Genomic DNA, 276,952 nt, shown 5'->3' with positions numbered 1-276,952 from the left:
GATCTATATTGTGCCTTTATGGCGCATGCCTCCTCGTTGGCGTACAAACGTTGTGCCAAACGGCGGAGCTTATGACACTCCTTCCGTAGGTCGGCAATTTCCGCCGTCCACCAGTACATAGAAGGCTTGTCGCGCCTGGGGCCTCTCCGGGGCATGGAAGCCTCACACGCCGTCGTTATCAGATTCATCACTGAATTTACGACGGTGTCAGTCCCCAGCCCCATTGCAGAGTAGACTACGTACGTCCACATGGATGTGCAAAGGCCGGTTTACTACTGTTCTGAAAGGATATGTTTGCGTCTTTATATGCATGGTAACCAAGTTTGTGCATTTGGAACTAGTAAGCGACTTGACTACCGAAGCTTTTCATTCAAGAGATTCCCTGCAAGAAGAGGTCTTTACTCCGGGATATATAGTGATCATGGTACCAACTTCGTGGGAGCAAGCAATCAATTAGACAAGGAGATCATCATCATCAACGGCGCAACAACCGGTATCTGGTCTAGGCCTGTCTTAATAAGGAACTCCAGACATCCCGGTTTTGCGCCGAGGTCCACCAATTCGATATCCTAAAAAGCTGTCTGGCCTCCTGACCTACGCCATCGCTCCATCTTAGGCAGCGTCTTCCTCGTCTTCTTTTTCTACCATAGATATTGCCTTTATAGACTTTCCGGGTGGGATCATCCCATCCTCATCCATACAGATTAAGTGACCCGCCCACCGTAACCTATTGAGCCGGATTTTATCCACAACCGGACAGTCATGGTATCGCTCATAGATTTCGTCATTGTGTAGGCTACGGAATCGTCCATCCTCATGTAGGGGGCCAAAAATTCTTCGGAGGATTCTTCTCTCGAACGCGGCCAAGAGTTCGCAAATTTTCTTGCTAAGAACCCAAGTTTTCGAGGAATACATGAGGACTGGCAAGATCATTGTCCTGTACAGTAAGAGCTTTGACCCTACGTGTTTCAAGTGGAACAGTTTTTGTAAGCTGAAATAGGTTCTGTTGGCTGACAACAACCGTGCGCGGATTTCATCATCGTAGCTGTTATCGGTTGTGATTTTCGACCCTAGATAGGACAAATTGTCAACGGTCTCAAAGTTGTATTCTCCTATCCTTATTCTTCTTCGTGTTTGACCAGTGCGGTTTGATGTTGTTGGTTGATTCGTCTTCGGTTCTGACGTAGCCATCATATATTTTTTGTTGCCTTCATTGATGTGCAGCCCAAGATCTCGCGCCCATCATGGCCTGCTCGATCGGGATGAAGGCAGTTTGTACGTCTCGGGTGGTTCTTCCCATGATGTCGATATCGTCAACATAGGCCGGTAGTTGGGTGAACTTGAAGAGGATCGTACCTCTTGCATTTACCTCAGCATCACGGATCACTTTCTCGAGGGCCAGGTTAAAGAGGACGCATGATAGGGCATCCCCTTGTCGTAGACCGTTGTTGATGTCGAATGGTCTTGAGAGTGATCCTGCTGCTTTTATCTGGCCTCGCACATTGGTCAGGGTCAGCCTAGTCAGTCTTATTAACTTCGTCGGGATACCGAATTCTCTCATGGCCGTGTATAGTTTTACCCTGGCTATGCTATCATAGGCGGCTTTAAAGTCGATGAACAGATGGTGCAACTGTTGTCCATATTCCAACAGTTTTTCCATCGCTTGCCGCAGAGAGAAAATCTGATCTGTTGCTGATTTTCCTGGAGTGAAGCCTCTTTGGTACGGGCCAATGATGTTCTGGGCGTATGGGGCTATCCGGCCTAGCAAGATAGTGGAGAATATCTTATAGATGGTACTCAGCAACGTGATACCTCTATAATTGCTGCACTGTGTGATATCTCCCTTTTTATGTATGAGACAGATAATGCGTCGTTGCTAATCGTCAGGCATTGATTCGCTGTCCCATACCTTGAGTACAAGTTGATGAACCACTTGGTGTAACTGGTCGCCTCACTATTTAACCAATTCGGCTGTAATTCCATCGGTTCCTGGCGACTTATGATTTTTTAGCCGATGAATTGCACGGACTGTTTCCCCTAAACTTGGTGGTGGCAGTATTTGTCCGTCGTCTTCAGTTGGCAGGACCTCCAACTCGCCGATGTTCTGGTTGTTCAGTAGCTCATCAAAGTACTCGACCCATCGCTCCAATATGCCCGTTCTGTCGGAAATCAGATTTCCCTCTTTGTCTCGGCAGGATGAGCATCGAGGTGTATAAGGCTTCATCCTGCTGACTCGTTGGTAAAACTTGCGCGCCTGGTGCGGTTGGTTCCTGTACTTTTCTAGTTCACAGACTTGTTGGTTCTCCCAGGCTTCCTTTTTCCGTCTGTGAAGTCGCTTCTCCGCTCGACGGAGTTCGTGATAGGTCTCTGCGCGTGCCCGCGTTCTTTGAGAATGCTACATTACTCGGTATGCAGCATTCTTCCGTTCCGTTGCTAGCTTACATTCATCGTCAAACCAGCCGTTCCGACTCCTTTCGCGGGTGGGGCCAAGTATGCTTGTGGCCGTATCCATGATAACGTTCTTCAAGTGATTGTGAAGATCATTTGTTGATACTTCATCTCCAGGTCCTCTGTTGACTGCGGTTATTGCGGCATCCATTTCCCTGTTATAGGTGTCGCAGAGGGCTGTGTTGTGTATGGCTTCAGTGTTAGCTCGCACCTGATTGTCAGAGAGGATTCTGGGTGATGTTGTTATTCGAGCTCGGAGCACCATGCCAACGAGATAGTGATCCGAGTCTATATTGGCCCCCCTATATGTTTTGACATTTATTAAGGCTGAGAGGTGGCGGCGTTCGATCAACACGTGGTCAATTTGGCTGAAAGTGGCCCCATCTGGAGAGGCCCACGCATGTTTGTGGACCGCTTTCCGTGCAAACCAGGTACTTCCAACAACCATTTCGTGTGGCCCTGCTAATTGAATAATCCGCAGTCCGTTATCATTTGTTTGTTCGTGTAAGCTGTGGGAGCCAACGTATCCCCTTAATACGGGCTCCTTCCCTACTTGGCTGTGGAAATCCCCAAGTATGATTTTGATATCATATCTGGGACAGACTTCGAGGGTTCGTTCTACTGCCTCGTAGAAGGTATCCTTCTCCGACTCTGCAGTCTCCTCTGTAGGGGCGTGAACGTTTATGAGGCTTATATTTCTAAACTTGCCTCGTAAGCGCAGAGTGCATAGCCGTTCGCTTATGTTTTCAAAGCCGATAACAGCAGGTTTCATTTTTTGGCTGACTAAGAAACCTACTCCGAGCACATGGTTTACTGGATGACCGCTATAATATATGGTGTAGTGGCTCTTCTCCAGGAAACCGGTCCTTGTCCATCGTATCTCTTGTAACGCTGTTATATCAGCCCTATATTGGGACAGGGTATCGACTAGCTGGTCATCAGCTTCATCTCTGTACAGGGAGCGCACGTTCCATGAGCAAATGGAGGACTAGTTGGTACAATTTTTCCCGTTTTTATGCCTACTTCTAAAACATTGTCTTGTTTTTACTTCACAAATGTAACAATTTTTTCCTTTTTCCTGGCGATGTCTGATTTTCCATTATCTTTACAACCATGAAATTTGGAGTGAAGTTTTTTGGTCCGTGGATAGGGTTCACACACAGAGGAACACCTAGAACCAATCTGCAACCATTTGATACACTACTTTGGACTAGCTCTCCCACTCTCCCGGCTTGAAGAGCCTTTAAGTCGAGGAATTCTTTTCACCAACGGTAATCGAGAGGAAGGGGAGTGTTGTTAGTTGGAGGAACCTTTTGTCATCCAGTCCCTCTACCGGTTGAGTTCAATCTTCTTCGCAACAAGAAAGCATCTGTCTGACAGCATTGTCTGGAAAGAGCTCCCCAGCTGTATGAAATTGCTTACGAATCCCATTCCACTTCCTACAAGAGAAAAGGGTGTGATCGGCGTTGTCCACTACTCCATTGCAGATAACACAGCCATGGGATCGTGCCTTAGTAATCTTGTGCACGTAAGACTGTCAATTCAGTTGAGTAGGGAAATAATCAATCTCACCATGCTTGCAATTCAACCACGGATCTAAATTGCTGATGAGCGACGCGGTTCATCTGTCTCTTGACGCTTTTCGCCCAGAGATTTGCCACTCAGTTTGTGTACGTTGCCGTTCTCCATGAGCAACCACCTCTATTGAGTCTCCTTCCTGACGCCTGTAGATGGCTTTACGTTCCTTAGCAGGGAGGGCAACGTGGACCACTTCCGCGATCACCATCAGTTCTGAGACAGCGCGGTAGGCAGACGTCACCCGATAACCTGCCCGTCTCTACACTTGCGAAAGATAAATATAAGGCTTCTTGCATTCGACATTAAGACTGAGACTCCAGCTGCAGCATTGTCCGCTGCTGCTTGAATTTACTCAAAAAGCTCTTTTTTGAGTCAGGCGTTAACCTAAGGTACTTAGCTCTTGGTTTCGACCCTATAATCAAATCGCGTCTCCCATACAGAGTGCCAGGATTCTCTTCCTGATCAAGATGACTACTTCCCTTTTTCCAGCATAACATCCACCGTGGATCTCCTTCTTCTAAAGCCGAGCTGCCTTGGGAAAAACTTCCCAGAGAGACGTATCGCTTCAGTGGTCGGTAGGCAGACGGAATGTCAGAGTCTCCTTTAGCTTTGTTGATCATCACGAGCCTCGCCGGCCTCTAGCGGGAAGGAAAAATGTCGAAGTCAATTGCCGTCCCGAATCCAGATAGCAAGGGTACCCAAAAAGCCGAGATCCTATGAAACTATGTCCATGCTCCACTCCATACTGCGTTAGCAACTCGTGAGCGGTTGGACTCCGGTGAATATTAATTTGTAGAATGCGGGTCATATTAGCCATGTCCTAGCCCTTTTTAGGCCCGTCCTGAAGACTGGACACCGCCCGAGCCCATACTGTGTGCAACGCTCTCATCAGACGTGCCACGATCGTTGCAAGTCTTCGCTTTATAACCTACCTGGCCGAACCTAAAGAACGCTGCTCTCCTGTCGGGTCCCTGGCAAGTTATACACGTGTGCCCATAATCTAAATACCTGTAAGATGATGGAGGAACTAACCGCATTAATACTCTAAATACTATCCATCTGTCCCATCCGCCACCCTTCGTTTTCCATAAGGAAGTCACTTCTGCTCCACTATCTTTGGGCTTGACCTCATACCGGATCTCGCTGAAAACATCCGTTAATGTCTCACCTTTCATTGGTTTAATGAGCAGAGACGACGGTATAGTCCTTCGTTCCAGTGGGCTCTATGAGATCCGTTCCTCCTTCTTCCTTACCATTTCTTCAATTTTATTACTTTTGCACTCCATGCAAAGGAGTGGGTCGCAATAGTCGGAGACAAAATTCTACTCCAGTTCCCTGAAACCTGACCTACTTTCAAATGATCAAAGAATTACGGATGGATCAGTGCTCGTTCGGGGCGACGCAGTCGACTAATACCAGTTCGATTCACACTAACCGACCATGAACCTGCAAGTGCTGGCTCCTGATACACGTCACAACTACCACCTTAGCAGTTAGGCTCATATCATCCCACCGACGTCAGCAGAGGACTGTTGATGACTCCGAGGGCTCCCACTATGTCCCGACATGTACCAGTCATTCGGGGTTCGCTCTTCAGCGAGAGGCGTTCTAAAGACTATAAGCTACGACGATTTACTCGGGCACCTCGAGGACATCAATCCCCGTATTTTAGGCGACACGCTAAAGATCACAGACGACCCTGAAGCACCAGAGGAATGGAGCTTTACGATGGACTATCGTGCTCAATTATGTGGAAAATATAAAAAACAGGAGGCCGGGATGGAAGGCATATTTGAAAATGTAGCTTAGAGGAAACTAAGGGTCGATCCTCTATCACAACTTCTGAAACAGGTGGACAAAGACGTCAATGAATGTTAGTTCTTCGAAAAACTTTCTGTCTAACTGGGAGTGATGGTTTGACCGTGTCTATTTTGACCGGCTGAAGGGGTCGATCTTAGCGATAGTAAATGATTGTGGAAAAGAGCCTCTATCGTGATTGCTCTGCCAGTCGACAGACTGTATTTCTTTTGTAAATGCCTTCACAATTCTCCTAGATTTTAAAACTGTCCCGTGAATCCTTGTGAAAGAACCTGAAGTCCCTTAAGAAGTGGGACATGACATCCCTAGTAGGACTTACAACGGGACACTGCTCTCTAAACTTCCATATGGAAAAGATTGATGTGGTGGTTTTGGCTATGTGCAGCCAATGTCAGGAGGAGAAAGAGACGATCCTGCATTTAATATATGCAGCTGCCCCGGCCTCCTCAAATCTCAGACGAAAATACCTTGGTCAGGTTTTCTTCAATGAAGAATCTGCGCACTCTCTGCCTCTGGAGAATTTTCTCAAATTCACTAAAGCCTGCGAATGCCATAGACGGGAAGCGATTGAATAGGCGATTTACGGGGATAGTACAATGGGCCTAACAATGTTGAATCTGATTATTCTATGATCAGACATAGCGAGCTCATCCGATACCCTCCAATTCCCGACCAACCCGTTCATTGGAGTATTTCCAAAAGTTATGTCTAGTACCTCTTGTCTAGCTCTGATCACGAATATTCGAGTGTTCCCAATGTTGGTTCTGGTATCGCTGCTTCCCCAGACTTCGTCGTGGCCGTTGGCATCGTATCCGGGGAGAAGTTGTAACGCCCTCCTCTCACAATTCTTCACAAGTTTAACGACTAGCTCCGGTGGGACCCGGCTGCCCCTTGAGCACTCACCCTGGCTTCCAGTGAGACTTGGATAGCCACGAAGTCCCCGATCAGAAACTCTGAAAGACATGTGTATCTTAAATTACGCTTAAGAATGATGCAAGCTCTTGATTTTCGCAAGAAGAATCGCAAATTATCTGTATGCTTCCTCCTTGCAGACCGCGAGTCTGCCCCAGTACATCCAGCCAGCACTACTCCAATGCTCTCCTTGAAAGTTACTCTTACAATTACCATGCATTCAGCTTTCGCATAGTGGAGGTTTATGTGGGTTATCTTAGTGCTGGCCATTGGCTCCGTTATTGTTAGGAGCTCTTCTCCTCTGTCGGAGTATCACCCTCCTCCTCCGACATGACGCTTTCCCGCACCTCGCTGTCAACAGTAAGCTCTAGAAAGTCTAGGTGTAGGTCGTCCAGCTTCTGATTTTCACTTGGCAACAGGCCTACTTCCCTGACTGAGCCAGTCCTTTCCGCCTCTATGGCCTCCGAGATTCCTTCGGGGACTTCGGTAAATTTTCCACCCGTCCAGTGAGTATTTGCTCGGGAAACGTTTTTGACAGTATGGCTTGTCGAATGTCCTTGGCCGCACTAGCATAGGTAATGGCGAGCTTCCTGATTCCTGCCTTCACCCCCGGCCTACCCGAGTTTTCTCCCCTCTTGGGTTCAAGTTTCGGCTTGTTGGGAACATTCCCCTCGTGCGGGCTAATCTCCGTTGCTTCTCGCTTTCTTATAATAATCGTTGGCGCAACAATCCATATTGCATCAGGGCCTTGAAGTGGGTTAGAGCACTTCATTCAAGATCTTAACGGTACACTGTAGCAGGAAATGTGGTCAGCATTGCGCTCGCCCGAGATTATTACCCTGATTTGACTCAGGTACTCATTCACAGCTAAGTCGATTGGTATCCGACATCCAGGCACGATAACAAATCCCTCTGCAGTGAGATTAGAACCGCGACCTTCCGTTACGACAGCCCAGCACTTTAACCACTTGAGCCATCCGGACACGCTTTCTTGGCTCCGATAAAGGTGGCTTAGGTCTGTCCTGAGCCTTCTTAAGGTCCTCTTCTGGTTTCAGATCCTTCCTTCAGATAACGCAGGTACCATTTGGCACCTACGCCACTGAGACCTGTTTCCTTCCTGACGTCTAATATATTGATATCTGCCGTACTTTTGCTAGTCCCCGGGTCTCCCGGGTCAATAACATATCCTAAAATTCAGCCAACGTAACACTTCGGAGAGCATCTATTTTCGCCCATACGAATCCACTTGTGGGCTGCCTCATACATTCTTGTATAGCTGGGTCCTCGCATGCCCACAAACGCTCACCACCTGTAGATAGGCTTCCTATACATTGTTATCACGTTTCGATTATTATAGTCATTTCCACCTTCGATTCGTAGGTGGTCTGCCAGAGCAGGTCTTGAGCGACCACACAGTGATTGATGGTAATTTGAATCAACTCCATTTTCTCACCGTACTAAGTGCCATTTTGAACTCATGGCACTTGGTGCTTTCGGCAATATGCTGGCAGTGCAGGCCCTCCTTTTCATCATATAACATGCATTTGGGATCCTTGTTACACTCCTCTTTGTTACAATGTGACCCTTTTCCCCTTATCCTTTGCATCGGTTCAACTAATCAAATGCCCTCGCCAGAAGTCCACACAAGAGACACTTGAAGTATGTCCTCAAAGAGGTTTGCTTTCTAATGCGACAAATTGTCTATTCAATACGAACCTTCCCGACATCCAGCAGCTTATGCATTACCTCTGCTGTTAGCCGGATGGTCGCCATCTGTGTGGCCCCATATGCCTTTCCGAGATTTACAATGAATGCCTCCCGCAGGTTGTGCAGCTTGAACTGCTCTGATAAGGCAGTGTACATTTCTGCCTTGGAAATGACCTCGTCTAAGTCTTTGAACTGTGTAGCGCTCTCATACTTTTGAGCACAGTAGCAATTTCCCCAAGCAAACGTTTGGCTTAGCCACGAGAGTGGAAGGCTTTGCCCTCTTTGGACTTTTTCAGCTCCAGCATGAGATCCTCCTTTTGATTAATCTAGATCCTGTTTACATTTTTCCAAAGTCCTTGAGATCAGGGTCAGCTTCAACCCTTCTTAGTATGTCTTCGTAGGACATACTACTCGTACTTCAGATGATGATCGTCTCGGGAAGGATCTTCATTCTCTTCTTCTTCTTTTTAAGCCTTTTTGGCTCCACCTCAGGCCAGTTCTTCTTTTTGATTAGACATTGGCTCCCTTGGCGTCAGTTCTCTTTGCGGAATTTTTGTTTTTCGGGAACCTACTGGTTTCCTGGGTGTTCATCTTCCTTTTCCCAAATCTTCTCTTTTCTCCGCCTATCCAAGAGTATACGGTTGGGTGTCACCTGCTTTGACTGCCTTATCGTCGAGGAGGGAAAATTAGGACTCTATTTCAATTTTCGGATCTTCTCGCGACTTGTTGCGTAGAATCTTTTTCCCCCTGGCTTCCACTGTATGCTTGATTGCTTGGTGCACGTTGTGTTTGCCTTTGATAAATTCCGACAGTTCAGTCTTTTTCTCCATAGTCGCCTCTATTTTTGTTGTTGAAAATTTCGGGACGTTTACGGAGTTCTTCTGGCCTAGGTCTTTCACCGCGTAGAATCCGACCGAATTCGGCTTTGAATCCTAAGGAGCCTCCTTTGACCCCTTATGCTCCGATGCGATTGGTGTCACTATGACTCTTGACAACTACCGCTCTCGCTGGGTGCATCTTCCAGCCCTTTTGCTATGGGTGTCCTAGAAAGAATTCGGTATCCCGGCGAAATTGATAAGACTGAATAGGCTGGCCCTGACCAATTTGCGAGACCAGATAAAAGCAGCAGGATCACTCTCGAGACGATTCGACATCAACAACGCTCAAAGACAATGGGATACCCTATCATGGGTCCTCTTTAACCTGGCCCTGGAAAAGTGATCCGTAATGCTGAGGTAAATGCGAGAGACACAAAACACAACATTAAACCATACTGGTCAAACGGGAAGAATAAAGATAGGAGGCTACAAATTTGAGACCGTTGATAATTTCTCCTACCTAGGATCGAAAATTACAACCGATAACAGCTGTGACGGTGGAATCCGCGCACAGTTGTTGGCAGCCAAAAGAGCCTATTTCAGCTTACAAAAACTGTTCCGCTCGAAACGTCCCACCATAGGGTCAAAGCTCTTACTGTACAAGACAATGATTTGCCAGTCCTCATGTATTCCTCTGAGAACTGGGCACTTAGCAAGAAAAATTGCGAACTTTTGGCCGCGTTTGAGAGAAGAATCCTCCGAAGGATTTTTGGCCCCCTACATGAGGATGGACGATTCCGTAGTCTACATAACGACGAAATCTATAAGCGATACCATGACCGTCAAGTTGTGGATAAAATCCGGTTCAATAGGTTACGGTGGGCGGGTCACCTAATCCGTATGGATGAGGATGATCCAGCCCGGAAAATCTATAAGGGCAGTATCTATGGTAGAAAAATAGATGGAGCGATGGCGTAGGTCAGGACGCCAGACAGCTTTTAGGGATATCGAATTGGTGGACCTCGGCGCAAAACCGGGATGTCTGGAGTTCCTTATTAAGGCAGGCTTAGACCGGGTACCGGTTGTTGCGCCGTTGATGATGATGATGTAAGTTCGAAGTGTGGAGGGTGTATCAAATCCTCTCTGTTCTTTGTTGTCATGGACACTATCACACGGGGCATTCAACGTCCAGCCTATACACTGTGTAATGCAAATGATGTTTTCCTAAAGTCTCATAGTAAAGCTGATCTCGAAGACGATGGGAAATTATCAAAAGGAACGGTGAAACAAGGATGGTTTGATGCGCTGGATGGTGATTTGAAAGCCCCGCGAGTGCAACCAGATCAGGCCTTTGATAGAGCAAAATAGCCCAACCGATTCAGACGAGCCAACCCCGCTTCTGAGCGTGCTGAGAAAGACGAAGGAGAAATGTTGGTCCAATAAATGGAATCTAGAGCTACCAAGGAAATTCTAAACCCGAGAGGAATCACCTGCTTCCCCTCTCGAAACGAGGAGACGGTCATATTCAATATTTGTACTTTTATGTTTTTATCTGTTTAGAGCGCTCATACCCTCTTCCGTTTATATCCATGAATATGGAAGGTGCAGACCTGTGGATTGTTGTAGAAACAACGTTGAATACTTCTCGAACACACATCCTTCCTTTAGCGCGTGTTTTGGTAACATGCAATGGCATAATTGTAATGCATTTAATATCACGGGAGCTACCTATGTATCTCACAGCTGCATATTTTCTGTCGTATTTTTGTACCCGTTGAGGAGTGCCGCCCCCACGTACTCGAGGAGGGTGATCAGACCCGAGTCTGCAAGGGACTCATTTGAAGTGGCTCTGCCACGAAGCCTCACCGTCTGGTATCTGGTACCATGGGAACCGGGACCGCCCTCTGAGAGCATATGCTCCGGGAGAACTCTTAGAGGATGTGTTTTCGGCCTGGTTATTTGCGGTTGGCCCCCTTGTGGGAGTTTCATGGTGGTTGTGCCTACATCGCGGGCAGAGCTCCTCGGGGCTCAAACGTGGAGTTGCGCTGTACAACTTGAATGCCGTACCCCTTAGTTGCGTCAGAGGTGTTAGATAAGCCTCGCATCCACTGGTATGAATGCTGAGCCTGCACTCAGTGTAAACCAGTACCGCTCTGCCAGTCATGGCGGGGCTCTGATTGTGGCCCCAAAATCAATCCGAAGAGGGCCGTGGGGTTATGCCTACGTGGCAGGTACTCACGTTAAACTCTCAGGACTTTCATGTCATATTTTTGTATCGTATCGACTATCGTTACCTGGGGCGTCTCGTCATACCAATTTCATCACGAATTAAACTAATCGAATTAATCGAGGACCTGGAAACTTCGAATATCTCCTGCAAAGACGAACACCATTAAAGTCCTTCAGCATATTTAAAGCTGAAAATAAATGATAGTGAAAGTCCTTTTAATATCAAAAGCAAATGCAAGGAATATTTAGTCTCTCTCAGTAATTTATGGAGATCTATGCAGAAGTCTGGAAGGTGAGGGTTTTTAAAACGAAAAATGATGGAGAACTTACCGCAATTGTCCCATGAATTCTAGGCAGAACAAAATGCTAAAACATATTCCAAGAGTCCAACTCAATATTTCAGCCAAGAAACTGTTGACGAAAAGATACAATTGAAGAAAAAACACCGGGGACAGCAACATTTAGAAACAAAAGGTATGAAACTACCGAGCTCTGGTCGAATATCAATATCAGGTGTATGTATATTTGTGTACATATGCACATACCTTACCTGAATCGGTGCGGTATAGTAGTTATTCATAATAGCTCTCGAAACCAACTCTTAAACGACTACCAGGGCACTCACATCTTAAGATTGTCGTTGCGTATCGGGTTTCGGATACTCGCACCATCATCTGCCTCATCATCATCTTTAAAGTAGCCATTCATATGTATGTAGTCAACCGATGAAAAAGTATTGAAAGAATTGAGGAGAAGGCAAAACATATCGTCAAATATATCTATAGAATTTATTGTTTTAGATACTCGATTGCAAGATGAGTCCTAAGGACTTGAAAAATTAGAAACAAACTGAGGAGATTATTATGTTTTTAGGCTACATATCATGCCGCGATCACCCAAGAATTCAAACCTAATTCAGGCTTTCAAAGATTGCTTACATTCCTATTAAACAGTGACCAAAAAACAGTTAAGTTTATTGAATATTTTCGAAAAAGATGCATTCTCATATAAGCGAACGCGTGGTATTTTTTCAATGTCTGTTCATAAGACCTCATTTACCTAAATATAACCAATGTTGCATGGAAGTAGCATAAAAAGTAACTCTAAGGCAATGAAACAAATAAATCATTAAAGAAAAAAAGATTGCAGAAAACCGAAGATCTTTTGACAGCCATTTATCTGGCGATAAAATTAAAACTTTTTTCTTCATTGTGTGTGCAAAACTGGTTTCATGATTTCGATTTTACCTGAATACTGACCTCGAATGTACGACGACAATGCGAAATGCAGGTTCCAGGTTGCCGCATTATCCAATTCCCAACCATCGTCTTTCCATGTGCTCATATGTGTAGTGTGTGCAATGCAAATATGCTGCAGCTCATGGTTGTGATGCATCCACTATCATTTGCTGGTGCGAAAAGTTCCATCATCCAGTAAAGCTGAAATCAATATGAATTCGAAAAGGTGAAGTTAATAATCAATTGTACAGATACATAGATGCAAATGAATCTTAAATTACAATCTATTTTATCCCTGGCATTCGCAGATTGTTCATTGACGATTTGCTTCAGAATTTAGTAAATTTATCGGAACTTTCTATTCTAGAAAAGGCATTTTACCTACCATTAGATCGGGCATTCTTGCAGCTCTTTCAGTTTAATTTTTAATTAAGTGATTAATGTCCCGTGTTTACTAACTCAGCAGCTCTCACTGATGTTATTATCATTCTGTTAAGGGGAAGTCGACGGCGTCCGTAAAGAACTATTGTACCCCTTTTGCTGGTTGTAGTGTACCTATTAATAGTAGTATCTCAAGCAAGCCTATAACCGTCAGGAACTTTAGTATGTTCCCTACTTCCAAACCTTTCAACTTTGCATCTGGTATTAAGTGTTCTCCCAGATGCGTCGCCCTACTTTGCCCAAGTGCCGGACACTGTCCCAGAACGTGTATAAAGGTTTCGTCACACTCCGTACACAACCTGCAGGCTTCTCTAGGTGATAGTTTAGCCGACAGTGACCAGTGAGAATGATTCGGAGGTTCTTTTTAGTGAGGTTTAAACAATCCTTTTTGCGCTTGGGTTCGTACCTCCCAATAAGGTCCCTGGACAGCTCGATTCCTGTTAGACCCGCCTAGTATAGTTTCCTCAATCGTTCCTCTCCATTTTAATGGCATAGCCATGAATCCGTTTCCGATTCCAAAGAAGGGTTCTGGCCCGTGTAAAGACGTCCCTGCTCTCTTTTGGCTAGTTTCTCCGCTGCCTCATTGCCTTCCAGCCTAATATGGCCTGGAACCCAGAGTGTCCAGACCTTGTTGGACGAGCCTATGCTAATGTGCTCCAGGTACATTTTCCTTGGACCAATGATCCCGTCACCCGCTCCCTCTGCTGTGAGGGATCCGTCAGTGTAACAAGTAATCAGTTGCTGGTTTAAGCCGTATGTTTCAAACTTTTTATCGTGGTGAAACCTCATTGTCTTGTTTTCCCTTGGTATCAATAATTCGGGGTACCGCCTAGAAAGTATATCAACCTTACTTCAATGTAGGCAGCTCCCCGCCTCACTGACACTTCCAGCCATCCTGAAGATTGCCCTCCTTACCTGCATATGTATGTGCAGATGGAGAGGCCTTAATTCCAGAAGGACCTCCAAGGATGCCGTTGGGCATGTCCTCCCTTGGCTTGTGTGCTGAGTTCAGTTCTTTCTGCTCAGATTACCGCCTCATAGGCAATCATTGCAGTGCAGTGTATATCCAAAGTAACATCCTCGGGCTGCATTTTTTTTCCTGCTATGGACCTACAAGTCATCAGAGCCCTTGTAGCTTTCCTACAAATGTTTCCGACATGCGTCTTCCAGATTATTTTTTTTCTTTTCTTTTCTTTCTTGCCAATATAGATTAAAACAATGTCATCCGCGCAACCCTGGACCTGTATTCCAGTATTTGTTAGCACGTCCAGAAATTCGTCCACTACCAGACCCCCGAAAAGCGACGATAGTACCCCGCCCTGTGGACAACCTTGAGAAGTATTCATGACAATAGAATTTGTACCTGTCGGTACTTCTATTTGCCTGCTTTCTAGCATTTTGCCCATCCAGAAAGCCAAGGTGTTTCCCACTCCCTTGCGGCTCAGGGCATCTTGTATCTCTGTGTGCGATGTGTTGTCGAATGCTCCTTCGATATCCAAAAACGCAAACAGTACTATTTCTATTGTTTCTTTGGCGTCCCGTAATACATTCGTCAGCTGATACGGAGCAGTTCAGAGCAGGGATTACAGATTAGAAAGTTAGTTTTAATATAGTTGTCTATGACCTTTTCCACTGTTTTGAGTACGAACGATGTTAAGCAAATTGGTCTGAAAAATTTAGAGTGAAAAGGATTCTTTTTACCTGCTTTCCGAATAAAGATACTTTTGTCCGCCTCCATGCCCTTTGTATATATCCCAGGGCTATGCTGGAACTTACCACCCTTAGACCACCACTCCCAGACTCTATGATGATTTCTAGACCTTTCTGGATTAGTGCTGGGAAGATGCTGTCTACTCCAGGTGATTGCAGTGGTTTAGAAGTTTCCACAGCCCACTTTACCCTAGCTTCCGAGCATACCTCTAGTACTAGTTTCCAGTTCTCCTTCTTCCCCTTTTACTTGTTGTTGGGGTGTCAGGCAGAATGTTATCGCCTGTCGCTACTACCGCCAATAGGACCCGGAGAAATGAATTCTAAGAAGTAGGCACACTCTGTCCTCCTTCGATGGTAAACAACCAAAGGGCGTCCGAAACAACGGTGGCTTAATACGCTGGATCATCATCATCAACGGCGCAACAACCGGTATCCGGTCTAGGTCTGCCTTAATAAGGAACTCCAGACATCCCGATTTTGCGCCAAGGTCCACCAATTCGATATCCCTAAAAGCTGTCTGGCGTCCTGGCCCACACCATCGCTCCATCTTAGGCAGGGTCTGCCTCGTCTTCTTTTTCCACCATAGATATTGCCCTTATAGACTTTCCGGGTGGGATCATCCTTATCCATACGGATTAAGTGACCCGCCCACCGTAACCTATTGAGCCGGATTTTATCCACAACCGGACAGTCATGGTATCGCTCATAGATTTCGTCATTGTGTAGGCTACGGAATCGTCCATCCTCATGTAGGGGGCCAAAAATTCTTCGGAGGATTCTTCTCTCGAACGCGGCCAAGAGTTCGCAATTTTTCTTGCTAAGAACCCAAGTTTCCGAGGAATACATGAGGACTGGCAAGATCATAGTCTTGTACAGTAAGAGCTTTGACCCTATGGTGAGACGTTTCGAGCGGAACAGTCTTTGTAAGCTGAAATAGGCTCTGTTGGTTGACAACAACCGTGCGCGGATTTCATCATCGTAGTTGTTATCGGTTGTGATTTTCGACCCTAGATAGGAGAAATTGTCAACGGTCTCAAAGTTGTATTCTCCTATCCTTATTCTTCTTCGTGTTTGTGTTTGACCAGTGCGGTTTGATGTTGTTGGTTGATTCGTCTTCGGTGCTGACCTTGCCACCATATATTTTGTCTTGCCTTCATTGATGTGCAGCCCAAGATCTCGCGCCAATCAACGCCTGCTCGATCTGGATGAAGGCAGTTTGTACGTCTCGGGTGGTTCTTCCCATGATGTCGATATCGTCAGCATAGGCCAGTAGTTGGGTGGACTTGAAGAGGATCGTACCTCTTGCATTCACCTCAGCATCACGGATCACTTTCTCGAGGGCCAGGTTAAAGAGGACGCATGATAGGGCATCCCCTTGTCGTAGACCGTTGTTGATGTCGAATGGTCTTGAGAGTGATCCTGCTGCTTTTATCTGGCCTCGCACATTGGTCAGGGTCAGCCTAGTCAGTCTTATTAATTTCGTCGGGATACCAAATTCTCTCATGGCCGTGTACAGTTTTACCCTGGCTATGCTATCATAGGCGGCTTTAAAGTCGATGAACAGATGGTGCAACTGTTGTCCATATTCCAACAGTTTTTCCATCGCCTGCCGCAGAGAGAAAATCTGATCTGTCGCTGATTTGCCTGGAGTGAAGCCTCTTTGGTATGGGCCAATGATGTTCTGGGCGTATGGGGCTATCCGGCCTAGCAAGATAGTGGAGAATATCTTATAGATGGTACTCAGCAACGTGATACCTCTATAATTGCTGCACTGTGTGATATCTCCCTTTTAATGTATGAGACAGATAAGGCCTCGTTGCCAATCGTCAGGCATTGATTCGCTGTCCCTTACCTTGAGCACAAGTTGATGAACCACTTGGTGTAACTGGTCGCCTCCATATTTAACCAATTCGGCTGTAATTCCATCGGCTCCTGGCGACTTATGATTTTTTAGCCGATGAATTGCACGGACTGTTTCTCCTAAACTTGGTGGTGGCAGTATTTGTCCGTTGTCTTCAGTTGGCGGGACCTCCAACTCGCCGATGTTTCTCCCTAGAAGAGAGACAGCTGACTCTCAAAGAGGAGATATATTTCACATCAGTCTATCCTACAGTGGACTGCTTGATCCCCTCACTTATGTTACACTTTAGAGATTATTACAATATCTTACGTGCAGTGGCTTCCAGTTTGTACCTGACCATCCTTGGTTTCAAAAGTGGGGCTTTAGGAGCGTGAATAAAGACGATTAAATTGAAGCTCCTTCTAATTTAATCATGCATAGTAAGCAAATACATCTAATAAGTTTGTCTAGTGAGGTCAGCAGCTTATAAGGTCATCGTACATCTGTAGTCCTGAGAACGACATCATTGTAGAATTCAGTCAATGCCGTGGTGATCTTTTTCGAAGCCGATATTAGGGCGTTCGCCTTCGCTTCACTATGGTTTGCTGGCCATGATGTCGGTCAGTTCAGTTATAGCAGCTTTGCCCCTTAGTAGGAGTTTCATGGTGGTTGTGGTAAACGTGGTGTTTCATTTCGGTCGAGATTTAGGTAGGTCTTGCACCCACCAGTATGAGTAAACTGAGCTATTCACTCAGTATAGACTGGTAATGTTGTTCTTGTCTCATCGAAGCTCTGATTGTGATCACAAAATCAATTGATGTCTTCAGAAGACGGTGGGTTAAGTCAACATGACAAGTACTCACATTAAACCATCAGGTATACAATTGTGATGCTAATTAACCTGGACTGGAATCTTAAGCCCGCCATACACGTTCAGTTCGGCCTGTACGTTACGCCGGATTAGCCCGCAATGCACCTGGAAGCCAGATGACCTAAAAGCACCAACCACGTACCGGCAAGCCGCAACGTCATTATTTCAAGTCTGAATGTGGAAGACCTTGAAACATTCCTTATCATACCTAAATTCCATTCAAGACCTCGGAGTCACTTTCGACAATAAGCTCTGCTTCGACACCTATTGCCTCCAAGTCACCAATTGGGCTTCGCTGCTCTTCTGATTTTGACTCCATCCAACCTTCCTTAGCTTTCTTTAATTCCCTCGTGAGGAATACCCTCGAGTACTATTCCGTGATCTGGTCACCTTCCCGTAATTGTGATGGTGTTGCCCTTAGAAATGTGCAACGTAAATTCACCCGTTCCCTCTTCTTTAAAGAAAACTTCCCTCGTGTTGACTACCTCTCCGGCGTCCGCTTTTTGAACCTTCCCTTGCACATTTTCGAAACTTTCCTCGGGTCTGATGAACTGTTCCGCCTCCCGTTTTGCTTCTTATAATACACGTAACGTAGACATTTTCAACGTGCCCTTCGCAGGGCTCGAAATTTACTTCTATTCCTTGATTCCTAGACTTTGCCGAAGCTGCAACGCACAATAGCTTGGTCCTTTAAACTTCTCTTCTTTAAGTAGTTTTAAGCATAGGTTAAGATTATAACTTTTAGCATTTCCCTTTTATCTGGGTTACATAATTGATAAGGCAATGGCTACTATCCACTTGAACATGTCGGATATTTCTTTACTTATGAAAACGTTGCATTAATGACTGCACTGCGTCCACAAAACATTTTGATTCCTGAATCTCCCTTTGTCCTTTCCTCCTAACGCTGTGCATGGTGGTGTCCTAAGCTAGTAATAAAGGCTTATTTTCCCGTAATATGCATTCTTCTCTGAAGTGAAAAATGCTCACTTAACGTCAAGGACGAGTTCAATATCCGTATTTTCCTCCACTTATAAATAAGGCACATAGGTACATGTGTGATAGCGTGTTTAAGCAATTTTCAATTGTTCTGTATCGGTTAATTCCGTCATTGCTTCCTTTCAACAATTATTTAAATATTAACGAAACTTTGAAAAACAGGATAATATTGCCTGTCCTCCATTTCCATAATTCAGAAAGCCCTATATTCCCCCTAGATGTCTTGCAGCCAAAAATCAATACAGGTCGAACGGAATTTCTTTTTCTTTTGCTGTCCCTTTTCTCTTTTAGAGTAATTTCGTCCTTGCTGGCTACAATAATCGCTCAAACAACCCGAACGAACCGACCGATTCGTTGCCATCCTCTTCATTTTCGTTTGGGATCATTCTTCCTGACGAAATGGAATCGTCGAAATCGTAAAAGCTTCATTCTAGTTCCTTCTGTTTCCCGATGTGACGGTTAGTCCTCCTCGTCATAGGAATTTCGCTCTTCAACAACGAGTTGTCTTACCTTCACATTGTACATCAAGTCATAGGATAAGAAGGATACACAATGTCATGCCGAGGGGGTCGATTATACACTTGTAGTCGTAGAACGCTTATCATTCGTGTCCCCATTCGAAAATGTCGGACGACAGTTTCCAAGTTATCAGTGCGTGGATTTTACAATACATTGAGGACTATTATAAAACCCACCTGGCGTACGGAACTCGATAAAAACATCCTATCAATCGATGCTCATTTTTTGGCAACTTCGAGAGAACCATTTAAGGTTGGCGAGCATTTCCCTGTAAGGAAGTCATTTGAAGGCGGTCAGTTTCCTTGAATTTTCAAAATATTTGGGAAACTTTACGGCGGTATTTTGGATATGGTCTTTAGATGTGTAAATATTTAAGAAAATATTTGATGGCATTCATGACAAAAGTCCTTTGCAAGGATTTTTACGAAATAGCCTTGGAAATAAATAATTTACTCAGTCAAAAAATAAATTTTTAAAAATGCAGTCTTTGTATCTTTTTAATGTAATGATAAGAGTGGTTATAGGAGATCAGGTCGATCATCCAGAGTGACCGATAACGACCTAGAGGGCAGAGCTATCCCAAAAATCTAAACAAATTGGCTAAATTGACCGTGAAGGTCCGCCCACAAAGATTGAAGCTCCGAATCCGCTCCCAAAGATCAATGTCCGGCAAACGATCTCGGAATTGATCTCAGAGAGCGTCCCGCAGATCCGTCCATTGAGCGTCAGGGTTGCCTTGCCGATACTCCCAGCACCAGTCTGCCGCTTCTCCAAAGAACAAAGTGTAGGCACTCCAAGAGAATAGAAAAGTTCCCCTGCAGAGTCGAATGAGTCAAAGATTCGACTCTGAAAAGGAACTTCTCTATTGGCAGCGATCCCTCGGAGCCGTCATATTTTAAGCCCCAAGAATTCACAATGTGAGTTATTTTGTCCGGGGACATCACGCTGCGTAGCCGTCCCGATGAATTGGATGGGAGAGTTAACGGAGGTAATGGCGATGAAAGAGAAACAGGTGCCGGGGGGCGATCCACTCTCGGAGGATTTTTAAGCGTGGAAGAACGCTGTTCCTCGTCCAACACCTCCTTTACAAACATACTTAACCGCGACATTAGTCGGGCTTCTAGATATGACATCGACGGCGATTCCGGTGTCACATCATATGGTCCTCTAGCTTGAGTCGCCGTGCTAGAAGTTCCCAGTTGGGTGTTGTCTGTCGCTGGATAAGCGGAGTCTTCGCAGGTTGCCGAAATCCAACGCTGCTTTGTTCGTGCCCCTCGATTATGGGTCAACGCCCAGGCCCCTGCCTCTCGTTCATCTCCATTCGGCATTGGGTCACCTTCGTTCTCGGACATTTTGAAAAAAAAAAGAAAGAAAAATAATAACAAAAAAAACCAAATAAATCCCAGCAAAAATAAGGAAAATACTAAGAAAAAGAAAAGAAAAAAAATAATAGCCAAGCAAAACCAAAAAATGCAGCAAAACCAAAAGTGCAGTAAAAATGTACCCTGAGGACTCCCCCCCCTCTAAATGTTCAACTCCTGTTCAATTCCCGCAGAACTTTCGGATGACCAAAAAGCCATCCCAACCTTATGAAGAGACAACAATCGAGTTGCTCCCCGTCGCAGAATATTAAATAAAAAGAACAAGCAAAAAAGGATCGCGAGAATTCAATCTTCCTCGTCTGGAGTCAGAGAACAAGTTGAAGATGAATCATTGAGGACGGAACGGCACAGTATATAGCCGACTACGTCCGTATTCCCGTCACTCATCCCTACGAAGAAGAAAGAATATTTAATTTTCTTCAAATTCTGGAACGAAGAGATAGCCGTTTCACATAAAGGTAGGGAAGGACACTCCTCAGAAGCTCGGACGGCAATACCTTTCAGCTTATAGCCGTAAAGGCCCATAGATCCAGAGGCTTCTGCAAGACAATCACCTACGAGACGTTAAATCTCAAGACAAACACAACAAACAACTAGCTCTTATGGTATACTACCAAGGATAGGACAGGAAACTCTACGTTACAAGGTGGGAAAGGAAATTGAGGCTTAGGAACACTTGCTTCCAGGGAAAAAGGCGTGAAACCTAAAAATAGAAATCTGAAGGCAATTGTACGTGGAGCCTAGCCAGGAACAATGTTGAGAATCTATTGATTCTCTATCCGACACCACCAAACGAAGTTGTGAGCCGGAATAGGCTATCTTCCACTTGATTCAGGAAACCTGCAAATAAGAAATTAGGCCTGAATCCAGGAAATGTTGGGCCCCACGTTGGGCGCCATTTGTAATGATAGGAGTGGAAATAGGAGATCAGGTCGATCATCCTGAGTGGCCGACAACGACCTAGAGGGCAGAGCTATCCCAGAAATCTAAAAAAATTGGCTAAGTTGACCGTGAAGGTCCGCCCGCAAAGATTGAAGCTCCATCAAAGTGCTCGGTCGACACGTTCTTGCACGCTTCTGTGCTAGCCAGGCTCGGGAATGTGGGGGGGGGGGTCCTTTGAGCGCTTTGATCCCTCACGCTTCACTACTACAAAACAACGTGTCTATTCCGATGCGTGAGGGATCAAAGCGCTCAAAGGACCCCCCCCCCCACATTCCCGAGCCTGGCTAGCACAGAAGCGTGCAAGAACGTGTCGACCGAGCACTTTGATATACATAATAGGTCCCTCATGGACCCCATAACTTCCATGATAACCTAATCATCCGGAAAAATCTCATCCTGCTCACCGAGGACTCTTTTCATCGCTTTTGAAGACGTGGCCAACGCACGAATTCGCGCACTTTTTCAAAAACACCACAACATCACTACCGATCGTAGTCTCTCTGAGCCTCCCCGATTTTTCCTAAGGTGTGTCCATTGCCACAGCAAAAGCTCGCAGTTGCGCGGACAGAGTTCGAAGAATTTCTTAGGCAGGATATTTGCAGACCTTCAGACAGTTGTTGGTCTTTGCACCTCACATGATCCCTAAATCCAATGTGTGCTGGGGATGATATACCAGGAGCCCACATGGTGACAGTTTTTCTGCCAAAGGCCGTGGCAATAGAAACGGAAGACCTTATGAGACTCCTAATTGCTCAGAATGAAGATCTCCATACTCGACTATGGAGAGTCTTCAGAAGCAAGGTGGAGGGCAAGAGTAAACTCTTCACGATCGGGGTAGATGACCGAGCCCTGGAGGCAATTAAACGTCGGAGTTGTCATATCAACTACCGATTTGGCAACATACCCGTGCATGCGCACAGGGAAAAGCCGAGGAAAGAGACCTCGGAGGAGGCATCGGGCGGAAAACTTACCGAGGTCCCTGAAGAAGTCTCGGAAGCCATAGAAACGGAAAAGACTGGATCAACCAGGGAAATAGACCTGATGCCCAGTGTAGAGCAGAAGCTGGACGACCTAGACCTAGGACTCCTAGGGCTCAAGGTGGACAGCGACGCGCAGGAAAGTGCCATGTCGGAGGAGGAGTATGACACTCCGACAGTGGAGAAGAGCTCCAAACAATTACGAAGCCAATGGCCAGCACTAAGATAGCCCAGATAAACCTCCACCATGCGAGAGCTGCATCTGCAGTGATTGCAAGGGCAAATTCCAAGGAGAATATTGGAATAGTGCTGGCTCAGGAGCCCTGGGTGTACCGGGGGCAGATTCGCGGTCTGCAAGGAGGAAGCATGCAGGTAATTTGGGACTCCTCTTGTGAAAAACCAAGAGCTTGCATAATTCTCAAACGTAATTTAAAATACATATGTCTTTCAGAGTTCTTAACCAGGGACCTTGTGGCTATCCAAGTCTCATTGGAAGCCGGGAGGAGCACTCGAGAGGTAGTTTTAGCATCGGGATACTCCCCAGGAGACGAGAGCCGGGCTCCACCGGAACAAGTCGCAAAGCTGACGAAGTATTACGAGAAGAGGGCGTTACCACTTCTTCTCGGCTGCGATGCCAACGCCCACCACGAAGTTTGGGGAAACAGCGACACCAATCGTAGAGATGAGTACCTTCTCGAATTTATTCTTAGCAATAAGTTAGAAATATACAACGTAGGGAACACTCCAACATTTGTGACCAGCACCAGACAGGACGTACTAGATATAACTCTAGGAAATATCCTAATGAACGGAATGGTCAGGAATTGGAGGGTGTCGGATGAACCCTCAATGTCTGATCACAGGATAATCAGATTCGACATTGAGGGTAACTCCGAAATAAAAAGAATAATAAGGAATCCCAAGAGAACGGATTGGGAATCCTACACAGCGCACTTGAGCAACAACATTGCTCACCTTCAAGGGGGCGGTGGCATCAGGAGCGAACTGGAATTAGAAACGGTGGTGGAAAACCTCAACACAATCGTCATTGACGCATATGAAGCCAGCTGTCCGGTCAAGACAGTCAAGTCATCAAGGGATGTACCATGGTAGAACAAGAACTTAGTCAGAATGAGAACAGAGGCACGAAAACTCTTTAACCGGGCAAAACAAACCGGGGACTGGCGGAGGTATAAAAATGCACTAACTGCGTATAGCAACGCGATCAGGGAAGCGAAACGAAACAGCTTTAGGGAATTCTGTGAAGGGATTGAACAGATCACAGAAGCAACCAGGCTGTACAAGGCTGTAGCCAAAGACGGGGGAATATCCTCTGTCTGCTTGAAAAAGGAAGATGGGACATTTACCGAGAATGAGGAGGACAGGGTACACCTGCTTCTCAGAACTCATTTCCCGGGGTCCTACCCCTCGGTGGCAGGTGACAACAATCTGCCTGACACCGCAACAACGAATAAAAGGGGAAGAAAGGAGAGCTGGAAACTAGCAAAAGAGGTATGCTAAGGCTAAGATGGGCAGTGGGAACTTTTAAACCACTGAAATTTCCCGGAGTAGATGGCATTTTCCCAGCACATATCCAGAGAGGCCTAGGAATTATCGTAGAGTCTCTTCTGAGGATGGTAAGGGGGAGCATAGCACTGGGTTACATACCAAGGGCATGGAGACGGGCAAAAGCGGGTAAAAAGGATCCTTTTCACCCTAAATCTTTCAGACCAATCTGCCTAACATCGTTCGTACTCGAAACGGTGGAGAAGGTCATAGACAACTATATTAGAACTAACGTTCTAAAGCGTAATCCCCTACATCACTGTCAACACGCTTACCGGGCAGGAAGGTCAACTGAAACTGCTCTGTATCAGCTGACAGAGGTCTACGGGACGCCATAGAAACAAAAGAAATTGCACTGTGCGCGTTTTTGGATATCGACGGAGCATTCGACAACACATCGCACACAGAGATACAGGATGTCCTGAACCGCAAAGGAGTGGGAAACACCCTGGCACTCTGGATGGGCAAAATGCTAGAAAGCAGACAAATAGAGGTACAAACAGGTACGAATTCTATTATTATGGCCAATGATTACCTATGGAGTGGTTATCTGGGCAGAGAGAACCGAACTCAGCACACAAGCCAGGGAATTACGTAAGCTCCAAAGGCTGGCTTGCGTGTGTATCAGTGGGGCAATGAGGACATGCCCAACGGCATCCTTGGAGGTCCTTCTGGGATTAACCCCTCTCCATCTGCACATACAGATGCAGGCAAGGAGATCAATATTCAGGATGGCCGGTAGTATGAGTGAGGCAGGGAGCTGCCTAAATCGAAGGAAGATTGATATTCTTTCTAGGCGATATCCCGAATTACTGATACCAAGGGATAACATGACAACGAGGTTTCACTTCGACAAGAAGTTTGAAACACGTTGGAGTAACAAGGCAAACTGGGAGAGCGTGGCTGCGACATACGGCTTAAACCAGCAACTGATTACTTGGTACACTGGCGGATCCCTCACAGCAGAGGGAGCGAGTGCCGGTGTCATTGGTCCAAGGAAAATGTACTTTGAGCCAATGGGCAGATACACTAGCATATTCCAGGCGGAAATATACTCCATAGACGAATGTGCCTTCTTTAATCTGCAAAGGAACTATAGGGGGCAGAACATAGGTATTCTCACCGATAGCCAAGCAGCGATCAAGGCACTTAGGTCCAACCAGGTGAACTCTAAACTGGTATGGGAATGCCTTGAGAGACTGAATACACTCGGCTCGTCCAACAAGGTCTGGATACTTTGGGTTCCAGGCCATGCTGGGTTGGAAGGCAACGAGGCAGCGGACGAACTAGCCAAGATGGGAGCAGGGACGCCTTTACATGGGCCAGAACCCTTCTGTAGAATCGGAAACGGTTTCATGGCTATGAATCTAAGAATTGAAGAGAAACGGTTGAGGGAACTATATTGGGCGGGCCTACGAGGGATGGAGCAGTCCAGGGTACTTATTGGGGGATACGAACCCATGCGTACAAAGAATTGTTTAAACCTCACTAAAAAGAACCTCCGAATCATAGTGGGAATTCTCACTGGTCATTGTCGGCTGAACTATCGCCTAGGGAAGCTAGGGATATCTATGGACACTGCCTGCAGGTTTTGTGAGGAGGAGGACGAAACCTCTATACACGTCCTGGGATAGTGTCCAGCACTTGTGTAAAGTAGGTCGAGACATTTGGGAGAACACTTAATACCAGATACAAAGCTGAAACATCTGGAAGTGGGGAACATACTAAAGTTCCTAATGGTTACAGGCCTGCTTGAGATACTATGATCAATAGGTACACTATAACCAGTAAAAGGGGCACAATAGTTCTTCAAGGCGGAGGTAAGAGCTCGGAAACAGGAGATAGTGGTTGAATGCAAGGACCTGGATGAAGTCACCTCACGGGAGGACATCTGTGCTGCGCTAAAGCAGTAGTTCAACCTTGGCGATATAGACCAGAGTGCCATAAAAAGGATGAAGAAGGCATATGGTGGCACGCAGACCGCTATTATTAGTTTGCCGGCGGAATCAGCTATTAAGTTAATTACCGCGGGCAAGGTAAGAGTAGGTTGGGTCGTGTGCAGGCTCAGGGAGCAAATATCTCTAAAGAGATGCTTCAGATGCCTCGATTTCGGTCATTTTGCGGCGGCATGCACTAACCAGCATGATAGGTCGAGGAGTTGCAGGAAGTGTGGGGAAGAAGACCACCTCATCAAAGATTGCACCGGAGATCCACGACGTATGTTATGTAGTGGGAAAGAGGGCGTGGCCGGCCGGCATATTGCGGGAGGCAGCAGATGTCCGGTATATAGGAGGGAGCTGAACCGCACAGGCAAATGAGATTGATACAAATCAATCTCAATCACTGTGAGGCAGCTCAGGACCTGCTACTACGGCGGTGCGACTTGGGCGGTGGATACGTCTGGCAACGCCGCAATCTGGGCGTGCGGAAGACAGGCCATTCAGGAAGTCATGCCCCCCCGGCAGCCGGTTTTATAAGGACGAAGATCAACGATGTCCATATTTACAGCTGCTACGCTCCTCGTAGTGCAAGCTTAGCACAATATGAGGAGATGTTAGACAGTCTGGTGTTGGACGCTAGAGACCGCAGCTCTAAAATCATTGCGGGCGATTTCAACGCGTAGGCCCTGGAGTGGGGAAGCCGATCGACGGGCACCAGAGGTCAAATTCTGTTGGAGTCATTTGTGGAGCTGGACATCGTGCTGGCCAACGTTGGATGCGTGCCCACCTTTCGAGGAAGAGGGTCGGGTTCGATCGTTGACCTGACATTTGTTACCACTTCACTGGTGAGAGAGATGGCTTGGCAAGTGAGTGAGCACTACACCCACAGTGACCACCAGGCCATCTTCCTCCGCATTGGGAACCGGGGAAGCAGTCAACGACGCTCTGGAGGTGGAAAGGCTAAGGCGGTTGGCTGGTCTATCGGAGCTTTCGACGAGGAGACATTCCTGGAAGCATTGGAGGAAGCCCATGATCCGGATGGAACAGCGGTGGAAAGGGTCACATAGCTATCTCAGCGTGTAACCGAAGCATGCGACGCTACGATGCCACGACGACGTTTGCACCACGGCAAGAGGCCAAACTACTGGTGGAACACGGAGATCGCTGCCTTGAGATCCTCTTGTCTCCGAGCGAGGAGACTTTCCCACAGGACAAGGGGAAGGCTAGAGCACCAGGAGCGTGAAGAGGAATACAGGGATCTGCGAAGCAACCTTAAGAAGGCCATTCGGAGAAGCAAGCGGGAATGTTACCAGAAACTTTGCATGGAGACTAATACGAATCCGTGGGGTACAGCCTACCAAGTTGTAATGAAGAAAATCCGCGGGCGAAAATCACCTCAGGTGACATGCCCACGGCTCTTGTTGCAAATAATTACAACTCTTTTCCCGCAGCAGGAGCAGGACGAAAGAGAACCCCAACTGGCAGCTCAGCAGGATGCCTTCTCGATCCCTGATGTTACCGAAGAGGAACTTTGGGAAATCTGCAGACGTATTGGGGACAGCAAGGCTCCGGGATTGGACGGACTTCCGAACAGGGCTCTGAAGGTGGCGGTCAAGGCCAGACCAAGGTGGTTCGCAAGCACATTCGAATCGTGCATGGCGGAAGGAGTGTTTCCCGCCCAGTGGAAGAGGAAGAAGCTGGTCTTGCTACCGAAGCCCCGAAAACCACCCGGCGAGCCCTCTTCATATCTCCCTATTTGTCTCTTAGACACCATGGGGAAGATGTTGGAGAGGGTGATATACAACAGGCTGCTCCCGTTCATCGAGCTTGCGGGTGATCTTTCAGAGCGGCAATATGGGTTTCGGCGAGCCAGTTCTACGGTCGATGCAGTAGCAAAGGTCGTGGAATTGGCTCGAAATGCAATGGCCATGGGCAAATGCTGTTCTCTGGTGACGCTGGACGTCAAAAATGCTTTCAACTCAGCCAACTGGGGCTGGATTAAGGGCGCTTTGGCCATACTGGGTGTTCCTAGCTACTTGGCTCGGCTCATCGAGAGTTACTTTTCGGAAAAACTTCTCTGGTACGAGACGGACGACGGGCCGAAGGAGCACATTGTGACAGCAGGTGTGCCTCAAGGTTCTGTATTAGGACCGCTGCTGTGGAACATAATGTACGACGGAGTGCTTGGCCTTCGCGTGCCGGAGGAGACAACGCTGATTGGTTTTGCGGACGACTTGGCGGTAGTTGCAATTGCAAAGCATCCCGAGGACGTGGAGCTTTATGCAAATGAAGCCATTCATACCATCAAGTCATGGTTATGAATGGCCAAGCTGGACCTGGCGGACGAAAAGACGGAGGCGGTCCTCATTACTAACCGTAGGAAGAACAACACGGTTACCATCCAGGTTGGTAATCGTGAGGTCGTCTCAAAGTCGGTTGTCAAATACCTGGGGTGACGATCGATGCCAAGCTGAGTTTCAAGTGACACTTGGATTATGCGCGAGAGAAGGCAGCAAATGCCAGCTCATCCCTTGCAAGGATGATGCCTAACGTGGGAGGGCCGAAGTATAGTCGCAGGCTACTCATCGCGGAAGTTGATCCTGCTATACGCGGCCCCTGACTGGGCGGGAGCGTTGAACCACGCTGTCAACCGGAGGAAGATATGTTCGGCATACCGGCCAATTGCGCTAAGAGTGTGCAGCGCATTTAGGACGGCGTCGACGGAGGCAGTGTGTGTTATCGCAGGAATGATCCCTATAGATCTTCTAGCGAGCGAGGCACACTGGCTCTACGAGAAACGGAAGGCAAATCCAGCCGAGGTGAATGCGGATTTCCGTGTATCGAGAAATGGGTCAACCGAAAGCACGGAGAATTGAATTACCACCTGACACAGTTCCTTACGGGACACGGTGGCTATAGGAAGTACTTGCATCGCTTCGAGTTGGACGAGTCTCCCAACTGTCCTGAATGCGGTGCTACACTCGAGGATCCGGAGCACCTTATGTTCCATTGTCCCAGATTTCTGCAGCAGAAAAAGAGGTTGAACAGCATCTTAGAGGCGGACATCGAGCCCTCCAACCTGGTGGAAGAGATGTTGAAGTCGGAGGAAAACTGGATGGCGGTAAATGAGGCAGTAGCCATGGTGCAGACAAAACTCCAGGAGTTGGATCGAGCTCGGAAGGCGGCGCGACGGAGACGTGACATGGACGAGCTGGTATAGCGAACCAGAGCCTCCCCCGCGAAGTAATACTTCACGGTGGTCCCGCGGGGAGGGGCGGAAGAGTGGGGGTGGTTTTAGTGGGTGTGAATCGCACACACTGCTGCAACCTGGCGCAGCAGCGTCTTTCTAAGATTTTCACCTCCATCCATAAAAAAAAAAAATAGTTCTTCATGGATGTGGTGCGACTTTCCCTTAACAGAATAATAATAATAATAAATCCAATGGCAAATGGGGACCTTGTGGCGACTACAGACGTCTTAATGCGCAGACGATTCCAGGCCGATACCCCATCCCACTCATTCACGATTTAGCGCACTTTATTGCAAACTGCCATATTTTATCCACCTTGGATTTAGTCGAGGCATACCATCAGATTCGAAAACGGCAATATGCATACTTTATGGACTCTTCGAGTTCATTAGGATGACTTTTGGACTGTGTAACGCGGTCGAAACCTTTCAGAAATTCATCCACTCTGTGCTGCGAAACCTCCACTTTTGTTTCGTATATTTGGATGATGTTCTGGTCGCGTCTTCCTCAGGGTCCGAGCATTTAGAACACCTTGAGTGCATTTTTCAACGTCTCCTTAAGGCCGGTCAAGTACTTAACGTTGAAAAGTGCAAATTTCTACAATCGCAGGTGAGACCCAGTCAAGGTGCAAGCGATTTCGAGCTTCCCGCTTCCAAAAACTGTTAAGGATCTGAGAAGGTCCTTGGGCATGTCAAACTTCTGTCGTCGTTTCTTGCCCAAGGCTACCCACCATCAATCGATCTTTAACGCCTTCTTGTCTGGGCCGAAAACCAAACCAGGACAATGAGACAATTTGAGTGGATTTGGTCAGACTTTTATATCTTGTCGTTTGCTGTTTTTACCTTTTTCCTTGATTTCCACCGGAAAACGCTAAGCATGAATGGATGTAATCAGAATATTTGATGACGTACCTCTAAAAATGGCACTATTATGTCTAGTTGGGACTGTGAATTGCTAAAGAAGTAAAATTGAATTAATTCGCAATTAGAAAGTCATGCGGTGATCTGGACGATAAGACTGATTTTTCCTCTTCGCGGTCACCATGCTTTTCCAGAAAAAACTGATTTCCTCGATGATTCACTATGTATGCCACCAGCGGCATTTTTCGTGGCATTTTCTCGACTCTGGATGGGTATCGAATATAACAAAAGCTTGCGCATATGTGAACTACGGGAAACTTGAGGAAAGGTATCACAAGTTCCATTGCTCAATAGCGAGATGAGTCCATGCCACCACATCTCGGGAACTTTAAGATACAAATGGAAAATTGGAGATACATTATAAAAAGAGAATGAATGGAACTAACACTGAGACTGGTTAGGCTGCGCTGAATCGAGACCGAAGTAAAGCAAGTTGGGGCTGGAGACCTGGGGTCGAGTGAGCATGGGGCAAATATTGCGCGACTTACAAGATTCTTTCTGGATTTATTATTCTTCGGTTGATTCTTTTCCGTCCATTTGCAAACGGAGGAGTGAATAGCAATGGAGCGCGCTGTCGTTTAGATTCGATGTTGAATTTCGTTTTGCTCTCACTAATGGATTTCATGTACAGCAGTATCGCGAGCGTACGTGTAACGAGCACATCAGCTACATGCTTCCACCAAGCATAAAAGATGTTGTTCAGGGCGAGTTTATTGAACCTAGAAACTATGGCTCGAGATGCATAACTGGAAGAGAATTAAATCAGCCAACTCGCTTTGGGCTAATTAGCCGAGTCCCAATAGTTCGGTGGACAGTTGGAGGTATGCTTTCGGATTTATTGCCAACCGACGCAAATAGTGCGTTGCTGGCTATTGGAATTTATTCAATTTGTGAGCGTTGGGGACGTGTATCTAGAGGGAGCATGTGGAGACTGAAAACACATATGTATGATGGCGGGAGTTGCAAATCAGGGCTTGTAATTTTACTTCCATTGTTCCACTGGAATAAGGCGCAATGGAGCATTTCTTTCGACTTTTTTATTTCATTATAGACTAAGGAGGTATATGGACTAACAACATCTGAAATCACAAATCAATCTTCATTCAATATTTTGCCTAAACGCCTGTGGTCTTCCGGGAACACTTTATACTAAATCTTGTCCAGTCTTATATGATGGCCGTGTGTAATGACTCAGAATGGTGAGGATGCTCAACGCACTTCCAGTTGACTAATTTCAACCACGAGGGTAGAACTATCAAACAAGCTTCAGGTCAGCCAGCTCCACCGGAACACTCACAGCCAGCCACGTACTTGCTTCCCTCTAAATTAGCCAGTTTGGGAAGGTAGACCAGTTGGGCTGCAAAAACTAATCTATCTTATATCCTCGATACGTCCTATCTAAGGTGGAATAGTTTTTGCATCCATAAGAAATAATAATAATCGTTGGCGCAACAATCCAATTTATTCACGGCGAAGTGACTGCAAAGCTGACACATTTTTCAAGCGGATGTGGAACTTATCGCCTGCATGTGGATATGGAAGTTATCGCGTAGACTTAATGGAACATATTGCATTCTATTACCTGAGGTTTGAAATACATCGGTGAAGACGCTGCTATAGAAAAACGTTTACCATCAGAAAATATTCTGGAATTGAAATTTGGAAGTTTTTTGTTAACCAGTGGATGAATAAAAAGACAAATTCCAAAAAAAAAATCGCCGGAGACAAAGGAGGGTTAAAACGAAGTCTAATAGATAACAAATGGCCAAATTATTCCCAAAAAGCTAAGTCAGGAAAACTTCAGAAGAAAATAAGAAAGGGAGAGAATCAAATTAGGTAAGTAAGATTGGCACGACAGACCAACTGGAGTCAAACGTCGGGACTCTGGAAAAGGCATTCGAAACAGCCTCAGGAATCTAACCAGGGAGATCTTCAGCATCTGACAAACACAAATATTGGCAGCCATATAATGACTACCTGAAGAAGTACAAGTCTCTCATCAAGACTGTCAAAGCGGCGGTCCTGGCTGCGTTATTGTCAGAATATTGAAAACACCAGCAAATCTGCGAGGCTCAGTAAAATTCTGTACAAGAAATAGATGAGCTCATCCTTTCTTAAAAAGTCGGAAGGCTCCTGAACAGAATCTTCGGGTGAAATCCTGGAGCTGCTGATTCAGACACACATCTCCGCCAGCGAGGAGGACTATGAGTCAGAACTTTGCTTGGGGGATATGCAGTCCTAGGCGTGCGAGACTATAAAATCGATAATTACCGAGGATAAAGTCAATTGGGCTAGAGCAAGAAGGGGTTGTCCCGTGGCTTGTTGAGATTTACCAATTAATACGTATATCCATCTTAGAAACGCGCGTACGTGATTTCTATACTGAAAGCGGGCACGCGCGACCATGAGTCCGCAAAGGAATTCGGTCCAATTACCTCTTTCGTCGTGAAGACCCTATAGCCCGTCCTGGAAATCCACTTAAGGACGATTACGCCTTTCTCTAAATCCCAGCACACTGACCTCAACGACAGATCCACAGAAACCACTTTCCATGACGTAATTGGCACGCTTAAGCGATCACTGCAGTACTAGCGGTATACTCTAGCTACCCTCCCGGATATAGAGGGAGCATTGAACAACGTTAGTGTCAACGTCATCAAGGAAGCCTTGACCAGTATTGGATTCGAGAGGTATCTTACGCATTGAATAATATCCACGCTAGGAACCAGTCTAATCTGGGAGATAGCCACTTAACCAGAGCTGTGAGGAGAGGCACGTCCCAGGGTGGAACTATTTCTCTGATTGATAGTGATCGACGAAATTTTTCAAATATTGGACACGAGCGGGGTGAAAGTGGTGGTGTATGACGATGACTTTACCATTATCAGTGACATCATGGAAGGAGCGCGGGGGGGGATGTGTCTGTAGGCCGCAAGATGCAAACTCGATATACACCCAAGCAGAACAGAACTGATGCTCTTCACCACCAAGACAAAGGTATACGAATTCCACCTCCCGCAGCTAAATAAATAAAGACTGGTTTTTCGGCCACTGTAAAGCATCTGAGTGTACTGAGTGTAATCCTAGATCCTTAGTTAAATTGAAGATTGAACGTGGAACCTATACTGGTAAAAAACTGTATGTCATGAAGACGATATCAACTCAAAAAAAAAAAAATTTTGTGAAAAATTCATAAATGGCGTCGAAACGAAGTGCTGTCAAGCTACGACCATAATAACATCCTAGATGCGGTATATCGGGAACCCAGGGCATCTCTATGTACTACTAGGTCAAGAACTCTGAAAGAATATATATTTTAAATTAGGTTTAAAGATGATGCAACCAATTGGTTTTTCGACAGAGGTATCCAAAATTACCTGCGTGCTTCCTCCTTGCAGACCCTAGAGGTCCTGAGCAGAACTATTTAATGTTAACTTTGGAACTTGAACTACGGATGTAGTTTTCGCATGGTGGAGGTTTGCTGGGGCTATTTTAATGGTGGCCATTGGCTTCGCTAGTGTATGGAGCTCTTTTTCACTGTCGGAGTATCAACCTCCTCCTCCAACACGGCGCTTTCCTGCAAGTCGCTGTCCTCCCTAAACCCCAGAAGATCCAAATCTAGCTCGTCCCTCTCTTCCTTTGCTGGGCAGCAGGTCTACTTAACTGCTTGATCCAATCCTTTCAGTCACTATGGATTCCGAGATTCCATTGGGAACCTCGGTAGGTTTTCCAGTAGATGTCCCCTCTGAAGTGTTTTTCCTCGGGTTTTCCCTGGGCACGTGCACTGATAGTGTTACCAAATCTATAGTTGATATGGAAATTTTGACGTTTGATTGCCTCCTGAGATCGGTCATCCACCTTTGTCCTCCACCTTGCTTCTGAATACTCCCCATAATCACGTATGGAGATCATCATTCTGAGCAATAAGCACACAGAAGTACCGAGGGAGGCGACAAATAGTCGGAGAAATATGCAATATATTTGCAAAAATAAATTTTCTAGTAAAGTTAACGGAAACGGTTTTGGATTTTTTATTTATACTGTCGGCATGTGTACCCCTGGTATATCATCCCCAGCACATGTTGAGAGCTCTGCTCCCTCCACGCCAGACGATTTGAATGAACACAAGCTTCGTACCCCATCCATTGCACATCTGCCCGTCTTCGAAAGTTTCCTGCTCCTCATGAGTGAGTATTTGCTCGGGAAATGTTATTAGCAATATGGCCAATCGAATGCGCTTGACCACATTAGCATAGCTATGGCGGGCTTCTTAGCTTTTGTTTTAATCCCTGACCTATCAAGGATTTCCCCCCATGTGGACTGATATCTGCTACTCGGCGCCTTTTTCGCCCCGATAATGATTGTTTAGGTCCATCCTGAACCCTCTTAAAGTCCTCTTCTGGTTTCAGGCCTTCCTTCAGATAACACAAATACCTACTCCACTGAGGCCGGCCTCCTTCCTGGCATTTGATATACTGATCTCAGACGTGCGTTTTAAGCAGTGTTGTTTGTTGGTTGTAGTCCTCGCAGTACGCCAACATTGACCCTGGCTCCATTGCTTGACGTTCCAACTTTTCACTTTTTGCGTGTAATCATCTGGCTCTTAGTGTTTCGGAGATGTGCCTCCGCCTGTTTGGCCAGTTTCTGTGCAGTACGGAGCTCCGATTGTTCGTTTTTAGTTCCTTTTTATTTAATTTTATTTTATTATTAAAATCGGTCTACTGTCTGTCCGTCTGTCTGTATGTCTTTTTTTTTTTGAGGAGGTGGAAATCTTCAAAACACACTACACCCCCCCCCCCCCCCCGACTCCCTCCGTGCCCCGCGAAACCACCATAAGGTATTGAATCACGGGGCGGAGTCAGCTAATTCTAGCTTAATCCCGTTTCTTCTATACGCGGCGTACGTGACCGAGCTTTCTCCTCTCCTCTGCCTTTCGGAATTTATCTTGAATAGATGCGATCAAGCAGTTGGCCGCATCCCAATTCTCTTGTTTTGCTAGCATTTTCAGCACCAGATTTTCTGGTACCAGCACCTCTCCTAGAGTCTCCTCTAGATTCCTCCTTTCTTCCACAAATCTCGGACAGTGAAAGAATATATGCTCTGGGTCCTCTGGGACTCCATCGCAATTTGGACAATCCAGTGAGGTCTCCAATTTAAACTCGTGCAGGTATTGGCGATATCCTCCATGCCCGTGAGAAACTGGGTGAGATTATAATTAATCTCGCCGTGCCGTCTCTCCAATCACTCCTTGATGGCAGGAATGAGCCTGTGAGTCCACCGACACTTTCCTAAGCGTTTCCAACGCTCTTGCCATCTATTTATGGATCTCTCCCTCTCAGCGTTCTTCGTTTGCAATAAGGGAGAGATTGAGAGAGAGAACCGAAAAATCTGAAAAAAATCAGGAGGCTGCCAATATATGGTGCCTGGGCCTTCCATACCGATATCTGTTCAAATAAAGTAAATAATAGTATATTACTTGACGTCGGATACCAGTCGACTCAGCTGTAAATGAGTACCTGAGTCAAATCAGGGTAATAATCTCTGGCGAGCGCAATGCTCACCACATTGTCTCCTACAGTTCACTGTAGTGTACCGTGAAGGTCTTGAATGAAGTGCTCTAACACACTTCAAGGCCCTGATCCAATATGGATTGTTGCGCCAACGATTATTATTATTATTAATAGTATATTACTACAATTTTTTGTAATTGATTGGAAACCCCCCTTAGGCTATAATGTAGAGCATGATCTTACCAAGTTTCGTGGAAATCGCACTATTACTAACGAAGTTATAATACATCAAAATTATTGCTTCTTTGAAAATTGAAGACTATGAATGTCAGTATCACCCGAAAGTGGATACTCTCACATAATATCATATATGGATATATTACGTACTATGTACTAAGAAATACATAAAACCTTTTGTACCTGAAGCGTCCAGCTTCCGGTCACCCGACTTGTTTATGTACCTTAGTGTATTCATTTAGTTCCCACGAGGATTAGAAGGTCCGCGATGCCATAGCCCCCCGTAACACGTCAAGATCAAACTTTCTCAATGAGGCGACCAGGTATCAGTGGGGCTCCGTTCGAATACAGTCAGTTACTCCCGACTGCAAACTATCCAATGAGCACGGTTCACATGACAAGTGGGAGAGGGTTTTTGTCGGCTCCAAAGTCTAGATCCGTAGCATTTTGTTAATAGTTGGGTCACCTCGAACAGAGTTTGGCTATCACCTCACACCAACGGTATTGGCAGACGAGACGCTTGGCTCTTGGAAAGTCACATATCACCCTGGAAGGCAGGTGTATCACCCTTAGAGAGAGACTGATTAGCTTCCAAGGAGCTAGCGCCACTTTATCCTGCAGTCCATTGCTTGTTCCCTCTGTGCTGCCCGGCTGTTGATTGGTTTTTTTTTCCGCTGTCGACGATCGTAATTACTACACAGAACACTGGTTTTAACAATATTCAGGAGGTAATTGTGCTTGAAAATTGGAATCATTCTCTTTTCCAATGTACATCCAATATTAGAATAAATTCCTGTACACATTAGACAAGCTCGTGAATATTTGATTATCTTTATTTCTACTCATCACAAGAAATGCGTCATATATGTACATGTGGGCACGAAGTGGAGCAGCAACAACGCGAATAGCCAACAACTCATTGACAAAATCGTCTCGCCATTCGCAATGGGTCGAATTCGCTGCTCCGGCTAAAATCCGGATTTAATGAGCACAACACGCGTCTAATTGTTGGAACATGGAATAAATAAGTGAACGTAAATATTTAATTCTCCTTGCTGGCGCTATGATGAGGTCCAAATTATATTCTTGCTTAACAGGTGAAAAATTCTTTATTGAGACAGACAACTCGCCCACTTAGTGTGGCATTCAACTCTCCAGCCTTGATCAACTAACCTTACTGATTGATTTTCAATTTTGAGTTGTGATATCAATACCGACCAGTAGATTGCGGTGTAATCAATTGGAGAGAGGTCTATTAAGTTTATCCGTCAAATAGTTGTCAAGCGCACGTGTCAAATTTGTTGACGGCTGGTTGTCATTTCTGGCTCTAGTTATTCTCGCGGCAGTTCTCCCGGTTCGTTGTTTGTAGGCCGGATGAGGATTATTGTAAGCAAAATACAATAAAATGGACTCTGACAGTGATAGCAGTTCTTCGGATTATGTTGTCGACTACTTTGTACGCCCCGATAAGGTGCGAGCATCGGTCAACGACGAGTCTGCAGATATCTTGGGCAATTTCGATGATTCAAAAAGGACAGAAGAATGGAATACCAACATAACCGAGAATGGCCACGTTCAAATGCCATCACACAACACAGTAGAAGCAGCAATGGGCGATCCATCCGATGATGAGAATAACGAAAGTGATGACAGTGACGACACCGAGCCTTCCACCGCAAATGGATCCAAGAAACAGCTCTCAGAGGACCAAGTTGCAAACCTCCTCCGTGGGGCCAAATCGAATCGTCACGTCTTATATGTAACGAATTTGAATTTCGAAACTACCAAGGACGACCTACAGCTGTATTTCTCACAAGTAGGCGAAGTGAAAGGGATTCGGATACCACCGAAACGCCGGGGCGGTTTCGCCTTCGTCGAGATGCAAACAATCGAGGGACTCAGGCGAGCCTTAGCTCTACACAACACCGAGCTACAAGGACGTAACATTAAGGTACAAATTTCCGAGGGAGGAAAGAAGAAATCAGCAAATAAGAAGAACATTTTGAAGCAGAAGAATAGGAAACTAGCAGAGATGCGGAATGAAAGCAAATGCTTTACGAAAAGCGGGAAATATTACGATAAGACTCTTAAAAAGGAGAAAATGAAGGAAGCAATATTGAGGAAACGCTGGCGTAAACCGAAGAAGCTATCATAATAAATATTTTAAAAATCTAGTTTGAGTTTTTTGCTTAGAACTTCTCCGTTGGTGTAAGGTATTTCGAAATGATTCATTGGCACAGTTTGGCTGCGGCGCGAGGATAAAAATCATGTGATTTTGTTGCTCGAGAGAATTCACGTAAGAGGCTCCCTAACGTGCTCCGTGAACCATTTCTTTGTTTTGGTGTCTGGGCTGTATCACATTGGCTTGCCGGCCGTGATGCAGTAGGCGAATGCTCCAAGGCCTAGCAAGGACGATCAGACCCGAGTCCGCACGGGGACTCATTTGAAGTGGCTTCGGTCACGAAACCTCACCAGGGGTATACTGGTACCATGGGAACCGAGGTAGCCCCTGGACTCTTATACTTCAGGAGAATTCCTGTCGTATCTGAGTACAGGTCGGTTGGTTGGGGTTGGCCCCCCTAGTGGGAGTTTCATGGTGGTTGTGGTTATGATCAAGCGAGAATAGACCTTCGGGCCTCGACGTGGTGTTGCGTATCAACACGGGTGCCGTACTCCATAGTTCGGTAGAGATTTAAGTGATGCTCGCATCCACCAGTATGAATGCCAAGCCATGCACTTGACATAGACTGGTACCTTTCTACTTGTCTAACGGGGCTCTGATTGTGGTCACAAAATCAATCCGTGCCTGAAGAGGGCCGTAGGATTAAGTCTCAAGAGAGGTTAAACACCGAGGACTTCACTGTCGCAACAGGAGAACATCGACACCAAAGATCTGATGTCTGATGCGCCCATATGTGGGGCATTCACATAGGAAATGCTCCGTGTATTCCGCTTCCTCATTACAGGAGGGATACGTATCATCTTGAATAATTCCTATTCTGAATATATAGCCAGCCAGAATGCCCACGATACTCCTGCAAGTCCTTCTGCTTTTCGACAGGATAAACTTTACGGTACGCATGTTCGGTTCTGGAGGGAAAATTTGGTGTGTTGAGCAGCATGCCACCTGCCATTGTGGGAAGCTTGTCCCCAGTTTTTGAAGACAGCTCCAGCCAATGCTATTGGTACTCCAATTACTGGTTCCGGTCCCGGCATGGGGGAGATTGACCACTTTTTCGCTAAAGTATCCGAGATTTCATTTCCCTCTATGCCACAGTGACCAGGTAGCCAGAGTAGTTCCGCCGTTTTGAATCTAGACACAGAGTTCAAACGGTTTCTGCATTCCTGGGCGATTTTCGAAGTAATCAAAGGACTACTCAACGCCCTCAATGCAGCCTGGCTATCGCTGCAGATTGCGATGGGGGTAGCTTCATACCTTCTACCAAACAGATGTATGGGGACACGAGAATCGGAAGGCATTGTAAGAACTGGATTCAGCCTCCCAGTAACACTTGCAATGCTCTATATCCCCTACATCCGTTGTTTCTCCATAGATGTAATCGAATTAGACTATGAGTTGCTCTCATTGCAGTGCTTTAAATAAATAGGGGCTGCAAATTAAGTAATACATTTCAGAACTGCGTCAGATGTGGTGCTCATGGCACCGGTGATACCCAGACACACAGTTCTTTGCACTGTGGCTAGTTTACAGCGAAAATTCTTTTCTTTCACCTTAAACCACCATACTACGGATGCATAAGCGAACGTCAGCCTACTGATAGCAACATATGTCCATATTACTATCTGAGTTCTAAGCCCTCATACCGAGGCAAAGGTCCGCCTATACAGCCCATAATCTGTGATAGCTCGTTGCATCTTTACCTCTACATGTTTGTTCCAAAGAAACTTTTTATCTAGACTCCCGACTCCCAGATATTCCACTTTTTTGGAGAGTTTAAGGCCCATGCCCCTCATTTTTTGAAGGCAAATACCATTCAGTTTCCTCCTTTTTGTAAACAATATCATTGTGATTTTATTTGAATTTACTGAAAGTCCATGTCTGAGGCACCAACTGTCAATGAAATCAACGACGTGTCGTGCATTTCTACACACCGTTTCGAGATCTCGATCAACAGCTAGCGCAGCCACGTCATCCGCATAAGCTTGCGCGTGTATTGGGAAATTTTGCAGTTCGCATAAGTGATGGCAGCCTTTCATCGCTTCCGTTGTTAGGTAGCGATCAACGTATCTCATCACACAACAACCTCACCAACTTCCTTTTCTTCTGTTTTTCCTTGTAGAGGCGGAGGAGAAGGTACTGACAGGCAAACTTATAGTCCCTTCTCCTTTACGGCTTGAGTTTCCTTCTGCCAAGCTTTCTTCTCTCGTTCTTTTGGAAGAGTTAAGAAACAGTGTCATCGGCAGACTAACCATAGGCAGTTTTCCAGTTCCTCTCGTTAAGGGAGTTGCTGCACTATCCTTTCTAGCTTACTGGGCCGTAGACACCGGTTGTAGGTTTTCCACTGAAGTGGAGAGCTCCACAGACTTTTCCGTGGGGGAACATGAATCTAGTTACGCCTCAAAAATCCATGCCTCGGCTACGACCTGATTTCTCAAAGCTGCGGGTGGATTCGAAGTCTGTGACGTCCAACCACTCGGAGAGTTACAATCCTTTGTTTCCATCTTCATGTGTTTGTTTCCCTTAGTGTAGTAGTACACAAAGGCGGCACTCTACACAAGCAAAGGTGGATATAAACACTTTTCCCATTAATATCAGATCAGTATCAGATGACTGACCACTTTATTCAGGTTGCGCTGCTGCGAGAAGCAATTTAATAATGCACCAGGAAAATATCATCTGCATAACGCTGTGTTTGGGATGCTAGACTTTAGAGGTCCCGTGTGACAGTGTCCATAACAAGAGCAAAGAGGAGTAGCGGAAAGGCACTTCCTTGATAAAAACCGTCGCTCGCCATCACTCGCAGCGGTCAATAGCGCCTGCAATCTCTTCTCTTTCATCGATCCGCTTCCATGATCCTGCAGTCAACTAAATTTTGTGAAGCCCCTTTGGGGGGTGGCTGACGATCTGAATAGCACCCGAGAAAAGGGTCAGTTGAAACCCAACGGGAACAAGATAAACTCGCAAATTACGAGATGTTGGAAGTTACAGAAATCTACAAACCTCTCACCATCATCGTTACAATCACCAATGTCACATATTCAAACAAAGTGTTGTCAGAGCCTAGATTGTGTCCAATTTCTCATGAAAAGCCTCATCCTCTGCGTTAGAAGTCTCCGTTGGTGCATAAGATCGTATTATTGAAATGTTCCTCATTCTGAACACATTCTGTTGTGGTCAAAATCATGTCCAATCCAGGGCTCCAAGTAATGAGGGTTCGCTTTGCAGTATATTAATAATGAATACCCCATCTACTCCCTGAAATGCCTCCTTCCCTCCATGCCTCCATGGAATAGACTAGTTTCGTGCAGACGTTGAGGAGAGCTTTTCTTAAGAATAGGGACCACTTTTAATTTCGAATATTTCTCATGTAGCCAAATGTTGTTTAGGAGTTTTAATAAGAGTGGGGTATTCTAGTAGTGGTTTTTAGGATATTTATGTAGGCAATGCTAGTTGGAGGTACCGATTTTAACTAATTTATTTTTCTATATTAAGATGGAAAGATGGCAGCTGTTAGAAATATCTTCCTATATTTCCAATTGAGGAGATCGAAGTTGGAAAGAGACATTCCGGTATGGTATAAGAAGCATTATTATCTGCGACACTGTCATAGGGGATATCCAACGTCCAGGACCTGCCTACATTGCAGAGGACAGGGGGGATCTATGGGAGAGAAGTAAAACTTCATCAGGTGTAATATGCTTGTAAATTTTAGTGCTGCCTTCACCTGTGCTCTATGAGTTGGGGCTTAAGAATACACTCAAAGCCTAACCTGCTTATCCTAAGAGGCAAATAAAATGGACAGAAATTTGTGGGATAACAACCTGCAAATTTGAAAATTTACTGTTACCGAAACGTGAAGAAACGTATAGGGATTGACCTCATGCCGAAAACCTTTGGCCATCGAAAGCAAACTATGACTGGTTTCTGGAATGTGCACGCGCTTCTTGACAACGGAAGTGAGGGTTCTCCAAATACTCACTTTCTCCAACTCGAGCCAAAATTCCAACGATATATACTGGAAGTAGATGGTGGGATTCTGGAGAGTACTTCTCTCTCCCTTGCGGCAATATACTTTTGTACTCTGGAAAGCCACTGCCGCAAGTCGCGTTTTCTTGATCTGGGAGCCGATTTCTAATAGCCATCTGACTGCAAGATTCAGGTCTAGATTAAGGAGTATCATAATTGCGCAGTGTCCGGATAGCTGAGTGGTTAGAGCACAAGGCTATCGTACGGAAGGTCGCGGTTCAAATCTCACTGCTGCAGTTGAATTTGTATCGTGATTTGACGTCGGATACCAGTCAACTCAGCTGTGAATGAGTACCTGAGTCAAATCAGGGTAATAATCTCGGTCAAGCGCAATGCTGACCACATTGCCTCCTACAGGCTATTCTGTAGTGTACCGCTACGGTTTTGAATGAAGTGCTCTAACACATTTCAAGACCCTGATCCAATATGGATTGTTGCGCCAACGATTATTATTATTATTATAATTGCACAGTGCTATGCGTCAACGGATACTTCCGATATAGTGGAGCAGGATGCTCTTTACGAGCAATCATATACAGTTCAGGAGAGACTTCCTAAAGGCGACATTGTGATCGTGATGGTGATCTTAATGCCAAAGTGGGCTGCAACAACGTCTTTCTCGGATATATAATGGAGAAGCATCGTCTCGGTGATCGTAGCGATAACGGTAGAAGGTTTCTGCAGCTTCCACGACCTCATCATTGGTGGCAAATTGTTCAAGCACTAACCAACACCGTAGGAGCTATCAGACTGCCCAATTTGCGATCAGCAGTAGATTTAAGATTTGTCTCCTAGATGAGCGTGGAGAGGCGCAGACATCGGCCTCGAAAGGAATCAAGATCTGATAGGCGCTTATGTATTGCGTCCGCCACTTCTAGCAGAGCTGGAGAGCTGTGCTGGACGGTCTCCCCACAGAGTGATTTATCGCTGCACCTGCAATTACTGCAGATCTACTAATTCCTCTCGTACGGAAATCTTGCAAATCTGAGATCTTTCCCAGAGAGTGGAAGACGGGGATGATCATTAAGATTCTAAAGAAAAGTATGCATTTTGAGTGTCACGATATTTACGTGTTTTCTGCCGTTGCAAAGATAATAGCTAAAATAATACTGTAACGCATCAAGAAAGCTTGATCGACGGAAAGCGAGTTGGTTTCCGCTCTAAATCTTCCTACATTGACCAAATCAACACCCTATGGATTATATGGATCATTTTGGAACAGTGTACTGGATCTAAGTGAAATTATGCGGTGTTTCCAACGATTAATTAATTAAAATAATAAAACTTGTTGTTTCTTTTTCGTTGGTGTGGATATTTATTCTTGCAAATATCGATATTTCGGGAACCACTTGTTCCCTTCATCAGTGCTAACAAGTTTCCCTGATTTTTTGATTTTTGCTTCATCGATTCTTCATCGATTTCGAGGCCAAATGGCTTTGGATTTGAAAAACAAAACAAGTAGAGTTGGACTGAAAATAAACACCAACAAAACCAAGGTTCTCAATCTGACGGGTCATCGAGCACTCTCTAGCTACGATAATGCGCAGAGCATTGAAGACGTCGATCAATTTATACAATATATCTAGGAAGCGTGGTTTCTGCTAATGGTACACCAAACTCCGTGTCGCCTTCGTCAACACCTGTCTACGTCGTACCATCGGAGTACACTCAAATGAACAACTTGGTCCGCGCACAGGCCTGACGCTCGTACGTTCTGTGATCGGAAGGCGGAAGTGACAGCGGATAGGTCACATATTAAGGAGGAACTACAAATGCATTGCGGGCTACGGCATGCGCTAGAATTCACGCTCCCAAGACGACCGACAAATTGTGATTCTGGCCACATGTTAGTAAGTAAAAGCAGTCCTGTGCGACAAAAACTTAACAAGGCCCCGGGATTCGATGGTATTTCAGCTAAACTATTACAGAGGGAAAGAAATTGCCTGGATAATCTCCTCCATAAACTTATTTTAAAAATTTGGACAAATGAAAAATTACCTGACGACCGGCGCAAAAGCCCAATTTGTCCTATATAAAAAAAAAATACAAACAGACATTTACAGAGGTATTTCATTGTTCTGCACGTTCTACAAGATCCTGACGAAGCTAGGTTAGAGCCACAAACATACAACTTAATTGGTGAATAGCAATGTGGCTTTCCAAAAAGACGACCCACGATAGATAAAATCTTTACGGTCGATGTGCATCAGCTTTTCGTCGACTTCCTTCAAGCGTATGATAGCATCAAACGGGAAGTACTATATCGTATCATGAGCAGGTTCCGTCCCCCAGAAAAACTGGTACGATTAACCGAATTGACGATGGCTAAGACTGAATCTCATGTAAAGGTGCCTGGCGGAACTGCAGATTAAAGCAAGGAGATGGATTCCCCCTCATGTTTTAAACCAAGGGGACCATGCTCTACAAATCTTTGCAAATAGTGGGATTCGTTGACGACATAAACATTCAATTTCACGTTCAATTTCAGACGCCAAGGAAGTATTCCTAAAACTAAATGAAGCAGCGCAAAAAGTCGGCCTAAGAGTTAATGAAAACAAAACAAAATCCATACCCCAATCAAGAAGACGACCTACGACAAAACCTGACAATGGGCGACTATAATTGTGAAAACGTGGATAACTTTGTTATTGAAAAGGGGGGGGGGGAGCTCAAGAGCATTTCAGGTAACCACGAATGGTGGCGCGTAGGTGTGGTTGATGCGGTAAAACCCACCAAAGGGTAATTGGCAATTATATACATCACAACAAATTAACTCGACCAGAAGTGGATCGATCGTCTCATACAGCACGATCTTCGACTGAATCGTGAGAAAACAGAGTTTTTGACGACCGAACTCAATGAAACAGGCACAGGTCAGTGATAGCGACTTATCTAGAAATGAATGATTTAAGTAGAGAGAGTGAATGAAGAGGCGCTCCACAATTGGCATCTTCTACGACCGATACATTAACAAACGTTTCAAACACTAAATCCACCGCAGTTTCGTTCACCCTATTGGCATTTATGGTGCTCAGTGCTGCCCGACTAACAAATACAATGAATGCCTAGAGTTAGTGGTGACGAAGGAATTGCGTTGGATAAGTGAATTGAGAGGAAATCAATCAATATCTCTTGAATAAAAGCACGAATTCCATGTAATTCATTATTCATTTTGTTTATTTCATTAATAATACATCAATATTGAAGAAAAATATATATCTTTTGGCTATATATATATGTAATTCACAAATCGTAATTATTTTAATCCGCGGTTACGGACGTTTGCATACTTGCCTACTACCAACAATTATTTGTTCAACTACCAACTTCCACATTCACAAAAAAAAGGTGTGTCGTGAAATTTGCCTACATACATATTCATTTCTGTTACAATTTGTAAATAATTAATACATAATGTCCCAGGTGTTAACATCAATGTTTAGTGAAACATAAGTACTAGTACTTCCGGCCGTTATTACGTTACGTTATCTGTAATGTGATGGTTACTGAATGCGTACAAACTAAGTGACTCCTCGTATGAACGTTAAATCTGTTTTGATTCATCGGACCTAGTGCGTCCAGTGGAAAAATAATTTGTTGTCTGTATACGTTACTCACAAATGGTTGTAATTAGGCAAAAATTCATACCAAAAGCTTATGTACATTTTCAAAAATTGGCTTTCTACTATCACGTGGCAACTGTAACTTGAATTCTAATAATTACATACTATGAACCGTTTCACAATGAAAGGGTGAACACTAGTCAATTAAAATTGCAATCAACTTCTAGGGAAATGTGTTTCGATTTGCATTGTTAATGGGAATTACTGCTCATTCTATCGTAATCAAATTAAAATGAAAAATTAAAGGGAAAAGTACGGAAATTGGAGCGTGCTTTGCAGTATTATTTAAATAAATTTTGAATTGCACAGAGTACTCAGGAAGTATCCCTTTGGTGAATTTACTGTGATTATTGCCTGAGAATTTGAGAAATATTAATAAAATCCAAATAGAAAAAATTGATTAATTGAATTAAAGATCATATCCCAGGTTGAAATTCCGTTTTACTCCAGTTGTCCTGTGTGACAAAATCATTAGTGGGTTATTTCAATAAAGTTGCTGTTACATTCTCCCCCCAAAAATTTCAATACCAGCGGACTCATCCCCGGTCTCAGGAGAGAGGTGATTTCATCAGACACTGCCCCGTGCCTTTGCCCTGCAGCACCGTCCTTTAAAGTGGCTACATTCTGGGCAATACAACGAAGGAGTGAGATGCTCCTCAAATTAGTGCGGTTCGCCGCTAAGTAGATGATGCTCAGAACCACTTTATCCCCAAAAAAAGGTGTAGCTATATTTTGACACATGAAATAGCTGTTACTCAAAACTAATAGAATTGCCTTATTGTTTTGATTTCAGCTGAATGTTTTTTTTTAATAAAAAATACCCATGTTGGGAGTTTTGAAAGTAAGTTGCCCCTTTATGCCTAATTTACGATGCGCATAATGAAGTACCACTTACTTAACGTAAGACGTTGTCACATAATATTTTATGTACAGTCAACCAATTAAAAAGTTGGACAGTTACTGTAATACACTTTGAAGTCAAATATCTCGGAAGTGACCACCCTTCTCCACACCAATTTCAAGCCACCGGAGCCGAAAATGTTCAGCCTTTCAACACATTAATCGTGCAACGAATTAATCGTTGTCGTATATGTCAGGGGGCCCAAAAGTTCTAAATACAAGAAGAAACATAACGGTATCTCCTTTTGAGTAGCAATCACATTACGTGTTGCGATATAAAATGATAACTTTACATATCCAAGTTTTTTTTTATTGGCTGTGATAAATGGTCACTTTTCTGTTTTTCTGTAATATTTATGTATAGAATGAATAAAATGATAATAACGGTCGACCCGGTAGTTGTAGGACAAGCAACTAGAGGCCAAAGAAACCTCTTCAGTTGCTATATCGATTATGCCAAGGCTTCGACAGCGTTCCGCATACCTGGCTAATCGATATCCTACATCTGTATCGCATTGATCCGAAACTAATAAAGTTTTTGGCGACAGTCATGGAAGGGTGGCATACCACCTTATCGGTGCGTACATCTGAGGGTGTTAATACTTCAGAGCCCATCCGTACACGGAGGGGCATTTTCCAGGGGGATTCGTTGAGTCCCCTTTGGTTTTGTATGGCACTGAACCCTCTTTCATGGCTACTGAATGATGCTAGAGGGCATGATTTTGCAATAAAGTATGGCCTACGTGCTAAGTGCGAACTGACACACTTGATGTACTTAGATGACATCAAGCTGTATGCTGGTACTGACAACCATCTTAGAAGTCTGTTGCGAATAATAGATATGTTCAGCCGTGATATTCGGATGGAGTTTGGATTAGACAAGTGTCGAATCCAAGCCATCCGTAAAGGTCATCACGAGCCGCATGCCGGACATAGCATTGGTGACCTCCACATCGAAGCTATGACCGAAACAGACTTCTACAAGTACCTAGGAATTCTGCAAGGAACCCATGCTCGAGTTGGTCATCTGAAGGAAGCTCTGCTGTCCGAATTCCTGCGACGTGTGAAGCTGGTGCTGAAATCGCATCTCTCGGGGAAGAATAAAATGAGCGCGTTGAATGTATTCGCTATCCCTTCACTGGCTTATGCATTCGGAATATTGCCGTGGACGAAGACCGATCTGGAAAACGTCCAGCGGCGGATACGGATAACTATGTCCAAATTCCGAATGCATCACCCAAAGTCTGCCGTGGAGCGGATGAACCTGCCTCGTGACATCGGAGGTAGGGGCATGGTTGACGTGGCGGCACAACATCATCGCCAAGTCGACTCGCTGCGCACTTATTTTTACAGCAAAGAGCAGGCGAGCCCCTTGCACGCGGCTGTCTGTAAGGCAGACTGTGGACTGACTCCACTTAACTTGAAGGATCGATCATTCAATCCTCTGAGTGGGGTGAAGTCGGACCAGGAGCGGATCGATGAATGGAAGTCGAAGGCAATGCACGGTAAAAACGTGAATTGTCTTTGGCAGCCATTTGTCGATTTGCATCTGTCGAACAGATGGCTGTGTGCTGGGGAGCTCTTTGCTGAGACAGAGGGGTTCATGTGTGCCATTCAGGATGGCGTGGTCGCCACCCGAGCTTACAAAAAGCTCATCATGAAAGAACGGGTGGAGAACGACCAGTGCAGAATCGGTGGTTCGGCGTTAGAGACGTTGGACCATCTCATTTCTGGCTGTACTGTTATGGCACCGGTGCAATACATCACCAGGCATAATGCTGTATGTAAGGTTATCCATCAAAACCTAGCATATAAGCATGGGCTGATCACGGGAACATGTCCGGTTTACCGATATGAGCCGCAAGCAGTACTTGATAGTTGTATTGGGACCGGCAAGTTCTGACTGATCGCCATACCGCACACAACAAGCCTGACGTACTGTTAGTTGACAAGACGGGTCGCTCCGCGTATATTATTGATGTTGCTATCCCCCATAATAGCAACATTGAACGGAAATACGTGGAGAAGAAGGTGAACTATGAGCCATTGGCTCGGGAAATCAAAGAAATTTGGCGTCTCGAGCGGGTGGTTGTAGTTCCCATAATATTGTCAGCTACAGGTATTGTACCTAAATCCCTCACGGCTTCCCTTAATGTCCTGGGACTTTCGCACAGTCTGGTTCAAACCATGCAGAAGTACACCATTCTGCATACGTGCTCGATGTTGCGGGGAGTACTCGACGGATTCTCCCACTGACCTACCACCGGCCACCACCGCCAATGCCCCTTTAGTTTTTAAGTAGGTAGGATCGTGCGAGCCTAAATGCTTGGCACTTAGTGCTAGTATTAGGTAAAATCCGGCATCTGCCGAGATTGTGATAACACGGTAGAAAACAACTATAAAAGGTTATTGTCTCCTCTTTTTTCTGGCTGCATACTTTAAGCGGGCGTGCCAAAAGGAAATGATGATTTAATACGGTAGTAGAGATACTCCGTTTGAAAAGTCATTTAAGGAGAGCTCAGTGAGTAAATGAAATCGCCTTAGGTATTTTATCTACCTGATGGAGAGTTTTCTGTAGTCTTTTTGCGGTGACCGTAAAATGTCAGCAGGAGAAATTCGATGTCCAAAGCGTAGTCCACCTGGGTTGCATTTTATCACCGGACGACGTGGAGGAGTCCAGTGGACCATGACATCTTTACACAAAAACCTCAAATACGATATCTGTTTGCTCTGTCACCGGGCTCTGGATTCGGCAAGGCAGGTAAAATTGGGTAAACACCAACAAAACCAAGGGTCACAGTCTGACGAGCCATTGCACTCTCCCTATCTACATTAATGTGCAGAGCATCGAAGGCGCTGATCGATTTATATATCTAGGACGGTAGTTGGATGTTGCCTAACGTATTAATAACGTTAGATCCACTTTCGCCGCCTTGCCTAAAATCTGCGTCGTACCATCGGAGCACGCTGGTCTGAAAATATTTAAAATGGAGGACTTAGTCGGCGCACAGGCGATGTGATTGGAATAGGTTGCACATTAAGGAGGGACGACAATTTCATTGTTAAGTATGCCATGCAGTGGAACCCACCCTCCCAAGATGGTCGGCGACTGGTCTCAAGAGCAATCGGCGCAGAACAGTATAGGAGGAATGCGGGCCTCTCGGACAGTCCTGGGGAGAGGTGAAGCCTGTGTGTGTGTGGGAGTGATTGACGCGCTATTCCAAGGGGTAAATGACAACCATAGGAACATAAATACTGTTACAGAATCGATCCTGATTCCAATAAAAGAATTGAACATGCCCCGTTATTATCATGTGACTTATGAAATATACCTTATAGAGTAAGTCCGTCCCAGGAATTCTAAAATGTTTTAGTTTTCGCCATGGAGTGGCCAGTTAGCTAGAATCGTATCGCTGTTATAACTTAATTTAAAAAAAAAGTGATTTTTCAAAACGCTTCTCCCGCTCAGGATTAACCGCATGTTTGTCTATCGATACATAAAACTTTTTGAGAAGACTGGAGATGCTAAGGACCGCCACCAGTCTGGTCGTCCTAGCACAGTTTGAACTAGGCGAGTCATCGAAGCTGACAGCTTCGATGATCAATAATGTTGTGAGATCCGCTTCGAAAGCAAAAAATCATGGGTTAATGTCCCGCGAAAATCACTGTATTATTCGATATTTAAAAAACTTGAGCCTTGGAGGTTTCGAACACAATACTGGACATTTATTGGCTTGATTTTTTAATAAAGAAATAGGATCATAAAATATAAACATCTTTTGGAGAAGCAAGCTAATAACTTACACGGAAAACTTTTGTTTACCAATGAAAAATTGTTTACCGGGCAAGAAAAAATTAACAAGTAAAAATGATAGGGTATAGTATGGTCATCTAAGGAAGCATCTGAACTGATTCCACGGATTAGAAAGGATCATCATTAAACTTTACTCATGGTTTGGGGGGTGTTTCTTACGATGGGGTCACTGACTTGCATTTCCGCGAAAAAAGGGTGAAAACATCATCTAAAGTTTACCAAGAAACCATTTCAGACGCTACTATGAGCAGTGACCTGCCCAGAACTGAGCGATTTAAATACCTCGGGTCAATGCTATCAGCCAAGGAGAACTGCTTATTGAAATTGCTTCGCGCATTAACGCAACCTGGATGAAGTGGCATTCCACAACTGGTGTTCTTTGCGATAGACGTATTAAATTTACCGGAATGTCCTCCGTCCTATCGCTCTCTATGGTTCTGAGTGTGACTATGAAAGACAATGAACGGCGTCTTGCGGTAATCGAGACGAAGATGTTGCGTTGGACTAGTGGCGTGACACGTTTTGATCATATCCTAAATGAGGATATCCGCGATCGATATGAGGTTGCACCGATCGTGCAAAAACTGCGTGAGTGAGTTTATTTGAGCAGATATCGAAATGGGGCATATTTTGAGGCCTAGATTTCATCTAAGCGCATCTTCCTGATTTTTTTCGGATTTTTGGGTTGGCTAGTTTCCGAAAATGAGTCCTGTCTCACTTTAAGTGTGTACATTTTGACTTCTTACTCGCGCACTTTGCAATTCACGCCAAAACTAATATCAGATTCAGTACTAATTGAGACCTTCCATTTGATGCCCCACATGATTATATTCGATGAAAAATTTTACATCCCCCCTTTACATATATAGGGAGTCTCCTTTAAACTCCACCTAAATTTATGTCGCTCATTGCATGCGTGGGATTTCAAAGTTCCCATCTGTCCACCAAATTACGTTCAGATCGATTTAGCCATTTTGAAGAAAAGTGCGTGTGACAGAAAGATACCAAAGCTTAAAAAAATGACTAAAGGTCTCGGAAGCCGGAGCAAAATCACTGGAAAACTTATTGGCGAACTTACAATTTTTTATGGGCTTGGTATTCGAAGAAATACTGGGTCTGTCGAAAAAATGCGGAATGATATCTGAGCGACTTTATATCATGAAATATTTCTTATGAAATACCGCAACATGGAAAATATCCAACTGGTATCGACTCTTGGTGCTCTTGCCAGCGCCACAAAGGTTTAGGTTTGCTCTCAAGTCTTACGCATAAACGACTAATGCATGAAGACGTTTTTAAAGCGATGTGGCCGATTTACGAAGATCTTAGCTCGGACGATCTTCTTTCACGTTCAGTGTATACACACAAAGTACCAACGAATCGTACGACCGAGGTGCGTCACACCGAAGACTGAGTCAAGCGGGAGAACTGTACTCGATATTGCGACTGATGTCGCCTTTATCACTTTTAATAATGGCTTATTACTTGGATTAACGCTTGGACAAAACTTTTACGATTTTTTTTTTGCAATCAGACGAAAACCGCATCCAAGCCGCCGACCGCTCACTTTCCAATATCCAGACTAGACGCAGCACTACATTGGCCAGAAAAGAGCAGGAGGATCAAGATACGACCGTGGAAGGCCAATTGTATGGTGCTGGGATAGCAGAGTGGAGGTAAAAAAAATTTCTTTGGACTATATTATTATCATTGGGAAAAGTCACAGCGTTTTCAAACTTCAAACGCATTTTTCTCGAAACCATGTTGTCCAAATCGGTGAGCAGTAGAACTCGAAGAGTTTTCATCCGCTCGACTTGAAAATTTTGCTGTAACTTCTTCAATTAATTATCTAGTGAAGTACACACAATTTTAACAATTTAAGAAAAGGGTTTTTTTAAATAAAAAAATTCAGTCAAATTTGGTCGTCAAAAATTGGAATTTATTTTCCGGTGATCCAGGGGATTTGTGCTGCTCGCCGCCTTCGAAAAATCTTGTATTGTTTTTCTGATTCTACAGCCGCCATTTTGTAAAAAACTTGCCAATAATAAAATTTCGCGTTACTTCTGAAGAGTTGCTTCATCGACTAGTATATTGGTTGTGGACCACAATTTAAAAATGTACTCACAAAGAAATCTTGAAAGAAAAACCTTTTTTTTGGGTTCCAAACATATATAACCCCTTAATCGTCAACCCCGTAATCTACTGATTGGGCACCTTGTGACCTCTACACCTTGGGACATTTGGACACATTTGGCATCGACAGAAAAGCACTATGCCGACATTGAGACTATACATATACAAAAGGCTTCGACCGCGGCAGACCTTGTTTGACGAACCAGAAGCCGTTATCCATATTAAGATTCGAAAGCTCCACTGGGCAAGCCATATAGAGCATATGGACGACCGAATAATTTCCAGGCACCAGAAAGAAGGAAGGGAAATGACCATCAGGAAAATACCCAAGCGGATGAGAGGATTCAGTGGACAACGCTAGGTACACACAGGCCGATTTGCGAAATTCGAGGACCCCTTCACTGAATCAGATTGAATGGCTATAGAAGAGGAATTCCCTTGATGCGAAAAATTGGTAGACAAACAAAGCTGACGAAAATCACTTGGAAAGGTTCTTCACGATTTAACCGACGACCTTAATGATCATGTGGGTGAAAAGGCAAACGGTAACAGGTGCCATGCGAAACGGGGTTTGGAACGCGCAATGAGGATGGCGAGCGTATAATCGATTTTGCGGACACCCATGACTTTGTACTTATGAATACATGGTTCATCAAACGATTGTCTCATCTTCCTACATTTTACAATGGGAACAGTAAAACGCAAATCCACTATATTCTCATAAGACGCCAACATTTTACCACTGTCACTGATTGCACTGAGACATCGCACCTCAATATCGGCCGTTGATTGCCGACCTGCGAAGTAAACCACCGATAAAATATCGTGAGGAACGCACTGGCCCGCCGCGCATCTAAAGATGGCAACTTCGTGTGAAGAAAGAAGAAATGATCTCACTTACGCGATTACCAACCATTACGAACGTGGAAGAATCGTGGAACCAAATGAAAGACACGATCCACAAAGCAGGCTCTGCAACCCTCGGAATCACTAAGCCGAGTAAGCGGTACATCAACCGAGATATTTGGCTTTGGAATGACGATGTGAAATGGTGAAAAGGTCCGTGAAAAAAAACGCCTCTACCATTTCCCAACGCCATTACTATTTCTCGACGATCAAAACTGACCAGTTGGTAAATTTATAAGAATCCCAACCGGGAAGCAAAAAAAAAGAAGTCGCTGTCACCCGAGCAGACTTAGGAGAATCAGACCCGAGTCTGCACGGGGACTCATCTAAGTGGCAATAGTCACGAAACCTTACCAGGGGTATACTAGTGCCATGGCAACCGGGATAGCCCCTGAATGTTGTATGTGCGTTCCGCTCGGTTGTTTGCGGTTGGTCCCCTAGTGGGAGCTTCATGGGGGTTGTGGTTACGTTCAAGCGAACAGAGACCTTCGGGTCTCAGCGTGGTGTTGTGTTTCAACACGGGTGCCGTACTCCTCAGTTCGGTAGAGATTTAGGCAGGTCTTGCATTCACCAGTATGAATGCTCAGCCAAGCACTCGGTATAGACTGGTACCGTCGTAGCTTGCTGCATCAATCTTCACTTCTCTTTGTTTTGCCACACGGGACATCCAACGTCCAATCCCTTTACACTGCTGTGCTTAAATTTGGGCACCTTGAGCGGTGGCAGTATGTTGCATCGGTTAATATAGAAACCAACTTCCAGGGCGGATGGTGAGCATCAGCAATGATTTGGGAGGCAGAACAAGAATTCATGAACGCGTTAAGAGCTGAGTACGAAGGGATTAAACTATTAAGGTAGAAGGAAAGACTGCGGGAATCTGGCCATTCAATGGCAGGAAAATTGAAGTCCCCGCACATGATGAACAGTAAACCAGGATATTTGACTAAGAGAATATCCGAAAGTACATCTAGAATATCACCGATATGATAGGCTGGACACGAACAAGGGGCACTTGTTGGAGAAGAAATTAAGGATATAATGAGAATAATAAAAGGATGTATAAAGCAGCCCCCCCCCCTCCAAAAAAAAATTTACCAGACCCTTGCAGATCACGATTGCAAAGAAGGACACAGTAATCATCGAGGAGCTCTCCATTGTGTACACTAGAATTGAGGCAAGTTTCAGATATACAGATGACGTCGCGTATTGCGGATAATCTAAGCCAGGCAGCTTGGTTCTGAAACCCTTCACATTTTGGCAGTGTAAAGAAAACAGCTTCAAGTGCGACGCTGATTGTGGCGATGCTTCCGGAAATTTATAGGATGAGTTTGTCGCTGAAAATCCTTGCAGATGATGTTTTTCTAGCGTTCAATAGCAAAAATGATCTCGTGCAACTTGTCCAAAAATGAAATGATCGCCTCATGCAACTCGGTCTCAGATTGAATTTGAATAAAACTGAATTTTTGACGCAACCTGGATAAAGTGGCGTTCCACAACTGGTGTTCTTTGTGATAAACGTATCAGCGAACGTCTCATATCTAAAATTTACCGCAATATCGTCTGTCCTGTTGCCCTCTGTGGTTCTGAGTGTTGGCCGACTATGAAAGACAATGAACGGCGTCTTGCGATAATGGAGGCGAAGATGTTGCGTTGGACTAGTGGCGCGATACGTTTTGATCACATCCAAAATGAGGATATCCGCGATCGCTATGGTGTTACACTGATCGTGGAAAAATTGCGAGAGAGGCGTGTTCGATGGTACGGTCACGTAATTCGCGCTAACAAGAATTCACTTGCCAAGATTGGTCTGACCATCGAAGTAGATGGTAAGCGACCAAAAGACCGGTGGCTTGATACGCTGGATGGGGATTTAAAACTCTCGAGATTGCACCCAGATCAGGCAATCGATAGAGCCAAATGGCGAAACCGATCACAACGAGCCGACCCCGTTTGTGTCCCGTTCACAAGCGGGACTGAAGAAAAAGAAGAAGTTTACGCATCATCGTCGCTGTTTTCCGGCAAAGTGATTCGGCTCCCCAAACTCTCACAAATTTATTTATTTATTTATTTAATGAGGAGAATACACAGAAAGCCAATTTCTTATTACATATTGTTCTCAGAGGGAGGAGCAAGTAAATGGCATATTTTGCGCTTAAAGCTAGAGAGGGACATAGAGTCAAAGGAACCAAGCTGTAGGGCATTGTAGGACCGGCAAAACCTCAGGATCGAAGAGTGAAAGTAAATCTCGAGCTCGGCGAAGGGTACATCAAAAATGTCCGCATTACGTGTGTTATGAGACGAGGCGATACGGAGAGTAATATCCGAGTTGGCGGAGCAATCCATCAGACCATTGCAGAGTTTGAAAAGAGTACACATATCAAGGAAGATACGGCGTTGCTGTAGGGAGGGGAGATTGAGGGTGCGGAGTCGTGACGGATAATCAACCCGTGGAAAGTTCTTTTTGTAAAAGAGGGTCCGGGTGAATTTGCGTTGTACAGCTTCAAGAGCGCGGCCGTCACGGATGCGGTAGGGGGACCAGACTACACAGCAATATTCAAGGATGTTTTTGACAAGGGAATTGAAGAGTGTTAAGGAGGGCTGGATTGAGGTAAAGTCGGACGAGGAACGTAGGATAAAACCAGATATTTTGGAAGCTCTATTGATGATGTCAACGAAGTGGGAATTGAAACGAAGTTTATCGTCGAATATTACACCCAGGTCTTTGAAGGAGGTCAGTAGTGAAAGGGGTTGACCACTGAGAAGAATAGGAAAAGGATGATGGGGAGGGTTTCAGGGAATAGCGCATCCAGTTACATTTGTTGACATTCAGTGTTAGCTTGTTGACCGAACACCAACGGGCTAAATTATCAAGGTTGGATTGTAAGAGAGCACGGAGAGGAAACAGAGGCAAACAATTTAAGGTCGTCTGCGTAAAGCAAATACGGACAGGTGAGGATGGAGGCGAGGTCATTGATAAAAAACAGGAAGAGTAGGGGGCCAAGTGTAGAGCCTTGGGGAACACCAGAGGAAGGAGAGAAGGAACGAGATGAGTGACCATGAAAAGAAACTTTGCAGGAACGGTATGAGAGATAAGAGGAAAGCCAGAAGATGACTGAGGGAGGGAAGTCTAGCGAAGAAAGTTTAGAGAGGAGAATGTTATAGTCAACGGTGTCAAAGGCTTTGGAGAAATCAGCATAAACAGCATGTACCTCCTGTCATGAATTCAAGCGTTTAGCAACAAAGTTGGTAAAGACCAGAAGATTTGAAGCCGTTGATCTATGTTTCACGAAACCATGCTGCTCTTTGACAATGAGGTGACCGAAGTGCGCGGTCAACCAGTCGTTGACGTATCTTTCTAGGATTTTGGAGCAAGAGGAGAGAAGGGAAATGGGGCGGTAGTTCACAGCAAGGGCCTTCCCTTGCTGTGAACTACCGCCCCATTTCCACTCCACTCTTGAGGATAGGAATGATAAGGGCTTCTTTCCAGAGACGGGGAAAGTAGCATTCGTCTAGACTTTTGTTGTAGATTATACACAGGGGGAGGGAAATGTGTTTTCTACAGTTAAGGAGGAAGAGATTAGGAAGCCCATCGGGGCCAGGTCCGACATTGGGGGGTTACCAATGAGGAACTCAACCAAGGAAGGCGGAGAGGAATGGCTAGTGATTCGGAGGAGTCTGTGGTTATGGAAGGTGTAGAGGGTGAAGGGCTCGAGGGAGAAAACACTGAAGAGAAGGTCGCAGGATTGTTGTGGGGAGTTGGCAGTGGAGTGGAGTTTACTATGAGCCTCCATGCATAGAAAGAATTCGGAACGACTTTATTGGCTGAGTCGATTTTTACCAAGAATGTATATTTGATACTATCTAATGCAATTTCAGGTCCTTGAAGACTCGCAATTAGTATTTTTAATCTAAAGAACATCCAAAGAATAAATGAGATTTTCACAGAAACAAAATCTATGGCGATTGACAGCTAATGAATGAAAATTGTAATTAAAAATCTTACATTCCTTGCACATTGTTGTTTTCAATTTCTACTTAAACCGAATATAATGTAATAAAAAAAAAAGAAAACAATAAGATGATCATTGATTAAAAAGATATTTCCGAAACTTAACTGAAATCATGAAGGCAATTAAATTTTTCGATATTTTCAATATATTTTTTAATAACCTTTTTAATGAAATATATTTTATTCTAAAATGACAACAAAGAAGACACAAAAAATGTGAGAAAAACAATTATTAATATTAATAGAAGTGTATATAATGATTGTAATATGTTTCTTTTTGTTTTTTGTTTTTTTCTTCTTTCTCTTAAAAAAATATATTTTTGTATACGGCACTACCATTGTTTAAATCGGCGCAAAATCAAGTTAATTTATCAATTTCGATATTTCGAAAAATTGTTATGGGTTTTTGGAGACAAGAAATCAAGATATCCATCTTGTAAAAAAAACTACTGCACTCATACTTTACGGTTTTGGATGTTATCCGCGTTGAGTTCGACAAAATACCAAAAGAAAACTTCTTCACACAGTATCTTAGTATTTTGATACGTTTCGTATTATATTATTGTATGAAATTAAAACTCGAATATTCAGCACCGAAATAAAACAAAAAGCTTCAATTCATTCGGAATATTATTCGTTTGAAATTGTCGTTCATCTTCATACTTAACGCGCTCGTAGTGTTTATTCCACTGACGGGCTTAGGTATGAAGGTTTCTCTTTACACAAGGATTTAGTGCTAGTTTTGTGCTGAAATGAATAGCCAACATTTCAAAACAAATTTCCAAATTAATCTCGTGTGTATCTTCTGTTTCGTTTGATTTGAATTTTCTTTAAATTTCATATGTGGAAATTATCAAATAGGTTGTCATCTCCTCAATACTGATGATATTTGTTTGTACTTATTTCCTAATCCGTCTAACTTACACAAGACGGAGAGTGAGAAATGTAAGCCATGTGTTACACTAAATTAAACATAAACTGATATGGGTGAGTAGTTACCCTTTTAACTCAGTATCGATTTGTAATTCGTCCTTATCGGAAACGTCAAATGTCCAAAAAACAGATAATATATTATATATGGCTCTTATTTTTAAAGCCCGCATCTCAGTAACATCCATTCGCGTCTAATTCTATGCTTTAAGGCTACTATTCTTAGAAATTTTTCCATACACTCTCATTTGCCATTTCATCCAGTAGTTGCGAGTCCATCATAAATGGGATTCTACCTTGAGGATTTAAATACACTTTATATTCACTTGTAGTCGATGTATAGTCTGTTACATAAGAGCATGGTCAGTGTTACACGTAGATAAAAAATCAGAGCGTCCTGTTTCTTTTTTCTATGACATAGAGGGCACCTCAGTCCTTCATGCTTTTTGTAAAAAGTCAGCTCTCTGTCAAATTTAGTCTTCAATTGAGTGGTTTTTTGAAATGAATGCTGTTTACGCCTCTCGCTTTGAGGTAATTTTTCTATGTTTGCATGAAAAAGGATCCAAATTAACGCAAACTGCTGCTGCAAAATATATGGGAAAGTCGAAGCAGTTCGTTAGCAAGTGGATAAATCGCTATAAAAAGGCCGGTAACGTTGATGATTTTCCTGATGGCGGAAGTGCAAGCAAAGTCTCAAAAAAAAGATGAAAAAAAGATTCTCGCATTGTTCTCGAAAGATCCAACTTTGACTTTACGTGGAGCTGCTGTGAAATTGAAAGCAAAAGGTGTTGACATATCTTACGGAACGATTCGCAGGCACTTGCTTGCCAATAAACTGAAATATCGCGGTACTTTGGAAAAACCAATGTTGAGTGCAAAACACGTTGAAAAACGAGTGGAATGGGCGAAGGAAAACTTGGACCGCGATTGGAGCAACGTAATTTTTTCTGATGAATTCTCCTTCTGGGCATTTCCGAGCATCAAACACGCCTGGACAACCTCCACCAGTAGAATGTTTCAACGGACTGTTAAACACCCCGTCAAGGTCCATGTTTGGAGGTGCTTCTCAAACAAAGGTTTCGGTACTTTGTTCTTATTTACCGAGAATTTATTAGGCCTACAAATAAGTTCTGTCGGTTTTCACAACAGATGGCGTAGCTTGTTTTTTATTCAATTGATCCACATTTCCAAACATTCATCGGAAAGCTACTGTCAATAAGCACAAACGTCAGTATAAATTATTTAATTGAAGTGTAAGCAACAATACTTTTTTCATCAACGAAAATGGCCAATTTTGTACCAAATAATGTGTTTTTGCGGGGAGTTCTACTTCATTATTTCAATATGAAGAAAAAAGCAACCGAAAGTCATCGCATTTTGGTGGAACTTTATGGTGACCATGCTCTATCTGAGCGAACGTGTCAGATGCGGTTTGGACGGTTTAAAAGTGGCAATGTTGACTTGGAAGACGAAGAGCACGCCGGACGGCCAACAATTTTTAAAGATGAAGAATTAGAGGCATTGCTCGACCAAGATCCATCGCAAACGCAAGAAGAACTTGGGAAAACACTTGGAGTCACTCAGCAAGCCATTTCCCACCGTTTAAAAGCAATGGGAATGATCGGAAAGGTCAGAAATTGGGTTCCGTATGAACTGAAGCCAAGAGACGTCGAACGCCGTTTTTTCACGTGCGAACAACTGCTCCAACGACAAGAAAGGAAGGGTTTTCTGCATCGAATAGTTACTGGCGATGAAAAGTGGATCCATTACGATAATCCCAAGCGTCGGGCAACGTGGGGATACCCCGGCCATGCCTCATCATCGACGGCCAAAGCGAATATTCATGGAGAGAAGATCATGCTGTGTATATGGTGGGACCAGCTGGGTGTGGTATACTATGAGCTGCTAAAACCGAACGAAACGATCACGGGCAAACTCTACCAACGTCAAATGATGCGTTTGAGAAGTGAACTCAAGAAAAAACGGCCGCAATACCAGCAAAGGCATGATAAAGTTATTTTACAACATGACAATGCTCGCCCAAATGTTGCACAGCCCGTTAAAACCTATCTAGAAACGTTGAAATGGGAACTCCTACCCCACCCGCCGTACTCTCCCGACATTGCTCCTTCTGATTACTATTTGTTCCGGTCGATGCAGCATGGCCTGGCTGACTAGCACTTCTCCAATTACGACGAACTCAAAAAATGGCTCAATGAGTGGATAGCGGCCAAGCCGGCCAATTTTTGGCGCGATGGTATCTATGAATTGCCTGAAAGATGGAAGAAAGTTGTGGCTAGCGATGGGCAATACTTTGAACAATGAATGTATAACCAATTTTTCACAATAAAGCTTCAAATTTAAACAAAAAACCGACAGAACTTATTTGTAGGCCCTATAAATGCCGAAAAAATGAATAAAATATATCAAAAGGCTTTGTTACCATCTGCTAAGCAATGGTATATCAAGAAAAATGAAAGCTGGATCCTTCAAGAGGACAACGATTCGAAACATCGGAGTCGAGCGTGTAGCGAGTGGAAGGCGCAAAACGGAGTTGTCACTTTAGATTGGCCATCTCAGTCACCGGATGAAAATCCCATGGAAAATGTATGGGTCCTGATGAAAATGCAGCTTCGCAGACGCAAGCCATGTAATTTAGATCAACTTTCTCGACAAATTCGGAAAATTTGGAGGTCTTTTCCGGTAGTGGATTAGTGGATGGATTAGATGGAAATTAGTGGAAAGTATGCCCCGACGGTGCCAGACCATAATTGACAATGCAGGAGATTGGACTTGCTACTGAGGTATTTGCATTGAGTATTGACGACCAAATTATCAACAAATTAGCGAATTTTCGAAAAATCAATTGTTATTATTTAACAGTGACCACGCTCTTATGTAACAGACTGTAAGACTCTTGCACGACTCCTTTACATACCGACCATTCACACTCAGATTTTCTATTCAGTATTCAGAATATCCGAAGAGTAGGATATTATCAGAACAATTGATGATTCTGTTTAAACTCCGTTGATTCTGTTGTCAAACCAATCAACTCTCACACGACGCACGCGCAGCTCTTAAGACGTTGTAAATAAATTGTTGTTCAGAAACTTTACTACAAAAGGCATGACTTATCTAATAATAGTTTCGAAACCACATATTAACACATATATTTTTGAATCAGATATTTTGATAAAAAGAAAGAAAAATATTCAAATATCATCAGCATTTTGGCGTGAATGGAATAAAACAAATATTTCTTAGCGTCAACCGAGTCACCCCAGTTACCACACAATGAAAATCATACAGAAGATACAAAATCACAAAAAAAAAAATAATTTTACATTGCAACAAGCAGTAACTCGATTATGGCGATACCATTAAAATCTTAACCAAAAAGAAAACAGGACATTCCAAGAAATAAGAACTTCTGGAAATCGATATTTTACGTTGTTTGTTGTTTTTCTTTTTTTTATAAATTTCGCATGAATAAAAAATCACATGAGCACTCATATCGTATCACAGAAACGCTTCAACATCTTTTATATCAATTTTGAAAAAAATTATCCAATGTTTTACAAAGCATGTACCAAATTTAATTTTCAGTTTGAAAAGTTGTTAATGCGTCAACGTCATATTGCCAATGAAAAATTGACGCTTTTCCTCCGCAAATTTGCACTATTCTCTCGTCCCATCAAAACAGTTATGAAAACAATAGAAAAGATAAAACACAATTCATAAAGTTTTGATAACTTATTAGATCGATATGAGTGCCGTCTGCTGTATTAAATGAGCGGGGAAGACCAAAGGAAAAAGGATATTTTCGGTCTTCTTTTCATATATATGTATATATTTTTTTTTTTATAATTTTCTTTTTCCAATTTGTTTCATCAACTTTAAAAAATAAAAGTTATTGTACTTTGCTTAGTAAAATATAAACTTTCTGTCTCACTTTCACGTTCCCAAAGACTATTCTCATCAAATATACTCCATCACTTCTTCGCCTACTCGCTTACAGTCCATTGTTAGCTACTCCATGTCTGAATTCCCCATTATCTCACGATTCTGCAAAGATTCCCTGTCAATGAATTTATAAGCGCAGAATCATTTGCAGAACGTTTGAAGTACACCAAAATCGTGTACTCGTCACTGATTATAAGCGAGCGAATGGAGACACCATTTTCCCCCAACATTTAACATCCCCTGTCTAAGGATGGGATTAATTTTCAAACTAGAATATGATTGCTGTAGGTCTGTACATTGTCTGTGGATTTTGTCTAGTCTCTTCCAAATATACGTGCACATGTCGGTAGCTATTAATGTCCCTAAACTATCGCCACACTTCCTTCTTCTTTCTGTTTTCTGCCTTGTGGGCTCATGAACATCTCATTAAATCGCATTCTTAAATTGTTATAAATAAATAATAAATAACTATGCGATCGCGACTTAATGCTAGCTAGTAACTACTAAATTTTGTTCGGATTTTCCTGACGGGCACTGTATTTCGGGTTCTCGGGCTTGATTGTTACAATTCGTAGTTCGTTCGGGGACTCCAGGGCACCTTTGGCATGCGCAGCAGCTGTATCACAATCAGTGCGACGTGAGATCAATAGACGTATATCGGTATGTAGAGCAAGGCGACCGGATCGTGTTGTTTGGAATCTAGATCAAAGGAGAAAATTGAAATATTTATTATCATCATTTAATGGATAACTTTTATTAATAATAATAACACCTAACTCCGCCGAAGCCGGTCCCAAGCCCGGTTGTGAAAGGAGGAGGGATGGATAGCTTCAGTCTGAATGGCTGTACGCCACCGCAGCGTCTCAGGGGGTAGGTGAGGAAAGTACAGGAACTTTGCAGTCTTGCAGATTACTCACTAAGGAAGCTATCTCAACACCTGGCAGCTAGGGATAAAATGCACCACCAAAAATGAGAAGAAGGAGAAATTTGAGGTCCGGTACGGATAACCGGCGGGAGTCGTCTGACTTGGTGACTGGGTCGGCCTCTCGTAATGGACAGCACGGCGTCAAAACCGCTAGTCGTGGGGCGGTTCGACATCTAGGCGCCACGACGACCAGGAGCACAGCTCCGCCTGCTGCAGCTGTTTCGCCACAATCTGTGGCGACCACTTCAGCAGGTTCGCGTAGGAAGCGGATGAAATGGACTGAAGAAATGAACCTCTTCATCATCCGCTCTTACTACGAAATAACGGCGGGGACGGATACAACATCTTACCGCCCCTTGTTGCACCAGAGATTCGTCGAGCGTTTCCCGCAATTCGCGCACGTGACTGTGCAGCGAGTCGCAGACCAGTACCGCTTTATTACTCGCAGCGACACAATCCCGGCCACCATCAGGGAACGTGTTCGACTTAAGATCATCGGGGAAACTGGTGACCGAGAGTCGATGGGGGCAGAGGTGGCGGCATCAACAACATCACGCCGCACTGCCGGCAACAGGTTCAGTACTCGCCGAAGCACTCTTCTCCACCGTCCAGCTGAGGTTCGGGACGAATTCCAAAGAGCGTGTATAGAATTCTCGGATATGGATCCTTTGCATAGACCAGGTATTCCCAGGCTCTATGCATCTCCAGCAACTCCGGGAATTCTATATCAAATCAATGATGAGATTGAATCTCGACTGTGTGCTGATATGTCGCTGCTGCAACTACAATCACTTGTGTATCAGATTGCACGGTCAGAAGATTCGCTTTCGCGTTATTGGTTTGAGTGACAAAAGAGATCCACCATGGAAAATTCGTCTGGAACGTCGGCGGGACTCACTAAGGCAGGACATTGCTAGACTGATTCAGATCAGCACTGGCAGTGCCAGCCGACGGGTGAGAAATAAAGTGCAGAGGGTTTACCGGAACTATGCCATCCTCTGTGAGATTCCCGTTGTTGAAATTCTGGACACACTAAAACAGAAACTTTCTATCATATGCAGTCGGCTACGACGGTATGGCGAAAGTTATTCCAGACGTGTCCAGAATGCAACATACGCGAGGAACCAGCGGAGCTTTTTCAGATCTCTCAACGAATCCCAACAGACCGCCCAGACAATACAGTTCTCGGTGACGGAAGCGAAAGAGTATTGGGGTGGACTTTGGAGATTATCTGCCCAGCATGCTGAGTGGATCACCGCCGAAGGCACCCGCCATGTCAATACACCTGGCATGAATTTTGCGGATGTTACCGAAGAGGAAGTTCGACGAACCATAAACAGTTCGAATAACTGGAGGGGCCCAGGTCTGGATCGGGTGCAGAATTTCTGGTATAAGAAATTTACCAGCGTACACAGTCGGTTGGCACGCAGTATAAATGAGGTCATGAGTCGGCCGGAGGAATTTCCACCTTTCCTCACTGCGAGGATTACCTACCTTATCCCTAAGAAGGACACGGTGCAGGACCCCGCAGACACAAGACCGATCACTTGCTTACCAACCCTCTACAAATTCATCACGTCCATTATTAGTGGAAGGATCAATGCGCACCTCGAGACCAACAACATTCTGTCCGAGGAGCAGAAGGGCTGCCGAGTTGGGTTAAGGGGTTGCAAAGAGCAACTCATTATTGACTCGGTAGTTGTAGGACAAGCAACTAGAGGCCAAAAAAACCTCTTCAGTTGCTATATCGATTATGCCAAGGCTTTCGACAGCGTTCCGCATACCTAGCTAATCGATATCCTACATCTGTATCGCATTGATCCGAAACTAATAAAGTTTTTGGCGACAGTCATGGAAGGGTGGCATACCACCTTATCAGTCCGTACATCTGAGGGTGCTAATACCTCAGAGCCCATCCGTATACGGAGGGGCATCTTCCAGGGGGATTCATTGAGTCCCCTTTGGTTTTGTATGACACTGAACCCGCTTTCATGGCTACTGAATGATGCTAGAGGGCATGGTTTTGCAATAAAGTATGACCTACGTGCTAAGTGCGAACTGACACACTTGATGTACTTAGATGACATCAAGCTGTATGCTGGTACTGACAACCATCTTAGAAGTCTGTTGCGAATAATAGCCATGTTCAGCCGTGATATTCGGATGGAGTTTGGATTAGACAAGTGTCGAATCCAAGCCATCCGCAAAGGTCATCACGAGCCGCATGCCGAACATAGCATTGGTGACCTCCACATCGAAGCTATGACCGAGACAGACTTCTACAAGTACCTAGGAATTCTGCAAGGAACCCATGCTCGAGTTGGTGATCTGAAGGATGCTCTGCTGTCCGAATTCCTGCGACGTGTAAAGCTGGTGCTGAAATCGCATCTCTCGGGGAAAAATAAAATAAGCGCGTTGAATGTATTCGCTATCCCTTCACTGGATTATGCATTCGCAATATTGTCGTGGACGAAAACCGACCTGGAAAACATCCAGCGGCGGATACGGACAACTATGTCCAAATTCCGAATGCATCACCCAAAGTCTGCCGTGGAGCGGATGAACCTGCCTCGTGACATCGGAGATAGGGGCGTGGTTGACGTGGCGGCACAACATCATCGCCAAGTCGACTTGTTGCGCGCTTATTTTTACAGCAAAGAGCAGGCGAGTCCCTTGCATGCGGCTGTCTGTAAAGCACACTGTGGACCGACTCCACTTAACTTGAAGGATCGATCATTCAATCCTCTGAGTGGGATGAAGTCGGACCAGGAGCGGATCGATGAATGGAAGTCGAAGGCAATGCACGGTAAACACGTGAATTGTCTTTGGCAGCCATTTGTCGATTTGCATCTGTCGAGCAGATGGATGTGTGCTGGGGAGCTCTTTGATGTCCTGGGACTTTCGCGCAGTCTGGTTCAAACCATGCAGAAGTACACCATTCTGCATACGTCCTCGATGTTGCGGGGAATACTCGACGGATTCTCCCACTGACCTACCACCGGCCACCACCACCAGTGCCCCTTTAGTATTTAAGTAGGTAGGATCGTCCGAGCCTAAATGCTTGGCACTTAGTGCTAGTATTAGGTAAAGTTCGGCATCTGCCGAGATTGTGATAACTCGGAAATAATAATCGTTGGCGCAACAATCGATGTTGGATTAGGGCCTTGAAGTGTGTTAGAGCACTTCATTCAAGACCGTAACGGTACACTAGGAGGCAATGTGGTCAGCATTTAGGTAGAGAAACTAAATATTTTCGATGAGTGAAATCCACTTTCCCAAGTGAGTCGCCCCAAGAGAAGAACTGCAGGCGTCTCGGGAAGTCGTAGAGGAGCTGAAGCACATTTCAGGTAACCACAAGAACGAAGATGATACCATCGCAACGATGCGAGAAAACGGAGTAGGGCCGAAATTAGTGAACCCTTGGTGCCTAGCAAGCGACCAAAAAGAAAAAGGCCTCTTCGCCGAAGAAAGCTGAGCCACCGAAAATTGTGAGGAAAGCTGGTAGTTCCTCGATTACAGCCTGAACATTGATAAAAGAGGAAGAATCGGCAGTTCATAAACTCTAGCAATTAACAAAGGTGGACACGCCAAGAAACAGAAAACAGGATTCGTTCGAAAATATTCACTATTTCCAAGAATATCTTTTGGAAAATCGAAGCAGATTCGGGATTGACAGATTTGGGCAAAAGTGTAAGACGTACCAGGCGAACGCAGAAAGGGGATCTGATATTGAAGTTAAAAAAAATCCAGCAAGAAGTCAACGGATAGTTTTCGCGCAGATGGAAATGTTGCTAGGTGAACAAAGCAGAAGTTAGAGCTTGAAAGCAAGAGATAGGACCTAGATGGTGTCTGGCATTTAGGAGGCAGCTGAATCGTAGGACTAAATGAGGTTGATACAAATCAACCTCAACCGTTGCGAGGCAGCTCCATTCGAAAATCGAATGTGGACATGACGGTAATCTGCGAAGAATATCGAATTTACGATAGTGGTACGTGGATCAAAGACTCATCTGGAAACGCAGCCATATAAGATACAATGGCATTCCCGGGAGCGGGCTTTGTAAGATCATCCATATATAGCGCTGTTACGCCCTTCCTAGTGCAATATTAGCACTTGAATAATTCCTTTTCTGAACATATGTCCAGCTAGTGAATAATGGCCTGTCACAATGCCCACAATACTCCTGCAAGTTCTCCTGCTTTTCGACAGAATAAACTTTGTGGTACGCATGTTGGGTTCTGGCAGGAAAAGTTTAGTGTGTCTAAAAGCATTTAGGCTCTGCCACCTGTTTTTTTTTTGGAAGCTTGTTTCCAGTTTTTGAAGACAGCCCTAGCCAATGCTACTGGTACTCCAATTGATGCCAAATGATGCCAAATATTGGAGCGCTGAAATATAGTCACCGGCTACTTATCACAGGGGCGATGAAATCCATCCTGCTATGCGTGGCTGCTGTCTGAGCGGGATCACTGGCCAACACGATGAAACGGAGAAGGGAGAGTTTGACATAACGAAATATGTTAGTATAGGATTGGACAGCGTGTGTCATATCGCGGGAATGATTCGCTTGGAACTTGTAGCGAATGAGACCCACTGTCTGTACCGCATCCGCCCGAAGTCCATTAAAGCTACCAGGACTTTAGTAAGGTGCTAAGGAGGGCAGAGAATCAACTGGGAAACTTGAAGGAATCAATGTGAATTACCAAGAAATACCTGCTGAAATAGAAACTCCACTGGGTTCAACATTTTAACATACTCTTTATCTACCTTAAAAGGCGACGAAAACTTGAATTATATTTATCTATTTGACACGGAATGTAGTGGCAAGTTTCTAGTGTTTTATATGCTAAGACGCCAATATATGCTCCTCATATGTAGAATATTTTTCATTTTTGCCGGATGTCTGGTCCATCTGGTCTCCTGTGACAAGAACATTTTCATCTTTCCGATAAGATTAACTTCTTCGGATAGAACCTTTTCCTTCAATATGTACGCAATAAAAAAACTTGCGTATTGAGTCTTAAAAACAGTTTTCAAGTAAACCTGAGGTAGCCAAAGCGCCATTTTGACGGTCTTTCAAGAAATGGAACGTCAAGATCCCAATAAGGTTACCTGGAAAATATCGAAGTGATGGGTTCGCCTGTTTGTAGACAAAGGGGAGAAAAAAAAGAGACATAGTTCTACATTTCATATACAATTTTCCGTTTCCTCACTTCTTAGATGAAGATTGCTTCGTAATGTTCTCTTCAATGAAAAATCTGCATGCTATTTGCTGTTAAAGGATGTCTGTGTTATAAACAACCACGAGGGCAGAGCCTTTCCAAAAACCGAAAGCGAAAGTAGTGAAAATTGATTGTATGCGTTCGCCAATACGCTAATCAGGCTCGGGAATGTTGAGCAGTCCTCTTGAGCACTCAAGTTCCGTAACGGGCATCTACAAATTTCGTGTTCTTTATCTGATACATTGGAGTCATCTGCAAAGCTAAATTATAAATGGAGAAAGAAAAAGGCAAAATATTTCAAAACGGGTCAATGCTAAACTAGAAATAATGCATCAATTAAGACTTGCCCGCGTGGATCTGGGAAACTTGTGGATCCGGAGCCGCGCTCTACGGAGGGAAATCCATAATAGATTGAATCCTCGATGTCATCCTTCTTCAAGCCTCAGCTATTATTAAGGCTGTATTGATGGGGCTCCCTCCCACCCTTGACATCTCTTGGTTGCTTTTGATTTTGGGCAACTTACTGTAACATCAACAGGATTATGTGTCCTGCAACCCATGTCGGTTTTTTCCGCTTCGGAGTTTGACTCTCTGGTGCACCAATAGTCTTTCGAACTAATCGAATGATTTGTTGGAATAGCCAACAAATTAGACATTAACACCAAGATTGTTGAGCCTAGCTCCAGACACTAGGGGGCAAGGATAATCCTTTTCTTAAACCATGCTTAATCACGGCTACTATTACTTTCCAATTAACATGTGTCCTTAAGTTTACACTCACTCATTTAAGTCAAGTCAGAATACCCACTGGCAATAGTAAATAAATAGTGGATGGTTGGCGGTATAATCGATACCTGTTGAGTGCAGTGATGCAGCGCAAGAAGTTGACCTTGAAATAATCGATAATGGGAAGGAGAGTTGTTGTACAAAAAAAAGAACACAAAAGATTCACCTGAAAGGAATTATCACAAAAGAGATAGTGCTACGATTCTTCGAAAGGCAAGACTGGAATCCGGGAATGAAGTACTTGAGCGGTAATGCCAGACGAAGACAGGGTATGTGATGGTGGAATTGGAATCAACAACAATTGAATCCAAAGACCTGAATAAAGTTGTTTGGCGGGTATTTATTTGTACTAAATTTTATGTTAATGGCATAGAATAGGGAGCCATAGAAAAATAAAAGTAGGTTGATTATATGTAGGCTCAGGAAGCAGTTGTCTCTACCTCTGTATAAAAGTATGCTTCAGATACCTTGATTGCGGCCGGCCTTACAGAAGCATGAAGCAGTCAACGCGATAGGTCGAGAAGCTGTAGGAAATAGTGAGACGAGAGCAAATATTAAAGACTGCACGTTCTTGTGCCACGAGAAAAAATGTTTGGACCACCGGCACGTTGCGAGTCATGACAAATAGCCGACATATTGATAGAAGGTGAACCGCATAGATAAATGAGGTTGATATAAATCAATCTCAACCATTCCGCGGCATGAGGAAAACAACATACACATAGCATCCGCGGGAATCGGTTTTGTAAGACCAAAAGCCATATTTGGGTATATCTACCCCTACTATGCCATAAAAATAGCACAATACGAGGAGGTCTTAGGCGGTTTGTTATTAGACACAAGAGACTAGGACCGTAAAATAATTGCTATTTAAACACGCGGATATTAAGTAACGAACACTTGGAATCAAACCCTACTCGAAGCATTTGTGGAGGTAGCCCTTCTACGAACCAACAGTTTAAGGCGTACCTACTTCCCAAAGTAGAGGGACGTGACATATTTCAACACCTTCATTGTCGAGAGAAATGGTCTGGCGGATGAATAAACACTACGCCCACAGTGACCACCATCATTTTTCTCGATATTGGAAACGCAGAAAACAATAAACGAAAGCAAACAATTAGGATTATTTGCTGGTCCACCGAGGCTTTTGAAGAGAAAATATTTCAACAGGAATGGCCTAGTACCCCCCTCATTAAAAATAATTACAAATCGTTAAGTGAAAGATATTTTCCTTTTTATTGACCAAAAGTATTTGGTAATGTATACAAATACGTTTTATTTCGGGGACCAACTGTCCCCTTCTTCAGTGTCGTTCAGTTTTCGGCTAACTACCTCCTTATTCAAACCATATAAATCTTTTTCCGGGGGGATTATTGAGAAGAAACTTCCGTAGAAAACAAGGCTCTAGAATTGAAAATTGTGGCGCACTGGATCGTTTGAAACAAAAAATATCAATGGAGTTAATTAAATAACAATAAAAACTAGTGTTTGATCGAAGGATTTAAAAAAATCAAACAGAAAAATCGATTTTTTTTCAAAGTTACAAGTGGAGTTGACCCCTTAAGGGGAATGATAAAACCAGTATCGAATTATTCATGAGTACATTTGAATCGTGCATATTTGGGGGAATATCTTTCATCCAGTGATAGAACCAGGAGTTGACCTTGCTATCAAAGCCTCAGAGACCGCACGACGTCACTTCTTCATGCTGCCCTATCGATTTTAGTCTCTATGAAAATGATTTTGGATACGGTAGTAGGTGTGTTCGTCTTTTTTACGAGTCCGTTTTAAGATCGATAGATCAAACAATGGATCTAGTTTGAAGTAGGATTAGATGACCTCTTCGTTGACTGGCTAGAGTACATAATGATCTATTGTCCGAAGTTCAAGATGAAGAAAATTAAGGAGATGATAAACAGAGAATTATTATTTAAACGCCAATATGACACCTCATAAACCACTGTCTAATGAGAACAGTAAAGATAGGAGACTACAAATTTGATCTTGGATCTAAAATCACAAAGGTCGTCAAAGGGTAGTATAGGTCCCGGGGCGAAACGTGGATTGGTACCCACAATGGAGCATAAAACCTGGGAAATGCCTGCTGAACCAACACCAACAGCTCTACTACCAAACCTTATCTCCACCTCCACGTGGTGACCGCTGGGAGCTCTTTCTTAACGAAAAGCTGCAAACGGAGAACGATGAAGGCGAGTCTCCCGCGCCTAAAAACGGGACAAATTGTACCAACTGGTCCTCCAGGTTGGGGGTTGGGTAGGGCTGACAACCCTACACGGAAAACAACTCGTTACGAAGCCACAACAGGAGCCTCGGACAGGACGGATTTTAAAACGACGGACCCAGCAACGACAAAGGAACAACGATTTGCGCATTTTCTCATGGAACGTGCGCTCCCTGTACAGAGATGAAGCTCATGAGCAGCTAGCCGATACCCTGTCCCAATATAGGGCTGATATAACAGCGTTGCAAGAGATGCGATGGACAGGGACCGGTTTCCTGGAGAAGAGCCACTACACCATATATTATAGCGGTCATCCAGTAAACCATGTGCTCGGAGTAGGTTTCTTAGTCAGCCAAAAAATGAAACCTGCTGTTATCGGCTTTGAAAACATAAGCGAACGGCTATGCACTCTGCGCTTGCGAGGCAAGTTTAGAAATATAAGCCTCATAAACGTTCACGCCCCTACAGAGGAGACTGCAGAGTCGGAGAAGGATACCTTCTACGAGGCAGTAGAACGAACCCTCGAAGCCTGTCCCAGATATGATATCAAAATCATTTTTGGGGATTTTAACAGCCAAGTAGGGAAGGAGCCCGTATTCAGGCGATACGTTGGCTCCCATAGCTTACACGAAAAAACAAATGATAACGGACTGCGGACTATTCAATTAGCAGGGTCACACGAAATGGTTGTTGGAAGTACCTGGTTTGCGCGGAAAGCGGTCCACAAACATACGTGGGCCTCTCCAGACGGGACCACTTTCAACCAAATTGACCACGTGTTGATTGAACGCCGCCACCTCTCAGCCTTGATGAATGTCAGAACATATAGGGGGGCCAATATAGACTCGGACCACTTTCTCGTTGGCATGGTGCTCCGAGCTCGAATAACAATACCACCTAGAATCCCCTCTGACAATCGGGTGAGAGTGAACACTGAAGCCATCCACAACACAACCCTCCGCGACACCTATAAGAGGGAAATGGATGTCGCAATAACCGCAGTCAACAGAGGACCTGGAGATGAAGCATCAACAAATGATCTTCACAACCACCTGAAGAACGTTATCATGGATACGGCCACAAATATACTTGGCCCCAGCCGTAAAAGGAGTCGGAACGGCTGGTTTGACGATGAATGTAAGCTAGCAACGGAACGGAAGAATGCCGTATACCGAGTAATGTTGCATTCTCAAAGAACGCGGGCACGCGCAGAGACTTATCACGAACTCCGTCGAGCGGAGAAGCGACTTCACAGACGGAAAAAGGAAGCCTGGGAGAACCAACAAGTCTGTGAACTAGAAAAGTACAGGGAGCAACCGTACCAGGCGCGGAAGTTTTACCAACAAGTCAGCAGGATGAAGCCTTATACACCTCGATGCTCATCCTGCCGAGACAAAGAGGGAAATCTGATTTCCGACAGAATGGGCATATTAGAGCGATGGGTTGAGTACTTTGATGAGCTACTGAACAACCAGAACATCGGCGAGTTGGAGGTGCCGCCAACTGAAGACGACGGACAAATGCTGCCACCACCAAGTTTAGGAGAAACAGTCCGTGTAATTCATCGGCTAAAAAATCATAAGTCGCCAGGAGCTGATGAAATTACAGTCGAATTGGTTAAATATGGAGGCGACCAGTTACACCAAGTGGTTCATCAACTTGTGCTCAAGGTATGGGACAGCGAATCAATGCCTGATGATTGGCAACGAGGTATTATCTGTCTCATACATAAGAAGGGAGATATCACACAGTGCAGCAATTATAGAGGTATCACGTTACTGAGTACGATCTATAAGATATTCTCCACTATCTTGTTAGGCCGGATAGCCCCATACGCCCATACCAAAGAGGCTTCACTCCAGGCAAATCAGCAACAGATCAGATTTTCTCTCTGCGGCAAGCGATGGAAAAACTGTTGGAATATGGACAACAGTTGCACCATCTGTTCATCGACTTTAAAGCCGCCTATGATAGCATAGCCAGGGTAAAACTGCACATGGCCATGAGAGAATTCGGTATCCCGACGAAATTAATAAGACTGACTAGGCTAACCCTGACCAATGTGCGAGGCCAGATAAAAACAGCAGGATCACTCTCAAGACCATTCGACATCAACAACGGTCTACGACAAGGGGATGCCCTATCATGCGTCCTCTTTAACCTGGCCCTCGAGAAAGTGATCCGTGATGCTGAGGTAAATGCAAAAGGTACGATCCTCTTCAAGTCCACCCAACTACTGGCCTATGCTGACGATATCGACATCATGGGAAGAACCACCCGAGACGTACAAACTGCCTTCATCCAGATCGAGCAGGCGGCTATTGGCGCGAGATCTTGGGCTGCACATCAATGAAGGCAAGACAAAATATATGGTGGCAACGTCAGCACCGAAGACAAATCAACCAACAACATCAAACCGCACTGGTCAAACACGAAGAAGAATAAGTATAGGAGAATATAACTTTGAGACCGTTGACAATTTCTCCTATCTAGGGTCGAAAGTCACAACCGACAACAGCTACGATGATGAAATCCGCGCACGGTTGTTGCCAGCCAACAGAGCCTATTTCAGTTTACAAAGACTGTTCCGCTCGAAACGTCTCACCATAGGGTCAAAGCTCTTGCTGTACAAGATTATGATCTTACCAGTCCTCATATATTCCTCGGAAACTTGGGTTCTTAGCAAGAAAAATTGCGAACTCTTGGCCGCGTTCGAGAGAAGAATCCTCCGAAGAATTTTTGGCCCCCTATATGAGGATGGACGATTCCATGAGCGTCCGGTTGTGGATAAAATCCGGCTCAATAGGTTACGGTGGGCGGGTCACTTAATCCGTATGGATGAGGATGATCCCACCCGGAAAGTCTATAAGGGCAATATCTATGGTAGAAAAAGAAGACGAGGCAGACCCTGCCTAAGATGGAGCGATGGCGTGGGCCAGGACGCCAGACAGCTTTTAGGGATATCGAATTGGTGGACCTCCTCGCAAAACCGGGATGTCTGGAGTTCCTTATTAAGGCAGGCCTAGACGGGATACCGGTTGTTGTGCCATTGATGATGATGATGATGATGAAAATCACAACCGCTAAAATCTACCACCATGAAATCCGCATACAATTGTTGGGCGCCAACAGAGCCTATTTTACCTTACAAAAACGAAGAATTTTTGAACAACTACATAAGAATGGACGGTTCCGAAAACTCTATAACGATGAAATTTATGAGAGATACCACAATCGCCTGCTTGTGGATAAAATCCGGATCAACAGGTTGCGGGTTACTTAACCCGTATGGGTAAAGATGGTCCAGCCCGGTAAGTCTATAAGGCCAATATCTGTGGTAGAAAAAGAAGACGTGGCCTTAGTGATGGCGTCGGCCAGGACGTTTGACAGCTTTTAGGGATATGGAATTGGTGGACCTCGGCGCAAACCGGAATGTCTGGGGTCCTTTACTAAGGCAGGCTTATACCGGATACTGGTCGTTGCGCCGTTCATGACGATGATAAGACCTCACAATCTCTCGTGTTGAGATAAGACACAAATTGGGAGTCGAACAAAAGCCACAATTGTGAAACCATAATCTAAAATGTAATTTCCTTAGATGTAAAATATGTCACTGAACCTTTTTTTTAACAATTACACTAACCTAAATTGCGTATAAAAGATAGACTTACCTCAAATGTATTGCATATCTTAACGTGCGCATTTGTTCGCCATGTGATACGTTTTTGTGATCAAGGCCACTCAAGTTTCCAGATGGTACAACTGCTGGCGATGTCGAGCCAGGTGAGGATTCTATGCTTTCTGATGTAACACTGCTAGCATCTACTGCTAAGATTCGCTGTCGTATAAATGTTTGACTCATTGCAGGCATATCACGAAAATCATACGGGACGACAAACATGCGAACGACCGTTCCCAAAGGATTGAGAAGGGTTGCTTGTATAGTTCCAACGCGCGGTACGGTGTAGCCTTTTCGAGATAAACGTATTTCGCACTGAAATTAGAAATTTCACTTTGAAGATCATTTTTCGAACTATACTTGCAATGTTTCAAAAGATATGTGTGGTTTGATTGGTTAATCAGGTCCTGCAATGCCGTAAGCTAAAAAACTGTTCGAATATGTAGTGACTCTGTCGGCTCTGAATGGACGTGGTCAAACGACCAGTACTTTTGATACTCAACTAGAGTAGACAACAAAACATATGGTGCGAAACCAAAAAAGGTTCTAACTGTACTCATATCAACTTCAACACAGCGAAAACCTATCAAATCAACGTTGCGTTATGTTTTTTTTTTATTTTATTATGAAATGAGTCTTCTACTGCGGATTTAGGAGTAAGTCCTCAGTTTGGATCATACTAAAGCATAGATGTTTTGATTCTAAATATAGTTTTATGCACCCCTTTGCCTCCAAAGAATCTACTATTAGTGGGGAAGCTATGCTGAACAAAAAATGCTATAATGCTATCTCCTAAAGTTCAAATATGCTTTAAATGATCCTACATGCAAGTAGATTGCACAAAGGACCATTCTACGGCTATTTGAGTTTTTAAAAAGTGGTCCTGTCCCAGATTCACTAAAATAGAAGTAACAAGAAATGAAAACACAAATATCTTGAGCAGGACATACAAACTATTTAGGCCTCTGCACTTTACAAGTCAACTTAGGCAGCTGACCTAATATTTATTTCGCACCTACTCACACATATTCATTTGAAACGAAATTCCTCTTAGAGAAACTAAAAACTAACCACATAAGGTGTGCTCAACGTCGATGCGTTCGGTAGCTCGTAAAAACTAGCAATGGCCGGTATCGTTAATTGTGTGGGACAAAATCCACCAGATGCTCCAAGCAACACTTTATATCCAGCTGCTTGACTTTTTGGTACAAAACGTTTCTGAAATAGAGACTCCTCGAAACTGCCCAGAATCGGACGTCGTCCAAACCCGCTTGATTTCAGGAACAATCGAGTTTTCACAGGTGACGATGTAGGACTATATAAGCTTTCTAAGTCTTCATCAGAGAATTGCTCATCCGATCCAATTGAAGATCTTTCGGAAGAACGATCAGATAAATGACGAGAGCGTCTTTTATATATTGCTGCCTGTTTTAGAAAGCGTGGCGATAGTGACGGTGAATTTGGAAGTGTCGGAGCCGAGCTAGATTTCTGGACTGGTATATCAGGACTATTGTTGATATTGTCGAAACTGAAGGCAGCGCTGATTCCATCCACGTCCGATGATAGAATAGGAATGGGTGCTGATGCGCATGAGGTTGACGGTGAATCACTGAAAATGTTAGTCAAATTGATTTTAGGTATTGACTTGTATGGCGGTAGCTTTCCAGAGCAGTTAATGAAAAGCGGTGTAGGCTTGTGATGGTTTTTGGGACTGCTTTGATTTGAAACAATTGGAGCTGTCTTCGGAGTTTTGAACTGAGCGTCGATATTTTCGCAAAGTTTCAATTCTGCTGAATTGGCGTTGGTACGGCTTAACAGTTTGTCTGGCGAAGGATGCGGATCCAGTGTATTCGACTTTATGCAGCAATTTTCAGCGTACTCATCCAAACAGGCACAATCTGCTGACATATGTCGATCCACTGATTCGTTTGCATCGCTAGCGGCTGCAAAATACGACTTGGCGAATTTGTAACCATTCTGTTCATTGGCACAAGGCATAGACATATTATTCTCAGCCTGCGGTGAATTTCTATAAATGTGTTGTGTTTTCTGCCGCTTACATAGCTGGCAATCATTTGTTTTCGTCTGAGGTGGATTTTTTAAATTAGAAGTCAAAACATTGTTGTTATTGTTACGTGTATCTGAGTAGAATCTATGGCGGGGAGTACGAACAATGGCTTGGAGAAGTAAGTCACCTTTTCCTAATTTTGGTGGTTCTGGTGGTGATGATGAACCATTTGCTGAACTGAAAGTTCCATCCATTTCATCCTGGCAGCTATCATTTACTATTGCTTCTGTATGCTTTTCCGTATTGTTAACACAGTGTAGACAAGTGAATTCCATTTTGTGGCCACAATTTTCGCAAGACGGAAAGAAGAATGGAAAATTAGGCGTTTGCGTTCCAATTGACACCATTTCGACGGAATTGGTTTGCACTCCCTCTGCCACCGTTGTTTCCTGAGTGCAATATAATGGTGGCCGATAGGAGTTTATTGAACCGAATTCAGGGATGGATGGTTGATGATGATGTAACGGTTGATAATTTGTTGATTTTAAGTGATTTTCACCGTTACATCCTTGCTTAATATGTTCTGGTTGTATATGTTGTTGTTGGAATTGTTCCGGCTTCGGCGGACTGTTTGTGGATAAAGATGTTATGGCAGTTTCATTACAGACCTTCCCACTGCTTCCTGAAGCCATTTTTGTTTTCTTGTCACGCTTCATCATACGTTTTCTGTATTTCAGCAATTGTTTTTCACGATGGGATCGTTCAGCGCTTACCATTTCCTCAACAAGAGCATCCGAATTGCCATATTCCTCGTCAAAAGCACATCGATGCTTGCCTTTCTCTTGGCACGGAAAATTCAAACGATCATCTAGAACCATAGACTCGTCAACCGAAGAATTTGATTGATCCGTACTGCTATCGCTAGCAACGCTACTACTACTCGCTACCGCTGAAGCCGGGCAGGTATTATGACTACAATTACTATTATTATTGTTATTACTACTATTACAGCTAGTATTATTTGGGTTGTTTGTATTCTCGTTTTCGACGAAATTGATTCTCGGTATTCCGTTTTGAATACGTGGAAGACTTTTTAGGCATACCGAAATGGAACAATTTTCCGATATCACAACATTAGGGAAATCATGAACATTTGGTTTCGAATTAAAACAGGCAGTCGCATCGTAAGCCCGAATACGATAGAAGATGTCTAGACGTGGTGTTCTTATGGTAGCGCCATTTTCCACTTTCTCCACCAACTTAATACGACCGTGCTCGATGATATCACGATCATTTGGCTTGGCATTTTTTATTAGGTCCGTCCAAGCAGTTATTTGCGAAAAATACAATTGACTACGTATTGCGTTCAAAAGTGATTGTAATGTCATTGTTGGTGTAGTCGATCTGTGGAAACAAACAAACATCGGAAATTCCATTAGCTTAATGACCAAAACTTGCATTTCTTACTTCATGAAAGTCTACTTACTTTTCTTTTTGTTGGATGATCCACTGTTCCAAAAGAATCTCGTGATTCTCTGGTCCCAAATAGACTTCTATGCATATCGGATCCATAGTGGACATGATAAAATCAATTTGACGGCAGTGCAATTGCCAAAGAAAGCACTGTAAACACAAATAAAGTGAACAATATTACTCACATAAATGACTTCAACAAAATACATACAATTTCGTGTAAATTTGCCATATCACAGATATGTTCCTCGACATCAGCTAATGGGTCAGCTTTGATCAGACCCACTTTTCGGAGGAACTGATCACAGTGTGGTCCCTGTTTAGGAGCATTCATTCTATCGCTGCTCCTAGTTGGTGGTGTTTTTATTGTTTTCGGGATAAAATTTTCAGATCCATAACCACTTGTCGAGGCTTTAACCCCGCCGTAACTGCTACCAGCACTACCACCCAACCGTGTGCTATTAAAGAACTGTTCGCCGGGTTCCATTAGCCCCTTACTAGATCGTGGTGCAGCTGTTCGAAGACAAGTAGTTGCTAACGATTGAAGAGTAACCGTAATAGGATTCACGAATTTATTGATAGGTTGCTTCCGCTGAAGATATTTCACCAATTCATTATCTCCATCATCGACTTCTTCCGGAGATGTTAAGCTGTTGTTGCATCTATTGTTCAAACCTATTGCGATAGCTTGTTCGGCGCTCAATTGTTCGCCACGACTTGTACTTGGTGAAGATTGCCTAAGTTGTCCGAGTTTCTGTCGCAGACGTTGCATGTGTTGTAGAGTTGGATCAGATGTACTTGCTTCGCCTGAATTCGATGAATACACATAGTTAAAATCGAATGTTGTATTGTGGAGATTAGATGGTCGAGATGTTAAGTAAGCGGGTAGCTTTCGTTCGTCAGTTACTCGCCGACTTTGGTATTCTAAACGTGCCGGGTTAGTTGCAGTTATCATCACATAGTCATCGTCAGAAAGAGCTCTTCCCTCCAAAATCAATGAAGCTATCCCGGTAGTCGCCGTTGTTGCCGTTTGGGCACTACCCGGTCCATTCACTGAAGTAGGAATCATGGTTGCTTCGGTTGCCTGCAATTAAAAAAAACATGTGAATAAATAAAATGAAGTTTCATCTTCCATTTTGGTCCTATGATTATTTTATTTTATTTTACAGACAATGCACAGAAAGTAAAGAAAGGCTGGAGCGCCACAGATAGTGGGGGCATTCCTCTTGTAGCGGATATGGATGGTGGGGACTGGTATCATTCGGCAGAGGTGGGTGGGAAGTTTGTTGTGACCTCACTCAGTTGCCAACATGGAGTAGTCAGCGCAACATAGCACGCTTAAACTAAGAAAAGAGACAGAATCAAAGGCCCCAAGTTGAACCGCGTTATAGGACCGGTAAAGTCTCGGGGGCGGGGAGTGGAAGTACAGGGTGGAGGGCCACAAACAGTGGGGGCATTCCTCGTATAGCAGATGTGGGTGGTGGGGAGTGGTATCATTCGACAGAGGAAGATAAGAGGGATCCCACTCAGTTGCCAACATGGTGAAATCAGTGCAACGGGCACGTTTTGTGTGAAAAACTTTTTGGAAAACGCGCATGCAATTATTCACGTCCAGGGTACGGTGGGGGTTCAATTTTGTCGTCTGCGCCAAAATCGAATTGTTTCGCGAGTAAATACATTCGATACTACTGGAAAAATGTCATCAATCAGAAGGGTACATTAAAAAATCGTCACTACCCTAGAAAACATTGAACCTCCTCGGCGTTCAATACGGAGACAAGTCAAACAATCTTGGGATTTCGAAGCTTTTCATTCAACGAATAGTTAAAGAACATCTTCCGTTCTTACAAAATGGTAGTCGTCCATGAATTGCTGCCAAGTGATTATGAAACCAAACAACTTGCTTCCACGGTACGCCGTCATTTTTTTTGGGACCAGGCACATTTCCACTTCGGTGGATGTGTCAATAAACAAAACATGCACTATTGGAACATAACAAATCCCACGAAGCTTCACCAGAGACCTCTGTATTCCAGCGGGGTTACAGTGTGATGTGACCTCTCCAGAAATGTGGTCATTCACTCTTATTTTTGTGAAGAAGACAACCAAACCGTCCCGGTCAATTTCAGCTCGTTATATGATCATGATCGAATTGGATGATTTTGAACTGGAAAACATCTGGTTTCAGCAGGATGAAGCCACAGCCCACACAGCAAGGATTGTCATTGACGTTTCGAGAGCAAGATTCCGGAACGGAAAAAGAAGACGAGGCAGACCCTGCCTGAGATGAAAAATTTATAAGATTCTCTGCCCAGACTGCGACAAGATTTATATAGGGCGAACAAAACGACTAGTTTAGGGTGTTAGAACACATAAAGGAGGCTGAATCCGCTAAAAATAAGAATAACTCACACATAAAGTCCTCGGTTGCCAGACATATAATAGAGCAGGGACATCATTTGCCGTTAAACAATGCCAATGTTTTGAAGAAAATGAACAACGTTAAAAAAACTAGACTCCTATGAGAGCCTCCAGATCTCAAAAATTCCTCCCGAAAAAAAGGCTAAACACGGACATGGGCAACAATTTTTCCACCTTGGTGGAACTTTTAGAAAGAACTAGGAGAAGAATAGCAGCATAATTAACATATCATAATTAAAGGAATAGCTACAAAAAAATCCAAATTGTAAAGAAAATTTTCAAAGATAAAACATTGAAGGAGACGTTGGTCCCTGAAATACGTAATGGTATGCATTACCAAAGACGTTCAGTCAATAAAAAGGAAAATATATTCAAAGGCAAATCTTTCCCTCATAAGAGGATTAGATCCGTGCAACTGCCAGGACTTTGGCGATACAAAACCATATTGTAAACTACCAAGTGTTTGTGTAATCTGACGAGATTTACACAGTATACCTGGCTGCACTAAAAACAAGGAGGATTCAAGTGGTAAATCTTGCAGTAATTTTAGTCGCCGAGCACTATAATGGCAACGGCACCCACTGGGGATCAAGAATACTATCTCTGAAAGCCAGACTACTGTTCCATACCATAAGCAAGTCCAAAGGGCTTCATCTTATTTCTTCAGGATAGCCTACGTTTTGATTCACTGACCTGTTCAAAATTCCTGATCTTATAGATTTTGTGGTTACAAAAAACACCTGTCGAGACCAGATTTGCGCCACAGCCAGCTTTGACCCATCTTCGGATCACTCCCCTGTTATAATTACTATCACTAGCCAAGCAATAAATTTAAACAGGCCCGACAAAGTAAGAAATAGGAAGAAGTACAAAAATATATCAGCGCTCATCTCCACGTCAGAGTTCTACTGAAAACTTGCCACGAAATCGCAAATGCTGTCAAGCAATTCAATCAATGCATAGTCGCAGCAGCTCAACCGCTGAACAGTATTGGTGGGTTCAAGAAAATATCATCGACAGAATGTCGTCAATAGCTGATAAGCAGTAACCGAAATTTGAGGCGAGAATGGCAGAAACGTCGAACCCCGAGACTGAAACGGGAGAAACTAAGAAATGCTCTGAAAGCAGAAACAGAAAGTGGCTTCCAGCATCACCACTTCATGAACAGTCTCAGTGTCCCTATCACAGAAACGACTACTCTCTATGGAGGATAACCAAAAAATTGAAGCGGCCGGTAGAGACTGGTCCAACATTAAGGCTTGCTAATGGAAACTGGGCGAGAAACGATGCCGATAAAAGGGCAGTGTTTGCGACTTATCTGTAGGGTGTTTTCTCTGCCAAATTCCTCGGACAATGATTCGCTTTTACCGGAATTACCCCTGGCTAGGCCAGTAAGCGGATTTTGCATAAGAACGAAAGAAGTCCTCAATTGCGCACTGCAGAAAGTCAATCCGAAACAGGGTCCTGGCCCTGACAACATTACCAGGAAAATGGTCAAAGAGTTACCACCTATCCCTACAAGTAACTCACCCAATTATTCAATAGGATTATTCAACTTGGTTACTTCCCAAGGAGCTGGAAAACATCGCTGATTACAATGATCTTCCAGCAGAGACGAAACATAGACAAATAATTTAAGGTCGTCTGCGCAAAGCAAACACAAGAAGGTGAGGATGGAGGCGAGGTCATTGATAAAAAAAAAAGAGTAGGGGGCCAAGTATAGAGCCGAACACCAGAGGAAGGAAAGAAGGAGCGGAATGAGTAACGAAGAAATGAAATTCTGCAGAAACGATATGAGAGGTAAGAAGAAAACTAGGAGATAATAGAGAGTGGGGGGAGGCGAGTTGAGTACAGGGAGTTTGGAGAGAAAAATATTGTGGTCAACGGTGCCAAAGGCTTTGAAGAAATCAGTATGAATAGCACGTACCTCCTGTCGAGCATTTAGCAACGAAGTTGGCGAAGACCAGAAGATTTGACGCAGTAGATCGGTGTTTCACGAAACCTTCGTGATCTTTGACCAAAGTCCGCCGTCAATCAGCCGTTCACGTTTCTCTCACGGATTTTGGAGCGAGATGAGAGAAAAGAGATTAGAAGGTAGTTCACAGCTAAAGGGTGTCTGAGGATAGGGATGATAAAGGCCTCTTTCCAGAGATGAAACGAGTAGCATTCTTCGAGACTTTTGTTGAATATTATACAGTGAGAGAGAGATAGAGGAATGTGCAAGCAAGACGTTAGGAAGCCCATCGGACCCAATGAGGAACTCAACTAAGGAAGATGTAAGGAGAGGGGTGGCCAAGAGATTCAAAGCTACATCCATCTACAAAACCCGTACATATTTATGGAAAGAAGAACCTGATGAATGAAGAGATATTACCATCAATAATAAAAGTCAAAAATGGTACAGCAGATTTGCAAAACGCCTCAAAACATTCCAAGCAGCACTGCTGATCTAAATGTTTTTGTTTAATATACTATGTAATTGCATGCAGCAATGAATTAACACAGTTTCAAATCAGGGCATCGCACAAAAGCAACTAATTACCAGCAACCCCCAAAGGATACAGTATCAGAAGAATGTATGACCTACATTTCCCCGTCGACTAGTCAACTATCTGTATGGTGCACATTATCCCAAATGGAAACTCCTCACGTTCTATATACATCTTTTGAGAGCATCTACACAATAGCGAAATAGGTCGCTTTAATTACTAGTGCAACAGCGAAGCTTTCATTCATTTTATAGGTCATACAGAAATGAAATGACTCCTTCAAGTTTTTCATTACTATACACCGTGAGCAAGTATGTGTCAAAACGGCCATAATATTGCATGGAGCAGCTCCCGTTCTAGATACGCTGCCTCCGAACAACATATATCTACCATCAGTTATTCTTAGTATGCACGTGATGAAACTGAAGAGCTTATATGTGCCTTATCATAGCAACCCGAATGCAGGTCAATTAGGTAAAAGACATGATACCATTGGTTGTCCCATATTCTGTAAAAATACAATATTCATTAGAATATAAAGCGTTCACCCTGAATTGTGAACGGTTCAACGCCGATCAGCATAATATAATCTGCATACAAGCTTTTGTCGTACAATGGGTTGCACCGATAGAATATCACATGATACATAACAGAACAGGGCAGATTACGTAATATTTGTTCGAGCTATTTCAGTCTCCAAGGACTTACTTGTGTTGCTGGGTATGACCATGCTTGTCTGCTCGAAATATGACTAAAAGGAGAGAATTTTTAATGCAAAATGTAACCTGGTTTAAATTCAACAGTGGATATCGATTGTAATTGGAAGTTGATTATTCAATGTGGTGTAATTGCGACTCAGGCGACATTTTCACGTCACGTATCTGGTCATATTTTTTAGAAAAATATAACTCCATGATCCATTCGGATGGTCTGATTTTGCCAATTGAAATAAATGGTCAAAATTGTTGTGCCCAATAGCTGGTTAAAATCGAATACGGCTGGAAGCAACATTACACAAATTTAGGGGAAGGGTATTTCAAAATTAAAAATTCACCTTGGTTCCAGTCAAAAATTAGATGTTGTACTGAGTTCCAACATAACGTCCCTCGGAAAGTCAACCAGACCTACGCACCATTGCATAGATGTTTGACAATCTGCTTCATTTGATAGCACGCAGTAGTTGTGGAGCAACCCAGTCACAGACCATTCTTGAGGTTATGAATAACACTGGTCACTTTCCATTTACTACTCCCATATAACACATCGTTCAATAAGTCCCGGAACTAGCGTAGAAATCGCGCTAATAATGCCATTTATATACCAAGGTTCAGAAGTACCAACCTTCAGATAAGATGTGTCAAAATTTGATGTATCATAATTCGAAACATAACCAAGAAAGCTATAGTGATTAAAGTGACGCTACCTTTGCAATCGTGAAAAAATGGACCAAAACGAGTTTCGTGTGTTGATAAAACATTGTTTTCTAGTGGGGAAAAAACACTGTTCAAGCTCAGCAATGGCTTGAAAAACGTTATCCGGACTCTACTCCGTCGAAAACAACCATTTGTCGGTGGTATGCTGACTTGAAACGCGGTCGTACTGATACAAATGATGCAGAACGTTCGGGTCGGCCAAATGAGGGAGTAACTCCCGAAAACACCCAGCAAGTATTGAAAATCGTGATGGGTGACCGCAAAATGAAAGTGCGCGAGATAGCTAAGATGATGAACATATCAATTGGTAGTGCATTAACTATTTTGCACCAAAAATTGGCTATGAAAAAGAAATGGCTGCCGCGTTTGCTCACAATGGAACAAAAGCAACAACGTATCAATGATTCGGAGAGCTGTTTGGCACTGTTTACTCGCAATAAACAGGATTTTTTGCGTCGATATGTGACAGTGGACGAAACATGGATTCACCATTTCACTCCGGAGTCAAGTCGGCAATCAGCTGAATGCCGTATGATCGGTGAAAGCCGCCCGAAGTGTCCAAAAACACAACAGTCGGCCGGCAAAGTGATGGCGTCGGCATTCTGGGATGCGAATGGTATAATTTTCATTGTCTACCTCGAAAAAGGAAAAACCATCAATAGTGACTACTACATGGTGTTATTGGATCGTTTGAAGGCCGAAATAGCGAAAAAAACGCCCACACATGAAGAAGAAGAAAGTCATCTTTCATCAAGACAACGCCACAAGTCAATCAAAACGATGACCAAATTCCACGAGTTAGGCTTCCAACTGCTTCCTCATCCTCCGTACTCGCCGGATCTGGCCCCCAGCGACTGCTGGCTCTTTGCGGATCTCAAAAAGATGCTCCAGGGAAAAAGATTTGGCTCAAATGAGGAGGTGATCGCTGCTACTGAGGCTCATTTTGAGTCAAAAGACAAATCGTTCTACAAACATGGCATTGAAAAGTTAAATAAGCGTTGGAATGATTGTATTACACTTGAAGGAGATTATGTTGATGAATAATAAAGAATTTTGCCGATAAAATGTTGTTTTCATAGTTAGTCCCGGGACTTATTGAACGATGTGTTAGTGCTGCGGAATGACTTCAACTTGATAGCGTTGAGATAGCAGCATTTCCATATTTTAGACTAAGCAACGAAAGTGGATTTAGCACTGTTAATGACACGAGGGAACCAGATTCAGAATCGGCGTCATCAGGAACAACACTACCTAAACATTTAATTGCAAATACATAGGGAGTCCGATGACGCATCAGACTGAAAACGTTGGTTATGTTGATATTCATTTTCAGCTCGACTGCCTGCCCTCCTCTCCAAACCTAGGGCTATTTGACCAAGGACCATGGCTCGGTGTGAGGGCAAGCATGTATCATCTATGTATTTTTTTGAGAATTGTGAGGTCCTAAGTCCCCATCAACTTAATGCCGGACCGGACCAAATAGGAAGCAACTTACTCCTTTTGTTTTGGTCCACGGACCCCTCGTTTAGGGCTTAGCACCCAAACTTTACAAAAAATTAGGCGACGACGACTTTGCAGTAACTACTTTGCATTGGTCCTGTCTTATTGTGTCTTTTACAATGTGAAAGCGTCCATCCCCCTTACTACTAATGACAGACCACATGATTATGTTCTGGGGTATTTTTCGGTGTGGATAACGTATTTGTGATGAAATTTATCCCCTCATTGACAACACAAAAGATAGACCTGTTTTTGCTGAAATCTCAAACGTACATTCATCACCGAACTGGATCTGTAAAAATGCAGCAAACGTTGAAATATGTTCGTTTTTAAATCGGTTTACTGTCTGTCTGTCCGTCACACGCATTTTACTCGGAGACGGTTGTAGCGATTGACACTAAATTTGGTAAAAAGGTGGGAACTGTGAACACTCACGCGTACAGTGAGTTACGTCCTTTTACGTTGAATTTAAGGAGGGGTCCCCATACATGCAAAAGGCGGGTGTAAATTTTTTTTTCATCAAATATAGTCACGTGGGGTATCAAATGAAAGGTCTCGGTTAGTACTTTTCGAAGCCGGTCTTAGTTTTGACATTTGTTGGAAAGGTGGGGAGTACGGGGGTTTGAAAGTGATCATTCCTTTAAGGGGCCATTCTCAAAAACTACCCAACCGAAAAATCTGAAAAAAATCAGGAGGCTGCCACTATATGGTGCCTGGGCTCCGAAATACCTTCCATAGTGATATCTGTACAAATAAAGTTAATAATAGTATATTACCATAGTTTTTAATAATTGACTGCAAAACCCCCCTTAAGTTCATGCTAGCACGACGAAATTTCACAACAATATAGAGTATAACATAGAGCATGATCTTACCAAGTTTGGTGGAAATTGCACTATTACTAACAAAGTTATAATACGTCAAAGTTGTGGCTTCTTCGCAAATTCAAGACTATGAATGTCAATATCATCCGAAAGTGGATATTCTCACATATGTGCTACGTACTAAGAAATACACAAAACCTTTCGTACCTGAAGCGTCCAGCTTCCGGTTTCCCGACTTAAGATGTGATGATGCTGTTGTTATCAATAAATTAAACGGGAAATCAGCGATATCCAGCAGTTCATATTTTTATCAAAACTTTGTTACGCAAAATTTGCTTTTGTCCCACGTGCTAGTTTGTGCTTCTTAGCAGGTCGATGAACCGTAAAATCAAAATTCGATAATTTTCTTCTGAAAGTGTGCTTGGCAAAGTTCATATTGGTGTCTTCTGAATGAAATTTTATTATTTTTATAGTAGCAAATATGTTCGCTAAGCTTATATTTCTAAGACACCTTCCTGCCCGTGGTGTAAAAAGTGACTTCGTTTCGCAGTTTCCCTTTCTTTTTTGCCTCAACTTTTCACCTGGCTCATGATAAAATATTGCCATGTAATGAATCACTCGATAAATGTCGAGCAAACGACGGATTAAGCATGCACAGTGGTCGGTATGCATACGACAGCTCCGGGTCTCCTTTTCCTTGCTGATCAGCGCGAATCTCACTATCTTGCAGCGACAAGGAAAAACACCTTGCTTCAAGGAGCAAGCGTTTAACAGCCGGAGCAGCAAGTCTGCCCGTTGGTGGAACACCAGTTTGTAAACTTCCGGCGACATACCATCAGGACCTGGCGCCTTCTTGTTTTTCATGATGAGAACCGCTTCTTCGAGCTTTCTATTGACATCAACCCGTACGCGATGTTTGGGGAATAATGCTCGTACAATGCGATCCATCTGGTCGATACTCAGTAAGCAGGGTTTCCGCAGAGCGAAGTTTATAGTCAAGTACCCATGGATCCTCATTCACCTCGTTGATCAGTTTCTGCCAGCCGCGAGCTTTGCTTCTATTTACTGATCTATACTCTTCTTCTTTTTCTGTACTGATCTATACTCTGCGCATCCTCATTGTTATTGTTGCATTCTGCCTCCTCACTGACGTGTAAACGTTACGCCAAACGGCGGAGCTTTTGACACTTCCTCCGTAGGTCGACAATTTTTGCCATCCACCAATACATAGTAGGCTTGTCACGGCTGGGGCCCCTCTGGGACGTAGAAGCCTCACATGCTGTCGTTATCAGGTTCATCACTGAGTTTACGACAGTGTCAGCTGCAACGCTAGGACTCCCCAATGCATCCTTCAGCGCGACTCTGCCTGTCCCAAGAGCTTCGATGAACTTCCCGATATTCGAGACACCCCAGTAACCCCCTGACTGCTTCGCAGAACGCACTCTTACTAGTCGTCTTCGGGCCTAGTTCGACCAGGACTCCGCAACCTTTCGTTTTCCGCTTTAGGCGAAACTCCTGAAAGAACTGAAGAACGTACAAGTATTTATCAAAATTTTGGTTAAGAAACTCAGACGTTACACTGAAAACCTGTTCGGCAAATATCGAGTTTAATTTTGACCGGATAATAGCATATGATGATAATATTAACATTTAGTTAGGACCTTTTCTCGATGCAAAAGTTGCGCGTGGAAGATGGGTGCCGCATTAAGTACAGAAATGAATTGTATGAAATCTATCTATCCGGTCAACCGGAAATCAAGAAAAAGGGAAAACAGTTGAAGTCGACTTTGAAATGCTAAAAAGTATGGGAAATTCGAGAGCGCGGTCACTCGACTGAGGTACAGAGGAGGCAAATGATGAAGGAAGTCTTGTCCTGAAACGGGCTGTAGTTATGCAAAAAATAATTTATTATGTGCGAATCGCCTCCAACTCAGTAATAGTCAAACTGCCGTTTGAAATCCTAAAAGATCTTATAAAAATACAGAGATTGCAAAATCTGTTATAACCAGTCCATAAGGACCTAACATGAGAAGAGTTGCTGACAAAATGTGTAGGAGCCTCTAATCAAAATGCAAATGAAAGTTTCAACAGCATGATTTGGTAAATTACACCAACGAGACTGTTCAATGGCAAAGTGGTAGTTTGAAACTACTTGCAATATTGCTGTTTGCCTGTTCGATGAAGGGCACTTCATTCTCCTGAAGATGATTGAAGAGTTAGGTGCAACTACAGGAAGCCAATGTTTCAGTGCATGGAAAAGAACTGTACGTACTGTACTGTACGGCCCAGGAATTGATCCAGGCTAGTAACACTCCTTTTATTCAAGTTTTCATAAAGAAATCGATTTTTCTCAAAATACCGTTTTTTGAAGCGGTGGACGCTCCTCAGGGCGTAAAAATAAAGATAATTTAATGCGGTTTACGAGAAGTAACACCTAACACATACCATTCTCGTGTGAACGTCTAACATTAATTTGTTTTTACTCAGAAATATATTTTTTTTAAAATTTAAAATTAAAAATTTTTAATAATTATTTTTCACATTCGTTTTTTTTTTAAGCCGGGGACTTAAATGAAAGGTTCATACGATAATTGCAAGTGTAATGAGTACTAAGAATTTTGGTTTTTGTGTTCAGACCGACCGGAGGGCTGCAATCGTGCCCGCCAATGGACGCCGTTTTTTATATGCCAAATCGTATTGTGACGCATAGGGGACTAGGAAGGTCCTTTTTTTTTAAATTGAAGCCAAAGATGGGGCCAGTGATTCTATTTAAACAATAAACACCTAATTTGCCAATTTTCGCCTTGATTTACTTCCAAAATAGACCTCATTTAGACCCTTCTACACTATATTCCCCCCGTAAAAAAATCAATAATCTATCGATAATAAATCACAGAATCATACTTCCATTTAATTTGTTCACATACCAGCATACAAATCCTGCTTCTAATTCTGCTTTTTGGCATTAATGAGAGACAAATCGACGTCAATTTCATTTGTCGTATTGCCAACTTTCTTTGAATGTCTAAACAACGTAACCAAAAAACATGCCAACAATTATAAGAGAGGAATAGGAAAGATGTAAACTATCGGCACCTTCAAATCGAATATGAGCAATACGAGGTCAAAGTATTTAACACAAGTAAATTCACCGTTTGCCATCTTTAGATAAAATTGAAAAAGAAGAGCCAAAAACCAATATGTAATAAGTTTTCTTAAAAAAAAACTGATTGTAATTGAAGGACTTCATGCTTTATGTAGAAAGGACGGTAACCTACAACTTCAGCCAAATTGCGACCGCGTACGCAAATCGTTTATAAATTAAAACATCTTATTAGGTTTGGGAAAAAGTGATGTCGTATTTTGTCAATAGATGGCGACACTTAAACATATCTTGTGTTGTACTTATCGCATCGGGTCATATTATACGGCGATTTGAAGGCGACAATCTGCGCAACAGGTGTCTTTTTGACAGTTTTATGATCGTGCGTTTCAGTCTCCAGTTATAGCGCGTCAAAGATGGAGTCCACCAAGGAAGAAATTCGTCATATTTTACATTTTTACTACCTGAGAGGTAAAAATGCAACGAAGGCGACCAAACAAATTTGTGAAGTTTATGGGTCCGATACTGTAACGATTCGCACAGCACAGCGTTGGTTCGATCGATTTCGTTCTGGTGTTGCGAATATATAAAGGAGCGTTTTCTACCTGTTGCCACTTTCGATCACTTACTCCCAGGGCAGAGGTGAGGCAGCGTCTGATGATTTGCCTGTGAACTGGACGAACCCGTTAATCCCTATTTTTGAAATGATATATTGGGTATAGTACAATATAGAATGGCCCATATAGGAATAATGCTCATATTTCTCCAACATCTTGACTCTCATTGCTTCTTCCTCAAATCCAAAAACCGATATGGTACAATAAACTGTGGTTTTCCGGAAAAGTAATTTGAATCCAATTAGATACACATGGCATATGCGTATGTATATCGAACTTAACCAAGTCAATTACGAGTACATTAGTCTATTATGTCTACTGTTAAGCCACTTACATTTATGCATTCCTTTCACTTGATATGTAAATTCAAATTGAAATCAGTTTTTCTCTGCTTTCAAAACATGTCCAACTTGTTCGCCACACTGTCTGCTGCAGCATTAGCGCAGTGATTTCAATCATATCTTGTTTTATCGTGCTAATAGACCTCGCTACATAGACTCATCATGGTAACTAGGCAATCCCAATGTATTAGTGTGAAGCCTGTGGTTTGTCGAAGCGGCGATATGAATTAATTTGATATCTAAGATCCGCAGCCGATGTTGGCAAGCACTCAGATTCACCACCGCCAAAAACAGTGGCCACGACTAAAGAAGGCCGAAACAACTCAGCCTGTTCTGGCCCTATTTCGTTGCTTGAAAAGTGGGCCAAGCCATATATGTATCTTGCAGGTATCTATGCCACCATGCCATCATATCTTAACCAGACTTGTGAACGTATTTGTAGTATTGCGATAAATATTAGACCTCAATATATGCGCAATAAGTTAGGTTTGAAACCAGTTTCGCTGTGTAATTCATGTGTAACCGCAACTAAAACTTTGTCTTGCTTTTCGGGGCTCTACTCTACTATGCCCGACAATTAGCTTTTCTTCCCCGCAAGATTTACTTCGGAAGCTTCTTTTTCACTTTTTCCCAACGTCTTACGTAAATAATGATGTGAATAAATAACTGCACGGCATTGAGCGTTTTTACCATTCGCCTCCCAGTCTATGTCGGGTGTTACAATTAAATTGACTATCCAGTTACTGGGTTTCGTAATTGCTCAACAGTAGCCGCGTAGCAACTGAAAACTATATTTCCAATTTATACGCGCCCCACTTAGGACTTTGCGCTCACTTTGTACGACCCAATATTTTAGGTTGCCAGGAAAGTATCATGTAACGTTGCAGGCACAAAGAGCTGCTTCTATACCTTTAGCAAATTCGTCTAGGATTTCTAATCTTATAACCCTACCTGCTAGTTGTAATGCCAAAAGCGAATTCCACCATGCAAAACTTTTCAATTCCTCCATGAAAGTTTGAATTGTGAATAAGAAAACTTTCGTGTAATTTAAATTCACTCCACCAGGAAGTTACTGTGCACATTTTTACGGTCATTTCCATGCAATAAACATATTTAAAACAAATCTGGAGCGCTATATTTATAACATTTCTTGAATCTATCTCATTTTGTATCTTAACAAACAGATGAGATAGTTGATTTCGGAATTTTCAAAAGATCTCTTGAAGCTGAAGTATCTGATTAGCGCACATATATCTGCTACACAACTACATAATGAAAGATACTATTTTTATCCTGTCCCAAAGAAGCAACGATCTGTGTGCTTCTCTATTACGTATGATCGTTTCGAGACCATTGCAATCGCCTGACGTCGCCCGTATTGTAAATGCGATGCTAGAAGTTCTGCTTTAATGTGACCTTTTATGGACATGCCTGAAATATATGAGAATTGCCAGGCAACGTCAGTGTACATATCGATGGGGGAGAGAAACCCTTTCTGTTGAAGAGTTTAAGGGCAGAAGTAGAACCATTCCATGGCTTGCCAATATTGACATGCCAAAATATAGTAATCCACTCCATCTTACTATGGAGATTTAACATATAGTATCAACTGTCGAAATTATATAGCCAAAGCCCACAAACTAGCAGTCGAAATGAGCCATCATACCCTACAAAAAGGAGGCACACTCAGCAGCATAATGTTGACTTAATCAAGGTCATAGTTAGAAAACTAGAGCACAAAATATCGAAATATAAGGCCTACAAATAAGTTCTGTCGGTTTTCACAATAGATGGCGTAGCTTGTTTTTTATTCCATTGATCCACATTTCCAAACATTCATCGGAAAGCTACTGTCAATAGGCACAAACGTCAGTATAAATTATTTAAGTGAAGTGTAAACAACAATACTTTTTTCATCAACGAAAATGGCCAATTTTGTACCAAATAATGTGTTTTTGCGGGGAGTTCTACTTTATTATTTCAATATGAAGAAAAAAGCAACCGAAAGTCATCGCATTTTGGTGGAAGTTTATGGTGACCATGCTCCATCTGAGCGAATGTGTCAGAGGTGGTTTGGACGGTTTAAAAGTGGCAATTTTGACTTGGAAGACGAAGAGCGCGCCGGACGGCCAACAATTTTTGAAGATGAAGAATTAGAGGCATTGCTCGACCAAGATCCATCGAAAACGCAAGAAGAACTTGAAAAAACACTTGGAGTCACTCAGCAAACCATTTCCCACCGTTCAAAAGCAATGGGAATGATCCGAAAAGTCGGAAATTGGGTTCCGTATGAATTGAAGCCAAGAGACGTCGAACGCCGTTTTTTCACGTGCGAACAACTGCTCCAACGACAAGAAAGGAAGGGTTTTCTGCATCGAATAGTTACTGGAGATGAAAAGTGGATCCATTACGATAATCCCAAGCATCGGGCAACGTGGGGATACCCCGGCCATGCCTCATCATCGACGGCCAAAGCGAATATTCATGGAGAGAAGATCATGCTGTGTATATGGTGGGACCAGCTGGGTGTGGTATACTATGAGCTGCTAAAACCGAACGAAACGGTCACGGGCAAACTCTACCAACGTCAAATGATGCGTTTGAACCGCGAACTCAGGAAAAAACGGCCGCAATACCAGCAAAGGCATGATAAAGTTATTTTGCAACATGACAATGCTCGTCCACATGTTGCACAGCCCGTTAAAACATATCTAGAAACGTTGAAATGGAAAGTCCTAACCCACCCGCCGTACTCTCCAGACATTGCTCCTTCTGATTACTATTTGCTCCGGTCGATGCAGCATGGCCTGGCTGACCAGCACTTCTCCAATTACGACGAACTCAAAAAATGGTTCGATGAGTGGATAGTGGCCAAGCCGGCCAATTTTTGGCGCGATGGTATCTATGAATTGCCTGAAAGATGGAAGAAAGTTGTGGCTAGCGATGGGCAATACTTTGAACAATGAATGTATAATCAATTTTTCAAAATAAAGCTTCAAATTTAAAAAAAAAACCGACAGAACTTATTTGTAGGCCTTTTATATTTGGCATATTTTTTTAGAAACTCTAATGACGAACAATGAGTCCTGGATCATATCAGTCAACATGGATTTCATAGCAGTAATCTACCTCAAAGCGGGGTTCTTAGGCTTTGTTTCCGGTAGCCATGCCATACACACAGAGCCGAACAAATTCATGGCACATAAAATTGGATCCAAATCTGCATAAGGGGAAGCAAATGAGGCAACTATTTTGTCCAAATATTTAATATTTTTGAATGTTTACATTTCTCCTATATCATATTCCCTCTAGCTGAAGGAGATTATTTATCAGCACGTCTATGCAGCACAAAGTAAAACAATTCAGTTCAAAAAAACCAATTTCATTTTCAGAAATATGTATATGAATTTAATGGATTGCACATTTACCATCCATATCATACCCATCTGCAGTTACATTATTGGTTAAAAACACCAAACAAGTTGGCATACAGACCTGTTACATATTTCAGAGTACACCTTTTGAGCCCCCACTCCCCTATGATTCACTCACTATCAGAAATTAGATCAGTTTCAAAAAGTACTAATCGAGGCCTTTCATTTGATACTCCACACGACTATATTTTGTAGAAAAAAAATTAACCCCCCTCCCCCTTACATGTATGGGAAGCCCACCTTCAAACTCAATCCAAAATGGTGCCACTTGCTAGATGTAAAGGGATTCATCGAGCATATCTTCTTACCAAATTTCGTAACAATTGGTTCAATCGTTTCCGTGACAGACAGACAGGCATAATAAGGTTTTGTTTCACATCAAAAAGGCTACAATGCAAAAGTTATAGATGCAACTCGCTACTGTGCACTTTCTATAACGTATTTACCAAAATTTTGATTAAGAAACTCAGACCTTACGCTGAAAACCTGATCAACAAATAACGAGGTGGCTTTAAAGCCGAACAAACCACGTAACTGTTTTACGGTGAATGGTGAACTCAATAGTTCGAATGAAGTTGAGAATACCCTCACAAATTGATGCCACTCATTGGACGTGAAGGGACTCGGAGACCAAATGTTCTTACCAAATTTTGGGGTAACAGCTTCAGCCATTTCCAAGCAAATCGGGTGTGACAGACAGACAGACATTGAATCGATTCTAATAAAATTTTGTTTCACACAAAACTGTTTAAAAAGGATTCTTTTCCCAATTTCCAGAAAAGGAATAAATTTGGTCTGTCTCTTTAAATCTTTAAAGAGGGGGCCTTAATTCCGGCGCAAATAATTATTCTTCAGTATAAAAATTTGGCTGGGGCTAAATGCACCCTTCCGTGTATGGAAACTAGAAAGCTTTTCCGTATCTCGACGATAACCAGGCCAAATGCAGTACCTTTGCTGAAGCCTTACCACAAAGATGGATTTGACGTAATGAAAAACTGCACTTTAGTTAAAAAAAATCGCAGTGTCAATTTTCAACATTTTTTTCTTATCTTTTTTTTAAAGTGTTAAAGTTGTACGAGGGTGGTCTGAAAAGTTTCCGACCTAACAATGATACAAAACATTTTCTCTTTAAATTTATTTTCATTTTTCTACAGTCTCCTTGTAAGCCTACACAATTTTCCCAGCGATGCTCCCATCTCTTTAACCCGTCCAAATAGTGGTCAGCGTCTTTCTTTGCAGACTAATTGTTGACAAAGGTTGTGACCTCTTCATTTGACGGAAATCTTAGTCCTCCGAGCACAATTTTTAGATTAGGTAACAAAAAGACGTCAGTTGGGGCTAGATCAGGCGAATAAGGAGGGTGGCCTCTTTTCCTTTAATTCAACGGTCGGACTTATTTTTGAAAGGCAATACGTCTACGCAAATCAAAGATGAGTTGGACGCTGTGTACGAGGACTCTGCATCATCATTTACTACCGCGAAATTTTGGGCAGCTGAATTCAAACGTGGCCGTACAAGCTTGGAAGACGATGAACGTTCGGAATGTCCAAAAACTGTAACCGCTGACGATAGCATCGCTAAAGTTCACCAAATGGTACTAAATGACCGTCGAGTCAAAGTGAGGGAGATAGCAGAGGCTAGGAAAGAATGTGTTTGTCACATATTGAATGGAGATTTAGGCATGAGAAAGCTGTCCGCACGTTGGATGCCGCGTTTGCTCACTTTACACCAAAAACGTCTTCGAATGAATATTTCCACCACTCTGTTGGCGAAGTCTAGGCGCAATAAATCAGCGTTTTGGGGAAAATTAATTACTGTAGATGAAACCTGGATACCCCATTATACACCTGAAACCAGAAAACAATCAAAACAGTAGATTGTGAATGGGGAATCGGCTCCAAAAAAAGCAAAAACTGTTTGTTCGCCCGGCAAAGTGATGAAGATTTTTTTTTGGGATAGTCATACAGTTATCTTAATCGATTATCTTTAAACGGGAAGAACCATTACAGGAGCAAACTACGTATCATTATTCGACAAGCTAAATGCACAAATTGCGGAAAAACGGCCACATTTAAAGAAAAAAAATTACATTTCACCAAGACAATGCGCCGTCTCACACCTCTGTGGTTGCCATGGAGAAAATACAGGAATTGCGGTTTGAACTGCTTGACCACCCAATAATTCGACATAGTGGAGCCCTGTGATCATTTTGCCCTTCTACACGTTGTCGATTCAGATCACACCTTGTGACTCCCAGAAAACTGTGGCCATCACCTTTCCGGTCGATAGGGCAGTCTTTACCTTCTTCGGAGCACATTCGCTGTTTTGCAAACAAAACCTTAAAAAAGGCCTTCACACGAGATGACCCCCTTAATTGAGTTCGTAATTAGAAAACACACAACATACAATATCAAAAAATATTTAGCATCATTTTTTAGAGACTCTAATGTTGAAGGATAAGTCCTAGATCATGTCAGCCAATATGGATTTCACAGTAGTAATCTACCTGAAAGCGGAGTTCTCAGACTTTGTTTCCGGTGGACAAGTTACTCACCCAGAGCCGGGCAAATTCATAGCACATAAAATTTATATTTATAGTGACGAAAGGAAATCCAAATCTGCATAAGGAAAGCAATGAGGTATCCCTTTTGTCCTAATATTTAATATCTTTGAATGGTAGCTTCTTCCAAATTACGATTTTTGGTTTTAAACGTAAATAAATATTTCGGGAGCGACTTACCCCTACATCAAAGCTTTGTACTGACGAAGGAGGGAAGTCGCTACCCAAAAATATATATTGACGTTTAAAACCAAAAATTGTAGTTTGGAGGTAGGTACCCCTCGTCAATTAATTTTAGTCTGTCAAATAGCAGAAATAAACCATATCTTTGAATGTCTACATTTCTCCTATAACATATTCCTTCTGGCTGAAGGAGATTGTTTATCAAGGCGTTTATGTAGGACAAAGCAAAGCAGTTCAATTCAAAAGATCAATTTAATATTCAGAAATATGTATATGCATTTAATGGATTGCACTTACAATATCATACCCATTACAGGATACATTATCGGTCCAAACCCCAAACAAGTCGGCATACAGACCTGTTACATGATTCTTACCACCCTCACTCCCCTATCGTTCAAGTCCATTAGAAATAAGATCAGTTTCGAAAAGTACTAATCGAGGCCTTTCATTTGATACCCCACATGACTATATTTTGTGAAAAAAAATTGCTGTAAAACTTCGTAATTCTAGTATGAAGTTAAGGAGGGTTTTGCCATTATTAACTTTATTTGAACAGATATCGGTATGGAGGATATTTCGAAGCCTAGGCATTATATAGTGGCAGCCTCTTGATTTTTTGTTTGGGTAGTTTCTGAGAATGAGTCCGTGAAAGAAACGATCACTTTCGAGTTTTTCTAGCAGCAGACTTATTAGCACTGATGAAGGGAACAAGTGGTTCCCGAAATATCGGTATTTGCAAGAATAAATATTCACACCAACGAAAAAGAAACAAGTTTTTATTATTTCAAACAACTTCTCAAAATACAAATTGTTTCTACATTTGGCACATGCAAAATTTCAATTTTGCCGGTTCAAGAATAAAAAAAATTTGATGACATCTGCTAGATTTCACAAAAAAAATCCGCCTCGTCTCAAAAGTGTTCGTGATTGTCTGAAAATGACAGAAAATAATATGCACCTACTAGAAGTTTACTCGTAGATGCTTCTTCCCTTTAAAAAAACACTTTCCATATCAAAGAGGCTTCACTGCAGACAAATCAGCAATAAATCTAATGTTCTCTCTGTGGCAGTCGATGGAAAAATTGCTGGAATATGGTCAGCAACTGCACCATTTTGCATCGACGTGAAAGTCGCGTGTGATAGATAGCATAGCTAGAGTAAAACTTCATACGTCCATGAAAGAATTCGATATGCTAACAAAACTAGGAAAACTGACTGACTCTGCCCCTGATTAATGACAAAAGAACAGAATCCCTCTCCGGACCTTTCATCATCATTAATACAAGAGTATCATGTATTCTTTTTTATCTGCCCCTAGAAAAATTAACCACGAAGCCGAGGTGTACTATCCCCTTTAGGTTTACCCAACAACTGGGATGAGATCTTGGGCTGCACATTACCAAAAACAACAATACCCAACGGCACCACCACCATCCAGCTGAGTCTATTTCAGTTTATAAAAACTGTTCCGCTCGAAAGTCAGCTATCAGTTAATACTGAAGAATCCAAATACCTTTTACAAGATAGTCGGAAATACCATGCATACTTTTTCAAATGAGATCATTTGGAGTAACGAATATTATAAAATATGGTAACTTCACACCCGCATTCAAAGACAAGTCATCAAATTGCTTCAGTTTTAGCATCAAAAGAAAATTTGCAGAAATCTGCATTGAAATAATAAAAACTTGTTGTTTCTTTTTCGTTGGTGTGGATATTTATTCTTGCAAATACCGATATTTCGGGAACCACTTGTTCCCTTCATCAGTGCTAACCAGTTCATAATTTCACTCAGAAATCTGCAGCTTTTGCAATCATGCAAAAGCAGAACAAGGTCCGCCAGGTTCAGCTAGTAATATATAACAAATCGAGAAACCGGAAGCTTGACGCCTCAGGTATAAAGGTCTTGTGTTTCCCTTTGTGAGGAGCATAACGCAGTTCTCCACTGGCTAAGAGCATTGAGGTATTTGGTATTTGAATTGCTCAGTACTGTCAACTTCAATAACCTGCCGAGAACTGAGCAAATTAAATATCTCGGGTCAATGTTATCAGCCAATGGAAAACTGCGTTTTGAAATTGCTTCACGCATTAATGCGACCTGGATGAAATAGCATTCCACCACTGGTGTTCTTTATGATCGACGTGTCAGCGAACGTCTCAAATCTATGTCAAATCTAAAATTTACCGCTCTCTATAGTTCTGAATGTTGGCCAACTATAAAAGACGATGAAAGGCGTCTTGCAGTAATGTTGTCCGCGATCGACATGGGTTTACACCGATCGTGGAAAAACTGCGTGTGAGATGTTTTCGATAGTATGGTCATGTAATTCGCGCTAACGAGAATTCACTTGTCAATATTGGTCTGAACATCGAAGTCAACGGTAAGCGACTAAAAAGCCGGCAAAAACAACCGTGGTTTGATACGCTGGATGGGGATTTAAAAACCTCGTGATCACATCCAGATCAGGCGTTTGATAAAATAAAATAACGAAACCGATCACGACGAGCCGACCCCGGTTGTGAATGGGACAGAGGCTGGAGAAAATGAAGAAGATGTGAGGAGCGACGAATGCATGACAGCTCCGTGCCACATAGTTAAAAATTCCTCTGCCCTCTAGTTTTTAGAAAGTGATTTCAATAAACCATTCGATGGAAAGTCCTGCATTGATAATAGTCAACCTACCTCATACGCTTCACACTCTGAGTTTAATATTATTAGCAAATGCGAAGAATTTAACCTACAACAGATATAAAAAAGGGCTGGGGAGAAGTAGATTCTTCATGAATGGAATTTGAATATTTCATTAGAATGTCAATTATTCTCGTTAATTATGACGTCAGTATCTCATTTGTATGGCTTAGGATGCAGTAAATTCGTACGAAATTGATAAATTTGAACTGCTGTAACTTTGACACTAATAGTCGGATTTTCATGAAACTTGGCAAATTTAGTACTCCTAGGATGAACGTAAGGAGAGTTTTTCAGTAAATTTCTAAAAGTTGGTAATATATTATTAGTAAGTTCATTTGAGCAGATATCGGAATGGGAAATATTTTGAGGCCTAGATTTCATGTAAGCGCACCATTCTGATCTTTTCGGATTTTTATGTTGGATAGTTTCCGAAAATGAGTCCTATCTCCCTTTAAGCGCGTACATTTTGACTCCTCACTCGTGCAATTCACAACAAAACTAATACCAGTTGCGAAAATTACTAACTGAGACCTTTCATTTGATACCCTACACGACTATATCCGGTGAAAAAAGTTTTTAAATCCCCCCTTTAAACTCCACCTAAATTTATATCACTCGCTGTATACGTGGGATTTCATAGTTCCCATCTGTCCACCAACTTTCTTTCGGAAAAGTGTGTGTGACAGACACGTGGTGCTAGGATGAACTTAAGGGGGGTTTTGCAGCCAATTGCTAAAAAATACAGTAATATATTTATTTGTATAGATATCAGTATGGAAGATATTTCGGAACTCAGGCACAATATAGTAGTAGCCTCCTGATTTTTTTTCAGATTTTTCGGTTGGGTAGTTTCTGAGAATGGCCCCCTTAAAGGAATAATTAGTTTCAACCCCCCGCACTCCCCATATTTCCAACAAATGTCAAAACTAAGACCGAATAATCGAGACCTTTAATTTGATACCCCACATGGCTATATTTGATGAAAAAAAATATACACCCTCTTTTGCATGTATGGAGACGCCCCCTTAAATTCGTCGTAAAAGGATGTAAATCGCTGTATCCGTGAGCGTTCACAGTTCCCACCTTTCTATCAAATTTGGTGTTAATCTCTGCAACAGTTTCCGAGAAAAATGCGTGTGACGGACAGACATGCATTCAACTCGGCCAATTGGAACCTTATACGAAAGTCTCTGGCGACGAATGGTGTTCCCACCTACCTCGCCGCTACTATAGATAGCTATTTGCATGAGCGAATATTGTGGTACAATACCGATGATGGACCCAATGAGTACGTTGTCTTCGCGGGTGTCCTAGAGGGCTCTGTACTGGGCCCACTACTGTAGAACATCATGTGCAATGATGTGCTTAAACTTCCGGTTCCGGAGGAGGCCACGGTGGTGGTTTACGCCGATGACATAGCACTGGTTGTGGTCGCAAATCATCTCGAGGATGCTGAGTTGTACTCAAGCGAAGCAATCAGTGTTATTAAGGCACTCGCTGAGGAAAAGACGGAAGCGGTCCTCATCACTAAGCACCGCAAAAGAAATTACGCCTGCATCAGAATCGGGGATTGCATCATCACTTCCAAGCCTGCCATCAAATACTTGGGGGTGATGATAGACGGAAAACTCAATTTTAAGCAGCACATAGCGCACACTTGTAAAAAAGTATCCACCACGAGTATGGCTCTGACAAGGATGATGCCGAACGTAGGAGGACCGCGGCATACTTGTAGGCTGCTCATAGCCAGGGTGGTGAGTTCTATCATGCTGTATGCAGTCCCAGTTTAGGGAAACGCAGGTTTTAGGTAATGTATATAAACTGAGTTCGGTTTACAGAAGAACAGCCTTAAGGGTGTGTTCTGCCTGCAGGACCGTCTCAGACGATGCAGCGTTCGTCAGCTCGGGAATAATGCCGATTGACATCCTGGCAACCGAAATGATGAACATTTATAACACCAGGTCCATCTCTCCCTTATCGCAGGTGAAAAAAGCAGAAAGAGAGAGATCCATAACCAGATGGCAACAGCGATGGTACCAGTCAGAAAAGGGTCGCTGGACTTACAGGTTGATCCCTTCCATCAGGGAGTGGCTGGAGAGAAAGCATGGGTAGATCAATTATAATCTCACCCAGTTTTTCACCGATCATGGAGGATACCGTCAATACCTGTACAGGTTTAAATTGGACACCGGACCTAATTGTCCAAACTGCGACGGGGTCCTAGAGAACCCAGCGGACGTATTCTTCCAAAGTCCTAGGTTCGTGGAAGAAAGAAGGAACCTAGAGGAAACTCTAGATGAAGTGCTAACGCCGGAAAAATTTTGTCCGGAGAATGGTAGCTTGCCAGGATCCAGCGATCAATTCCATGATCGCAGTAATCCAGGAGAAACTGCGAAAAGCAGAAGAAGTGAGGAAGGCGCGGTTACGAACCCCGCGGGAAGACGGAAGGAGACCGCCCCGTGATGTAATACCTAAAGGTGGTTCCACGGGGTAGGGGGGAGTCGGGGGTGGTTTTAGTGGGTAAAAATCCCACACTCTGGCGTGCCCAGGTCAGAGTCTTTTGAAGATTTCCACCTCCTTAAAAAAAAAAAGAAAAATAAAGACGGACAGACAGACAAACAGACAGTAAACCGATTTTAATAAGGTTTTGTGATTACACAAAGAAAAAAGTGTCTCTTTGTAACCCAAAAGTCCCCTTAATGCGCGGAATATACTCATTTTTGGGTATCCCCCGCTACATTCTATACCCCGCGACTGAAGTGAGCATAGAAAAACTAAATATTTCATTTCAGTCGCGCCGACCTGAATATTAAAGACAAAATTTTAACTGCATTGTTGCACTTTGCGCATGCTTCACTGAATTCCCGCCCCGGTTTGGTAGGATAGTTGATAATTTAAATTGGCTTCATTGTGTGCCTCAAGTGTTCACAGTAGGATTAATATCCCATGCTAAAAAAAATATGTACTTTTCCTTTCTGGTGTTCATTGTGCGTCTTTATCTGTGATAAGTCAATGCTATTCAAATTAAAAACTAACCGCACCAAACCTCTCCAAAAGCAATCGTCTGGTTTATAGATAAAAAAAACCTCATGTGATTGTTTTCTATGGTTTAGGAACCAAAAGATAAGTTTAAGCAGACAAAAAGAAACAACTTCATTTACGTATAATTTTGAAGCTCTTGTCTGTCCTTGGAACAGATATTTCACACACAAAATGTCTGACGATTCAACCTGTTTCGAATGTAAAGTAGCACACATCGCATGAAGAAGTATATATGGATGGGGATATTATTCTCTTCATAAATGAATGTGCGCCAAAGTTTATCTATTGGTGCATATCTACGTATAACAATACCTGAACGCTACATATTAGTATGTTTTAGTAGAGAATAGCGCAACCCCCAAGGCTTGCAACTTCGACTCCCATATCAATGCTTAAGTGTCATATTGTTGCGCCTTACATAAGCAATACTTCATTGCTGCGATTACTCTAGCGTCGATGATGCACATGCAATATGTGCATTTGCCCAATTGGCCCAAAGCGATAAGTAGGAAAATTTATAAGCGATAGGAAACTATCACGAGTTTTCTCTATCGCCCCTGGCTTCATCGATAGTAAAAACTAGCCCTACTCGCTTCGAATGCAAAACTTTTAGGTGAGTGCATTTTTGGCAAGAAATCTGTTGTCTAGATTTGTTTGATATTTGGCCCAGCTGTTTCGATTCTGTATTATGATAAGCTTTCGAGAATGTGAATTATGTGAAACAAAGGTCACATCATTGCTGATAGAGCTTATTCAAAGTGGACATGCTATTCACGCCATGTTAGACAATTAGCTGCAAACTATCCACGACAAAAACATGCTACATATGTTGTCACAACACCACTGCATATAGCAAGACAAGTTTCGAGGTAAAATCGAGCCAAATATTTATATTTTTCCAAATAGTGTGCTTAGCACCGAAAACCATACAAATCCCACTTTGAAAAGTAATTTGGCAACAAGTTGATAACATGAGATATAAATATTTACTTACTCAACGTTGAAATCGACTATGCCCCGTCCGAAACAGCTGATCAATGTAAGCATGTGCCTGAACTGAGCATAGCACACGACACACTCGTACCGCGCCCCTCTCTCCAAACAAAATAAATAGAACCGCACACACACACAAACCGATCCCCAGTGTGTGAGAGAGGAGAATACGCCAACCGACTTGCTTGGCTGCTGAAGCGTACCCACACTGACGCCAATGCTCTGCACTTGAAAGAAAGTAATCGTGACATCATGACCTCCTCGCAATGTTGCCAAACATTGCTAGAGTATAAACATCAAAGTGAGAACGGGAATATTTTTGGTCACTGATTCTGAATGAATTAGCCTAAGAATGTCAAAATTATTCTAATAAATGGCAAGGTAAAGGATAATTGCAATGTAATTAATTTTTTATCTGCCCTTTGGGAATAAAATGACCTCAGACGATTTTATTAACCAGTTCCAAGTCCGGTTGTGAAACGAGGAGGGATGGATAACTGCGGTCTGAAAGGCTGTACCCCACGTCCCCTGTCTTAAGGGGAGGTGAGGACAGTGCAGGAACTTTGCAGTCTTGCAGATTACTCACTAAGGAAGCTATCACTACACCTGGCAGTTAGGTATAAAATTCAAACCCAAAAATAAGGTCTGGTGCGGATAACCGGCGGGAATCGTGTGATTTGGTGGCTGGGTCGGGCTCCCGTAATGGGCAACACAACGTCGAAGCCCCTAATCGTGGCGCGGTTCGAAGTCTAGGAGCATTTCTTCGCCTGATGCAGCTGTTTTGCCACGATCTGTGGCGACCACTTCAGCAGGTTCGCGTAGGCAGCGAACGAAGTGGATTAAGGAAATGAACCTCTTCATCACCCGCTCCTACTACGAAATAACGGCGGGGGCGGGTACAACATCTTACCGCCCCTTGTTGCACCAGAGATTCGTCGAGTGTTTCCCGCAATTCGCGCACGTGACTGTGCAGCGAGTCGCAGACCAATACCGCTTTATTACTCGCAGCGACACAATCCCGGCCACCATCAGGGAGCGTGTTCAACTTGAAGTCATCGGGGAAACTAGTGACCGAGAGTCGATGGAGGCAGAGGCGGTAGCACCAACAACACCACGCCGCACTGCAGGTAACAGTTTCAGTACTCGCCGAAACACTCTTCTCCACCGTCCAGCTGAGGTTCGGGACGAATTCCAAAGAGCGTGCATAGAACTCTCGGAAATGGATCCTTTGCATAGAAAAGGTATTCCCAGGCTCTATGCATCTCCAGCAACTCCGGGAGTTCTATCTCAAATCAATGATGAGATTGCATCTCGACTGTGTGCTGATATGTCGCTACTGCAACTAAAATCACTTGTGTATTGTGGTGCAGTTGCGGCTATCAGATTGCACGGTCAGAAGATTCGCTTTCGTGTTATTGGTTTGAGTGACAAAAGAGATCCACCATGGAAAATTCGTCTGGAACGTCGGCGGGACTCACTAAGGCAGGGCATTGCTAGACTGATTCAGATCAGCACTGGCAGTGCCAGCCCACGGGTGAGAAATAAAGTGCAGAGGGTTTAAGGGAACTATGCCATCCCCTGTGAGACACCCGTTGTTGAAATTCTGGACATACTAAAACAAAAACTTTCTGTCATATGCAGTCGGTTACGACGGTATGGCGAAAGTTATTCCAGACGTGTCCAGAATGCAACATACGCGAGGAACCAGCGGAGCTTTTTCAGATCTCTCAATGAATCCCAACAGAGCGCCCAGACAATACAGTTCTCGGTGACGGAAGCGAAAGAATATTGGGGTGGACTTTGGGGGTTACCTGCCCAGCATGCTGAGTGGATCACCGCCGAAGGCACCCGCCATGCCAATACACCGGGCATGAATTTTGCGGATGTTACCGAAGAGGAAGTTCGACGAGCCATAAACATCTCGAAGAACTGGAGGGGTCCAGGTCTGGATCGGGTGCAGAATTTCTGGTATAAGAAATTTACCAGCGCATACAGTCGGTTGGCACGCAGTATAAAAGAGGTCATGAGTCGGCCGGAGGAATTTCCACCTTTCCTCACTGCGGGGATTACCTACCTTATTCCTAAGAAGGACACGTTGCAGGACCCCGCAGACACAAGACCGATCACTTGCTTACCAACCCTCTAGAAATTCATCACGTCCATTATTAGTGGAAGGATCAATGCGCACCTCGAGACCAACGACATTCTATCCGAGGAGCAGAAGGGCTGCCGAGTTGGGTCAAGGGGTTGCAAAGAGCAACACATTATCGACTCGGTAGTTGTAGGACAAGCAACTAGAGGCCAAAGAAACCTCTTCAGTTGCTATATCAATTATGCCAAGGCTTTCGACAGCGTTCCGCATACCTGGCTAATCGATATCCTGCATCTGTATCGCATTGATCCGAAACTAATAAAGTTTTGGCGACAGTCATGAAAGGGTGGCATACCACCTTATCAGTCCGTACATCTGATGGTGCTAATACCTCAGAGCCCATCCGTATACGTAGGGGCATCTTCCAGGGGGATTCGTTGAGTCCCCTTTAGTTTTGTATGGCACTGAACTCCCTTTCATGGCTACTGAATGATGCTAGAGGGCATGGTTTTGCAATAAAATATGGCCTACGTGCTAAGTGCGAACTGACACACTTGATGTACCTAGATGACATCAAGCTGTATGCTGGTACTGACGACCATCTTAGAAGTCTGTTGCGATTAATAGACATGTTCAGCCGTGATATTCAGATGGAGTTTGGATTAGACAAGTGTCGAATCCAAGCCATCCGCAAAGGTCATCACGAGCCGCATGCCGGGCATAGCATTGGTGACCTCCACATCGAAGCTATGACCGAGACAGACTTCTACAAGTACCTAGGAATTCTGCAAGGAACCCATGCTCGAGTTGGTGATCTGAAGGAAGCTCTGCTGTCCGAATTCCTGCGACGTGTAAAGCTGGTGCTGAAATCGCATCTCTCGGGGAAGAATAAAATGAGTGCGTTGAATGTATTCGCTATCCCTTCACTGGCTTATGCATTCGCAATATTGCCGTGGACGAAGACCGATCTGGAAAACGTCCAGCGGCGGATACGGACTACTATGTCCAAATTCCGAATGCATCATCCAAAGTCTGCCGTGGAGCGAATGAACCTGCCTCGTGAAATCGGAGGTAGGGGCATGGTTGACGTGGCGGCACAACATCATCGCCAAGTCGACTCGCTGCGCGCTTATTTTTACAGCAAAGAGCAGGCGAGTCCCTTGCATGCGGCTGTATGTAAGGCAGACTGTGAACTGACTCCACTTAACTTGAAGGATCGATCTTTCAATCCTGTGAGTGGGGTGAAGTCGGACCAAGAGCGGATCGATGAATGGAAGTCGAAGGCAATGCACGGTAAACACGTGAATTGTCTTTGGCAGCCATATGTCGATTTGCATCTGTCGAACAGATGGCTGTGTGCTGGGGAGCTCTTTGCTGAGACGGAGGGGTTTATGTGTGCCATTCAGGATGGCGTGGTCGCCACCCGAGCTTATAAAAAGCTCATCATGAAAGAACGGGTGGAGAACGACCAGTGCAGAATGTGTGGTTCGGCGTTAGAGACGTTGGACCATCTCATTTCTGGCTGTACTGTTTTGGCACCGGTGCAATACATCACCAGGTATAATGCTGTATGTAAGGTTATCCATCAAAACCTTGCATACAAGCATGGGCTGATCACGGGAACATGTCAAGTTTACCGATATGAGCCGCAAACAGTACTTGATAGTTCCGCTTACAGCATGTATTCGGACCGGCAAGTTCTGACTGATCGCCATACCGCACACAACAAGCCTGACGTACTGTTAGTTGACAAGACGGGTCGCTCCGCGTATATTACTGATGTTGCTATCCCCCATAATAGCAACATTGAACGGAGATACGTGGAGAAGAAGGTGAACTATGCGCTATTGGCTCGTGAAATCAAAGAAATTTGGCGTCTCGAGCGGGTGGTTGTAGTTCCCATAATATTGTCAGCTACATTGTATTGTACCTAAATGCCTTACGGCTTCCCTTTCGCACAGTCTGGTTTGAACCATGCAAAAGTACAACATTCTGCATACGTGCTCGATGTTGCGGGGAGTACTCGGCGGATTCTCCCACTGACCTACCACCGGCCACCACCACCAGCGCCCCTTTAGTTTTTAAGTAGGTAGGATCGTCCGAGCCTAAATGCTTGGCACTTAGTGCTAGTATTAGGTAAAATCCGGCATCTGCCGAGATTGTGATAACTCGAAAAAAAATAAACTCCGCCATAACCAGTTCCAAGCCCGGTTGTGAAACGAGGAGGGATGGATACCTTCGGTCTGAATGGCTGTACCCCACCGTAGCGTCTCAGGGGTTAGGTGAGGAAAGTGCAGGAACTTTGCAGTCGTACAGATTAGTCACTGAGGAAACTATCACCACACCTCGCAGTTAGGTATAAAATTCAACCCCAAAAATGAGGTCCAGTGCGGATAACCGGCGGGAGTCGTGTGATTTGGTGACTGGGTTGGGTTCCCGTAATAGGCAACACAACGCCGAAGCCGTTAATCGAGGGGCGGTTCGACGTCTAGGCGCCACGAAGACTAGGAACATTGCTTCGCCTGATGCAGCTGTTTCGTCACAACCTGCGGCGACCACTTCAGCAGGTTCGCGTAGGCAGCGGATGAAGTGAACTGAAGAAATGAACCTCTTCATCATCCGCTCCTAGTACGAAATAACGGCAGGGGCGGGTACAACATTGTACGGTCCTTTGTTGCACCAGAGATTCGTCGAGGGCCTCCAGCAATTCGCGCACGTGACTATGTAGCAGTCGCAGACCAGTATCCCTTTATAACTCGCATCGGCTCAATCCCAGCCATCATCAGGGAGGTCATCGTGGGAACTGGTGACCGAGAGTCGATGGGGGCAGAGGTGGCGACATCATCAACACCACACCGCACCGAAGGCAATAGTTTCAGTACTCGCCGAAGCACTCTTCTCCACCATTCAGCTGAGGTTCGGGACGAATTCCAAAGAGCGTATATAGAACTCTCGGAAATGGATCTGTTGCATAGACCAGGTATTCCCAGGCTCTATGCATCTCCAGTAACTCCAAAAATTCTATCTTAAATCAATAATGAGATTGCATCTCGACTATGTATTAACATGTCGCTGCTACAACTACAATCACTTGTGTGGTGTGGTGTAGTTGCGGCTGTCAGATTGCACGGTCTGAAGATTCGCTTTCGCATTATTGTTTTGTGTGAATAATATAAGTTTTGTGTTTGCAAATAGAGGTAAAAACCTTTCTTTTACTGCCTAATTTATTACCAGTGCGATGGACTATATCTATCCTTTTCACTTTTATGGATATGTTCGAGTCACTTTTATGGAGATATTCGGGTCCTTTACCTGCTTTTGTTTAAAAAAGGACAAAATGTAGCTGCAACGGCGAAAGAAATTAAGTTTTGGGACCAGATACCTGCAACGAACGCACAGTGCAACGATGGTTTCCCAATTTCCGAGAAGGCGATTTTGACTTGAACAATGAACCACGTGGTCAAAAAGGTAGCAGCGCTAATGACGATGAACTGCGAGCAGAAGTTGAGGCGACTTTACAATGCCTTGCTAAGACCTTCAATGTATCAAAACCAACCATTAGCCGTCGCCTCAAGGAAATTGGAAAAATGAAAAAAAAAAACTCAATCCATGGGTTCCACATAAATGAACCGAAGAAAACAAAATGCGCATATAGTTGACGTAGCCTGTTCATTGCTGACGCGATATAACCTTTTTTTGAAGAGAATTGTGACTTCTGATGAAAAAAGGATTCTGTGCGATAATAGGAAACATTCAGGACAGGGGTTGGATCGCGGAGAAGCTCTCAGGCACCAAGCAAGAGCGGAACTACACCCTAAGAAGGTCATGGTGACTGTTTGGTGGATTTCTGAAGGCGTCATTCACTAATCTTTCCCGAACCCTGGCAAAAACGAAAACTACGGAGCCCTACTGTCCACAATTGGACGAAATTCTCGCGAAAATCCATTTAAAACAGCCTTCTCCGGTGAATAGGCTTGGACCAATTTTGTAACGCAATAACGCATGACCACACGTATCCCGTTTGAACCTACGAAAGCTACAGGAGTTGCGGCACGAAGTTTTGACTTACCCCAGAGCTGACACCAACAGAAACTATCATCTTTTCCGGAGTCTGGGAAACTATTTCCATGAAAAGTGCTACTCCAACCAAAACGTTGCAATTTTGCCATTCAACAAATTTTTAGAGCAAAAAATACTAGATTTTTTTTCAAAAAGGAATTTTTGATTTGTCAACACGTTGGCAACGAACCATAGATGTCAACGATGAATATTTTGAGGAATAAACACATTTCGATTGAAAATAATCGAGTTTTTCTTAACCTTGTAAAATCCGACATTTGGTGTGAAACTACCTGATATGTTAACATAGCACCAGAGTGCACGATATATCGAAATGTTTAAGACTGTGCTTTCTGCCCAGAACCCTTCCAATAAACCTACTGATTCGAACAAATTTCTGAGTTTATCACAACTCACTGCTATTACCCATAACATTAACGATAAAAAGTCAGCAGGCCCAGATGAAATTACGAATAGCATCTTAAAAAATCTTCCAGTAGCCTCCATTAAGTTCCTGCTTGCGGTTTTTAATAATTGCATTAAAAATGGCTACTTCCCATCCACCTGGAAAATAGCCAAAATTTTAACCATTCGGAAAGAAGGCATCTCCTGTGAACCTGGTAACTTCAGACCCGTTTCACTTCTATCGAACCTGGGGAAACTTTTTGAAAGAGCATGGATCGTAGGGCTGGTCCAACACTGCATTCTTAACAATATTATTCCAGACCATCAGTTCGGTTTCCGTGCTAAACACGGAACACAGCACGCCCTGAGCTACCTCCACGATATTGTGACCAGCAGACTTAACGTCAATAATAAACCCACGGTAGCTTGCGCTCTGGATTTAGAAAAGGCCTTTGATTCTGTCTGGATAAACGGGCTAATCTATAAACTGATCAAATACGAATTCTCAATCCCGACGATCAGACTTGCCATCAGTTTCTTCGAGGATAGACATTTTTACGTCAGTGTCGGAAATGAGATTTCCGATCTCTTGCTGATTACTTCTGGGGTGCCGCAGGGATCCATTTCTGATCCTACTTTATACAACATTTTCACTGCTGATGTCCCCTCCCCTGAGGTCGGTACAGAACTTATACAGTATGCCGACGACACACTCGTCTACTCCTCCAATTTTCGCCCAGACAAGGCAGTTAGCGATATAGAGGATTACTTGGTTGACCTCTGCTACTACTACCAGAGCTGGGGTATTAAAATTAACTCAACCAAGACACAAGTCTGCATCTTCAGGAGGAAATCTAGATACCTGGGATCTAGATCCATCCACAGGAAGAATAAACGCCTGAAACTGGAAATCGGGAATACAATAGTAAGAGGGTCCAAATCGATCAAATATCTAGGAATAAATTTCAACGAATTCCTAAGATTTAACGATCATGTTAAACTTCGAACGCCGTATATTAAGACATTGCACTGGATTGTCTTACATTTGGAAGACTAAGAAGTGCCGCAGGAACGCCATAGTATACCGGTGAGCAAATATAGACCCCATTAGAGAATATATTCTCAACATTACGGAGCGGTTTTTCAATAAACTCGAAAACCATTCAAACCCAAAAATTAGAAGACTGCATGAGCAGGGCAAAACAATCCCACTAGCGACTTTCCTTACGCCGTGCCAGGATCATGCTCTATGCTGTAGCCTACATTGCTGCAAGATTTCGTGATTCTGGGGTGAACTTAAGGGGAGTTTTCCTGTCAATTACTAACAATTATAGTAATGTACTATTATTAACTTTATTTGAACAGGTATGGAGGATATTTCGAAACCTAGGCACCATATAGTGGCAGCCCCCTGATTTTTTTTCAGATTTTTCGGCTGGGTAGTTTTTGAGAATGGGTTCGTTAAAAAAATTACCATTTTCAACCCCCCGCACTCCCCACCTTTCTAACAAATGGCAAAACTAAGAAGAGCTTCGAAAAGTACTTATCGAGAGCTTTCATTTGATATCCCAAATGACTATATTTGATGAAAAAAATTTACACCCCTCTTTTGCATGTATGGGGACCCCCCTCCCCCTTAAATTCGACGTAAAAGGATGTAACTCACTGTATGCGTGAGCGTTCACAGTTCAGAACTTTCTACCAAATTTGGTGTCAATCACTGCAACCGTCTCCGAGAAAAATGCGTGTGACGGACAGACAGACAGACGGACACTCTGACCGGAGAATCTCCTGCCCGTTGGCGACAGTTCGCACGAACTGAAACTGTCGTGGAATGGTAAGAGAAATGGGACAAATCAGAAAAAGGCCGCTGGACTCACAAAATCATGTGGGATATCCGGAAATGGATCAGCGACCCCACGGCGAAGCAGGTTTCGACCTAACTCAATTCTTGAGCGGACACGGAGGCTATCGAGCATATCTGTATCGATTTGGGCTAGATAATCCGCCATATTGTCCAAAGTGCCCAAGTATTGCAGAGGACGCAGAATACGTCTTTTTTCATTCTCCCAGATTCGAAGCCCAAAGGGCTACATTAGAAGCTACAACCGGGAAGCACTTTGCAAAAGGGGATATGAACCAAAATCGAAAAAGTGATTGCAGCCATCGGAAAGAAGCTTAGGCAGGAAGAAGTCATCCGAAAGAATGAACGCGAGAGGAACACAAATATTAACATGAGCGCAGAATAAATTCTGATCCAACCCCGCGACGTAATATCAAATGAGAGTCCCGCGGAAAGAGTGGAAGGAGAAGGAGGTGGTTTTAGTGGGTAAGAGTCCCACACAACCGTGTAGCTGGAGCCTGCTTTCCACCTTCTATCGAAAAAAAAAAAACAAAAAAAAAATAGACAGATGGACAGACAGACAGACAGTAATCCGATTTTAATAAGGTTTTGTGTTTACACAAAACCATAAAAAGGCTGTGCTAATCAATAAACAAACAAAACAAATCGATCGACCAGGATAACCTACCACTAGTTTTCGGAGCAAAAATAAAATGAATGGAGCCCTTCGATCGAAATGCTTTCGAAAATTCCTGAGGATTTGTAATAGAAGCATTTTGCGACGGAAGACAGAATAACCCAAATTAGACTCTAAGAAAACATATCAATTCAATAAGAGAGGAGATTCCCTAGGTTGATCATCTAAACAACGGAGGCAGTATGAAATACTTAATATAGAAGACCCGAACCGATTCAAACTCCGCTTGTTTTCTTTGTACAGATAATATTAGGTTGGGGAAAAAGTAATGTCGTATTTTGCCAATAGATGGCAACACTCAACCATATCTTCTGTTGTACTTATCGCATTGGGTCATACTATATGGCGATTTAAAGACGACAATCTGGGCTACAGGTGTCTTTTTGACAGTTTTATGAACGTACGTTTCAGTCTCAAGTTATAGCGCGTCAAAGATGGAGTCCACCAAAGAAGAAATTCGTCATATTTTACATTTTTAGGTAAAGGTAAAAATGCAACGAAGGCGGCCAAAAAAATTTGTGAAGTTTATGGGTCCGATACTGTAACGATTCGCACAGCACAGCGTTGGCTCGATCGATTTCGTGCTGGTGTAATGGATGTCGAAAATACACCCTGTGCTGGTAGGCCAATCGTCGTAGAAACTAATAAAGTTGTCGAAATCATCCAAGTAGACCGGCATGTGAGTACTCACTCGATTGGCCAGGAGCTGGATATAGCCCATAAAACCGCTTGGAACCATTTGCAGAAGATTGGATTCCAAAAAAAGCTGGATGTTTGGGTGCTACACGAGTTGACGGAAAAAAATCTCTTGGATCGAATTAACGCCTGCGATGCACTGCTGAAACAGAACGAATTCGATCCATTTTTGAAGCGGATGGTGACTGGTGATGAAAACATCATCGCGTACGACAACCTCAAGCGAAAAAGATCGTGGACGAAGCGCGGCGAGCCGGCCCAAACCATCGCCAAGCCCGGATTGACGGCCAGGAAGGTTTTGCTGTGTGTTTGGTGGGATTGGAAGGGAGTCATCCACTATGAGCTGCTCAACTATGGGCAGATCCTTAATTCAGTCCTCTTCTGTAAGCAACTCGACCGTTTGAAGCAGACGATTGACCAGAAGCGGCCAGGATTGGTCAATAGGAATGGTGTTCTGTTCCACCAGGACAACGCTCGGCCTCACACATCTTTGATGACCCGCCAGAAGCTACGGGAGCTCGGATGGGATGTCCTATCGCACCCACCGTATAGTCCGGACCTGGCACCAAGTGGTTACCATCTCTTCCGATCCATGCAAAACGCTCTTGGTGCTACCTGAGTTCGCCTCAAAAGAGGCTTGCCAAAACTGGCTGTCTGAGTTTTTTGCAAATAAGGAGGGGGGTTTTATAAGAGGGGAATAATGGAGTTGCCTTCTAAATGGCAACAAGTTTGCGAACAAAACGGCGCATATTTGACTTAAATCGGATAATTCTAAGTATGTTAAGGGGGGGGGGGGGGGTAAGGTATTTAATTTTTTTTTTTCATTTTTTTTTTATTTTCGAAATTCAATCTGAAGAATATTGTGTTAAATTTTCAAGTCAATTGGAGCAAAATTGACGAAGTTATGAGTATTTTTATACCTGCCGGATTTTTGTACCTATACCCGAACCAACCCCAACGCCCCGACCCGAGCGCGCTATTGTTACCCGGCAGATGTTTCACTCTCTATTAATGTAGTACCTTACCTCCCAGTTCCATCTATCGAAATTTCAAGGCAAGGACAAACGGGTTTATACCTGATCTGTATACTTTGTCAGTGTGGTGTACAAAATTCAGTTAGCAGAAAATATCCTATCGAGTAGACGTACCCACGTGTTCTTATTTTCGCATAATTTCACCTCCGTTTTCATTCATTTTTGTTGTTAAATTATTACAAAAATGCCCAAAAAAATTGGAAGATCTGATAGACAATCAACTGGTTCGAGATTATATCGACCCAAAAAAATTTTACCTCTCCACAAACGGAAAAGCGAAGACATTACGACAAGAAGCACGTCAGCTAAAAAAATAAAAATGACCGTTGAAGATCAAATTAGGGAGGATCTTGAACGACATTATAGGGTAATTGATTTTTTATTGGTCTTTGCAACAATTGCTACGCTAGTGAAGTGTGATGGAAAAGTAAATTTTCATTCGACTAAGAAAGAAGGTCTTGGATTTCACATCAAAGCGTCGTGCGAAAGTTGTAAACAAATTACAAACGTTCCGTCTAGTGCTCGAATAAACTCTGGTATTTACGAAGTGAATTATCGGTTTGTCTTCGTGATGAGGATATTAGGCCTTGGATTAGTTGGCTGTGATAAGTTCTGCGGCTTGATGGATTTGTCTAGTTCATTTTTATCAAGACCGACTTACAATAATTACGTGACGAAAATGTGCTCGACTATAAGAGAAGTAGCGAATCGGTTTTTTTCATCTGCTACAAAAGAAGAAAGAGCAGCAATAGCCGAAGAAAAAAAAACTGAAGATGCCGACGAACTCAGTGTATCAGGCGACGGAACATGGAAAAAAAAGAGGCTACTCATCTTTATTCGACGTCACCTCGCTAATCGGTTGCTTTACTAGTAAAGTGGTTGACATTCTCGTCAAAAGTTCATACTGCCACGAATGTAAAATTTGGGAACACAAATTGAACTCTGCCGAATACGAAGAATGGCATGAAGCTCATGTAGATACTGGAAACTGTCAGGCAAATCATACTAGTGCATCTGGAAATATGGAGGTCGAAGCGATAAAAACAATGTTTCAACGCTCGGTAAATAATGGTGTACGATATCGCAACTATATCGGCGACGGTGACTCCAAAGCTTACTCCGGGTTAGTGAATTCTAAACCTTATGGTGATGATTTTTCAATAGTAAAAAAAGAATGTGTAGGGCATGTTCAAAAAAGAATGGGCACTCGTCTACGTGAAATAGTCAAAAAGACCGTTGTAGATACCGAAACTAAAGCTGGAAAGAAAATCAAAAGAAAGAGTCTGTCTGGTAAAGGGAAGCTTACGGCCAAAATTATCGATAAATTGACGGTATACTACGGATTGGCTATCAGACGTCACTCTGATTCCGTAGAAAATATGAAGAACGCTATCTGGGCAACGTTCTTTCACTACAGTTCGACGGACGAGAATCCACAGCACGAAAAATGCCCGAGCGGCGCGGACTCCTGGTGCGAATGGCAAAAAGCTGCAGCTGCAAATGCATTGGATTCGTTCAAACACACGTATTGTGCTCTTCCCAAGGATGTTTTGGATGCAATCAAGCCTATCTACGAAGATCTGAGCAAAGATGCCCTAATGCAACAATGTGTCGGAGGCTTCTCGCAGAACAACAATGTGAGTTTGAACCAACTTATTTGGAAAATCTCACCGAAGCACTTGAGTGGAACCTCTGTCGTCGTTGAAATTGCAGCTTATGTGGCAGCCAGTGTCTTCAATGAAGGTTCGTTTGCTTTACTCACCTTCATGCAAGACATGGGAATCAGTTGTGGATCAAGCGCTCATGACTGGACGCGATCCACTGACTCCATACGCATAAGCCGAGCAGAGCAGGAAACTGAACGACAAACCAAAAATGGCAGGATTCTTCGTAGGCAGAAGCAAAAAGATGCATTAGACATCATCGATGATAGCAACATCCTCTATGGACCTGGCATTGATGACTCAGTGTGAGGTATGTCGATAAAATTCGCTTATAAACGTTTTAACTAGATTTTTTTGTGATTAAAACTTTAAACTCCAAAACCACTGCACCGATCCTTTTGAAATTTTAAACACTATTTCTGTACATCATTTACGAGGTAACGCTGTCGAGTTTTTTTTTTTTCATAATTTTGATTTTGCAATAACAAATTAGCCGATTTTTTTCCACAAAATTGTGTTTTTCACTTTAAAGTGTTCGAAAAAATGAAAAAAAATTGGGAAAAAAAACTCGACAGCGTTACCTGGGGAAAACTATTATCTAACGAATGAACTTTGATTTTTTGATTTCAGATGATCCAGCACCAAGTTATGAGGGGCACCGCAATTCAACTTTTTTTCGAGACACGTCCGAACAATTGCTGCCATTGTCGTATTTTTTAATATTTCTTTGTAAAAATTTGATGAAACATTCTTCGAATGTCATACTTTAATGTACCATTGGTTGAGTAAATAAATTTTAACTGTGTCGTTAGAAAAAAAATCACAAAAACATGGCTTTTTTTGTACGATTTGACCTTACCCCCCTCTTAAATAAAGAATTAAAATTCGATCACAAATACATTACTTTTTCCCCAACCCAATATTTTCTGTTATATTTCTATGCAATCTTATCAAGTGAATGATACGAATCTTGAAATGTTATTTGAATTTACAATAATATGTTGAAATTCTACAACCCTCCCCCCGTTATTCCCTCGATCCCACATACTTTCATATGAATTTATTCAAATTATCTCACTACATTCTATTTATAAATCGATGTTTCCCATATCTTCACAAATGGCAAAATGACAAAATTGCTTTATCAAAATAACGTTGATTTAATTCAGTCAAAATGTTTACTATTCTATCTGGCAATTCCCCAAGTATTACAGTGAAAGAGAGTGAGAGTACATTGCTTTTCTCTTCAGTTAACATATTGCGTAAAGGCAGACTTTTATCTATAATGGAATATCTTATGGAGCGCGGAAAACAGGATATTTTCCTCTCATTTTCCGGAATACATCGAAATAGACTGAACTGTACGTAGCCAACTGGGAACTTTCTCTGTGTTGAGCTCAGCACAATGCGGAATAATCGTGACATACTTTTTTATTTACTTCGATTTCTTTTCCAAATCTTTTCAGTTTTACTTTTTGTTCAATTTGATTTCATCTTATTTGGGCTGTTTTCATGATTCACTTTCTTTTACCAGCCATCGGCCACGATGTGCAGGTTCTATGATTATTTATTGATAAGAGCTTTGACCCCAATCCGAACGCTTTTTTCTCAATTCAGTTCATCTTCAATCTTGTATCTTGGAAAAGCGTACAAAGCATTGTTTAGATATGCACATACGTCTCCCAGCTGAAAACAAAGACCCACAATGTCTAGTATGGGTTTATTGTCATTAATTGGAAACTATCACGTCATAGCACTATCCAAAGCTCAGCCTCAGAACGGTACGACCTTTTTAGAAATGAAGAGAACATGGCGCACCGTGTTGACGTTCTGATTGTGCTCGTAGCAATTGGAAATTTCCATGAGGGAGCACAAAGTGGATGAGGAACGTGAGGCAATGTAAGGTTTTCTAATGAATCAAGAATTCTTCATTAGAAAAATGAGTACTAGCGCTCAGCGAATGGTGAAATCAAGAAGGCAGTCTCAGAATATGAATCAATTATGATAGCTCGGAATTACTGTCCGTTTCCGAGTATCATATTCGTAATCGCCCAATCAACATTGGCTTTTTCCATTGTTTACTATTTATATTCTTATTCACTGTTTGGACATACGCTTGGGCAGAAAGTTCATTCCATTTTCAAATGCCAGAGAAAATGCCTATCTATCTTCATGAAACAAAGGAATGTTGACTTATCCATGGAAAATCCCTTTGTCAGCAATGGGGAAAGACTTTATCCAGTTAGTTTAGTTAACTGGGGGGAGCCGCAGCTCTGAGCACTCAGGCCATTACTAGGCCCATTGTACTATCCCCGTAAGTTACCTATTCAATGGCTTCCCACCTACGGTGTTCGCAGGCTTTAGCGAATCTGAGAACATTCTCCAGAGCCAGAGAGTGTGCAGATTCTTCATTGAAGAAAACCTTGCCATGGTGTATTCGTCTGAGATCTGAGGATGCCGGGCAGCTGCATAAAAAGTGCAGGGCCGTCTCCTCCTCCTCTTCACATTGGCTGTACACAGCCAAAACCACTACCCCAATCTTTTCCATATGGTAGTTTAAGGAGCAGTGTCCCGTCAAAAGCCCTATTAGGGTTTTCATGTCCCACTTCTTAAGGGACAACAACAATGCCGCTCTAGTGGGCCTAAGCTCCTTCACAAGGATTTTCGCTTGTCGGCAAGAGTCCAAATTTCTCCACTCGGTTGCCTGAATCCTTGCAATTTCACCCTTCAGAGTAGACTTGACAGTAGATGGTCGGATTCCAAGAGCTGGTTCTGGCCCCACCATTGTGGATCCAGACCCTCGGCGAGCCAGTCTGTCAGCCTCCTCATTACCGGCGATGTTAGAGTGTCCCGGCACCCACATCAGGAATGTTTCGTTCAGTCGGCCAAGTTTCAGCAGCACCTGATGACAACTCCACACCAACTGGCTTGATATGTTGTTGCCATCTAGTGCTGATAATGCCGCCCGACTGTCGGAACAGATTCGACCCCTCCATTTTTGTCGAAGACATTCTTCTGCTGCCAATGAAATGGCATATATCTCCGCCTGGAATATGGTCGTCATTTTTCCGAGGGGTCGGGCCAGTTCTATAATCGGATTCTCCGAGAACACACCTCCACCCGATCCATCCTCCGTGACTGACCCGTCGGTGAAGATTATTAGGTCTGTAATCTGAAAAGACTCATGGCCACTTGTCGACCATTCTTCTGTTTCGGTGATTACGACAGTGTATGTCTTTTCAAAGACGAATCTGGAAACCATATCATCGGTCGGCATCAGGACTACCGGATGTTTTCCAAGGAATTTCCATATAGACGCATGCCCGTTGGATTGGCCGCCTTTCCACGCCCCAATGGTATTGAGCCTATATGCGTCGTTGGCCGCTTTCCGTTTCACCTCTAAGTGAATGGGGGGTAAATTTAGGATAGCTTCAAGTGCCGCAGTTGACGTAGTACTCATTGCTCCAGTAATACTTCGGCAACCAAGTCTCTGAATCTGCGTTAGCAGCTTCCTGCTGTTAGCAAAGTTCAGTCTTGGCCACCAGACGATGTATGCATACATCAAAATGGGTTTTATTATGGATGTATACATCCAGTATATCCGTTTGGGTGAAAGTCCCCAGGTCTTACCTATCGCATTCCTACAGCACCAGAGCAATCTGCAGGATTTCTGATATTGTTCCTGGATATGATGCTTTCACGTTAACTTGGAGTCGAAATGTACTCCTAAGTACTTGACTGTCTGTGCCAACTGGATTTCCGCCCCTGCTAAGGTGGGTAGCGTATAGCTGCCCCACCTGACGTTCCCGGTGAACATAACTAGTCCAGTCTTCCTAGCGTTCACCGTGAGTCCATTGCGGAGGCACCAGCTGTGGATTACATGCAGAGTTGCATTCAAGCGGTCATATACTGTGTCCGCAAACTTGCCGGTAATTATTACGGCTAGGTCGTCCGCAAATGCTTGCGCGAAGACTTTTTTGTCCTCCAGGAGCCACAGCAGGGTATCCATCACCAAGAGCCATAACAGTGGAGAGAAAACCCCTCCCTGTGGGCACAACGCGAAATCGTGAGAATTTTTAAAAAATCGGATGTCGAAGTTTCGAGAAGCGGCGTGCAGCAAGTTTTGCGACGTAAACAAGCAAGCGGCAGTGTAGCACGTAAGAAAAGCTCCGGAAGACCACGAAAAATGAATAGCAGAGACACGAGAGCGTTGGAACAACACGCGCTGAGGAATCGGAAATCGTCGATCCCACAAATATCTAAAGATTTTGTGCCAGCCAGCAGAAACTTAGTAAGTCGCCACACGATTTCACGCCGTTTGAAAGATGTTGGCATTCGCAGTCGGCGCTGTCGAAAAGTTCCGGCTCTTAAACCGAGGCACAAAGCTGCAAGATTGGTTTGGGCCAAAGACCATCGAAACACTGACTGGACTAAAATCATTTGGTCGGACGAATCAAGATTTTGCCTTCGATCGGACAGGCCGCAACGCTGTCTTCGTAGGTCAGGCGAGGAATACAGTGAGGATTGCATCCAGGAAACGCAGAAAGGCAACCCTGGAATAATGGTATGGGGCTGTTTTTCCTCAAAAACAGTAGGTGTACTGCACCGGGTACCAGTGAATACAAAAATCAACTCAGCTGAATATAAAAATATTTTAGAAACATCACTGGTACCAAGTCTAGCGAGGTTCAGAACACCTCGCCTATTAACTTTCCAACAAGATAATGCACCATGCCATAAGACAAGGCTCATATCCGATTGGTTGGCCCAAAAACATATAAGGACTCTTGATTGGCCTTCTCAAAGCCCTGATTTAAATCCCATCGAAAATATATGAGACCATATTGATCGTGAGATTCACGACAAGACAATTAACAACTTAAACGAGCTATGGGAAGCTGTTTTGGGTGCCTGGAATAGAATCTCCGAGGAGTATTTAGAAGTACTAATTAATTCTATGCCAAACAGAATTGATAATGTTATTAAAAATAAAGGAGGACATACCTCTTATTAATAATAAAAAAATTGTTTTTTATTTATAAATAGCCTTTACACTTCCTACCATAGTATTTGTAAAACAGATATTTGAAATTGTTATCAATTGGGGAGAAACTAGGGTTCAAGTTTGGATTTTCGGAAAAAGTTTGGGTGGCCACTTTTTTTTGATCATTAGTGTATGTTCCCAGGGCATCCATTCCTTCTATTACTAGCGCAGGGATGATGCCATCCGGACCTGCAGACTGGTGTCTATGGAACGAGTTAAATGCCCATTTCACTCGCTCCAGCGATACTACTTTGCATGCCAGATTAAAGTCTCTCGGTTGAGGGCTGTATGCACCTGTTGGCCCCGAGATTAGATTTTGGATGCTGCCTGGGAAGTGTACTTCAAGCAAATGATTTGCCGTTTCTGCATTGCTTTCTGTGTACTTCCCATTCTGTAAACGTAAATAACCCAGTTTCTAGCTACGTTCTTTGACCAGAATCCGCTTCAGCTTTGAGTTTAGCCGATCTTATGCTCTTCTTTAGAGTCTTCTGTGCCTCTTTATAGCGATTCCAGCTAGTGCTTGATTCACCCTTCAGAGTACGATTAAGGAGCATCCTTGTCGTTCTCCTCTGTTTTGCCAAATCCGAGTTCCACCATGCTGTTTTAACCTTCTTTGGCATCTTGGGTGGACAGCTTTCTTCGAAAGCTTCTCTCATGCTAGTTGTGATCATCTGGGTTGTCTTCTTCCCGGATCGTGACTCGGGTGCTCAATTCTGTTTAATACATTACCCAATCTGTCTTCCTCGGATTCCGAAATGGAGTGGGTGGAGGTGGATCCATGCCCATAACGAAATCAATGCGTCTGTGATCCAAGAGTGTGATATCGTTTGATACCCTCCACTCTCCGATCAGAGCCGCGATGTCAGGAGATGCCACCGTGATATCGATGACCTCTCGCCTGACCACGTTGAAGAAAGTGGGTTCATTACCCACATTTAGGATCTGCAAATCGGTTCCTACTAGATACTCCAGTAGTCTCGATCCTCTTGCATTGATGTTCGAACTTCCCCAGCATATGTGGTGAGCGTTGACATCACATCCTGCTATTGCCCCCATGCCTCTACTTTTGGCATATTGGATAGCTCTGATGAATGTTCCACTGGGAACGTCTTCTGCGTCGTAGGGGAAATATGCAGAGCACCATAGTATCTCTTTATCTCCCTGTTGACTTTTTACGGTTAGCTTAGCCGATGTGGTGTCGCCATCACATAGGTCGTTAACCAGGTTAGCCTGGAAGTCTTTGGAGACTACCATGTAGGTGCGGGGTCGATCGCTTCCATTGGCATACAATAGGTCAGCATGTTGGAAGTTTAGGCCCCTGACTGCCCCATCAACAACCCACGGTTCTTGTATGAGGTACACAAATGTCTTGCAGCTATTGATCCGACGACTGATAAGTGCAGTCGCCGCTTTACAATGCTGCAAATTTATTTGGGAAATGTGGCACCTCATCTACGTTTCAGATGGAGATGCCGGGGGCTGCATGTCCCCTTCAATGGTTTTAGGAGCCGACACTTGTAACATAACGGTCCCCAGCCCAGTAGAGCCGGCAACCCGATTTTTCCCGAACCTTCTTAACATCAGCTTCGGGAACGCTGATAATGAGAAAAGTTCCCGGCCTATCGGTTCTCTGTCCTGTTTTGCTGCTTAGCAGCAACCAGGTGGAAGTGTTAAGGTTGTTCTGTACACCAAGTTGTTCCAGAACCCCAACACCATTTCGCTCTTCTTCTGGATGCCAGAGAAAGCACTTTTTGATCGATGGAAGCTTAGAGACCCTTTTCAAGGTTAGTCGCGCATCCTCCCACACATCGTTAAGGGAGGAGCAGTACTGCCTGAGCCACTTGTTCGTGTTATCCAAGAATAACTTTTTGATTTGCTGATTTCTAAGCACTTCTCGGACATAAACTTAGGTACCGTCGTTGCTTCGGTCGCCCCTTGAGTCATTTCTCGTCGACTTCAGGCCAATCTTAGTACTGATGATATAACCATACCATCGAAGACGCTTCTCTTGTTACTCCTCTACGATGGATGCAGTGCCACATTGTTCACACCTCAAATCCACCTACTTGATTACCTCTGATCCTTCTTCGACTTATAGACGTCTAAACCCGGCCATACACGATTTGACAGATCTGTTAATTACGCCTAAACAGTTCACAGTCCATCCGATCGTCCCCTGAACTAAATACACCACACATGTGCCGTCAAGCCAGACGACACCATCAGTTCAACTGTGGCCTTGAAAGGCGTTAAGAAATAAAGTTAAATTCACAAATCTTTACAGAAAGCCTATGCCTTACAAGACCTTCAACCGGAGGTGAAACCCTAGCAAGTTGACTTATTTACGACTACCACCCCGAGTCTAAGGCCACCGTTGAGCACATACCGAAGTTTGCCTGGACCATTGCCCAAACTCGAGGTATGCATTCGCTATAGACTCTTCCTTAAGCCGATGCAACTATTCATTCAAATCATTCAGAACACACTCCAAACCTCAACCGCTTATGCCCTTCAACGGTAAGCCGACGAACCGTCCTTCAGTCAAAAGATAGAAGGTCGTTGTGGTATGCTTGGATACCACGTGTGTATTGGTGCTTACACCGTTGCACTATCCAAGTCTGGTCAAACCTTACTTCTACGTTCAATGGATGGAACAAGTCCTCCAAGGAACAATGTGCGAGCCCACTCTAATTTAAATAGCGCTCATGATCCAGCATGTTTTTACCATGTCTTGATTTGTATTCATAAAACTACACAAACCCAATATAGCCTAATAGACTTGTTATTTAACACGGCGCCAGTTCCAACAGCCTTGTGCTGCTGTTAGCGGATGTATGAGGCCTCAGGACATCCGTCTACCACACCCTCGATCAGCAAGTCTAAGTGAATGGAGCGCTTCCCGATGCCACCCCATGGAGATTTCCTTATGGCCATTTTGGTGTTGAATAAGCAGACAGAGTTGCTGCTCCCTCTGCCTCCTCACCACCGTTGAGTACTATGCTTACCGGTGCAGGGTACCTGTGTCTACTGTTCTCGCCAAAAGAATACCTGAACCTTTCGGCCAAACTTGCCCTCTGAAGAGATGGCGTTTTCCTGGCAAACCAGATGAAAATTTTTTCGAGCGGTGCGCCCTTACGAGACCCTCACCGGGGGTACAACTCTAACAGGTTGACTAATTGTAACACCACAGCCGCCTCGAGTCCAACTCCACCGTTAAGCGCACAAGAAACATGCTTCGTCCATTGCTCAACCCCTAAGCCTAAGCCGATGAAACGGTCCGTTCGATCCTTTTAGGGATCTGCTGGATTCGGAGCGCACTCCAAACTCCAACAGTTTATGCCATCCCCCGGAAAATCTTCCTCCAATAAATTGAAGGTTGTTTTGGTATACTTGGATACCACACATGTGTTAATGGGGCACACTACGGTACCCAAGACTTGTTAAAATTGAGTGTTGACTATAAAGGACAATGAACGGCGTCTTGCGGTAATGGGGACGAAGATGTTGCATTGCACTGGTGGCGTGACACGTTTTGATCACGTCTGAAATGAGAATATCTGCGATCGATATGGGTTTGCACCGATCGTGGAAAAACTGCGAGGGAGGCGTTTTCGATGGTGTGGTCACGTAATTCACGCTAACGAGAATTCAACAACCAGTATTGGTCAGAACATCGAAGTCAATGGTAAGCAACCAAAAAGCCGGCCAAAACAATGGTCGCATGATACACTGGATGGGGATTTGAAGGTCTCGCGATTACATCCTGATCAGGCATTTGATAAAATAAAATGACGAAACCGATCACGACGAGCCGAAATGAAGGCTGAAGAAAAAGAAGAAGATGTGAGGAGCGATGAGCCTGACAGTTCCGTGTCACATAGTTAAAAATTCTATTGGCCTCTATTTTTTAGAAAGTAATTTAAATAAATCATTTGATGGAAAGCACTGTATTGAAATAGTCAACCTCATACGCTTCACACTCTGAGTTTAATATTATTAGCAAATGCCAACAATTTAACCAACATCAAATATAAACAAGTCGGAATACCGGAAGCTGGCGATTTAGGTGTAAAGGTTTTGTTTTCATCTTACATGAGAAACTTTCTAGGCATATTTTCCCATTCGTATATGGCTAAAAACTACAAGAAATGCGTACATACTACAGATATAGATATCATGCTCACCGTTGCCTATTACCGAATATTGTATTCTATGCGCATGTATATAAATTGATGGTACAGCTCCATTTACATACATATATAAATACAAACATATGTATGGCTTGAGTAATTGACATTGATATATAAATGATTAAAAAACTAAAACGAAATGTTTTCCTGGACCTCCCATTCACGTGAGCTCATTTCGTATTGCATTGACGAACTGATATGCTACGATGACGTCATACGCGTTTTAGTATGCCATAACCTCGTTAATAATAGGTGAATTTCCTTCAAACTTCCCAGTTGTGCGTTACGTTATTCCTTATGCAAGTGCCAAATTTTGTAGTTTCAGCATGAACTTATGCCTAAATTTCTAAAATATGGTGATATACTATTATTAACTTTTTTTGTGCAGATATCGGAACGGGATGTATTTTGTGACCTACATTTCATTTAGATACACCTCTGTGATTTTTTTCAGATTTTTCGGTTGGATAGGTTCTGAGTACGAGACCTGTTTCATTTTTTGGGGGTTGTATTTTGAGACCTGACTCTGCTACGTTCCACCCGTTCCAGTTTCGAAAAGTACTAATCGATGCCTTTGATTTAATACCCCACACGGCCACATTCTGTAAAAAAAAAAATGTTGCATCCTCGATTCACATGTATGGGGAGCCCCCCTTCAAACGTAACACAAAATGGTGCCATTATGTACAATCGGTTCAGTAGTTTCCGAATAAATCAAGTGCGACAGACGGACAGGCAGATAATGATTCTAGTAAGGTTTTGTTTCACACAATCACCCTATAACGTTGTTAATAATAGTTGGATTTTCTTCAAACTTGACCGAATTGTTCACCATATTCTTCATTACACCTATGCTAAATTTTGTACTTCTGCGATGAACATAAGGGGGGTGCCGGGTAAATTTCTAAAATATGGAAATATACTATTATTAACTTTATTTCTGCAGATATCGGAACCGGATATATTTTGAGGCCTAGATTTCATAGAGATGCACTGCTGTGATTTTTTTCGGATTTTTCGGTTGGATAGGTTCTGAGAACGAGACCTGTTACACTTTTTGGGGGTCATATTTTGAGCCCTCACTCCCCTATGTTTCACCCAATATCAAATATTAAACCAGTTTCGAAAAGTACTAATTGAGACCTTTTATTTGATACCCCACATGGCCACATTCTGTGGAAAAAATTTTGCAGCCTCTTTTCACCTGTATGGGGTGCCCCCCCTTAAACTTAACACAAAATGGCGCCAGTTGCTGCATGTAAAGGGAACGGCAGATCACATACTCTTACCAATTTTCGTGACAATCGGTCCAGCCATTTCCGAATAAATCGGGTGTGACAGACAGACAGACAGACAGACAGACAGATAGACAGACCGATTACTTGCCCAGAGTTGTTGCAGAATATAGTGAACACTCTATTCCCAGTGGATCTGAATGGTACAAGTCTGCCTGCAGTACAGTTAAATCCCGACGAAGTTCCGATAGTGGTAAATGAGGAGGTTCTAGACGCAGCAAAAAGATTGATTGAAAAAAAGACTCCAGGACCGGATGGAATCCCTAACATTGCCCTGAAAGTAGCCGCCAGGACAGCACCAGATATGTTTGCCCAAGTTTTCGCGGCATGCCTTAGGGAAGGAGAATTTCCCGAGCAATGGAAGGTACAAAATCTAATACTCATTCCGAAGGCAGGTAAACCATTGGGTGACCCCTCCTCATATAGGCCGATATGTCTGGTCAATACCATTGGCAAACTATTTGAACGAGTAATATATAACACAGTTATACAGTTTCTCCTTGGAAGAAGACTTTACTGCGATTCGGACGATGAGCTATTCCCGATTCCCGACAACTTGCGGAGTGCCACAGGGTTCTGTCCTGGGTCCCTTGCTGTGGTTAGTTATGTACGATGGAGTGTTGACGCTACGCCTACCGGACAACGTGACAACTATTGGCTTCGCCGATGATATCGGAATAACGGTGGTTGCAAAGCACCAAGACGAGGTCGAGATCTATGCAAATGAGGCGATATGGGAGATCAATTCCTGGTGGAGAAATTCTGGCCTCGCCGAGCATAAAACAGAAGTAGTTCTCATTAGCAAGAGAAGAAAGAACACAACTGTGAAAATCAAAGTTGGCGGAAAAAACGATTTCCTCCCAACCATCGCTCAAATACTTGGGAGTAATTATTGATAGAAGACTCAACTTCAAAAGACACATTGAGTACGCCGCAACTAAAGCGTCTTCCATCGCTACAACGATCTCGAGGATACTACCGAACATTGGTGGGCCAAGACAAAGTCGACGTCTTCTGCTCTCCAGGGTAGTCAGCTCCGTGCTACTCTACGCAGCTCCAGTTTGGGCAACTGCTCTGAATAACAAAGTGAACTGCCGAAAATTGGGTATGGCGTATCGGTTAAGTGCACTCCGGGTATGCAGTGCATATCGGACAACATCAGGAGAAGCAGCATGTGTACTAGCAGGGATGCTCCCCATAGACATCTTGGCGAAAGAAAGTCGGCGACTCTACGACAAAACCTATGCAGCTGGAGAGTCTAGCACATTTCGACGGCAGCTGGCACGGTGGGAATCTATCGAACGGTGGCAACAGCGATGGGACGAGTCCCAAACTGGTCGTTGGACATACCGCATCATTCCGGATATTCGGAGATGGTTTGAACGAAACCATGAGGAATTAAACTACGAGTTAACACAATTCCTGAGTGGACATGGAGGTTATCGTGCTTATTTACATCGATTTGGTCACGACGAATCACTATGCTGCCCAAGATGTGGTAACGTGGCTGAGAATGCGGAGCATGTCATATTTGATTGCCCCAGGTTCATCGCGCACCGAACAAGAATGGAAGCGGTCGCAGACAGGCGTTTAACACCCGAAAACATTGTGGAGTTTATGCTGGAGTCAACGGATGCCTGGAACCAATTTGTAAGGGAACTGCAAGCTATTCACCAACAGCTTAGGCAGGAAGAGCTACGACGAAAACAGGGAAGGGAGAGAACCATAATGAGCCGCAGTTAAAAGCTGATCCAGCCCCGCGACGCAATACTTGATAGGAGTTCAGTGGGGAGAGTGGAATGAGAAGGAGGTGGTTTTAGTGAGTAGAAGTCTCACATAACTGCGTGGCAGGAGCCAGCAGTAGGTTTTGAACCTTTCCACCTTCCAACGCCAAAAAAAAAAAAAAAAAAAAAAAAAAAAACACATCTAATCGATTCTAATAAGATTTTATTTCACACAAAACCTTAAAAAGGACTAGGGAGAATTAGATTCTTCTTGAATGGAATTTTTATATTTCACTCGAATGTCAATTATTCTGGGTAATTATGACGTCAGCATCTGATTTGCATGACTTTGGAAGCAGTAAATTCGCGCGAAATTGCTAAGTTTGAACTGCAATAACTTCGGCGTTAATTGCCAGATTTCCACGAAATTTAGCACGTATATACGAAATATTGTCCTCTATGCTGGCTCTATGATGATGATGAAGATGAATTTAAGGGGGGTTTTTCAGTAAATTTCTAAAAAGTAGTAATATACTATTAGTAAGTTTATTTGAGCAGATATCGGAATGGGACATATTTTGAGGCCTAAATTTCATCTAGGCGCACCACCCTGATTTTTTTCGGATTTTTAGGTTGTCTAGTTTCCGAAAATGAGTCCTGTCTCACTTCAAGTGCGTACATTTTGAATCCTTACTCACGCAATTTGCAATTTATGCCAAAACTAATGTCAGTTTCGGAAAGTACAAATCGAGACCTTTCATTTGATACCCTACACAACTATATCCGTGGAAAAAAATTTTTGAATCCCCCCTTTGCATGTATGGGGAACCCCCCTTTAAACTCCACCTAAATTTATGCCACTCGCTGTATGTGTGGGATTTCATAGTTCCCATCTGTCCACCGAATTTCGTTCGGATCGGTTTAGCCGTTTTGGAGAAAAATGCGTGTGACAGACAGACACACATTGAATCGATTTTAATAAGGTTTTGTTTTACACAAAACCTTAAAAATGAGTAGTACTTAATATATAATGAACCAAAAGCCGGCATCTATATTAAAATTCGGAAGCTGCACAGGTCATTTAGGTGTCAACTTAGAGGGAAGATGGAAAAACCCAAAACAGATGGAATGACTCAGTGGACAACACAAATCACACGCTGCTCGGAGGACGAGTTCTTTCGTCCTAGAAGAGTGGAGATGAAGACTTTGGGATGCCAAACACTAACATCAGAAGCCAATAGCAACATCACAACCCAAAGACGAACTCTAACATCCACGATAAAAAGGGATTCGAACCTGAAACAACGATATCGAGAGGCTGACGCTTAACTAACTCAGTCATTACACCGTCAAGGCATATAATAATGGATTTTTTTTCTGTCATAAATAGAGATTACTTCAATTATTAACTAAAACCATTATCTCAATCTGTCGTAGTTTAACTCATCCGCCTCAAACCCATCTGTTGGAAAAAAAATCTTTTTTATGTTTCTCTCTTATCCGTATATCTTCAGATGTCAAAGTTTTGTGCTTCCGTTGCATTGACCTTCGAAAATAGATAAAAACTTAGTTTTGTCATGTGGTTCGCTGTTGGTATTCGTTTGATATTTGGATGACCATTCATTTGTCAAGAACGTAATATCGCTCCATCTATATATGTTGTAGTATCTACACGTGTGGCTTAATTATCTTACTTCGTCATTTGCCCACATAATTTTAACGCGTCACACCAGTCAACCCTAAACTCAGATATAAGAAAACTTGTTTTATGAGTTTGCATCTCGCCAAAAACTTCACCTTGAAATATTTTGAAAGCTCGCATGAAACCATAACTTTGCATTCCATGTACCCCTGGTTTAGATTGGTTTAAATATAACCATTTGGTATACCCCCCTCAACATGACAGGAAGTCACTCAGTAGAAACTTTTTTTTTGTGGATAAACACAAGGAACTTGGAATAGATGGGGGATTGGGGATTGATTTTTCCCTTGTTTTTGTTATGGTAAATAATGTTTGATTATGTCAACAAGAGCGTCTGATCCGTAACAGTATCTGATGTTTGATAGCCCGTGGCTGGGCTATCTTTAGTTTTTTTATTAGATAAGGAATAGTACAATCGCTTGTCAAGTCTTTGTGTTATGAGTTCCGCCTGCTAGTCTGCCATAGAAGCTATTCGTACTTGTGACCTGCTACCAGACACGCCAACAATTCTCAACCTTAGAAGGTGTGATTATCCAAGCCTATATATGTATGAAGAAAAACGAGTGCCAAGAACTCGTCGGAAAGAGCTTTTTGCAAGAAAATAATCAAAGAATGAATGTGTGTATGTTTGAGATATTTTTAGGTGTGTGCAAGATACAAGATACAGAGCCAAGCACAAAAGATTGCTATTATTGAATCTGAACCAGCTCCACACACAGCTCCCCTGCTTGTTATCAATACAAATGTTCGTGACATATTAAACAGCTGGATTGGATGATGACAAATTTGAACTCGAGTTTTTATAGGAAAATTAAAAAAAACAGCAACAAAGAAGCGTCTGCGGCCGATCAACTTTTTGCTCAAACATATAAAAAGCTTCAAAGTTCTCTTGGAGCGCGTGTTTTAATACAGATGAGACCCAACACCTCCGCCGAAGCTCTAAAATGAAGCAATATTCAAGCATATTACGTATTACGTAAAATCAACTCTGGCGGCTGAAAAACACGTAATATAGTAAACTTTTTCTCTGCTGAGAAAATATCTGGTTCGGTGAACAATAAATTGCAATAATCTCCTCACTCGGGAGATAATTCGGCTGGAAACTTGGGGGTCTAAAAAAGGTTGCGCATATAAAGGTGGTCAGTGGCTCATCTCATGTATTTATATCCCTTAAGATTTGAACACGTTAACGTTGCCTCCCTCAAAAAGGAATGAATTCGTCAACATGTCCTATCATCATAGTCATATGAAAACATATGTGGCCTTCACTTGAATCTACCAGCGGGACATAAAACGCCCAAACATACGTAGAACGACCAACCGTCGTGCCCGTATGCCCATGTCAATCCGCTTAAAACATTTAAAAGTATATTAAAGGTCAGTCGAAGGGAAAATTGAAAATTATTGATTCAACCTTCAGCATTTTGATATAATGTTTGCACGTGGGGAATTATGAAATCCAATAAATTCACGTATGGTTTGAACACGCAGAATAAGGTCGGAACATTCCCAACAAGACTCAGTGGTACATTCATGATTCTGAAAAATTTAGAGCGGATAAATGAAAGGCAGAGCTATCGAGAGAGAATCCAGACCAAAAGGAAATCCCCCCCCCCCTTCCGATAGGCGAGATGGACTGCAAAATAAAGAACAATTTTTGAAATCAAATTTCCGCCTTCCTTGGTTACGGTAGACATACATATAACTCACTCTCTCATAGACTGGATCTGAATACAGACGTCATTAGCAAAATTCATTTTCAAGGTTTTTTGTAAAACAAAACCTTATTAAAATCGATTCACTGTTTGTCTGTCACAGGCACTTTTCGCCAAAACGGCTAAGCCGATCCAAACGAAACTTGATGGACAGATGCGAACTATGAAATCCCACGCATACAGTGAGTGACATAACTTTACTTTAAAGGGGGGCTTCCAATACATGCGAAGGGGGGTTGTAACATTTTTATTGAACTAATGTAGTCATGTGGGATATCAAATGAAATAGTTTTGACGTATGTTTCAAAATACGCCAGTAAATAGGCAAAATATGCACACTTAAAGTGAGTTAAGACTCACTTTCGGAAACTACCCAACGCACTTATACAAAATCTAGGACTGAAAATATGTCCCATTTCGATATCTGCTCAAATAAATTTACTAATAGCATTGTGGAGGCACAAGCTAATGAGTGAGCATTCGACCAGGCTTCGCAAGGGAATAATGAACTTCACCACGGAGTGAAACTCACTAGCCTGAGTGGCTCACCTACTTGTGGGTAGCGAGCTGAAAATCACGAGGGTGCCAGGGCAATCGAGTTTTAGAGAAAAGTCAGTTATTAGTGATGGCCAAGGGAGGCAAAGCCTCAAAAAGGGACCAAGGAAGCATGGACCAAGGTTGGCGGAAGGAAAAATACGACGCAGAAAAGGAGATTATGGCCCGAATTAATCATCATCTCCAGAAAAGGGGATATGACTTACGCCGATATCCTTAGGAAGGTCAAATCCGATCATGAGCTGATGGACCTTGGAGAAAACGTCAGCCGAATCACACGCTCCCAGAAAGGAGACTTGATGCTGGAGCTGAAGAAGTCTCCGGGCAAAACGATGGGAAATTTCCTCGGCAAGGTGGAGAAGTCCTTAGGAGAAGAAGCTCAAGTACGGGCCAGAAAGCAGGAGATTGTCATAGAATGTAAGGACATTGACGAAATCATGACCAAGGAGGATATCCGTGACGCCTTAGAAAAGCAGTTCGGACCACTTGGCTTGCAAGATTCCACAATCAGGGGACTGAGGAAGGCATACGGAGGCACGCAAACGGCAACCATAAGCTTATCAACTGAAGCAGCGTTCAAACTGCTGGCGGCTGGGACAGTAAAAATAGGTTGGGTCGTTTGCCGACTCAGGGAGCAGGTATCCCTTAAGCGCTGCTTTACATGCCTGGAATTCGGCCACATAGCGGCGAAATGCACCGGTGACTGTGACAGGTTAAAATGTTGCAGAAAATGTGGGGGAGAAGGCCATATGTTCAGGGTATGCAAGGCTGAGCCTGAATGCATGCTCTGCAAGGAAAAAAAGGGCGTCGACTGTCGGCACGTTGCAGGCAGCAGCAGATGCCCAACCACTGCGAAGCAGCGCAAGACCTTTTCTCGCATACCATCTATGAGAAGGGAATCAAAGCTGCCATAATCAGCGAGCCCTATCGCAACAATAAGAGCGGTGCCTGGACTGCAGATGAAACTGGCAAGGCGGCAATATGGGCGTGTGGAAATCAGGCCATTCAAGAAGTGATGGAGTTTCCAGAAGTTGGATTCGTCAGGGCAAAAATAGCTGGTATCTATATATATAGTTGCTATGCTCCACCAAGCGCGACGATAGCAGAATTCGAAGGAATGCTAGGTATGCTAGTCTCGGATGCAAGAAGTCGAAACCCCAAGATCATAGCTGGTGATTTCAACGCGTGGGCCGTGGATTGGGGCAGTCGCACTACGAACACCAGGGGCCGTATCCTGCTCGAGGCTTTCGCCGAGCTAGATTTGGTGCTTGCCAACACGGGAAACGTTTCCACTTTTCGTGGGACAGGGTCGGGCTCAATAGTCGATCTGACATATGTGAGTACTACATTGGCGAGGAGAATGACATGGTTTGTCAGAGAGCATTATACTCACAGCGACCACCAGGCGATTTTCCTCCAGATCGAATATGGGCCATGCGTCGATGCGTGTTCCCGTGAGGCTGGAAACCGGGGCTGGTCCGTGAAAGGGCTTGAGGAGGATGCATTCATAGAGATGCTATTGGCAGGCCAAAGTCCCGGTGGTGCGGCTACGGAAAAGGTAGAGCAAATGATGGGACGCATAACAAGAGCATGCGACGCTGCTATGCTGAAGCGACGAGTTCTCGCAAAAAAAAAAACTATTGGTGGAATGAAGAGGTCGCGGTGTTACGGGATGCATGTTTTCGTGCTAGAAGGATCTGCCAACGATCTAGAGCAAGACCAGACTTCGACGAGAAACGGCTAGCATATGTGAACCTTCGAGGTAGGCTTAAGCAGGCTATACGGACCAGCAAGCGAGAATGCTTCAAGGAGCTTTGGACAGAGGCAGACCAAAGCCCCTGGGGAATAGCGTACAGGATAGTTATGAAGAAGATGAGAGGGTGAACACCACAATTGACCTGCCCGCATCTTCTGCTCGATATCGTGACGGCCCTCTTTCCTCCGGATAAAGGGGAGCGCAAACAACACAAGCGAGCACTGGACGTCTACACCATACCTGCGGTAACTGAGGAGGAACTTAAGCAAATTTGCCGGAGAATTGGTGATAACAAAGCACCCGGTCTGGATGCTGTCCCCAATAGAGCCCTTAAACTTGCTGTTAAGACCAGACCCGACTGGTTTATCAGCGTGTTTGAAACATGCATGATAGAAGGAGTTTTCCCCGACCGGTGGAAGAGCCAAAAACTAGTTTTGCTCCCGAAGCCGAATAAACACCCAGGACACCCATCATCATACCGACCGATTTGCCTTATCGACACGGCAGGAAAGATGCTCGAAAGGGTCATCTACAATAGACTGCTCCCTATCATCGAACATAAGGATGGACTATCGGAGCGACAATTTGGATTTCGTCAAGCCCACTCAACGATCGACGTGGTAGACGTTGTTTTGAAGCTGGCTCGAGACGCGATGTCGTCTAAAAAATGCTGTGCCGTAGTGACATTGGACATCAAAAATGCGTTCAATTCCCCAAGCTGGGAGTGGATAAAAAGTTCACTGGCTAAAACGGGTGTCCCTAGTTACTTGACTAAGCTCCTCAACAGTTACCTTTCGGAGAGGATACTGTGGTACGACCCGGATGAGGGATCCAAGCAGTATACCGTCACCGCAGGAGTACCACAGGGCTCAGTGTTGGGTCCTCTCCTGTGGAACCTCGTTTACAATGGGGTCCTTGTCCTTCCCGTGCCAAAGGAGGCCACGATAATCGGTTTCGCAGATGACCTAGCTGTGGTTGTCGTCGCGAAAGAACCTGAAGACGTTGAAATGTACGCTAACGAAACCATTAGCGCCATAAAAGCGTGGCTGGAGATTGTTCAGCTTGACCTTGCGGAACAAAAGACGGAGGCGGTCTTGATTACCAATCGTAGGAAGAGGAATACGATTAATATTCGCGTTGGTGGTCACGTGATCACTTCGAAGCCCGTTATCAAATACCTAGGGGTGATGATTGACGCTAAAATCAATTTCAAGGGACATCTGGACTATGCCTGTGAGAAAGCGGCAAATACCAGCGTATCATTAGCGCAGATGATGCCTAACATTGGAGATCCAAGGTACAGTCGCAGATTACTTGTGGCCGGAGTGGTTCGCTCCACACTATTATACGCGGCACCAGTTTGGGAGGAAGCATTCGCGTGTGAGAGTAATCGTAGGAGAGTAAATATGACTTACCGCTTAGTGGCGCTAAGGGTGTGCAGCGCCTTCAGAACAATATCAGGCGAGGCAGCGTGTGTTATTGCGGGAATGATCCCGATAGACATTCTGGCAAGTGAGACACGCTGCCTGTACGAGACAAGGAAAATGAATCCTCTTGAAAAGGATGCAGAATGCCGCAAGGCGGCAAGGCGAGAGTCGCTGGAGAAGTGGCAGAAACGGTGGGATGACTCGCAGAGGGGTCGCTGGACCCACACTTTGATTCCCAGTATTGAGGAGTAGATCCAGCGACGACACGGTGAGATTAACTACCATCTGACGCAATTCCTGTCAGGACATGGCGGTTACAGGAAGTACCTGCACCAATTCAGGCTGGATGATTCTCCCTTGTGTCCTGAATGTGGTTGCACACCTGAGGACCCGGAGCATGTTGTGTTCCACTGTCTACGATTTCTCTCAGAAAGGAGGAGTTTGGAAGACTCCCTGAAAACCACTCTAAGCCTGCAGAACTTCGTCGGGGAAATGTTGAAATCGGAGGGAAACTGGTGTGCGGTGAACACCGCAATCAAACGAATACAAGAGGAACTGGGAAGAGCGGAGCGCGCAAGGAGGGCGCGAAGAACGGAAGGCGTGGTCGCGTAAAGCGCAGTCCACCCCGCGAAGTAATGCTTTGCGGCGGTCCCGCGGGGAAGTAAAAAGGAGAAAGTGGAGGTGGTTTTAGTGGGTGAGAATCCCACACGCTGGTGCAACCTGGCGCAGCAGTGTCTTTCTAAGATTTCCACCTCCATCCATAAAAAAAAGAAAAAAGACAGTCAGACAGACAGTAAAACGATTTTAATAAGGTTTTGTGTTTACACAAGTTAGGTCATTCAAGGTACTTATCGGTTTCCATTTAGGGCATGCTAATAAGGGTTTCGAGGCACTCGGAGTGCTTCTACATTATTTGGTCTGTTATCACAACGACAACAAAGGCAACAACAGCAGCTCCAGATGCAGCAAGCGTCGGCGCCGTCGAAATCGGGCAAGTTTCAGTGTGTTCATCTGGCCGTGCATGCTATGTGAAGTGGTATTGCACGTTTGCATCATTTCATCCCCGACAGCAGTGGCAGATTCCCGTAGGTTATTTGAGTATGGAAAAGGTACTGTTGTGCAGCGCTCATCACTACACAAGTTAATTGCAACCGTTTACAGATTAAAATATTTGATTATTTTAAAGATTTGATTATTTAAATTTGAGTTTTGGAACCAACCAGTTGGGCAGACTGTGCCTCTGTTGCCCCGTTGGTTCTTCTGATTTTCATTCCGCTATCGGCAGTAGGGCTTGAATAATTCCGTTCCGGGTATGGGTTCCGCTTCGGTGATTGTGTTTTTCGTTCGTAGTGGGGTTCGGATTACTCTTCATTTTTCTTTTCTAGGTGATTCGTGTACTTTATTTTACGAATGTCAGTTAATAGCAGCGCGGCAAACGCCTCCGGCCGCAGTGGCGGTACGAGTGATACCCTTTTGATGACGTTACTCCGAAGCCTCGTTCCGGCAGTTGGAGGCGCAGTTCGCGCTCGCGGGCATCACTGCTGATGCCACAAGATTTAATCACGCCCCTGCCGGCCTGGACGAGGAGCCAATTTGACTCGTCACTGTCGTTCTGGAGGAGTGTTCTACTCGAAGTTAAAGAGTACCCTCATCAAGCGACTCTCGGTAAGTCAGCAAAAATAAATCAATTGCTGACGGAGCTCAACTTAGGCGACCGTTCCCCGAGCCAATTTCTGCGTGAGATGAAGCGGTTGGGCGGGGATAAGGTTGGGGTTGAGCTTCTGAAGTCGCTGTGGTTCCAGGGACTTCCGGAATGCACTCAGGTAATCTTGGCCTGTGTGGATTCAGGATCGTTGGAGGTGTTAGCAAACCGTGGTCAATGAACTGTCGCGGGAAGCCAGCAGCAGACAGTGGCAACCCTCGCGGCTACCGTCTCCAAACTAGCAGCAACAGTTGGAGCTTTGCGTTCGGGTGGTAAGTCCCGAACTCATTTGCGGTCCGTGGCCGTGTTACCAATTTGCTGGCACCATCGTCTCTTTGCCGAAATGTGTCAGCCCGTGCTTGTTCACGACTTCAAAAAATCAAACTCGTTGGGAGTTCCGTCGGCGGCTACTCAGAACGCAGCTCCACGCCGCTTAACAATATTCCATCCTTTGAGTAACCGCTATTACCTGGTCAACACAGGTGCAGACGCCTCAGTTCTCCCGGTATCACGGAATCACAAACTGATTCCGCATCAGCTCAAACTAGCGGCGGCAAATTCGCCAACCATATATATTTACGGCTACAGGCAAGTGGACGTAAGTCTGGGCCTTCGACGAACGTTCTCATGGCGTTTTTTTGTACCGGATATCAGTAGCCCACTATGTGTTAGTAGCGGATCTGCAGAATAGGTCTCTTGTTGATCCCGTAACTTCGCTCAGGTCTTCAGAAAAAATTGCCACCTGCTCTATTGTCAGTGGTTCGAAGAGGAAGCCAACTCTCGCATTTGTACGCTTCTAAAAAAATACAGCAAGATAACTACCGAAGGTAACTTCTCGCAGCCAGCTAAGCATGATGTACAGCACTACATCCGCACTACTGGCTCCTACATCTTCTCGAAGGTGCGTCCATTACCATCCCAGAAGCTCGCTGTTGGTAAGAAAGAATTTGACACACTATCAAAGCAGGGTAAAAAAAAATTGTAAATTTCAACGACCCCAGGTCGTCAAAATGCCTAAAAATGCAAAATTACCGGGAAACCTTGATCGAAGGAGTCGGAGCAGATTGCGAAAATGCAAGAATTTCTAGGCTGCCATGCCGGGAACGCGAGATCTCACGGAAAATCCGGTGCCGAACAGGCTCGTTGAATTCAAAGAAAATTAAAAATTTCCACGACGTGGGGGTCGACAAGATCGGATTCCCGAGGGGACACCTTAATTGAATGGGGAGGTGGTCCAGATTGTGGAAATGCAATAGTTTCGACACTACGATATCGCCAACACGAGATATCGCGGAAAATCCGTCGGATTCCCGCGGGTGATACCTTTCTTTCTTACGTTACGATGCCGAGAACACAAGATGTCACGGAAAATCCGTTGGCAGACAGGCTCGCCAAAATTCTAGAAAATTGAAAATTTGCACGACCCACGGGTCGACAAGATGACCAAAATTAAAAATTGGCCGATTCCCGCGGTCGATACCTTGGATCGGAAAGTGAGGCGGCTCAGATTACGGAAATGCAATAATTCTTCCGCTGCGATACTGAGAACACAAGATATCCCAGAAAATCCCCCGCCGAATTCAAAGAAAATTACAAATTTCCTCGATTCCCGGTTCGACAAAATGGACAAAAAATGCCAAATCGTCGGATACCCCCGGGCGATATCCTCATCGAAAAAACGGTTGGTTAGAAATACAAAATCTTGATCGAAAGACGAGGCGGAACAGATTGTGAATATGCGAGCATTTCCACGTTACGATTCCGAGAAAGCGAGATATCTCGGAAAATCCGCAGGCTTGCCAAAGTCCAAGAGAATTTCCACTACCCTCGGATCGACAAAATGGCCAAAAATTGCAAAATTGCATTGAGTGAAAAGGAGATTTTCAAGGTAATCCATTTGCAAACGACTATCCCGATTTACATGCGACTAGATCAAAGGTCCTGTCAAGTGTCAAGTCCAGTGCGATTGACAATCATTTATTTATTTATTTATTTAATTAACGACAAACAGAGAGAATTCCAATTAATTATTGTCCTCAGGAGGAGGAGAAAGCAAAAAACTTATCCTACGTTTAAAACTACTTAAAGTAGAGAAGTTAAAAGGACCAAGCTGTTTTGCATTATAATTTCGGCAAAGCCTGGGAATCGGGGAATGAAAATAGACTTCGAGCTCCGCGAAGGGCACGTTGAAAATATCTGCGTTACGTGTGTTATAAGACGCAGGACGGCAGGTGATCTCGTCAGCGGCGAAGCAGTCCATCAGACCCGAGGAAAGTTTAAAGAATGTGCATAGATCCAGATAGGATCTACGCTGTTGTAGGAAGGGAAGGTTTAGAAAGCGGAGGCGGGAGGGGTAATCCACACGAGGGAAGCTTTTCTTAAAGAAGAGGGAACGGGTGAATTTACGTTGCACATTTTGAAGGGCAAGACAATCACAGTTACGAGTGGGTAACCAGATCACGGAGCAATACTCGAGGGTATTCCTCACAAGGGAATTGAAGAGAGCTAAGGAGGGTTGGATGGAGTCAAAATCAGAGGAGGAGCGAAGAATAAAGCCTGACAATTTTGCTGCTCGATTGATGATATCGAGGCAATGGGTCTTAAAGCGGAGCTTATTGTCGAAAGTGACTCCGAGATCTTGAGTGGAATTTAAGCAGGATAAGGAATGTCCGTTAAGCGAGTAGGAGAAAGAAGTGGGTGAGGATTTTAGGGAGTAGCACATAGAGTGACACTTTCTGACGTTTAGCGTTAAACCATTAGTCGAGCACCAACGAACCAGAGTGTCCAGGTTATTCTGAAAGGAAACACAGTCCATAGGCGAGGATATAGCGGAAACAGCTTAAGGTCGTCTGCATAGAGCAAACAGGGACAAGTAAGGAGGGGAGGAAGGTCGTTAATAAAAAATAAAAATAGCAAAGGACCCAGAATAGACCCCTGTGGGACGCCAGAAGAGGGGGAGAAGGAGCGGGAAGTACAGCCGTCAAAAGAGACGCGGCAGGATCGGTTGGAAAGGTAAGAGGCAAGCCATAAAACAAGTGGTATGGGAACGTTTAGGGACGAGAGTTTGGATAGAAGTATCTTGTGATTTACAGTGTCGAAAGCTTTCGCGAAGTCAGTGTAAATGATATGCACTTCTTGCCGTGAATTTAGACATTTGGCGACAAAGTTGGTAAAGTCAAGCAGGTTGGAGGCAATGGACCTACGTTTACCGAAGCCGTGTTGTTCTTTCACTATGTGTTGGCCAAAGTGGGCGGACAACCAGTCGCTGACATATCTTTCCAGGATTTTGGAACAGGAGGAGAGGAGGGAAATGGTATGGTAATTCTCGGCAAGCGAACGATCGCCACTTTTGTGAACGGGGATAATGAGAGCCTCTTTCCACAAGCTGGGAAAATGATTCTCTTCAAGGCTTTTGTTGAAAATAAGAGATAGGGGAAGGGAGATGGACTTACCAGTTTTGATCAAAAAGAGGTTTGGAAGACCATCGTAGCCAGGTCCGACCTTGGCATCAAGTTCGTCAATGAGATATTCGACAAGGATAGGAGTAAGAAGGGGAATGGTAGGCGATGCGGGGCAGGCTACATCTACTATCGGGAGGGATTCGGAGGAAGGAGGAGGAACATAGACTGTAGAAAAGTAGCGACAGAGTAAATCACAAGATCGTTGGGGGGAGTTAGCTGAGAAGCCAGAGAATTTAATGGACGGAGGGGATAACTGGGCGGGGCAGCGGGAGTTGCGAATGTGGAACCAGAAAGGTTTCAGATTTCCGCGCTTTAGTGAGTCTTCCACGCTGGACAAATATTCGTGTCTGGACTTACGTATTAAGGATTTGACCGAGGAACGAAGGGATTTGAAAAAAAACTAAGTCAGCAACGTTTCTAGAAGACAGGAACTTCTTTCTCGCAGTCTGTTTTTGACGTAGTTTTTTGTGAATTTCAGTGATGAACCAGACGGGGTAAGAGCGTAAGCACTTAGGAGAGGAGGGAACGTAACAAGGAAGAAGATCAGATAAAATGGTATAGAAAGTATTGAGTGCTTGGTCACATGGAGAGAGCAGGGGGACCCAGTTGATTGACGCCAGGGCTGAGTTCAGATCTTCGAAGTTCGCCTTACGAAAGTTGAACTTGGTAGGCTTGCGAGCGACAGGAGAGTGGAGTCGGGATATCTGAATATCGAACTCGAAAGCAGGATGATGGGCGTCAGGGGCAACGTAAGACGGAGCATGAAGGGATTGGGAAAGATAACGTACAGGAAGGTTAGAGAGGACAAGGTGAAGAGTACGATCTAAGTGGTTTCTAGAAAGGTTAAATTGGAGGGCCCCACAGGTGTACATGAAAGTGGATAGAGGAAGGGAACACAACCTTGACCGTGACCGGTATTCGAACTCGGGGAACAAAGATGAAATCATGAAATTAACGACTCAATTACAGTGGCTCATAGAAACAATTTGTAGGATTAGTTTCAAATTTTTGATAATAAGAAGAATGCATTCGTCTCCTTGAATTGAGTTTTATTTCTTTATTTATTTATTATTTCTGCTAGAAAGTCATCGGGTTTTTTTTTTTTTTTTCAAGAGAATAAAGGGAAACAATTTATTAAATTTATTTCTCTAACCATATGAAAATAAATACCCATTTCACAATTAAAATTTGCGATAGAAAAGGGGAAAAATATAAACTGTATGCTGTCAAAACGACAACTTCGCTAATCAATCTAAATATTTAAAAATGTACTTACTTAAATCTTGTTAAATCAGCAAATATATTTTCCGTTACCGGGTACACAAGGAACCCGTTTTTCTGAAAAATGAACAAATACAATAATTAAAATACTGCATAAATTTACAACTCAGAGTGAAATGTTCTTCTGACAAATGTAAATAAAGAAATTCCATGTTGATAACCTTCCTTTTTGTACCGATCAAAGTTCAGCAGAAGTCAAAGAATAAGTTACTACAGATTACAATGACTTTATGAGGAAATTATTTTGTTTTCCGGATAAATACGAGTGCAATACCTTTTTCAATGTCATGAAACACAGAAAATTTAGTTTTTAACGAATCAAATTATCATTACATATAGTACTGATTAAATTTAACCAGAAAATAATCCTTCGACGAATGCACTGAATGAATTCTGATGTAATTTTCATTTATTTTATTCTTGTTTATTATTTCTATAAAATCGGATCAGTCAACAGTTGATAACTATTCAATGTTTCGGAAAAGTTCAAAAGTGAAATTTGAACGTTATGTCATGCATCTACTTTATGATTAACTTAAAGAAAGAAAAAATAATAAAATTTTCTTCCGGTGCCCCATCTAAGTACTAACCAAACCCAATAGCGCTCAATCCTAATGAACGATGACGACCTCCGCTTCTTCCGTTGAGCCAATTTTCAATAAACCGAAACCGCATGTTACATCCCATTACATCATCTCTGTTACATGAATGCCAACCGGGAAGCAAAGAAAGCGACCTCTGTTACCCCAGCGGTCCATTACAAAGATCTTTCCGACAAACTGAACACTTGGGATGGCGAGAGTGATCTGCATTGACTTGTCAAATACCGACACCAATGCACACAGGATATCGAACATTTTTATTGCCTTAATAATAAGAACGATACTTTTCTTATCGACCGTCGAGCCGCAACGGATAGATGGCGAGAATATTTTGAGCAGATTACAACTGAAGAATTTGTTCATCCTCCACTTCCACAATCATTGCCGACATTTGGAGTAGTTCCACCTTTCAGCGCAACTTGGTGCTCAGAGGTGGCGGTGAGGAAGATGGGGCGGCAACCCTGTCGGCCAAACCAAAACGGAGACGCTGTACTCACTTTGGTTTGCCGGCCGTGATGCAGTAGGCGAATGCTCCAAAGGTCTAATCAGGGCGATCAGACCCGAGTCTGCACGGGGACTCATCTGAAGTGGCAAGTTGGTCACGAAACCTTACCAGGGGTATACCTATATTTGCATGCATATTTGTAGGCAATTATTTTATATTTTATTTTATTGAATAATGGCGTCATCTCCAATTTACGACATCCGATGCGCACAGTGTAACGAGCCTGAATCCGCGCGCTCTAAGTTCCTCGATTGCGACGGTTACTGCGGGAAATCCTACCACATCAAATGTCTAGGTATTCCTGCAGTATTCTTAGAGATTCGAGCAAAGTTCGCTAAAAACATATCTTATCGCTGCAACACTTGCCATGGCTCCACGCTGTCTGATGCAATACAGTTGCTCAATAAACAGTCCTCGACCTTGACCGCCATTCAGCGCGCCGTTGAGACTTCCGCTTTGGTACCGAAGTCAAATGGATTTCCTCTACCGGTGGCTTCTACTGTATCTACTGTACCTCCAGCTGTGTCTACATCTCCTTCTGCCAAGGACGACCATACCAAGCTCCCGATTCAGCCCAATCACTGAATTCCGCCGAAAACCTGAACCGCAACACTGGTGCAGTGCCAAAAATGCAGCGATCGACGTCGTCATCTGCATGTTCCCGACGGCTCAGGAATCCGTTAGACGAGACTGTGACTTCCGAAAAGGCGCTTTCTACTGTGCATAACAATGTAGCCTCAACATCATCTCAGGAGTCTATGCACCAGGCCTCTCATTCTGTATTGAATTCGCCTGCAATGCCCTCCTACATCAGGGTTGCTTCTACTGGCTCTACACCCCTAATCCAGCGGCAACCATGCGACGAGTTACGGTCCACCAAGCCTCCGATCCTGTCTCGCTCCATCGCGGCTACGACGGGACAATATCCGCAGCCTCCCTAGCAAGTTTCGAATCGGAACACAGCCGCCCCATTTTCTGACATCGTTCCTGTCGCCAACGAAGCTCCGCTTACCGCTACCGCCATATATCCTGACACTTCATCCATCCATACCAGTGGCCTCAAGTTCTTCATCACCAGGCTAGCGATCACAACTTCTACGGACGATGTTCTGGAGTATATAAGGAGCTCTGTCCCGCATTAAACTCACAAAACACGACAACACCGACCGGGTCATTGCATCTTTCAAGGTTACTTATCCGCACGAAGTTGATGTCCTCGGCAACCCTTCTTTCTGGCCTGAAGGTGTATTCATAAAGCCGTATAAACGCCCCAATTCGCGGGTAAATTTCAGGGCAATCCGCCTGCCTCGCCGAGCTATATAACTGGATCCATGTTCACTGTTCGTCTGTTTTATCAGAACGTCAGGGGTTTAAGAACCAAGCTGGGGGCCTTCAATTTATCCGCGCTGGCTCAGCAACACCATGCCATCTGTATCTCCGAAACCTGGCTAGACGATGCCATATTATACTCCGAGCTCCCCGAAGGGTACTCCACTTTCCGTTGTGACAGGGACCGGGATGCTTCTCGTAAGTCCACTGGCGGTGGAGTCCTAATTGCTATAAAAGATTCACTCCCCGCTGAACTCGTCTTCTCCTCCTCTGGCTTTCCTTTTGATTGTGTTGCTCTTCGTGTCTCCCCGCCCAACTTCCTCCCGTTCATTGTTTCTTGTGTATATGTCCCCTGTGCTAGCCCTTCTCACCTGTATGAAGAATTGTTTGACAGTTTGTCTGAACTCCTTACCGTCAGATTCCCTTCCCTCCCTTTCTTCCTTTGTGGAGATTTCAACCTCCCCATGCTCAACTGGCCTAATCATCCTAGTCTTCCAATTCCTTCCAACAACCTCTCCCATTCTTCCCTCCCACTTTCTTCCTTTATGTATACTTGCTCTGCCCTGAATTTCAATACCACCAAAAACTCTTTGGGCCGTACTCTCGATCTCTTCCTTTCCAACCTCTCCGAGCGCCACCTCTCTTTATTTCCTGGCATATCCCCGTATGTAAAAACCGACGCTCACCATACCGCGGTTGAATTTGAAGCGGAGCTCCCTCGTTCAAAACCCAAAACCAAGCGTAAACGCACTAAGTTCAACTTCCGCAAAGCCAATTTTGACGGTCTGAACTCAGCTTTAGCGTCATTCAACTGGGTACATATATTAAGTAATTCATCGTGTGATCAAGCTCTTAACACCTTCTACAATATCCTCTCCTGTTATGTCCCTTCTTCCCCTCCCTGCCTACGTTCTTACCCAACTTGGTTCACAACGGAACTTCATATTAACATTCGCTTGAAACATACACTGAGGAAGAAGTTTCGGGCTTCTAAAAATGACGCCGACCTTGCTTACTTTAAAGCTATACGATCTACTGTGAAGTCAATGGTCAGAAAAGCGCGTAAAAGGTACCTATTTAGCGTTGAAGCCGCCCTTGCCCGCGGTAACTTAAAACCCTTTTGGTCTCATGCTCGCAACTCTCGTAATCCAACTCAATCTGTCCCTTCTTCTATCAGCTTCGCTGACTCCACTGCCAACTCCCCACAACAATCCTGCGACCTTCTCTTCACCTACTTCTCTTCAGTGTTTTCTCCCTCGAGCCCATCACCCTCTACACCTTTCATAACCACAGACTCCTCCGAATCACTAGCCATTCCTCTCCTTACGCCTTCCTTGGTTGAGTTCCTCATTGGTAACCTTGATCTCAATGTCGGACCTGGCCCCGATGGGCTTCCTAATCTCTTCCTCCTTAACTGTAGAAAACACATTTCCCTCCCCCTGTGTATAATCTACAACAAAAGTCTAGACGAATGCTACTTTCCCCGTCTCTGGAAAGAGGCCCTTATCATTCCTATCCTCAAGAGCGGAGACCCTTCCCTTGCTGTGAACTACCGCCCCATTTCCCTTCTCTCCTCTTGCTCCAAAATCCTAGAAAGATACGTCAACGACTGGTTGACTGCGCACTTCGATCACCTCATTGTCAAAGAGCAGCACGGTTTTCCCCAAGGCTTTACACTTGGCCCCCTACTCTTCCTGTTTTTTATCAATGACCTCGCCTCCATCCTCACCTGTCCGTATTTGCTTTACGCAGACGACCTTAAATTGTTTGCCTCTGTTTCGTCTCCATTGGACTGTGCTCTCTTACAATCCAACCTTGATAATTTAGCCCGTTGGTGTTCGGTCAACAAGCTAACACTGAATGTCAACAAATGTCACTGGATGCGCTATTCCTTGAAACCCTCCCCATCATCCTTTTCCTATTCTCTCAGTGGTCAACCCCTTTCACTACTGACCTCCTTCAAAGACCTGGGTGTAATATTCGACGATTAACTTCGTTTCAATTCCCATTTCGTTGACATCATCAATAGAGCTTCCAAAATGTCTGGTTTTATCCTACGTTCCTCGTCCGACTTTACCTCAATCCAGCCCTCCTTAACACTCTTCAATTCCCTTGTCAAAAACATCCTTGAATATTGCTGTGTAGTCTGGTCCCCCTACCACATCCGTGACGGCCGCGCTCTTGAAGCTGTACAACGCAAATTCACCCGGACCCTCTTTTACAAAAAGAACCTTCCACGGGTTGATTATCCGTCACGACTCCGCACCCTCAATTTCCCCTCCCTACAGCAACGCCGTATCTTCCTTGATATGTGTACTCTTTTCAAACTCTGCAATGGTCTGATGGACTGCTCCGCCAACTCGGATATTACTCTCCGTATCGCCTCGTCTCATAACACACGTAATGCGGACATTTTTGATGTACCCTTCGCCGAGCTCGAGATTTACTTTCACTCTCCGATCCCGAGGTTTTGTCGGTCCTACATTGCCCTACAGCTTGGTTCCTTTGACTCTATGTATCTCTCTAGCTTTAAGCGCAAAATATGCCATTTACTTGCTCCTCCCTCTGAGGACAATATGTAATAAGAAATTTGCTTTCTGTGTATTGTCCTCATTAAATAAATAAATAAATAAATACCCGTTGTATGTGAGTACAGCTCGGTTATTTGCGGTTGGCCCCCTAGTGGGAATTTCACGTTGGTTGTTGGTTATGTTCAAGCGAGAAGAGACCTTCGGGCCTCGGCGTGGTTTTGCGTTTCAACACGGGTGCCGTACTCCTTAGTTTGGTAGAGATTTAAGTAGGTCTTGCATCCACCAGTATGAATGCTAAGCCATGCACTTAGTATAGACTGGTACCGTTGTTGCTTGTCACAGCGGGGCTCTGATTGTGGTCACAAAATCAATCCGTGTCCGTAGAGGACCGTGGAACTAAGTCCCCACGACAGAGGTATCCACGTAAAATACACAAGGACTCACTGTCAGCGCAACTGAACTCGAGGAAGTAATAAAACGAATGAATCGGAGAAGGAAACAGGACCTGACGAAATCACATCTGAGCTCTGGAAAGCGAAGAGCTGGGATCCAACACTGTGGTTCAGTGAATTCTTTAATCGGGTTATTCAGGAAGGAAGAACACCATTTGACTGGCAAGAAATAACCACAGTTCTAATATGGAAAAAGAAAGGTATCATCAGGTTGTTGAAATTACCGTCCGATCCGATTACTTCGCTATACTATGAAGATTTTTGAACGCATTTTTGACAACCGTATTCGTGAAATTGTTGAAATAAACGTGAATCAAACCGGATTTGATAAAAACTGCGGAACTAGTGACGTAATACACGCTGCGAGGTTATACATGGAGGAACACCGTGCATTTCTGTCTCTAGAGAAAGCGTTTGACCGGGTTCCACACAAACTTATCTGGTATGCTCTACGACAACAATTAGTACCAGAAGAACTGCTCTACCACGATCGGAAAAGTAAAGTTCGAATTGTGGCGGGTGTATCAAAACCGCTTCGTGTTTCTGTTAGTGTTCGTCAAGGAAGCGCCCACTCACCACTGTCCTTTGTTTCAGTTATGGACACCGTCACATGGGACATTCAACGTCCAGCACCCTATACACTGCTTTATGCAGATGATGTTCTCCTAGCGTCTAATAGCAAAAATGATCTCGAGCAACTTGTTAAAAATGGAATGATCGCCTCATTTAACACGGTCCCAGATTGAATTTGAATAAAACTGAGTCTTAAATCTAAAATTTACCGCAATGTCATCAGTCCTGTTGCTCTCTATGGTTCTGAGTGTTGGCCGACTATAAAAGACAATGAATGATGTCTTGCGGTAATGGACAGGAAGATGTTGCGTTGGAATTGTGACGTGACACGTTTTGATCACATCCGAAATGAGGATATTCGCGATCCATATGGGGTTGCACCGATCGTGGAAAAACTGCGAGAGAGGCGTCTTCGATGGTATGGTCACGTAATTCGCGCTAACGAGAATTCACTTGCCAAGATTAGTCTGAACATCGAAGTTGACGGTAATCGACCATAAGGCCGGGCCAAACAACGGTGGCTTGATACGCTGGATGGGAATTTAAAAGTCTCGCGATTGCATTTTTGTTGGCACTTTTATGAAGTTGAAATGTATAATTTGGAAATATACACTGTCAAAATATGTTGCTATTCCTCTTGTACTCTCCTCCAGAGTCAATTGTTTTCGTAAGGATGCCCAACATAAATGAAGAGCTGGTACCTAAGAGCTGTATGCCGTGTGGCACTCGCAAAGCCCACTTGACGAACGCGGTGAATGACGTTTGATTTGCTTGTCAACGTTTAACGATTAAAACGGAATTTCAAGGAGGTAATTTTTTCGAAAATATTTTATGTAATTCTGTGTAATGTGATTTAATGGAAAATTTTATTTCTTTCAGCTTTGTTTTGAAGTAATAATCAAAAATCAAGTGAAATCCGTCATCAGTTCAGACCTAAACCAGGCCGAAGTAAATATTTTTTTTTTTTGTTGATGTTGATGTCTGATGAGTTGCCTCTGCCCTGGACGAAACCGTCAGTCAATTTTTTTGCTTTTTTGAAAACTTGGGTTTAACTCAAAAAAGAGGAGTCCGTGAACTACAAAAGAGGAAGTAAGTTGCTTCCCAAGTGGTTCGGTCCATCACTAAGTGGGTGCGGACTCAGGACTCTCAGCATCCTCAACAAGAAACAAAAGCTGATATTTTGTTAATGGTATAACATCATATGTAAGATTAAGGTGATAAAAGGTGATGTCGGTGATATTACTTTGTAATATCACCTTTTCTAAAAATATGATATCACATTACCTACTAACGCAATGTTTCACAAACCTCTACTACAGGATACTGTAATCTTGTAGTGTACCTTTACCGTCTTGAATAAAGTGCTCTAAAATATTTTAAGGCCCTGGTCCAATTGAATTGTTGTGCCATCGATTATTATTATATACTCAGATTTGAATCAAATTTGATTTGGCTGGATGAGTAAGGGGATTGAGTGCTTGGCTGTCGCAGCCGATGGTCGCGGTTCAAATCTCACTGGTGACTGGGGGATTTGTATCGTGATTGGATGTCGGATACTAGTCGTGTCACAGCTGTGAATAAGTACCTGGGTCAAATCAGAACAAGAACCACGACAAACGAGCATAATGTGCATTCGTATTTCTTACTGGCTAGTATAAATCGTCCAATAATAACTGCAATGAAAGTTCGTTTATAAGGTTGTCTGTGAAACGAATCTATATCAAAATTTGTCGCTGTCTGTCTACCACGTGCGGTATATTCTTGTTTTCCTCTCATTTTGTTTGTTTCTTTCCTTACATAATATGAAAATAGGAATAGTTAATACGCAAATACTTTAAGACTTTGCCTACCATTATATTTTTTATAACACAAGATATCAGATGTGACCTAATTTAAATTATACAATCAAACTACTGATAATCGACATAATTATATACTTCTGGTTGTAAAAACTTTGAATTTGACTTACTTTTCTCAGTAAATTGTACAAAGATCAGTTTTTCAATCTACTACTTGTAAGCACTGTGATAAGAAAAAACTATCAACTTCAACCATTCCTTTTCTCATGTGAACGAAAATAAAGTATGTTTTATGATGCTGAAGGATCCAGATCAGTCATTAAACAACGCATATGTCTATTTAAGATCACGCTTTACAAATAGAACTTATGTTATCTGTTTTCTTCACTTCGAACGTAACGAAATCATGGTAGATACGAGTAGCTTCAATATTCAGTATAATCAAAACATAAATATCAATTGTGAGTTTTAATTCATACAAACTTCGATTTTTCCACTAAACGAATCTTTATTATTATCTTTCGTAGGCAACACCTTTCACCCAAAATTTGACCTACATTCAATTTTATTCTGGTAAATGGAATCAATGAAATATTAAAATGTCAATGAATTTTTTCTTCGTGCAGAAAGAGACTAGGGAAAACCAGTCAATAAAGAGCAAAGTACTCCCCAGATAAGTTAGGCAATCTTCAGATGGACTATGTAGGAGGTATACTATATGTCTTTCAACATTTTTTTTTATGCGTAAATGGAGGTGGAAATTCTTAGAAAGACACGTCCGCCGCAGCTCCGCCGCCCGAATGGCGGAACTACACCGGGCGCATGTGGGATTCACACCCACAAAAAACCACCCCCGGTCTCTGCAGCCCCAACAACAGCCCCGCGGGACCACCATTGAGGTATTACTTCGCGGGGTAGGTTTGCTCTTAGGCACTCATCCTTCTCCTATTTGCAGCTTTCCTCCTTCTTTGTTCCTTCAGCAACTCCTGCATTTGGATGATTGCGGAGCCAACCGCAAGCCACTTCTCCTCAGACTCCAGCATCTCAGTAATCAAGCTCTCCGGGGTCCCGCTCCTGCCCAACACCTGGTTTAAGCTCCTTCTCTCCATCGCAAATCGTGGGCAGTGAAACATCACATGCTCTGGATCCTCCGGTATGCCATCGCATCTGGGACAGTTCGGAGAATCATCCAACCCAAAGCGGTGCAGATACTGCCTGTAGCAACCACCGTGCCCCGTGAGGAACTGGGTCTCCCCATGTTTTCGCTCAAGCCACACCCCAATGTTGGGAATGAGCCCGTGCGTCCACCGACCTTTCGTAGACTCGTCCCATCTGCGTTGCCAGAAATCAAGCGACTCTGACCTTGCCGCATTTCTACGCTGTGCATGCCCCTCCATACGTCTTGCATTGTACAGGACACTCATTTCTTTGGCCAGAATGTCAACCGGGATCATGCCTGCCACCACCAATACTGCCTCATCTGATGTAGTTCTAAAAGCACTGCAAACCCTCAAAGTCATCCGCCGGTAAACCGAGTTCACCTACTTCCGTCCCTGAGAGTTTGCAAGCGCCTCTGCCCACACAGGCGACGAGTAGAGCAGGATAGAGCGCACCACTCCGGCTAGCACCAACCTCCGGCAATGTTTCGGCCCACCAATATTTGGCAACATTTTTGCAAGTGCCGTGGTGACACTGGCTGCCTTTTGGCATGCATACTCTAGGTGTTCCCTAAAACTCAATTTGGTGTCAATTATTACCCCCAGATATTTGATATCCAGCTTTGATACGACCGTATGTCCACCGGCCTCCACTTTCACAGTGTTATTTTTTCTGCGGTTCGTTATTAAGACCGCTTCCGTTTTCGCGTCCGCCAAGGTCAACCCGGACTTTACCGCTCTCACTGTTTCCGTCGCGTAAACCTCCACATCTTTTGGGTGTTTTGCTGCAACAATCACAGCTAGGTCATCAGCAAAACCGACAATCGTAGTCCCCTCTGGGACGGGAAGAGCAAGCACCCCATTATACATGATATTCCACAACAGGGGACTAAGTACCGATCCCCAACTGACTGGACTGGACTGCATGACCATAAGAAGATTGTATTTAGTGTATTTCTCTTATTTTATTATTCCTGCAGGATTCAAAATGAGCAGGGGGTGTGCTCATTAATTACAAGGTATTCTGCTGATGACAAAGTTGATTTATCTGAAAATTTTACTTCGATATCATTATACCAAGGAAGGAAGGGAAGGAGGGGATATTTACCGAGAATGAGAAGGACAGGATACACCTGCTTCTTAGAACTCATTTCCCGGAGTCTTACCTCACGGTGGCAGGCGACAACATTCTGAATCACACGCCAACAACGAATAGAAGGGGAAGGAAGGAGAACTGGGAACTAGCAAAAGAGGTATGCTCAGAAGCTAGGCTAAGATGGGCAGTGGGAACTTTTAAACCACTGAAATCTCCCGGAGTAGATGGCATTTTCCCAGCACTTATCCAGAGAGGCCTAGGAATTATCTTAGAGTCTCTTCTGAGGGTGGTAAAGGAGAACATAGCACTAGGATACACACCAAGGGCACGGAGACGAGCAAAAGTGGTCTTTACTCCGAAAGCGGGTAAAAAGGATCCTTTTCACCATAAATCTTTCAGACCAATTTGCCTAACATCGTTCGTACTCAAAACGGTGGAGAAGGTCATAGACAACTATATTAGAACTAACGTTCTAAAGCGTAATCACTGTCAACACGCTTACCGGGCAAGACGGTCAACTGAAACTGCTCTGTATCAGCTGACAGAGGTACTACGGGACGCCATAGAAACAAAAGAAATTGCATTGTGCGCGTTTTTGGATATCGAAGGAGCATTCGACAACACATCGCACACAGAAATACAGGATGCCCCGAGCCGCAAAGGAGTGGGAAACACCCTGGCACTCTGGATGGGCAAAATGCTAGAAAGCAGACAAATAGAGGTACAAACAGGTACAAATTCTATTATCATGAACACCACTCAAGGCTGTCCACAGGGTGGGGTACTATCGCCGCTGATGCGGAGTATGGTAGTGGATGAACTCCTGGACGTGTTAACAAATACTGGAATACAAGTCCAGGGTTACGCGGATGACATTGTTTTAATCTGGAGGCGCAAATATGAAGATACCCTATGTGATAGAATCCAAACTGGACTAAGGGTTACTAATGCCTGGTGCAGGAAGGTGGGATTGCAGATCAACCCAGCCAAAACCACCATTCACTAGGAGGCGTAAGCTTGATCACCTGAGAGCCGTAACATTACATGATATGGAAGTGAAACGAGAAACAGAGGTGAAATATTTGGGAATTACGCTAGACCAAAAATTACTCTGGAAGATACATATCGGAAAGCCACGAGGGCTCTGATGACTTGCAGATCCATAACAGGAAAAAAGTGGGGTTGCAGTCCGAAGATACTACTTTGGATATATACCGCAATAGTAAGGTCAATGACTACCTATGGAGCGGTAATCTGGGCAGAAAGAACCCAACTCAGCACACAAGCCAGGGAATTACATAAGCTCCAAAGGCTGGCTTGCGTGTGTATCATTGGGGCAATGAGGACATGCCCAACGGCATCCCTGGGGTCCTTCTGGGATTAACCCCTCTCCATCTGCACACACAGATGCAGGCAAGGAGGGCAATATTCAGGGTGGCCGGTAGTATGAGTGAGGCGGGGAGTTGCCTAAATCGAAATTCTTTCTAGGCGGTGTCCCGAATTATTGATACCAAGGGATAACATGACAACGAGGTTTCACTTCGATAAGAAATTTGAAACACGTTGGAGTAACAAGGCAAACTGGGAGAGTGTGGCTGCGATACTTTGGGTTCCAGGCCATGCTGGGTTGGAAGGCACCGAGGCAGCGGACGAACTAGCCAAGAAGGGAGCAGGAACGCCTTTACACGGGCCAGAACTCTTCTGTGTATGTGTAATCGGAAACGGTTTCATGGCTATGAATCTAAGAAATGAAGAGGAACGGTTGAGGGAACTATATTGGGCGGACCTACCAGGGATGGAGCAGTCCAGAGTGCTTATTGTGGGATACGAACTCATACGCACAAAGGATTGCTTAAACCTCACCAGAAAGAACTTCCGAATCATAGTGGGAATTCTCACTGGTCATTGTCGGCTGAACTATCACATAGGGAAGCTAGGGATATCTACGGACACTGCCGGCAGGTTTTGTGAGGAGGAAACCTCTATACACGTCCTGGGACAGTGTCCGGCACTTGTGCAAAGTAGGTCGGGGCATCTGGGAGAATACTTACTACCAGATGCAAGGCTGAAAGATCTGGAAGTAGGAAACATACTAAAGTTCCTAACGCTTATGGCGGTGGAAAGGGTCACACAGCTGTCTCAGCATGTAACCGAAGCATGCGACGCTACGATGCCACGACGACGTTTGCACCACGGCAAGAGGCCAAACTACTGGTGGAACACGGAGATCGCTGCCTTGAGATCCTCTTGTCTCCGAGCGAGGAGACTTTCCCACAGGACACGGGGAAGGCCGGAGCACCAGGAGCATGAGGAGGAATACAGGGATCTGCGAAGCAACCTTAAGAAGGCCATTCGGAGAAGCAAGCGGGAATGCTACCAGAAGCTCTGCATGGAGGCGAATACGAATCCGTGGGGTACACCCTACCAAGTTGTAATGAAGAAGATTCGCGGGCAAAAATCACCTCAAGTGACATGCCCACGGCTCTTGTTGCAAATAATTACAACTCTTTTCCCGCAGCAGGAGCAGGACGAAAGAGAACCCCAACTGGCAGCTCAGCAGGACGTCTTCTCGATCCCTGATGTTACCGAAGAGGAACTTTGGGAAATCTGCAGACGTATTGGGGACAGTAAGGCTCCGGGATTGGACGGAATTCCGAACAGGTGAAGGTGTCGGTCAAGGCCAGACCAAGGTGGTTCACAAGCACATTCGAATCGTGCATGGCGGAAGGAGTGTTTCCCGCCCAGTGGAAGAGGCAGAAGCTGGTGTTGCTACCGAAGCCCCGAAAACCACCCAGCGTGCCCTCTTCGTCTCTTAGACACCATGGGGAAGATGCTGGAGAGGGTGATATACACCAGGCTGCTCCCGTTCATCGAGCTTGCGGGTGGTCTTTCAGAGCGGCGATATGAGTTTCGGCGAGCCCGTTCTACGGTCGATGCAGTAGCAAAGGTCGTGGAATTGGCTCGAAATGCAATGGCCATGGGCAAATGCTGTGCTCTGGTGACGCTGGACGTCAAAAATGCTTTTAACTCAGCCAACTGGGGCTGGATCAAGGGCGCTTTCGCCAAACTGGGTGTTCCTAGCTACTTGGCTCGGTTCATCGAGAGTTACTTTTCGGACAGACTTCTCTGGTCCGAGACGGACGACGGGCCGAAGGAGTACATTGTGACAGCAGGTGTGCCTCAAGGTTCTGTATTGGAACCGCTGCTGTAGAACATAATGTACGACTGAGTGCTTGGCCTTCGCGAACCGGAGGAGACAACGCTGATGCGTTTTGCGGACGACTTGGTGGTAGTTGCAATTGCAAAGCATCCCGAGGACGTGGAGCTTTATGCAACTGAAGCCATTCATACCATCAAGTCATGGTTACGAATGGCCAAGCTGGACCTGGCGGACGAAAAGACGGAGGCGGTCCTCATTACCAACCGTAGGAAGAACAACACGGTTACCATCCAGGTTGGTAATCGTGAGGTCGTCTCAAAATCGGTTGTCAAAAACCTGGGGATGATGATCGATGCCAAGCTGAGTTTCAAGGGACACTTGGATTATGCGCGAGAGAAGGCAGCAAATGCCAGCTCATCCCTTGCAAGGATGATGCCTAACGTGAGAGGGCCGAAGTATAGTCGCAGGCTACTCATCGCGGGAGTGGTGAGGTCGATCCTGCTATACGCGGCCCCTGTCTGGGCGGGAGCGTTGAACCACGCTGTCAACCAGAGGAAGATAAGTTCGGTATACCGGCTAATTGCGCTAAGGGTGTGCAGCGCATTTAGGACGGCGTCGACGGAGGCAGTGTGTGCAAGAATGATCCCTATAGATCTTCTAGCGAGCGAGGCACACTGGCTCTACGAAAAACGGAAGGCAAATCCGGCCGAGGTGAATGCGGATTTGCGAAAAGCCATCAGGAGAGAGTTGTGTGGCAAGTGGCAACAACGATGGGATAACTCCGACAAGGGCAGGTGGACCCATAAATTGATCCCGTGTATCGAGAAATGGGTAAACCTAAAGTACGGAGAATTGAATTACCACCTGACACAGTTCCTTACGGGACACGGTGGCTATAGGAAGTACTTGCATCGCTTCGAGTTGGACGTGTCTCCCAACTGTCCTGAGTGCGGTGCTACACCCGAAGACCCGAAGCACGTTATGTTCCATTGTCCCAGATTTCTGCAACAGAAAAGGAGGTTGAACAGCATCTTAGGGGTGGACATCGAGCCCTCCAACCTGGTGGAAGAGATGCTGAAGTCGAAGAAAACTGGATGGCGGTAAATGAGGCAGTAGCCGTGGTGCAGACAAAACTCCTGGAGTTGGATCGAGCTCGGAAGGCGGCGCGACGGAGACGTAACATGGACGAGCTGGTATAGCGAACCAGAGCCTCCCCCGCGGAGTAATAATTCACGGTAGTCCCGCGGGGAGGGGCGGAAGAGTGGGGGTGGTTTTAGTGGGTGTGAATTCCACACACTGCTGCAACCTGGCGCAGCAGCGTCTTTCTAAGATTTCCACCTCCATCCATAAAAAAAACGGTTATAGGGCTGCTTGAGATACTATGATCAATAGGTACACTATACCCAGTAAAAGGGCAACAATAGTTCTTCAAGGACGCGGTGCGACTTTCCCTTAACAGAATAATAATAATCATACCAGGAAAGAATTCATTGTATTTTTCCAAAGTAAATTAACAACAATCTAATGAATTCGTCTTTTGAACATTTAAATCATAGAAGGTCAGTCATTGTACACGTGCACTTTTAGACATGAATATGTCAAATACTTGTATAAGATGAACAATTCAATCTATTGAACTTAGATTAAAGATTAATACAACGATCGATCAGCAATAATTTAAATCATGTGAAGAATTGGAGTCAAACATAAACCAGTTTCTGCTGGTTTATAAGTGAAACTAGAATCTTGCGACCTGCTGATAGCATATCAGCAATGATACTAAGAAAAATAACTTGATAGGTGAGCATTGTATAGTTGCATGATTTCAAATTGATGAATTTAATTTAATTTAGTTATTTCGATGTATGTAAATAACAAGAAATGATTTGTTAGGGGGAATTGAATGTATTGTTTACTTTGAAACGCTTTTTGCCTGTAATTAAATTTAATTAAATGAGCCAGTTTCTTTTTCAATTTTTATCTATAAATGAAACCGAGTATTATATTGGTTTCTTGGTGTTTTGACAAATGTTTTCGTTTATATCGTATTATCTTTCTTTCCCATACCACCACGTTAAGTGCTTTTTTTCAAGTTTGTTTTTCTGTCTTTATCAAATTTCATAAAATACATTAAAGCATTGTGGTAGCCCACAAAGAACATAGCAATATGGTTTCCCAGAAAACTATGTAGAATGGTTTTCAATTAGCAGTGGATTGAATCCATATAGAAAGAACAAGGATTGCAACTAAACTAAGTTATCAAAATTGCACGAATACTGTGCTATACTTTGTCTATTCGTATATTTATCACTTGTTTGGCGTTAAGAATTCTGAAGACACTATCTGTCCAATCTTTTATATTCATATCCAATTATTGTTAAAAGTTCATGTAAATTTTTAATTCCATTCAATCGGAAATGAGTAATCCCGGGAGTATTCTCTTGAAAGCGTAATCTAATTGTGTCAAAAGTGTAGTATCGACCTCAATTCGATCAAAAGAGTGAACAGCAGAAGTATATGAATCCTATTAGAATTAATACGTCGCAAAAAAATGCCTATGAAATGCACAATTTTGAACTACTATAACTTTGTAAACAATAGCATGGTTTCATTTAAAATTTCCAGTATTATGCGCTATTAATTTTTGCATCTGCATTCCTATAAACTTTATCTGGACAGAAATCGATATAAGATGTATTTTGAAATCTCGTCAAACTTCTGAGTCGTGCTAGAATGGTTCAAAAGCCATCCGTCCAAATGGCAAACCTTTATTGCCATCCGTACAAATGGAATCATCATCCGCCTTACTAAGGCTACTTGGAGGCATGTGCGATTAGCTGACAACGCGACAGATTGTGCAACGCGGGGCCTGAGCCTTACCTCGCTTCCCATCGCCTTTGGTGATAAGACTGGACTAGAGTCGTTGACGAAACCAAAAACCAATTCGTCATCCTCAACCTTTGTCAAAATTTGAAAAAAATCATAGGGATTTTGACCTATTGCTCCCTTTGGAGACTTCTCACTGTTGAAAACCCAACGTATTGTGCAGAGAACGGAACCTCGCTCGTGTATTTATTTCAGAGCTGTTCAACTTCAACATTTCAAGGAGGACCCGTCCGCGGCTCATCGCTGGCGAATCAGTATCAAAACACAGCCCATTGGCCAGACTCCGTCCTTTCATTTGTCAACAAGGATTGATTCGAGTAAGCAGACGCCTACACTACTCACCGCTTCCATTCAATGAGAAACACCTCATCGTGCTTCCAGGCGGGTGCACCACCAGTAGACGTCTCATCGAGGACGCACACCAACTGACATTGCATGCCGGCATTCAATTCATGCTATCACATCTCTGCCAGTCATCACCGGAGTACTTTGTCGGCAGAAGACAGACACAGGCTTGGAATCCACTGGACCAGTGCCCATATTGTTCTCCAGAGGCAGAGGAGCTAGAACTACGAAAGGCTACATAACTATCTTTATCTGTTTTACAATTCGAGCAGTGCAAATCGAAATTGTATCTGACCCTTCCTCGAAAGCATTTCTTGCAGCTTATTCCCGATTCTGGGCTGGCAGAGGAGTCTGCGAGTAGCTCTAATCCGATAATGCTCCAGACTCCAACAAGAAGTTACAAGTTCTTTTCGCCAAGTCGTCGCCCTTCATGGACAGCATGACCATGGTCTTGGTTTTTCGAGGCACCTAGTGGTCATTCCTACCACCTCGCGCTCCACACTTTGGCGGCGTCTGGGAGGCAGCGATTCGCAGCTTCAAGCATCACTTTCGTCTTACTCTTACCTTTGAAGAGCTGTCAAGGCTGGCTGCAAAAATCGAAGCATGTCTCAACTCGAGGCCCCTTTGCCCAATCAGTTCAAACACCAACGGCACCCCATTTCTTAGTTGGATCATCCTTGCTGTGCCCTCTCGACTAGCGTACGTCCATCAACAACACCGATGAAATCTACTCAGCAGCCTGCACGGCTCCTTCTAGGCTCACTGGAAGGAGGTGTTATATCACATGCAACGCCTTAATTAATGGCTGAATCCGCATGCCAAATTACAAGAAAGGGATATAGTCTTATTGAAAGACTGAAGAAATGACAGCTGCTATTTTCACTAAAGGTTTACATCCTGTTAAATATTAGAAGGTTCTGCGTAAATTGGGAATTGTATATATATATATTGTATTGTAATAAAATCAGTCTGTTAACAACAATCACTTGTTTGGCTGGTATCTGGCAGTATTCTGCTGCTTCAGCACGAAGGTAGTTCATCTTGAAGTAGTTAGCGACTAGTATGCTGATGCTTTCCTTGGGGCTCTCAAACGGTTTGTTGGACGACGAGGACATTGCCAGAACCTCTACTGCGACAATCCCACGAATTTTGTAGGAACAAAACGGTAACTGAATGAACTAATTTTGAAGGAATGCAACGCAAGGCAGATTACTTTCCATTTTATCCCCCTAAGGGTACCACGTTTTGGAAATTTATAAGAGGCTACAACTATTGGTCCACATGCGAGGACAACAATAGGAGACCTCAACACATGATGGAATTGGTCAAGGAAGAACTCTGGAAACGTTGGTCGTAAGAATACTTGACCAAACTTCAGCACAGTAATTAATGGAAAAAAATAGCAGAAAATATTGAAAAAGACACCATTATGATCATCAGAGAAGATAATATTCCGAACATGAAATTGCTTCTAGGAACGATTATCAAGGTGTAATGTGACGACGGTTTAACAAGGTTGGCAGAAATACGCACGAAATCAGGGTATTTTGAAACGTGTAATTCACAGATTGGCAACCCTAGTTAAGCCGCCAGCACAGAGAAAACAACGATTTAACTTGAGGAAACCAGATAGTGCAGAAAACGTAACCATAAGGAAGGCGAAGTGGCGAAAGATACACCAGTCTCCGATCCTATAGAGATGCCACCTCGACAAAGGAAGAAGCAAATAATGGGGACGGTGCTCATGATAGTTTTGCCACTTGCTTGCTAACCCGGATGACTTCAGTATGCACATCTAGATGTCTGATGACCCTACGTATCAACTGCGGAGGCCAGAATGTTGATTTCGACATATAAATCCTTTTAAGACGTCACAAGGAATGCATACGAGATGCACAATTTTGAACTACTAAAACTTTGTTAATAATAGTACGATTCCGTTCAAAATTTCCAATATTGTGCCCTATGCATTTCTGCAGTTGCATTCCTATTAACTTTATCTGAACAGAGATTGGTATGAGATATATTTTGCGATCTAGATTTTATATAAAGATACTCTTGATGATCTTTTCAAAGATCAGTTGAGTTAAATGCTTTTTTTTACACAAAAGAATACAAAAACTGTTAAAGCAACAGCAACGATCATTATTTCTGTTCATTTTCCCTTAAATATTTCTGAATGAAAAATATCAAAACAGGTGGCCAAACCGAAGAATTAAAAGGCACCGTTAATTTGGTTGCGTCAACCTAGAACGAAATGAATATAACCCAGGCGGGATTTTAAGCAGAAGAAACGCCAGACCAGGGGTTCTCTTAAAGGCCAGGAATCCACTTCGGGGATACCTCTGCACCAACGATAGTTTTTTTAGAATTCATTGTGATATCAGCTGTAAACGAACGAATCACACGGCGGTGATTCGAAAAATTCCGGTTAGGCAACGTAAATCTTCAAAGTGAGCCACGTGGACATCTAGGACCATCGATTGACAACGACGAGCTGCGTTTGCTAGCCGAATCCGACACACGTCAATCTGTCGGAGACATTGCAGAGAAACTGGGCGTACACTATTTGATAGCTTCCTGGCACTTGTAACGTCTTGGAAGGGTGAAAAAGCTCGACAAATGGGTTCCGCATGCCTTACGGAAAAAAACATGGCGCTTCGAACGGAAATTTGCAGTTCTTTACTCTCCCGCAACAAAAGCGATCCCTTTTTGCACAGAATAATGACATGTGATGAAAAGTGGATATTATACGACAATCATCGCGGATCAGCACAATAGCTGGATGGTGATGAGCCACCGAAGCATATGCCGAAATCGACTGTTTGGTGGTATACAGTTGGCGTTATCCACTATGTTTTTTTGGCACCTGGAGAAACGATAAATGCACAGAAATACTGCGCCTAACTCGAGAAAATGCACCACAAAATGGCGCCACTTGCTGCATGTAAAGGGAACAACAGATTACATAGTCTTACCGTGACAATCGGTCCAGCCGTTTCCGAATAAATTGGCTGGGACAGACAGACAGACATCGACTCGATTCTAATAAGGTTTTGTTTCACACAAAACCTTAAAAAGCGTTACATGCAGTGACGAGGTTGATCCAAATCAACCCAAATCACTATAGCATGCTATATATTAAGTGAAAAGCTTCTATTAGTACTTTTCCAATTGGTTTTAGTTTGGACAACAATTGTGAAGAGTTGAGGTTAACCTTCCTCACTGCACATTGAAATCAGGAGCCTATTCTTAAAATCTACCCAACAGAGAAATCTGAAAAAGTCATGTTGAAGCCAAAAATGACAACTAGGCCCCAAATACTTCTATTTAACAACAAATTTATTGAAAAGCTAAATTAAGTTTGTTAAAATTTTATAGCTGTCAGATTATGACAGTTAGGTCTAGTAATATTTGCACCAGTGCATCGCTTTTCCGGTTTCTTTTGTTTCATAATGGAAAGAAAATAGCTATAAAATTATTTAAAGACACTGGTGATGTGAATGACCGTCAAAGATCAGAAGACCACGTATTGTAAGGACACGGCAGGTCATAAAAGGGGCCGACTATCGACTCTAACGGAACCCGATGCGTAAACAAAATATCATGCCCCCATGAAATGGGAGTATCGAAAAATTCAATGCCTCGTATAATCAACGAAGACGAATAGCTTACAAAGAAAGTGCGGAGCATTTGCTGACGATTTCCTTTTTCTGATGAAAAATTTTCTCCGTGGAGAAGTCATTTAATAAACAGAATGACAGAGTCTATGCGTGATGGTCAAAAGAAGTTTTAAAACAGGTATTTTGGAAGCCATTGTTTAAGTCTCTCAGTCAACCCCTTTTCAAAAATCATCATTGGGCATTTCAACAGGAGTCTGCGCCGCCGCTTAAAGCTTGCTCAACTCGAACCTAGCTCGAAAGCAACATCCTCAGTTTTATTTCTGCAGACAATTGGCTGCTGACCAATGCTGACCACATTGCCTCCTAGTGTACCGTTACGGTCTTGAATGAAGTGTTCTAACACACTTCAAGGCGCTGATCCAACATGGATTGTTGCGCCAACGATTATTATTTCCGAGTTATCACAATCTCGGCAGATGGCGGATTTTACCTAATACTAGCACTAAGTGCCAAGCATTTAGGCTCGGACGATCTTACCTACTTAAAAACTAAAGGGGCACTGGTGGTGGTGGCCGGTGGTAGGTCAGTGCAAGAATCCGAATGTAAGCAGAACTATCAAGTACTGTTTGCGGCTCATATTGGTAAACTGGACATGTTCCCGTGATCAGCCCATGCTTGTATGCAAGGTTTTGATGGATAACCTTACATACAGCATTATACCTGGTGATGTATTGCACCGGTGCCATAACAGTACAGCCAGAAATGAGATGGTCCAACGTCTTTAACGCCGAACCACACATTCTGCACTGGTCGTTCTCCATCCGTTCTTTCATGATGAGCTTTTTGTAAGCTCCGGTGGCGACCACGCCATCCTGAATGGCACACATTGAACCCCTCCGTCCTTCGACAGATGCAAATCGACAAATGGCTGCCAAAGACAATGCACGTGTGTACCGTGCATTGCTTTCGACTTCCATTCAACGATCCGCTCCAGGTCCGACTTCACCCCACTCAAAGGATTGAAAGATCGATCCTTCAAGTTAAGTGAAGTCAGTCCACAGTCTGCCTTACAGACAGCCGCATGCAAGGGACTCGCCTGATCTTTGCTGCTGGAGATGCATAGAGCCTGGGAATACCTGGTCTATGCAAAGGATCCATATCCGAGAATTCTATACACGCTTGGAATTCGTCCCGAACCTCAGCGGAAACCTCAGCTGGACGCTGGAGAAGAGTGCTTCGGCGAGTACTGAACCTGTTGCCTGCAGTGCATTATTATTATTAGACAATTGGCTTTCTGCTAGGCCAGATCTTAATCCATTGGACTACACATTGTGATCAGGTTTAGAGGCCATGTGCTAAAAAAAAACACTTAAATATCGACTCGCTTAAGAAAGCATTAAATTAAAATTTTTCTATGGACATGTGTGTACTTTTGGCTTGTTTTAAATTTAGGGGCACTGCGAATATCCGCTCTTCATTACTTTCTGATCAACCCTCATATATCCATATAAATTGAATGCAAATCATATAATGCATTTTCAAAGTTATAAATTTAACATGCCAAAGGCGGCCGTCTTGGATATTCGAGAATGTCGCTTTCTATTTTTTATATGCAATCCCAACATTTCTCATCGCGTAAAAAGCTGACTTCCATACCTTCAATATCAATTCAAAGCAAAATTACATTTTTGTGCACTTCCTTTGTCAGCAAATTATCTTCAAAAATAGATAAAACTTGTCGCAAAAATCAGCATATCAACACAGAATACATAGTTCGCAGTCCAGATATAGAAATTTCTAATCAAATTTGTTTGTAAACAAAACTAAAGATATATTATAAGTTGGTTGGCGAAGACGACCATTTAAATAACGAGCCAACTGTTTATCGGCCATTGTGAAAGTTCACAGCTTGTTATTATTATAGATACAATTCAAAATTGAATTTATGGTTTTGTGGCGAACGATGAAGTTGAATGTATTCAATTCAATATCTGCTCCCTTTTCTGTGCTTTGTTAATTTTATATATTAGGTAATGGATAATGGGCAAGGGTAAAATAGACCTACATTCTGTAAAATACCGAGCGCAACAAAAAGATATCAAAACAAGTCGGAATACCAGAAGCTCGTGCTTCGGGTATAAAGGTTTTGTGTTCATCTTATCAACGCACATTTTTGTACCCGTATACAGCTACAAAACTACGAGACATACGTACATATTACAGCCGTAGATGTTACACTCACCCTAAACAAACAAACTGCCTATTTTCGAATACTGTACACATATAGGCACGTATATATTATAGATTGATCGTACCCATATTTCCGATTTACTTCTTATATCTATCTGAATTACGCACTACCCACAAAGTCCATTAGCACGCATATACTATATACCTACATACACACATGTATCGTTGGAATAATTGATATTCATATACAAATGACTAAAAAACTACAACAAAATAATCCTTTTCCACCCAATTCATACGAACTTACTTCGTTGTGGGATTGACAAATTAATATGTGATGATGACGTCATGCAGGTTGAAGAGGGCACGAAATTCACGAAAAATTGTAAAGTTTTACCCCCTATAACTTTGTTAATAATAGTTTGATTTTCTTCAAACTTGACCAAATTGTGCACCATATTCTTCACTATACTTATGCTAAATTTTGTACTTCTGCGATGAACATAAGGGGGGTGCCGGATAAATTTCTAAAATGTGGAAATATACTATTATTGACTTTATTTCTGCAGATATCGGAACCGGATATATTTTGAGGCCTAGATTTCGTAGAGATGCACTACTGCGATTTTTTTCAGATTTTTCGGTTGGATAGGTTCTGAGAACGAGACCTGTTACACTTTTTGATGGTCATATTTTGAGCCCTCACTCCACTATGTTTCACCCAATATCAAATATTGAACCAGTTTCAAAAAGTACTAATAGAGACCTTTCATTTGATACCCCACATGGCCGCATTCTATGAAAAAAAATTTTGCACCCTCTTTTCACATGTATGGGGAGCCCCCCTTAAACTTAACACAAAATGGCGTCAGTTGCTGCATGTAAAGAGAACGGTAGATCACATACTTCTGCCAATTTTCGTGACAATCGGTCCAGCCGTTTCCGAATAAATCGGCTGTGACAGACAGACAGACAGACAGACAGACGGACAGACAGACATCGAATCGATTCTAATAAGGTTTTGTGTTTACACAAAACCTTAAAAAGTGTATTTCCGAAATGATATCCAGCGGGAAATAGTAAAAAATACATTTCGAAAGCATCTGTAATTTCATTTACCGGATTTCAGAAGTAAAATATTATTTTTTAAAGTTTTTCTTCTTTTACTTTAGCTTTTGCCACGTTCAGAAGGGAGGTCGGTTCGTCGTGATCGGCTGCGCCATTTTGCTGTCAAACGCCTGATCTGAATATAATCGCGAGGCTTTTAGATCACCATCCAGGGTATCAACCTAGGGTCTTTTGGTTGTTTACCATCGACTTCGAAATTCAGACCAATCTTGGCAAGTAAATTCTCGTTAGCGTGAATTACGCGACCATACCATCGAAGACGTATCTCTCGTATTTTTCCTACGATCGCGGATGTCCTCATTTTGGATGTGATCATTGTCTTTTATAGTCAGCCAACACTCAGAATCATAGAAGGCGACAGGGCGGAAGACACTGCGATAATTTTTTTTTATTTGAGACTAAGTTGACTGCCTATGTTACACACAACCTATTTGGAAATGGTTATACTTTTAATACGAAATTTGGTGGGGATGATGGAACTGTGAACCAGCTGATGGACTGACAAGAAACAGGGGTGACAAATGTCAAGAATGACATTTGTCAACAGTCTTAAAAACACTCTAGTCACGTCTGCCGGCAGACTAAGGCCTCCTTCACCTGAGTACAAAATAATCAAAAAGTCGAGGAATATTGTGATGTGTAAAATTGTGATATATGCTAAAGGTTTTGGTGAATAGACAAAGATAGAAGAACGAGATCTCTTTGAATTAGCGGGGAAAACGGTTCCCTAAAGTTGATGACCACGAGAGTTGAAAGGGAAAACAACGGAGTTGTGAAAACGTTAGAGGATTGTTGCGGGAGTTTATACGGGAAACTGTCGCGATTGCTCAATAGCCGGTTTTTGAGCGAGTCTGTTCGATTCAGAAGCATGCACATTCCGGACAATTGCCTCCAACTCTGGTGTGAAAGAGAGACCGTTGGGCTGTATGAATCGGTCGTCGCCTGGAACAGTTGGGATTTCGGGATTTTCAACAGGATTCTGCAGCAATCTGGGCACAGCAAGTGAGTCCCGCAATTGCCAATTGTTCTGCTACCAATTCACTGTGAGCGGGATCCAGTAAACCGTATTCCATCTTGTGCACTGTCAATGGTTTGGCATCCATTTGTTAACAAAGAATTTTAGGACGGGTGTTCTCGTGTTACTAAGTTCGGATATACTGTCAATTAATGTCCAGGAGGAAATGGTCGGAGAGATTTGCAGCTGTGGATGAAATTTCCAAAGAACAGTTCCAGACCGATATCCCATTCCACTCATCCATGATTTTGCGCACTCACTAACGAACTGTCGTGTTTTTACGACCTTGGATCTAGCCAAGGCGTATCACGAAATCCCTATCGCTCCCGAAGACATTTCGAAGACGGCTATCTGCACATCTTTCGGACTCTTTGAGTTCACTAGGATTATTTTCGGCTTATACAAGACTGCGCAGACTTTCCAGAGGTTCATTGACTTTGTCTTACGAAACTTTTGTTTCGTCTACATGGATAATGTTTGGATTACCGCCTCTTCAGAATTTGAGCACTTGGAACATTACGAGTGGTAGCTTTATACTGATGAAGGGCGTAAGTCGCTCCCGAAATATATATTTACATTTAAAACTAAAAATTGTAGTTTGGAGGAAGCTACCCCTTTTCTATCAATTTCGAGTGCATTTTTCAACGTCTTTTTGACGCCGGACTCGTCCTAAACGTTGAGAAATGCAGGTTCCTCCAGAAGCAGGTAAAATTTTTCGGCCACTTAGTAATCCCTGACGGTATCCAACCTAACCTAGACAAGATTGAGGCGGTAAAGAGCTTTCCACTACCAACTACGGTGAAAGATCTGCGAAAGCATGAGGCCGCTCATCACCGAGCGACCCTGAACGCGAGGTTGCGTGTTCTAATGAGGCCGTCCATGCGTTTGTGTCGGTCAAACAACAGTCGAATGCACCCCTAACTGTGTTTGTCGATGCTTCAGATACAGCGATAGGCGCCGCCCTTCACCAATGGGTGAATCAAATCTGGCAATCGTTGAGCTTCTTTTTAAAACAGCTCAACGCAACTACAGCGCTTACAATTATGAGCTACTTGCCGCGTACCTAATAAAATAAAAAATACTTCCGTTTCTTCCTGGAGGGCACGCCGTTCACCGTGTTCACCGACCAGAGGCCCCTTACGTTCGCACTTAGACAAAAGCCAGACAAACCGTCCCATCGCCAATTTATTTCTGATATCCAACAAGTGTCTAGAAAAGACAATGTTGTTGCTGACACTTTGTCTACAATTTCGGAGGCCACAGTCCCCGCCGCAGTCGATTATACAGCAACCGTCGAGCCGCAAAAAGACAACACACGGATTTAAGTGTTGCCCCACAATCATCGACAGGTTTACGCGGTGACCTGAAGTAATACCTTTGTCTGATATTACGGCGCAATTATGTGCCGAAGCCCTCTCGAGAGAGTAGATTCCGCACGGACCAAGGAATGCAATTCGAATCTACTCTTTTCGCGGTGTTAGGAAAGCTCCTTGGCTTTAAACCACATAGGACTACTTTATACCATCCACATTCCAATGGTATGTTGGAACGTTGGCACTGGACAGTGAAGGCCGCCTTAATGGCTCGCGACAATCCGTCGTGGTCGCGATCCTTGCATTTCGTCTTCCGCACTGCCCAACGAGAGGAATTCGCGGCTAGCCTCGCGACCCTGTGCTGGACATCAGAGCAAGATTAAGCAACTCGGGAATGCGGCGTCTGCTTAGGAACGCCGTTTCGAAGATGCGGCCAACTCCACAGTCCCGACACGCGACATCTGAGAAGATCTTGAGCCATGTAGATAGGTCCTCATTAGAGTGCAGCCACCATACGCGGGCCCCTTTAGAGTTGTGGAACGAGGCGAGCACTCGTTCAAGCTTGACGTCCGAGGCGGGCCCAAGTGGGTATCCTTGTCGAGGCTGAAGGCGTACAAAGAGCCGGCGGCCGCTTCGAAAAGCGCGCTTATATAAATGGAATATTATAGCTTATTATATCGTGGAATATTCTGAATATTTAGCTATCTACGAATGGAAAAATGTGAATTTTTCCCACAGCATGAACACAAAAGCTTGGTTTTGTTTTGTTTTATGGAAGTCTTGAAACAGTCTGATGCTGGCTTGGGTTGTCTATTTTTATCAATAATTCATAACAAATCTTTGAAGAGTTATTTCCCCCAATTAATTGAAAAATATTTCGTTTTCTAATGTATAATTTATTCACTACTGCATTGAGAATGTATCACAGCTATTTACTTATTGTTTTTCAAGAAATCGTTGAAAAAGATTCAGTTAATAAAATTTAAATGAAGGTACTGATCAGGTCAGGGTACGAGACTAGAGAGTTGTTGACAAATGTCATCGTTTACATTGTCACCCCAGTCTCCTGTTATACCGTCAGCTGTTTCTACAGCGATTAAATGCAGCGACAGAGGCAAATTCACAATGGCAATCAGGTTCGCGCCCCCAATGTGCCGCCCTAAATCGTTGCATTACTACAAATTAAAAACGATCTCCCCAGATATTTTTCCACAAGGAAGCAACAAAACCATTCATGCTTTGAATACAAAGTTTTTGGATTCCTTCCATGAATTTTAAATAAATGCTCGTTCGTAAGCCGCCGGAACAAAATATATTGCTTGAAATGAAAACCACTCTCTTTCTGTTTACTTTAGCCCAGAATACAGCTACTCTATTCGATTTTTAAGGTTCTGTGTAAAACAAAATCTTATTAAAATCGGTTTACTGTTTGTCTGTCTGTCACACACATTTTCCTCAGAAACTGTTATCGCGATTGGCACCAAATTTGGTGGAAAGTTGGCAACTGTGAAGGTTCACGGATACAGTTAGTTACATCATTCTGCGTCGAATTTAAAGGGGAGTCTCCATATATGCAAAAAGGGGGTGTATATTTTCTTTTCACCAAATATAGTCATGTAGGGTATCAAATGAAAGGTTGGTTAGTACTTTCCGAAACCGGTCTTAGTTTTGTCATTTGTTGGAAAGGTTGAGAGTGCGGGGAGCCGTAAGTGATCATTTCTTTCACGGACCCATTCTCAGAAACTATCCAACCGAAAAATTTGAAAAAAATCAAGAATCTGCCACTATATGCTGCCTAGGCTCCGAAATACCTTCTATACCGATATCTGTTCAAATAAAGTTAACAATTATTATTATTATTATTCTGTTAAGGGAAAGTCGCACCGCGTTCTTGAAGAACTATTGTGCCCCTTTTACTGGTTATAGTGTACCTGTTGATCATAGTATCTCAAGCAGGCCTGTAACCGTTAGGAACTTTAGTATGTTCCCCACTTCTAGAAGTTTCAGCTTCGCATCTGGAATTAAGTGTTCTCCCAGATGTATCGACCTACTTTGCACAAGTGCCTGACACTGTCTCAGGACGTGTATAGAGGTTTCGTCCTCTTCCTCACAAAACCTGCAGGCAGTGTCCGTAGATATCTTTAGCTTCCCTAGGTGATAGTTCAGCCGACAATGACCAGTGAGAATTCCCACTATGATTCGGAGGTTCTTTTTGCTGAGGTTTAAGCAATCCTTTGTGCGCATGGGTTCGTATCCCCCAATAAGCACCCTGGACTGGTCCATCCCTGGTAGGCCCGCCCAATATAGTTCCCTCAACCGTTTCTCTTCGTTTCTTAGATTCATAGCCATGAAACCGTTTCCGATTGCACAGAAGGGTTCTGACCCGTGTAAAGGCATCCCTGCTCCCTTCTTGGCTAGTTCATCCGCTGACTTATTAAAATCGATTCAATGTCTGTCTGTCTGTCTGTCACACGCATTTTTCTCCAAAACGGCTAAACTGATTCGAACGAAATTTGGTGGACAGATGGGAACTATGAAATCCCACGCATACAGCGAGTGGCCTAAATTTAGGTGGAGTATAAAGGGGGCTCCCCATACATGCAAAGGGGGGGATTCAAAAATTTTTTTCACCGGATATAGTTGCGTAGGATATCAAATGAAAGGTCTCGATTTGCTCTTTCCGAGACTGGCATTAGTTTTGGCATAAATTGCAAAGTGCTTGAGTAAGGAGTCAAAATGTACGCACTTGAAGTGAGACAGAACTCATTTTCGGAAACTACCCAACCTAAAAATCCGAAAAAAATCAGGGTGGTGCGTCTAGATAAAATCTAGGCCTCAAAATATGTCCCATTCCGATATCTGCTCAAATAAACTTACTAATAGTATATTACTACCTTTTAGAAATTTACTGAAAAACCCCCCTTAAGTTCATTCTAAGACTTCCGAATTTCGTACCAGCATAGAGGACAATATTTCGTATTTACGTGCTAAATTTCGTGGAAATCTGGCAATTAACGCCAAAGTTATAGCAATTCAAACTTAGCAATTTCGCGCGAATTTACCGCTTCCAAAGCCATGCAAATCAGATGCTGACGTCATAATTACCCGGAATAATTGACATTCGCGTGGAATATTAAAGTCGCATTTATGAAGAATCTATTTATCTGCAGCCGTTTTTAAGGTTTTGTATAAAACAAAACCTTATTAAAATCGGTTTACTGTCTGTCTGTCCGTCACACGCATTTTTCTCGAAGACGGTTGTAGCGATTGGCACCAAATTTGGTAGAAAGGTGGGAACTGTGAACGCTCACGCATATAGTGAGTTACATCCTTTTACGACGAATTTAAGGGGGGGTCCCCATACATGCAAAGGGAGGGTGTACATTTTTTTTTCATCAAATATAGTCATGTGGGGTATCAAATCAAAGGTCCCGATAAGTACTTTTCGAAGCCAGCCTTAGTTTCGACATTTGTTGAAAATGTGGGGGGTGCGGGGGATTGAAAGTGGTAATTTTTTTAACGAACCCATTCTCAGAAACTACCCAACCGAAAAATCTGAAAAAAAATCAGGGGGCTGTCACTATATGGTGCCTAGGCTCCGAAATACCCTCCATACCGATACAAAGTTAATAATAGTACATTACTATAATTTTTAGTAATTGACAGGAAAACCCCTCTTAAGTTCACCCTAGAATCACGAAATTTTGCAACAATATAGGCAATATAGGCATAGAGCATGATCCTGCTAAATTTGGTGAAAATCGCAATATTATCAACAAAGTAATACTAGGTCAAAGCTGTCGCTTCTCTGCAAATTCGAGACTATGAATGTCAATATCACTTGAAAGTGGCTATTTTCACATAATATATGCATATTTTACGTGCTACATGCTAATGGGAAAAATACACACCTAAATCTCTTTATAAAAGAAATACACAAAACCTTTCATACCTGAAGCGTCTAGCTACCGGTTTCCCGACTTGTTTCTTATTATTATTATTTTTCTATCTGACGTCTCTCGTCACCTACTCTGTTCTTCACTCTTGAAGCGAGGTCTGAACTGAGTGGAGAGCGCCGATGACATCATCTGTCCGCTGGTATTCGCGACATTCGAAATAAATTTCGAATGCCGCGAATCCTGCCGCGCCATAGTGCCTTGATCGCTGCTTGGCTATCGGTGAGAATAGCCATGTTCTGCCCCCTGTAGTTCCTTTGCAGATTAAAGGAGGCGCATTTGTCTATGGCGTAAATTTCCGCCTGGAATATGCTAGTGTACCTGCCCATTGGCTCAAAGTACATTTTCCTTGGACCAATGACACCGGCACCCGCTCCCTCTGCTGTGAGGGATCCGTCAGTGTACCAAGTAATCAGTTGCTGGTTTAAGCCGTATGTCGCAGCCACGCTCTCCCAGTTTGCCTTGTTACTCCAACGTGTTTCAAACTTCTTATCGAAGTGAAACTTCGTTGTCATGTTGTCCCTCGGTATCAGTAATTCGGGATACCGCCTAGAAAGGATATCAATCTTCCTTCGATTTAGGCAGCTCCCCGCCTTACTCATACTACCGGCCATCCTGAATATTGATCTCCTTGCCTGCATCTGTATGTGCAGATGGAGAGGGGTTAATCCCAGAAGGACCTCCAGGGATGCCGTTGGGCATGTCCTCATTGCCCCACTGATACACACGCAAGCCAGCCTTTGGAGCTTATGTAATTCCCTGGCTTGTGTGCTGAGTTGGGTTCTTTCTGCCCAGATTACCGCTCCATAGGTAATCATTGGCCTTACTATTGCAGTATATACCCAAAGTAGTATCTTCGGGCTGCAACCCCATTTTTTCCTGCTATGGATCCGCAAGTCATCAGAGCCTTCGTGGCTTTTCGACAAGTGTTTCCGACATGTGTCTTCCAGAGTAATTGTAAGTGGTAGTGGTGGAAATCGCACTACTATTAACAAAGTTATAATACGTCAAAGTTGTGTCGCTTATGTGCAAATGTCAATGTCAAGAAGGAAGTGGATATTCTCACAAATTATATGCATATATTACGTGCTAGGTATTAATGGCACTAATGTCCACTCAAATGTTTTTACAAAAGAAATACACAAAACCTTTCATACATGAAGCGTAAAGCTTCCGGTTTCCCGACTTGTTTGTGGGTGTTAACAATTGAAGTAAATAGAAGATCATACATGAAATTTGCTTATATCAAAATACCTATCCTCATTTTCTGATAATGTTCATCAATTCCTAGCAGTCATTAACCCACGTTTTATCTCACATTCTCAACAATTATATCCACTTACGCCTCTGCTAATTATAAAATCGTTCAAAATTCAATCAAAATTTTACTGTATATTTCCGCTTTAAGTTTTTCCAATCTGTTCATCATTTACAAGCAACAAAGCTCTGAGAACTGAATATTTAAAATTTGATTATTGACTTTCGATTGTCTCTACATTGGCTACTGCCAACATGACGTCAACTAGGCCAACCTATAAATACAAGAAAATTCGAATAGCTAGACCCCCCCAAAAAAAAAAAGAAAAAAAATCAATTGTGGTCATTTACTTTTCGAGAAAAGTTATAGCACTTTGTGTTGCGTAGTTGCGGTCAGGGCAACATCATGAAAACGCAGAACATGTGTACATGTACAGTAAGCATGACTTCAGTGAAGCACGAAAAGCTCGAAAACTAAAAAAAAAAAGATTAAATGTGTCAGAAAGTCTGCCAAAGATAAATCTGATGAAAAATCTTCCAATTTTGCGAGTCGAGTTCTAATCTGGAATTGCCAAGGAATGGGAATGTTTTGAAAGTATCGAAAGTTAACCAAGAACATGGGGGATTTAAGAGTTTGTAGAGGTAATAAGGCATTTCACTTATGTCTTATTCAAAATGAATCAAAAACTCATTTCTTTCTTTTCGTATTCATATAGAGAAAGCTTATTACCGTAAAGATTTACACACAAATCGATTAGAAGTGCGAATTGTCATTGTCATTGCACCGGAACATTGGGAGCAAATCCTGGGCTCCTCCGTATTTTCCAAATCTTTTAGAAATATTGCACCAACTGTCATTCTGTATTCGAAATCAGCCAAACTACCTATATTCCCATCATGGCATAATAATAGAGCTCCTTATCGCTTATCAAGTGCTGCTTGGGTCTTGTCAGCAACTCTATCTCTCTAACTTACAATTCATGTGTTCAAAGGTTCGTATTGTCACCATCATAAATCTCCATGAAATATTCGTTCGATAATTTGGTGGTTGCTCAGTCGAACCCTAGATTCCCCAATTTGTTATGAATCATTTAACTGCTCTCTTCTGTTCGGCGGCATGGGGGGTGGGAGACGGATACTAGGTGTGTGGGTAACAATAATGGCCCCAAATCGACCTGGGGGCACTAACCCCATGACTAGTTGCTCAGCTTTTTTAGGACATCCAACCAGTGAATGTAATTTTAATCGGAGATTGTTCCCAGCTTCTCCATCCTACATTAATTTGCTTAAATATCAAACTCTGTTTGGTTTTTCGTTTATGAACCCCAATTAAATCCCCCAACTACGCCACTTTCACCTCAGACATCATAAATAGAATCGATTCCGCTTGGTCAAACCTAAGAACCAAGGAGTCTGCCAAACTGTGTCGTATTCACTACGTATCTCTTTGTGTGCAAATATAGTTTCAGATAGTCAATTCCCGTTCCCAGATTTCGGCTTACAATCTGACTACGTCCATTTGGAGCAGGTTCATTGCACGGGATCCTCTCAGTTCTTGCCATCGTACGTTGCCTTGAATGCATGAGTCCAGTGACCTCCACGTGAGTTGAATGGCTTTTCCACGACAACTCGAATTGCTGCGTAGTAGAGTATTTTTCAATCGCCTGCTTCTCGTGCCATCCGCTGTACATCTTGGCCAGCAAAAACGTCGGTAATTTCATCGTTCCCGTCGCTCTTATTTGGTTTCAATGTAGTCGCTGAGTTAGCAGCCAAAGAACTAAATTGCACTTAGCCTTTGTTCCTTTATCTGGTTCCATTATTCAGTCGCTGTTCCATTGCACTCTGCCATCCTTTAATTCGACTGGACAAGGAGCGGCGGATTGTGTTGGGTAAAGTTACCGAGTCCTTGTTGTCTCGTCGTACCCAACTTTTCGGGTGGTGCATGTTCAACAGACAATGGGAAACTACAATGTGTCTAGTCATGATCTATAAAGTTCATTTCCCTTTTTTCGGAATTAACCATTGTTTCGTCCAGTTTTTATACGTTGTCGACACGAGTTTTCCGACGAAAGCTTAAGCAATATCAAATGGTAGCACAACATTCTATTAATTTTTCATTTACTTGGATATAGTAAATGAGACAGCTGTGCTTTAAATAGAATTTTGGTGTACAATTATATTTCATACATCCCTTTCAGAGGACAGTCAGTCCTACGGGTTTTACGTAAGTCCCTGTCTTGCGACTTAATCCCAGTGTCTTGTTAAGACACGGATTGATTTTGTGACCACAATCAGAACCCCGCTATGACAGGCAACAACGGTACAAGTCTATGCCGAGTACATGGCTCAACATTCATACTGGTGAATGCAAGACCTACCAAAATCTCTACCGAACTAAGGAGTACGGCACCCGTGTTGAAACGCAACACCACGCTGAGGCCCAAAGGTCTCTGTTCGCTTGAACATAGCCACAACCCCCATGAAGCTCCCACTAGGGCGCCAACCGCAAACAACCGAGCTGAACGCACATCTTCTTCTTTTTCTTCAGCCTTTGTCCCGTTCACAAGCGGGGTCGGCTCGTCGTGATCAGCTTCGCCATTTGGCTCTATCGAATGCCTGGGGTTCTTCTGGCACGAAGTGTTGTCGTAAAGCATACCAGATGAGTTCGTGTGGTACACGGTCAAAAGCTTTCTCTAGATCCAGAAATGCAATGTAAAAAGGGCGATGCTTCTCATGATGTTTTTCCATGAGTAACCGCGCAGCGTGTATTGCGTCAGTAGTTCCGCAGTTCTTGACAAATCCGGCTTGATTCACTGTTATTTCAACGATTTCGCGAATACGGTTGTCAAGAATGTGTTCAAAAATCTTCATGGTATGGGAAAGTAACCGGATCGGACGGTAATTTGAACATTCTGCTGGGCTACCTTTCTTTTTCCATATTGGAACAGTGGTACTTTCTTGCCAGTTAGATAGTATTCTTCCTTGCTGGATAACCCGGTTAAAGAATTCACTGAGCCACAGTGTTGGGTCCCAGCTCTTCGCTTTCCAGAGTTCAGATGCGATGTTGTCAGGTCCTGTTGCTTTCCCAGATTTCATTTGTTTTATTGCCTCCTCGACTTCAGTTGCGCTGACTGGTGGAACTGCTCCAAATGTCGGCAATGATTGTGGAAGTGGAGGATGAGCAAATTCTTCAGTTGAAATCTACTCGAAGTATTCTCGCCATCTATCTGTCGCGGCTCGACGATCAGTAAGCAAAGTACCGTTCTTGTCATTAACGCAACAGAAGTGTTCGATATCCTGTTTGCGTTCATCACGGCTTTTAGCAAGTCGATACAGATCTCTCTCGCCATCCCGAGTGTCCATTTTATCGTAAAGATTTTTGAAATGGTTCGCTCGGGTGACAGCGACCGCTTTCTTTGCTTCCCGGTTGGCATTCTTATAAATTTGCCAATTAGCAGGCGTTTTATCGTCGAGAAATTTGTGGTAGAGGCGTTTCTTTTCACGGACCTTCATTTCAGCATCATCATTCCAAAGCCAAGTATCTCGGTTGATGTACCGCTTACCCGGCTTGGTGACCCCGAGGGTTACAAAGACCGCTTTGTGGATCGTGTCTTTCATTTGGTTCCATGATTCTTCCACATTCGTAATGGTCGGCAATCGTATGAGTGAGACCGTTTCTTCTTTCTTCTCACCAAATCGCCACCATTTAATGTGCGGCGGGCCAGTGCGTTCCTCACGGTGTTTTATCGGTGGCTTAATTCGCAGGACGGCAATCAACGGCCGATGTTGAGGTGCGATGGTCTCATAGGGAACGACTTTGCAATCAGTGACAGTGGTAAAATGTTGGCGTCTTATGAGAATATAGTCGATTTGCGTTTTACTGTTCCCACTATAAAATGTGGGAAGATGAGACAATCGTTTGATGAACCATGACCTTGTACTTAGGTCATGGGTGTCCGCAAAATCGATTATACGCTCGCCACTCTCATTGCGCGCTCCGAACCCCTTTCCCCCATGGCACCTGTTACCGTCTGCCTTTTCACCCACATGACCATTAAGGTCGTCGGCAATGATTATGTAATCGTCAGCAGGCACGTGACAAGTCTTTTCATCGAGAAGTTGCCAGAAGGCATCTTTCTCGGCATCAGGTCGACCTGTCTGTGGTGCATACGCGGTGAAGAAGTGAATAGTGCGATCAGCTGATATAATGGTGAGCTTCATCAGCCGATCATCAAATCGTTCGACTTCTTTAATGGCATCACGGAAACCCTCTGAGATGGCAATGCTAACACCATATTGGGTGTGTGGGTTACCAAAATAGAGAAGTTTGTAGCCATTTTTACCGCGTTCGCGTTCAATGTCGCAGCTTTTGGCACCAGACCATCGGGTTTCTTGCAGAGCGCAGATGTCAATGCGCCTTTTTCGAAGGGCTCTTGCGAGTTCCTCCGTCTTTCCAGTTAGGGTACCAACATTTAGCGTGCAGATACGTATTTGTTTTGTTCGTTGTGTGCGGACTAACTTGCTTACGTCCTGACGCCGTCCATGCGTCAAGAACCCTTGCCCATTTCTCGACAGGACCGGGGCCCGTCCTGCCGCGTCGACTGAGGTGGACGCCCTAGCATTTCCCCGAGGCTTGTGACTCAATCCGATCATCATGTTTGTAACGACATTCTATGCATTTTCTTGGTCGACCTGTCGCGGGGCCTGTCACCAAGAGAGATCAGGTAGGATTTAGCATAGTAGAATAACTCCAACTATACTCTATTTATCTCTTTCCCTGATCTCAGCATTTTATTTTTGTTTTACTGAGGATAGTACAGAGTACGTTGCCTCAAACCCTCCTGCTTAACCTGGGCTTGGGACCAGCATACTACGTTAATAGCATAGCGGGGTTCGAGCTGAACGCACATACAATAGGAATTCTCCTGAAGTATGTGAGTTCAGGGGCTATTCCGGTTCCCATGGTACCAGTATACCCTGGTAAGGTTTCGTTACCAATTGCCACTTCAGATGAGACCCCTGGCAAACTCGGGTCTGATCGCCCTAATTAGGCCTTTGGAGGTTTCGCCTACTGCATCACGGCCGGGAAGGCATCTCCCAGTACCACCAGTATGGAGATTCTCCTCGGCCACTTGATTTTGGTTCAGCCGACAGGGTTGCTGCCCCGTCTTCCTCACCGCCACATTTGAGCACTCCCTTTCAGAGGACAAGAAATGATGAACGCAGTCAAAAGCAATTACATGTATCAAATATAGTCATAAATAAGGACACTTCAGCCCATAATGTCCAGACTGGCTAAATATGCAGAAAGGAGTTATTTATAGAAAAATTTTGATGGAAAGAGTGAAGGTAGTGGGATATTTCCTCGCTTGAACGTATTAAAATGGGTTTTTCCCTGATGCAAATCATATTGACGGTTCCGTCTAAAAGGATCGGTTAAAAGCCCAGAAAAGCAATAACTGGCAACAGCAGAACGATGCTATCTAGGTAGAAACAGATGTCGCTTGACATAATTAGAACTAACCTTCTTCTTTAGACTTCGTCTCCTTCGATAGCGGGGTCAGCCGTGCAAATCGAGTTTCCCATTTTTTTCGGTCATAAGATTAGCCCGGATGGAGTCAAACATTTCATAAATCCTCAATCGTATCAAGCTCCAGCTGTTTCGTTCGGCTTTTAGATCCCGATCCCATTCACATTGACTTGGACGTTCAGACTCATCTTGAATTGACAGCGGGGAATAAATGAGCATACAAGGTTAGACAGTTCAGTAATAAGACTGATTCCATAAAAACGGTATATTTAAAAATTATTCTACAACTCTGCCATCTCCTTCAAAGTAGTCCCCGTTGGCAGCCACACAGCGATTCCAACAGGGTTTCCACTCTTCGTAACATTTCTGGAACTCTTCGATTGGGATGTCCGTGAGTACCATCGTCACGGCCGTTTGGATGTCCGCAATTGACTCAAAATGGGTTCCTTTGACCACCGATTTTGTTCTAGGGAACAAAAAAAGTCACAGGGTGACATCTCATATCAATCAAGCAGCAATAGTGGATCGTTTTCCACTTGTTCCAAACAGTCTTCTGCGACGATCATTCGATGTTGCTTTTGCTCCTCAGAAACGTTCTTTGAAACCATCTTCGCGCACAAATTTTTCTTCCGGAAATCGTCTGTTAAAAATTTGTCTGACTGTTTCACGGTTCATACCCAGTTCCGAGGCCAACATTCGCACTACTAAACGCCGAACTTCACAGATTAGGGCGCACACACGCTGCGCGTGGTCTCCACTCCACTCCCCTCATCATCCATGATTTCACGCCCCTCCTTAAACCCTCTATACCATCGAAACACCTGCGCATGACTAAGAGCGCTATCATCACGCACTTTTACAATTTTAGCATACGTTTCCCCAAGCTGCTTCGCCCAATCTGGCGCAAAATTTTATTGCGACGCGTTGATCGTTTCTCCATTTTCGTGACGTGCACCACCAACACACGTCTACTCAACATGACACAGCAGGCGAATTAAACAAGTTAGAGCGATAGTGAATATATCAATGGAGAGGGGAAGGATGCCGGGGAAGGGAATTTGAAGGTTGGAGGTTTGCCGGGGAAGGGAATTTGAAGGTTGGAGGTTTATCATAAGCGCGGCAATAAAATCAGTCTCATTACTTAATTGTCTAACCTCATATACCATAGAGAGGGCTTTCTCGCAAGTTCGCATCGACGAACGCAACCAAATAATCAGTCACGAGTGCTCTCAATCCGGAAGTGATCACAACGTGCTATGCTACTTATTACTTATCCAGCGTAACATCTTCGTCTCCATTAACGCAGGTGGAGTTCATTCTCCTTGGAAGTCGGTTAGCACTCGGAACTACCGAGAACGATAGGACTGATGATGGAGTGATTTTCCTTCTGAGGCGGTCGCTGGTGCCTTGATCGAAAAGGATGCCAATTATAGAGCGCCACTTCATTCACTTCTAGTTTTGGGCGAGTTGATCGACTACACGAATTTCCCTCACATTAGTCCATACCAGATGAGTTTGCGTGGTCAAACGGCCTCTCTAGATTCAGGGAGGCAATTTAGAGAGAGTGATGCTTTTCATGCTATTTCACCATGAGTAACTCTGCAGTGACAATGAGAATATCGATAACACGCAACACGCCTACAGAGAAAAGTATTACTCCAACTGCGGTAAACTGGGTACCAAGTTTTCCGAGCTTCAATCCCCACGACCCTGAGATTTGGTTTAAAATCGTGAAGGCAAGCTTTGTAAGGTATAAAAGAGCCACAATACCAATATTTGCAAGTCATAGCGGTGCTGCCAACACGATATGTCACCCAAGTCCGCGACATAATTACAGAGTCCGTGACAGGCAGCTCATATAACCGCTTACGCGAGGAACTTCGGTAAACGACAGCGGGAGCCGTTAAAGGAGGCAAACGGCCCCGTTGCATTGTTTTCATGCCGCTTGCTTGTTACACAAAAATACGAGAAGACAGGTACGGATATATGCGTTTATCTGCGTTCAAAATTCCAAAGACCATCTAGAAAGGCACGGTTCGAGGTTTCGGCTGCCAACGGAACATCAATTGTCATATACGGAATCAAAAACCTCAAACTTAACGTCTACCTTCGACGGAATTTTCCATATAGCGGATATTTCTAAGCTCACATTTAGTGCAGGGTTTTTTTTAGCATATTACGGACTCCTTCCAGATCTTTGCAATTCAACAACTCACCTTATCTGTCAAGGAGAGACGAAATGAGCAATCCCAACCATCACAACAAATAGTGGAGGAACCCCTTATCACGATATCCTAAGGCGCAAACGTTCCAACGATTCATCGACAAGGCTTTGAGAGATTTGGACTTCTGCTATGCCTACATCGATGACCTATGAGTCGTTTCATCTTCACGTGAAGAGTACATCAGCTACTTCAGGACTCTGTTCCAAAGCTTGAAACAATATGGAATAGTCTTGAATCTAAGCAAATGCGTTTTTGGTCAGCACGAAATCAGTTTCTGAGGATATCCTGTCTCAAAAGAGGGGACACGTCCCTTGCCAATCAAAATCAAAGTAGCTTAGAGCATTCTTGGGTATATTAAATTTTTACGGAAGGTTCATTTCCAGAGCAGCAGAAGTAACGGCACCACTCAACGAGATTCTTTAAGGCAAAATTAAAGCAAATTCACCAGTCAACTGGGCCAGCGAATCTACTGCAGCTTTTGAAGCTCCCAAAACCGCACTGGAACAGGCGACGCTACTTAGACATCCAAAATCTGACGTACCTTTGGCCATTTTCTGCGATGCACCTGACTTCGCGATTGGATCATTTCTCCAACAGCGGATAAATTGTTACTGGCAACTATTGGCTTTCTTTTCAAGAGCGCTCGGTCCAGCGGAATGTAAATACGGAGCGTACGACCGGGAACTACTGGGTATGTACCTGGCGATAAAACACTGTCGTCATATGGTTGAGGCAAGCAAGTTCACCATCTTTACACATCACAAGCCGCTAACCTTCGCCTTCCACAAAAAGAACGAGTGTTCACCACGTCAATTTCGCCATCTAGATTATATTAGGCAGTTCACCACTGATATTCAGCACGGTTGCGACAACGTTTTCGCGGATGCATTATCCCTTATCACCGCAAAGCTTGCAGCGCCTCAGTCCGCGGATGAAGAGGTCAAAATGTTATAACAAGGAAACACAGGGCTTCGACTATGAGGGTCAACTGCAAGCTATGGTGTGATGTATCCACTGGTAGACCTTTAATCACTCACTCATTCCGAAAAACAGGCATTTTGCGAAATTCATATATGCTATAAACAGCAGCTTTGTAGTGGACGGATATCAGTCACAACCAAAAAATACAAGAAAGGGTAGAAATATAGACTTACAAGTTTAGATACGAATAATGCAACAGCCATGGCAGAAAGCGATTGAAATAAAAAAAACTGATAATGAAAACAAAAAAGAAATCTACACTCAGAAGATTCGTTTCACAGTACATTGGTTGAATTTGTATGGTAAAAGAAAAGCATTGCACATGTTCAACATTCTTCAATCAATTGCGGATGATAAATTTCGAGCATTTATTCTGGCGTTAACGCCTTGTTTGTAATGCACTCAATTGGTGTACGGCCACGTGGGATGGGGAAGCACATACATGTGCATAATTATTTTTAATAAAATATCTTCTTTGTAATCAATTTCGAAGAATTTGCACTATTGGCATGTGATAAATACGAAAATAAATAAATAAATATACAAAAAATGGTCGCCAATCTCCTTGATTTCTCAAACAAGCGGTTCATTCCAATGTACAGAACGGGGTGCTATTTGTTTTAATGTACAGAACGGAACATGGAGCTCCTATAGGCTTAGCGTGAGCACCTGCCATGTAGGCATAATCCCACGGTCCTCTTTAGGTACGAATTGATTTGGTGACCACAATCAAAAGCCCTGTCATGACTAGAATAGCGGTACTGGTCTATATTGAGTCCAGACTCAACGTTCATACCAGTGGATGCGAGGCGTATCTAACACCTCTGGGGAATAGAGGCTCCATCCAAGACCAGGACAGCCACAAGTAATGCAATCTTGAGACATGCGGATTGATCGCAGAAGAAATCACGTAACGGAAGGACTCGCGAAGAACAATTTAGTCTCACTAACCCCATGTAACGGTGTTGCTAGTCGGGCTCCTCCGCGTCCATCAAGTTTCGGGATTACACTCTTTGTCCGAACCTACACTGAAAATTAGGTTTTTGAACGTGTTTCGTGCTGAATTCACATTTTAAAGGAATTCCATAAGGAAGCGCCTTTAGGTGTTTTCACGTGATGTTTAGAGTAGTCAACAGATAAGGACAAATGTAACCATCATGACATTCTCAATGCCTTGTTGGATACCGGTCATGTTTAAACTATACAATAAAAGCCAGTCTTTGCCATGGTGTTTAGGTTACCAAATTAGAAGATATCACAGAGCTCTGAGTGAGGTCATAATTTTAATTTTTTAAAAATTTTATTCGGAGCCCTTACCTCGTATTTTATTTTTCTTTTCTTTCTTTTAAACCATTATTTCATTTTTTCTATTTATAATTTTTATTTTCCTTCCTTAAATTTTACGGTTATACACGCACTCGAGGTGTCTTTTCTTATTTCAGGTTCAGCTCACCTACATTTATTTCGTTAGGTGCAGGCAAATCCACATGTTTAAGTATTTTTCAAGATCCGGTGCGGACTCACCCACGGTAAGAACACGTGAATTTTTGTGAAATGATACGCCAGGGATCAAAGTGCTGAAAGAGTTAGGCTTTCCACCAAACTTTCTAGTATAATGCCTTACATTATGAACCTAAAGGAAGTTTCTGGTAAATGATCACCAAAATGACCATGAACCGATTTTAATGAATTTTTTGTTTTGCGAAACCTTTAAAATTGTAAATCTTATGTAACAATGATGAACTTGAGCATAAGCCCATTTAAACTAAAAATCATTATGTTTGGTTTCCAGTTTTTACATTTAAATATGGTAATTTTCTGACAATCTACATGGTTTAAATGGGACTGATAAATGAACTGAATTTTAATTTATCAACACTAGCAAAAGTTTTATAATGATAAAATAAATTGAACAAAAAAAAGCTTCTTTCATCAAGATACTTTGCATTGCCAATTATTTCGGAAAGCCGGGAAAAGTATAACTGTAAATTTACCATTATCTTGCAACATGCGAAAAGATTTTAAGAGGAGAGAACACATTAAACTGGAATCAATAGCGAAATTTTGTTTCATTTGTACTAGAAGCTTTCGACTGCTGCTCACTTAGTATATGTGAATCTTTACACCTTTCAATTCTATCTAAATTTTTTTGTTGATGGTCTCTGAATCATTTTAAAACAAGTCGGGAAACCGGAAGCTGGACGCTTCAGGTACGAAAGATTTTGTGTATTTCTTAGTGCGTGGCACGTAATATATCCATATATTATGTAAGAGTATCCACTTTCGGGTGAAATTGACATTCATAGTCTTCAATTTTCAAAGAAGCAAGAAATTTGAGGTATTATAACTTTGTCAGCAGTAGTGCGATTTGCACCAAACTTGGTAAGATCATGCTCTATATTATAACCTATATCACTTCACGTTGGTTGGTTCTTCTAAGCCTGGTAAACCTCCAGGTGAACCATCGTCATACCGACCCATATGTCTTTTGGACACGGTGGGGAAAATGTTAGAGCGGGAAATCTATAATAGATTACTCCCGGTTGTTGAGGGCCAAGGCGGCCTTTCAGATCGGCAGTATGGGTTCCGAAAAGCCAGATCAACCATTGATGCCATCAAATTGGTTACTGACTTGGCCGAAGATGCAATTCACGGAAAGGGTAGTACCAGCAAATATTGCGTGGTAGTAACCCTGGACGTGAAAAATGCATTCAATTCGGCCAATTGGAATTTAATACGCAAATCCCTAGCGAAGGTTTGTATTCCCGCCTATCTCGCTGCTATCGTTGATAGTTACTTAACTGAAAGGAGGCTATGGTATGACACTGATGACGGACCGCAAGAGTACGTTGTTTCCGCCGGTGTTCCACAGGGCTTCGTATTGGGCCCACTACTGTGGAACATCATGTACGACGATGTACTTAATCTTCCCCTTTCGGAGGAAGCCACAATGGTGGGTTACGCTGACGACATAGCACTGGTTGTTGTCGCAAAGCATCTTGAAGATGCTGAGTTATACTCAAGCCAGCTAATCAGTGCTGCCAAATACTGGTTGGCTCTCTCCTCCTCTGGTTTGACGCTTGCGGAGGAGAAAATAGAAGCGGTCTTCATCACGAAGCGCCGGAAGCGAAATTACGCCTGTGTTAGAATCGGGAATCATATCATCACTTCCAAGCCGACCATCAAACAAATACTTGGGGGTGGTGATAGACAGGAAGCTCAGCTATAGGCAACACGTACAGTATGTTTGTGATAAATCATCCACTGCCAGTATGGCCCTGGCGAGGATGATGCCGAACGTGGGAGGGCCACGGCATACCTCTAGGTTGCTTATAGCCAGAGTGGTGACCTCAATCATGCTCTATGCGACCCCAGTTTGGAGCGAGGCATTGCGGATGCCAGTTAACACTAGCAAACTGAATGCAGTCTACAGGAGGACAGCTCTGAGGGTATGCTCTGCCTTCAGGACTGTCTCAGATGACGGAGCATTCGTCATCTCTGGAATGATGCCAATTGACATCTTGGCAGATAAGATGACGAATATATACCATGCGAAGCCAATTTCTCCCTTATCGCAGACGAAGAACGCTGAGAGGGAGGGATGCATAAATAGATGACAAGAGCGGTGGGAACGCTCGGGAAAGGGTCGGTGGATTCACAGGCTCATTCCTGCCATCAAGGAGTGGTTGGAGAGACGACACGATGAGATTAATTATAATCTCACCCAGTTTCTCACGGGACATGGAGGATATCTCCAATACCTTCACAGGTTTAAATTGGAGACCTCACCCGACTGTCCAAATTGCAATGGAGTCCCAGAGGACCCAGAGCATGTATTCTTCCACTGTCCGAGATTTGTGGAAGAAAAGAGGAATCTAGAGGAGACTCTAGGGGAGGTGCTGGTACCAGAAAATCTGGTGCCGAAAATGCTAGCACATCAAGAGAATTGGGATGCGCTCAACTGCATGATCGCATCTATTCAAGATAAATTGCGAAAGGCAGAGGAAAGGAGAAAAGCCCGGTTACGTGCGCCGCTTATAGAAGAAATGGGATTAAGCTAGAGTGAGCTGACTCCGCCCCGTGATGTAATACCTTATGATGGTTCCGCGGGGTAGGGAGGGAGTCGGGGATGGTTTTAGTGGGTAAAAATCCCACACGCTGGTGTGTCCAGACCAGTGTCTTTTGAAGATTTCCACCTCCTCAAAAAAAAAGACAGACAGACACCGATTTTAATAAGGTTTTGTGTAAACACAAACACTTAAAAAGAGATGAAGTTGATAAATTTCCATTGGTTGGAGCATTAGATCATACTTGAATTTGGGTTTTGTTTTATTCTGATTGTCTTTTAATTTGTACTTAAAAAAAATCTAGTGTATTAGCGATCCAGTCAGCTACCAACTTAAACATGGGGATAAAGGTATATCTGCGTAGTAAATGAATCTGTGATCATTTCAGTGATTGGCAAATCAATGATTTACGAAAGCAAAAAAAATTGAAATGAACTGTTTCGAGACAAGCACCTTAAAGCGGATTAGGCTCAAATTGAAAGACAAGCTCCATTTTAAGAAAGATTCGACACTTGCGTGTCATGTTCACAACAACCCGCTGAACACAGTACTTGGGTGAACAAACGAATTAAATATAATTCTACAGTACTTATGCCTCTATATAACCATTGATTATGAAAAAATATATTCTGATATACATCTATGTCTGCATGATTGTATATGACATGAAAAAATTCTGCAGAATTGTAGCTTCAATAAGGCAAGGGGATAAAGCGTTTTATTCATAAGACAAAGCTAAATTCATAAATCATATTTGTCTGCATCATACTCTTTTCTTCTATTCTAAAATAGAAGCGACAAACTGTCTTGAATGCTGACTTCATCAATTAGAGTAGGCGGACTTTATTCCACGTAGACTACCAACGCTAGTTTCGATACCCAACGAGTCAGAAAAGTCGATAATAGTTGGAAATTTAATGGAAATTTTGTACTACAGAATAAATTACTCCGAAGAAGTTGAGCATCAACTCCACATCATGATTGATGCAATAAGAGAAGAAAAAAAGTGTGCGAGGAACTGGTTTCTGTCCGTCCATGACTTTAAAATTCAGTTCAGATAGTCTGACATTTACATTTCAGATAAGCAAGTTTAATTATTTGCTAGAGCATCGATTTATGTTGCTTTCGTAGATATGTTCATTGGAATTATAGATTCAATGATCAAGCCCAAAAAAAGTGTCTAGTATTCCGTCGCAATGGAAGGTCTCGGTTTGAAACCCACTGACGGCAGTGGACATCGAATTCCAGTTGACTCAAATCAAGGTAATAATCCCAGGCAAGTGCAATGCTGCTTGCATTCTTTCTCAGTATACCATTATGGTCTAGAAATAAAGTGCCTTATCACACTTCAAGGCCAAGCTTCAAATTGAACTGCTACATCAGCGACTATTACTTCTCCTTCAACCTTTGTCCCGTCCAGAAGCAGAGCCGGCTCGTTTTGATCGGTTGCACCATTTTGCTATGTCAAAGGTCTGATGTGCATGCAGTCGCGAGGCTTTAAAATCACCATCCAGCGTATTAAGCCACCGTTGTTTCTGCTGACGTTTTGATCGCTTTCCATCGGCCACGACATTCAGACCAATATTGGCAAGTGAATTCTCGTTAACACGAATTGCGTGACCATACCATCGAAAATATTTCTTTGAGAATTGTGGGGCCCTAAGTCCGCATCAACTTAATGCCGGATCGGACCAAATCGAGAGCAACTTACTCCCTTTTTTTTTGGTCCACGGACCCCTCGTTTAGGGCTTAGCACACAAACTTTACAAAAATAATATTTTTTGTTGAGGATGCTGGGAGTCCTAAGTCCGCACCCACTTAGTGAAGGACCGAACCACTTTGGGAGCAACTTACTCCCTCTTTTGCAGTTCCCGGACTCCTCTTTTTTTGAGTTAAACCCAAGTTTACAAAAAAAGGCAAAAAGTTGTCTGACGGTTTCATCCAGGGCAGAGGCAGAGGAAAGTACTTTCGGTTACGCTGCTCCCAGGGCAGAGGTGAGACAGCGTCTGATGAGTTACCTTTGCCCTGGACGAAACCGTCAGTCAACTTTTTGCCTTTTTACAAAAATGTCAGGCTTTATGGTTTCCTACCAGGGCAGAGGCAAATCGTCAGATGCTGCCTCACCTCTGCCCTGGGAGCAGCGTGATGATCGAAGATGCCTCACTGACAATTTTTTCACGATCATTGCAACTCCATATCGATAGCGGATATCCTCTTTTCGGATGTGATCATGGTGTGCTACCACTAGTCCAACAAAATTCCTTCGTGTTCATTACCGCGAGGCGTCGTTGGTTATCTTTTATAGTCGGCCAACACTCGGGGCGACAGAGCGGACGACACTGCGGTAAATTTTGGATTTGTTCGTTTATACGTTGATCACAAAGAAGGCACCATTAAATATTACTATTATCCTGATAACCATTTCGCGACTTGCAGTGTAACCAAATATTTCAACTATATCATTAATTGAAGTGCATTTAAGCTATCCTAGAAATAGAGATATACCAGCGGTGGTTGACTCATCATCTCAGTAGTGACAACACTAACTGTGTGATCCATTGCGAGTATTTTTAATTTAATTCATTAACAGTTATCCATGCAACAAACAAAAACACCATATCAACGGAAACTGGGAATATCAAACAAATTGGAGCACTTCGTTGTGGTTAACTTCCTTGTTATAAAAGAAGAACCGCCGGAACGAATTTTTAACGAAATGTCACCGGTTTTTGATGATTCTGCATCTTTATAAATAATGGTAAAAAGGAGAGTTCGACAATTTCAACAAGGAAGTGAGACCAGTGAATTCGACCTCGGCACGGGGCGTCCCATAATCATAGTGACTGAATGAAAAATGTCCGAAAAAGTAAAAGAAAATTATTACTGGAAGAACGAAGATTTGTATTGTAGAAGGTAGCAAAAAAACTAGACCACTTATCTACGGACGAAACAGCTGGTAAGTCGCGACAGATTAGAATCACAATTAACTGAATTCAGCCTGAATTTGATATGATGAATTTCCGCGGGTGACAAATACTTGCGAATATCCGATACCCTTTTCCTTACGCGCTTATTCTCGCTGGCCTTTTGACTGCGTATCCAGCATAAGGCTACCTCGAAATCAGTATATGTTGTGAATTTTGTGGGGATGCCACCTAGGCTGCTGCCCACATCTTTATAGGGTTCTATTTGCAGCATTGTAAAGCGGCGACTGCACTTATCAGTCGTCGGATCAATAGCTGCAAGACATTTGTGTACCTCATACAAGAACCGTGGGTTGTTGGTGGGGCAGTCAGGGGCCTAAACTTCCAACATGCTGACTTATTGTATGCCAATGGAAGCGATCGACCCCGCACCTGCATGGTAGTCTCCAAAGACTTCCAGGCTAACCTGGTTAACGACCTATGTGATGGCGACACCACATCGGCTAAGCTAACCGTAAAAAGTCAACAGGGAGATAAAGAGATACTGTGGTGCTCTGCATACTTCCCCTACGACGCAACGTTCCCAGTGGAACATTCATCAGAGCTATCCAATAAGTAGAGGCATGGGGGTAATAGCAGGATGTGATGTCAACGCTCACCACATATGCTGGGGAAGTTCGAACATCAATGCAAGAGGATCGAGACTACTGGAGTATCTAATAGAAACCGATTTGCAGATCCTAAATGTGGGTAATGAACCCACTTTCTTCAACGTGGTCAGTCGAGAGATCATCGACATCACGGTGGCATCTCCTGACATCGCGGCTCTGATCGGAGAGTGTGGAGAGTATCAAACGATATCACACTCTCGGATCACAGACGCATTGATTTCGTTATGGGCATGGATCTACCTCCGCCCGCTCCATTTCGGAATCCGAGGAAGACAGATTGGGTAATGTATCAAACAGAATTGAACGCCCGAATCACGATCCCTGGGAAGCGCATCAAATACATTACTGGAATTGAGAAGACAACCCAGATGATCACAACTAGCATGAGAGAAGCTTTCGAAGAAAGCTGTCCACTCAAGATGCCAAAGAAGGGTAAAACACCATGGTGGAACTCGGATTTGGCAAAACAGAGGAGAACGACAAGGATGCTCCTTAATCGTGCTCTGAAGGGCGAATCAAGCACTAGCTGGAATCGCTATAAAGAGGCACAGAAGGCTCTAAAGAAGAGCATAAGATCGGCTAAACGATCATCTTGGAGACGCTTTTGCGAAGAGACTAACTCTCTTGAGGCAACCTCAAAGCTGAATCGGATTCTGGTCAAAGAAAGTAGCCAGAAACTGGGTTACTTACGTTTACAGAATGGGAAGTACACAGAAAGCGATGAAGAAACGGCAAATCATTTGCTTGAAGTACACTTCCCAGGCAGCATCCAAAATCTAATCTCGGGGCCAACAGGTGCATACAGCCCTCAACCGAGAGATTGGAATCTGGCATGCAAAGTAGTATCACTGGAGCGAGTGAAATGGGCATTTAACTCGTTCCACAGATATAAGTCTGCAGGTCCGGATGGCATCATTCTTGCGCTAGTAATAGAAGGAATGGATGCCCTGGGTCGACACATTCGGAATATATATCGGGCATGCCTAGCACACGCTTATATTCCAATTATATGGCGGGATGTGAAGGTGTTGTTCATTCCCAAACCAGGAAAACCCACCTACACAGATGCAAAAAGCTTTCGACCGATCAGCCTAACGTCCTTTCTGCTAAAAGGACTAGAAAGACTAGTAGATCGGTTCATAAGGGATACACATTCCTAAATGGCCACTTCACCATAGGCAACACGCCTACCAGAAAGGCAAATCCACGGAGACAGCACTCCATGAACTTACGGCAAAAATTGAAAAGGCGATGTCCGATAAAGAATACGCTTTAGGCGCATTCATGGACATCGAAGGTGCCTTCAATTATGCCTCATTTGCGGCAAGACAGCATGGAATCGAACCGCTGCTAATCAGTTGGATCCTTCACATGCTAGAGTGGAGAAAAATCCACATATCGGTCTGCCAGAAGTCTATTAAAGCAGGATGTCTCAGGGGCTGCCCACAGGGAGGGGTTCTCTCTCCACTGTTATGGCTCTTGGTGATGGATACCCTGCTGTGGCTCCTGGAGGTCAAAAAAGCCTTCGCGGAAGCATTTGCGGACGACCTAGCAATAATTAATAATTACCGGCAAGTTTTCGGACACAGTATGTGACCGCATGAATGCAACTCTGCATGTAATCCACAGCTGGTGCCTCCGCAATGGACTCGCGGTGAACGCTAGGAAGACTGGACTAGTTATGTTCACTAGGAACGTCAGGTGGGGCAGCTATACGCTACCCACCTTAGCAGGGGCGGAAATCCAGCTGGCACAAACAGTCAAGTACTTAGGAGTACATTTCGACTCCAAGTTAACGTGGAAGCATCATATCCAGGAACAATACCAGAAATCCTGCAGATTACTCTGGTGCTGTAGGAATGCGATAGGTAAGACCTGGGGACTTTCACCTAAACGGATATATTGGATGTATACATCCATAATAAAACCCATTTTGATGTATGCATGCATCGTCTGGTGGCCAAGACTGAACTTTGCTAACAGCAGGAAGCTGCTAACGCAGATTCAGAGACTTGGTTGCCTAAGTATTACTGGAGCAATGAGTACTACGCCGACTGCGGCACTTGAAGCCATCCTAAATTTACCCCCCATCCACTTGGAGGTGAAACGGAAAGCAGCCAACGACGCATATAGGCTCGATACCATTGGGGCATGGAAAGGCGGCCAATCCAACGGGCATGCGTCTATATGGAAATTCCTTGAAAAACATCCGATAGGCCTGATGCCGACCGATCATATGGTTTCCAGATTCGTCTTTGAAAAGACATACACTGTCGTAATCACCGAAAGAGAAGAATGGTCGACAAGTGGCCATGAGTCTTTTCAGATTACAGACCTAATAATCTTCACCGACGGGTCAGTCACGGAGGATGGATCGGGTGCAGGGGTGTTCTCGGAGAATCCGATTATAGAACAGGCCCGACCCCTCGGAAAAATGACGACCATATTCCAGGTGGAGATATATGCCATTTCATTGGCAGCAGAAGAATGTCTGCGACAAAAATGGAGGGGTCGCACCATTCGAATCTGCTCCGACAGTCGGGCGGCATTATCAGCACTAGATGGCAACAACATATCAAGCCAGTTGGTGTGGAGTTGTCATCAGGTGCTGCTGAAACTTGGCCGACTGAATGAAACATTTCTGATGTGGGTACCGGGGCACTCTAACATCGCCGGTAATGAGGGGGCTGATAGACTGGCTCGCCGAGAGTCTGGATCCACAATGGTGGGCCCAGAACCAGCTCTTGGAATCCGACCATCTACTGTCAAGTCTACTCTGAAAGGTGAAATTGCAAGGATTCACGCAACCGAGTGGAGAAATTTGGACTCTTGTCGGCAAGCGAAAATCCTTGTGAAGGAGCCTAGGGCCACTAGAGCGGCATTTTTGTTGTCCCTTAAGAAGTGGGACATGAAAACCCTAGTAGGGCTTTTGACAGGACACTGCCCCTTAAACTACCATATGGAAAAGATTGGGATAGTGGTTTCGGCTGTGTGCAGCCAATGTGAGGAGGAGGAGGAAACTGCCCTGCACTTTTTATGCAGCTGCCCGGCATCCTCAGATCTCAGACGAAGACACCTTGGCAAGGTTTTCTTCAATGAAGAATCTGCACACTCTCTGCCTCTTGAGAATGTTCTCAGATTCGCTAAAGCCTGCGAACACCGTAGGCGGGAAGCCATTGAATAGGCAACTTACGGGGATAGTACAATGGGTCTAATAATGGCCTGAGTGCTCGGAGCTGCGGCTCCCCCCATTTAACTAAACTAACTATAGGGTTCTACCAAAAGCACTACACTCACCAGCTCGACTTTCGGTATTGTGCACTCTTGAGTATTCTGGCTTATTCGTGACTTCAGTGGCGTAACCCTGCCACGGGCTGCAATCAGCCGTCCATCGAAATCTTTGACAGTCTTCATCCCGTATTATATATGACCGCTACATATCCATCACCAGACGCATCACTGAATCCTATTAGTTCCATTGTTTCCTCATTGCTGTTATGCCCGGTCCAACGGGCGATACGCACGTCATTCAGGGACTGCAGGGAACAAATGATCTTTTCCAGCTTGTCCCTGGACGGACCTGGGATGACGTCATCCCAGTCGTAACTCGCCTGCCATAGTCGCTGAATCTCGATCTTCAACTTCATTACTACAGGTAATAACCAGCTGATTGGATCGTATATCTCAGATGTCAAACTCAACACCCTTCGTTTTGTATAGACAATTTTTTCACAATTTTTTCTCTAGGCCTATAAGCAACCCTAGGACTGTAATGTTTCCTTCCGATCTCTCAAGCTTCACAAATGACTCAATTCGTCTACTTCCATCAGTATATTGTAAAACCTCAGATTCGTTGGACGCCCATTTTATGAGTGAAAACTTTGCCCTCTCTAAGGCCTGTGATTAGTATCATGGGCCTGTTCCACCCCGAATGCCTCATATAATAGATCATCCATATAAGAAGCATGCTTTATAATCCACTGGATTTCCTCATCGCATGTGTTATCCTCTACTGCTTGATGCAGTGTTCGGATGGCCTGCCATGGAACGCAGTCAACTCCGTAGGTGACGGTTCTTAGGAAGTACTCCTTGGAACTCGTCCTTCACAAAATTCAAAATTTGATCTGGTCCTCTGGTCTCAGCAGAATTTGCCTAAACATTTTCGTAATGTCACCCGAGAAAACGAATTGGAACTTCCGTATTGGATGGATTATTAAGTTGAATACGGAACCGTCATGTGATTCAGAGTTAAATATTCACGCAGGAAACCATCCGACATGCGCTTCAGTTCGACATTATTCGCTCACCTTTTTTTTGGGCCAGAAAATGCCATACTGCTTTGTGGTATGAATTTCCTAATTTTATATCATCTTGTCGCCAGGGAGCCAGAACTAGGTACCGGCCTTGTCCGGTGAAGATTACTCTTGAACAGCTCCTCGAAAGCCCTATCGTCTATAAGGCTAGAATTCTCTTTATCCAGAAGTATGTCCCAAAAGGCTTTCAAACGCTGTTCCAGCTCTTCCATTGATACATGGGTGGTATATTGTGTTACGGGAGATTCTGTCGGTCCTGAAACTATCCATCCCAGCCTGGTATTTTGGAGCAAGAAACATACAATGAAATTTCTATTGAAGAGTCAGATTGCGAAAACGAGGTCAACCAAAAGGCAGACCTAAACAACGGTGGCTTGATACGCTAGATGGGGATTTAAAAGCCTCGAGATTGCACCCAGATCAGGCATTCGATAGAGCCAAATGGCGAAGCCGATCACGACGAGCCGACCCCGCTTGTGAACGGGACAAAGGCTGAAGAAAAAGAAGAAGAAGAGGCAGATGATGCTACAGCTGATAGTAATGACTTCAACAAAGCCAAAGATGGGACCATATGGGTAAAAACTCAGCCACCAAGTTCAAGGATTCGTGCTCTTAATGTTGTACATTACAGCCAAAGGAAACCGAGCCCATTGATAACAGCAAATGATCCGCTACAAACATTCAAATCCGATTGCATTGCTTATTTTACGGGAAACAAACCGAAAAGGACAATAAGTGGCTAAGGAATGGAATGGTGATCACCCTCAGAAGCAAAAACAGTGGTAACCTTTTAATATGGCGGAGATGGATGCATTTTTGGCAATAATTTTGCATGCTGGGTTGTACGAGTCAAATAATGAGCTAGTCAAAGAATTCTGGGTAGCCTACCCATGCAGCTGCTATGTCATTGGACCGGTTTTTGTCTATGAAGAAATGTATCCGCTTTGACAACGTTATTTACCGTTATAAACCGTCAGTCAATTTTTGATTTTTTCGATTTTTAATGCTTGGGGTGCTACGCTCCAAACTAGGGATCCATGGACTAAAAAACGTGGGAGTAAGTTGCTCCTCATTTAGTCCGGTCCACCATCACGTGGGTGTGGACTTACGATCCCGCAGATCCTAAACAACCTAGCTTTAGCCTTAGTCTAGCTTAGACTACAACGACTGGCGTTTTAAGTCCAATATAACTCGCAACCTTGTCGTGTTTTTGCGATGATAAAAGGGAGCGTCTTTTCACCTTTTCACCTGGGGTCCCCAGGGACCTATTCACCGCATAAAGCGAAAAAAAAATATTCGCTAATCTGAGGGTTAAGGACGCAGTGCGTTAACAGAATAATAGTACACCTTTCATTTGATACCCCACATGGCTATCGATGAAAAAAAATAGTATCCGCCCTCCGTTAAAACTCACCGTAGAATGACGGCATCATGGATATAATAATCAATCAAGTTAAAACACAAGTCTGAACTTCATTAAGAAGGCTCCACCCACTCGCGGAGATCCTTCAGTGTTACACTACACGTCAATTCAGACTGTAGTGACTCAACTGTCCCCCATCCTTTCTCAAACAGGCGAGGCTTTGTGGTGAAGTGATCTAAACTAAAAAATGCTACAAATTTTTCCTTCAGCTTTTGTCCCGTTCAGGAGCAGGATTGACTCATCTCCATTGATTGCGTCATTTTGCCCGGACTGATCTAAGTAGAGTCGAGAGTCTCTCAAATCTAGCTTATGAAGTCACCGTTATTTTGACCAGACTTTTGGTCGTTCCAATTGACTCCGATGTTGGGATAAAACTTGGCAAGTAAGTTCTCGTCAGCGCGAATTATATGTGCATATCATCAAAATACTGAAAACAAGATAAAGTAACGACTCAATCCCAGGATCGAGGTCAATTTGGAATTATTTTTCTCTCATAAAAGACCGCAAAAGAAAGTTAAAATGCGGAAAAGGCTGTTTCAGTTCCTGGGTAGGATTCGCAATAGGGGGTCCTCAGGGATCGTCAACGATCCTTAACGGGTCGTTTACGATAAGGGAAGTGGCGTCCCCGAGCAAGTAAATCTGACCCCCTAGTTGGCATAATACCTGCGTCCTAGGTAGTAGCTTTGAAAAAGGTTCTCGGTGAAGAGCGAACTGCTAATGACCGATACATGCCGGGACACACTGGAAGCGACCGGGAACAGGCATGTACAATAATCACATTTTTTAAGGTTTTCATTCAAGGAGTACTAAATTTTTCACCAACATAGAAGACAGTGGGCACATGTCAAGTTCATGAAAACCCGACTATTAGTGTCAAAGTTATACCATCGAAAACGCCTCACAAGCAGTTTTTCCACGATCAGTGCAACCCCATATCGATTGCGGATATCCTCATTTCGGACGTGATCATAACGTGTCACGCCACCAGTGCAACATCTTCGTCCCCAATACCGCAAGACCCCGTTCATTGTCTTTTATAGTCGGCCAACACTCAGAACTGTAGAGAGCGGCAGACGCACGATATTGCGGTAAATTTTAGATTTTAGACGTTCGCTGATACGTCGATCACAAAGAACGCCAGTTGTGGAATACCACTTCATCTAGGTCGCATTAATGCGTGAAGCAATATCAAAACGCAGTTCTCAATTGGCTGATAACATTGTGTGTGTGTATATATGGTGGGGGAGAAGCTACAGCTTCTGAGGACTCAGGCCGTGTTGGCCCATTGTACTCGCCACCCCCGTCTAACGAAATATTCCGGATTCGTTAACGTATCGCAGGATTTCCGTTAGTGGATGTGATGCTACCCGTCGCAATTGGGGAACATCGGCACCAAAGATCTGATGCCCGATGCGTCCATAGGCGGGGCATTCACATAGGAAATGCTCCGTGGATTCCGCTTCCTCATTACAGGAGGGACACGTATCATCTTCGGTAATTCCTATTCTGAACATATGTCCAGTTAGTGAATTATGGCCTGTCAGAATCCCCACAATACACCTGCAAATCCTCCTGCTTTTCGACAGGATAAATTTTGCGGTACGTATGTTCGGTTCTGGCAGGAAAAGTTTGATGTGTCAAGCAGCATTTAGTCTCTGCCACCTGTCATTATGGGAAGCTTCTTCCCAGTTTTTGAAAACAGAATTAGCCAATGCTACTGATACTCCATCCCAGCATTGGGGAGATTGACCCCTCTTTCGTTAGAGCGTCAGAGATTTCATTTCCCTCTACGCCACAGTGACCACCCACAGTAGTTCCACCGTATTGAATCTAGATATAGAGTTGAAACGGTTTCTGCATTCCTGAACGATTTTCGAGGTGATCAAAGGACTGCTCAATGCCCTCAATGCAGCTTGGCTGCCACTGCAGATTACGATGCGCCTGCCCTTCAACCGCGCGTCAATCACCCAGTTTGCCGCCCTTAGGATCGCATAAACTTCGGCTTGAAAAACCGTTACATATTGTCCCAAAGGAAAAGCCCACTTCTCGTTTTTATTCGAGAGGTAGACTCCGGCTCCAGAACCCTCTTCTCTGATAACATTGACCCGAGATATTTAATTCGCTCAGTTCTGGGCAGGTTATTGAAGCTGACAGCACTGAGTAATTTAAATATTTCGAGTCAATGCTGTCAGCCAATGGAGAACTGCGTTATGCTTCTCACATAGGGAAACACAAAACCTTCTATATCTGAAGCGTCAAGCTTCCGGTTTCCCGACTTTTTTTTTTCTTCTAGAAGATGAGACGGGATTCGTCAGCAGTTTTATTTAAACACAGGGGATCTCTTTCCAGACAACATTGTCGAGGAGATGTTGAAGAGTGTTGACAGGTGGAGCCATGATGCCCATTACGTTCGGGTTCTTCTCGTTGCTAAGAAGTTAGAGCTCGACCGGTGGAAGAGCCGGATGGCAGGGAGTTCCTTGAACTGACATTTCTCTTCTTCCTCTCCCCTCCCGTTGGTGAAAGGAATTCCCTGATTTGAAGGCTCCGCAAGTCGGGAGAGTTCGGGAATTAGACCGAAGTAATGTGACAAACGGTTCCAGGTAAGCTCTCTGACGATGGAGAAGTGTTACTTATCGGGCACCGCTGCTATCTGGGTTCGGGACGACGTTCGACTTCGTGTTCTTGCCGAAGGCCGGGGGGACGGATTTGTCTGGATCCGGTGTTTAGGGATAACGTTTTTTAGCGTTTACCTGACGCCGAATGAGTCGATTCCGGACTTTCGGTGCCGGTTTGATGCTCTGGAGGACGCCGTTTCGAGCACGGAGGGACGAATCCTGGTTGGCGGTGATTTTAATGCCAGGGCTCTTGAATGGGGCATGCCTCAATCAGACTCCAGAAGAAAACGGGGGGTGGTGGTGTCGCAGCTGACACCGTCGTAAATTCAGTGATGAATCTGATAACGACGGCGTGTGAGGCTTCCATGCCCCGGAGAGGCCCCAGGCGCGACAAGCCTTCTATGTACTGGTGGACGGCAGAAATTGCCGACCTACGGAAGGAGTGTCATAAGCTCCGCCGTTTGGCACAACGTTTATACGCCGACGAGGAGGCATGTGCCATAAAGGCATAATATAGATCAGCAAAAAGGAGACTTCGCAGCGCTATAAATAAAAGCAAAGCCCGCGGCTGGCAAAATCTTGTTAATGAGGTGAATGATGACTCGTGGTGACTTGGCTATAACCTTGTCACTCGGAAAATCGGGGCTCTGCGGAAGCCCTGCATATTGAGCATCGACCAGATGGACCGCATTGTGCGGGCATTGTTCCCCAGACACCCTGTACGGGTTGATGTGAATAGCGCGGAAAGCGTCGTGGATTGCCCCCTTTTCACAATGGGAGAACTCGAAGAAGCGGTTCTCACTATGAAAAACAGGAAGGCGCCAGGTCCTGATAGCATCCCGGCGGAAGTTTACAAACTGGTGTTCCGCCAACGGCCAGAATTGCTGCTCGAAGCGTTCAACGCGTGCTTGAAGGAGGGCATTTTTCCTTGTCGCTGGAAAGTGGCCAGCCTCGCGTTGATCAGTAAGGGTAAACGAGACCCGGAGCTCCCGTCTGCATACCGATCGCTGTGTATGCTTGACACGGCCGGAAAAGTGCTCGAGAAGCTCATCAGGGGTAGACTCGCTGAAGCGACTCGTGCTGCCGGGGTCTTATCCGCAAGGCAGTTCGGGTTCAGAACAGTGAAATCTACAGTGGATGCTGTTATGGAGGTCGTAGATGCGTTTAATCGAGCCGGGGCACACCGCCGATCTCGACGGATAGTTCCCCTCATAACGCTTGATGTCAGAAATGCCTTCAATTCTGTAAGATGGACAGATATGCTAGGCACACTAGAGAACTCCTTTCACGTGCCAAGCTATCTCTTGCGGATATTGAGGGATTATCTGAAAGACCGCTCCCTGTTCTATGAGACGCTAGAGGGTCAGAGGAGGATGGAAATCACGTCGGGAGTAGCGCAGGGATCCATCCTAAGGCCGGACCTCTGGAACGCTTCCTACGATAGTCTGCTGAGACTCGATATGCCCGAAGAGTCGCGCCTGGTCGGTTATGCAGACGGCGTTGCGGCACTTGTTGCCGGACGCACTGTTGAACAGGCGCAAAGCAGACTTGGCATATTGATGCGACGGGTAAGCGGATGGATGACTGCTCACGGTTTCAACCTTGCGCTGGAAAAAACCGAAGTAGTCATCCTGACCAGAAAGAGAATCCCGACCTTGCGTCCCATATCGATCGACGAGTTGACAATAGAGTCAAAACCAGCGATTAAATACCTTGGTTTAATGCTCGACTCGAAGATGAGCTTCTTCGAGCAAATCAAAGCAGCCGCGGACAGAGCTGCAGCAGGAGTCGCGGCCTTGAGTCGGTTAATGGCGAATGTCAGGGGCCCTATATCAACTAGGAGACGTCTCCTCATGGGAGCAACGCAGACCGTCTTTCTCTATGGTGCGGAGGTATGGGCTGATGCCCTTGACAAGGAGGTGCATCGTAAACGCCTCGCTCAAGTGCAGAGGCGGGGAGCTTTGCGAGTGGCGTCTGCTTATCGCACCGTGAAGAACGTCAACGCACCCTTAACGAGTGGCAACTTTCTTGGCAAAATGAGCCAAGGGGCAAGTGCACTGCGCGGCTCATCGACAAATTAGACCCATGGTTGAACAGAAAGCACGGTGAGATTGATTACTTCCTTACCCAACTTCTAAGTGGGCATGGAGGTTTTCAGTCTTACCTGCACAGTGCTGGGAAGGCGCGATCTCCTGATTGTGTGTTCTGCAATAGAGTGGCGGATGGCGCTGAACACACCTTTTTCTCTTGCGAGAGGTGGGACGGCCTCCGCCAGCAACTTTATGCAGACACAGGGGGCTCTCTCCGGACAACATTGTCAGAGAGATGCTGAAGAGCGCTGGCAGCTAGAATTGTATTGCGCATTATGTTCGGGCTCTTCTTACTACGAAGAAGATTGAACTCGACCGACAGAGGGATCGGACGGTAAGGGGTTCCCTGGATTAACAACTCCCTTCCTCCCCTCCCCTCCCGTTGGTGAAAGGAATTTCCTGACTTGAAGGCTCCCAAAGCCGGGAGAGCGGGAGGGCTAGCCCGAAGTAATGTGTCAATGTGTCAAACGGTTCCAGGCTAGTTCTCTGATGACAGGGAGGTGTTTAGTTGGTAGTCCGCCAGCCTGCTGTGGCGGGAGTCCAACACTCTGTGCGTAAACGCATTCACCTACATAAATTACAAACGCTTCCCTCCGAAACATATTGCATCAGCAATGGGTCGCCCTCACCGTTTTTTTTTCGGCACAAATAGGTAGTTAACAAAGAACAGCTTTTATGCTCATTAATAACAAACTGTTTTGATAATTGCTCTTTGGATTTTCCAGAAAAACAACTACGATCAATTCTGCTAACGCAATTGTCATAATTTGATCGATTTAACTGTGCCATCTGAGGGGGCATCAATCATCAAACAAAGCAAACCATATTCAGAGACATTTACCTACCCAACAAGCCCACAAAGGACATTAGCTTCCTCCTTGCCAGTGTGGACGTTCCCGACCCGATTGCCCAAGTTCTGTATAAAATTGCAAAGACAGATTTTCACCCAATCTACGTAGCACAATAACCCGCTACAATGAAAACACAACCAAACGACTTCATTTTGAGAACATTTATTTTCGCACGAATGGGCCTGGCAGAGAAGAGCGAACAACGTATAACTTGTTTTTGGTGCTGCAACCAGAACAGTGCGAGCATACCCGCACACAATCGAAGTCTTGTGTCGTGCGCAGGGCACACTTCTCCCATGCTCGTGTCCCCGTACAGTGGATGCCGAAATTCAACAGACATGACCTTGTACGTCTGTCGCTTCTCTCGACTGGAAACAAAAATCAGCTGTGGGTAAACGTCAGCAGGCTAGGCTAGGCTAGGTAGCATAGGGGAAGCGGAGCACACAATAGGCAAACTGTTTTGATTTGATATACGGCGGCTATGTATGCTGGCCAAGAGCTCTGAGTGTCATGTGTGTGCGAAGAGTGATTTTCCCCAGTTTAGCATTATACCATTGATTTTACCTTCCTATGTACGTATCAGCTGAACAAAGAAAATTTCAAAATCTGGTAATACAACATATATTGCGATTGAATTTTCATTTAATCATGTTCATGGATGGATGAGGTGCGACTGTGATCCGCTAACGAGTTATATAATTCGTTGCAGTAGTGAGGGTTGCATTCTAAATAGAGTGAGTTTTGATAAAGCTTCGAATCAGACCTTAAGTGAGACACAATCTCAATTATCAGCAAACATTGCCAATACAAGGGGCGAACTGCAAACCCTTTCAATACTGGCCTTGTGCTAACACCTCGAAACCCAAGGTATTTGGTGCCAAGCAACTAGACTTGATGTAAATGGATAGAGATGCCCAGAGGGAATTGAAATGAAAACCGAATGTTCAGCTGATTAAGCAATGTTGTGCCCTTCACTGTTCGCTGTGTAACCTTTCACTCGTAATATTAATATCAATACCTTGTAATCAGAAAGTCTTGAACAGTAAAAAAAAACAAATGAAGCATATGTGGTGGAGGCAACTAGATTGAAGCAAAAGGTTCCTATTATTCGGCAGAGAATGCTTTTTGGTTTGGGTGTCAGGAAGGAGCTAGTTCTACCGAAACAAAAGAACGTGCCATCAGGTCTGGCTTCAAAAAGCAACAGTATCAGGACAGGTATCGGGATCAAAACCCACCTGGATTGGAACCTAAAACAAAAGTAACGTTTTGTCTGGTCAACTGCAAAAATAACGCTACCATTTACCTCTTTTAAGGACTGTGAGAAAACTGTATCCACAAAATTCTTCTGCCTGGATGGGTTCATCCATCACAAGGACGGAAAGTAAACAGAATTTTTCAATGGAAAGACATGAGAGCGCCTTTAAGTGACAGAAGAGCTCGATCCTTTCTTAGCTGTCCTTCCTTGCTAACCACTCCGAGTGCCACATATGCGCCAGGTTCTAGCTCACAAGCAGCCCCAGTTCCAGACTAACCAGCCACCACCCGAACAAACCGGACTATCTTCCCCTAATTCGCAAAAATCGCCCTGAAACTTGCCCAACGGGCCGCTTCCACTTTGCTGTCAAACTAACCCTTAAATTGTTGATTTTGCCACATACCTTTGTTCCGCTAGCGAAATCGTTTTGGTGCCGATTCTAACTGCTGGCCCGCTTGGGAAAATCGTTTCGGTTCGTTGTTTTTAATGATAAAAAGTCGTGCGCGTTGGAAAAGTTTAATGACTTGAAAATAAAACGAACAAAGTGCAGCAGTTCGTCTGCATATGCGATGTCCGACCCTTGGGCGACGTTGATAGTGCGATCTGTACTCGTCGAGATTTCTTTTTGGAGTTTCTGGTCTGGTTTTTGTTTGTCGTCTTCTTGTCTCAGTTCAACTTTGTTCTTGCGGACGGGGCAATATCGTTATGCTAGACGGGGTTGATCTCCCGGCGCGAGACGAATCAGTGGGGGAGCACACTCATCCACACACATATCGTCCTCATATGGACCGCGCGCACGACATACTCTCTCTCTTCGACCGATGTCGCATTCGGAACGCGAGAAACGAAACAACTCTCAATTAACGGACGCACACACTGACACGCCCCGTTATACTATCGTCGCCCCAGCTTCCACAACCCGTTCCAAAGTCGAACACTCGCCGTCGAACTTGACCATTTTCATTGCAGCCACTGGGCCACCTCCGAATTTTCCATCAATCAATCGAATCTGCCTGCGTGGTGGGTTCTTATCAACTACTAAAAGCGCTTGCCAACTGTTATCTGCTGCCGAGCTGCACAGGGGGGTACGTCTACGATCAGCTGCTCCGACCTCGGCTGGACGACGCTACACTTCGTCCAACACTCTCTCACCGTCTCGATTGCACTTCGCTACTTGATTCGTCCTGACACATCTTCTGCAGCGCATAATTCGCGTCTTGGCGACTTATCCACGCACTCGACACTGTCCAAGCCACTCCAAATCGTGTCAAACTCCGCACTGGGTCCCTCGACAGGCAACAAACTCAGCAGCGTAGATCGACGTACACACGCACAAGCCCCTTTCAAAAGTCCGCACTTGGCCCGCAATTGTCCACACAAAATACACAAGTTCTTGTCCTCGGGTTGCAGTTTTCGCCAACAAAGGATTCCTTGAGAAAAGACACACAAAACGTCTGTAAAACAACACAATATTCCTCCGTCTTTATTCCAAACAAAAAATTTTCTGCGACTGATGAAAGCGAGACAGAAAATCCGATGGGTGCGAGAACAAAAGAGAGAAAACAGTTTTAGTTGGCTGTCACTCTAGCACTGCAAACTGCAACCGTTCAACCTCGACTTCGATCCACACTCAGCCGTGTCCAATTTCCGTCTGTTCACTGAACGATCCAAGCTCGCTCGCACCAGTCCGTTCTCCTTCCTCGAAAAGCACTGCTACCGCGAATCACAACGCATGCACCCACACACTCGCAAAACGTACGTACTAAAGAAAATGCATTTTCCGTGCTTTTTCTCGCTTCAGCACACGAGCTGTTTGGTGTTTATTTCTGCTAGGTCAGTCACGGGGCTGCCAGGTGAGCATATCGCGATACCCTTCAAGTATTTAACAAGGACACAAGTTTTCGAGGATGTGAGACATAAGCCTGAAGTGAAGGGAAAAATGAAACGATTTAATTGGAATCAAACTTAATCAGAATTTCTCAGTTAACTATCGCGTTATTTGGTTATTGATTGCAGCCAAATGTTTTCATCGTAACCCAGACTCTCAAAGCTTGAGGGTGGCAGAAACAGCCTGAAATAATAAATTCATTGATGCCTTGTAATACGTAACTATTGCGATCTGATTGAAAGTCTCAATTTTCCGTTTTCTTTTACTGAGCAAAATAAATTTTTCAAAGCTTCCTCGACGATTACCTACCTTGACGTGGTGAGAGAGCTCAGTAAGGAAGATCCTCCAGGAAACGGGAGGTGACACCTGAAGCCAAGCGGTAATCAAAACCCCAAGCCAAGGTGTGACTACCGTGCCGAGGGCTGAATGGTCACAGGGGTTAAGATGTGGCCGTAAACGGTGAACCCTGGGTACCAGGCGACTCCCAGTTTCAACTAGCCTTGTCTCGGCAAAAAGGGGCTCTGCCGAGATCGACTTACTTTCCCCGGAAAAACTGAGGCCATGGCAGCCAACTATGAAAAAACAAAAAAACAAAAACACAAACCTACTAAGCAAACACAATTAAACTTCGATCGTGACGATCCAACCCCGAGTGAAGGGGCAACCCTGAGCTCATCGATGGAGAACCTGAGTCTAGACTCAGATTCCCCACTTATTCAAGTGGGAACCAATTCAATTGGGACCCAGTCCTTAACGGATGAGCCGAAGCAGGCCCCTTCTGTCAGTACTCCTGACCCCAGGCTCCAATCGGCGCCACCTGCTGAGGCTAAAGTCTTGCCCATGGGTCCACGGACAGCAAACTGCCTTCGGGCAAACCGCCTTCGGGCAAACCGCCTTCGGGCAAACCGCCTCCGGGCAACGCACAACCAAAGAGCTGTGCCAAGGTTGAGGGGAAAGGAGCGTTCGGGGCACCTGCGGCTAAGGGGAAACCGAAGCGGCAGCGGTCCTCGGACGATCCTAACTCTTCGACACAAAAGGCGGCAAAGAGGACTCGGCCGGCAACGGCTAGGCCTTCATTTGCAGTCAAGGCTATCGAAGCCGATGGATGGGTCCTGTATGACGACTCTAATCCATCCGGCTACGATACTGAGCAGTGCGAACAGCTTAGGAGGAAACTCCTCCTAGCTGTAAGGACTGCGTCCGCGCAAGGCATTAAGCTTTGCTTTGAGTCGGTAGGTGTATACCGTAAAATGTTACGGCTGAACTTTGCCGACGAAGACACGAACGAGTGGCTCAGGCAGTACTGCTCCTCCCTTAACGATGTGTGGGAGGGTGTGCGACTAACCTTGAAAAGGGTCTCTGAGCTTCCATCGATCAAAAAGTGCTTTCTCTGGCTTCCAGAAGAAAAGCAAAATGGCGTTGGGGTTCTGGAACAACTTGGTGTACAGAACAACCTTAACACTTCCACCTGGTTGCTGCTAGGCAGCAAAACAGGACAGAGAACCGATAGGCCGGGAACTTTTCTCACTATCGGCGTTCCCGAACCTGATGTTAAGAAAGTTCGGGAAAAATCGGGTTGACGGCTCTACTATGGGCTGGGGACCGTCACGTTACAAGTGTCGGCTCCTAAAACCATTGACGGGGACATGCAGCCCCCGGCATCTACATCTGAAACGTAAATGAGGTGCCACATTTCCCAAGTAAATGTGCAGCATTGTAAAGCGGCGACTGAACTTATCAGTCGTCGGATCAATAGCTGCAAGACATTTATGTACCTCATACAAGAACCGTGGGTTGTTGGTGGGGCAGTCAGGGGCCTAAACTTCCAACATGTTGACCTATTGTATGCCAATGGAAGCGATCGACCCCGCCCTGCATGGTAGTCTCCAAAGACTTCCAGGCTAACCTGGTTAACGACCTATGTGATGGCGACACCACATCGGCTAAGCTAACCATAAAAAGTCAACAGGGAGATAAAGAGATACTATGGTGCTCTGCATATTTCCCCTACGACGCAGAAGACGTTCCCAGCGGAACATTCATCAGAGCTATCCAATATACCAAAAGTAGAGGCGTAGGGGTAATAGCAGGATGTGATGTCAACGCTCACCACATATGCTGGGGAAGTTCGAACATCAATGCAAGAGGATCGAGACTACTGGAGTATCTAGTAGGAACCGATTTGCAGATCCTAAATGTGGGTAATGAACCCACTTTCTTCAACGTGGTCAGGCAAGAGGTCATCGACATCACGGTGGCATCTCCTGACATCGCGGCTCTGATCGGAGAGTGGAGAGTATCAAACGATATCACACTCTCGGATCACAGACGCATTGATTTCGTTATGGGCATGGATCTACCTCCACCCACTCCATTTCGGAATCCGAGGAAGACAGATTGGGTAATGTATCAAACAGAATTGAGCGCCCGAGTCACGATCCCTGGGAAGCGCATCAAATCCATTGCTGGAATTGAGAAGACAACCCAGATGATCACAACTAGCATGAGAGAAGCTTTCGAAGAAAGCTGTCCACTCAAGATGCCAAAGAAGGGTAAAACACCATAGTGGAACTCGGATTTGGCAAAACAGAGGAGAACGACAAGGATGCTCCTCAATCGTGCTCTGAAGGGTGAATCAAGCACTAGCTGGAATCGCTATAAAGAGGCACAGAAGGCTCTAAAGAAGAGCATAAGATCGGCCAAACGATCATCTTGGAGAAGCTTTTGCGAAGAGACTAACTCTCTTGAGGCAACCTCAAAGCTGAAGCGGATTCTGGTCAAAGAACGTAGCCAGAAACTGGGTTACTTACGTTTACAGAATGGGAAGTATACAGAAAGCGATGAAGAAACGGCAAATCATTTGCTTGAAGTACACTTCCCAGGCAGCATCCAAAATCTAATCTCGGGCCCAACAGGTGCATACAGCCCTCAACCGAGAGATTGGAATCTGGCATGCAAAGTAGTATCACTGGAGCAAGTGAAATGGGCATTTAACTCGTTCCATAGATATAAGTCTGCAGGTCCGGATGGCATCATCCCTGCGCTAGTAATAGAAGGAATGGATGCCCTGGGTCTACACATTCGGAATATATATCGGGCATGCCTAGCACACGCTTATATTCCAATTATATGGCGGGATGTGAAGGTGTTGTTCATTCCCAAACTAGGAAAACCCACCTACACAGACGCAAAAAGCTTTCGACTGATCAGCCTAACGTCCTTTCTGCTAAAAGGACTAGAAAGATTAGTAGATCGGTTCATAAGGGATACACACATTCCTAAATGGCCACTTCACCATAGGCAACACGCCTACCAGAAAGGCAAATCCACGGAGACAACACTCCATGAACTTGAAATTGAAAAGGCGATGTCCGAAAAAGAATACGCCTTAGGGGCATTCATGGACATCGAAGGTGCCTTCAATTATGCCTCATTTGCGGCAATTTGTGATGCGGCAAGACAGCATGAAATCGAACCGCTGCTAATCAGTTGGATCCTTCACATGCTAGAGTGGAGAAAAATCCACATATCGGTCGGCCACAAGTCTATTGAAGCAGGATGTCTCAGGGGCTGCCCACAGGGAGGGGTTCTCTCTCCACTGTTATGGCTCTTGGTGATGGATACCCTGCTGTGGCTCCTGCAGGACAAAAAAGTCTTCGCGCAAGCATTTGCGGACGACCTAGCCGTAATAATTACCGGCAAGTTTGCGGACACAGTATGTGACTGCTTGAATGCAACTCTGCATGTAATCTACAGCTGGTGCCTCCGCAATGGACTCACGGTGAACGCTAGGAAGACTGGACTAGTTATGTTCACTAGGATCGTCAGGTGGGGCAGCTATACGCTACCCAACTTAGCAAGGGCGGAAATCCAGCTGGCACAAACAGTCAAGTACTTAGGAGTACATTTCGACTCCAAGTTAACGTGGAAGCATCATATCCAGGAACAATACCAGAAATCCTGCAGATTGCTCTGGTGCTGTAGGAATGCGATAGGTAAGACCTGGGGACTTTCACCTAAACGGATATATTGGATGTATACATCCATAATAAAACCCATTTTGATGTATGCATGCATCGTGTGTCCGAATAGCTCAGTGGTTAGAGCACTGGGTTGTCATACGGAAGGCCGCGGTTCAAATCTCGCTGGTGGCAGTGGGATTTGTATCGTGACTTAACGTCGGATACCAGTCGACTCAGCTGTGAATGAGTACCTGAGTAAAATCAGGGTAATAATCTCGGACGAGCGCAATGCTGACCACATTGCCTCCTACAGTTCACTATAGTGTACCGTTACGGTCTTGAATGAAGTGCTCTAACACACTTCAAGGCCCTGATCCAATATGGATTGTTGCGCCAACGATTATTATTATTATTATGCATCGTCTGGTGGCCAAGACTGAACTTTGCTAACAGCAGGAAGCTGCTAACGCAGATTCAGAGACTTGGTTGCCTAAGTATTACTGGAGCAATGAGTACTACGCCGACTGCAGCACTTGAAGCCATCCTAAATTTACCCCCCATCCACTTGGAGGTGAAACGGAAAGCAGCCAACGACGCATATAGGCTCGATACCATTGGGGCGTGAAAAGGCGGCCAATCCAACGGGCATGCGTCTATATGGAAATTCCTTGAAAAACATCCGGTAGCCCTGATGTCGACCGATCATATGGTTTCCAGATTCGTCTTTGAAAAGACATACACTGTCGTATTCACCGAAAGAGAAGAATGGTCGACAAGTGGCCATGAGTCTTTTCAGATTACAGACCTAATAATCTTCACCGACGGGTCAGTCACGGAGGATGGATCGGGTGCAGGCGTGTTCTCGAAGAATCCGATTATAGAACTGGTCCGACCCCTCGGAAAAATGACGACCATATTCCAGGCGGAGATATATGCCATTTTATTGGCAGCAGAAGAATGTATGCGACAAAAATGGAGGGGTCGCACCATTCGAATCTGTTCCGACAGTCGGGCGGCATTATCAGCACTAAATGACAACAACATATCAAGCCAGTTGGTGTGGAGTTGTCATCAGGTGCTGCTGAAACTTGGCCGACTGAACGAAACATTCCTGATGTGGGTGTCGGGGCACTCTAACATTGCCGGTAATGAGGGGGCTGATAGACTGGCTCGCCGAGGATCTGGATCCACAATGGTGGGGCCAGAACCAGCTCTGGGAATCCGACCATCTACTGTCAAGTCTACTCTGAAGGATGAAATTGCAAGGATTCACGCAACCGAGTGGAGAAATTTGGACTCTTGCCAGCAAGCGAAAATCCTTGTGAAGGAGCCTAGGGCCATTAGAGCGGCATTTTTGTTGTCCCTTAAGAAGTGGGACATGAAAACCCTAGTAGGGCTTTTGACGGGACACTGCCCCTTGAAACTACCATATGGAAAAGATTGAGGTACTGGTTTCGGCTGTGTGCAGCCAATGTGAGGAGGAGGAGGAGACAGCCCTGCACTTTTTATGCAGCTGCCCGGCATCCTCAGATCTCAGACGAAGACACCTTGGCAAGGTTTTCTTCAATGAAGAATCTGCACACTCTCTGCCTCTTGAGAATGTTCTCAGATTCGCTAAAGCCTGTGAACACCGTAGGCGGGAAGCCATTGAATAGGCAACTTACGGGGATAGTACAATGGGCCTAATAATGGCCTGAGTGCTCGGAGCTGCGGCTCCCCCCATTTAACTAAACTAACTAACCCAGACTCTCAAAGCTTGAGGGTGGCAGAAACAGCCTGAATTAATAAATTCATTGATGCCTTGTAATACGTACCTATTGCGATCTGATTGAAAGTCTCAATTTTCCGTTTGCTTTTACTGAACAAAATAAATTTTTCAAAGATTATCCTTATCAGGTGTAAAACAAAACCTTATTGAAATCGGTTCAAAGTCTGTCCGTCCGTCTGTCTGTCTGTTTTTTTCAGGAGATATAAATTTTCAAAAGACCTTGCGTGTGGGATTTTTACTTACTAAAACCACCCCCGGCCCCGTGGAACCACCGCAAGGTATTACATCACGGGGCGGAGTCAGCTCACTGTAGCTTCGTCACCTTTCTTCTCTAGACAGCGTACCTAATTGCGCCTTTCTCCTTTCCGGTATCCGGTCTACGTCTGCCTTAATAAGGAACTCCAGACATTCCGGTTTCGTGCCGAGATCCACCAATTCGATATCCCTAAAAGCTGCCTGGCGTCATCGTTGCATCTTGGGTCTACCCTCTTCTTCTTTTTCTAGACTTTCCGGGCTGGATCATCCTCATCCATACGGATTTATCCACAACCTGACAGTCATGGTATCGCTTATAGATTTCGTCATTATGTAGGCTACGGAATCATCCATCCTCATGTAAGGCCAAAAATTCTTCGGAGGATTCTTCTCTCGAACGCGGCCAAGAGTTCGCAATTTTTCTTGCTAAGAACCCAAGTTTCCGAGGAATACATGAGGACTGGCAAGATCATGGTCTTGTACAGTAAGAGCTTTGACAGTTTTTGTAAGCTGAAATAGGCTCTGTTGGCTGACAACAACTGTGCACGGATTTCATCATCGTAGCTGTTATTGGTTGTGATTTTCGATCCTAGATAGGAGAAAATATCAACCGTCTCAAAGTTGAAGTTGTATTCTCCTGTCTTCATTGTTTTAGTTTGACCAGTGCGATTCGATGTTGTTCATTCTTTTGATTTTGGCGCTGACGTTGCAACCATATACTTCGCCTTGCCTTCATTGATGTGCAGCCCAAGATCTCGCGCCGTCTGCTCGATCTGGATGAAAGCAGTTTGTACGTCTCGGGTGGTTTCTCCCATGATGTCGATATCGTCGGCATAGGCTAGTAGTTGGGTGGGCTTAAAAAGGATCGTACCTCTTGCATTTACCTCAGCATTACGGATCACTTTCTCGAGGGCCAAGTTAAAGAGGACGCAGGGTAGGGCATCCCCTTGTCGTAGACCGTTGTTGATGTCGAATGGTCTTGAGAGTGATCCTGCTGCTTTTATCTGGCCTCGCACATTGGTCAGGGTCAGCCTAGTCAGTCTTATTAATTTCGTCGGGATACCGAATTCTCTCATGGCCGTGTACAATTTTAACCTGGCTATGCTATCATAGGCGGCTATAAAGTCGATGAACAGATGGTGCAACTGTTGTCCATATCTTTTCCATATAATAGTTTAAGAAGCAGTGTCCCGTTAAAAGCCCTGCTAGGATTTTTATGTTCCACTTCTTAAGAGACAACAAAAATGTCGGTCTGGTGAACCCAGGTTCTTTCACAAGGATTTTTGCTTACCGGCAAGGGTTCAAATTTCTCCACTCGACTGGGTGAATCCTTGCAATTTCACCTTTCAAAGTAGATTTGACAGTGGATGGCCGGATGGCAAAAGCTGGTTCTGGCTTCACCATTGTGGATCCAGACCCTCGGCGAGCCAGTCTGTCAGCCTCCTCGTTACCAGGGATGTTTGAGTGCCCTGGTACCCATATCAAGAATGTTTCGTTCAGTCGGCCAAGTTTCAGCAGCATCTGATGACAACTCCACACCAACTGGCTTGATATGTCGTTGCTGTTTAGTCCTGATAATGTTGTCCGACTGTCGGAACAGATTCGAATGGTGCGACCCCTCCATTTTTGTCGCATACATTCTTCTGCTGCCAATGAAACGGCATATATCTCCGACTGGAATATGGTCGTCATTTTTCCGAGGGGTCGGGCCAGTTCTATAATCGGATTCTCCGAGAACACACCTGCACCCGATCCTCCGTGACTGACCCGTCGGTGAAGATTGTCAGTTAAATAGCTATGGACAATAGCAACAGGATAGGCGGGAATAGGGATTTGCGTATTAGATCCAATTGGCCGAATTGAATGCATTTTTTACGTCCAAGGTTACTACCACGCAATATTTGCTGGTACCATCCTTTCCGTGGATTGTATCTTCGGCCAAGTCAGCAACCAATTTGATGACATAAATGGTTGATCTGGCCTTCCGGAGTCCATACTGCCGATCTGAAAAGCCTCCTTGGTTGTCAACAACCAGGATTAATCTATCATAGATTAATCGCTCTAACCTTTTCCCCACAGTGTCCAGAAGATATATGAGTCTGTATATGGATGGTTTCCCTAGCGGTTTACCAGGCTTAGACAGAAGTAGCAACTACTGCCACCAAACGTGCACGCCTGACAAAGGTCAGGTCTGTAACCGAGCCAGAACCCCTTTTCTGAAGTTTTTTTACAACACCTTCGTTAGCCAAAACTGTGTCTACCCGCGCAAAAGCTTCTAATAAACTGCATTTGATTCTCTGCTACCCAACTCATGGGCCCAAGCGTTAAAATCATCAGCAATCACCTTTGGGCTTCGTCCCCTTGCGTCGAGAACAGGATTATCAAGCATTTCCTCGAATCCAGACAGTGTTAAACTCGGTGGGGCAAAGCAACTGCATTTATACACCACTTATTTTCGCGAGGTCATTGGCTGCCTGACTTATAGTACATTGTATGACCTGATGACCGCAAGCCCATATCGTCGCTCCACCACTCGAATCTGTGACCCATACATCACCGTCACAGTTTCTGTAGGGTTCATTTATGATGGCAATTTCCATCTGACATTCATAAGTGGTCTGCTCAAGTAAGTCCTGTGCGACCCTGCAATGATTGAGGTTTATTTGCATAAAACTCATTTTTTCATTGCAGTCAATACCTTCCTGAATTCCGTACATTTTCCACTTTCGGCAATATGCCGGCTATCCTGTTCCTCTTTTACTTCACGCAATAGGCATTTCCCTATTGCACTCTCTGGCAATATGGCCTTCCTCCATCTGCGATCTATTATAAATTACTCTAATAGCCCTCACCCACCATATTCTTAATGATTTGGTGCACGCTATGCTTGTCCTTGATAAACTCGGGTAGCTCAAATATTTTTGTCCCAAGCTGGGTGAAGGATAATTTCTCCGGATCGAGACTCTGCTCTCTATGAGTTCCGAACAGGTTACTTCTTTTATGCGTTCCTTCACTTTTTGCCTGCATCTTATCCTTTACTGTCTTTGACATTGGGGGAAATCCCAGAGTTGACGAACTTCTTTTCAATGGGTTCTTTCTTTGCCCTAAAGAACCTCCTGCTGTCGCGCCCCTTGAACATACGCGGTGGGCGTTATCATCGTTTTTATCGTCCAACGATCTGCCTTCAACTCATCTTTGTTTGGCCGTGTTACCGGTGTTTTCAGTAAGGTGATTCTAGGCTTGAACACCACCTTCTTTCTTCCTCAGGCAAGTGGAGAAATAGGCTCTGTTGAGAGGATTTTCAACCCTGAATAGGAGAAATTTTCAACGATCTCAAAGTTTTAGTCTCCCATCTTTATCCCGCGGCAGGCCAACCAAAAAAAATGCATTTAATGTCGTTAAAAAGAAAATGTTAATCGATGCGGCAGGACGTGCCCCGGTCCCCATCAGGTCGCAAATAAATTAATCCGAGCAAACAGACACGTCTCTGCACGCTAGATATTGGCACCCTAACTGGAAAGACCGAGCAACTCGCAAGAGCCATTTGAAAAAGGTGCATTGATATTTGCGCTTTACAGAAAACCTGATTGTCTGGTGCTAAAGTTGCGGCATATAATGTGAAGGGGGTAAAAATGGCTGAAAATTTTTCTATTTTGGTAATCCAAACACTCAATACGGTGCTGGCATTGCCTGCTCTGAGAGTTCTCGTGATACAATCAAGAAGGTTGAGTGATTCGGTGACCGGCTAATGAAACTCGGCCCTCAGCTGATCGCATTCTGTTTTAGGGTACATCCTCTCCATTTCTTTGCGCTCTTCTTGCGCGTGTTTCTCTCAGGAGTTGGAGTTGTATCCGCACAATTGTCCTGACCGAAGTCCAGTTTGCCTTCGACCTGAGCACTTTTCGGATTTAGTTTTGGGGGCTCACGCCGACTGCCACAGCGTCGTTCAGGCTTTTTCTCTCCTCGTGGAATCTCGGGCACTTAAACAGCACATGCTCGGGGGCTCCTAGGATCCCACGACATCTGTAACCGTTCGGGGAATCATCCACACCGATACGATGTAGATACGTTCGGTTTAAACCACCGTGTCCAGTGAGAAACTGCGTGAGGTGATAGTTCACCTCCTCTTGTCATCGATCAAGCCATTCCATAATATCAGGAATAAGCTTGTACGTCCACCGAACCTTCGACGACTTGTCTCACCGTCGTTGCCAGAGTCTATGCGACTTCTGTAGTCCCGGAAGCTCGAAACCTTTTTCAGTGCTGCGCGGACATCCTCCTTCGTGATAACCACATCGATGTCCTTGCACTAGACAGTTACCTCCTGCCGTCTGGTGCTTTATTCAGCCTGCTGGGCAAGGGATTTTTCCATCTGACTAAAGAATTTGTCCGCTATTTTGTCATTAGGCTTCTTTAGCTCCAGCATGAGGTCTCCCTTCTGTGTCCGCCTAATTCGGTTGACGCTGTTTCCTCGATCCCTAAGCTCTAGGTCCGATTTAACTTCCTTAAGGATGTCGACATAAGTTGCTTCCCTCTTTTTGTAAATGACGATCATTTCTGGCCGTATCCTCCTCTCGTTCCTCTTTTTGGAGACAACCTTGCTCCAGTCTTCCGTGTCTCGTACTTCCCGCTCTGCCTCATTTGCAGGTATCACAGCTACCGCCTTTTTGTTTGACATCTTTGGCTGTTTTCAATGCCTGCTCCGGTTTCTTTGGGGAAGGGCGTTTTATCCGTTTGAGGATCTGTTGGGGTCTAGGTATTTCACCTATCTCCTTGCGGCTTCTTTTTCCAGCGTTCTCGCCAAGGAACCTTTGCAGACGAGGTGTCATGTTATTATTCTTCAAAGTTTGTTAACGTGTCAAGTGCATCCTCATTCTTTACGCAGAGTGTTCCTCGTATTAAAATTAAATGGATATCAATAAATTGCCTTCACTATTAGTGGTAAGAACCACTTTGAATAAAATGGCAAACCAATTTCATCAGTTGCTTTGGTTATGCTCATGATCTCAGTGAGCTGGCAACATTAGTCACTTTTCAGCCAACACTTCATTTTCTCTCTTTGAGTTTTTGCCAACGCAAATCATGCCCACGATCGTGATCGAATATCAAATATCTTTGACGAATGGGACGCGTATTAGTTGCTGTAATAAGCAAAATGTCGCGAAAATGGGTCAAATGATTTTGCTTTGCCCTAAATCAGAATTGCAATTCTATGGAAAAACAATTTCCGCCAGGAATAGGCTTTCTCGCTCTAGCAACGATTCGGCTATTTGCATAGAAAAATGCATTCTGCCTGCATCGCATGCTCTATTTCCACTTCCACTTAATTTTCCTTTATCGACATTTCACACTAGCGCGACTTGTAATGTTGCCATTGTATAGACACACTTTGTGACATCATACGCACACACGCATCCAATCGAAAGCTCCCAAGGGTGGGGGTTGTAATTCCCTATTAGACGTCATATGGTGGAAACGGAACGCACCAGCGCATCAGCTGGCCGACGACGAGTGGAATCATATGGAAACGGGGGATGTGACATAATTGATAAATATATACACGACGCGAAGGAGAACAGGTTTTTCGTGTAAATGCATTGGGACGAAGTTGAGAACGGTACAGTTCGTGTGCCATGGGAAATCTATTGGACGGAGGTGGAGCGTGCGTGTGTGAGTTGATGATATTAGGCTGAGGGGTAGAAGAGGTCAACTATGTAGACGATTTCGCTTTTCGTCATGATCAGCTGGGTTTGTTTTCATTTTTTGCTTGTGGAGGGGATTCATGTGCGCCTGTAAAAACTGTAAACAATAAACGTCTGTTTTGCAGTGGTTTCTAACTTCACTTCTGTGCGAGCGTTGGTGTCTTCTGTCAAATTTGTAATTTTTCCTTTGTTGCAAATTGGCAGCATATTGCTGATGTGATATGTTTGAATCTTATTTAAGGGGGTCATCCCGTGTGAAGGTCGTTTTTTTTGCCTTTTTTTGAAAAATTATTTTGAACCATATGTTTATTGATATCTCTAGTATATGTGATAAATTTTTCAGCTTGATTTCTTAGCTAATTTTCGGAATACGTGTCAATTTATGCACCCATCTCCCAAAAAAAGGTGTTTTTCTGCTGCCACGCTGGAGGGCGCTGTGTTCATTTGAGGAAAAAAACTAAACGGCATTTTAATGTGGACAATATTCCACGGTCCGCAAACTAGGATAATTAGAAAATATTAAAAGGTAAATTTTTGGTGGGCTTTTAAACTTAATTTTTTGAATTTTGGTGTTTTTTTACGGCTTTTTTTATGAATAAAAAAAAAACGACCAGTCCAATTGCAATTATCCTAGTTTGCGGACCGTAGAAATATGTACTAAAGAAGCCATGAAAATTTCAAAGAATTTGGTTGGATAGATTTTGAGCTATGGTGGCAGCCGATTTTCAAGATGCAGTTTCGAGAAAACCGCATTTGAAAATTTAAATGTGATTATCAACAGTAAAATTTTAGCTCACCTCAATCTGCTATACCTGATCCATTTCTTCAAAAAAGTCTTGTAAGGCCGATTGTTGCTCTCGGGTGTCAATTGTGGCTCTTTTAGCGAGGTGAGTCGATCGTCGTTCGGATTGCCAAATTCGCGCTTCATTACAGCGGTCGGCATAAACCTGACATATGTGACCAACTTGACATCCCATTGTCACTAGGATTTTGAGAATGTCATTGAATCCTTCATTGAAAATAATTCATCATCATCATCATCAACGGCGCAACAACTGGTATCCGGTCTAGGCCTGCCTTAATAAGGAACTCCAGACATCCCGGTTTTGCGCCGAGGTCCACCAATTCGATATCCCTAAAGGCTGTCTGGCGTCCTGACCCACGCCATTGCTCCATCTTAGGCAGGGTCTGCCTCGTCTTCTTTTTCTACCACAGATATTGCCCTTATAGACTTTCTGGGCTGGATCATCCTCATCCATACGGATTAAGTGACCCGTCCACCGTATCCCATTGAGCCGGATTTTACCCACAATCGGACGGTCATGGTATCGCTCATAGATTTCGTCGTTATATAGGCTACGGAATCGTTCATCCTCATGTAGGGGACCAAAAATTCTTCGGAGGATTTTTCTCTCGAACGCGGCCAAGAGTTCGCAATTCTTCTTGCTAAGGGCCCAAGTCTCCGAGGAATACATGAGGACTGGCAAGATCATTGGCTTGTACAGTAACAGCTTTGACCCTATGGTGAGACGTTTCGAGTGGAACAGTTTTTGTAAGCTGAAATAGGCTTTGTTAGCTGACAACAACCGTGCGCGGATTTCCTCATCGTAACTGTTATCGGTTGTGATTTTCGACCCTAGATAGGAGAAATTATCAACGGTCTCCAAGTTGTATTCTACTATCCTTATTCTTCCTGTTTGATCAGTGCGATTTGATGTTGTTGGTTGTTAGTTTTCGATGCTGACATTGCCACCATATATTTTGTCTTGCCTTCATTGATGTGCAGCCCAAGATCTCGCGCCAATCAGCGCCTGCTCGATCTGGATGAAGGCAGTTTGTACGTCTCGGGTGGTTCTTCCCATGATATCGATATCGTCAGCATAGGCCAATAGTTGGGTGGACTTAAAGTGGATCGTACCTCTTCCATTTACCTCAGCATCACGGATCACTTTCTCGTGGGCCAGGTTAAAGAGGACGCATGATAACGCATCCCCTTGTCGTAGACCGTTGTTGATGTCGAATGGTCTTGAGAGTGATCCTGCTGCTTTTATCTGGCCTCGCACATTGGTCAGGGTCAGCCTAGTCAGTCTTATGAATTTTGTCGGAATATCGAATTCTCTCATGGTCGTGTACAGTTTTACCCTGGCTATGCTATCATAGGCGGCTTTAAAGTCGATGAACAGATGATGCAACTGCTGTCCATATTCGAACAGTTTTTCCATCGCTTGCTGCAGAGAGAAAATCTGATCTGTTGCTGATTTGCCTGGAGTGAAGTCTCTTTGGTATGGGCCAATGATGTTGTGGGTGTATGGGGCTATCCGACGTAGCAAGATAGCGGAGAATATCTTATAGATGGTACTCAGCAACGTTATACCTCTATAATTGCTGCACTGTGTGATATCTCCCTTTTTATGTATGAGACAGATAATGCCTCGTTGCCAATCGTCAGGCATTGATTCGCTGCCCCATACCTTGAGCACAAGTTGATGAACCACTTGGTGTAATTGGTCGTCTCCATATTTAACCAATTCGGCTGTAATTCCATCGGCTCCTGGCGACTTAGCCGATGAATTGCACGGGCTGTTTCTCCTAAACTTAGTGGTGGCAGTTTTTATCCGTCGTCTTCAGTTGGCGGGGCCTCCAACTCGCCGATGTTCTGGTTGTTCAGTAGCTCATCAAAGTACTCAACCCATCGCTCTATTATGCCCATTCTGTCGGAAATCAGATTTCCCTCTTTGTCTCGGCAGGATGAGCATCGAGGTGTATAAGGCTTCATCCTGCTGACTTATTGGTAAAAGTTGCGCGCCTGGTTCGGTTGCTCCCTGTACTTTTCTAGTTCACAGATTTGTTGGTTCTCCCAGGCTTCCTTTTTCCGTCTGTGAAATCGCTTCTCCGCTCGACGGAGTTCGTGATAAGGCTCCGCGCGTGACCGCGTTCTTTGAGAATGCAACATTACTCGGTATGCGACATTCTTCCGTTCCGTTGCTAGCTTACATTCATCGTCAAACCAGCCGTTCCGACTCTTCTTGCGGCTGGGGCCAAGTATGTTTGTGGCCGTATCAATGATAACGTTCTTCAGGTGGTTGTGAAGATCATTTGTTGATGCTTCATCTCCAGGGCCTCTGTTGACTGCGGTTATTGCGGCATCCATTTCCCTCTTATAGGTGTCGCGGAGGGCTGTGTTGTGGATGGCTTCAGTGTTAACTATCACCTGATTGTCAGAGGGGATTCTAGGTGGTATTGTTATTCGAGCTCGGAGCACCATGCCAATGAGATAGTGATCCGAGTCTATATTGGCCCCCCTATATGTTATGACATTCATCAAGGCTGAGAGGTGGCGGCGTTCGATCAACACGTGGTCAATTTGGTTGAAAGTGGTCCCGTCTGGAGAGGCCCACGTATGTTTGTGGACCGCTTTCCGCGCAAACCAGGTACTTCCAACAACCATTTCGTGTGACCCTGCTAATTGAATAATCCGCAGTCCGTTATCATTTGTTTTTTCGTGTAAGTTATGGGAGCCAACGTATCGCCTTCCCTACTTGGCTGTTAAAATCCCCAAGTATGATTTTGATAACATATCTGGGACAGGCTTCGAGGGTTCGTTCTACTGCCTCGTAGAAGGTATCCTTCTCCGACTCTGCAGTCTCCTCTGTAGGGGCGTGAACGGCTTATTTTTCTAAACTTGCCTTGCAAGCGCAGAGTGCACAGCCGTTCGCTTATGTTTTCAAAGCCGATGACAGTAGGTTTCATTTTTTGGCTGACTAAGAAACCTATTCCGAGCACATGGTTTACTAGGTGACCACTATAATAATGGTGTAGCTGCTCTTCTCCAGGAAACCGGTCGCATCTCCTGTAACGCTGTTACATCAGCCCTATATTGGGACAGGGTATCGGCTAGCTGCTCATCAGCTTCATCTCTGTACAGGGAGCGCACGTTCCATAAGAAACGTTGTCGTTGCCGGGTTCGTCGTTGTAAGATCCATCCTGTCCGAGGCTCCTTTCGTGGCTTCGTAACATCGGTTTTCCGTGTAGGGTTGTCAGCCCTACCCAACCCCAACCTGGGGGACCAGTTGGTACATTTGGTCCCGTTTTTAGGCGCGGGAGACTCGCCTTCATCCTTCTCCGTCTGCAGTTTTTCATAAAGAAAGAACTCCCAGCGATCAGCACGTGGAGGTGGAGATAGGGTTTGGTAGTAGAACTGTTGGTTCAGCAGGCGTTTCCCAGGTTTTATGCTCCATCGTGAGTACCAATCCACGTTTCGCCTTGGGACCTATACTACCCTTTGACCTTTGAGGTATACTCTGCCCTCCTAATTCTCGGTAAATGTCCCATCGTCTTCTTCAGCCAAATAGAAAATATTGGCCCGTCTTTGGCTATAGCTTTGTAAAGCCTGGTTGCTTCTGTGATTTGTTTGATCCCTTCACAGAATTCCCTGAAGCTGTTCCGTTGTACATTTGAAACCAGTATTTTCAGGAACGGACGATTAATCCCCACTCATTTTAGCTTAATATACACAATATGGAATAAACCATAAAGGTAGGTAGGTATCAGTGGCCGCTCCGAGGAGCCCAATTAGCGCTTTGGTGCGCCGTTTTGATGCCACAAATTCCTAAGACCGTGACTGTTGTTATGGGAGCAGGGAGGCAGAGTCCAGCCGGGTCGAATCTTCAGAGCCAGCCCGTAGCATTTACGAAGGAAAGCAGCTCTCCCACCCTGCAACTAGAAATCTCTCTGAGGTCCCCAAAGAATGGTTTACCCAGTGTTCACAGCCTGACTCTAGCCAGAGCTGGGCAATCGCAGAGAAAGTGCATGAGGGTTTCCCTTCCTTCTCCGCAGCTTCGGCAATGCGAGTTGTAGAGTATGCCGAGCCTAGCGGCATGGTCCCCTATGGGTCAGTGCCTCATGCAGGCCGCCGTAATCTTGAATGCATTTGCACGCATCTGGCACAGGAGCTCTCGTGATCGGGCTATGCTATAAGCGGGCCAAATTCTCCTTGACTTGGCACAGCTTGTAAGCCTTCGCCATCTCAGGCCCGCGGCTGCTAGGTAGTGCGAGTAGACTTCACCCCCGACAGCCGCCAGCGGGGCCTTCCCTGGCCAATCCGTCAGCCCGCTGATTCCCCTCTATGTTCCTATGCCCGGGAACCCAGAGGAGAGTGACCTTGAGCGTGCCGCCCAGATGGTTGAGCGTTGTACCTGTGAGGAGTGGCCAGATCTCCCATCAGGCGCGACCCCAGCTGGCGGATTGGGGCATACCTATTGATGTGTAAATATGTGTTCATGCACTTTTCTTTTCTGACTGTGCATGGGCTAGTGTTTGCTCATCTCTGGTGCGCGGACCAAAATGGCTATGGGAAGGATACCCAGAACATAAAACCACCATGGAAGACGAGAGAAGGAGGAAACTTACGGTGCAGGGGCTCGGAACCCCAGTACCGGCGGCTTTTGGGAGTGAGCAAGGGGGCTCCCGGTCGTCGATATCCCTCGACAGCAGTGCCTCGGTGGTGGACAACTTGGCCACCTTGGCATATAATGCTACAAGTGATTTGGATCTGGAGAAGGAGGTATTCAAGCGAAGTACGACTTTACGAGAACACCAATAACAAGACCAAATAAAGATGAACTAAAAGCAGCTTTTTGGACAACAAAAACCGTGACAACACCCAGCGCACATGTTCAAGATGCTCGACAGCAGGAGGTGCTCCAGGAACAAGGAAGAGACCCATTCAAAAGAAGTTCATCAACTTTGAGATCTCCACCAATGCCAAAGACGATGAAGGACAAAGTACAGGCAAGGTCAATAAACGCCAAAAGTGAAGGACCGTGTAGAAGGGGTAACCCTGCCGGGACTTATAGGGAACAGAGTCCCGATCTGGAGGAATTACCCTTCACCCAGCTTGGGGCAAAAATAGTTAAGCGGTCCGAGTTTATCAAGGACCAGCACCACGTGCACCAAACCATAAAGAATATGGTGAGGGCTATTAGAGTGCTCTATAATAGATCACAGATGGAGGAAAAGAATAATAAGGACACGCCGAACCCCGCTGTGCCAACAGTATCACAAGCGACCCAAGTGACGCCTAACCGTACTACCATCGAATTCCAGCGAAATAAGCGAGTACGTGAAAAAGAGGGGGATCCTGTAAATAATCAGCAGGCGCCTAAGAGAAAAAAAGGCGGACAGGACATCCTGAAAACCAACACCAACAGGTCAGAAGGAGGAAACCGTACAGCGAATCTAGGAAACTTGACCAGCGTTGCGAAGCCCAAGACCAGCGAAAACGATGGATGGACTAAAGTTACCAACAAAAAAGCGGAACGAAAAGCAAAAGTGCGAACTCGTCCAGATGTAATTGTTATCTCCAGTAAGGGCAATCTGTCCTACGCGGAGATACTCAAAAAGGTCAAAGCGGATCCCGACCTAAAAGATCTGAGCGGAAATGTAAACCGAATCCGAAGAACCCAGAAAGGGGATCTCATGTTCGAGCTGAAAAGATCCAGTGTGGGCAAAACTGATGACTTTCGCACTCAAGTGAAAAACTCGCTTGGGGAGAATGCCGCAGTGCGTGACCAAAAACATGAGATCTATATACAATGTAAGGATCTCGATGAAGTAACATCGAAAGAAGAAATTTGTACTGCTCTGAAGGAGCAATTCCAATTGAAAGAACTCACCGAGGAGTCAGTTGTGGGTTTGCGAAAAGCCTATGGTGGTACTCAAACGGCCACAATACGAGTACCAGCGGAGGCAGCACAGATGTTGTTGGCTGCCGGAAGGGTTCGGATTGTCTGCCGTTTAAGGGAACAAATTTCACTGAAGAGGTGCTTTAAATGCCTTATGTTTGGGCACTTCGCGAAGGCATGCACCAGCAGCATTGATCGATCCGATCGATGCAGAAGGTGTGGGGAGAAAGGCCATATTGCGAGAGAGTGCAATAGGGACCCCAAATGCCTATTGGGCGAAGTAAAAGAGGGACAGGATAACCGGCATATTGCCGGAAGTGGTAAATGTCCGGAATTTAGGAAGGCGCTCACTGCAATGAGAAAATGAGGTTTATCCAAATAAACCTCAATCATTGCAGGGTCGCTCAGGCTTTACTTGAGCAGGCCACGTTCGAATCTGAGATGGAAATCGCCATCACAAGCGAACCGTATAGACACCGTCACGGTGGCATATGGGTCAAAGATTCGACTGGTGGAGCGGCGATATGGGCTTGCGGTCGACAGGCCATACAATGTACTGCAAATCAGGCAGGCAGTGGCTTCGTGTGGGCGAAAATAAGTGGTGTATATGTATACAGCTGCTACGCCCCCCCAAGTTTGATACTGTCTGAATTCGAGTAAATGCTTGATAATCTTGTTCTCGACGCGAGGGGACGTAGTCCAAAGGTGATTGCTGGGGATTTCAATGCTTGGGCCCTAGAGTGGGGTAGTAGGGAATCAAATGCGAGAGGGCGCAGTTTATTAGAAGCTTTTGCGCAGATGGACATAGTTTTGGCCAACGAAGGTGCTGTAAACACCTTCCAGAAAAGGGGGTCAGGCTCGGTTGTAGACCTGACCTTTGTCAGCCCTTCGCTGGCGCGTGGTATGTCCTGCTGCGTCAGTGAACGCTACACTCACAGCGATCACCAGGCAATCTTCTTTGAGACATGTGTCGAGCCACAGGCCGTAGAGCTATCATGCCCGAAACCGAGAAAGATTTCAGGCTGGTCTGCAAAATCTTTGGATGAGGAGACCTTCATAGAGGTGTGGTTAGATCAGCCTGATAAAGCAGGCACCTCTACGGAAAGAGCGGTCCATCTGGCTCAATGCATTGCCAAAGCATGTGACGCGTCCATGCCTAGAAGGTGTTCATTCCCCAGTAGAAGATAAAACTACTGGTGGAATGATGAACTGACCGGCCTTCGATCAGCCTGCCACCGAGCCAGAAGAGTGGCTCAGAGGGCGGTAGGTAGAGTCGAACAGGGACAAAAGGAGCTCGCCTATAAGGCAGCCCGCAAAAACCTCAAGCTCGTCATCCAGCGAAGCAAGAGGGAGTGCTTTAAGGAGCTCTGCTCAGAAGCCAACATAAACCCGTGGGGGAATGCCTACAGAATCATAATGGGACGATTCAGAGGCCGTTCATCTCCGCAGATCACGTGCCCCACCCTCTTGCTAAAAATCATCCAGGGGTTATTCCCCCAGCAAGAGGAGAGCACCGACATATTCCAACCACCTCTGAATGCAGCGGCAATTCCGCCAGTCACCAGAGACGAGCTGTTGGATATCTGCGGTAGAATAGGAGACAACAAAGCGCCGGGCCTGGACGGAGTACCGAATAAGGCCCTTAAGCTTGCCGTGAAATCCAGACCGGACATGTTCGCTGAGTTGTTCGAAGCGTGCATGTCCGAGGGGATATTTCCAGTGGCATGGAAGCGGCAGAAGTTGGTACTTCTGCCTAAACCAGGTAAACCTCCAGGTGAACCATCCTCATGTCGACCCATATGTCTCCTGGACACGGTGGGGAAAATGCTAGAGCGGGTAATCTATAATAGATTACTCCCGGTTGTTGAGAGCCAAGGCGGCCTTTGGAATCGGCAGTATGGGTTCCGTAAAGCCAGATCAACCATTGATGCCATCAAATTGGTTACTGGCTTGGTCGAAGATGCAATTCACGGAAAGGGTTGTACCAGCAAATATTGCGTGGTAGTAACCCTGGATGTGAAAAATGCATTCAATTCGGCCAATTGGAATCTAATACGGAAATCTTTAGCGAAGGTTGGTATTCCCGCCTATCTCGCTGCTATCGTCGATAGTTATTTAACTGAAAGGAGGCTCTGGTATGACACCGATGACGGACCCCAGGAGTACGTTGTTTCCGCGGGTGTCCTGCAGGGCTCCGTATTAGGCCCGCAGCTGTGGAACATCATGTACAACGATGTATTTAATCTTCCCCTTCCGGGGGAGGCCACAGTGGTGGGTTACGCTGACGACATAGCGCTGGTTGTTGTCGCAAAGTATCTCGAAGATGCTAAGTTATACTCAAGTGAGGCAATCGGTGCTGTTAAAAGTTGGCTAAAGAGCTCTGGTCTGACACTTGCGGAGGAAAAAACGGAAGCGGTCCTCATCACTAAGCGCCGGAAGAGAAATTACGTCTGTATTAGAATCGGGAATCATATCATCACTTCCAAGCCGACCATCAAATACTTGGGAGTGGTGATAGACAGGAAGCTTAGCTATAAGCAACATGTGCGGTATGTTTGCGACAAATCATCCGCTGCAAGTATGGCCCTGGCAAGGATGATGCCGAACATTGGAGGGCCACGGCATACCTCTAGGTTGCTTATAGCCAGGGTCGTGACCTCGATCATGCTCTATGCGACCCCAGTTTGGAGGGAGGCGTTGTGGATGTCAGGGAACGCTACCAAACTGAATTCAGTCTACAGGAGGATAGCCCTGAGGGTATGCTCTGCCTTCAGGACTGTGTCAGATGATGCAGCATTCGTCATCTCTGGAATGATGCCGATTGACATCTTGGCAGATGAGATGGCGAACATATACAATGCAAAGCCAACCTCTTCCTCATCGCGGACGAAGAAGACTGAAAGGGAGATATCCATAAATAGATGGCAAGAGCGGTGGGAACGCTTGGGAAAGGGCCGGTGGACGCACAGGTTCATTCCTCCCATCAAGGAGTGGTTGGAGAGACGACACGGTGAGATTAATTATAATCTCACCCAGTTTCTCAGGGGGCACGGAGGATATCTCCAATACCTTCACAGGTTTAAATTGGAGACCTCACCCGATTGTCCAAATTGCAATGGAGTCCCAGAGGACCCAGAGCATGTATTCTTCCACTGTCCGAGATTTGTGGAAGAAAGGAGGAATCTAGAGGAGACTCTAGGAGAGGTGCTGGTACCAGAAAATCTGGTGTCGAAAATGCTAGCACATCAAGAGAATTGGGATGCGGTAAACTCCATGATCGCATCTATCCAAAATAAACTGCGAAAAGCAGAGGAGAGGAGAAAAACGCGGTCACGTGCGCCGCGTATAGAAGAAAGGTGACAAAGCTAGAGTGAGCTGACTCCGCCCCGTGATGTAATACCTTATGGTGGTTCCGCGGGGCAGGGAGGGAGTCGGGTGTGGTTTTAGTGGGTAAAAATCCCACACGCTGGTGTGTCCAGACCAGTGTCTTTTTGAAGATTTCCACCTCCTCAACAAAAAAAAAAAAAGATGTTTGAGCGCGTCTCTGCACTGCCCCACCAGCCGGGAAGATGTCGTCGTTGAGTACAAGGCCCTGATGGCCGCTTGGCTGTCGGTCAGAATGGCTATGTTACGCTTGGGGCTCGAATCACGCTCCAGCCATCGACAGAGTTCCAATATCGCCAGTACTTCCGCCTGGAATACACTGGTGAAACCTGGGAGACCATACGGCTTGGATACACTGTGTGTATTCGAGAAAACCCCCGCGCCGACTCCATAGGCCATTTTTGATCCGTCCGTAAAGAATACCGTGTCATAGTCTTGCAACACGCCGCCGATCTTCCATTTTGCCCTGGTTGGAAAGTCCACAGCAAAGTTTCTCGTGAAATTCAGGTTGCGTGTGACATAGTCCGTGGGGGATGCCCAGATTTCTCGAGGTATTTCATCTAGGATGTTGCTGTGGCCGTAGGACTTCGCTGTCCAGCATCCGGATTCACGCAGTCTAACGGCACTGCACGCTGCAACATATTTAATGTGGAGGTCTAGGGGGAGGAGATGCAGGAGTACATTGAGAGCATCTGCCGGGCAGGACTGCAGAGCCCCCGTAGCACCTGCACACGCGGTTCTCTGAATCCTATTAAGCTTTGTTCTATTATATCATAAAGGTACAAAGATGAAGGTTCAAATTAAAACGAAATAATTTAACTTCGTTATAAAGACATACCTGATTAAGTGATGCTGTTCTAATTTTAAATTCAAATATTCTAGACAGCGAGTTGCACAATTTTAATGAAGTAATTATACATACCTTGGTTTTACGTAATCAACACGAAGCAGTCTTAGGTCAGTATCTGATGAATGGCAAGTCGCCATTATTAAAACGCATTTAGTATTACTTTCAAGTCTCGTTTATTTTCGCTTTAACTCTGCTTAGAACAGCTTTTACACTGAGAGCTGCCTTAATTAACATTTCAGTTGTGTTTTTCATAATGTCCGTGTGTTTATTTTTGCTGTTAACAATGCTTTAAAACGTGGCATGATTAATACAATGTGCCGGTCACTTATTTTTTTTTAATTTTTTTTCTATCGAATGGTATGTATAATATGTATATAAAAAGCATGTATAAATATAATGTTTATTATCCTCTATGTCATATTTCACTTTATTTATTACTAAAACTACACTGTAACATGTGGATTTATTGAGTAATATCGTTCGCTATGCTTAGATTCAGAATAGCCCTTGAAAGTGAGTGGGATTTCGCGTAATTTCCTATTAAGAAATAAACATCCTCCGTAACGTCTACTGTAAAACTGCCAACTTTTTATCGTGGCAATCAATCGGATATTCTTTAAAAATACCTGTAACATGTAAAACTACTTCATAACAGGTTCCACAGTAAAATTTTTGTTATTAAATTGTTAGTATCGTTACTTTTCATTGTTTTCGTAGCTCATTTCTAAATGTATCTTTATTGATGTTGCCTAGACATATGTACGCGCAGTGGTTCAAACATTTAGTGATGCACACAGTCTCGATACTACCGAGTTTCTTATTTTATCGCTTTGTTTGGTAATAGTTCACCATTTCAACTGAAAATGCATGCTTTTTCCTTAAATATCAATTGTTACGTCTATGCGGAACGTGTTTAACTTCGACGCTTCATCTAACTCTAAGTAATATTCTCTTTATCATTTCTATCATTAATGACGACTAGCACCGCTTTTAAGAGAAAAGTGCAAATGAAAGATTCCAAAAAGAATAACCTTTTCCAGCACGAATTCCTTTTTTCTACCCGTTTTCATTCAGTTTCATATTTTTCTCTTTCTCTAGAATTACTATTCCAAGTCTACCAACATTTTCTATAAATTTGTACGTTTTCGTTTGAATGAAACCAATAATTGAATCACTTAAAAGACGGTACTAAATACACCTCTCTATTAGGAATATTCTGGATTCTTCTATCGATTTAAAGTCGAATAATTACGCATACCCAATATTTAATGCGAGTCCTCCACTTTCAATCCTGTATACAATTATTTGGGGATATCGGTTCTGTAGTTCTCTGCGGTAGGTTCAGGACCCAGGTGACCAAACCTTGTTTTCACCAATCAATTAAACTAATTCGATTATCTTATTTTAGCCGATATTTCCAGGGAATATTTTAGAAAATATTTAAGAAGTTGTTCATAGTTCAGGGGTTCAATGCAATAACAATTGTTGGATTTTTGTCAAACTTTCCAAAATTATGCATTATGTTATTGCTTATAATCGTACTTCTAAGACGAACTTAAGGGGCGTTTTCGGGTAGATTTCTAAAATATGGTAAATACTATTATCAATTTTATTTAATCAGATATCGGAATAGAATGCATTTTGGGCCTAGATTTCGATTTTCACATTTTGAGCCCTCACTCCCCTATATTTCACTCACCCATTAGCAAAAGTAGGAGTAGCTTCTTGAAGTACTAGTTGAGCTCTTTCATTTGATACCCCACATGGCCATATTTGGTGAAAAAAAATTTACATTCCCCTTCCACACCTATGGGGAGCCCCCCTTAAATCCAGTGCAAAATGATGCCCCGTTGTATGTAAAGGAATACACAGATGACACGTTCTCACCAAAATTCGTGACAATTGGTTTAGCCATTTCCGAGTTGTCAAAGAGTAGTATAGGTCGCAGGGCAAAACGTCAATTGGTACCCACGATGGAGCATAAAACCTGGGAAACGCCTGCTGAACCAACACCAACAGCTCTACTACTGAACCCTATCTCCCTGGGAGCTCTTTCTTAACGAAAAACTGCAGACGGAGAAGAATGAAGGCCAGTCTCCCGCGCCTTAAAACGGGACAAATTGTACCAACTGGTCCTCCAGGTTGGGGGTTGGGTAAGGCTGACAACCCTACGCAGAAAATAACTTGTTAGCTAGGCGATACCCTGTCACAATATAGGGCTGATGTAACAGCGTTCAGCGTTACAGGAGACATGTTGGACAGGGACTGGTTTCCTGGAGAAGAGTCGCTACACCATATATTATGGCGGAAATCCAGTAAATCATATGCTCGGAAGAGGTTTTTTAGTCAATCAAAAAATGAAACCTGTTGCTATCGGCTTTAAAAATATAAGCGAGCGGCTATGCACTCTGCGCTTGCGGGGTAAATTTGGAAATATAAGCCTACAGAGGAGACTGCAGAGTCGGAGAAGGATACCTTCTACGAGGCAGTACAACGAACCCTCGAAGCCTGTCCCAGATATGATATCAAAATCATACTTGGGGATTTTAACAGCCAAGTAGGGAAGGAGCCCGTATTCAGGCGATACGTTGGCTCCCATAGCTTACACGAAAATACAAATGATGGACTGCGGACTATTCAATTAGCAGGGTCACACGAAATGGTTGTTGGAAATACCTGGTTTGCGCGGAAAGCGGTCCACAAACATACGTGGGTCTCTCCAGACAACCAAATTGACCACGTGTTGATCGAACGCCGCCACCTCTCAGCCTTGATGAATGTCAGAACATATAGGGCGGCCAATATAGACTCGGATCACTATCTCGTTGGCATGGTGCTCCGAGCTCGAATAACAATACCACCTAGAATCCCCTCTGACAATCAGGTGAGAGTGAACACTGAAGCCATCCACAACACAACCCTCCGCGACACCTATAAGAGGGAAATGGATGCCGCAATAACCGCAGCCAACAGAGGACCTGGAGATGAAGCATCAACAAATGATCTTCACAATCACCTGAAGAACGTTATCATGGATACGGCCACAAACATACTTGGCCTCAGCCGCAAAAGGAGTCGGAACGGCTGGTTTGACGATGAATGTAAGCTAGCAACGGAACGGAAGAGTGCCGCATACCGAGTAATGTTGCATTCTCAAAGAACGCGAGCACGCGCAGAGACGTATCACGAACTCCGTCGAGCGGAGAAGCGACTTCACAGACGGAAAAAGGAAGCCTGGGAGAACCAACAAGTCTCTGAACTAGAAAAGTACAGGGAGCAACCGCACCAGGCGCGCAAGTTTTACCAACAAGTCAGCAGGACGAAACCTTATACACCTCGATGCTCATCCTGCCGAGACAAAGAGGGAAATCTGATTTCCGACAGAATGGGCATATTGGAGCGATGGGTTGAGTACTTTGATGAATTACTGAACAACCAGAATATCGGCGAGTTGGAGGTCCCGCCAACAGAAGAAAAAGTCCGTGCAATTCATCGCCTTAAAAATCATAAGTCGCCAGGAGCCGATGGAATTACAGCCGAATTGGTTAAATATGGAGACGACCAATTACACCAACTGGTTCACCAACTTGTGCTCAAGATATGGTACAGCGAATCAATGCCTGACGACTGACAACGAGGCAATGACTGTCCCATACGTAAAAAAGGAGATATCACGCAGCAATTATAGAGGTATCATGGTGCTGAGTATAATCTATAAGATATTCTCCGTCATCTTGCTAGGCCGGATGGGCCCATACCCGCACTAGTTACTGACGCAAGCAGGTACAACACCGCGGTTTAGTGGAGGCCCTAAACTGGAGAGATGCGCAGGGGGAACTATTACTGAAAGCTTACAGAACTTTCGGCGGCTGTCTACTGTTTGGTGGTTGGGCAGTTCAAAGAGGGGAAAAGACTGGATAAATAGGACCTCCTATGGAGCTGTGGCCCATGAACGCGAGTTTGTGCCTGAATTTAGGCCAAATACCCGAACAAAAATATGGATGAAAGAAATAAAATACGATTAATATTGAAGGGCAAAGAGGATATTGACGCCATTCTTGTTGATTATGGGACTATCGAAGTAGATAATACAACAAGCGATAAGGAGGAGGTAATGAACGTGGATCCCTTTAAGTGAAGTGGTAAAATGCTACGCTCTCCACCCAGATCTACGAAGACAGATAGACAAACAGATATTGATAGTGGCAAAGGCGGTATCGGGCCCAGCAAGGAAGAAGTGGTGCATGCCGAAGACGAGAGAATTGATGCAGTCAGGGTGGAAAATTGCCTGAAGGAGATGGGTACACATACTTTATGAATTCATTGGGCCGAAGCATAATGTTCATCGCTATATTAAGGTGGTTGTTCGAAACCTTATAGACACCTTGCGAAAAGGCCATGGGTGAGTTAGGTTCGACGAACCAATGTACAGCGAATACAGGACATTTACAAACTACTACGGTGACTCGATTGCGGTAAGTACCTACTGCTACCAAAAGGATGGAGCGAGCCATTCAAACAAGTCCAAAATGGAAAGTTGTAGAGGAAGCAAAGAGGAGCAGAGAAAAAATGTACTGGTGTAAGGCTTCCAATACCAAAGAAAAGCCGAGAGTCCAAAGAGCTAGTTACGGAGGGAGTCCAACGTTTGGACCTCAAATCAGCTCCACAAATGAAATCACAGAAAATGGGAGCGAACGTCTGGACAACTGTGAAGCCAAGGAAGCAGGTAAAAAGAAGGAAGCTCCGTTCGGATGCAATTGTCATTGAAAGCAGAGGTGACCTCTCTTACGCTGAGATTCTGCGGGAGATCCGACGCTAAGAGGCCTGGGATCAGAAGAACGCAGAAGGGATAACTACTCCTGGAGCTTCGGAAAACGCAGGACGAAACGCTGAACTACCACAATTTGGTTGGTAGAAAGTTACGGTGAGACAATTAACCCACGAGATAACTGTGGAGAGCTGGGACCTTGGTTCGTAAAAACTAAAATTAACGGTATTCATGTCTATAGTTGTTACGTTCTGCCAAGTGCAACAAGAGTGAAATATGAGCGAATGTTACATGAACTGGCGGGAGACTTCAGACACCGAGTGGGGAAGCAAAGTTTCTAACAACGGGGGGCTCATATTGCTGCTTTTTCTTCGCTGGACATTGTTCTTGCTAATTTCGGAAGTACCTACATCTTCCGGAAAGGGAGGATAGATTCAGTGGTAGATATTATCTTCGTAAGCAGTGCGTCGATGAGGGACATTACCTGGCGAGTTAGTCAACACAATATGCCAAGCGACCATCTAGCTTCTGTTTAGTGGAATGGAGAACAGGAGAATGGAGCACTCGAAGGGCATAAAGTCATTCCGGACGAAGCAGTGGAGTTCAAAGGTGTTTGACGCGGAAATGTTCACTGAGATATTTAAGGATAGTTCCAGCGAGTGAAAAATCTGAGCATATTGTCAGAAACATGATCGCAGCCTGTGATGCCCCAATGCCAAGACGCAGAAATAACGCTCACAGATTACGGAAACCGTGGTGGAATGACGAAATCAAACGACTGCGTGTCATATGCCGGCAAGCAAGAAGAAATTACTAGCGCGTAAATGATGAGCAGGAAATTGCACAGAGAAAGGCGCGGTACAAAACTAGTCGAAGAGAGCTGCGGAAGGCGATTCGTGAAAGTAAACGGAATTCCTTTAAAGAATTCTGCGAAAAGGCTGAAACAAACCCGTGGGGAGGAGCCTATAGAGCGGTAATGGCTAAGTTGAAAGGAAGCAGGGCCTCGCAGATAAAGTGCCCAGTTGGGTGTGGGTTAAAAAAGAGTCCGGGCTGGACGGAATAGCGAATGTAGCCTTCAAGGCGACGATAAAAGCAAGACCGGAGTGGTTCATTTCCACTTTTAATACCCACTTCGAAGACGGCACCTTCCCGACTCAGTGGAAAAGGCAAATGCAGGTGCTGCTACCAAAGACTGGTAAACCACCTGGAGAGCCATCGTCGTATCGTCCCATTTGATTGCTGGGCAGTATAGAAAAGTTGCTGGAGCGCATTATGTGCAACAGGCTGCGCCCAATTGTAGAAGAAGCAGGAGGCATGTCCACATATATGGTAACAATATGGTTTTCGCGCCGGCCGATCAACGGTGGATGCTGTCGCCGTGAGGAATGCTTTCAACTCAGCGCAATGGCAGTATATAATAAGATCCTTAAACCTGCTGAATGTTCCCTTGTATATTCAGCTAATCATTAGGAATTATTCCGTGGATAGACAGCTCCTCTATGACACCGACGTAGGCCCAATTGAATATTTGAGTACCTGCTCCGGAACGCGATGTATGACCATATGCTGCGCATCAAATTTCCCTGGCAAGCTACCCTTTCGGCTATGCAGACGACATCGGTTAGGCTGATCAAGAATTGGCTGGTATCACATGGATTAGAGTTGGCGGAACACAAAACTGAGGCTGTATTGATCAGCAGCCGTAAACTAAAAGAAATTCTATGGTTTTGTGTGGGACAGCATGAGATAGAGTCCAAGCCTTTCATCAAATATCTCTGCGTTACGCAGGATCATCGATTGACCTTCAAGGAACATTTGAGCTACGCGGGCGAGAAAGCAACGAAAGTTATAGCTGCGCTAACTGGCATGACATTGGAGAACCAAAGCCACCGAGAAGGGCGAGAAGGTGGCTCAAAAATTGCTGGATGGCAAGTCCTTCAGCGCCCTTAGTGCCGGAGCGTTCTGATATCATATCACATTTTTCACAAGCGTTGCTCACCGAACCCAATCAAGGAACACAAGGAAAGCCGGATCTCTATAAACCTATCATCAGCGACGAAATCCAGGCTTTCCTCAACAAAATTAAGCCGACGTCACCTGGCTCTGACGAGATTGATGTTCCCAGACTGAGAAAAATCCCGTTATCAACATTAGCGGTCCTTTTCAATGGGATTATCCTCAACAAAAGGGCGCCCTTCCCCGCGTGTTAAACATCATTCGCACCGTCCTGATACCCAAGAAGGCCATCGGGCTGGATGACATAAATAATTGGAGGCCAATCACCATCAGCTCGCATGTCACCCAGCTACTTAATAGAATCCAGGCGGCGTGTCCAGCAAAAATCGAGATCAATGGGTTGCAGACGGGATTTTCCCAGGTCGATGGCTTCTGGGTTAACACACTGACTTCAAGAAAACTTTTGACACGATGCCACATGCCGTGGTACGCCGAGTCATCGAAAGGATGGGAATCGACGATAATTCCAGGTAACTTAACGACAGCTACTACTATGATCTGCCTCGGCGGATCTCCGGTCGCAAGACTGAAACAGGGCAACCAAACTTCACCAGCCCTGTTCAACTTCGTCTTTGATGAACTTATCACATCTCTGTGCAAGATTACACCACGAGGCATTTGGTTTTGCTGGCTGAAAGCAGGAATGACGCCCTTTTAGCAGAAGTCACCAACTTTTTCGGCGAAAGAGCCCTCGAGGGTAACTTGAGTAAGTGCTTCTCAATTGTTGCCTCAACTGTCAGCGAGAAAAAGAAGGGTTTCCATCACAATGCACCGTTCTTCAAAGTCGACGATAAAACCATCAGATCGCTATCGGTGTTGGAAACTTTAAAGTACCTGAGGGCAAAATACGAAGCCTCAGGGACCATAACCACCAACATCCAAGACCTCGACCGGTAACTTACAGCCATAATGACAACTATGCTTAAACCCAAGCAAAGGCTGAAGGCGATTAAACACCACCTAATACCCCGCTTTGTCCACCACCTTACCACCCCAGGAGTCACCATCCAAACGATAATACGGGCGGACAAAGGAATCTGCCACGTTATAAGGAAGGCAGTACATCTACATGCTCACTGTCAACCTGGCAATTCACGTCTCCGCTAAATACGATTAGCTGGCGGTGCTCCAGTTTGAAATCAAGATTCCGGAGATCCAGTTAGCGAAGTGGGAGAAAATCCAGCTCCTATCTCCCAAGCTACAAAAACTAGCTACCAGTGGCTGGGGCTGGTACAATACGTTATTAAAACTAAACCTGCCACTTAGTCGGAAGCTTAAACGACGACAGGAAGAGCAACTGGAGCTGTCCTTCCCCGGAACAATTTGTATTCAATGACGAATTACAAACAATCCAATGCTTGGCTGGACTACCACCCCGGCCTACTGATCATCGAGTGACTTTGTCCGAGCAAATCATCTGCACCAGGACGTGGAACTGTATGGAAGTGAAATCATTCATCAAAGCATGGTTCCAAATCGTAAAACTGGGCCTGACGGAAGATAAGACGGAGGCGGTCCTTGTTAGCAATCACAGGAAAAACAACAGTGTCAAAATCCGGGTTGATAATCACGAGGTTGTTTCCAAATCGATCATTAGATAACTGGGGGTAACGATTGATGCCAAGTTGAGCTTTAAGGGGCACCTGGATTATGCGCGCGAAAAGGCAAAAAAGGCTAGCTCATCGCCAGCTGCTTATCGCAGGGGTGGTGAAATCCATCCTGCTATACGCAGCCTGTCTGGATAACACCGTGAACCAGGAAAGGGTAAGTTCGACGAACCGCCAATCGCGCTGAGGGTGTGCAGTGCATATAGAACAGTATCCGGTGAGGCAGTGTATGTCATCGAGGGATTACTTAGATTTTCTAGTGAATGAGGCACTTTGTCTTCACCGGATTATTGGGCGTACGATAGCGTAAATTGTAATGCTCTGTACAGAATAATAATAATCGTTGGCGCAACAATCCAATTGGATCAGGGCCTTGACGTGTGTTAGAGCACTTCTAGACCGTAACGGTACACTATAGGATTACAGTACCTTGTAGGAGGCAATGTGGTCAGCAGTGCGCTCGCCCGAGATTATTACCCTGATTTGATCAGGTAGTCATTCACAGCTGAGTCGACTGTTATCCAACATCAAATCACTCAGCTATCCGGACACAGAACAATGATCAAGCTAAAAAAATCATCAGACGCTGCCTCTGCCCTGGGAGCAGCGTGGCCGAAGTTGTTACCAGATGTAGGTCGCTCCCTTTTCTTAATTTGCAAGCACGTCATGGCTGCGAATTATATCCAGTGGAAAAACGACCGAGTATTTCTGGCCAAAAGCCAGTCTAAACTGAAATATTTCTTGCTTGGAATGGAAGGAGCGCTGAATCTGAACTCGACCAATGGGATAGAAACTATCTTTCATTTTTCTGTTTTATGGGCTCCTCGTTTTGGGCCTCCCGCTCATATAATTCGCAGCCATGACGCGTTTGCGAATTAATGAAACGGAGTGACCTACATCTCCTACCGCTTCGATTATGCTACTCCCAGGGCAAAGGTAGCGTCTGATTTCGATCTCAATTTTTTTATTTCAGTCCCGTCAGAATATCCGTCTCTATCTTGTTTTCTGATTGTTTCCATAACTGTTGAGAATGATCTAGGAAAAAAAATTGTTTCAAACCGTGAAATGATCGTCTCCAATGAAGCACAAGATCTCCAATCAAGCGTAAGGAGCGGTAAGACCAATCGTTCTATTAGAAAAGTGTAGGAATGTTACAGTGGCGTTGACTTCTTGAATCACATAGCCAGGCTCCTGGATAGAGGGGATTATCCTTGAATCAAAAGTATTTCCGGAGAATGGATACTTAAATAAAATTAATTTTGGAACTTCGAGGACAGGAGGATTCTTACTTCAGAGTCGGGACTTTTTCCTATGACACTAAATATACCTATTCATAATGCAAGGGGCTGGAAAGAGTGATTTTAAAAGCTATTTATTAATAGTCCACCAAGCGAGAAATTCGTCATATTTTACATTTACAAAAATGCAACAAAGGCGGCCAAAAAATATTGTGAAGTTTATGGGTCCGATACTGTAACGATTTGCACAGCACAGCGTTGGGGCGATCGATTTCGTTCTGATGTAGTGGATGTCGAAGATAGATCCCGTACAGGTAGGCCAATCGTCGTAGAAACCGATAAAATCGTCGAAATCATCCAAGTAGACCGGCATGTGAGCATTCATTCGATTGGCCAGGAACTGGATAAGGACCATAAAACCGTTTGGAACCATTTGCAGAAGATTGGATTCCAAAAAAGGCTGGATGTTTGAGTGCCACGCGAGTTGACGGAAAAAATATCATGGACCGAATCAACGCCTGCGATGCACTGCTGAAACGGAAGGAATTCAACCTATTTTTAAAGCGGATGGTGACTGGTGATGAAAAGTGGATCACGTACGAAAATCTCAAGCGAAAAAGATCGTGGTTAAAGCGCGGCGAGCCGGCCCAAACCATCGCCAAGCCCGGATTGACGGCCAGGAAGGTTTTGCTGTGTGTTTGGTGGGATTGGAAGGGAGTCATCCACTATGAGCTGGTCAATTATAGTCAGACCCTCAATTTAGTCCTCTAATTTGAGCAACTTGACCGTTTGAAGCAGGCGATTGACGTGGCGTGACGCAGTGGCCAGGATTGGTCAATAGGAATGGTGTTCTGTTCCACCAGGACAACGCTCGACCTCACACATCTTTGATGACCCGCCAGAAGCTACAGAAGCTCGGATGGGATGTCCTATCGCACCTACCGGACCAGGCACCAAATGATTACCATCTCTTCTGGTCTATGCAAAACGCTCTTGGTGTTACTAAGTTTGCCTTAAAAGAGGTTTGCGAAAACTGGCTGAGTTTTTTGCAAATAAAGAGGGGAGTTTTATAAGAGGGGGATAATGGAGATGCCTTCTAAATGACAACAAGTTTGTCGGCATTCTTCCTGGATTAAAATGCTTCAGACGACTTTTCTTAATAAACTTAAATTTCATAGATGATAAGAAACACTTTGGATAATGATAATATATTCTATCTTGGTACTTCTTATCATAGTGTGGTACAAGGTGTCTCAAAAGAAATTTTATATTTATTTAGCTTACTGCGTGAACGCAACGTATCTGAGGGGCGCGGGGGTTATGTCAATCGGTAGCCTGGCTCTTGGGAATTCAGTCGCTATGGAGCGTTTCTCGGGAGCAGACCGCGCGTTGTGCGTGCGAGAGTTTTACAAAAACGGCGATTCGGCAACTGTAGCGCGTAGAAAATTCTGCAGTATTCGAGGTTTTTGCCACTTAAATGATGCGCCAAGCATTCCTCTCATTCGACATTGGGCTAAAAAGTTTGAAGAGACTGATACAATGCTGGATAAATCAAAATCCGGGCGACCTAGGTTATCAAGAACGGTAGAAAATGTGGAGAATGTTAATCAGTCTGTTCGTGACGACCCGAACCTTTCAATTCGGAACCGCGCAAGTGTTTTAATTGTGCATAGATCGTCATTACATCGCATTATGCACAAAGACCTAAAGCTGCACCCCTACAAAATTCAGTTGGTGCAAGAATTAAAGCCCCAAGATGCCAATCAGAGGCTTAATTTCGTAAATCAGGTGATTGAGCGATTTTGAACGTTTTCCAACATTTTGTTTTCGGATGAAGCACATTTTCATCTTAATGGCCACGTAAATAAGCAGGACTTCCGCTACTGGAGTGCAACGAATCCGAAACGCAAACATCAGAGACCTACATTCGCCTAAAGTGACCGTATGGGCTGCGATATCGGCGCGAGGAATTATCGGTCATTAATTTTTTGAAGACGAAAGGGGGCGTGCAGTTACAGTGAATTCAGAGCGTTATGTGGAGATGTTAGACAACTTCTTGATACCTGAACTGCAAAACTTTCCTGGTTATAACCAAATAACATGGTTCCAACAGGACGGAGCAACTTCACACACGTCCAATATGTCTCTGCCACGTGTTCGTGAAATTTTCTCAGGCAAATTGATCTCGCGAAGAGGTGACATAAATTGGCCTCCACGCAGTCCAGATTTAACCCCTATGGGGTTACCTTAAATCTAAATTTTACGCCAATAAATCAACTTCACTGGCGCATTTGAAAGAAAATATCAGTCACGAAATGGCAACCATCCCTGAGTCCACCTGCCGAGACGTCATAAGTAATTTTACTGTTCGATTAAATGAGTGCCGAGAACGCGAGGGTCTACATTTAGACGATATTATTTTTAAGGAATAAATCCCCAAAAAGTGTATTTTAATAATAATTTAATAATAACTCCGTCGAAGCCGGTCCCAAGCCCGGTTGTGAAAGGAGGAGGGATAGATAGCTTCAGTCTGAATGGCTGTACGCCACCGCAGCGTCTCAGGGGGTAGGTGAGAAAAGTGCAGGAACTTTGCAGTCTTGCAGATTACTCACTAAGGAAGCTATCTCAATACCTGGCAGCTAGGGATAAAATGCACCACCAACAATGAGAAGAAGGAGAAATTTGAGGAACGGGACGGATAACCGGCGGGGGTCGTCTGACTTGGTGACTGGGTCGGGCTCTCGTAATGGACAGCACGGCGTCGAAACCGCTAGTCGTGGGGCGGTTCGACGTCTAGGCGCCACGACGACCAGGAGCACAGCTCTGCCTGCTGCAGCTGTTTCACCACAATCTGTGGCGACCACTTCAGCAGATGAAATGGACTGAAGAAATGAACGTCTTCATCATCCGCTCCTACTACGAAATAACGGCGGGGGCAGGTATAACATCTTACCGCCCTTTGTTACACCAGAGATTCGTCGAGCGTTTCCCGCGATTCGCGCACGTGACTATGTAGCGAGTCGCAGACCAGTACCGCTTTATTACTCGCAGCGACACAATCCCGGCCACCATAAGGGAACGTGTTCGACTTAAGGTCATCGGGGAAACTGGTGACCGAGAGTCGATGGGGGCAGAGGCAGCGGCATCAACAACACCACGCCGCACTGCAGGCAACAGGTTCAGTACTCGCCGAAGTACTCTTCTCCATCGTCCAGCTGAGGTTTCCGCTGAGGTTCGGGACGAATTCCAAAGAGCGTGTATAGAATTCTCGGATATGGATCCTTTGCATAGACCAGGTATTCCCAGGCTCTATGCATCTCCAGCAACTCCGGGAATTCTATCTCAAATCAATGATGAGATTGCATCTCGACTGTGTGCTGATATGTCGCTGCTGCAACTACAATCACTTGTGTATTGTGGTGCAGTTGCGGCTATCAGATTGCGCGGTCAGAAGATTCGCTTTCGTGTTATTGGTTTGAGTGACAAAACAGATCCACCATGGAAAATTCGTCCGGAACGTCGGCGGGACTCACTAAGGCAGGACATTGCTAGACTGATTCAGATCAGCACTGGCAGTGCCAGCCGACGGGTGAGAAATAAAGTGCAGAGGGTTTACTGGAACTATGCCATCCCCTGTGAGACACCCGTTGTTGAAATTCTGGACACACTAAAACAGAAACTTTCTGTCATATGCAGTCGGTTACGACGGTATGGCGAAAGTTATTCCAGACATGTCCAGAATGCAACATACGCGAGGAACCAGCGGAGCTTTTTCAGATCTCTCAACGAATCCCAACAGAGCGCCCAGACAATACAGTTCTCGGTGACGGAAGCGAAAGAGTATTGGGGTGGACTTTGGGGGTTACCTGCCCAGCATGCTGAGCATGCTGAGTGGATCACCGCCGAAGGCACCCGCCATGCCAATACACCTGGCATGAATTTCGCGGATGTTACCGAAGAGGAAATTCGACGAGCCATAAACAGCTCGAAGAACTGGAGGGGCCCAGGTCTGGATCGGCTGCAGAATTTCTGGTATAAGAAATTTACCAGCGCACACAGTCGGTTGGCACGCAGTATAAATGAGGTCATGAGTCGGCCGGAGGAATTTCCACCTTTCCTCACTGCGGGGATTACCTACCTTATCCCTAAGAAGGACACGGCGCAGGACCCTGCAGACACAAGACCGATCACTTGCTTACCAACCCTCTACAAATTCATCACGTCCATTATCAGTGGAAGGATCAATGCGGACTTCGAGACCAACAACATTCTGTCCGAGGAGCAGAAGGGCTGCCGAGTTGGGTCAAGGGGTTGCAAAGAGCAACTCATTATCGACTCGGTAGTTGTAGGACAAGCAACTAGAGGCCTGAGAAACCTCTTCAGTTGCTATATCGATTATGCCAAGGCTTTCGACAGCGTTCCGCATACCTGGCTAATCGATATCCTACATCTGTATCGCATTGATCCGAAACTAATAAAGTTTTTGGCGACAGTCATGGAAGGGTGGCATACCACCTTATCAGTCCGTACATCTGAGGGTGGTAATACCTCAGAGCCCATCCGTATACGGAGGGGCATCTTCCAGGGGGATTCATTGAGTCCCCTTTGGTTTTGTATGGCACTGAACCCCCTTTCATGGCTACTGAATGATGCTAGAGGGCATGGTTTTGCAATAAAGTATGGCCTACGTGCTAAGTGCGAACTGACACACTTGATGTACTTAGATGACATCAAGCTGTATGCTGGTACTGACGACCATCTTAGAAGTTTGTTGCGAATAATAGACATGTTCAGCCGTGATATTCGGATGGAGTTTGGATTAGACAAATGTCGAATCCAAGCCATCCGCAAAGGTCATCACGAGCCACATGCCGGACATAGCATTGGTGACCTCCACATCGAAGCTATGACCGAGACAGACTTCTACAAGTACCTAGGAATTCTGCAAGGAACCCATGCTCGAGTTGGTGATCTGAAAGAAGCTCTGCTGTCCGAATTCCTGCGACGTGTAAAGCTGGTGCTGAAATCGCATCTCTCGGGGAAGAATAAAATAAGCGCGTTGAATGTATTCGCCATCTCTTCACTGGCTTATGCATTCGGAATATTGCCGTGGACGAAGACCGATCTGGAAAACGTCCAGCGGCGGATACGGACAACTATGTCCAAATTCCGAATGCATCACCCAAAGTCTGCCGTGGAGCGGATGAACCTGCCTCGTGATATCGGAGGTAGAGGCGTGGTTGACGTGGCGGCACAACATCATCGCCAAGTCGACTCGCTGCGCGCTTATTTTTACAGCAAAGAGCAGGCGAGTCCCTTGCATGCGGCTGTCTGTAAGGCAGACTGTGGACTGACTCCACTTAACTTGAAGGATCGATCCTTCAATCCTCTGAGTGGGGTGAAGTCGGACCAAGAGCGGATCGATGAATGGAAGTCGAAGGCAATGCACGGTAAACACGTGAATTGTCTTTGACAGCCATTTGTCGATTTGCATCTATCGAACAGATGGCTGTGTGCTGAGACGGAGGGGTTTATGTGTGCCATTCAGGATGGCGTGGTCGCCACCCGAGCTTATAAAAAGCTCATCATAAAAGAACGGGTGGAGAACGACTAGTGCAGAATGTGTGGTTCGGCGTTAGAGACGTTGGCCCATCTCATTTCTGGCTGTACTGTTATGGCACCGGTGCAATACATCACCAGGCATAATGCTGTATGTAAGGTTATTCATCAAAACCTTGCATACAAGCATGGGCTGATCACGGGGACATGTCCGGTTTACCTACTTGATAGTTCTGCTTAGAGCATGTATTGGGACCGGCAAGTTCTGACTGATCGTCATACCGCACACAATAAGCCTGACGTACTGTTAGTTGACAAGACGGGTCGCTCCGCGTATATTATTGATGTTGCTATCCCCCATAATAGCAACATTGAACGGAAATACGTGGAGAAGAAGGTGAACTATGAGCCATTGGTTCGGGAAATCAAAGAAATTTGGCGTCTCGAGCGGGTGGTTGTAGTTCCCATAATATTGTCAGCTACAGGTATTGTACCTAAATCCCTGACGGCTTCCCTTGATGTCCTGGGACTTTCGCACAGTCTGGTTCAAACCATGCAGAAGTACACCATCCTGCATACGTGTTCGATGTTGCTGGGGGTACTCGACGGATTCTCCCACTGACCTACCACCGGCCACCACCACCAGTGCCCCTTTTAGTTTTTAAGTAGGTAGGATCGTCCGAGCCTAAATGCTTGGCACTTACTGCTAGTATTAGGTAAAATCCGGCATCTGCCGAGATTGTGATAACTCGGAAATAAACACTAAATATAAAATTTCTTTTGAGACACCTTGTATTTCTGACAAAATTTTGGAGCTGATATCTAACCAAGAAACTGATCGCCGTATTTTTTAGGTACTTCGTATATGAGGCCAATCTTATTGCTGAACTTTTCAGGCTGTTTTCATGAACAATTGCAATAATTCCCTGATAAAGCTGCAATTTTCACACTACATTCAATAAATTGAGAAAGTATCTTATGGTGTATTCGGCAGTGTCGTCAAAATAATGTAATTACTTCTGAGCAAATAAGCGAAAAATTGATGTGGAAAACGAAATGATTGAGTCAACCTAATTCAATCCCGCAGAGCATATTATTAGATGTATACGAATTAAGGAGGTGTTTGGTATTGCAGCATTAGAGGATGTTCAAACTGTCGACATACACGTTATAGACTTTTCTCACGCTTTATCCTTCATGTTAATCTTTACATTTGGTGACTAGTGTGTTCTCTAACTTAGCAAGTGAATGTTTATTATTGAATCTTTCTGAAAAAAAAAGCATCTAAAACTTTAGGCTGTAGCTCTATAAAAATACATAAAATGTAAAGAAATATTTATGAGGCTTACATTGATTTTCCAGAGAATCCATGCGAAACCACTTTCAATGGCACACGACATACGGAAATTCAGTTGCAATCAAAGAAATCAATTTTGAATTAGTAAATGCCATTATAATTTCGTATTATGGAAAATATATTTACAATTCGCGCGATATTTGCTTCAAGTTAACATCTACATTGTTAATGAATTTTCATTTTATTGCGAATAAAATAATCATGAATAAATGTAAAGCACTCATTCAATGGCTCACAATTAGTGCCTGAAAGTATTGCAGTTGCAATTATATAGCGTTCAGTACAGCGTAATTATTAGAAAGAACTGACTTTCACAGCTCAAGAAAATAATATATGAAGTAGAATATAATGCATTTTATTTCTCTTTCAGTTTTGTTCGCTTCATTTTTGAATCACGTCGTTAAGTAGAAAATTGTATTTACTTTTTAACTTACAACTATTATCACAGACAATATATGCAGACGAACAGAACCTATTCGCAGGCAATTATATCGCGACTTTTCTTCTCTACTTAATACGCGCTCGACGACAAATCCTTTTCAAATTGCTTGTCCCCACGATCGCAGGGACTCTCTCCCGGATCGGAGACGTGAAAACCGTGTTCTACCATTTTCAGTACACACGTTATCTGAACATACTGCCTGTGACATTACAATGTATAAAATTGTAAGAACTTTTGTCAACTTAAAATTACAATACAGGATTGATGGTACAGACGATCGTAGAAAATAAAAGGTACATTACACGATAGGAGTAGAATAAAATTATAAATGAGTTAAAATGATGATAGCAAATCAAATAATATAGTAGCAGTGATAATAGTATACATCTAAATAATGTATCTTTATTACTTTCTTGACTTACTAATGAAACTTAACCTTGATGAGAGGCATAAGAGTAATTATTCCCTTTTAGAAGAACGTTATGGTGTATCAGTCATCACGGCTTTTGCACAGTATCTTTCTGGCTAAGCCCACAGCCTGATCTCAAAGAATCTCACAGCATCTACAATATCGTGGTCGGTGACCAGTAGTCGTAGGTGGTGGTGTCACCGGTGCGAAATATGCATGAACTTTTATATTAGGTAGATGATTCTAATTTGGGGGAATTGAACAAAAAAAAAGAAGAGAAATTTAGAATTTGCGGGTGTTTGAACTTCTAAACAGGACATATCAATTTCAAGTACAGATTAATATTGATAAAGGAATTAAAAGATACTAGAAACAATCCAACTTACCCTTAACCGTCGTATCGCTGCACGTGATATCAATTGGCAGTCAAATAATTCAATTTCCTGCAGATTGTGACAAGTTACTAAATGCTCCAACGTCTGATCAGTAATGAGAGGACAATTATCCAATTCTAGGACGGATAGGCTTTCAGCGGCACAGCTTCCAGCAGCTAACTGACGAATTCCATCATCCGTAATTAATTCGCAATGTGATAAAGTCTGAAATTTAAATATGCATGCATTTATCATTCGAATTCTCTTCGGGGTTTAACGCTACGACTTACCAATTTTTCTAAGCTTGGGCATCCAGTTGCCAAATGAGCTAATGTTAAATCTGTGATTTGATTACATTCTTCCAAATCCATACGTTCTAAATATTTGCAATTTCGTCCTAAAGCTTGAAATCCTAAATCGGTGAATTGGTGACAGCCTGCTACCTCCAATGTATTTAAATATGGATTGTGTTGAGCTAAAGCTATTAATGATTGGTCAGTTAGTTCTGCACATTTAGAAACACACAGTTTTCGTAGATTCGGACAATTTTCAGCTATTTTTTGTATTGAAGCGTCTGTTATTGCCTGTTGGATAGATAATCATAATTCGGGTTAAGACCAAGTTGCATTGATCATTTGTGATTAAAATTACTTTTTTTAAATCTTATTTATTTAATTCAACTATTTTTTATCTCTAATTAAAAAAATTATATATATTTTTTTTCAGGATTGTGGGGTCCTAAAGTCCGCATCCACTTGATGTCGAACCGGACCAAATGGCGAGCAACTTACTCCCTCTTTTTTTGGTCCACGGACCCCTCGTTTAGGGCTTAGCATCCAAACTTCAAAAATGTTAGACGAAGACGGCTTTACGGTTTCTTACCAGGGCAGAGGTAAATCGTGCATCACCTCTACTCTGGAAGCAGCGTGACCGAATCGACTCGCAGATGTGAAGTGCTCCTTTATAAAATTCGCAGAACATGACTGCGAACTATATTGAGCGTAAATCCGCCTATATTTTGGACCAAAGTTTGACCAGAGCTGAACATATTTTTTTTTTAGAATTGCGGAGTTCTAAGTCCGCATTCACTTGATGTTGGACCGCTTCGGTACCGCTGCTCCCTGGGCAGAGGTGAGGCAGCGTCTGACGATTTGCCTCTGCCCTGGTAAGAAACCGTAAAGCTGTCTTCGTCTAACATTTTTAAAAAAATTAATTGGCCGTGCGGAGTCTTGCTCCTCCTCGTGCTAGTCTCCTCTCGAACTGACATCGAATAACAATTTTCAATTTGTTTTTCGATGTCGTGGCAAACTGGCGCGTGCGTTCGCTCGGCCACAACACTCTACCCCCAGCTGAAAGCAAAGGGGTTTTCAGCAAGGAACCAGACGCACAGCTCCCTCGACCCGATTGCCGGAAGTCAAAGCGGATACGTCGCGTGTCACTCGTCCTGGTCGCGTTTTCCTGCTGAACGAAGGGCTTTAACCGAGCCCATGCCTTCGATGTTAAGACTATAATAATGTCGGGCTCGCTTGAGGACTTCGAAAAGGTCCTCATAAGGTGGCTGCAGGGGCTTCCGAGGAGCGTCCGTCCTAATTAGGACATGTGTACAGGATCCGATATCCCTGGACACGTCAGTCACGGTTTTTGCGTAGTTGCCGGGTGGTGGCGGCTTTGGTTGACATTGCGTCCTTGAGCAGACGCAACAGACCGGTAGCATTGAGTCCCGCCCTGATGTCGAGAACAGGGGCGCTGGGAAGTCTCAGATTCTCCTCGTATACCAGCTCTGCGGGACTTGCAACAAACCCTTCGCGATTGGCTGTTCGGAGGCCAAGAAGGACGAGTGACGGCCTTCAGAACTGCTGATGGTAAGCGGTTTTTCGGTTGTGTTTAAAGCCGAGGAGTTTGCCCAACTCAAACTGCATTCCCTAGTCGATAATTATAATTGCCGGCACACCAAAGCGTGGAATTCATTCTTGACAGAGACCCTGCACAGGATTGTGCAGTTGTGGACTTCACAAATAATTTTTGACTACCTTTGTCCAATAATTGAAATCATTTATTATTCATAAAACATAATTATAAAATAATGACATTTTGATTATATAAACGTCTAATTAATATATAAACGACGGATGGATTCGTAAGCACAGAAGAGAAAAACTTTCTTTTATTTCCAAATACATTACTTCTCACTGACTTTTTACTTCCCGATTGTTCCGCTACCTTCGTGACTTCGCATCCCGTTACCCACAGATAGGCAAGCCACTCAGGAGGGTGAGTTTCACTTCGTGGTGAATTGCATCGTTCCCGTGCAGAGCCTGGACGAATCCGTGTTAATTAGCCTGTGCCTCCACACTACCCCACCCTAGTTGATTACTGTGCTTCAGCGACAAACCCGACTCCTGCCCCGCCAAACTTTAGGGGCACAGATCAAATCTTACGCACCGTGCACCCCTTCCCTCTGAAACCTCAGCTCCGGAGACAAAAGGCTTTAACCTGGACACGGAGACGTTCTTGGTCCTGCCGTCGACGCTAAGCCTAAGGAAATGCTCCCCTCTGTTCAGCACTTCATATGGTGCTGCAAGGGGAGGCGGGAAGTTTCCACGCGAACCAAAACGTGTGTGCAAATATCTAAGTCTCTGCTGGTGTCAGCCCTCGTCGAAGAATGACGGAATCGCGGCGGTGATTTAAATCTTGCCACGGTGTCCCGGAGCAAACACAAAAACAAGTGGTGGGAAGGGCCGACTTGGTATCGAACACAGGATCGCTGGGCAGACTCAAATTCTCCCCGTATACCAACTCGGCGAAACTGGCGGCAAACTCCTCGCGATTGGCTGTACGTAGGCCAAGTAAAACGGAAGGAAGGCTTGTGGCCCATGGGCACTGTGAATGGCCTGTCTTCTAGGAGGTATCAAAAGTACTTTATTGCCATGTACGCGGCTAATAGCTCACGATCATAGGTGCTATAATTCTGTTGAGCTGTAATCAATTTCTTGAAAACAAGGTCAACGGTTCCCAGATTTGGTTCACCTTTTGATGAAGGGCAGCACCTGCTGTGATGTCTGAGGTATCGACGAATACGGCTAGGGGTGCATTTTTTTGGAGAAATGACAGGAGTGTAGCGTCCGCGAGCTGTCGTCTGGCTAGCTCAAAAGCCTGGACTGCCTCTGTAGACCATGCATTGAGGATCACCTGATGTTGTGCGGCTTTGGGCAAGAAACGACGATAGAACCTTAATAATCTTGTGAGAAGTCCATGTGAACTCGAAGAGTCCGAAGGGTGTGCATGTTGTCATTTTCGGAACATTTTCTGGAGCAACAGGGATTTGATGGTACGTCTTGGCTAAGCTCAAGGTCACGAAAACCCCGCAATTAGCGAGGTTGTGCGCAAAGTCGTGCATGAGTGGTATGGAATAGCGATCTGGAATGGTTTGAGCATTCAGACGTCTGTAATCGCCATGCTCCATGCTCCATTCGTCGTTGGACTTTGGGACCATGTTTAGCGGAGAAGACCAGTAGCTATTTGATGGTCTGCAATTTCGAGAAGATAGGAGCGCTTAGATGGTTGCAAGAGACTTCTTTCGGTAGTTATGCTGCTGTATTTTTGAAGAAGCGCGTAAATGCAAGGATCGGCTACTTCTTGAAAAATGATCGAAAGACTGACAGTGGAACAGGTGGCAAGTTTACCTGAAGTCTTAAGCGAAGTTACGGGATCTATAAGAGACCTATTCTGCAGATCCACTGGCAATCCATAGTGGCACAGGAAATTCGCGCCTAAGATGGATATACTGATGTCCACGACTATGAATCGCCAAGAAAACCTTCGTCAAAGTCTAAACTCAAGTCTACTTACCTGTAGCCATAGGTGCGGATCGGCAAAATTCGAGTTTCAATGATTGTGGTATTAAATTGTTATGCCGGGATACGGGAAGAACCGAGACTTCAGCGCCTGTATCGTAGTTGCGCCGGCTCATGGGGTCGTAGACTGTAGATGATACTGTGCTGCATTTCGGGTAGCGGTTGCCAAAACTCCCGGTAAGTCTGATTTATTTGATTAGAAATTGCAGGAGCTGGTACACTTTGTACTCTTTGCAGCGAACTTTTGATGGTATGAGAATGCCCCGGGACTTTTCGAAGGTCCCATCGACCTACTATCCGATCGACCATTTCGGGAGGCGGGCGTAGACCTTGATCTAGTCCTACTACCCGAACGCAAAGCACGGACGGCCTTTGTGAATTAAGAGACGGTGGCTGTTAATGCTGCCACCATTTGCTGCAGCTAAGCTACCTGACCTAAGTTGTCGCGGGACACCTCACCAACCATAGATTGCACGTGGACCTCATGGATTTTGTCCGCGATGACGGCTAGCATATCCAGAGACTCTGAATTCGCATACGTCAGGATAGTCTGTGTGCTATCCGGAAGCCTCTGCAGCCACAAAGACTGTAGCAGCTCGGTGCCGATTCTGTCACCACCCAATTGCTTCAGTTCACCCAGCGTTAGCTTTGTCAGTAAGCGGCTAAATTTAGCTATGCCACTTATTGATAGGCGTTGTACGAACTGCTCTTTCAACCGCCTATTAGAGCAGTCCTCGAGAACGTCCAGCCCTACAACGCGTAATTAAAACGCTGTGACGCTGGCCAAAGTGAATTGGGCCTCGAGTTGGAGGAACCACGCTGCCGGGCTCCTACGCCAAAACGGCCGCACCCGTACGGCCAGGGTAGTTACCGCGGGCTTGTCTCTATTCTGGAGGACATCGTTTGGCAGAGTTCGAGACAGAAAGAAACGAAAGGGTGTGAAGTTAAATGATTCTGTCACTGGAAAAGTGAATTTGCTCTGAGATTCTAACTGAGTGGATGTTGATAGATAGTTGCGCCTGTTGGATTTCCTGGGGTGCCGGCTCTCCAAGTGCGCCTAAATACATAGTAATTGACGAGTTCCATGCGACAAGGGAGAATTGTAACAACGGTGGCGGAGTCTTCTGAGAGTGTGAATAGCCGACCCGGATTTCGCGACGGCCTATCGAATGATAACCAGAACGCGAACTAAATCGGAAAATAGAAAAAAGAAAAAAAAAACCGGCTCGACCGCGCGTGTGGAGCCGTAAGTCTCCGGACCCGAATGCCGCGATCAAGGAGGGGAAGATCCACGACGGATCACCGTCTCAATGATCGTCTCTTCCGCCTCAGATCTTGTATGAGGCACGGCCTCTGAGGTTTCCACCCTTCCTCGATATCCTCAAGCCAGTTATTCACTTTGAGGATGTCCCTCTCTCTCTAAATTGTCAACTCCTGTAATTAACTCCCGCAAAACTCTCGGATGACCAATAAAGCCATCCCAACCTCATAAATTTTTTCATCTGTGTGCAGAAAACTTCCACACACAGTGTTTTTTCATGAAGAGACAACAATCGAGTTGCTCCCCGTCGCAGAATATTAATAAAAAAAAAAACAAGCAAAAAGGGATCGCGAGAATTCAGTCTTTCTCGTCTGAAGTCAGAGAACAAAGTGAAGATGAATCATTGAGGACGGAATGGCACAGCATATAGCCGACTACCTCCGTATTCCATCAAGGATTCATCTCACCCGTCACTTCATCCCTACGAAGAAGAAAGAATATTTAATTTTTTTCAAATTCTGAAACGAAGAGATAGCCGTTTCACATAAAGGTAGGGAAGGACACTCCTCAGAAGCTCGGACGGCAATACCTTTCAGCTTATAGCCGCAAAGGCCCGTAGATCCAGAGGTTTCTGGAAGGCAATCACCTACGAGACGTTAAATCTCAAGACAAACAACAAACGACTAGCTCTTATGGTATATTACCAAGGATAGGACAGGAAACTCTACGTTACAAGGTGGGAAAGGACATTGAGGCTTAGGAACACTTGCTTCCGGGGAAAAAGGCGTGAAGCCTAAAACTAGAAATCTGAAGGCAAGTGTACGTGGAGCCTAGCCAGGAACAATGTTGAGAATCTATTGATTCTCTACCCGACACCACCAAACGAAGTTGGGAGCCGGAATAGGCTATCTTCCACTTGATTTAGAAAACCTGCAAATACGAAATTCGGCCTGAATCCAGGAAACGTCGGACCCCACGTTGGGCGCCATTTTTAATGATAGGAGTGAAAATAGGAGATCAGGTCGATCATCCTGAATGGCCGATAACGACCTAGAGGGCAGAGCTATCCCAAAAATCTAAACAAATTGGCTAAATTGACCGTGAAGGTCCGCCCACAAAGATTAAAGCTCCATCAAAGTGCTCGATCGACACGTTCTTGCACGTCTCTGTGCTAGCCAGGCTCGGGAATGTGGGCGGGTCCTTTGAGCGCTTTGATCCCTCACGCTTCATTACTAAAAACCAACGTGTCTATTCCGATGCGTGGGTCCGCATTACATTCATTCATTCATTACAACTTCACTCCGAAGATCGAATTCCGAGTGATGATTTTTTTAATTTTTAGATGCTGCGGTGAGAAATCTTGCTCCTCCTCGTGCGAATCTCCTCTCGAACTGATTTTCGCTGTCAAAAATTGTTTTTCGATATTGTGGCCAACTCGACACGCAAGTTGTTCATTTCGCCACACATTAATTCAAAAACGAAACAATTTAAAACTTTACCTCAATCGGATTGCAAAATATTTCTAGAGGTTACATATACTTACGTCGCAACTATGCAGAATGAGCACCATTAGATCAGGACAATATTCAGCTAAACACATTACAGCATTATCGTTGACTTGTTTGCATCTTTTACTGCTAAATTTCTTTAATTTCGGACAGCCACGGGCTAGCGCCTCAACACCATTCTCCGTTACCAGATGACACCAGGATATATTTATTTCAGTTAAATTCTAATGTGGAAAAATCACCAATAAATTTCAACTAATTCAATTAAAAATCATTAATCAACTTACGGAGCATCCATCGGCAAGCGCCTTTAAACTATTATCAGATATATTCGGGCATGAGTCTAAATTGATTGATGTTAGTTTTGAACAATGTCGTGCTATTGATAATATCGACGAGTCTGTAATTTTTTTACATTCCGATAAATTTAAATGTTCAATATTGTGGCAGTGGTTGGCTAATGTTCTGCAAACGATTCACCATTCAGCATAAATATTCTATTTAATAATGGAAATGTTTTGAAATTTACCTGATTGATATATCCCCGACTGATTGACAACCTTTCAATGAGAGGAATTTAAGGAAACCACCACACCGTTGTGAAATATTTTCGATTACTGGACCCTTTTGTGGAAAGAAGACAAATTTTTACTTCTAGTATTAAGCATTCGATTATAGATTTTGTCGGTTGGGAGCTGCCTTACCTCGATGTCCACTTGAAAATCGAAAAGATTAATCTTTTGCCAGCTTGATCCGTCAAGTGCTAGAACATTCCAATACTTGCATACCTTCAAGATAAACGATTGATGAAGTATTACTTTTTTACGATAAAAAAACAAGTTCATGAATTGAAAATAATTGGTAGATGAACACATAATTTACACAAAGGTTAGAAGCTAGGAGGCTAGCCTGCATTTAGGTCAAATCATCGAGATATGAGTCACCTTTATAATGGCAGAGCTATGTGCAAAGGAAATATGTCTAATACAGGGTGCGGCAGCATAACTTCCTTTTTTAAAATGCGAGCCACTCAGTTAGTTGATGTCATAGCGGAGCGCTAGTGGTCTCGTTCAAGAGGGGATACTGTAAAGTTTTGTCCCGACACGATTCAGTCGCCATCATGCGTTGGAATAGTGAGGAGCGTGCCTTTGCCGTTGAGGTTTACTTTTCAAGCGGATGTTCGGTTATTGCAACACAGCGTGCATTTCGGAATCGCTTTAATTTAGCCCCGTTGGCTCCCGTCCCAGACCGCAAATCAATTGTTACATGGGTCACTACATTCAGACAAACTGCAAGTGCGACAAAAGGAAGAACTGGAGTCCCTCGGCCCGTTAGATCACCTGAGAACATTGAAACAGTGAGAGCGTCAATGTTGCGATCGCCACGGCGTTCTGCGCGCAAACACGCATCTGCTCTTGGACTATCCGATCGTTCTATGAGAAGAATTCTTCGTGATGATCTTCATTTTCATCCCTATAAGATGGCGATAGTGCAGGAACTTTCAGAACGTGACTTCAATTCTCGGATGAACGCGTGTGAGCTTCTTCTTGATGTCGTTCCCGAGGGTGCTATAGTTTTTTTTAGCGATGAAGCCCATTTTCATTTGTGTGGGTCGGTTAACAAACAAAACATGCGCTACTGGGCTGACACCAACCCTCGAGAATTGCATCAAAAGCCTTTGCATTCACCCAAAGTCACAGTGTGGTGTGCAATTTCCTCAGCTGGAATTATTGGTCCCTGGTTTTTTGAGGAAAATGAGGTTACAGTGACAGTGAATTCGGACCGATATGTAAACATGCTACAGAATTTTTTTTTCCCACGGCTAGAAAATTTGGATTTGGGGGACACTTGGTTCCAACAAGACGGTGCAACAGCACACACTTCAAGAGCATCGATGGCTGTTTTGAGGGAACACTTTCCAGAGCGCCTTATCTCAATTAGAGGCGATTTGGAATGGCCGGCACGCTCTCCCGATCTGTCCCCTTGTGATTTTTTTCTATGGGGTTTTTTGAAGTCCCGTGTTTATGTGAACCGTCCAAGAACCCTACAAGATTTGAAGACCAACATCCAAGAAGTAAATGCCAACATAACACCTGCTATGCTAACAAGAGTCATGACAAACGCCAGAAATCGGTTTACGCAATGTATGGAGAATGGGGGACGTCACCTAACAGATTTGATCTTCAAAACAATGTAAATAAAAACTTTAGAGATGTACCTACATTATAAAAAATAAATAAATATTTTCCGATGCATACAATAGTTTTTATTGAGTTTTGAAAAAAAAGAAGTTATGCTGCCGCACCCTGTATATAACAAAGTAGTTCGAACTAGGGCGATAAGGCTAGAAAAAAAGTTTATTTATTCCGACGTTTTGAGTTACCTTAACTTTATCAGAAATTGGACTGAGACAAATCGATGGGGGAATGCCAAGGCCAAGGTGAATAAAACACATAATTCCAAGGGAACCGTAAGAGTTATTTTATTCGAAATATTTTTTATCGCTTTCTACATCTTTTCCCTTTCCTTTTGTGAATACCACGCCAGTAGAAATGACTGTCTTTGGAGGTGAACAACTCAGTGAGCCATTTCCGCAAATTTTCGTAGGAGTCGAAGCGCTTCTCAGAAAGTGCGTGGCCCAACGATACAAAGAGGTGGTAATCCGATGGGGCCAGGTCTGGTGAGTAAGCCGCATGGTTAAGCACCTGCCAGTTTTCCAGCGTGTCGCGAACGACTTTCGACTTATGCGAAGGTGCATTGTCGTGGAGCAAAATCACCTTCTTCTGCCTTTCTTGATATTCTAGTCGGTTCTCCACAATCGCTCGGCTTAAATATTTCATTTATTGTTTATAGCGAACGGTGTTCACAGTTTCACTAGGTTTCAGCAGTTCAAAGTAGATCACGCCGGTCTGGTCCCACCACACACACGGTATGACCTTCCGATCGTAACGATTTGGTCGTGCCGTCGATTTCGATGCTTCACCTGGACTCACCCACGATTTGTTGCGTTTAGGGTTCTCCAAGACAATCCACTTTTCGTCGCCCGTAACAATACGATTTAGAAAAGACTTTCTTTTGTACTGTTGAAGCAGCATTTCACACGTCACTTTTCGGTTCTCCATTTGTCTCTCGGTCAGTTCATGCGGTACCCACTTTCCATACTTCTGAATTTTTCCCGCAGATGCTTCGAAATTGCTTGCTGTTGAACTCCCAACGTATCGGCAAGCTGTCGTTGCGTTTGTGTGTTGTCTTCACTTGCAATTCGGGGTCATCAAACGATTTTCGCTTGCCGGAGCGTGCGGCGTCGTTCAGGTCGAAATCTCCATTTTTGAATTGTCGAACCACGTTTCATATGTTCGAAGTGTTAATGCACGATCGCCATAAACTTCCACAAATGCACAGTGGCTCTCGGGCACCTTTTTTCCTTGATTGAACATGAAAAGCAATGCATGGCCCACAGACTCGAAATTCGGTACGAACGCTGACATTTTTGACGCGCAATAAAAACTTGCTGGAAAACACGCGCAATAAAAGCTTTTTGGGGAAACGTCAACGAAGTTTAGACACTCGACAACAACTAAACAAAATGACAGGTATGTGTGACCGACAGCGACACAACGCATTGAACGCCATCCGTCGAAAAAAAACGGAAATTAATTAGGAGTACACCTGGTAAATACAGTGACCAAATGTGGAATTCGGACCCCGTCGTACAAAATACATAAGTATCCAGAAAGGGTTTTTTTTTCAAGAACATTATGTACAGTGTGTTGGATAAAATGCAAAAAGAATCAAAGAAAAAACAAAAGAAACTCTATTTTCGTATGCAAAATTAAAATCCGGACAGTGCCAAAAAATCGCAATAATGTCATTAAAAACCCAAAAAATTACTAGTGAATACTCCGTATGAAGACTTTTAGCATCACAAACATTCTTCACTGGACACTGGCATGGGTTTTACCAAACGTTGGATATATTCGGCTGGAATTTTTCTCCATTGTTCAAGAAGACGTTCCATCAAGTATTTTTTTTTCGAAATGGGACCTTCGCGAAGCCTACCGTCGACATAATCCCTCAGGTTATCAATAATATTGCACTCCGTGGATTGTGGAGAGGTTTTGAGTAGCTTCGGACAATTGAACACAAGCACATGTGTTCATATTCGGATCCATATACTCCTCCACGAATACCATGTTACCCACACGGTCTGCCTCGTAACAGCTGCCCTACCATATCACTTTCTACTTTACTGTGATTTTCAGATTTTCTAAAATCGCTCTACTTGATTGACTTCATTAAGACAAATTTTATTCCGTAGGATACGCGAAATGCACGACTAGAGAAGTATTTCCCACGTTTTTGGGAGTGAAATATATTCAAAATGAAAGCTGTACCTAGGGACCTTTCAGTCAAACGGCTCCTAGGGGAAATGGAAAATAGTGTTTGATAAGTTGCCTCCGTTCTGGGCAAAAGCGCTATTTTTAAGTCCGCAAAGTCATTTGAGGTGAAAGGACGTGTTCCTTCCTATTTCCTCTTTGCAACGTAATTAATTTTATGAATTAGCAAATTATTTTACAAAATATTCAAGGACATTATAGACGACAGTGCAGTGTGGTGCATTTGAAAAATGACTGTAGAAGTTAACGAAAAAATCGAACAAACTCCTTTTCACTACGAATCTTTTACCGTCGTCATTGGCTTTGTCTATTTTTTCGTGAACTGAACATTAAGTTATTCCAAAACCGTGTTCTCAATACTCTAAGCCTAGTCCAGACAGTACAATAACTACAGCTGTGGCAGCGCAGTGATAGCGTTTTGTTTCGTTAAAATTTGGTTTACTGTCTGTCCGTCACACGATTTTTTTTCGGAGACGGTTGTAGCGATTCACACCAAATTTGGTGGAAAGGTGGAAACTGTGAACACGCACGCACACAGTGAGCTACATAATTGTACATCGTACTTAAGGGGTATCTCCATACATGTAAAAGGGGGGTGTACATTTTTTTTCATCAATATGGGGTATCAAATGAATCAGTACAAAGAGGAGAACGACAAAGGTGCTCCTCAAAAGTCTGATTTATCCGCTTGCTGGATTCGGTACAAACAGGCTCAAAAGGCTCTAAAAAAGAGCATAAGGTCGGCCAAACAATCAGCATGGAGACGATTTTACGAAGAGACGTAACTCTCCTGAGGCAATTTCAAAGTTAGAGCGGATCCTTGTCAACGAACGTAGCCAGCAGTTGGGTTATCTAAGTTTATACAGCGGGAGGTACACAGAAAGTAATGAGGAAAAAGTGTGCATTTCACAGGCAACCTCCAAAATATCATCTCCGAGCCGACAGACAAATACAGCCCTCAACCGGAAGATTGGACTCTGGCATGCAAAGTAGTTTCACTGGGACCAGTGAAATGGGCATTTACCTCGATCCATATATACAAATCTGCAGGTCCGGATAGCATTATTCCTGCTCTAGTAATAGAGACAAAAAATGCCCTAGGTCTACACAATATGTTCCGCCCTTGCCTAGCACATGCTTATATTCCAACCAGCTGGCGTGATGTGAAGTTAGTATTTATTCCCAAACCAGGGAAACCCACATACACAGACGCAAAAAGCTTCCGACCGATCAGTCTAATTTCCTTTCCGCTAAAAGAACTGAGAAGATTAGTAGATCGGTTTCTAAGGGATACATAAATCCGCACTGTCGGCCACATGCCTAAAAGAAAGTTGGTGCCTCCATTATGGACTCACGGTGAACGCTAGGAAGACTGGACTAGTTATGTTCACTAGGGATGTTGGGTAGGGCAAACATCAGGTGACTCTGATGCACGCCGATCAGATGGTCTCAAGATTCGTCTTCGAAAAGACATACTCCGTCGTAATCACCAAAAGAGAAGAATGGTCGATAAATGGCCAAGAATTTTTTAGCATTACAATCTTAACGGATCAGTCATGAAAAAGGGATCGGGAGCAGGGCTGTTCTCGGGAAATGAGATTATGGAACTGGCTCGATTTCTCGAAAAAAAGACGACCATATTCGAAGATATATGTCATTTCTTTGACAGAAGAATGTTTGCACCATCCGAATCTGTTTCGACAGGGCAGCATTATCAGCACTAAACAGCAACCACATATCGATCTAGTTGGCATGGAGTTGTCATCAGGTGCTGCTTAAACTTGGCCGACTGAAGAAAACATTTCTGATGTGGGTGCCAGGGGCACTCAAACATCGCTGGTAATGAGGGAGCTGACAGCCTGGCTTGCCAACGTTCTGAATCCACAATGGTGGGGCCAGAACCAGCTGTCAAGTCTACTCTGAAGGGGAAACGGCAAGGATTCACGCATCTGAATGTAGAAATTTGAACTGCTGGCGGCAGGCGAAAATCTTTGTGAAGGAACCTGAGGCCCCTAGAGCGACATTTTTGTTATTACTTAAGAAGTGGTCATTAAAAACCTTTTAACGATACACTGCCTCTTAAACTATTACATGGAAAAAATCGGAGTGGTGATCTCTAGCATATGCAGCCAATTCGAGGAGGAATAAGAGACGGCACAGTCCTTCGTATTCAGCTGCCCGGCATACTCAGGCCTCAGACGAAGATACTTTGGTAATGTTTTCTTCAACGAAGAGTCTGTACGTTTTCTGTCTCTGGAGAATGTTCTCAGATTCGCGATAGCCTGCGAATGTAGTCGGCGATAGGCCGATGCACAGGCGATCTCCATGGATAGTGCAATGGGCCTAACAAAGGAACTTCGAGCCGCGACTCCCCCATTAAACTAAACTAACTAACTAAATTAGGAGATAATTGGAGAGTGTTAGCAGAGAAGCAAGATAGTTGGGCGGGACTGCGGGAAAAGCAAATGTGGGACCAAAATGATTTGAGTTTTCCACGCTCCAGTGAGTCTTCAACACCGGAAAGATATTCACTTCTGGACTTAAGTATTTAGGATTTGACCGAGGAACACAGAGTTGAAAAACAACGAAGCCAAAGGTTCCAGAAGACAGGAACTTCTTCCTCCCTTCCAGTAAATTTTAGGCTTTCAGTGGTTGACCAGACAGGGCAAGAACGCAGTGACTTAGAAGAAGAGGGGAAATAACAGGGAAGAAGATCTTATAGAATGGTATAGAAATGAGTGGTTGGTCGCACTTTAAAGAGAGGAGAGAGAAGCCCATTTGATTGTCGCCAGGGCTGAATTCAAATATTCCAAGTTTGCCTCACAAAAGTTAAATTTGGAGGCTTGCGTACGACAAGACTAGAGTAGGATGATCAGCGCATCAAACTCGATAGCGGGATGATGGGCGTCACGAGCAACGTAAGTAGGGACGGGGCGTGAGAGATAGAAAGAAAGGTTGAATGGAAAGGTAGCACAGGTAGGAGAGGAAGAGGAAAAGATGGTTTCGCTGACTTAATTGCTATCAGGACAGCTCCGCTGGTTGACTTGCCAAGTCCAGCGCAATATTTGTCAAAACGGAAGATAGGGTAACCTCCAAGGAGTTTTTCTAATGAATGTTGACTCTTGAACCGCTATACAAATATTTGCCTAAAGATATAAAGTTATCCTCAAACACAGATAAAACTGGGTGAACCAGAAAAATGCATGACCGGATATACTGAGCTCTTCTAAACAACCGAGTCTGCCTGTGAAATCTTAAGGAAAATTCTATGCTGACAATAAGTGGCGGTGCAGTGTGTAAGAATTCACGATCTATTCACCGTTTCTATCGATGTCAGCTAACTTTTTCGTTCTCAGTTCTAATGCAGGGTTGTGTCAAAACAAAACTCATCCGCATCTTGCACTACGAGCGCCGCATTCAGAAATCGTCTATTGATGGGATTATGTATGGAAATCAGTAACTCCGCCATGCTATTAACATAGTATGCTGGTCCCAAGCCCAGGTAAAGGAAGAGAGTTTGAGGCAACGTACTCTGTACTATCCTCAGTAAAACAAAAATAAAATGCTGAGATCAGGGAAAGAGATAAATAGAGTATAGTTGGAGTTATTCCACTATGCTAAATCCTACCTGATCTCTCTTGGTGACAGGCCCCGCGACAGGTCGACCAAGAAAATGCATAGAATGTCGTTACAAACATGATGATCGGATTGAATCACAAGCCTCGGAGAAATGCTAGGGCGTCCACCTCAGTCGACGCGGCAGGACGGGCCCCGGTCCTGTCGAGAAATGGGCAAGGGTTCTTGACGCATGGACGGCGTCAGGACGTAAGCAAGTTAGTCCGCACACAACAAACAAAACAAATACGTGTCTGCACGCTAAATGTTGGTACCCTAATTGGAAAGACGGAGGAACTCGCAAGAGCCCTTCGGAAAAGGTGCATTGACATCTGCGCTCTGCAAAAAACCCGCTGGTCTGGTGCCAAAAGCTGCAACATTGAACGCGAACGCAGTAAAAATGGCTACAAACTTCTCTATTTTGGTAACCCACACACTCAATATGGTGTTGGCATTGCCATCTCAGAGGGTTTGCGTGATGCCATTAAAGAAGTCGAACGATTTGATGATCGGCTGATGAAATTCACCATTATATCAGCTGATCGCACTATTCACTTCTTCACCGCGTATGCACCACAGACAGGTCGACCTGATGCTGAGAAAGATGGCTTCTGGCAACTTCTCGATGAAAAGACTTGTCACGTGCCTGCTGACGATTACATAATCATTGCCGGCGACCTTAATGGTCATGTGGGTGAAAAGGCAGACGGTAACAGGTGCCATGGGGGAAAGGGGTTCGGAGCGCGCAATGAGGGTGGCGAGCGTATAATCGATTTTGCGGACACCCATGACCTTGTACTTATGAATACATGGTTCATCAAACGATTGTCTCATCTTCCCACATTTTATAGTGGGAACAGTAAAACGCAACGACTATATTCTCATAAGACGCCGGCACTTTACCACCGTTACTGATTGCAAAGCCGTTCCCTATGAGAACATCGCACCTCAACATCGGCCGTTGATTGCCGTCCTGCGAATTAAGCCACCGATAAAACAGCGTGAGGAAAGCACTGGCCCGCCGCGCATTAAATGGTGGCGATTTGGTGAGAAGAAAGAAGAAACGGTCTCACTCATACGATTGCTAACCAATACGAATGTGGAAGAATCATGGAACCAAATGAAAGACACGATCCACAAAGCGGCCTCTGCAACCCTCGGGGTCACCAAGCCGGGTAAGCGGTACATCAACCGGGATACTTGGCTTTGGAATGATGATGTTGAAATGAAGGTCCGTGAAAAGAAACGCCTCTACCACAAATTTCTCGACGATAAAACGCCTGCTAATTGGCAAATTTATAAGAATGCCAACCGGGAAGCAAAGAAAGCGGTCGCTGTCACCCGAGCGAACCATTTAAAAAATCTTTACGATAAACTGGACACTCGGGATGGCGAGAGAGATCTATACCGACTTGCTAAAAGCCGTGATGAACGCACACAGGATATCGAACACTTCTGTTGTGTTAATGACAAGAACGGTACTTTGCTTACTGATCGTCGAGCCGCGACGGATAGATGGCGAGAATACTTCGAGCAGATTTCAACTGAAGAATTTGCTCATCCTCCACTTCCAGAATCATTGCCGACGTTTGGAGCAGTTCCACCAGTCAGCGCAACTGAAGTCAAGGAGGCAATAAAACAAATGAAATCGGGGAAAGCAACAGGACCTGACGACATCGCATCTGAGCTCTGGAAAGCAAAGAGCTGGGACCCAACACCGTGGCTGAGTGAATTCTTTAACCGGGTTATTCAGGAAGGAAGAACACCATCTGACTGGCAAGAAAGTACCACTGTTCCAATATGGAAAAAGAAAGGTAGTCCAGCAGAATGTTCAAATTACCGTCCGATCCGGTTACTTTCCCATACCATGAAGATTTTTGAATGCATTCTTGACAACCGTATTCGCGAAATCGTTGAAATAACCGTGAATCAAGCCAGATTTGTCAAGAACTGCGGAACTACTGACGCAATACACGCTGCGCGGTTACTCATGGAGAAACACCGTGAGAAGCATCGCCCTCTTTACATTGCCTTTCTGGATCTACAGAAAGCGTTTGACCGTGTACCACACGAACTCATTTGGTATGCTTTACGACAACACTTCGTGCCAGAAGAACTCGTGCGCTGGGTTCAATTGCTCTACCACGATCCGAAAAGTAAAGTTCGAAGTATGGCGGGTGTAACAAAACCGCTTCGTGTCTCTGTTGGTGTTCATCAAGGAAGCGCCCTCCCACCACTCCTCTTTGTTCTTGTTATGGACACCGTCACACGGGATATCCAACCAAAAGGCAATGAACGGCGTCTTGCGGTAATGGAGACGAAGATGTTACGTTGGGCGGGCGGCGTGACACGTTTTGATCACATCCGAAATGAGGATATCCGCGATCGTTATGGGTTTGCACCGATCGTGGAAAAGTTGCGAAAGAGGCGTCTTCGATGGTATGGTCACGCAATTCGTGCTAACGAGAACTCACTTGCCAAGATTGGTCTGAACATCGAAGTCGATGGTAAACGGCCAAAAAGTAGGCCTAACAACGGTGGGTTGATACGCTGGATGGGGATTTAAAAGCTTCGAGATTGTTCTAACACTAGAACTAGGCTGACTTCTTGTGACTTGGAACTATGATACAAACTAGAGCTGGTGTTGAACACCTTTGCTCCCCTCCCCTCCTACTTTTTATTAATGGGTATAAGGAATTTATTGTGTCTGTGCAGGCTTTGCGTTTTAGCTTGATGTGATGTTCCCAATTTAGTCGGTTGTCAAACGTTAGTCCTAAATATTTCGTGGTTGTTTTCCATTCGATGATTTGATTGTTGATTTGGATGTTTGCCAGTTTCTGGATTCTTTTCCTGGTGATGAAGATTAACTGAGTCTTCTCCGGGTTGGTTTTTGTTTTCCATTTCTTGAAGTAGTTGATCGTTGTGCTGGTCGCTGTTTTGCTTCGAGGCGTGGAATATACATGTGTCGTGCACGAATAAGGAGATGCCGGTGAGGTCGTTGAATTTCCTTGGCATGTCCGCCGTGTATACTGTGTATAGCAGTGGTGGAAGGGGTGATCCTTGTGGTATTCCTTCTTCCATCCTTCTTTCGTTTGATAGGTGCTGCACGACTTTAACCCTAGAACTTTAGCTACGAGGACTGAGTGCCAAACTTCATCGAATACTTTCGATATGTCGAACATGTTTAGTCCGGTCGATTTCTGTCTATTTAGTTCGTTGCGAATGTGCTGGACTACTCTGGCCAGTTGTAGCTCACATGAATGCTCTGGTTGGAATCCATATTGTTCCTCTGGGATAATGTTGAGCGCGGTGAGTTTGTCCTGCGGTCTACTGTGTATTATCCTTTCTGCAATTTTTCCGATTGTTAGTAAGTAGTAAACTGATGGGCCTCCCGTTCTGTGGGTAGGTTGGATTTTTTCCCGGCTTTGGTAGAAGGATGATGATGGATTTTTTCCATGCTTTTAGGTCGGTTCTGATCCGAAGCACTGCATTTATGACTGCGGTGATTAGTTCTGTGATATTGATCGGTGCGTTCTTAATGCACTCGTTTGTTACTATATCCCAACCTAGGGATTTTCTGCTGCATAGTCCTTGAATGATGTCTTGGACTTCCTGTTGATCTGTTTGTAGTTGTCTTCGATTTGGGTTAAATCGTCTTGTGTCTCCGTTTCTGACTCGTATTCGTCGTCCGATGGGATGTTTTCTCTGAATTGGGAGTTTAGGTGAGTCCGCTAAAGCTTCGGCCTTTCCTTTCTTGTAGAATTTTAGACCATTGGATTCATGTATTGTGGGCATTCGTCTTCTCGAGTCTCTTTTGAAATACTTGGTGAGCCGCCAGAAACTCTTGTTTCCTGGTTCTAGGTTTTGAAGGAAGTATTCCCATTGTTGTTTCCTGAAGCTCTCGATTTTGTCTCTGATGATGTTGGTGAGACGATTCGCTTCTCTTTTTAGGTTAGGATCTCCTGTGTATCTTCCTCTCCTAATGTGGTTTCTCTCTCTTATTTTCTCTTTTATTCTTCTTGGGAGCCGGTAGTACTGTTGACCGTTTGCTTCTGTCTCCGTTGTGCTCTCCTGTTTAGCTAAAGTTATGTGAGCGGTTAGGTTTGAGATTTCTGTCTCTACCTGTTCCGATGTTGCTAGTTGTGTCGTTGTGGTGTATTGTGTTAGAAAGTGGCGGTTGATGTCTCAGGTTGTGTTTTTGTTCGTTTTCGGCGGATTTTCAATATATAGGTTATATATTGAGAATAGCACCGGTTTGTGGTCCAATGAAAGGTCGTCCAAAACGTTGATTGTGATGTGGTTGTTGATGTTCTTTGTTAAAGCCACATCGATTATGGTGCTGGTTCCTCTGGCCCGTGAAGAGTTACTCCGTTTCTGTTTAGGAAAGTGAGTAGTTCTCTCTCCGCTTTATTGTTCCGTGTCCTTCCCCAGTTACGATGACGCGCGTTGAGATCCCCGGCGAGAAAAGTGGGTTTGCCCTCGCTGAGCAGCGGTTGAAGGTCCGTCGGGAAACTGTTTGCTGTTAGTGACCGGTAGGTTGATGTAATTTTTATATCTGCAGGTCCTGTCCTTGCCTCGATGATTGTAGCTTCCATTCCTGCGATGGGTGGTAATTCCAGGCGGCGATGTTCGATGTTCCTTTTGATGATGACTGCGGTTCCTCCTCCACGGCCGGTAAGTCGGTCGTTTCTGTAGATATCGAAGGTTGGGATGTTTAGTGGGTCTGTTGGCTTGAGGAACGTTTCTTGGATGAGTAGAATGTCTACTTCTGCTTCGTAAAGGAATTCTTTCAGTTCTCTCATTTTTGCTTTTACGGAATTTACATTCCACGAGAAGATATTGAGTTTAATGCTTTCCATGGTGGTTCTTGATTGGATTAGCTAGAGGGATCTGAGAATTAAATAGATTCTGAATCATTTTGGTGATCATTAACTCCATCATATTTCGGATCTGTGATTGCATATTGCTCAGCACTTGACCCATTTCTAAAGGTTAAGGATTCGCTATGAAAGAGGGAGCTTTTGTTGATATTGAGGTGTTTTTCGCTATCGCCTTGTTGGTTAGTTGAGTTACCTGCGGGAATGGTTAGATTTTGTTATCTGGACGAAGGTTTTCTTGATATTTTTTGGGTTTTTTTCGAACATCCGCCGTAGCTTGTTGGTTATTCCCCCTTGCAGTTGGTGCAGGTGGCCTTCTGTTTTCTCTTGCATTTTGTGTAGTGATGGGATCCTTCGCATTTTACACATCGTGCTTCGGCGTAGCAGTTGTTTGCAGAATGCTCAAACTGCTGGCAATTGTGGCACTGCGACTGAGTTGTCCGCGGTTTATGTGACCACTATTAGGTGGCAAATTGATTTCACGTTGTAAATGCCTGTCTCATTTTTCGGCATTAGAACTTTCAAAAGCCTGAAGGGTCCGCTTTTCATTTTATGCTGCTTTATGCAGATGATGTTTTCCTAGCATCTGATAGCAAAAGTGATCTCGAGCAACTTGTTCAAAAATGGAATGATCGCCTCATGCAACACGGTCTCAGATTGAATTTAAACAAAACTGAATTTTTGACGACCGATCCCCATGAAACAGGCACAATCACTGTCAGTGGCAGTGATCTGCCCAGAACTGAGCGATGTAAATACCTCGGGTCAAAGCTATCAGCCAATGGAGAACTGCGTTATGAAATTGCTTCACGCATTAACGCAACCTGGATGAAGTGGTGCTCCACAACTGGTGTTCTTTGTGATCGACGTATCAACGAACGTCTCAAATCTAAAATTTATCGCAATGTCGTCCGTCCAGTCGCTCTCTATGGTTCTGAGTGTTGGTCGACTATAAAAGACAATGAACGGCGTCTTGCGGTAATGGAGACGAAGATGCTACGTTGGACTAGTGGCGTCACACGTTTAGATCACATCCGAAATGAGGATATCCGCGATCGTTATGGAGTTGCACCGATCGTGGAAAAATTGCGAGAGAGGCGTCTGGTCACGCAATTCGTGCAAACGAGAATTCACTTGCCAAGATTGGTCTGAACATCGAAGTCGATGGTAAACGACCAAAAGGCAGACCTAAGCAACGGTGGCTTGATACGCTGGATGGGGATTTGAAAGCCTCGAGATTGCACCTAGATCAGGCATTCGATAGAGCCAAATGGCGAAGCCGATCACGACGAGCCGACCCCGCTTGTGAACGGGACAAAGGCTGAAGAAAAAGAAGAAGATGTATGGAAATCAGTAGCAGCTAAGTGTGAAATTGGAGACATCCTAGAAGACAATCAAAGAGCGACTATTGAATAATTACAATTTTAAGGAATTTTTCATTTAGAGAGGATCAAAAGGGATTGAAAGACCCTATTCCTATGGAGGTCAACCAACGATAAGAGCACAGACAGAGACTTCGGGAAGCCAAGGGTCATGAATGGACAATAATCAGAGATTAGAGAAACTACGCTGATAATGATTATTTGAGCAATAATGTACTTGATCTTTCGCTCTTATCTACGAAAGTTTACAAACAATAGAGTCGGACTCTGTTATCAGATCATTCATTCAAACTAGTGTTGAAAACAATTCCACTTTGAGATAACCAACTCAGCTATCGCACCGTCATCAGAAGGGAAACAAACACGCAACTTGTTCAAACGGCACGTCCGAGGTGCATGAAGGATGAGCGCATTCAAGTGTCATTTAACTGTTTTGTGTGAGGTTTTGATTTATAGCGACAAATTCACCCCCAACGACTTGGTTCAGCGGAATCTTCCTCTGAATTGGATTTGTCTCTTGCTCAGATAATTGAAAACAATTGATATGTACTAAGCAAGATATCATGCTCCATGGGGGCACTTACCTGGGCGCAACGGCAGAGCGAGACTACATCCAAATATGAAAAAATGCGAAGTAGAATTTCCTTCGGCAGTTGCTTGATCGGTTCGTCATCAGGTTCAGGTGACAGGAATGTCTGGAAGAGAGAAATGTGTGGTGAGTGGTCTGGAAGCATTGTCTGCTTTGCAATGAATTTATAGCGCTATAATCAGAACAAATTATTAGCATTCCAATAAGTGAAAAAGCCCAAATTACAGGCGAGACTGATGGATCTTCCATGATGGCAACGGGGACGGGTAGTTGGGGACGAGATAATTTCTGCCCCAATAATTCACGCAATTGTGGCAATTGTGACTCTCGGTCGCTTGTGGTCTTGTTCCGCGAGCGAGAACCACAGCGTAGAACCTTCGACCAAATGACGACAGTTGTTCAGATAGCTGCCACTCCAAGATACATCTGAGAACGCACAACTAAGACATTCTAGGTGGAATTCACGGCCACTTTGCCGAGCGTTGGATCTGTGAGACGATGATTTCTTCGCTTGCCTTCTATTCGATTCCAAGGCAACGTGCCCGCGTCAGATTCCACTTAGCCACTCGGCCTTCTGGATTTTTTTCCGAATCACACACCCCGAAGTCGTCGTAAATTGTTTCGAATCAAATCACTGGCACTTCGCGTCGCGTCACGCTACACATGAATTTATTTAATTTCCAACCAGACAGTGGGAGAGACGACACTACGCATCGAGCGAGCACTCCACTTCTTGGTTGTCTACTGAATTGTTGCAACGTTCAAAGAAGCAAGAGCAGTGACGGCCTTGTGCGACCTACGGAATGGCACAGAAACATGAAAACAAAAACTTCCTACTCGGCTCCCTCGCCTGTCTGTTATCTTCCGCAAAAACGCACACTAATGGGTAAAATCCAAAGTTCTTTGTCTGCTGGCTGCCTATCGCATTGACAGGGCTGCGGAGTGGCAATTCGCGGCGCGGAGCAGAACCCACAATTGCTGGCACTTGGAGGTCTCGTTGAGCCAAATCTCAGCGTTCTGCGGGTCTAATCAGCGCGATATCACCATCCGAACTCCACTTCGCAGATGACACTAGCACTTATTTTTCTCAGCCTCTGCTCAAAGGGCAACACACAAATCAGCTGACTTTTTCTCAACAATTTCCTTAGCGGGCATGGAGCAACTCGACATCAGACTTCACCAGCGCGAGACGTCAAAATGTCGGAGCTGACAGAGAGCAAAGCGGAAGGAAAAGGCAGAAAGTGGTGTCGAAAGCAAAATTGGCGAAGGCGAATAGCAAACGTCAACGAAAATGCAAAGCGCGTCAGACGGACGGAGGCGGATAAAGCACCCGCGAAAAAGCAGAGTCAGACACAAGACTCCTTGCTCGAGATCAATCGTTAATTCACAACAGGCGCGCGTGCAGGCTCTTCACATCGTCACCGTTCAACCGTGGCCACCGATATTCGTTAATTCTTCGCCGAAATTCCAAAGCGCAATTATCACAGTTGTTCGTTGTTTTGTCTGGGCTCTGGCAGATTACAGCGACGACAATCGCGAATATGGCGACAATAACAATAATAAAAACATGCGCACACGCGGCGCAAACCCTACATACGTACAAACATATGACGGGTTATCGCAATTGAACACTGCGTACTGGTGCTAAATATGTAAACAAAGTAAACTCAGAAATTGTTGATTTGCTGCAAATTTATCTTGCCCGTTCGCGCCCATTGCCCGATGACATTGCATGTTAAAAGGTTGCCGCCGCCTCCGCTTTGCAGCGATCTGCAAATCGCCCGGAGAAATGTCAAAACCGTTGAACTGTCGGCTCTTTGTGTGTATGCGGTGTCTGGACTGCAATATTTTTCTTGTCAGCCGTGGCGCAATTCGAGCGCCTTTCCTGCCCTGAAAATTGCACTTTTCACAAACCCTCACGAAGCTTAGCTCAATGTGGAGCTATTTCATTGCGAACTTACTTCCATGCGGTTCCGCACTGAATTCGTCATATCGCTATTGCACCTTTTTGCGTTTCGCTGCCAGCGTTGAAATCTGTCGCTGGAATGGCCGTCGTGTAGGGAAAACTATTAGCGGCGATTGTCCCGGTGTATTTCTTGTTGCACTAGACACTCGATACCGCTGCAACCGCACAAACATAAAGCCCTCCACGATCGAGGTTACTCAGACAGAACTAGGAGCTGTTGACAAAGAAATGCCGGAATTTCCAGCGGAATTCCTCGCGCTGTCCAGACCCAGTATGGTAAATTTTTCTACTGCTGTTTTCACAAACAATGGCCGATGACATCGCTCGCACACAGCGGCGTTTCCAAGAAGTTGTGTACAGACGGAGCTCTGGAAGCAGGTGTAAGTGAGGTGCCGTTGCTGTCAACGATCTTTTGATGGCGTTGTATATATTTTGGAGTACTATTTAGGGGAGTGTGGGAAGACTGGGATGTTGATGGCCAAATAGAAATTTAATCGAAGTTTCCCAATCTGACAAAGTTATTGCTACTTGTGCACCAAACATAATGTCAGTGAATATAATTTGATTTTTCAATCAAATCGTCGTTTGCGGGAGCAGAATCAAGTTTTGAAAAGTTCTAGATTATTCAGATTATCATAACAATTCACAACACTTCTACAGGAACTTATATTTGAGTAAGCATCAGGTAGGTAGGTAGGTATCAGCTACCGCTTCGAGGAGCCCAATTGGCGCTGTGGTGCGCCGTTTTGATGCCACAAACTCCTAAGACCGTGACTGCTTTTATGAGAGCAAGAAGGTTAGGTCCGGCCGGCTCAGATCTTAAGAGTTAGTCCGTAGCATTGATGAAGGAAAGGAGCTCTCCCACCCTGCAGCTAGAAATCTCTCTGCGGTCACCAAAGAATAGTTTACCGAGTGTTTGTAGCTTGACTCTAGCTAGAGCTGGGCAATCGCAGAGAAAGTGTCTGAGGGTTCTCCTCCCCTTCTCCACTGGTTCGGCAATGCGAATTGTAGGGTGTCCCGGGAACTCAGAGGAGGGTGATCTTGGGCGTGCCGCCCAGACTGTTCAGCGCGTTTTTGCATTGCCCCACCAGCCTGGAGCATGTCGCCGCTGAGCGCAAGGCCTTAATAGCTGCTCGGCTGTCGGTCAGAATGGCTATGTTATATTTGCGGCTCGGATCAGGCCCCAGCCACCGGCAGACTTCCAGTATCGCCAGTACTTCCGCTTGGAATACACTAGCGAAACCTGGGAGACCATACGACTCGGATACACTGAGTGTATCCGAAAAAACCGTCTTGTGAAGTGCAGTTTCCGTGTGGCATAATTCGTGGGAAATGCCCAGATTTCCCGGGGTACTTCATCTAGGATGTTACTGTGGCCGTAGGGTTTCGCTGTCCAGCATCCGGACTCACGTAGTCTGACGGCACTTCACTCTACAACGTATTGAATGTGGAGGTCTAGAGTGAGGAGATGCAGAAGCACATTGAAAGCATCTGCCGAACAGGACTGCAGAGCCCCAATAGCGCCTGCACACACGGTTCTTTGAATCCTATTAAGCTTCGTTCTATTGTACTTTTTGCTTAAAGCCTGGCACTATATAATAAAGGCGTACGTTAGTATTGGACGCACCACAGCAGTGAACATCCAGAGAACCATCTTCGGCCGGTGATCGCATTTCTTAATTTCTTCTTAACTCTCAGTTCTAGGTTTAATCTCCAAGATACCCAGATACTTTACATTGGATGAAGGAACCAATCTTTGTTCATTCAGTCGTGTTAGGTGGAATTAAGTTACCTTTTTCTTGGTGGTGAGTAGCATCAGTTCCGTTTTAGTTAGGTTTATGTCGCGTCCGCATCTCTCGGCCAACAGACACACCCTTTGTAACACTTCTTCCATGCCCTTCGGCCTTTTTGAGTTTCTTGGCATGCCACTGGGCCTGAAGAACGCGACGTAGACAATGCAGTGCATCATGAACCACCTCATCAGAAAGCTCTTCCGTTCGGGCCCACGAGGACGACATCTTAATCTTTTCTGACAGTCACGACCAGCATGAACTTCACCTGGGTCAGCTCTTCGAAACGTTACGCCAAGCCAAGATCCGGTCTTCTTCACCGGATTTTCTGTCAACGGCGAAGACTTCCGCCCGCAGTTTAGGCGCTTCTTTGGCTTGATAAATTATTATCGCCACCCAGTGCCAGGTGCCTCTTTCTGAGCTGCTAACAAAGTGCAAAACCAAAAGGTCTAAAGTAAACTGGACACCGTACGCTGTTTTCGAACGCTGCAAAAGAAGCATAGCATCCGCACCAGCCTACCCTGTTTGGTCGTAGGACAATATAATATATACTTTTAACTCCAATTTTATCTGTGACTAGCTGACCCGGCAGACTTCGAACTGCCTCAATCGATTTGTCAGCTCGAACGATAATATTATGGCTATCAGATGGCATCCGATCCAATGCTATTTTGGACATGTTTACTAAATTGTTATTCTGATGCAGAAACATTTGTAATTCATGGACAATGGTTCTCTTCACTGTTGGATTGTGAGCACAACGATTATCAACTTCCGCATCTAAATTGCCCATAAAATAAATTTGCAAAAATTGATAATCTGCATCAGGTACTGGTAACAGTGTCCCCAATAAGTGATAAATTTGTCCTTGTATCTGTAATTTTTAAAAATTTGTCGATTAATTATTTCCGATACATACATTTTAGTACATATTGAATATTATTAAAAAAATATTATATACCAGAACCTTGAAAGTGGGCATGAAATTGTCCTGTATAATATGTGTAGCGCCAAATGATATTATCTGGAAACAGCAGTTCTGAATGTTGGCCAAGAAGTGCTTAGTATCATTCCCAATCCCAGAAACTAAAGATCGTAAAGGATCTGGTGGTGGGAGCAATTGTGGCAATTTTACTTTGCCTCCAACACAACATAATCCAGTAGATTCATGAGTGTATTTTAACGCCTTACAATATTTACAAATTCTTTTCATTTCCACAATTGTTACTGATTTGTCAGCACTATAAACAATTGCCGGATCATAGTGCAATGCAGCTCGTTCAAGAATCACAGGAGCATTCCGTCTGCGGATTCGATCAATTTCATTATGTCGTGATTGCTGTTGTTATGTTTGATGTGCACGAACTCGTTGCATTCTAAGCCTATCTACTTCATTATCACTCACTGAATAACGCAATTCTGACATAGCAATACGACTATTTTCTTGATCTGTCTCTCTCTGGTTATCAGTGCGGTTAGCACGTGAAGTGGCTCTTTGCACATTTGATTGACTGCGACGACCCAAGTCAGGTCGTCTTCTCCTCGGCATCGTAAATTGTAAATAATCAAAGTGAGAAAATTTTTCGCTCACTTAGCAGTAAAGTGTCACAATCGCAAAATATCAAAAAAAAGATCACACTTACTGGAATGTCACTATCACAAAGGATCGCCAAAGTAAAAAAAGTTCTCGCGCACTCATAGATATCGTAACACAATATCGTAATACTTCTTTCCGTGTTCTAAAGTGCAGGAGGATGGATTGACATATTAGTTGGTTGTCAAATCTAATGTCAAATATTATCGTTGCATTTAGAAATTTAATTTGTAACAAAACTTAATATCTAGTCTAGGTCTAGGTAGTCTAGTTTGGTCTTGAAATATTTATGGAAATTCAGAGAAGGTTTAAACGGTGAGAAACAAAAATACTAAAAACAGAAATTCTATTTTCCAATACAACATGTTCTGAGCTGTAAAACATTTGATGTCTTTTGTCTTTTTAGAAATAAAAGATTGTCAGTTAGTTGTCAAATATTTCTAGTTGCGTTAAAAAATTTGTCCGTTTCATAGCTGTAATATGAGGTCCGATGAACACAGTGAGGGATTGAACTTTATTTAATATCAATAAAGTTCAAATTGACTCTAAATTTTATTTAGAAAAAAACGTTTATATGGGAAGAAGAAAAGTGCTGTTTTTAGGGTTTTACCGGCAATTATTCGAATTTTTCTCATCTTTTAAACCTTCCCTAAACCTCCACGGACATTTCAAAACCAAGATAACATAAATCTGTTCAGCCGTTCTCGAGTTTTAGCGAGACTAACGAACAGCAATTGATTTTTATATATAAGATGATGTCTTAAAGACAAACAAAGATGTCTCACAGAAATTAAAACTAACTATGGCAAAAGATCTGTACGCCTAGATACAACACCATATGCCACTTATTGCCATGCGGCCTTCAGCATGGATAATCTCAACAAAGTTGTTGCTGAGAACAAGAAACAGGAAATGATACTATACTTTACTCTAATGGAAACTGGCTGAATGAAGAAATCAATTTACACTTTTTCAGCGCGTTTAATGGGGTTTCGAGGGCCTTTCAACCACAACAAGAGTGGAGGACAGTCAAGATTATTTCAACACCCAAAAACCAAATTGATCTGAACAACACCATGAACTTCAGACCTATCACCCTAATAAACATTTTCGACAAAATTCTTAAGAGTATGGTCAAGGAAAGACTTTCCTTCTTCCTGAAAACAGACAAGTCGAGAAACCGGAAACTGGACGCTTCAGGTATGAAAGGTTTTGTGTATTTCTTATATAAAGACATATGAGTATGCATTTGCCCCATTAGTACGTAGCACGAAATATATCATCTAAGAGTATCCACTTTCGGGTAATATTGACATTCATAGTCTTGAATTTGCGGAGCCTAGGCACCACACAGTGGCGGCCTATTAATTTTTTTTTTCAGATTTTTCGCTTGAGTAATTTCTCAGAATGGATCTTTTAAACAGATAACCATTTTAGACCGCCCGCACTCCCCACCTTTCCATCATATGTCAAAATTAAAACCTAAGAGGCTTTGGAAAGTACTAATCGAGACCTTTCATTTGCTATCCCACATAGCTAAATTTGGTGAAAAAAAATCACACCCCCTTTTGCATGTAAATTCGTCCCCACGTAAGATCATAGTGGGCCGGATCAGAGAACTTAGCTCTTTTTGTTAACCTGCCGGGACGACGTGGTACAACTAAAGCCTACAAGAACAACAACTAACTCTGATCTTATTGGTGATGAAGTATTTGAAGGTTTTTCGGAGAAACTACACATTGAGGGGACTCGGAATTGTTGAATATTTCGGGAATGACGAATCGAAATGTTCCTCATTGGTACGGAAGAAATGCGGTAGGCAATATCTTCTCATGGTACGTTTCTTTTTAAAAAAAAATAATAGATTATTTATAGCCAAATTTGTCTGCAACAAGCAGGTAAACTTGAATTTTCTATATTTTTTTTTTACAGAGTACAGCAATCATGCAACAGAGCTACCTTGCATTTTTTCATTGTCTCATATTAAAAAAGTATTTCCACCTGTACTTTTTGAAGTCGAGTAAACAACAAGATATTGAAGAGAGCCAATTCAGGTTAGTTTGGTGGCTGTTGGGCTGTATTCGTTGCGTGTTCTGAAACACTCGTTCTCACTCTGAGACAATGAGTTATCATGGTGTACAATTTACAAGTGGTCTACTCACAAATTCGTTTATTCTTCATAAATTGCTTTATAATACCCCGCTTGTGAACGGGACAAAGGCTGAAGAAAAAGAAGAATAATATGGTAATCGTAAACCTAAGTGTCGTCTCCTGAAATAACTGATTGGATAAATGTTAGGTCGGATTCAGCTTTAGAAATTAAACCTTTTGCGAAAATGTAATACAAACTCCTTGCAACAAACTCAAGTTCATCTTTAAAATGATAAAATATCGAAAACTCGCCTACAGACCGATGTACCCGATATGACATATCAGCAGCAGATGTAGCAGTTTAATTGAGAAGAAAGGAGAAAACTTAAAACGAGTTAATAGGAACGTCAGAAGGTGGGAATTCTGGAAACATTTTGCTATGTAAATCTCCTGTCTCTTACATCCTATACAAAAATTTGCCTAGCTTGGGTTTAAAGTTTTGGGGGTTTTAAGTTGATATAATTCGCACTCACATCTTGTTTTCAATTTTCTGTACATCTGTTGCCGCTCGGTCAAACTGCTCTCAGGGCAGATGCGCGGTAGCGTCTGATTAGTTACCTCTGCCCAGGGTGAAATCGTTAGTCGTTTTTTTTTTCTATTCGCCTATTTCTCCAAATCCAGAATCATATGGCTAAGTTCAATGAACCCGTGATAGAGCAAAGAAATCTTACCAAACAGGCCTTTAAGGGAAGATTTCATAATCGATTTATTTTCTCCAGCTCCTCCAGACAAGAAACCACAAAGAACGTCCACTATAATGAAGAACAAGAAATATCGGTGATAGGGCGCAACTTTACCAGGGTGGATATTATTATCCGCAGGATGTTGATGTTGTGAGAAAAGAAAGTAACCGACCATCTGTGGATCAAGCTTTCGAGTAGATGTTTGATACATTCCAAGATTGTTTTAGCTATTATCTCTGCTAAAGTAAGAATCATGCAAATGCCCTGAGACTTGTTCCCAAGATGGGTGCTATTTTTTGGAATCTTGAAGATCATCCTGTGTTCCACTCCTTGCAATAAAGGTTCCTTCCACCTCTTAATCGAGAACAATAGGACACTACGGTCTGAGTACTCAGAGGCTACAGCTTCTCCTCCACCATAAACACTCCACCTCTTAAGCTTTTAGTCATAGTAGGTAATGAGTTGACTGTTAAAATTCCTGATCGGACCATCGAAAGATTTACGAGATGTCAACTGTCTGTGGCTGCTGAAAGTTGCTCAAGTTTGCAATCCGTGCTTTAAAAAACTTGGAGTTTCTGGATTGAAGGTCTTTCCTGAAAAAATGCTTTGGTTTCTCGACCAATGAAAAGCTAAAAGCATTTCTGACCACTTTCGACGAGAATTAAATCTAAATTAAGCCTAGCCTTCCAAAGACATTTTGCCCGCAAAGGTTTAAAACAAGTCGGGAAACAAGAAGCTGGACGCTTCAGGTATGAACGGTTTTGTGTATTCCTTATATAAAGACATATGAGTGTGCGGTCCCTTTTACATGTGTGGGGACTTTCCTTAAATTTGACGTAAAAAGGTGGAACTCACTGTATGCATGAGTGTTCACAATTCCCACCTTTCTACCAAATTGGATGATATTTGCTATAACTGTCTTCGAGAATAATGCGTGTGGCGGACAGACAGAGAGTCAGACAGACGGACAGACAAACAGTAAACGGATTTTAATAAGGTTTTATTTTAGACAAAACTTTAAAAAACGATTCAATATCCATAACACCAAACTTTTCGGCAAGGCAGCATCTGTGCACCACGAAGTTGTAAGTAGTGATTGAAGAAATAGGATATCTCCAAGATCGCTTTTTTAACACCGAAGCATTGAGACTGTGTTACACAAGCGTCTCAATATTATGTAATTCAATGGGAAAATACTGATTATGAAATACACGTTATGTTCAAAAGCAAATAGTGCTTGAGTTTCGGAAATCAAATCGAATTTTTGAAAAGATTATAGACCCAGCAGGACAGGAATCTGTGCGAAAGTATTCTCTGTACCTCTCTTAAATTCCACGAGGCGACGGAATGAAGTCGCACTTGACAGAGGTGTTTCTAATTCGAATACCGAGTACGGAAATCGTTTCTTAGCATTTATACAGAAATGGAATTTTCACGAGCTACCCGAGAAATATTTAGAAAAATATGAACTATAAATAAATAACATAAAATTTCCAACACTAAAAGTTTAGTCTAAGGTACAAATAAGCTTTTTAAGAAAAGAAAAAGAGAAAAAACATTATCCTTTAAAAAATGCCCTTAAATGTTGAAATTAAATTTGGAATGAATATGATAAATCAAATATCAGTTATACAAAAATAAAATAAAATTTGCAGTACCAAAAGTCTTAGTCTAAGGTGCAAATAAGCTTTCTAAAAAAAGAAAAAGATAAAGGTCTCTATTAGAGTAGTTTACCCCGTGTGGAACAATCCATATTGGATCAGGGCCTTGAAGTGTGTTAGAGCACTTCATTCAAGACCGTAACGGTACACTACAGTACACTGTAGGAGGCAATGTGGTCAGCATTGCGCTCGTCCGAGATTATTACCCTCATTTGACTCAGGTACTCATTCACAGTTGAGTCGACTGGTGTCCGACGGCAAGTCGCGATGCAAATCTCACTGCCACCAGTGAGATTTGAACCGCGTCTCTCCGATAGCCCAACGCTCTAACCACTGAGCTTTCCTGACTCTAACCACTGAGCTTTCCTGACTTTTATTCCGGTGAAATTGCTGATCTTGTTTTTAAAATACAAGTAGAAGGCTTTCGTTATTTAAGAGAAAAGGAAGTGAAAGAATTTATTGCCCATGATGCTGTTTGCTTTGGAAGAATAATTCGAAGTTACTGACGACATGGTGTCCGGATAGCTGAGTGGTTAGAGCACAAGGCTGTCGCACCGAAGGTGGTGGTTCAAACGTCACTGGTGGCAGTGGGCTTCAAATCACGATATAAATCGTGAAGTCTGATGTCAGCTGACTCAGCTGTAAATGAGTACCTGAGTCAAATCAGGATAATAATCTCGAGCGAGCGCAATGTTGACCACATTGCCTCCTATATGGTACTGTAATCCTGTAGTGTATCGTTACGGTCTTGAATGAAGTGCTCTAATACAGTTCAAGGCTCTGATCCAATATGGATTGTTGCGTTAACGATTGTTATTATTGCTCTAACGACATTGACGGGGAAAC

The 276,952-nt window shown here is 44.0% G+C and overlaps 3 protein-coding genes across 3 annotated transcripts; 1 reads left to right on the top strand and 2 right to left on the bottom strand.

Moving 5' to 3' along the window:
- The first annotated feature begins 37,120 nt into the window (after positions 1-37,120).
- LOC119646884 (polyadenylate-binding protein 2) lies at positions 37,121-38,026 on the top strand. Its single transcript, XM_038047517.1, has one exon. The coding sequence runs from the start codon at positions 37,258-37,260 to the stop codon at positions 38,005-38,007; it is 750 nt and encodes a 249-aa protein (XP_037903445.1). The 5' UTR covers positions 37,121-37,257; the 3' UTR covers positions 38,008-38,026.
- Positions 38,027-61,844: 23,818 nt separating this feature from the next.
- LOC119648845 (protein FAM214A) lies at positions 61,845-204,220 on the bottom strand. Its single transcript, XM_038050724.1, has 7 exons — positions 202,920-204,220; positions 142,650-142,711; positions 78,889-79,761; positions 78,691-78,827; positions 76,268-78,608; positions 75,189-75,511; positions 61,845-63,040 (listed from the first exon to the last, which is right to left on the bottom strand). The coding sequence occupies exons 3-7, from the start codon at positions 79,744-79,746 to the stop codon at positions 62,845-62,847; spliced, it is 3,855 nt and encodes a 1,284-aa protein (XP_037906652.1). The 5' UTR covers positions 79,747-79,761; positions 142,650-142,711; positions 202,920-204,220; the 3' UTR covers positions 61,845-62,844.
- Positions 204,221-243,892: 39,672 nt separating this feature from the next.
- LOC119650681 (F-box/LRR-repeat protein 20) lies at positions 243,893-268,542 on the bottom strand. Its single transcript, XM_038053644.1, has 9 exons — positions 268,223-268,542; positions 266,257-266,367; positions 252,106-252,189; positions 251,931-252,025; positions 251,689-251,866; positions 251,437-251,625; positions 245,069-245,362; positions 244,791-245,003; positions 243,893-244,647 (listed from the first exon to the last, which is right to left on the bottom strand). Exons 1-9 carry the CDS (start codon positions 268,250-268,252, stop codon positions 244,540-244,542), a joined length of 1,302 nt encoding a protein of 433 aa, XP_037909572.1. The 5' UTR covers positions 268,253-268,542; the 3' UTR covers positions 243,893-244,539.
- Between the last annotated feature and the right edge of the window lie 8,410 nt (positions 268,543-276,952).

This window comes from Hermetia illucens, chromosome 1, assembly GCF_905115235.1.
Source record: "Hermetia illucens chromosome 1, iHerIll2.2.curated.20191125, whole genome shotgun sequence".
Classification (NCBI taxonomy): domain Eukaryota; kingdom Metazoa; phylum Arthropoda; class Insecta; order Diptera; family Stratiomyidae; genus Hermetia; species Hermetia illucens.
The sequence above is the reverse complement of the archived record's forward strand: the minus strand, read 5'-3'. Positions and strand labels throughout refer to the sequence as shown.

Excerpts from the sequence above, each read along its gene's own strand:
- LOC119650681 (XM_038053644.1), bottom strand. The coding sequence starts at position 268,252 with ATGACGAATTCAGTGCGGAACCGCATGGAA. Across the intron at positions 266,368-268,222 it reads CAGTGCGGAACCGCATGGAA|ACATTCCTGTCACCTGAACC; the intron begins GTAAGTTCGCAA and ends TCTCTCTTCCAG. Across the intron at positions 252,190-266,256 it reads CGCTCTGCCGTTGCGCCCAG|GTATGCAAGTATTGGAATGT; the intron begins GTAAGTGCCCCC and ends TTTATCTTGAAG.
- LOC119646884 (XM_038047517.1), top strand. The coding sequence starts at position 37,258 with ATGGACTCTGACAGTGATAGCAGTTCTTCGGATTATGTTGTCGACTAC.
- LOC119648845 (XM_038050724.1), bottom strand. The coding sequence starts at position 79,746 with ATGATTCCTACTTCAGTGAATGGACCGGGTAGTGCCCAAACGGCAACA. Across the intron at positions 78,828-78,888 it reads TGGCAAATTTACACGAAATT|TGCTTTCTTTGGCAATTGCA; the intron begins GTATGTATTTTG and ends TTGTGTTTACAG. Across the intron at positions 63,041-75,188 it reads AGATATGCAATACATTTGAG|ATTCCAAACAACACGATCCG; the intron begins GTAAGTCTATCT and ends CCTTTGATCTAG.